General features: G+C 48.2%; 2 protein-coding genes across 14 annotated transcripts; one reads left to right on the top strand and one right to left on the bottom strand.

Annotated features, from left to right (window-relative positions):
- Nucleotides 1-14773: 14773 nt before the first annotated feature.
- SPTB (spectrin beta, erythrocytic) lies at nucleotides 14774-151760 on the top strand. 3 transcript variants are annotated; one of them, XM_024348751.3, is made up of 36 exons: nucleotides 14774-14996; nucleotides 71818-72016; nucleotides 90059-90210; nucleotides 91369-91542; nucleotides 95700-95791; nucleotides 96183-96263; nucleotides 96614-96729; nucleotides 97146-97258; nucleotides 98080-98267; nucleotides 100169-100286; nucleotides 101296-101454; nucleotides 102372-102674; nucleotides 103395-103545; nucleotides 104146-105016; nucleotides 106149-106286; nucleotides 110831-111587; nucleotides 112040-112242; nucleotides 112364-112454; nucleotides 113599-113745; nucleotides 115431-115694; nucleotides 118053-118259; nucleotides 118738-118827; nucleotides 122595-122873; nucleotides 123469-123599; nucleotides 124571-124775; nucleotides 125041-125415; nucleotides 126867-127111; nucleotides 128263-128401; nucleotides 128873-128957; nucleotides 130131-130327; nucleotides 130638-130687; nucleotides 131189-131264; nucleotides 144218-144474; nucleotides 147894-148067; nucleotides 148352-148394; nucleotides 148575-151760. In XM_024348751.3, the coding sequence occupies exons 2-36, from the start codon at nucleotides 71869-71871 to the stop codon at nucleotides 148734-148736; spliced, it is 6981 nt and encodes a 2326-aa protein (XP_024204519.3). In that variant the 5' UTR covers nucleotides 14774-14996; nucleotides 71818-71868; the 3' UTR covers nucleotides 148737-151760. The 3 variants fall into 3 exon arrangements, with proteins under 3 accessions (XP_024204519.3, XP_024204520.3, XP_063649623.1); XM_063793553.1 differs by lacking the exon at nucleotides 14774-14996 and adding an exon at nucleotides 15489-15509; XM_024348752.3 differs by lacking the exon at nucleotides 148352-148394 and having other exon boundaries at nucleotides 148575-148689.
- A 1961-nt stretch (nucleotides 151761-153721) lies between these two features.
- Nucleotides 153722-193646, bottom strand: PLEKHG3 (pleckstrin homology and RhoGEF domain containing G3). Of its 11 annotated transcripts, none has more exons than XM_016926228.3 (19): nucleotides 193312-193646; nucleotides 170105-170494; nucleotides 168994-169091; nucleotides 167775-167844; nucleotides 167405-167451; nucleotides 167144-167294; nucleotides 166924-167055; nucleotides 166550-166732; nucleotides 166287-166379; nucleotides 165912-165998; nucleotides 165633-165666; nucleotides 165192-165290; nucleotides 161669-161758; nucleotides 161152-161190; nucleotides 160680-160699; nucleotides 159834-160193; nucleotides 159204-159317; nucleotides 155604-157023; nucleotides 153722-155085 (listed from the first exon to the last, which is right to left on the bottom strand). In XM_016926228.3, exons 2-19 carry the CDS (start codon nucleotides 170453-170455, stop codon nucleotides 154364-154366), a joined length of 4110 nt encoding a protein of 1369 aa, XP_016781717.1. In that variant the 5' UTR covers nucleotides 170456-170494; nucleotides 193312-193646; the 3' UTR covers nucleotides 153722-154363. The 11 variants fall into 11 exon arrangements, with proteins under 11 accessions (XP_016781717.1, XP_016781720.1, XP_016781718.1 ...); XM_016926231.4 differs by lacking the exon at nucleotides 193312-193646 and adding an exon at nucleotides 189302-189570; XM_016926229.4 differs by lacking the exon at nucleotides 193312-193646 and adding an exon at nucleotides 188918-189254.
- Nucleotides 193647-221441: the final 27795 nt, after the last annotated feature.

Raw genomic sequence — 221441 nt, 5'->3', positions numbered from 1 at the left:
CAATATGTTGCCTCAAACTTCTGGACTCAAGCAATCCTTCTGCCTCAGCCTCCCAAAGTAGTGGGATTACAGGCATGAGCCACCATGCCTGGCCTTCATTTTTCATTTCCTGTTAAGTGTGATCTTGCTGTCTGAACCCTCTCCCCAGAATTTGCTTTGTAATTTTTATATGGCATTTAACAAATGCTGCCTTATATTAGAATCATTTGTTTCCTTCTCCTATCTCCACCCCACTACAGTGAATGCAGCCTGAGGACAAAGACCATATGGTCCTCATCTCCGATCTCCGCCTTGCACATGGGGCATTCAATAATTTTTCTAAAATTCCCTGACTATATTGAAAAGAGGTTGTGGGTTGCCCTTAAATAACTCTGCCATTGCTTACCATTTCTCAAGATGTTCTTATCCTTTCCTATCAAGACACATGCTTTTTTTTTTCTTTGATGTAACACATGTATGTCCTTATATGGCTATACAAACATTATTTGTTGCATTTTAGGTAGCTAGAAGACAGGCAGTTTTTACTGTTTAATCTAGTTTATGGAATGCTCAATTGAAAGATTTGCAAATATAAACTCTTACTAAATCTTTTATAATAATAATTTTAATCATAACTCTACTTACAGAAGATTATTTTATAAATCAAGTGTTCTTAAACCAGGATGGAACTATATATAAAATTAAGTATTTGTGTATAAATGTATATTTTTCTCTGTAGAGAGGGTGCATAGCTTTCATTACATACAGGAGTTTGTTACCCAGGAAGAGTAAGAACCATTCTTATGAATCACTACTTCTACAGCAATGTTTTTACTTTGTCCTAACTCATTACTTGCAAAGGAATTTTTTAAAGTATCAGTAGTTGTTTCATAGACAACAGAACCAGTCAAAGAATCATTTAGGATAGTTCCTGACGCTACTTCCAAACCTCTACCTTGTCCCCACTTTGCTACCAGTCTTGCCTTCAGCTTAATTGAAGAACAAAATAATGAGATCACACACATGATGTACAAAGACCTCACCATCTGCCACATACATCTTCCTCTTCACGCCTTCTTTTGGAGGCCTCTGCTATTTTCACAGGAGATTTTTATCCAGATTCCCACTATGAAAATTCTTTAATGAACCCTTCTTTCTCATGCCAACACTTCTGGCCAATCCTACAGTTTTAGATAAGAATTTATTTTAAGAGGAATAAAATCTCTTATAACAGCGCCAATTTGAAGTGCTAGATCCATTAGCTTTTCCTGATAAACTTTAGAAAAAGGGAATGGGAAGTAAACTTCTGGCTTACTATTAAAAACCTGCTTCTTGGTCAGTTTTCTGCAAAAGCTGTCTCTCCTTCTTCCTCTCTCTCATGGATTATTAATAATTTTTCTGTATCTTTCTCCTTTCTTTCGTATTCCCTTTGGGATTCACTCTTCCCCAGTGATTTAATTTAGTTAATGTTCTAATTAGTGCAACTTCCACCCAGGAGATTCCTTGAGCTTTCACATCAGTGCTTTTCCATATGATAAACTCCATTAATAAGTCTCTGAACATTCAAGAAAAAGGAAGCAGTTGTTTAATGCAATAGTCTCTACCTCATTTGCCCCTGTCTTCTCGTCCAACTTTCTTGGCTATTCTGGAGCTTCATCAGCAGATAATTCCATCATCAAAGAAATAGGGCTGAGCTTTTTCAGTACGTACTGTCCCTATCATCACTATAAGTAAAAAAATATTTTTATACACAAGGAAAACACCATCCCTTAGAATGGCTTTTTTTTTTTTTTTTTTTTGAGATGGAGTGTAGCTCTCTTGCCCAGGCTAGAGTGCAGTGGCTTTTGATCTTGGCTCACTGTAACCTCCACCTCCCGGGTTCAGGCGATTCTCCTGCCTCAGCATCCCAAGTAGCTGGGACCACAGACACGTGCCACCACACCTGGCTGATTTTTTTTGTACTTTTAGTAGAGACAGGGTTTCACCATGTTGGCCAGGCTGGTCTCGAACTCCTGACCTGAGATGATCCACCTGCCTTGGCCTCCCAAAGTGCTGGGATTACAGATGTGAGCCACTGCGCCCAGCTAGAACAGCTTTTTAAAATGCTGTTTTGTTTGTTTTGTTTTGTTTTGTTTTTGTTTTGAGATGGAGTTTCACTCTGTCGCCCAGGCTGGAGTGCAGTGGTGCAATGTCAGCTCACTGCAACCACCACCTCCCGGGTTCAAGTGATTATCCTGCCTCAGCCTCCTGAGTAGCTGGGATGACAGACATGCACCACCACGCCCAGCCAATTTTTGTAGTTTTAGTAGAGACGGGCTTTCACCATGTTGGCTAGGCTGGTCTCAAACTCCTGACCTTAGGTGATCTGCCCACCTTGGCCTCCCAAAGTGCTTGGATTACAGGGGCGAGCCACCATGCCTGGCTGAGATTTGTTCTGATATACTCATCTTTTTCTTCCAATCTCCAAGGATTCCCAGACATAATTAGGAGTATAGTCTAATCTGGACTGTGAAATCAAATAGCTAAGTGAACCACAACAGACTATTCAATCTGATGTTCTAAGCAACCGTTCCTAACCTTAGTTGCACATTGAAATCAACTGGGGAGCTTACAAAAATTCATGATTGGGTCCCATCCTGAGAGATTCTGATTTACTGGTGTAGGATGCAGCATAGACAGTGGGGATTTTTAAAAGCTAATATAGCAGTAGGCAAAGATGAGAATCCACACTCTAAGGTAGTCAGCACGACTAACACAATCAGCTTCAATCAATGAAGCTGAAACAGTGTCATAATACTGTCATAAGACAGCAGAGGGCAGAGTTGGCTCACATTTACATAGAGAAAAACCATCTCACATAGGAAATAGTAAGTAGTTAATAATGTAATTTTAACTTTGTACTTTGTGGTTGTCTTTTGCCATAAAGCTTTCCTTCACTGTTAAAGCAAAATTACTTTTTGTACATTGGAAATTACTGGGAAGCCCCTGGGGGGCAGCTGATCAATAAGGTCATTGTATAATTTATTGTCCAAACCAGTACATTTTTGAGAGTGCCAAGGGAGCACTATTAACGATTATGCCAGGATAACAGGTGCAAACCTGTTTTGCACAAACTGGAACATATGGTCACCATGTCTTATGTGGGATCCAGGAGATGAGCTAGAATCTGTAACATAGCTTTATTCATTAAAGCAACTAGTAGAAACTATGTACTTATGCTGTGTACTTATGCGTATTAAAATCTTCAGCATTATTTTTGTGTATGCCCTATCCACCTATCATTGTTTAGTATCATACTAGGGATCTTGGGCAATAGAACAGAAACTTTTTAAAGTCAAGCATTATACAATTTAGTTGGGAAGAGAAGACTGATACAGAACTTTGTTCTGGTAAATAAATCACAAGAACACCTTCAAAAATCCCTTCAGTAAGCAGAATATAACAAGTAAAATAAATAATGAGTTAGTGAGAGATAAACTGTAAATTATGTGCATGCTGTTCTTGACTTGTTGTGGCTCCACTTAGAGTTTCTGGTCATGGTCCTTGCATGCCTCCAGCACTTCCAGTAGGCAGAGACCAGTTGACTTCCTGAGCTGCTCTGGGTCTAAACCTCGGAAATTCTCTTCCTTGTGAGCATAGCTTCTCTATTCTCTATTTTCATAGCTTCTCTATGCACTCGCTAACTCCTTAGTTAACCTCTATAGCCATTGATTCCCAAATTGAGTCAAGGAATTTGAGTATGAAAGGTATGATACAAATGGCAAAAAGCAAATAAGATACTACTAACAATCATTTAAGTCAGCAACAGAAAGATTCCTCAAGTAGAGAAGTTTAGATCCCGTTTGAACACTCAGATCGCCCATCCCACATAGAGATCCAGATCCCCATACTGGGTGTTGCAACTACGCCACACACTTTTTGACTGATCACAACCACAGTAGTGACCTGTCTTTATGATCTCCCACAAGATTTTTTTTTTCTACCAATTTTCAACTTCAAAACTGTTATTCACTATTTTGCTTTTTTTTTTTTTTTTTGAGCTAGAGTCTCACTCCTTCGCCCAGGCTGGAGTGCAGTGGCACGATCTCGGCTTACTGCAACCTCTGCATCCTGGGTTCAAGTGATTCTCCCACCTCAGCCAGGATTATAGGCACACACCACCACGTATTTTATTTTGTATTTTTAGTAGAGATGTAGAGACAGGGTTTCACCATGTTGGCCAGGCTGGTCTTGAACTCCTGACCTCAAGTGATCTACCACCTTGGCTTCCTGAAGTGCTGGGATTACAGGTGTGAGCCACTGCTCCCAGGCCACCATTTTGCATGTAAGAAGCTTATTCTCAGCTGTGTGCAGTGCCTCACACCTGTAGTCCTAGCTGCTTGGGAGGTTGAGATGGCAGGATTCCTCGAGCTCAAGAGTTTGAAACCAGCCTGGGTAACATAACAAGACTCTGTCTCTCAAGAAAAGAAAAGAAAAAAAAAAAGCTTATTCTTCTTCTTTTGCTGACTTATCTTGTATGAATTCCCACTTGATAGTTAACCTATCTTATAATTTGTTCTGCATTTTTTCATGTTTATTTGAGTAGTAAATATAGTTATCAAGGTTAATTAGGCAACCTTAGGAAACTCAAATAATTAAAGCACAATAGTAAAGAAAACAAAGTTATAAGATCAATCCTGTCATAAAATGGCTAGGGTTTGCTATGGTTTGAATGTGTTCCCCAAAGTTCATGTGTTGGAGACTTAATCCCCAATGCAGCAGTGTTGACAGGTGGTTTTTTTTTTTTTTTTTTTTTTCGAGACAGAGTCTTACTCTGTTGCCCAGGTGGGAGTGCAGTGGTGTGATCTCGGCTTGCTGCAGCCTCGGCCTCCCAGGCTCAGGTGATCCTCCCACCCCAGCCTCCTGAGTAGCTGGGACTACAGGCATGTACAACCATGCCCAGCTAATTTTTAATTTTTTTTGTAGAGACTGGGTTTTGCCATGTTCTCAAGGCTGGTTTTGAATTCCTGAGCTCAAACGATCCGTCCAGACAGGTGGGATCTTGAGGGAGTTATTAGGTCATGAGGGCTCTGCCCCCATAAATGCATTCATGTTATTATCTTAGGAGGGCATTCATTATCAGGAGAGTGGGTTTGATAAGAACAGCACCTTTTGCCCTCACGCTTGTTCGCTCTCTTGCCCTTCCACCTTTCCACCACGAGATGATGCAGCAAGAAGGCCTTCGCCACATGTTGGTGCCATAATCTTGGACTTCCCAGCCTCCAAAACCATGAGCCAAATAAATTCTGTTTATTATAAATTACCCAATCCATAGTATTCTGTTATAGCAGCACAAAACGAAGTAAGGATTGTTTCTTTCCATAGCCTCAGGTTGGTCTAATGGCCAGTGTGATGACTTGACAGGTCTTCCCATTGCTCATGGGGTGGACTGGTAAGGGGCTGAGCATGAGTCAGGCAACTCCATCTTCCACACTGGCGATGGGATCCCTGAATGAGCAAAACAGATCAGCTGTGCTGGTTTTGATTAGATCCCTGAATGAGCAAAACAGATCAGCTGTGCTGGTTTTGTATAAAAAGAATAGTTTTTTTTTTTCTAACCTTTGTGGCACGGTTATTTCATTATCTGAGTTATTGATGAGAATATTCAGACCTTGTTTTCCTTTAGTTCACTGCTGTTTTGTTCTTGTTCTCACCATCCTCTCTATCAAAGCTTGTTCGCAGGTAAGGATCTCATATCTGCTATTTATATTTAACTATATTTTCCCCCACATTGAAAACAACTTTATTATTTATTATAAAATATTCTATGCTTATGAAATACCCAAACCTTATAGCAAAATAGAGAAGGAAGTAAGAATTACTCTAAATCTCACCATCTAGAAATCACTTAGATTTTTTTGGAGTATCTTTCCTGATATGAAATGTCTTATTTCTTAATCAAATAGAAATTATTTAGAGCCTACTTAAAAAAAATCAACAGTATGTCATGACATCTTTCCCTATCAGTAAGCATAAAACCACATCACTTAAATGACTACATAGAATTTATGTGTGTGTGTGTGTGTGCATGGGTTCACACCATAATTGGTTTAACCAATCCCATTTTGACGAACATTGAAGTGATTTCCAATTTTTCATTATTATAATGAACATCTACTATGTTCTTAGCATAAGTGTAAAACATAGAAAGCTAAAGCTAAAAGAATCCTTAGAGACTAGCTAGTTCAATGCCATCATTTCGCAGAAGAGAAGCTGAGGTATAGAGAGGTTAAGAGGAAGTAGAATCCAGGTATTTTGCCTTTACATCTACTGACCTTTCTGGTTTACCCTGCTACTATCTTAAAAAAAAAATTCTTGGCTCTTAAAATGTCACTAAGTGGAACTGACTTTTTTTTTCTTATGCCAATAGCCAAAAGATCCTACCTTAAAAGCTAACTCCTCCCGGGGTCATTGCATTTTAAGATTTGTTTTTAAGGCTGGACGTGGTGGCTCACACCTGTAATCCCAGCACTTTGGGAGGCCTAGGCAGGTGGATTACCTGAGGTCAGGAGTTCGAGACCAGCCTGGCCAACATGGTGAAACCCCGACTCTACTAAAAATACAACAAAATTAGCCTGGCGTGGTGGCAGGCACCTGTAATCCCAGCTACTAGGGAGGCTGAAGCAGGAGAATCACTTGAATCTGGGAGGCGGAGGTTGCAGTGAGCCAAGATCTCACCATTGCACTCCAGCCTGGATGACAAGAGCAAAACTCTGTCTCAAAAACAAACAAACAAACAAAAGATTTGTTTTTAGTTATGAAATAAGTTAGCAGATTCCAGTACATTCTTTGGAATGAAGGCAGGATAGGGATATGCTGAGTATTTGAAATATATGGGGCTGGTGTTATATGGGGCTGTTTATGCCATAAACAGGCATAAACATATACCTGTTTATGCCTGGCAGTATTTATTTGAGGAGAAGGGTGAGGGTGGAGAAATAGAGTTAGGCAGCAGTTGGGGTCAGTGATGGAAAACAAATGCCCACTCACAGTTTGGAACTCCTCCCAAAAGATTGGTCTACAGCTTTCCTTTGATTCAGTTTCTGCTATGGAAGGTCAAGAGCTGGGTGCGTAAGTGCATTTTAATTACTAAGATGGAGATGGAATAGAACAAGCAGCACAGAGTTGTTACTCTACATGCTTAGCATAATGTGGGGCTAAATTCTTGACTTAATTAATGACTTAAAATATTAGGTTATAGTATGAATCATCTACATTACATATCATGGGATTTGTTAATTTAAAAATCATGAGATACTGCTCCTTGAATAAATGATGCTTTAATAAGCAGAGATTTGGATTTCTATGTGATCTTTGTAAAACTACTTAAACTCTTTCTTAATTTCTTAATATAGCAGTAAGGATAATGATAGCAATTTACTTCATGAAATTGAATAAAAATGACATAAGGCATTTGGAAGAGAGAAAATGATAAATACACTTTTAAAAATAGAATTTTTCATACCAAAAAAATGAGGAAAATGATATTTCTGAGAAGACCCAGTTATATTCTGTATGAATTCTATAAAACATATGTTTGAATTGAATCATAGTTTCTTGTAGACCAGACCTTAAATCATTGAAGAAATATCCAAACAGAAATTGAGCAGCTGTAGAAATATCCAATAGAAAAGAAAATGAGATGAATTTGCAGAATGGAGTCTTTTATTGCAATGTCTTTCCAAACTTTATTGAAAATTTCCCAAAGGTCTTGGTTAATATTAAGAACAAATATTTGTGAATTTGGAAACTGCTCACTAACAAATAAAAGCAATTAACAAGACCATTTATGCTGGAAGTAATTATCATATAAACACAAAATTGTTTTATTGGTTAAACTGTTAGAACTCCAGCTGTCATTCCATATTAACAAATTTGATTTTTTAAAATTATATTTTCTACCCTTGATTTGAGTTTCTGGCTTGATAAATATTAATAAAGGAAGAGAACAAAGTTTTCAGGGTTAGTTACTCTCAGTTGTCTACTTGCAGACTACCCACTGTCTGGAGTACTCAAGGTAGAGTGTTAATATCAAAACAACATTAACTCACTCCTTATAATGCGTTTGGATTCATCTTCCTATGTTCTTAATCCTGTGTACTCAAGGCTTTGGCATATTGGAGTATGGGAGTTGGAGCAGGGCCATTGCCCAAGGATGAGGACTGAAAATGACACTGAGAGGGTGGAGCAGACAGAGACAAAAGCTAACCGAATCATCATTATTGTGTTTGCTATCCCTTGTTATAAAGACGTTGGAAGATGGCAGACCCATGCCTCCATAGATGAGCTCAGTGGTAGCTGTGAGCATAAAACCTACTCGATTCACTCCATTTCTCACCCATTGACAATAAGTTAGGTATGGATGCATCAGGGTAGCTGAGGACCTGGTGAAATTCAGGCACAAATATTGCCAGCTATGTTTCAGGGAATGTGAATTCATTTAAATAACCTTATTCGAACATAGATAGGAAAGTTAATCTCCTGAAAAAAATCACAAATATGCATTTTTAAGCCAAATAGAAATGACTTTTTGAATTACCTCCTTCTTTGGTTGATCTCCAAGATTGCAACCTCCTTCAATTTCCATAATGTGTTCATTCATTTATTTACTCATTTGCTCATTAGGCCTTTATTAAGTATATCTTTTGTGTCAGATACTATGCTAATTGCTGGGAATCTTAAAACTATATCCTGAAAGCAATGGGGAGCCACTGGCTGATTTAAAGAAGCAGAGTGACAGGACCAACCTTCCTTTTTAGAAAGTGTACTTTGGCTACTATGTGGAAGCAGAATTGAAGGAGAGGGAAACTGGAGAACGGATGAACAGGTAAGAGGCTCCAGAAGCAATTCATTGTGAGAAAAGATGAGGCTGTGTGACGGACTTAATTGTATCCCCCTAAATTCACTTGTTGAAGTCTTAGATCTCAATGCCTCAGAAAGTGACTGTATTTGGAGATAAGGCTTTACAGAGGTAGTGAAAGTAAAACTGAGGTCATATGGATGGGCCCTAACCAAATATAACTCATGTCCATAAAAAAAAAAGAGAGAGATTAGGACATAGGTGCACACAGAGTGGAGACTATGTGAAGACAGAGGGAAAAGATAGCCCTCTACAAGCCAAGGAGAGAGGCTTCAGAAGAAATCAACCCTGCCGAAACCTTGATCTTGGACTTCTAGACCCTAGTACTGTAAGAAAATTAATTTTTGTGTTTGAGCCACCCAGCATATGGCACTTTGTCATGGGAGCCCTAGCAAATTAATACAGCCTTTGGAACAAGGTGAATTAGCACCTACAGGTCCCAGTTCATCAGATACCCCAGTGTAAGTCTGCCATTACATCTACTCAAGCTCATGTGAGGTGACAAAAAACCTAATCCTGTGTGGCAAGGAAAGATCAGGAACTGCAATATAAGAAAAGATGCAGCCAGGCATGGTGGCTCACACCTGTAATCCCAGCACTTTGAGAGGCCAAGGCAGGTGGATCATGAGGTCAGGAGTTCGAGACTAGACTGACCAACATGGTGAAACCGCGTCTCTACTAAAAATACAAAAATTAGCTGGGCATGGTGGCGCATGCCTGTAATCCCAGCTACTCAGGAGGCTGAGGTGGGAAAATCACTTGAACCCAGGAGGTGGAGGTTGCAGTGAGCCACTGCATTCCAGCCTGGGCAACAGAGCAAGACTCCATCTCAAAAAAAAAAAAAAAGAGAAAAGATGCTCATTAATTTCCAAGCCTGGTTAATGCTTCCATGGACAGGATTAAGATTTGCAGATGACAGGATGCAAATCTTGTTTTGCTTTTTCCTGTTATTGCTGGAGGGAAATTTGAAACTGGTGTCATCTGCCCCTTCCGAAGATGGTTCATCTGGTATTTGCAAACTTGCTGCAGGCTTTCAGGTTCCTTCCATAACCATTCTGTTTGAGGCATCTGAAGGGCAAGTTTGGTCCCTAATCCTTGATTCCTCCATATTGTAAATGGCAGGCTTTTCCAATTGGTCCTGCTGCTGCTTTGTCTTTGAAAGTTGTGGAGAATGTGATGCCTCTAGATGTTTCCAAAAATGAAATGGAAATTTCACCTTAATTTTATGAAATGCATGTCTTTGCAAAAGGGTAAAGAAGGGAAGTAATGATTTTTGAGCTATGGGCACTATTCTGATGATTTCTGAACATTATCATGAGTTCTTGATACCTCCATTGTTGTTGGCAGGGATTTGAGTTTGAGTTGAGTGGAACTTCAGGTTTGTTTGGTTTGGTATTTACGTTTTTCAGTAGCTTTCCTACATATATATTCATTTCTGAATTCAAGTGTTTCATTTATTTCACACAAATAACTTTGGTTATGTGATTCAGTTTTTTGTTTTTGTTTTTATTTTTGTTTTAGATAGGGTCTTGCTCTGTCACCCAAGCTGGAGTACAGTGGCGTGATCATAGCTCACTGCTGCTTCGAACTCCTAGGCTCAGGTGATCCTCCCACCTCAGCCTCCCAAAGTGCTGGGATTACAGGCATGAGCCATCACACCCAGCTCAAAATATTTTTAGGATCAATTTAATTCAAGGCCAAGCAAGTTGGTGTAGCTTATTATAGTTTTTGGTTTATGACTTATTTTTATTCAATGTCTTGGGTTTTATAAATAAAATCATAAACTTTAAAACTGTTCATAAAACTGTGAACTATATTTAAAAATCATCTGGCTGGCAACTCAGTTGGTTTTTATAATCTGAAAATTTATGCTTTTCTTCAACTCTGAGAATTTCTATTCTACTTTCCCATTATTACCTTCTTCTACTCTCTTTTCTTTCCTTTTGTAACTTCTATTAAGCAAATACTGGACCTTGGGGGATTTTGCCTACATGACTTTCAACCACTTTCCACATACTTTCCATCTCCTTTGTCTTTTGCCCGGTGTTTGGGGAAAATTTCTTTGGCTTCTGTTTCCACTAATTTGCCCTCCAAGTAGGTCTGTTCTGCTTTGCAACTAATGAATTTTCAATATCAGAAATGACTTTTTAAATTTCTAAGGTTTCTCACTGATTATTTGTTGTGGATGCAATATCCTTTCAAGACTTGCTGATTAAAATTAAATTATTTAACATTTATCTTGTTCCTTTTATTAACTTAGTTTCCTCTGATATTATTTCCTTCTATTAGTTGGGTTTGGTGCTTCTCTTTCATGGTATTGGTTCCCCTCTCCCCATAAGATATTTGGTGGTTGTCCTATCATCCCTTAATGTGGGAATGGGCTTGTCTCCTCTTTCTGCTTATCATAGCCTATCTTCAGGGGCTGTGAAGAAGGGTCAGGACATGCTATCCCAAGAGAGTGAATGGTTTCTGTCATTTCTTGGGGTCACTAGATCCCTGAGCTCTGCCCCTTGGGTCCCAGGATCCCCATTAACTTTTTTTTTAATCCTGCAGGCAAACACCTGATATTTAATGTGAGCAGGACAGAGGAGGCTCCTAAGTGAATTATTCTGTCTCAGGGCCCCTCCTCCTCTTGTATCCTTTAACTCTTGCTTGCAACTTCCCTAAACTATTGCTCCTCCTGAATCTGTTTTGGTTTCCTCTGATTTTGTTTCTCTGTGAATCAGATCTTGCATCTTTTCTGTATCTCTGGATTTCTTGAACATTGTTGGAACACTGATCCCCTTTTCCTTATTTTCCTGTGCTTTTAGATGCCTGTTTCAGACATATCTTCTAATGAAATTTGGGGTAGAAGAGAAGCTAAATGCGTGTATTCAATCCACCATCTCCATCCAATCTTTACTTTTTAATTTATTTATCATCTCTACTTATTATTAAACAATACAAGCTTATTGTGAAAAACTCAAAGACTACAGAAATGGAAAGTGAAAGTTCCCTCTTATGTTAGATGATTCTAACATAAGCCTCAACTTATATCTTCTTGGCCTCACCTGTTGGTTTCAGCTAGACCTGAGTAGACAGTTCTGTGAAGGTTTACCCCCCACTCTCTGGCTGTCAACATCTATTCTCAAATGCACACCTTCTCTTCTGGCCCCAGAACTCTTCCAAATCTGCAGACTGCCTATGTGGAGCTTGCTGGGTAGCTCGGAAGTGTAGGTTTTCAACATGGGTGGGAGACCAGTGGGGGCAGTCCCTTGTCCAACCAGGATGAGGGTTAATCTCCTATCCTTCACATAGACAATTCCAAGAGGTATTCTATACTCTTCTGAGGAGGTCCCTCCAGACGTGATCCCTATTGCCCACAATGATGACCTTGATAACGAACATATGTATGTGTTTCCTTCTCCCTTCTTTTTTTTTTTTTTTTTTTTTTTGAAACAGAGTCTTGCTCTGTCACCCAGGTGGGAGTGCAGTGGCGTGATCTTGGCTCACTGCAGCCTATGCCTCCCAGGTTCAAGTGATTCTCCTGCCTCAGCTTCCCAAGTAGCTGGGATTACAGGTGCGCACCACCACACCCAGCTAATTTTTGTGTTTTTAGTAGAGATAGGGTTTTGCCATGTTGGCCAGGCTTGTCTTGAACTCCTGACCTCAAGTGATCCGCCTGCCTCGGCCTCCCAAAGTACTGGGATTACAGGTGTGAGCCACCATGCCCAACCTTTCTCCCTTCTTTTATTCTCCCAATTTCTCATTCCTGGCCACAGAGATCTGTTCCCCTTTCCCTATTATTTGACAATGCCCTTTCCTCACTGCAAGCCTAAATTTCCTCTCTCCCTCAGTTCTGATTTATCATTTCACTTTAACTCTATTAGCTGTAAAGCATTTGGGGATGCTGTCAGGATAACACGCTCTGTAGCAAATGAGGTTGTATTGAATTATTTAGCTTTCAGCTAAAGTGGAGATAACTAAAGCAGCTGAGCTGGTTTGTAAAATGTTGGGGTAATCTGTCCGCTGATTTGGAGCTTTTATCATATTAATTTTTTCTTATGGTTGAAAATTATAAATTTTAAGGCTACAAAGAAAAATATGTATGCAACTATTTAGTTCAGTGCCACAGACCTATAGCTAAGGAATTATCTGGCTTGCATAGTATATAATTACGTAGCTGCAGAACCACCATTCTAGAGAACCATGAATTTATCTAATAAGTTTATTCATACAAGCTTTTAAAAAACCATAAATACATAATTTCTCTCCATTTTTTTCTAACAAAAATAGATGAAGGATTTCTTCTTGAGATATATAATAGTCTCAGCTTTTGAAGTTGGCCTGTTTTTCTTGAGCTTTCCTTGCCAGAATTTGACTTTTAAACATTTTTTTTCACAAAACAGAACTTTCTCTTTTTAACTCAGTAATAGACAAATGCATTCTTAAATGTTGTCAACAAAGGGGAGGAGGGGATCACTGCTAATCTATCGATGATCATGAATGTTTTTGTATCCTCTTTCCCATATTACTAGTGTCTCTTGGAAAATTGCGCTGTAATAAGGATCCAGCCAAGAGGAGGGTGGAGTGAAGAATTCTGTGGCTTTGTAATACCTGGGGCGTTTGTCCCACTCAGCACATCTCAGTGTCTAAATGCCCACCCTCAAGAAGTGGGACTGCAGCAGGAAGTGAAGTATCTTTGCATATGTTCAATATATAAACTAAACTCGAACATCTGGCAAACACCCCTTTCCTGGGTGAATTCTGGAAAACAGCACAATTATACTCCCAAGCAAATAACTCAGGAGTAAGACTGTTCCCTTGTTAAGAACACCAGGCAGCATCAGTAAAAGTTAAAACTTCTTCTGCATCTATGCGCTTTTAATCTCCACGGCCATTTCCATAATACCTGAGATTACCTGCGTTGATAGCTGGTGAGAAATCATCCCAGGCACCGCAGGTGGAGAAAAGAGATGAAAGCTACCTCAAGGCGTACACGTAAACCTTACTGAACAATGACCTTGTATCGTTAGAAAGTCAAGAAAATGTACTGCCTTGCAAGCTGCCGGTGTTCTGTTGAGTTTCTCTCCGGGGGCAACTCGGAGATGCTTTTTTGGCACCATCGGTTCTAGTATTTCCTCTGGCCTGCTGCGCCGCGCCTCATCCAGGCTTGTAGTGAGGCACCCCCACTCGCCCGGAGACCCGGGCCGGCCAGGAGGTGCCAATGGGCAGGTGTGGCAACCTGCCTGTTGATTACAGTCCCTACAATGTGCGAGCTCCTTGGGACTGCAGGCTGCGCGCCGCCAGCTTTGCCTGGTTCGTCCTGATTACACTAGGTTTTCGGGCAGAAACAGCGACACTGAGCTCGGGCTGGGGGTGGGGGCCTCGGGCCCAGTGCCCGCCCCCTGCCCTCCCACCGCCAGCCGAGAGAAGCCCGCCCGGGAGCGCGCTTTCTAATGCACCAGCCCCCGGGAACAATCTGTCCCTCCCAAACCCTCCACGGCGGGGGTTCACCTCCCGGGTACCCGCCGCGCCCACCCTATGGCCTAAATGTCTTTTCATATATTTTAAAAACCGAACTGTGTGCAGTGGGGATGCAGGGCGGGAAAGGCTGGAGGGCTCATTTTCGCCACCAGGCTTGCCTCTCCGGGCGCACGAATTAGGCCCGAGCTAGAGTCCAACCCCCTTCCCGCCTCAGGGGGCTCGGGGTGGCGCGGGGTTAGGGGCAATGAACGACGATGGAGGCGCCCCAGGCTCAGCGGCGGGCGGGGAGGCAGAGGCGGGTTCCAGGAGCCCGGCTGAGGCCCGGCAGGTGCCCCCAGGCGAGGAGGCTGATTGGCAGGTGCGTGAGTGGGTGGGGAAGGCGGGGGCTGGGCCTGGCGCTGCGGGAGGCTGCGGCCCCGCCTCCCCGCCCCCGCCGCGGGACTATCTGGTCCCGGCAGCAGCGATGTCCCCCGGCAGGAATGTCCCTCCTCAGATAATGTTATTTATATCTCTGGGCGGGTCCGCGGCTCGGCAGCACCAGGCGCCCGGCGGCCGCTGTGCCAGGAGCCCCGCGCTGCCCTCCTCCCCCTGCGCCGCCGCCGCCGCCGCCACCCCCGGGCTCGGGGTGGCCCCCGCTTCAGTCCCAAGGCAGGTGAGTCCCAGGAGGGCCCGGCGGCCAAGGAAGCTGGGTGCGGGTGCGCAAGGCTGGGACGCGCGGCGCCAGCTCAGAGGAGCGCTGGGCCCAGGGGGCGCCTGACGCGCAGGGCCCAGAGGACCGGGTGGGAGTCCAGCCCCGGTTGTCGGGCGTGGGGTGGGAGGGGTGCGGGGCCCAGGAAGCCCGGCAGCTGCGGCAAAGATCATCCCGGGACGCGGGAACGCGCGCGGGCGTCCGAGGCACTTGGTGCTAGCTTTGGAGAGCGGGATCCCGGAGAGTCCGTCACCCCGGGGCGCAGGGAGAGGGTGAAGGGGGTGCGTGTTCTCGTCCGCCTTCTCCAGGACCCCGGCCTGGGAGCGAAGGGGATTGCGCCTCTAGCCCGTCCGACCGCCGAGCTGCTGTCTGCCTTTTTCTGTCCTGCTTCTCAGCCTTGTAGCCGCTCATATCCCTCTTCTGGGGAACTTGGCTGCGCTCTCCTCGGGCCACCCAGCGCCCAGGCAGGAGGGACAGGTGAGGGCAGCAGAGGGGGCCGGGCCTCCGGGTGCTGGGAACCACCCAGAGAGTGACCCCGTGTAGACCGAGGGAGGAAAGATCCTAGTGCCCCAAGCCATACTTCAAGGACCCCTAGTCTTCCTCTCCCAAAGAGTTCCTCTCTTCCTCTAAGCTTCTCCAGGCTACTCTACCCTCACCCTCCTCTCCAGTTTCCCCTCTTGCTCTAACTTGGTCTTGAGAAATAGCAGAAAGTGGGAGAAATAACAGAAGCTGTAAAACAATCCCCGACTCCCACCAACTCATCCGTACTTCCCAGGCTGGGGAAGCAGCTGCGGGGCTGGAGTACTGTTTCCCTGACAACGAGCTTCAGGTAGGGCCTTGAGTTACAGCCTATTAATATCCAAACCACTGTTTTCAGTGAGCAATTAGAGGCGCCAGCCAGGAGTAAGGAAAATGAAAAGAAGCCACTGTTTTTTGTACATCTAAATTTTAGATGCATCAGATTGGGGGGTGGGGTGGGGGGATATAGTGACAGCCTTTTTGTACTGAGAATTTCTGTGGGGAGAGACTAGGCTGTCCCCTCCAGGTAGGAGGCAGTCATGCAAAACCCCTGCCTGGAGGTAGTCACGATCCGTATTTTAGTTTCTAAGGAAAGAGATTCAGGCGGCTCCCTAATGAGAGGAGTCTGCAAATCAAAGATTTTTAGGCACAGCTCAACTGTCCACTGTCCTATCCTTAGCTTCACAGATGGCTCTGAATTTTATTCTAGAATTCCCTCTTCGCCCACCCCTTCCCCCACTATAACCCAAGGCAGGTCATTTCTTATTTCAGGATCCAGCTTTTATTCTTTTGCTCTGAGTCCCAGGTTCCAAAATGCAATTGAAAACACCTTTTTTTTTTCTAAGTGCAAAATGATTGTTAATGTATGCTGAATGTCCAGCACCTGACACAGCTAGGCCTGTGCTTGCCTGCAGGCTTGCAGGCTAGCCAGGAAAGGGAATGTTAAACTTACATTGAAGAAGAGCCCACCAGCCTTGAAACCCACGAACTCCAGAGGTGGGTCATTTATAAAGAATTTTATCAAAAACTCTAGAGTAAAGCACCATTGAAAGACATAAACGCTCATGAAAATGTGGCTTTCAGACCCCTTAGCTGTTGCTCTTAGCTTTATCAGTGCCCCAGTGGCAATGATGGGGATGAGCCAGTCGTATTAATCTTGAGTTCTGGGAAGACTCAGAGTCCACTCATGGAATTGTAAGCACCCAAGGACTCCCAGGCATCCAGGATGGGCCTTGTAGCACAGGCGTATCAAGTTCTCCTGAGCGGCTTGCCCAGAAGAGAGTTGGGATACCACCTTTGGCTCTGATCAATGCTTCTTCCAAGTGTTCTGAAGGTGTCCTATAGCAGAACGCCCGCTAGATGACTAGTTTTGGGGGTGAAGGTATGACAGGAGCAAGACTCCTACCTGGGATCACATTTGGCAAAATAAAAATGAGTATTTTAGGCAAGCTAGGTGTGAATGACAGTTTTGAACTAAAGTCAAAATTTGACAGATCTGCTGCAGCTCTGGAAACAAACTGTTTTTGGTAAATAATAATAGCTTTTATTCTGTCTTTTATGTTGTTGTACCCAGTACCTGGATGGTAGTGGAACCTCAGTTAACCTTTGTTGAATGAATGAGGAAACCAACAAATGAATGCTCAGCGTTTTCTCTGTATTATCCAATTTAATTGTCATGGTAGCTCTATAAGGTAGCTCATATCAACATTTTAAGCCCACCAGCCTTGAAACCCACGAACTCCAGAGGTGGGTCATTTATAAAGAATTTTATAAATTCTTTATAAAATTTCCTGTAAGGAAACCTGTAAGGAAACAGGTTCAGGAAGATTAAATAACTTGCCTCATATTACCCAGCTAATGAGAGATGGGTCCAGGATTCAAACTCAGTTTGTTTGGTTCTACCTTCTTTTTAAGGTTAGACACTCAGCAGGGAATATAGAGTACAAGTTGGGAAGATTTGACTGTTTGTCTTCTAGCTTCATAATCTTCATTCCCAGGACCTCAGGTAAAAGTTCTGCTTATATCAGAGGAGCTTAAAAAATATTATCTGAAGATAATATTGGGCATTTATTTGCTCAGAGGTTCTTAGCCTTACCTATTATTTTCAGGTCATTGTTTCAAGGACAGAACTATAATTTTGGCAGGAGTCAAAGCATGGATTTTTTTTTTTTTTTTAAAAGAACAGATTTTCCTTTCAGTCCTGGAAGTGGCCAGGAGGGCTTGATGATACATAGGGACAGTGTGATAGGACAGAGGATGGCTATAAAAAATTCATGAGGCAAACACTATTGGAGAGGGAAGGGATTCTGGAGGTCACTGAACCCAGCCTTCCATGTGCATACTTACTGGCTTAAAGGCAAGACCTAACTGAATGTACCTGATCATTGATGTGTAGCTATGGCACCCACACTTCTTATTACTCGAGTTCATTTCTTTCCTGTCTCACTCTCAAGGCCAATATGGTTTATTTCCTGAAGTTCTGCCTAACCAAACTACTGAGATTTTATTTCCTTTGGAGGAGATTATGAGAGGATGTGTTTTTAATATCTAGTCCTTTCATTTTAGTGCAATCTTTAAAAAAAGGTACTGAGGATAAGCAGGAGAGAAGGCAGTCTCAGGCTTTAAACTCTAAACTGTTCTATAATCTCCCTCATTGCTTGTAAGGTGTACACATGTATACATTTTAAAACAATAGTTATACACATTACGATCTAGAGACAAGAAATCTTAAGTAATTATGTCCATTTTTGGGAGGCATGGGGAAGGACTTTAGAGAACTGTTGAGACCGTCAGATACATGTTTTAACCTAAACCCAATCACCAAATTGTTCTTGAAGAGCAGCACTTTAATTTCAAAATCAAACACAAAATTTTACTGTCTGCTCAAGACCTAAAAAGGTAGGAAACATGACCAGTGGGAGATTTAAAGTAGAGATGGGGTTTCACCATGCTGGTCAGGCTGGTCTCAGGAGTTCGAGACCAGCCTGGCCAAACCTATCTCTACTAAAAATACAAAAATTAGCCAGGTGTGGTGGTGGGCACCTGTAATCCCAGCTACTTGGGAGGCTGAGACAGGAAAATTGCTCGAACCTGGGCGGTAGAGGTTGCAGTGAACCGAGATCGCGCCACTGCACTCCAGCCTGGACAATAAAGTGAGATTGTGTCTCAAACAAACAAACAAAAAATTGATATAAAAAAGCCAGGTATAGTGGCTTATGCCTATAATCCCAGTTACTTTGGAGGCTAAGGGAGGAGGATTGCTTGAGCCCGGGAGTTAGAGAGGCTGAACTATGAGTGTGCCACTGTACTCCAGCCTGGACAACAGAATGAGGTGCCATCTCTAATTCATGAATTAATTAAAAAGTGATTTAAAATATGTTTCTTTGTTATGGAATTTTAAAGTTATAGAATTTAAAAAAATAACCTCAGACCTACAGATTAACATTTATCAATGAACTTGGGAAGATCAAGAGTGAAAATAACTGTGCTATGTGGGCTGATGAGAAATTTGATTATATAATGAGGACTGGCAAGGAAGTTCATGGATACTGGGTTCTGAAAACACATGGATATCACAAGCCAAAAATGACTGTGGAAAGAAGAATTTTATCTTTGAAGTAGCTTGTATTGACTCAGTTGATTTTAACAGACAGATCGTAGGTTACTCCTCTGTTTTAGATAAGAAATCTGAGGAGGAAGAGTAGATGCAGTGGTCTGTGTGCCAGAATCATCATGTGGCATTTGCTGGGTTTATCACAGAGATGCTTCCTTCTTCACCCCATTAGGTGAAGGTCACCTGTTTTGGAGATGGAGATAGTGATTGAGGAAGAGCGTAGGAGGCAGTCAGGAGAATTAACTGTCAGATCTGGCTCTGCTCACGGATTGCCAACTCCCCTTGGTAAATATTTAGAAAATGCCATAGTGTGTTTCCCTCTGTTGCTGCGTGTATTTCTTAATTCACAGCCAAGTGATCCAAATTCTTCCATTTTCAGCTAGCCTCAGCTGAATATCAAACCACCAGGGGATCCCTAGCCTTTATAGCTCACGTAGTCTTAGAGGTAGTCATAGACAGAAAATGCTTCCTTAATGAATTGTCTGGCTAGCTTATCAAATTCCCAGACCACCTTTCATTTTTCTCTTTCCTTTTCCTGGTTGCAGGAAATATTACGAAGCCCTCTTCTTCCTACCTCAGCAAGCCCTTCTCAGGCTTTGCCATAATGTTTTATTTCCACATCATACCTGTGCAGACCTGGCTGAGGGTAGAATTACAAGGGCAATTAAAACTCAGCATATATCATGTGAGCAGTGGGGGCAAAAGTGGGCTTCCTTTCTTTCATTTGAATGTTATAAATTTAGCGAGTGAAAAGGCACAGGGCTGAAAAAAAAATAGGCTTTGCATTGAACCAGGCTCAGATCATCCAGGATATTTATGAAGAGACTAACGGCACCTTGATAGCTAAAGAACAATAATTGCTTCGAATTATAGTCAATTTAGGAGTTTCCACCATTGTGAAAAGGAGAAGAAACTTGAATAATTCCGAAAATGAATACTTTGAAAATATTTTCCATTTGTACCAGACTTAAATATGGGTGTGTCTCACTTGAGAATGTATAGCAATTCAAATAAAACAAAGCATACTTTAAAGGCATAAATTATGTGGACCAGAAAGAAGTCTGTAACCTTATTCTGTCCCTCTTTTGAGTCCCAGCCTGTTTCTAGAAGAACCCTAGGAGTGGTCAATTAGCTTCATCTTCCAGTATATTTCCAGAAGGGTGGAAAAGCAAGAAAAGGCCTTTCATAATACTGACTTTGAGTCATAAGTCATAGAGAGTTAGAGGTAGAAAGGCCCGAGAAAGAATTGAGGTGTATTCAAAAAGAGCAGACATTGGGTGTCTACCATGTGTCTTACACTGTTATGTGCTGAAGACACACAAAGAGATCAGATGGAGAATCACTGATCTGGTGCGAAAATGGCCTTGCAAACAAGCAGTGATTCAACAGGATGCCTGAGAGAGAGGGTGTACAGGAGGAAACATCTCATTCAGATTGGGGAATGAGAAGACCTTTGAAAGTGCCTAGGATTTCCATAATGGAAGAAGGGAGGATGAGGGGGCCTGCGAGTGGGGGTTTAGGAAATTGCCCAGCACAGACAATAAAGCATGATTAGGTTAGGGGATGAAGCGTAGTTCCACATGGCGGAAGTGTGACCAGAAAGGTGGTTGGGGTTCAGCCTGTGAAGAAGTTTGAGCCACTGGAAGTTTTTAAGTCATAAAGGGGTGTGATGAAATCTTTGTTGACAAAGCTCACCAGTGGCAGTGAAGAGAAAGTGAATTAGATCCCAGCCAGTACAAGATGATGATCACAGATAACTATAGTCCACTCAATTTTCAGCATGCCTTTGTCTACACATCATCTTATTTTATCTTATGATGAGCATGTGAAGGGAAGATCTGATTATTCCTGGTTTCCAGTTACAAAACAGGATTAGAAATGTACATTTATATACTCAATCTCCCTCTAGTAGTTTATTCCAAAACCTGACTTTGACCCAGTTGCCTAGTTCTGAGGCTGGGGCTGTTTCCAGGTCTTCTCAGTGGAGTAATTGAATATTCTGGGCCTTCTGGTTGAGACCGCGGTTGCTTTTTTTCTTCAGCAGAATATTCCACATAAGTTCATTGGTTCTGGAGAGAAGACACTTGTTAATGGTATTACCCTTTACCATAGCCACAGAACCTCAAGAATGGCCCTCCAGAGTATGCACAGATGCTGTTCCAAAGCATGAATTAATGGATTCTCAGTAGCATGCCATAGATAAATGAAGGATTCATCTGCCCGTTAATTGATGTTTTGGGTTTTTCATTCCTTTACCCCAAATTTACTGGGCATTATTGTGCTTATGCTTCATTTTGGACTTCAGCAGCCTCTTTTTGTCCAGTGATCTTGAGGGCCTTGATTTGTATGTCAGTCTTCAACAAATATTTACTGAGCTCTCATTTAATTTGCCAGACATGCTGTAGGCCCAGGGAATGTAACAGTGAATGTGGCAAAAATGTCTGAAGTCATAGAGTGCACATTATAGTTGGGGGAGAGAGGAACTAAATGACAAGCAACAGACAAAAATATATATTGTAATTTCAAGTGCTAAAAAGAAAAATAAAGCAATATGAAGGGAAAGAAGGGTGGTTCTACTATTTCAGGTAGGGTGGTTGGGAAAACACTATCTGATGGGGCTTCATTTGGGCTGAGACTCAAATGAAGTGGGGAGAGAGGCATGGGATGTTTGGGAGAAGAGATTCAGGTTGAGTGGTAGTCTGTTCTCACACTCCTAATAAAGACATACCAGAGACTGAGTAATTTATAAAGGAAAGAGGTTTAATTGAATCACAGTTCAGCATGGCTGGGGATGACTCACAATCATGGCAGAAGGCAAAGGAGGAGCAAAGGCATGTCATACATGGTGGCAGGCGCGTGTTCAGGGGAACTGCCCTTTATAAAACCATCAAATCTCATGAGACTTATTCACTATCATGGGAACAGCACAGGAAAACCCACCCCCATGATTCAGTTACCTCCCACCGGGTCCCTCCCACGACATGCAGGGATTATGGGAGCCGCAATTCAAGATGAGATTTGGGTGGGGACACAGACAAACCATACCAAATGGGAAGCCCCCAACGTGGGGCCACTGCTGTGTCCATGCAATAGCAAAGAGGCCAGTGTGGCCTGAGTGCAGGGTGTCATGGGGAGAGCTGACCACAGTGCTGGAGAGAAAACCGGGTCTTGATGGTGCAGGCTTTGTGACCTTTGAGTTTTAGTCCAAGTGTCATAGGAAGCCACTGGAAGTTGTGGGCAGGGGAGTGACTTGTTCGGATTTGTGTCTCAAGCAGATCTTTCTGGCGGCCCTAAGGAGGATTGATTGTGGGGCACAAGAGTGGGGCAAGGAGTCCCATGAAAGCTACCGCGGTGGTTCAGGACTGAGAGGATGGATCAGGATGATAGTCCTGGTGAGATGCAGTTGGGTTCTGAGTATAGAGATTATGAGATTTGGATATAGAGGATGAGAGAAAAAGAATAAGATGATTCCATTGTTTTTGGCCTGAACAACTGGATGAACAAAAAGGTCGTTTACTGAAATGGTGATGTATTTTATCAAATGTACCATGGGCTATTTTTTTTAATTTCTGTTTTTGTCGAGGTGTTGACTTGGAATAGTCTTGGCAGACTTTTCATTTAAATACACCAAAAAGGAGATGTTTTTATTTTGGGATGATTCATGACATCTGTTTGAAGCGAAGCTTTAGATGTGCTGTGTACTTTGTACTGTTACTTTTAGATCAGTCCCACAACGTTTATACTATGTGATGGAGATTAAGATATGGGAGAAACAAGATTGAAATATATTTCACTTTATTTTTAGAAATGTTTTGAATTGGCTAGTTAAAGCCCAAATATTTTTTGATGCTTCCTGGTTGTCATATTTAAAAAACTTTTTAAATTATAAAATAAATTCACGTACGTGGTTAAAACATATATCCATATTATACAAGGGTATACAATGAAGAGTAAAAGTCTTCTCCTAACTTCAGCCCTATTTCTAAGAAGGTACCACTGTCAACAGTTTCTGTGTATGCTTTGAGAAGAATTCCATTCATGTGCAAGCATTTGGCCTGATACATTTTAAAGTCATAGCTTTAAGCTAGCAGCACCACGTGTTTGGTTTCAGATTTAGTAGACTTTGTAGTCACCTTGGTAGCCCTCAAGTTAAGCGACCTGGAGTCCACTTTCTATCAACTAAGGATCTCCCTCTCCAAACCATCCCACACTGAACCACTGTGTTCATCATATAACACCCCTTCTCAAAAGCCACCAGTGGTTCTTCTCTGGGTAGAGGTAGAAATCCAAACTCATAAAGTTGGCTTTTAAGAGCCATTGTATTCTGGCACCAGTCTCTTTTTCCTACTCTTTTACCACTTTCCATCACAAACCCTATTCTTAAACTAAGTTTGTCCACTTCTGCTTACTGAGTCCTGAACATTTCTCCCAGATTTGGAGTGTTTTCCATCAGAACCTGGGTTCGAGGCTGTATCTTCGTCCTGGAACACTCCACTCCACAGTAATCTCTCCCTTCTTCAAACTTGCTAAATTAGAGCTAGATACATGCACCCTATTTGAACATAATCACAAATTCTTTTATTATTATTGACTTTCTTTGTATATGTGTATTATTTGCTCAAATATATGCGACATAAATTTTACCATTTTAACCATTTTTAAGTGTACATACAGTTCAGTGGCATAAGCACGTTCACATTGCTGTGCAGCCATCACCATCATCCCTCCCCATCATCATGAAAAAGATGGACTTTTTTCATCTTCCAAAACGCAAGCACTGTGTCCACTAAACACTAACTCTCCATTCCCTCTCCCTCCATCTGTCTATGGACACTTGGGTTGCTTCTACTCTTGCCTATTGTGAATAATGCTGCTGTGAACATGGGTGGGCAGATATCTCCTTGAGACCTTGCTTTCACTTCTTTTGGACATATACCTAGATGTGAAATTGCCGGATCACATAGTAATTCTATTTATAATCTTTTAAGGAACCCGTCCATGCAATTTTAATATTTCCCCTTGGTATTTAACATCTCCAAAGGGAAGGGCAAAAATTTATTATCCTCATTTTGGGGGCCAAACTGAACTTCAGAAGTGTTTATTTCAGAACACTGTCTTTGGGTGATAGTTGGTCATCAAAGTTCTTGAATTTGTTCATTTATTAGTGTACCTATTTTTAGATTGTAGACTTTTAGAGGACAGGCAGGAGATGTTTAATTTGCTTTGTAGAGCATGTAGCCCAAGCTCAGGTGGGGAAGGGTGTAAATATTATGCGATGTTTTATTTCAGCTAAAAAATATCCTTGAGCTGGATGACAAGAGTCTGGGTTGCTTCCAGCTCCTTTCCTCTTGCTGTTTGCCCTTGGGTGAAGAACTTCCTCTTTCTCTGACTTTTTTTTTTTTTCAGGGCTTTTTGTGTGTGTGATTGTGATGGTGCCTTAACATTTATTATTATCCTTAAAATTTTCCTTGTGGATTCCTCTGTAAAACTTACATGTTGCCTTCTCTTTGTAACCTTGCCTGACAGCCCCTCTTCCTTACCAGGTCCTGGGGTAGCGCTGATTGCTTCCTCCTTTGTATTTTTACAGTACCCTTTTCACTCCTTTCTTACAGGTGGATCATCTTGTTTTGTAATTGTCAACTTGCCTTCTACACTGTTAGTTCAAGCTTCTTGCAATGGGGAACTGAGTCTCATGCTTAAAAACAAAACAAAACAAAACCTCTGCACCTAGAGCCATGTTTTATACATGGAGGGGAGTGGCTCAGAAATATTTGTTGATTAAAAAATTAGGCTGGAAACATCAGCTCATGCCTATAATCCCAGCACTTTAGGAGGCTGAGGTGGGCAGATCGCTTGAGCCCAGGAGTTTGAGACCAGCCTGGACAACATAGCAAGACCTGTCTCTACAAAAATTAAAAAAAAAAAAAAAAGCAGGGCATCGTGGCACGTGCCTGTAGTTCCAGCTACTCAGGAGGCTAAGGTGGGAGAATCAAGTGAGCCCAGGAAGTTGAGGCTGCAGTGAGCCGTGACTGTGCCACTACCTTCCAGCTTGGGTGACAGAGTGAGACCCTGTCTCAAAAAAAAAAAAAAAAAAAAAATTTTTTTTAAATCTGACCAAGCACAGTGGCTCACACCTGTAGTCCCAGCTGTTTAGGAGGCTGAGGCCAGAGGATTGCTTGAGCCCAGGAGTTCAAGGCTGCAGTGAGCTACGATCATGCCACTGAACTCCAGCCTGGACTACAAAGTGAGACCCCATCTCAAAATAAATATATTAATTAAAAATTTAAAAAAGAATAAAGAATCATGTGGCCAGTTAGCTCAGTTGGTTAGAGTGTGGAGCTCATAAAAAATTAAAGAATGAATGTTTGAAATTACACGTAACTAAGTTCATATAATTTTAACTTGGATACAAGGCATTGTTATGCTAATGAGTTTATTATAACAGTAAGTCAACATTTATTGAGAAAGTTATGTGGTAAGCACTATGCTGAGAGTTTTCATGTGTATTTATTATTTACAATCAGACTTGGAAAAGTTAACTTACCCATGAATACCCACCGAGTAAGGTAATAGCTGGACTTGAACCCATGTGTGTTTATTCTAGAGTGCTTGCTTTGAACCACTGTGCCTGCTCATATTGGGGTGGAAGCCAACACTACATGACTCTTAATTCTCAGTGTTTCTTTTTTTTTTTTTTAATCCTGCATCTTTAATGGTTTGAAATTACAGAGGTAATTAGTTGCATACCTTTATATATTGCTTTATATTTGCAATGACTAAACCTAATAGACTTGAATCCCCTTATTAGCTTTTAATAAATAATTAATGTTCTGATTCCTACTTCCAATGTAGTTATTTGACATCTGAGGATGGAGATGCTAATTAGTACTGCACAATATACCCACTCTCATAAGGCAGCTGTACCAAAACCGCTTTAGAAAAGGTCGGAATTATTGTCAAATGCAATAGCCTCCTTCCATACCCGAGGTTTCCAACTTCTCCACAACATTTGACCAGTCTCCCATTGAACCTCTGCCCTCTCTGGGCTTCTGTGACCTGGGCCCTCCTTTTTTCCCTCGTAGCTTGTTTACCACTGCTGCTGCATTTGCTGCTGTTCCTTCCTCTCTGCCAGCTTTTACTTGTTGGGATTGCCAATAGGTCTGAACCTTTATCTCTAGTCTGACCTCCTCCTCAGTCCCAGATCAGCTTCACAGCAGTCTGCTGCTGTCCTTATTTGCTTCTGTAGAGATGTCTCAAGCTCACCATGTCATCCTGGGACTTCTCGCCTCCCTTCTTCACTCCAAATCTGCTTTTCTGCCTTGTTTTTTTTAATAGCTAGGTTCATGTTGTCACCATCACCCCAAGTAAGAATCTCACACCATTTTTGGTCTTTCTTTTCCCCCCCATACTTCCACATCTACTTGGCTGCTTGTTTTTCCTCTAAAATTTTCAAATTAGTTTCTTTCTTTTAATTTCCACTGTCACTATTCTTATGTTTGAATAATAATTGGCCTTTAGGCCTTCAGTCTCTACCTTTCTAACCCATCCCACACCCTGACCTCAGAATTATTTTTAAAAACCTAAGTCTGACTGAGTCATTCTACTGCTTTAAAACCCTCAATGGTTCCCCATTGCCCCAAAATGAAGTGTAAAGGGGCAGGCACGGGCCTCCACAATCTGTTCCGACCTCTCTTCCTAGCTTTATTCCTTCTCCATTATCTTGCCTTGGATGCTTGGGACTTGCTCAACTTCAGGCTCATTTTCCTGCCTCCATGACTTTGCTGCCACTTTTTCTATGCCTAGAATCTTTCTTCTCTTTCCTCAGCCATGAACTCTTTTTTTTTTTTTTTTTTTTTGAGACAGAGTCACCCTGTTGCCCAGGCCAGAGGGCTGGAGTACAGTGGCATGATCTCGGCTCACTACAGCCTCCACCTTCCGGGTTCAAATGATTCTCCTGCCTCAGCCTCCCGAGTAGCTGGGATCACAGGTGCCCGCCACCATGCCCGGGTAATTTTTGTATTTTTAGTAGAGACGGGGTTTCGCCATGTTGGCCAGGCTGGTCTCGAACTCCTGACCTCAGGTGATATGCCCGCCTCGGTCTCCCAAAGTGCTGGGATTACAGGCATAAGCCTCCGCACCCAGCACAGCCATGAACTCTAACACATATATGCCTTAAGACCCCCATCAGCTATAACCCCTATTTGAAGCTCTCCTGAAACTTCTTTCCCTCTTCTGTGACCCCAGAAGACACACATTCCTTCCTCTTTTGCTGTCCACGCTGTAGCCTGGCTGGTCATGGACAGACCTGACTCACCTCTAGATTATGAGTTCCTTGAGGAAGAGACAGTGTCTGATGTCCTTGGGGACACTCGTGCCCAACTCAGGGCCTGGCTTATGTGCAGTGCTCAAGAAACAAGTTGAATTGGGTGATAGAGGGAGGTTTCAAGAATATTAGGCACTGTAAATAATCCAGAAATTAATGACCTATAGAAGATTATGAAGAGGGGCTAATGGAAGACACTATGGATGGGACGGAGGTGAGGAGGGAAGAGGATTGCTTTAGACTTGAGTGGAGGCTGTCTTCCACCTCTGTATTCTCCACTGTTTCCCATTTATCGGAGGAACAAGTAACGGCTGATTTTAACTTACATCGTCAGATATGTCTATTGCTAGAAAAATTTATTCATCCAGAATACAGTCACTCCCACCTCATTTTTCAGTGAATGTTTGAAGCTGACCCTCAGAATGCAGCTATGAAAGGCTCTTTGAGTGGGTGTTTCAGATCCACGGACACAAGATTTGTTTCATAACAATAAAGAGTTAAGAAAAGCACTTCAGAAAAAAAAGACTGAAAATTCCTGTATAGAGGTTTTATTTTTCTGGGTACAGTTAATCTGTTTATTGTTTGTCCTTAAGGCATGTCAAAGTAGGAACTACCTTGTAATATATTACAGTATTTTTTGGTTGGCTTGTTCTGCCCTCATTTCTGCCTTACCCGGACAAAAAGTGAGCCTCACCAATGGCCGGACTCACCCGAATTCTGCTTGCTCAGGCCTCTGAGCATGTTTTGTTCCTTTCAACAAAACTCTCTGTCATGGATGCACTCCCACTGCAATCCAGCCGCTCTCTTCTCCTGCCTCGTCCTGCACCCAGTGACTGATAGGAGCTGGTATTTAACTTCCAGAGGCGGTGAGTGGAGCTACGAGGCCTCTGAGTATGTGGTGGGGTCTGAGATGAGCTGATAAGCGGAAGGCCCTCAAAGGCCTTGGCAAGATGTGCCTGGGATAAAGAAGGGCAGGGGACAAAGTTAGGCCTTGTGAGAGGGACCTGAGGGCAGCGAGACAGAGGAACGGGCTTGGCCAAGACAACTGAAGACCCCATTGAGCTCTTATGGGTGTCCTGAGGCCAGCGATAAGCAGACAGCAGTCAGCACACTGGATGGAGAGCTGACAGTGAGGGTGGGATAAACAACTAGCAGCTTCTAGAAGCTCTGGAATGTCATGAATGCTAGTGATCATCACCCCATCTCGAGGATTACTAGGTGCCATAGTGAAGGTCACCAGTAGGCTGACTACTAGTTAGTGGCCTCACTGCATGCTCTTCGAGTGAACAGTCTTATTCATTTCATAGATGTTTTACTTTGTGGTATTTTAGCCACACCATGGTCTCTGTTTTTCTCATTTAAAATCCAGGTTGCTGCTTATAGAGTCAGTAGAGCAGGCTCTGCCTTTCTCTGCAAGGTGGGTGTTTACATTCTGTAACCGCTTTCTGGAACTGTTAGGAAATCTTGATGCCCAAATGTTCAACCTAAACTTGACGCAGGAGGGTTCTTCACTGTGTGAAGTGATGGGAGGAATGAAGGTGTTCGCAGGTACGGGGAGTGAAGTAAGATGGTAGAATCAAAGCAGCTGCTCTGGGAGAGGAAGCCAGTATCCTCTGCAAGGCAGAGACCTATACCCGTGAGGGCAAACTGGGTCATTTGTGTTTCAAAGCTGTGCGAAGTCACTTTGCCCAGGAGACTGAAAGAGTACTCCATGGATCCAGGCTAGCCAGGCCCTTCTTACCATGGTCGCTGGTGAGCCCAGTGGGTGCATGGTAGAGTTGGTACTCAGTACAGTGTCCTCAATGTAGCAACTCCATTGGCAGCCTCGGTTTAGCTGCTCTCACCGCATCTGACCCAGAAAACGCTCAGAAAATGACTGCAGTGAAACGCATCTTCAAGGTGAAGCTTTCAGTCCAGGTGGGGGAGGGATGCGGAGTTGATCCCAAGGGTTCAATACTTCTAAATATGCTGGGAGTGAGCTTTGTTTATGCTCTGACCCAGAGGAAGTCACTTTACATCTCACCCTGCTTCTACCAGCGTAGAGTGCCTTCTGCTTGTTTTGCATAAGCTGTGTGCCTCCTCTGCAGAAGAGGCACAGAATGAATTGGGAGCTATAAAACTCCTGGCAGTCGTAATTCTTTGTGAGCAGCAGAGTCTGGTGAGCAGTGTATTTTGTTGGCAAGTGATCATTACAGTCTATACTTGGTTTCTCTGTCTGTAAGACAGTGGGAATGCTTTCTCACTGAAATGTGAAGGGGGTCAAAATGAAATCGTGTATACATTGTCCTTTCTCTAAGACCTGATGCTTAAAGCATCAAGACTCATCAAAGAGAGATGTTATATAGATAAAATCTACTCCAAGCATCTTGCAAACATTATGTAATGGAAATTGTCCCTGAAGAGCATCTTGTTCAGCTCCCTTATTTTACCAATAAAGGAGATCCAGAGGGGAGTTATTGGCATGAGCTTGCATAGTCAGTGCAGGACTCTTGAGTGAAACCCTGGTCTCCTGATCCATGGCCCAGACCTTCTTTCCTGCCTGTATCTCTCCTTCCCTCTCCTTCTTCATCTTCTATAACTTTTTAAAAACCAGTTTTTAGAAATTATAACACGAACATGTTATTTTTACCCAGGGTAAAAATAATTCAGACAGTACCAAAGAGTATAAATGGCACTCCTAGACTTATTACTGCGAAGAGGCACAGGTAACAACTATTAACAATTTCTTGTCTATTCTCTAGAGATTTTCCAGGCACATGTAGACATATACACATAGATACAGATATGTGTTTGTGTAGGTATATATATGTATCTATGTGTATGCTGTGGTCATTTATTTTTTCATACTACATTGTAACTTGTCCTTTTGGCTTAATGATGAAACACCTTGGACGTCTTTCCATATTAGGACATAGAGGTTTACCTCTTTCATTTTTCTGTTTTTGAGATGGGGTCTTGCTCTGTTGCCCAGGCTGAAGCGCAGTGATGCCATCATAGCTCACTGCATCCCTGAACTCCTGGGCTCAAGTGATTTTTCTGCCTCAGCCTCTTATGTAGCTAGGACTACAGGCATGCACCACCACACCTGGCCTTTTTTTTTTAAGAGATGAAGTCTCATTATGTTGCCCAGGCTTGTCTTGAACTCCTGGGCTCAAGTGATCCTCCCGCCTTGGCCTCCCAAAGTGTTGGGATTACAGGCATGAGCTACCATGCCTGGCCTGACCTATTTCATTCTTATCAGCTGTGTAATATCTTATGCTCCTTCTATTTCTTCATGATGAGTTTCAGAATTATAAGCAGCACCATGGAATTTGAGTCCTGAATTCATGATGCCAAAGTAATAATATGAGAAATCTGAGACTCTGCTTCTATTTGCTGATGCTATGTACTTATGGGCCCCTGTCATATGCCAGCGCCATGCTAGGGCTTCAAATACCTTCACTCATTTAATTCTCACAATAGTCCATTCAGTGTGATATTGTAATTGCCATTTTACTGATGAGGAGGCTAAGGCTAGTCAAGCGAAGTTTGCTTTGATTCACACAGTCAATTAAGTGCCTGACTTCAGATTTATAGCCAGATCTACTTGACCCAAAAGCCGATGCTATTCTCACTGTCTGAAATCTAGGACACTAGGGAGAATGGTTATGGTGAATTGAAACCAAGCATTTTTTAATGGCTTTCAAGTTTGGCTAGTTAAGACCTAGAATCTACTATGTGCACAGCAATGACATGGAGGACCAAGTAGCGGTGGAGCAGAGACAGAAATGATGCAGGGAGGTGGGGACAAGAAGCAGCTGCTCCTCAGGACATGTTATTGCCTGTTATATGCTAGGCTGCGTGGAAAACAAAGAGGTCATTGGCTAAGGCACAGTTCTCTGCTCTTGAGAGGTTTGTAGCATGACACAAAGTGGAGCCAGGTAGGTGCCATTGTGGGGCTGGCTGCAGAATGCTCCAGGGTCTACACAAGCTTGTTTAACCCATGGCCTGGGGGTGCATGTGGCCCAGGGCAACTTTGAATGTGGCCCAACATAAATTCATAAACTTGTAAAAAACGTTATGAGAATCTTTTGCAATTTTTTTTTTCGCTCATCAGCTATCATTAGTGTTAGTGTATTTTATGTGTAGCCCAAGACAATATTCCAGTCCAGCCCAGGAAAGCCAAAAGATTGGACACCCCTGGTCTACAGGAAGCCAAGATTGGTTTCGACCAGGGACCCAGATCTTGGGGCACCATCAAAACTTTCTAACAGGGGAGTGACATACAACCAGCTATGTTTTAGGACACCCTGCAGAAATATAACAAAGGACTCAAGAGGGTCTAAACCAGGGCAGTAGGAATGGAAGGGAGGTGGTGAATTCAAGAGCTTCTGAGAAGTCAGAGTATCTGGTATCTGTACTTTCTATGTGAGGTAGGATCCAGCGTCAGTATTTTCAGGCCCTACCACATAAAGGACCAAAGATATTCAAATTTGCCAATATCCCATATTAAATATCATGGGGTGTGTTTTTTTGTTTGTTTGTTATTGTTGTTTATTTGTCTTAGCTTTTTGTTTGTTTTGTGACAGAGTCTCACTGCAACCTCCACCTCCTGCGTTCAGGTGATTCTCCTGCCTCAGCCTCTCTAGTAGCTGGGATTACAGGCGCCCAACACCACGCCCAGCTAATTTTTCGTATTTTTAGTAGAGACGGGGTTTCACCATGTTGGCCAGGCTGGTCTTGAACTCCTGACCTCAGGTTATCTGCCCACCTCAGCCTCCCAAAGTGCTGGGATTACAGTTGTGAGGCACCGCGCCCAGGCCACCACCTTAAGTGCCAGTGGACACAAAATTAAGATCATATAATCAAAATTAAGAATAATTCTAAAATCCTTTCAAATATTTCCAAGAACAAAAATGTTTTTACAGAGATGGGGTCTCACTATGTTACCCAGGCTAATAAAACATTTTTGTTCTCGGAAATATTTGAAAGGATTTTAGAATTATTCTTAATTTTGATTATATGATCTTAATTTTGTACTTATAGTATTTTTCAAGTCTTAAAGCATTTTTGCAGGTTCTTAAAAAACTTGTAGGTGTGTGGTGCCCACTGGCACTTGAGGGGAGGGAGAGAGCCGCTGAGAGTGGCTGGAGTTTTCTAGCTCAGGTATCTAGGAGGTTGCTGTTGCTAATTTACTGAGATTAAAGTCTTAAAAGAAAGAGGCACCCTGGGAGTAGGGAGGAGGTACAAAGAAAGAATTCAGTGTTAACTGTGTTAAGTGGGAAGCAGCTGCAGCGTGTTCTGTGGAGCTGCTGTAGCAAGTTGAGCCCAGGAGGGGCCGGGCTGGGGGTGTCGATTTGACAGCTCTCAGCACAGAAAGGGGAAAGGATCACATGAGAGAAGAGAAGAGAGGCCTTAACTTTGGGTAATGCCAACATTGAAGGGGTGGGTGGAGAAAGAGAATCTAGTAAATGTGATTGTGATATCACAGCACAATGAGGATGAAAAGCCAGGAGAATCCAAGGCCGTGGAAATTCAGCTTTGAGAAAAGGATGGTTAATCGTGTCTAACGTCGGAAAGGAGTACGTGAAGGCTGTTAGCCTTGAAAGAGGCTCAAGTGACCCTCAAGAAAGCAATTTTCGTGGAGGCATGAAACTCGATGATCAGGAACTACAGAGGAAAGCCGTGGCGAGGAGCAGAAGACAGTGAATGCAGATTGCTTTTCTGAGAACTTGATGGTTTGAGAGAGAGGTCAAGGGAAGTTTTGTGCAGTGAATAACATGATTTTTAGGCCAAAAGGATGGAGATTCCTTGGAAAGAAAGTGGGGATGCTGAGGTAGCTAGGGATGGAGAAAGGGTTGGTAGATGCTGGAAGTCTCTGGGAGGCTGGAAAGCATCAAGTGGGTGGGGGAGCCGGTCAGTGCAGCCACGTGTGTGCCCTGCTGTAGATGCACAGTATCATTTCGAGAACACTTGCCGAGCCCTGTCACATACAAAGAACCATGATAGGTGGCCCTGTGGCATTCCCCACTTATATGAGGCTTGAGTGTATGCTGTCAAGGGCAGGGACACTTTTATTTTCTCCTTTATTTCTTCTTCTAAAAAAAATGGGATACATGCACAGAACGTGCAGGTTTGTTACATAGGTATACATGTGCCATGGTGGTTTGCTGCACCTATTGACCTGTCCTCTAAGTTCCCTCCCCTCACCCCCAACCCCTGATAGGCCCTGGTGTGTGTTGTTCCCCTCTCTGTGTCCATGGGTTCTCAATGTTCAATTCCTACTTATGAGTGAGAACATGCGGTGTTTGGTTTTTTGCTCCTGTGTTAGTTTGCTGAGGATAATGGCTTCCAGCTTCATCCAAGTCCCTGCAAAGGACATGATCTCATTCCTTTTTATAGCTGCATAGTATTCCATGGTGTATATGTACCACATTTTCACAGGCATTTGGGTTGGTTCCATGTCTTTGGTATTGTAAATAGTGCTGCAATAAACATACATGTGCATGTGTCTTTATAGAGGAATGATTTATATTCCTATAGGTATATACCCAGTAATGAGATTGCTGGATCAAATGGTATTTCTGGTTCTAGATCCTTTAGGAATCACCACACTGTCTTCCACAATGGTTGAACTAATTTACATTCCCACCAACATCGTAAAAGCATTCCTATTTCTTCAGGGCAAGGACTTTTTGTTCAATGCTTATTATTTGTGGATAGAGCAGTGCCTGGCACTGAGGATGTGTTTGTTGACAGACTGATGAACTTATTGCACCTGTCCTACAACATCCTGAGGCAGGCTCGATCCTTTTTTCTTTTTTAGTGTCCTACTGTGGGATATATGACATATGGATGAGAATATAAGTCACACACATGTAAGTTTTGAAGCATAGTTATAAAAAAAAAAACACAGACCTGGCTTCCACACATGTGCGCCTACCTGGGTGTTCCTTCCCTTTTCTCAGAGCCCTGCCCTCTCAGGTCCTGTTTCTCTTGGAAATGTGGACAACTGAGTTTTTACTGGGACTCCTCCCGTGCCTCTCAGTGCCCCATTCTGGGGCACCAGGATGTTCTGTAGAAGCAGGGAAAGAATATATGACGATCCTTTAGGGGAAACAAAGGGGCTCATTCAATGAGTGGGTGAAAGATGAGACTCCCGGTTGATGGTGATAAGAGGATCTTGTTTCCTGAAAGTTCTCTGGGTGTGAATATACTTTCTTTGCTTGGTTCACGTCACTGGGGGATTGCCTTCTTGCCCAGTGAATAGGAGGACTCTTTGCTAAGAAGTCCAGCTCCTGCCATCCCAAACTATTTTTGGGAAGGTCAGAAGCTCAAGGATCAGGCCATATTTGCTGCAATTCTCTTAGATTCTAGGGGGGAAAAGTATTTTATTCAGTTGGAAGCACCTGACTTCAAGTTTTAGGCAATTTTACCTTTTCTCATTGAGATGTGGTGGGAGATTTATCTTTTTATTCACAGTCTTTTCAGAAACAATTTTTTTTTCTGATCACAAATGTAATACAAAGTTTTACTAATGTAAAATATTACAGAAATACAGACCATAGAAAATGAAAGTTCTTCATCATCCACCTTTCTTAGCCCTTAGATAATCATGGACCATAATTTGATGCATATTCCTCCATATTCTTTTATATATATACTAATTATATGTATATATATAGAGAGAGAGAGACAGAGAGAGAGAGAGACAGAGAGAGAGAGACAGAGTCTCCCTGGGCCCAAGTGATCCACCCACCTCAGCCTCCCAAATAACTAGGACCACAGGTATGCACTACCACAGCTGGCTAATTTTTGAATTTTTAGTAGAGATGGGTTTTCTTATGTTGTCCAGACTGGTCTCAAACTCCTCAGCTCAAGCAATCTGCCTGCCTCAGTCTCCCAAAGTGCTGGGATTACAGGCATGAGCCACCACGGCTGGCCAATTGCTATTTATTTTTACTGAAAATGTTCTATAGTTTAATACTATTTAACAGCTTACGTTGTTTAACTTAGCAATATATAAAGATCATCTTTCCGCATATGCATACCTATAGACTTACCTCATTCAAAATTGTTCCACTATATTTCATGATAGGGAAGAACCATACTTTATTTAACCAGTTTTATTTTATTTATTTATTTTTTCTTCTGAGACGGAGTCTCGCTCTGTCGCCCAGACTAGAGTGTAGTGGTGCGATCTTGGCTCACTGCAACCTCCGTCTCCTGGGTTCAAGCGATTCTCGTGCCTCAGCCTCTGGAGTAGCTGGGACTATAGGCACGTGCCACCACGTCTGGCTAATTTTTTTGTGTAGAGATGGGATTTTGCCATGTTGACCAGGCTGGTTTTGAACTCCTGACCTCAAGTGCTCCACCTGCCTCAACCTCCCAAAGTGCTGGGATTACAGGTGTAAGCCATTGCACCTGGCCTATTTAACCAATTTTAAAATGATGCCTGATTAGGTTGTTTCTGGTTTTTTATTTGGCTTTTGCTCTAACCAGTAATACAGAGCTATTTCTAAACTGCTAGAGGTGGATAGTCTGTTTAAGCTAACGGGGCTGGTAAAATGAGGCCATTTTTACTGAGGAAAGGGAAGGCTGAGCCCCAAGATTCCCCTGATGCTCTCCTGACATCCTCTTCTAACAGGCAGACAGACCTTTCCTGTAGCCCAGGACGTCACCTTCCCCTTCTCCCAGGCAGGGTCCAGGCACCAGCCTTTGACTGGGATGCGTACTTAGACCAAATGCCACTGTCATTTGTTTGGCGTTTCCCCCTTCTTCCCTCCTTTCCTGTCTTCTTTTCCTTCCTTCCCTCCCTGCTTTCTCCTACTCACTTGGTGTCCAGTTGCAGCTTCCGCTATCTCTCTCCTCTCTTCTTCCAGTCACCTGTGGGTGTCCAGGCTCTGCTCGCTTCCCTTCCCCACAGCAGGGCCTCCTACTGCTCCTGACTGTGATCTCATTTCATACCTGCTCGAATTTCTAGTTTCTCTAGATGGTGCCTTTCTTAGTATCTGCTGCCTTCACCTATCATCTCTGCAAAATGTATTAAATCTACTGCTTTCCCAAGTACTTGCCCTACCCTTTAAAGGATTTAAATAAGAATCAAGTTTAACACCGCTGCCGCAGCAGCCTCTTTACTCCATGTTACCTAGCTCTTACCTGCACCCTCTGTTTACTGTACCATGAGTAGTAAATTTCCGTTCCTCGTGAGGTGACTTCATTTGTAGTAGAAACTCCTGCTGTGTGGTGTGGCAGAGACTACATGCTTTGGCTATGGTCTGACCTGGCTTCAAATCCAGGTTCTAACACTTGCTAGCTGTGTGGCCACAGCAGGTAATTTAATCTTTCTGATCTTCATTTTCCTCCTCAGTAAAATAGGGAAGAATAAATAATACCCACCTTGCAGATAGGATTGTGCTATGCTGTGGATAAAAATGTGTGTCAGATGCCTGGCACATGACGGGTGAACAAAAATGCTAGCTACTGTTGTCATTATAGCTCAGTTTCTCTTTTGCAAATTTGTTGATTTTTAGCAGATCTCATTATGTGTTATAAGGGATCAAAGAATTGATGTATCCAAGGTCCTATTAGAAATGGATCCCATAATGATTTACAATTTTGAACGTAAATATCTTTGCCAGCAGTTCCCATCTTTCTAGCAATAGTAAATAGAGTAATTAATAAAACAACAATTTAGAACAAGAACTTAGATATTTTCTTGAAGTCCCTTGTGCTAGAAATAATTTATAATTTTCAGAGAATAGCTGTTCCCATTCACCCCAAATGATTTCCAGAATCAGGATTTTTTTTTTTTTTTTTTTTTTTTGGAGGCAGTGTCTTGCTCTGTCGCCCAGGCTGGAGTGCAGTGGTGTGATTATGGCTCACTGCAGCCTCAACTTCATGGGCTCAAGTGATCCTCCCACTTCAGCCGAGTAGCTGGGACTATAGATGCATACCACCATGCATGGCTAATTTTTAAATGTTTATAAAGATGAGGTCTCACCATATTGCCCAGGCTGGTCTCAAACTCCTAGGCTCAAGTGATATTCCCGCCTCGGCTTCCCAAAGTGTCAGGATTATAAGCATGAGCCACTGTGTCCGGCCCGGGATTGTTTTTTCTCTCCTAGATCCAGCAGTTGTGTTGGATGATGCTCTTTGTGGTTTCATTATTGCCACAAATATGCACCAAAGGCTTTCTAATCCAAGACTTCAGCAGTTCATTTGAGGGTTTGCTATAGATTAATATGGCAATAGTTCTCTGGTACCCTCACTATCAAATTTGTGTATTGCGGTCACATGCTGCATTTTGGGGTTTCATACACAGCATTCTGGGGTTACTTGGTTTGGAGTCCAGTCTTTACTGGTTTCTGGTGCTAATCCCTCAAAGGGTTTCACAGGACCATATGAACAAATGATAAGGAAATTAAAGCATGGACTCAAATTTTCTTTGAGTCTCAGAGGAAAATCAAGAACTTTGTTCCCTTCCCACAGAGGCAGTGAACTTGTCCAAGGTCTCAAGCATGTCAGCAGCAGCTGTCACTTGTGTTTTCTCTGGAGCCATCCTTCCTTGTGGCCTGTAACAGCAGCTCTCCCACACTTGGGGCTTAGTTGCCCTCCTCTGAGACCAAACAAGAAACAAATTCTTGAGGACTCCCGCCCTTCTCCCTTGAGAGTTTCTGAGCTCCATAAACCCTGGGAACCTTTCATTGCCCTAGGGAGGGTACGTTCTGCCTGGGAGGCGTTAATGAATGCAAAGGCATTTGATTTGCAAAGTTTGCCCTGGCTAATCCATTTGCGGGCAAGTTGGGTAGTATCATCTCTTCCTTTTCAAATGGAAGAAGGCTTGGTGAGGAAGAGAAATGACTTGCCCAGAGCATCCCAAAGTTATTAGCAGGACTGAATTTTCCCTTCCAAACCTTGAAACTCTTGCTTCCTTGCTGAACTTGGCTAAGCATCTTAGGGGCATGATGCTGATGGCTCAGGGGCAGGTCAGCTGTTCTGAGAACGTGGATAGTCTCATGGAAGAAAAGGAACTTGGCGGTGAGCTCCTCTCTCCCTACAGAAGGATCCTCCCTCTCAGGTGGCAGCTGTGAAGAGTCTTGGTGAGGGAGGTTTGGGAAGGACTCTTGGCCTTTAACATGAGCGTTGGGAAGCTCCTTTCTCAGGAAGTGAGCTGCCTTGTAAAACTGAAGCGAGATTCCTGGAGAGACAGCCTTCTGGGCCTTACTGTGCTTTGTCTGCTTAAGCCAGCAGGAGCTACAGAACCCAGCATTAGCACATTGCTTTCTTTTCTGAAACCTCCACTTTTTCTTAACCTCTTTTCCTCCCATTTCTTCCCTCCCCTGAACCAGGCAAGGAGGCTTGGGGCCAGCTGGGCTGTGTGTGTCCTTGCCATCTGCCAGGCCTCACTCCTCGGGCCGGAGCCTGGGCTTCAGCCAGTGCTTCCGCAGCTCTGCCCTGCAGCCCAGCCCTGTGAGCCTCTCAGTGACACTGAGCAGGTGTCCTACCAGAGTGCCTGGTGCTGTGATGCCAGCCTCCTGCTCCAGCCCTACAGGAAGGGGTGGAGGCTCGAGAGAGGCTCCTCTAAGGCAATCTGGTGGAGAAGAGGCAGACCACATGCCTGGAACACCTCCCCTGCTGGTGCTCTCAGGCACTCTGGCCCCAGCCCTCCAGTTTCTTTCTCTGCTGTATATTTATTTTTCATGAATTTTGTGGTTCCAATATCAAGAAGAGGAATTGAGTGGAAAATCCAAATCCGGAAGCACTTAAAAAGAAGATCCACATTTCTCTCAGGCAATTACATTGCGTTTTTCAGGAGGCCAAGGTGGGAGGTTTGCTTGAGCCTAGGAGTTCGAGACCAGCCTGGTCAACGTAGCAAGACCCTGTCTTATGAAAAGATTTAAAAATAATAATAATAATAATAAAATTAAGTCATGTTAGAACACAAGGGATGATGAATATTTGGTGTCTTGTGATGGAAATATTTTATCTAATACGGTTTCTCTTTTTTCATTTCCCCAAGCCATAAAGAATAACTTCTTAGAGTGTCATTTTCCTATTTCATAAAGAATGGTGTTTTGAGTGCATTCTACTCTGGGAATAGATCTCTAGGCTGGTGTCCTCTGCTGATCCACCCTGTTGCGAGAGGTATAGTTCTTGCTAGACATTTTGTCTTCACATGGACACCTTGTTGACTGTCTTTCCTTCCCTTTCGTTCTGTTTTTGCTTTTCTTAGCTTTGCTGCTTTTTTATTTTGTCTGTCACTCCTCACTGGTTGGGAGGCCCTTTGCCTGGTAACTGGCGCATTGGGCACCCTTCTCTTCCAGAGAGCCAAGTGGTTCCAGGTGTCTCTGCTGTCATTTGACCACAGAGTGGTTGTGAAAGGCACTTGTTTTCTGGCGAGTTGCCGTAAATTAAGGGCAAGGGCCCCAAGGATGATCTCATTCAGGCGCCACTTCCTGAAAGGGGTGATCATGGAGCCTGGCCCATTGGAGGGGCATCAGCAGCCCTTCCCAGCCAGCCTCTCTGTGCACAGAGAACTCATTTGTAGGGGAGTTTCTGGGGTGAGGTAGCACTACTACTTTGTTCACCAGGAAATAATACCAAGTTTCTCAGTTTTCCCCTCAATGAAGGGCAAGGCCTTGGAGGCCTTGGCCTGCCGGCATCCTGGAGGATGGGATGGGGTGTAATCCGAGGAGCCTTCCCCTCACCCATGTGGTTTTCTCGGCCCAGCTTGGCCCAGCAAATGGAAATCCTACACGACTAGCTGAGGCAGAACTAATATAGAGAGTCCAGATTTGGACCATCTAGTGGAGACAGAGCTGTCTCCAATCAAGATTCCGGAAAACTGGCCGGGCGCGATGGCTCACACCTGTAATCCCAGCACTTTGGGAGGCGGAGGTGGGCGGATCAAGAGGTCAGGAGATCGAGACCATCCTGGCTAACACGGTGAAACCCCATCTCTACTAAAAATACAAAAAATTAGTGGGGCGTGGTGGCGGGTGCCTGTAGTCTCAGCTACTCGGGAGGCTGAGGCAGGAGAATGGCATGAACCTGGGAGGCGGAGGTTGCAGTGAGCCAAGATCGCACCACTGCACTCCAGCCTGGACAACAGAGTGAGACTCCATCTCAAAAAAAAAAAAAAAAAAAAAGAATTTGGAAAACTATTGACTGTTTTTGCCCAGTGATAAGGTTTTTTGTTTGTTTGTTTGTTTGTTTGTTTTGTTTTCTTTTTTTTTTTTTTGAGGTGGAGTCTCACTCTGTCGCCCAGGCTGGAGTGCAGTGGCACGATCTTGGCTCACTGCAACTTCTGCCTCCTGGGTTCAAGTGATTCTTCTGCCTCAGCCTCCTAAGTAGCTGGGATTACAGTCACCTGCCACCATGCCCAGCTAATTTTTGTATTTTTAATAGAGACGGGGTTTTGCCATTTTGGCCAGGCTGTTCTTGAACTCCTGACCTCAGGTGATCTACCTGCCTCAGTCTCCCAAAGTACTGGGATTACAGGCGTGAGCCACCGTGGCTGGCCAGTGATAAGTATCTAAAAAAATTTTTAATAAATGTCTCTTGAGTCATACCAATGATAAGTGTTAAATTTTACTAAGCTCCTGATATGTGTGAGATCCTAGGCCAGTAGACACAAGAAATGTTCCCAAACACTCCAGGGCTGCACAGAACATCTGCATCTTCAATCCTTCCCTCTCTCTTGCTGTTTCACTCTTGCCTATAGATAAGTTCAGGTCTTTCCCATTGAATACAACTGTCCCTTGGCCCTGCATGCCTGTCTGCTCCCCCTCAAAGCCCCATACCCTCTCCCATCAAACATTTTGAAGGAATGGGCTACATTCTTCGTTGTACTCTGATTTATTCCACTCCCTGCTGCCATGGGTTCTTGTCCCCGTGCTCTACTGAAACTGTTCTCCCTGTGGTCACCAGCTGTGAATCACTAAGGCTCTCTGGGATATGGGACAGTGTTGTTTGCTCCTTGCTTCTGGAAATTTCCTCCCCTGAGGCTTCCTGATATGGTTATCTCCTAAATTGCTTTGTTCTTTGATGGCTTCCTGGGCATATCCTGAGGAAGAGGTTCTCCAGGGTTCACCCTCAGCTCCTATTCTGGGCAGCCTAAACCCTCTTTGGGGACAATCTTGGCCCCTTTTGGTGTTCCCGCTACCACCTATTTACTGATAATGACTCTAAATTTCTCTGGTCTCCAGCCATTCATTTCCACAGGTTCAGGACTTGGGTACCCAGCCTCAGGTTAAGCATTTCCACCCAGATATCCCATGGGATGTCCAGGACTTTTACTGTTGGCTTTGCACATGCTCTTTCCCCATTCTTTGCCTGTCTCTTATTTGTCCCGTTGCCTGTCTCTTATTTGTCCCATAGGTATCCATTTAAAGGCTACTTCCTCAGGGAAGCCTCCCCACATCCCCCAAGCTAGTGAAAACCTCCCTGTTAATGCTTGCCTAGTACCTATACGTCTCCTCGGCAGCACTCTGCAATGTGTAAATTATAATTATTTGTAATAATTCACTGGCTATTTGTCTTCCTTGCTGGACTGAAAGTACCACGAGAGCAGAAAGCCTGTCTATTTTGCTTCATTATTGCATCCCAACACCTAACATTATGGTGAGCACAGGGTAAGGGCTTGCTATGAAATTTTGACCCATTGAACTCATCCTTTATCCCCGCTAAACTTCCTCCTTGTCTTGTAATCACTACCTTGGTTGATAGGACCATCATCCACTTGAGAAATCATTCTTGGCTCTTCCCTTTCTCTCACTTGCTATTTCCACTCACCTGCCAGTATCCTACATAGTTTTGTAAGCTGATTGCTCCCCACCATCTTGGCTACCAAAGTCCTGAGTCTTGCCCACACCATCTCTTGTCTCAGTTACTGCAGTGACATCCTAATCAGTTCCCTGCCTGTAATCTTGTCCCTTCCCCTTTGAATCCATCCCTCCATATGCCTGCCAAAGGGATCTTTCTAGAAGGCAAGCCTAGCCATGCTGTTCCATTTAGCACCCTTCACTGACTCCCCACTGCTCAGGTTCCCCTTGTCTGGCCCCCAGCCTTATCTCTCACCCCTCTCTGAACTGGTAGCAGTTTCCCAGGATCTCCAGGCTGTTTCTTCCATCCTTCCACGCCTCCACATATGCTTTCCTCTTACTTCCCTGTTGTGCCTGGCTCCACTTCTCCATCACCCCCAAGTGTGCCTGGATAACTCCTGTTCCTCCCAAAGGCTCAGCTCTGATCCCCACTCATCGTCCACCCTTGCAGAAGGCCTTCTGTGTGTCTACTCTGCTCCCATAAAACCCCAGGTACTTCCCTTTCCTCGTTGTCACCTAGCCTGTTTTTACAACTTTTCAAATACTCAATTGCAAGCTACTGGGGGCTTTTTAAATATTTTTATTTTAAGTTCCGGGGTATGTGTGCCAGATGTGTAGGTTTGTTACATGGGTAAATGTGTGCCCTGGTGGTTTTCTGCACATATCAATCAACCCATCACCTAGGTATTAAACCCAGCACGCATTAGCTATTTTTCCTTTAGCTCTCCCTCCCCCCTCCACCCCCAACAACAGGCCCTAGTGCGTGTTGTTCCCTTCCTTGTGTCCATATATTCTCATTGTTCAGCTCCCACTTACAAGTGCTAACATGCGGTGTTTGGTTTTCTATTCCTGCGTTAGTTTGCTGAGGATAGTGGCTTCCAGCTCCATCTATGTCCCTGCAAAGGACATGATCTCATTCCTTTTTATGGCTGCATAGTATTCCATGGTGTATATGTACCACATTTTCTTTATCCAGCAGGTTTATATCATCTTCATAACCCTCATGCCTAGCAAAGGGCCTGGCACACAACATGCCTTTTAAAGGAAAGAGTGAATGAGCCCAAATAATGGGATTGAGGGACAAACTCGTACTGCTGCTACTACTACTACTGCTGGTGCTGCTGCTACTGCTGCTGCTGCTACTGCTACTGCTACTGCTACTGCTACTGCTACTGCTACTGCTACTGCTACTGATATTAACTTTTTCTGGGTGCTAGGCATTGTTCTGGGTATTTTCCATATATGAAGTCTTTAATATTCACAACAACTCCATAAAGTAGATACTGTTAGTATCCTTGTTTTATAGGTGAAGAAATAAAGGCACAGAGAGGCTATTTTGTCCAAGATTACACAGCCAGTAAGTGGCAGAGCTGGAATTTGAACCCAGGACACAGGAAATCTGCTCATAGCCCTGCCTCTTAATCCTTGTACTGCGTTTCCACTAGCGGAAATAACATAATTGAACATTTTTAAACTATGCATCTGTTTTTTTCTTTGTGTTGCTCACTGGGTCTGTAGTGTTCTCTGTCCTTGGAAAGTAAAAAGAATCTAAAAGTGGCTAACAGGGCAAGCAGTGGGTCTCTCTGGACATTTCTGTATAATCTGGGCTGTTACCTGGGAAGTTGTGTCAGGTTCATAAAGAATGTGACATGTACATAGACAGAAAGAAGACCTGGATTGGGGCCAGCTTAGTCCTTCTATTTCTCTAATGTCTGAAAGACTGCATGCAATGAGCTGGTCCTTCAGTTGTCACCCTGTTGAATGAGAATGGGAGTACATCAAACTCTGGCTGTCACTGGTACTTCAGAAGAACAGAGTTTGACAGAATGAAAAGGAAGGGAAAGAGAGGAAGAATTGTGGAATCATTGGGAATGGAGATCACGAAGAAAGGAAGGCTGGAGTCACCATAAATCACATCACTTACTGCACCATTTTCACGATGACAAGTAACCCAAATCATGGGAAGAAAATAGGAATTGTTGGCATTCTACTTATTTCACTTCTCCCAAGAATTGAACTCTTCATTGTTGGGGGAACAAGAGGCAGGGGACTCGTGCCTTAGCCCAGGCCATGATGACAGCACAGGTCTGGGCTCTGAAAGAAGCCAGGGTTTGTGAGGGGGCCCTTGTGAGGGGCTGGAAACTTGAGGATGTTGGCCAATATGTCTGTCTGGATGTAATGGGAGGAAAGGAATTATCAGAAAATGTGGGCTTTTTGAAAAATCAAGTCTGAGGTTGAATCAACTACAGTGGTTCTGAAATCCTTCTGGAGAGTCCCATGGTGGGATTCTGAAGAAGCCATCCACAGGTGTGTGTGGACAGCCTCTGGGGAGGCCCTTATCCTACCACTCCTTTGGAGGCCACTCATTCACCCACCTGACGTCCCCTGTCCTGTGTCCCAGTGGTGATGCACTGAGTAAGGCATCCGATGCTTAGTAGGCATATGGACAGTCAGTCCTTCTTGTTCTCTTTACAGGTAAAAAAGCAGAAGTCAGAAAGCTTTTTCTATAAAGGGCTAGGCAGTTTCTATTTTCAGCTTTGTGGCTGCATATGATAGTCTCTGTCACATATTCTAGTTTGTTTTACAGTCCTTAAAAATGTGGATCGTAGCCGTGCAAAACATACTGGGGGCTATCCTTTGACCCCTCCTGGTCTATAGTAATAATCCTGCAGCTTTAAGCTCTGCCACAGGTGGAATGAGTGCTCCAAAGGCCCCAGGATATGTTGAACTTTGTCTTTGAAGAGTACAGCCCATGCGGCATAAGATGGGTTAATACTCTAGACCGAGGGTCTGCAGACGAGAGCACTCAGGTACTCCTTGCTGTAATTAAGTTGAGTAGAGTGTTAGTAGCCACATAGCCCCTCTTATAGCCTCCTGATTATAGTGACAACAAAGGTGACTTTTGGTGGATTAAAACAAAAAATGTCCTTACTTTACTCCGAAGGTGACTTCATACTAGGAATGGCCCTCATCTCAGTGAGTGAGATGGGAATCACTGACATTGGAGTTGGAGAAATGACCTGAAATGAGGAAGATTCTATTCAGCAGGTGAAAATGTAAAATTTTGCTCTAAAAGAGGAGATGCACAAATATTGTTTTGTCTGAGTTGAGTTAGGATGAAGTGTCCAAGGTTTAGTAAAACAGGGCCAGAATATCCAATTATATTGTTGCCATTGTCCCTATCTTTTCTCGAAGGGACTAGATTAATATAAACATTGCTGTGACACATTTGCTACCTATAAAGTAGTTTTTTAGACATAGTGTTGAGAACTAATAGAGTAACAGGGCTAACCCACCTCTCATCTAGTCCCCCACTCAGGCAGTGGGGAAACTTTGGCTTGTGCCGTTTCCCTTTTCATGTCATTTTCAGGTCCATGGTTTCTTGTTTGAAGCCAATTGAGGATATGTGTTTTCAAATTCAGAACGTTTTAGATTTGGAAACATTATATGGTGTTTGGGACAGCATCCCATAATCAAACATGTTATTATTTTTGCAGCAAAACTTATGAATATTTACACAAAGGAGGATAAATAAAGGCTATAACTTAACCTACTTAACCTATTCAGGGCATATTTTACTGCCAAATTAATTATTTAAAAAACCTTCTTTCAGAGCTTTTGGGAAGAATAGTTGCAAATAAGGGATTATGATCCATATGATGTCTCTGAACTTAGACTCAAAGCTCTGTGAGTGTAGGGGATGTATCCTCCTTAATGCTTAGGGTAGGACATGCACATAGTAGGTGCTCATTAAAAGTCAATTGATTTTTATTAATATAAATATGATTACATAAGTCAAGAGTATTATGTGGCTATTAAACAGCTAGCCCTTATTTATCTTTCTGTTTTTCTAATTTCATAATGTATTTTTGAAAATGTTAGAATTCCCCTATAAGCTATAATTAAACCAAAAGCTACCTTGATGGAGTATAAATTGGAAAGTAGTAAATAAGGTAAAAGCTATTGGACTCTCTGTGTGTTAGTGGGTGAATGAGTGATAAATTAGTTAACTTGTGGAGCTATCTTGCAGTTTTGTAATTCAGCAATCTAATATGCACAATAATTAACTTATCAACAATATTGATGAAAATTGAATATCAGAGGTTTATTGTGCCCCAGTACCAACTACTTATTTCAACCATGAGCTGAAAATGACTAAGTGATGTAATAGCAATATTGAAAATGGTACCATCAGCAAGAGAGAAACGATGAGGTCATCCTCTCAGAACATCTGGCCAGCTCTCTACACAGGCTTGAGTCTCATTTAGGAGCTCCTGTTAGAGACAAATGAGGAGAATTTGGAGTGGGTGTTAACGAGAACAAAGAAAATTAATGTGATTTTTAAAATTGGTCTCCACAATAAAAAGCAAAAGAGATTTGGATCATGACACCAGAAAGCAAAAAGAGTAGGAGTGTCCTCCCTAAGTGTATGCCTCTAACCAGATTTCTACCTTTGTGGAAGGTAAAATGGGAGGAGCCATCATGTGGTGGTGTTTCTTAAAAAGTAGATTTAAATGGCAGGGAAGGAATGAAAGCTAAACATAAAACTTCTAAATGTGAAGATGGTGAGTCGCTGGAAGAGATAATCAAAGAGGGCCATGGACTCCCCTATTCTCAGGAGACAGTGAAAAGCAGTTTTGTATGATTGATCAGCATAAATATGAGGATACAGATGACAGGGATGAAGGCATTCACAGGTGAAGGATGCATGCGATCACCTGGCCACGGACGGTGGAGGAAGCGGAGGTGTGGAGTGCCTCCTTTTGTCTCACTCCGGATGGGGTTTGCGGTGGGGGGCACATGGAGCATTGAGGAAATAAGGCATGCTTCCCAAGAGCTGCTCTGTGCTGGCTGACACGACAGCAAAGGGTGGCATGCTGTGTTAGGCATGAACTCTGCAATGAGTTTCAAGTGGTTTATTTAGAATCTGGCTGGAAAAGGAAGGGAATATAACAGGTCAGCACTTCCCACCAGCTGGCTGGTGTCTCATGGTAGTCAGTGCTCTCATCTCAGACTTTCTGGAGTCCTGCTCACTGTTCTGGCTTAGGAGTGTGGTGGTTGCTCCCAGGCCCTGGATTTCTTCTTCTGAGTTGACGTTCTGATCCAAAGCCAATGTAGCTTGAAAGGAGCTAGCACCAACCTGGGAAGGTACCTGAAGGATAGATAAATAGGCTTTTCCCTACACATCTACCCCCTCCTCCAATTCCCACTGGACACAGGTTGGAAAATTCTCCCCTAGATGCCCACATCAGGGTCCTCTTAGCCTGAGACATGATACGACACTTGGAAGAGGGCTGTCTGATTTGTTCCGCCCATTCTTTTTCATGTGGATGGAGCACGTGTTCTCACATGGCCAGGATTTTGGCCTTTGATGTGTTTTAGGAAAGAAGACCACAGCCAAGTTGGGCTGTCTTCGCTGGCCTTTGGGATCACTGTTTCCTAGTGAAATTCTGTTTTAATTTTCTGGAGCTTTGAAGGTTAGGTCCCGGACCAAGAGCCGACTGGGCTTGAGGCTTCTACGCCAGTGAACAACTGAGGAAATCACACCCCGAGGTGGAGCTACACATAGACAAGGGGCTTTTATGACTGTTGAGAAACATGAGGATGGAGGCAGTATGGGTGGGCGACTGGCTTCTGATAGCTTAGTGGGCTGGCTGTGGACCACTGTCAAGCTTGATGCCGTGTTGCTGGTGAGTACCTTCCCTTCCCACATGAACCACTCCTCTGCTCTGAGGCCATGGAAGGAGCTCCTGATGTTCTCTCTCACCTTAACAGCTAAACTGTAGAGCAGATTGGAATCTGATAGTTCAGTTGACTTCTACTGTTAGCATCCAAGAATGTGAAGGATCAGTGGGACAAAGGCCCTTTCTGACATATATTTAGACCCAATTTAAACAAGCCATGAATGTATATGATCCAGACAGTACCTGAATATACTCAGTTATATCATCTCCCAGTGACAGTAACTCATTGTCTTACTGTAATGAGATCATGAGTTCCTTGAAGGCGGGAGACACTGTCTTTCTTGCCCACAGTATGCTGCCATGAGTCCTGCAGGTGCTCAATAAATATTAATTGAATTAATCAGCTGCCACAACACAGGTGCATACATTTATCTGCCTCATGCTGTCATCCAGGTACAAATACTGACGACCTATGCGTTCTGCTGCCCTTTGAGGCACCTAGGTGCTCTCTCTATATATCTGTGCAGGCTTTCTGCAGCTGTGTGCTGTCTTGGCCCCTTTAGCTGAGCACATTCTGCAAAGTATGAGGCCCTATTAGCCTTGTGTATGCAGCCTATATAATATATAACCCAGCTTTGGGGTCTTTACAATCCCCCCTGCCCCTCCTACCCCTCCTGATGTTTTCTGACCCTTTCAGAGGGTTTAAGGTGAATGAGTCCACTCTACTTCTGGGGCAGAGTTTTTAATTACCGTGTAGTCTTTGTTCTGTTGTTGAGATCAGGCTTCTCTGTGTAGGGAGAAGGGAATTCCAGTCATCCTGATGCGTTATAATCAAGTTACTCACCGCAAGTCAGGAGTAGCAGTTCTCTGCTTTCATCCTGATCACAGGGGTGATACAGGAATGTAGCTTCTAGTGTTTCACTGGGTGCATTAGGCTGCGGTTGCAACAGTGCTTCACACTGGTGATTTTCAGTTTTTTAAGGACCATGAAGTCATTACAAATTTCATCTGAACTCCATACTCTACCTACTTTATGCATAAAATGTAGAGTGGGTTTTTTTTTGGAAAGTCAATATTGGCCCAAAATGCCTGACCATGAAATGTGTTTCATAAATAACACACACACACATTAAAAATTAAAATGATAACATTTTAAAAGAGTCGAAAATAATTTGACTCAACAATGAAGAGACTAGGCGAGCCCATGGCAGAACTCATTTCACAAAGTTGGGGAAACACACAGGGAAACTTCTAATCCCTAAAACATCATAATTTCCTATTGTCAAAGGCTGGAATAGCTTGGCAGCTTTGTAAGTTGGGTGATCCTGCTGTCTCCTGATACTGGTGTCACAACCTTTTGCTTTTCATCTCTACAGTCCTATAGTCTGGTAAAACTTTAAGTTTGAGAGTTAAACGCAGTGCTCAGAAGATATTTGTGGGATGAATTCATCACTCATATTCCAGTTTGGTTCTCTTTTTCTAATTGATGGAGATGAGGAGACTGGCAGGTATTTTCATCAAAGGGCTAAGATTATAACTTGTAAATAGGCTTATAGTTTCCAAAGGCACACAGCCACTTGTGCCACACAGCCAGTATCTGTTCTGTATTCATGAGCTTTACATCTGTGTTTATAATGTTTGTACCAATGGGCACACACACAACTACCAATCTTTTGGCGGGCTAAGCGGCTACTTCTGTTCAAAGGAAAAAACTTGCTAAGTGGCTATTTTCTGATAAGGATGTCCACATGCAGTGGGTGTAGCAAACTGTGTAGGGCATAAAAGAGATAATGACAGGGAGCAGGCTAGTTCTGCCATGCCCAGATAGTGAGGATAGGAGGAGCTGATTCTGTATAGCCGGTCTAGCCTGGTTTGGTTATGGATTACTTTGGATCTTTCATTTCTCAGTGTTTTGCTTGTTTTCCATGTCCATCTCTCTCTTTAACAAGGGAGTATTGTATGCAGTGAGAGCAAGAGCTCAAAGACTTGAGATTCTGGGTCTTATTTCTGGTCAGGTTAACAATATGAAATGCTCAGAAGTTTTAGGAAGATCATCTTCTTCTCCATCTCCAAAGTTGCATGCTGCGATCACAAAGGGAATGGGAGGCAGACATCTTTCCAAACACTGAGATCAGGTGGAATCTCTGGAATGTGATTTGGATGTATTTTGGAAATGTTGGGCTATTTTTAGTAGAAATGGGATAGGGAGTTGGGGAGAATAGTAAATCTGACTTGCAAAGAGTAGGTGTTTTTGGGAAGTCATAGCCTCTTCTTCATGTTACTTTTCAATTAAAGCCCTGCTAAATGTTAATGTGAATTGCTGGACTGTTATTAACAAAGCTGAAATTTATCATTAGAGACAATTCATCCTAAAGTTCTGCTGTCAGACCGGCATCAGGCTTCTCACAGTTGTGTGACTTTGGGCAAGTAGCTTAACTTCTGTGAGCTTCAGTTTCTTCATTTATAAAATGGAGAAGTGAAAATCACTCACAGGAGAGCACTGATGATGAAGGGAGGTATGTATGTCAGGCACTTAGCATGGTGCCTCATATGTTCTAAGTACTCACTAAACATGGTTGTTTCGTTGTTGGGGGTGATGGTATTCTACAAATGTCTGTTGTTGGGGATATAAATTCCTATTGTGTGTTGGGACCTGGTCCCTTCACACATAGGTGGATAATTCACAACTGAGGACGTGCATTTGCTGGCAGTCAAGGGTAACTATAATAATAAAGACAGGCTGGGCTTTCTAGCTCTCATTTTTTTTTTCTCCGTGACTCCTGCTAAGCACTCTTGGAGATCATGGCCATCACATTCTTCGTGAAGATTCTCTACCCAGCCTGGGTGTACCATTTTGAGGATGGATAGGTCCACTCTTGTTGGATCTCAACTGTAGCCTTTTTTTGTTGGGATTTGCTAAAGACCTGGCATATGTCACTTTTATAATTAAAAACAATTTGATAAAACACATTAGGGTGGCTGAAAGGAAATATCCCAAATTAACAATAGTCCTGTGTGAACATAGGCTAATGCACAGCTCTGTGCTGGGATGGGAGGCTGGTGGTGGTGATGGTGCTTAGAGAGTCCAGTCAGGAGAATGGGTAAATTCTGCATTGAGCACAGAATGGTTCAGGGCAAGGCACATGGGCTAATGCTCAGAGCAGGCAGTGACTATTGCTATGCTCCAAGCCTGGCGAGGGGTGTTGCCAAGGTGAGCAGGCAGCATTCCCGTCTGTTCACACCCACTCTTCTCTCCCAGTCCTGGTCCTCAGGTTGGCTTGACAGCGGATGGCCTTTATTCAAAGAAAGCAGCCGCCAGAGTAAGACTAAAGCCTGTCCTAACTCTTGACAAAATGCCACACTCATGCCTTTTTTCCTACTACCGGAGACTAAGGGTTGTGATGGAAACAAGGGAGCTGTGATGGGGCTGTGACCAAGTGAAAATGAGAGAGTAAGGAATTTACTGCTTTGCTTGTTGTGAAGAATGGTGGCAAACATTCAAACATTGGTTTGGGTTTTTTTTTTCCCCCAATGAAGTATAAAAACATCTTTTCCCCTTTTTATGGAGGGAAATGAGGGGGCAACAACATGACAGACCTTGAGTAGTAACTGTGTGACCGCTCTGCATCCTGCCCCAAGCATCTCTTCTGTAGACGTGTCTCAGGCATCACAGAAGAGATGTGGTTGCCTCTGCGTGTCTTCTCCCGGCCCTGTAAAAGCCTTGAGAAGCACAAAATATAGGCTATTTGTTTTCATCAGAAACCTGTCATCCAGGATTTACAGAATCTATACAGATGCCCAAAAAGGGCAAGATGGCCAGTACCCATGTAAACGCTGGATAGCCTATGTCTGATGATAAAAAGTTTCTACTTCTATATGTCTTCCCTCCCCCTTTTTTTTTGAGACAGGGTCTCATTCTGTCACCCAGGCTGGAGTGCAGTGGTGTGATCACAGCTCACTGCAGCCTCAGCCCCAGGCTCAAATGATCCTCCCACCCCAGCCTCTCAAATAGCTGAGACTATAGGTGGGTGCCACCACGCCTGGCTAATTTTTTATTTTTTATAGAGACAGGGTCTCTCTGTTTCCCAGGCTGGTCTCAAACTCCTGGGTTCAAGTGGTCCTCCTGCTTTAGCCTCCCAAAGTGTTGGGAGCCACTGCATCCAGCCTATATGTCCCCATTTTTAAGTGCCACAAGTAGAGGGGGGTGTAGTTGCTATTTTATAATTGGAGAAACTGAGGCACAAGAGGGGCTAACAATTTGTTCTTCTGAGCTGTGGAAACAGCAGCAACCTTAGAGCAATGTTTGTAGACCACACAGATTCAGAGCCTGTATACTCCGTGTCTGACACACTATTAAGGACTTTAAATACATTATCTCATTTGATCCAAACAGCAGTGCTGTGAGGTGATGACTATTACTAACTTCATCTTATAGATGAAGAAATAGAGGCTTATGGACTATAAGTAAATGGCCTAGGGCCTCCCAGCTACTAAGTGGCTAAGTCCAGAGACATCCCCAGGCATTCTAACTCCAGATATACCTAACTACTACCCCATACTGCCTGGTTCACGTCCCCGGATCAAAGTTACCTTAGTCTACTATTTCTGCCATGAAATCCCCTGCCTGCTACCCTCTGGCTCTTTCTGGAAACTGGCTCCAGCCCTTGCTGAACGAAGGAGTACTGCTACCATGTACTAGGAAACGAGATGTGGCAAGCGTTTTAGAGTTGCTTGCAGACTATTTTAGCAATGACCACTCACTTCTCTGCACCTTTCAAATGACCTATGCTGGCTTATGTGTCCACCACCATGGCCCCGCACACGCACCTTCCTGGAAATGGCAGGCACTTGGCAGCTCTTCTGCCCCTTGCTCTAGGCAAGCTCTTTGGAATCAGGCCACTTTAGGAAAGGAATGTGGTGGCAGTTACTTTGCAAGCAGCTCAGTGTGACTATTGGTAAGGCACTGACATGCCGTTCAGTGGAACTTCTGAGTAGCCCAGTTACTGTGCTCAGAACTGGGGGTGCTCTTGTCCCGGCTGCTTCCAGATAACATTTGCCGCGCTCTTTAACAGATATGAGGAGAGCGTTATCAAACTGCAACACCTTGGGGCACCTTCTGCAAGAAACCCTCTTCTGGTTCCATACGCGGGGGTTTCCCTTCTTTTGCAAATAGGTAAATGTGTGCTGTGTTAAAGAAAGACCCTTAAAAAAAAATATATATATATATATATATATATATATATATATATATATATATATATATATATATATATATGGGATGTCAGAGGGCAGCTGGGAGATTAGACGTAGACATTTCCCTCTGACTCTGCCGCTGGTCTGTCCTGGGAACGTTACCCACAATGCTTTCCTATCTTCTCCATGTCTGTGTCGATTTGGGGGAAAAAGTGCTTGGCAATCCTCACAAGAAATGTGGATCCGACGCAGGCTAGAGACCCAGTGCATTCTGTGTTTTGAAATCTCAGGGCGTGGATTAGCTGTGACCCTGAAGAGCCTCCTGGGCCTCCAGTGCAGATCATCTTTCTTTCCTGTTGCCTTTCTTGATGCTCTTGTTTCCTGGTGTTGAGCTAGATGTGGAAGAATTCGTCTCAGATGATTTAAAAACTGTTTATAACCTTCCCACTCCTTTGATCTCCACATTCCTTCCTGCAGAGGGCTTGGGTCTGGCTGGGTTGACAGGGCAGTGATCACAGGAGGTAAGGGCAGGGGCTCTGACCCAGACTGCCTGCGTTTGAATCCTGGCTCTGTCATTTACAGGCTGATGTACTGGGGCAAGTCACTGAACCCTCTAAGCCTCAGTTTCCTGACCTATAAAATGGGGATAAGGAGAGTGGCTTGCACTCAGCGTTGTTCTGAGGAGTCAATGTAATGGGGTTTACAAAATCCAATGCCAGGCACAAGGTAAACTCTCAATAAATACACAATGACAATAGCTTCATAGCTGGAGAAATTTACTTTTAACTGGGTGAGGAAACTGGAGCACAGAGAAAAGCAGTTTTTCCAGCTGTGCCGATAAGAAATGTTTAAATTACCTTCCTGACTATAAGCTCCTTGAGGCTAAGGAACACATATATAACATCCCTTTGGGAAATATTTGGTTAATTAAATTGATGTTTATAATGGTACTGTCTTGTATGGCAATAGCAGCAAGTCGTACAGGCCCTATCCACCTCTCTGTCCTGTGGTCTCCTCCCTAGAGGACTCTGCTCTATTGCTGATCTTCCTTCTGTGTAGCCCAGTGTTGATCACATTGACAGACTCCAGAAGTAAGGAGCTCAGTAAGTGTGTGGGGATGGTGAAGGGATGGTGAAGAAAGGGCTCTGTGGGTCACAGCTCAGCCAGGTGAGGTGTGTGAATAGGTTCGCTCCTTCAGGTAGCAAGAGGCTTCTTAGAATAGCCTCATAGTTCTTTCTGGGAACTGGTCCACTGCAAAAATGAGTGCAGCTTTAATAATTCACTCCACAAGTTCTGAGGTTGCATCTTACATGATTTCTGGATTACGTATTTGACCATGCATTTGCGGCAGTCCTTGTAACTTTCAAGACTTTTGCTTTTTTAGTATTTATAAAAGATGCTTTGAGACCTTTAAAGCATGAATCTAAACGAATGTCACAAAAAGTCTTTGCTCTCTTGGCTTTTGCTTTCATAAGCAGGAAAGGCTCAAATAAGGATGTTAGCCTCGTGGAGTATTCTCAATGGCCAGGAGAAAGGTGAGAAGTAGCTGATTCACTTGGAGGGATCCTAAGGTGGAAATGGACCATTAGCAGTCTTTCCCCATCCTCTGAAAAGGCACAGCTTTTCTTCTGAATGGGTACATCATGGAGCAGAGTACATAACAAACTCTCAGAAGACATGAGTTCAAGCGTTGGTTCAGCCAAGAAAGGAACTTGATCTCTAAGTCTTAGTTTGTTTAACTGAAACTGAAATTAATAGTACCTTTCCCACCTGTCTCACAGGGTCATAAGAGGATCAGGGAGAAATTGCAGGAGATAACTTTCTGATAGACATTGTTTACATAGACAATAAAGATCATCATTCCCTTTTATCAGCACCCAACTCAGATGCCATCTCTTCCATGAAGGCTTCTTTAATTTCTATAGCTTAAAGTATTCTCTCTGCCTCTGAAATTCTATGGCACTTATTTATGCCTCTCTCTTGACACTTGCATAGCTCTATCTTGTTGTATCATTATTTGTACCATGTGTTAGGCTACCTCAGGAAAGAATTCATAAAATTCCATTATAGAACCTTGCTCAAGAAAACTCTTGCATTATTTAAAAATAAATTATAATAATTCTACATTTTTCTCATCAGAGCAGTTTATGGCAATGGGACTGCCAGGTGCTTCATAATTATTTGCTTTTAATCTTTTCATTTATGTTTATTTGTAATTTTAGTTTTAATATGTTGCTTTTAGGTCTATCAAAGCATAATTTACATACAGTAAAATTCACTATTTTTAGTGTAAATTTCTATAGGTTTTGACAAATATATATAGTTGTATCACCACCATCAAAATCAGCCTCCAAAATTCCCTCATGCTCCTTTCTGTCAACTCGTTTCCCCAACCCTACAATCCTAACCCCTGGCAACCACTGATTTATTTCCTGTCCCTATAGTTTTGCCTTTTCTAGGACAGTGTATGCATTTAATCAGACAGTGAGCAGCCTGTTGAGTCCAGCTTCTTTTGCTTAGCAGAATGCATCTGTGATACATTCATGTTGTGCATATATCAATTCTTGCCTTTTTACCACTGAGTAGTAGTCCATTTTGTAAGTGTACCACAATTGGCTTATCTATTTCCAATTTTTAGTCAGAATAAATAAAGCCACTATAAATATTTGCATAGAGGCTTTTATTTTTTGACAGAGTTTCACTCGTGTCGCCCAGGCTGGAGTGCAATGGTGCGATCTCGGCTCACTGCAACCTCTGCCTCCCGGGTTCAAGCAATTCTCCGCCTCAGCCTCCCCAGTAGCTAGGATTACAGGCACCCGCCACTACCCCAGGCTAATTTTTGTATTTTTAGTAGAGATGGGGTTCCACCATTTTGGTCAGGCTGGTCTCAAACTTCTTACCTCAGGTGATCCACCTGCGTCGGCCTCCCAGGTGTTGAGATTACAGATGTGAGTCACCACACCCAGCCCTAAATGTTTGCATAGAGGCTTTTATGTGAACATGTTTTCATTTCTCTCAGGTAATACCTGTCAATGCAATTGCTGAGTCATATGGTAAATATGGTATGTTTAATTTTATAAGAAACTGCAGAATTGTTTTTTTTTTTTTTAAAGCCATTCTAATAGGTATAGAGTGGTGTCTAATTGTGGTTTTAATTTACATTTTCCTAATGACAAATGAATTTGAGCACACTTTCATGTGCTTATTTGCTATTATATTTCTTTTTTTGGTAAAGCATCTGTACAAATCTTTTGCTCATTTTAAATTGAGATTTTTTTTATTGATGAGTTTTGAGTTTTTATATATTCTGAATACAACTACTTTATCAGATACATGTTTTGCAAACATTCCAGCTAGTCCGCGGCTTGTATTTTCATACATTTTTAATTTTGATGGTCAAATTGATCAAATCTTTCTTTTATGATACCTGATCTTTTATGGATTATACTTTTAGTGTTTAAAATATTTTGCTTAACTGAATGCCACAAAGATTTTCTTCTGATTTTTTTTCTGGAAATTTTATGGCTGTAGGTTTTATATTTAGATCAATAATCCATTTTGAATTAATTTCTGTATATGGTATGTGGTATGGGTCAAGGTTCACTTTTTTTGCATATGGATGTCCAGTTGTTCCAGCGGAATTTGTTAAAAAGACTATCCTTTCTCCATCAAGTTGTTTTTGTACCTCTGTTGGAAATAATTGGCCATATATGTCAATCTATCTCTGGACTCTATTCCATTGATATATATGTCTATCTTCTTGCCATACTATTCTATCTTGATGACTGTAGCTTTGTGGTAAGTCTTGAAATCAGGTAATGTAAGTCCTCCAGTTTTGTTCTTCTTTCAAAATGGCTTTGTCTATTCTATCTTCTTTGCCTTTCCATAGAAATTTAAAAAATCAGCTTGTTGGCTAGGCGCGGTGGCTCACACCTGTAATCCCAGCACTTTGGGAGGCCAAGGTAGGTGGATCACCAGAGGTGATCCAGAGGTCAGGAGTTTGAGACCTGCCTGGCCAACATGGTGAAGCTCTGTCTCTACTAAAAATACAAAAATTAGCCAGGCATGGTGACAGGCACCTGTAATTCTGCTACTTGGGAGCCTGAGGCAGGAGAATCACTTGAACCTGGGAGGCAGAGGTTGCAGTGAGCTGAGATCGCACCACTGCACTCCAGCCTGGGCAACAAGAGCAAAACTCTGTCTTAAAAAAGTAAAAATAAAATAAAATAAATCAGCTTGTTGATTTCTCAAAAAAAGTTCTCCTGGGATTTTGACTGGCATTGCTTTGAATTTATAGATCAGTTTAGAGAGAAGTGACATCTTAACAATATTGATTCTTCCAATCCCTAGGCATGGTATATTTCCCTATTTATTTAGATCTTCGGTTTCTTTCTTTAATGTTTTTAGATCTTGCCCATATTGTCTTATATTTATAGGTAAGGATGTAATAGGCTGTAGGGTGCTGTTGTTGAGTAAATAGTTGAATTCATGAATAGATAAAAGTGTCAACCTACTTGTATCTTGAGTACTTGTCTTGATTCCATAATTAAATACAAGATGCTAGAATAGGGTTGGAAAATTTATCAAATCTCTTGGTTATGAAGAGGCCAGCAGTGAGACTAAGAGGTCTGAGCCTCCAAGAGACAGGAAATCTGGGCTTCATTCTGACGCCCTCCCCACCACTTTCTTTAACCTTGGACAGCTTCTTCTCCCTGCCAAGGGTCTGCCTCTTAGCACAAGTTGTACATTGAGAAGTTTGCATCTTTCAGGGATTCTCTGGGCAGAGCTCATTATCTCTGTAGCTGCAATAGATAGTTGCCTTTCTTGCATGATTTGAAGGTGCTGAATAGCCTGTCTGACCAGCTGTTTCTCACCCATTGGCCTGGTTTGGCTCCTAAATTTCCTCTTTCAAAAGACATCCCTCCTTTGAGTAATGTATTATATTTCCATAGGCCTTTATTCAGATATGTTCCCTGAGAGGGATACTCTGGCTCCTTAGGAAGGTGGATAGTTACATCTGTTCCATTCAATTAACATGTACTAATTGAGTACCTACCATGTGCAAGGCACTTTTAAGACCTCCAGGGTGAGAATGGCATCCTTCCCTTCAAGGAGTTTACAACGAAAGGAAATTCGGTTGTCAAAGTCAAGTTTGTTTCGAAGTAGGATGGCCGCTAGGTCTGAAGGAGCACTGCTTGGGTCATTCAACTTGGAGGTTAGGAGGGCAGGGATGCTTGAGGCAGGGACAAAGGAGAAAGAGGGTCACAGAAGGGGCAATGGGGAAATGACAATAAACCCCACCGACCATACCCTTTTTTTTGTTTTGCCATGACAGCGTATTGAGCAGACCCACAAACTCAGTACCGAGAGACACTGCATGTTATTTGTAAATAATACCCTGGGGCAATCTGGTACTATACAGTTTATACATTATTTTCATATAACTTCATTTAGTCTGTGCAGCAGCTTTATGTGTTAGGTGGCGAGTGTATTAATTAGGGCACCCTAACTGCTCCAGTAAAGAACTCCAAAATGAAATTTTATTTTTTGCCCAAATCATAGGTTAGTAAATCAGTGTAAATAGAGGGGGAGGCTACGCTCCCAACAGTCATCCAGGAAATTTGGTTCCTTCCACCTTATGGCCCCATCCTCTAGGTCCTAGGAATTTAGAGCAAAGAGTAAGAATTATGGGGAAGATTTTATGGCTAAGGCCTTGAAGTGGTGCACATCATTTCTGCTCATTCGACCTCACAGCCTCACCTAACCACAAAGGCAACTGGAAGATGTCTCCAAGCTGTGCGTGCAGAAAGCAGAATATTGATACTGGTAGACCCCACCAGTCTCTCCCACAGTAGCACGGGATGTTTCCCTCCTTTTACAGGTAGGGAAACTGAGATACAGAGTCATTAAGTGAGCTATAGAAGAACACATCACTGTTAAGTAGGACAGGATTTCAACTTACGTCTTCTGCTTAGATAGAATGGGAATAATAATGGCAGTAATAACAATAATATCTAACAGTTTGTGAGTGTGGGTGGGTATTCAATGGAACAATATACATAAAGGCCTTAGTATGTTCCAGATTCCCTTTCTAGCTCTGAGCTCTGCCACACAATCCTATAAAAAGCCAAGTATCCCTCCTGAGCAGCAGAGCGACAGCAGGAGCTGGTAGCTAGTGGCTGCCTGTCAGCAGAGCCCAGCACAGGGCTGAATCTACTCTAGTGGTAGAGTGCTGCTCTCCCTGCAGACCTGGGAGATTGTGCATACCAAGAACTGACTCTGGGCTGGGTGAGGTGGCTCACTCCTGTATTCCCAGCACTTTGGGAGGCCGAGGTGGGCAGATCATCTGAGGTCAGGAGTTCGAGACCAGCCTGACCAACATAGTGAAACCCCGTCTCTATTAAAAATACAAAAGCTAGCCGGGCAAGGTGGCGAGTGCCTGTAATCCCAGCTACTCAGGAGGCTGAGGCAGAATTGTTTGAACCCAAGAGGTGGAGGTTTCAGTGAGCAGAGATTGCACCACTGAACTCCAGCCTGGAAGACAGGGCAAGACTCTGTCTCAAAAAAAGAGAATGGACTCTGCAGGGCCTGAAGAAGCTGGACTTAATTTTGCTCAATACCAAAGCTGCCTCTTGCAGGCACGTTCCCAAATGTTCCCAGAGGACAGCCCCAATGAGTCAGGCTAGGCATGCCGGCCAGGGATGAGAAAACCTCTAGCCAGCACCTGTTCCCTCAGGAGTCCTTGTGGGCCCAAGCAACTTTTAAAAGATGAATTTTCACTTAATTCTTTTGAAAGCTCTAACATGGATGAATAAATAAATTGGCACCCATAACTTATATATTATTTATAGGTTAGACTTTTAAAATAGCTCTTTTTGTTTGTGAGGCAAAGATGTATGGATGGAAACCATTCTAAGACTGACATTTCTGTGACACGAGAAAGAAACTATAAAAGACTTCTCAACTAAGTAAGGTAGGGCTTCCCTGTCTAGAAGAGTTCTGCATGTGAAGCTGCTGCTTTTATCAATTTTTTGGGTGAGGAAATTGAGGCGTGGGTTGAGTCAAAGCTGTTCTAAAGGATTTCAAGATTTGTAGAGATTCAGGCCAGGCACGGTGGCTCATGCCTGTAATCCCAGAACTTTGGGAGACCAAGGTGGGTGGATTGCTTAAGTCAGGAATTCCAGACCAGCCTGGCCAACATGGTGAAACACCGCCTCTACAAAACATACAAAAATTAGCCAAGTGTAGTGGCATGTACCTATAGTCCCAGACGCTTGGGAGGCTGAGGTGGGAGAACTGTTTTAGCCTGGGAGGCAGGGATTGCAGTGAGTAGAGATCATGCCACTGCGCTCCAGCCCGGACAACGGGATTGAAACGATGTCTAAAAAAAAAAAAAAGATTTGTAGAGTTGGTAGGAGTTTGGGCCCTGTTGCCACTGCCCATCCCTTTTGCCACACAGTCTAGCAGGAGAGGAAGAGGTGGTTAACAATGTGTGGTTGAGCGTGGCACGGTGGCTCACAACTGTAATCCCAGCACTTTGGGAGGCTGAGGCAGGTGGATCATCTGAGGTCAGGAGTTTGAGACCAGCCTGACCAATATGGTGAAACCCCATCTCTACTAAAAATAGAAAAATTAGCCAGGAATGGTGGCGTCCACCTGTAGTCCCAGCTACTTGGGAGGCTGAGACAAGAGAATCACTTGAACCCGGAAGGCGGAGGTTGCAGTGAGCCGAGATAGCGCCACTGCACTCCAGCCTGGGTGACAGAGTGAGACTCCGTTTTAAAAAAGAAACAAAAAACAAAAAACAATGTGTGGTTGAGGCAGAAGGAGTGACAGGGACAATGTCAGGGCATTGATGATGAATTCACGGTGCTACTGCAACATGCTATGCTTCCAACCTTCTCACCACCTTGACCTCCAAATGGGCCTCCACATGGTGTGTCCTCGGTGAGAACTGCTTTTATCCTCTTAAGGAGCAGCACTCTGCATTTCTCAGTTCTCATCCATTTATTCAACAAACGATCTTTAGCTTATTTCATGTACCTGGCATTATGCTGGGCTGTTGGGATAAGAAGAATGAATATGGATGGTCCCTGACCTCAGGTAGCTTACAGTCTGGGAGAGACAGAGAACTAGATTATGATGCTACAGTGTGGCAAGTGCATTGATGAAGATGAGCACGAGTGTGATGGGAACGCAAAAGAAACACCCCACCTCCGCCTACTGCAGGGGATGGTGGTAGAGGTGGGAGGTTTCTTTTCTTTTTTTTTTTTTGAGATGGACTCTTGCTCTGTCACCCAGGCTGGGTACAAAGGCCCAATCTTGGCTCACTGCAACCTCTGCCTCCCGGGTTCAAGTAATTCTCCCACCTCTGCCTTCCTGAGTAGCTGGGACTACAGGTGTGCACCACCGTGCCCAGCTAATTTTTGTATTTTTAGTAGAGCCTCTGTTTCACCATGTTGGCCAGCCTGGTCTCGAACTGCCAACCTCAGGTGATCCACCCGCTTCGGACTCCCAAAGTGCTCGGATTATGGGCATGAGCCACCGTGCCCAGCAGAGGTGGGAGGTTTCTTGAAGGAAATGAGGCTGGGCTGAGTTCTGACAGAGAAGAAGTTATTCTGTAAAGGAGCGAGGATTTTTCAGGCTTAGGAAACAGCATGTGCAAAGAACATGTCCAGAGAGAGCCGGGGACCTGAATGGAGTTCCTGTGGCTAGATGTAGTATTAGAGAAGTTGGGGGGAAGTATTGGATGGAAATAGTAATCAGGGAGGGACTAGATCACAAAGGGCTTTGTCTGTGATTTATTATGGGTTTTAAACTTCCTTCTGAGATAGAGAAGAGCTGTTAAAGTACATAAGTGATGTCGTCTTTGTATTCTAGGATGGCCTTTCTGGCCTCAGTGTAGAAAATGGGCTAGTTTAGTAGGCCAAAGAGCAAATGTAGATACAAAGACCAGCAGAAACCACTAGACTTGAGAAGGCAGTGGCCAGAAGTGTGGGGAGCGGTGGAGATAGAGAAGAACAGAGATTGGAGAGATAGCAAAGGGGCTGGTGTGATGAGAGGGAAGAAGGGCATGGAGCATGATCTGAGGTTTTGGTTTGGGCCGCTGGGATGTTGACAGATAGGAAGCATGGCAGGAAAAATGGGAAAAGGATGAGGATAGATTCCACTGGGGGTTAGGGTGAACATGAGGGGCTTGTGGGCCTTCTTAGGTGGATGTTCTGAAGGCAATTGGACACGATGGGTTCAGAAGATTTGAAAGTCATTAGCATAAGATGGTAATTCAAGTCATGGGAGTGAAGAAAATAGCCTAGGAACAGTGTGTAGACAGAGGAAGAAGTGGAGGGGCCCAGGAGATAACTTGGGAGCATCACTATTTAAGAGACAGGCCAAGGAAGAGTAGCCCACAGAGCAGGCAAAGGAGGAAGGGCCACAAAGTTAAGAAGGGAACAAGGAGCGTGTCTTGGAAGACAAAGGAAATGATTTCAGAAAATTTTGGAATGGCCAACAGAGCCTAATGATGCTAAGTAAGATAAGACCTGAAAAGCATCTCCTGCTTTAAGTAACAAGGAAGGGAGGTATCAGTGACTTTTGGCAAGAATAGCTTCATGGAGTGAGGGCGGAAGCCAGATTTCAGTGAGTTGAGTGACTTGAGGATGGGATGAAGAAGCTAGAAGCTACCATGAATATAGATAAGTACACTGTATCTATGTTTATCTCTGGAGAGGAGGGCTGAGGTCATCATACTTCTCAGTTCATCATCATTTTCCAGCCAAGGCCCTTCTCTGTGGTTGGTTGATGGATTGATTTCCTTTTATTTCCATTTTCCTTTTCTATTCCCTTCACTCCACCTAAAAACAACCATTTTTATGTGTTTAAGAGTTTTCCTTTAATTTGCATATGTCCTTGTATGGGTATTGGCTTATATGCATATATTTTTAAATTATGTAAATGATGTTATAGATCTCATTCTCTTTCCTGTGTATTTTGTTCAGCACTGTTTCTATGATCCTCCAGCATTGCCATGTGCCCTCCACGTGTTCATTCACTGCATTTTACCTGTCCCTGCCCCAGTGGTGGACGCACAGGTTATTTCCACCTCCCCGCCACCACAATCAATGCCTCAGTAAACATTCTCGCATATGTCCCCTTCTAGGCCCGTGTGAGCAGAGCCACACTTAGCCTGCCTGAGTCCTGGCAGACAGCCCGCCAGAATGGCTGGGCCAGTCCACACTCCCACCAGCAGTGCACAAGGCAGCCCCTTTCCACATCAGCATCTATATTCAGCATGACCCAGCTTGCTAATGTTTGCCTGTGGGGTCTCCTTGTTTTAATCTGCATTTCTCAGGTTACTCATGGGCTTGAGTATCTCTTCTTAGGGTTTTAGCTTTTTAGGTTTTCACTTCTATGAATTACCCGTTCATGTCCTTGGCAACTTTGTCAATAATTTTGGCTCTGAAAGAAAGGAGAGAGAAGATGGTAAGAAGGAGTTTTGCTGAAGATAGGAAAGACTTGTGCATGTTAAAGTGAAGGCGGAAAAGAGAAAAAGCTAGAGATTAATGTTTCTCCCAGGATTTGAGGAATGGGCAGCAGGAAGGAATGCAAAGATCTGACCTCCCTTGGCAGTGGCAGTGAGGTTGGTGGGGAGGAAGTGGCAGTGAGGTTGGTGGAGAGGAAGTGAGACTGAGGAGGGGGAGTTGGTGCATGGGTCACCACCAGCTTTCCCTGAGCCCATCTTGCCTGCCCCCTCCACTTGAGGGGGAAAAGAAGCAGTGGGGGATCTATGGGGTTGGATAGGAGGGAAAAGGCAACCTCACTCAGATTCTGAGAACATGTTATACATGTGTTTCTAAATATTTGAAAATTGTATTTGTTTTAAATTTTAAGGGGATGGGAGAGGTAGCTAAAATATCAGGGTATGGGATGTGACATAAATAAAGTTGTCAAGGCACATGACACCATGGTGGGGACAGGGGCCATGTGAACCCTCCTGACTAGAGCAGAGTTCACATAAAAGAGAGTGTGAGCTCAGCACCAAATGGTGCAGGGCTTAGAATTAGACTGTACTGCTGAAAGCTTACAGGGTAGGGGTGTGTCAGCATGAGGGTCCGTGCAGGAGGGACTGTGAAGGGGCTGAGCACGGACAGAGATGGACCAAGTGGGAAGAGATGAGGGCCTGAGTGAAGTAGAGCTTTAAAACATAAAGAAATGACGAACAAAAGACCCTTTCAGAGGCTTAATGACTGACCTTGGTGACGAATAAATATTGAATAAACACTCAATACATGTACATGGGATAACTGAGTGCGTGGGTCAGGGAATATGGTGGGATAGAGGGCTTTAAAAAGGCTCCAGAAGGCAGAGGTTGCAGTGAGCCAAGATCGTGCCACTGCACTCCAGCATGAGCAACAAGAGTGAAATTCCATCTCAAAAAATAAAATAAAATAATAATAATAATAATAAGACTCCAGAGTTTGAGATCAGGTCTGTCGGAACAGGATAATATTTATTGAGTACCTACTAAGTCCCAGGCCCAGTACTAGGCACTGGAGTACAATAATGAAAAAGGCAGACATGGCTGATGCCTATAAGGAGCCTGTGGTCTAGGCACTGAGAGGAAAAGAAAAAAAAAAAGAGGAAACAGACAGATACATGAATAATTACAATTATGATAAGTTCTATAGAGTTAAGCAGAGTGTCAAAAAGACTGAGGCTAACAGAGCGGGGAGCTACCTTAGAGAGGGTGACCAGGGAGGACTTCCACAAGGAAGCGACATCTGAGAAGAGACCTGAGGAATGAGAAGGAGCCAGACATGCAGAGATGCTCCAGGAAGTGTCTGGGGCAGAGGGCACGGCATGCACAAGACCCCTGAGCTGGGGAGGACATTTCAAGTTTGAAGAACTGAAAGAAGGCTGGCAGGTTACCTATAGGGGGTGTGGGGAGATGATCTTGGAGAAAATGGGAAGGGCCTTAGGACCATGGGAAGGGGTTGACTTTTATTCTAGGTTCCAGTTGTGCCTAAGGCATATGACTGTATTTTACAAGTTTAATTTATTATTAATTGCCAATTTTATCAAAGTTTTTATTATACAAAATTTCAAGCATGTATAAAAGTAGAATAGAATCAAGAACCCCCATAAGTAGATCACTCCAAGTCAATAAGCTGCTTCTTATTTTGCTGAAGCACATTTAAGCAAATCCCAGACATCATGTCATGCCCCCCACTACCTTTTTGAGCATTGCAAAACAAAAATTCATTTTCTTACATAACCATAATGCCATGATCACATCGAACACAATTGACTAATTCCTAGGTACCAATCAATATTGAGTCTGTAATTCAGATACCCCTGATTGCCTCAAAAATGTGGTTTTTTAAATTCAAGATCCAAACAAGGTGCATTATATTTAATTATTACATCTCCTGAGTCTCTTTTGATTTACAGCAGTCCTCACTCCCTGCCTCTTTTTTGTCTGTTTTAAAGCCTCTAACTTGTTGAAGAAGCTGAGTCAGTTGTCTGCAGAATGCCCTATATTCTGGGTTTGTTTCTTTGCTTCCTCAAGTTGTTATTTATCTTGATTTCCTGTAATTCCTACAAATGGGAAATTAGCTCTAAAGCTTAATTATTAATCAGGTTCAACTTTTTTGGCAAGAACGTCATAGGTCATGATGTCCTTCATGTTGCACCATGTCAGGAGACACATGTGTCTAATTGTCCTGTTCTTGGTGATACTAAGACTGATCAGTGAGTTCAGTTGTTGAAAACTTGATCCCTCCATTGTAAAGTTCACCCATCAACCCATTATCTGATGGGTTTTTAAAATCTTTTCTGAATCAGTTATTACATTATAAATATCACTTCAATGATGATGTCAAATAAATTATTCCAGTCTATTCTTGACTATTTTCAATGTTGAGACCTCACTACAATGTTGAGACCTCTACCTACCTCCTGCAGTTTTCATCAAAGAAGTGAGAAGTTACTATAGACATTCTACAAAAATCCTCATGGAAGAAGGGAAATTGGGCATCCAGCTTTTCAACTCAACTGCCATAAAATGTTACTTATTCTGAGAGAGGCCAGTGGCTATCTTGAAAGAAGTGAGTTGAGAGAGATAAGAGGAGGTAGGACTGGGTCACAAGTTTCTGTAAATGTAGATATTAAGCCCAAGAATCCCAATAGAGGATAATATTTGAAAACTATTAGGTTGCTACAAAAGTAATTGTGGTTTTTACCATTAAAAGTAATGGCAAAACCCACCATTACTTTTATACCAACCTGATATGTATATGAGTATCATCTCTCCCCTCTCCTTTAATGGTTCCCAGTGGACATTTGCCTCTGTGCAGGATGTGAAGTGCTGATAGATACTGTTGTTATGATAGAAGGCTGATGGGCCAGTCCCTACATCAGAGCTGAGTAGCACCTGTTCCCCAACCAAATCCTGTAAGAACTATTGGAGCTATGATCCCATCCACCCCCACCCCTATTCCAGCAGCTGCAGCATAACTGGAGCCAGTTCTTGGTAGGAGATTTTTCCATGATGAGAGTGGGCAAGTTGCGGCATGTAAAGCCCCTGCCGGGTGACAGAAACTGGAGTAGAAGTGTCTGGTAAAGGCCTCACCAAACAGCAGTCGACCAGAATGACCAGGATATTGCAGATGCATGGAGATCCCTAAGTAGCAACCATGGGTAGTAATCTTGGGACTTTAAGCACCCCAAACCATAGTCCATCAGTGATGCACTAATAGCCAGACTTGGTTGGGATGGGAGCTGCAGTGTGAAAAAGCAGAATGTGCTCTGGGGAGGGGAAGTGGCTTGTCCAGGAACTGCTGGTGGTGTCCATCGACTGGAAAGGTCACCCATAGGTGGCATGCTTATCTGGGCCACATCGTTACCCCATGGTACTGAAACTCCCTGGTTCTGCTGTCCTGGTAGCCCCGTGCTCAGTCTTAGCCATATAGAGACTGAGCTGTAATTTCTAGGTGGAAATGTCTGGTAGGCAGATGGAGGTGCCAGACTAGAGCTTGAGAGTAGGGAGGAGGTTAGGGCTGCAGATAGATTTAGAGTAAGTATTCTGTACTGCATGTCTTATTGCTTCTCAATCTAGTGAGTGTGTGCACGTGTGTTTTTGTGTATTTGACTATTCTTTAAGGTACCTGTGAATATGCAATGCAATTATGATCAGAGGGAGAGGAAGGATGTTCCTTTTTTGGTGATGGATTGACAGAAAAATTACCAGAGAAACTTCAGGATTTAATCTCCTGACCGGGTTGCCACAATACCAAATTGTTAAAAGCAGGTTTGAGGTAGCATAAAGGGGCAGGACAAACTAGAAAACAGGTGAGGGGGTCAAACCTTACAGCTAGAGAGAAGATAACAATACAGTGGAAGGAGCAATACTGTTTAAGAAAGACAGTGTCCTTGCTATTGCAACAGCCTGCTCCTCAGCCTTGCGTTGCCCTGTATTCCCCCGGTTTCCCACTTCGGAAGTAGATCTTTGTGCTTTGTTGCTTCTCACTTTTGTATGACCCAGGGAAGAGGAGAGGATGCTGTTTACTTTGTTGGGGGACTAGAGGATGGAGAAAAGAGAACAGCTGCCTCTTCCGCTCGGGGCTTCGGCGAGGGCTGACATGGGTCCTAGCTTGGGCTCCGTCAGCACCCTGCAGGCTGGGAGAGGAGCTGCTACCACTGCTTTCTCAGTTCTTAACCAACCCAGGGAGTAACTGGACATAGCACATGAGGTTGAGGCTCCGAGCCTAGCATCCGACCTCAAAGGCGGATGTGAAGGTTGGAGCTGTGGGTTGCATCAGTGGTATTGTGAAATGCATTAATAAGTACATGTTCCTTCTGTGAGCTGAGTCCTCTGTGTGATCGCATGAGGTCTTCAGTGCTGAGCTGTGGGCAAGCCTTCTCAGGTCCCATCCTACTCAAAATATAGCCTGGGGTGGGCGGTGGCAGAAGGCAGATAAGGATGACTCTGGACTGTGCATTTAGAGCTGCTAGACAGGCAGGTGGATGGATGGATGGGGCAGGTGGACCTCTCTGGGCACAGAGTCACGGAGACCAGAGAAGACCCACCTACACTTTGACAAGGGTCAGGTGGGTTCAGAGAAGGAATTTTGGGGGACTTGTGGGTAAGCCAGGGAATGAATGGACAAGGAAGTACTTATGCCTTTTTTCCTGGGTTTACTGATGGGCCTGAAGTGCAATTTAAGATCTAATTTTAGCCATGTATTTGCGGTCCTCCGTGACTCATGGAAGGCCACTCTAGATGTGCAGATGACTTATATCTTTGAAAATGAGACCAGATCATCTCATCTCTAAGTTCCTCCCAGGTAGCAACTTAAATGTCATTTCCATGACTCCCCATTCGATTAGGTGTCCCCACCATGCGCCCCAACATATGCTGTTTTTTTCAGTCATGGTCATCTCTTTATAGCCAGGCCTTTGAAGGGCCGTTGTAACAGTATGGAAAGAGACATGGTGACGCCGAGAATGGGTTAAATCTGGTTTTGGACAGGCATATCTTCGTGTTTGCTTTTTGTTAACTATCTGTAGCTTTCCTGTTCTCTTATTTATTTCCTTCCTGCCTCTTACACCTGATTCTCCGAGAGCTTCCCTTCCTGCATGCACTGGCCCATCCCATGACCCCCTTGACTCTGATGGAATGCCATCTGGGCAGGGCCTGGGGTGGGCATGGCAGGGGAAGAGGGGCACAAGGAAAGGGGCCTCACTTTCATTTCTGAATCATCTTTCCTTGGTGTTTGTTTTCAGGGACCTGACTCTTTCCAAAACAAAAACAAAAACAAAAACCCTCCAGCTGTATATTTAGACACACATATACATCTCTTCCCATTCCTGGCAGAGCTGCTGCCCGGCTGCTGCCTTCTCTGAGCCATGGCCACAGGAGGGATGGCGTTTTTAAGCAGGATGAATTGCTGTCGAGCCGCTGCTCTTCTGCACCCGGGGCCATCAATCTTGTCTTGAACGCTGGGCCTGCTGGTCGGCCTGCTCAGGCTCATCTTTCTGGGGCAGACTTATTTACGGAGCCATGGCAAAGGTAATCTCACTCTCCAGCCCCACGGCCCAGGCCTCTCTCAGCCACTCTTAAAAATAGCCCAGGACGAATCAGGAGAGCCAGGGTCCGGTTACTTCCTGCACTCAGGGTCTGATCTCACCTCACCTCCTGCGTCTGGCAGCTCAGCCCTTCTCAGGGGCTGCTGGACAGGCTTGTGGCCCTGCAGGAGGTGGTCAGCCTGTCAGTCCCTCTCTGGCTCAGAGACCAAGTCAGTGGTAGTTTCCCTTAAGGGAAATAGAGAAAGGTGTGGGGCCGGGGGTGGGGGGTATCTTTCCCGGCTATCGTTGCCCAGCCAGTTGGGTGCGAAATCTCAGTCCTGGAAGCAGCAAGTCCATCTGCAGAAGAGGACAGGCTGTTCAAAGGGACAAGGGTGGTCTTGGGCACAGGTCTGGCATCATGGGGCATCCTGTGTTCGGGATGATGACTGGTTTTCCCACCTTGCACCTTCCCTTCTCTTGAGTGGCAAACACTTTTGCTAAGCCCTGGCTGGGAAATGCCCTCTGTCCCCATGCACCGTGTCCTTTCCCCACCTGCCCTCCTGAAACCCTTCTGATTGAGGAGAACAAACTGTGCTCCAGTCCTTTCCCCAGCTGCCCTCCTGAAACCTGTCTGATCAAGGGGGATAAACTGCGCTCCAGTCCTTTCCCCACCTGCCCTCCTGAAACCCGTCTGGTCGAGGGGGATAAACTGCGCTCCAGTTTGGCCTTTGGTCCCAGCCGCAGTCATTCCACCGGATGACCCTGGGGAGGCCTCCTCCTGCAGCAGGCCTTGGTTTTTCTTCCAAGGCAATTAGGGTGGGTAATCCTGGCTCCTATCTTACCTCACAAGGATGTGGTGGGATGGATTCATCAGGTTGGGGAAAATGCAGTCTGAAGTGAGTCTGTATCTGAAAAATAAGGCTGTAGCCCTGCTGCCATCTCACACTTGGGCTGGTGAATGTGCTTCAGTGCCTCCGCGATCGTGTGCCTGGTGGATGTGCATGTATGTGCTGGTGTGTGTCAGTGTGTCAGATATGAGCCTGTGTGTGTGCCGTGGGTGCACACACCCACAGAGGGAGTGGTCTCCCTCACAGCTCACTGGCTGTCAACCCCCATCACAGATCTGCCTCACAGCCTCCCTGCCTCCCGCTTTGCTCTCTTGGTTGTGAAGGCTCTGGGTCCCCTATTCTCTTACAGACTTGATCTTGGAGTCCCTTAAGATCCCTAGAAAGAGGACCAAATGTTAGGTACAGATGAAGAAAGCTAATAGTTTTCCTAGGGTCCAGGGCATTGAAGACCAAGCCTGGCTCCCCTGGCCCCCTCCTCACTCTTCTCCCCTGACTCCACCCCTGCCTTCCCGTTACTTCTTAAAGTTCTCAAAGCTTGCTGTGTTCTTTCTTACCTTCAGGACTTTACACCTGCTCTTTATTCCCTTTGCTTGGACTCTTGTCCTTTCCCACCTGTCCCTTCATGGGTACCTCCAAGCTTCCTTTAGGAATAAGCTTCAACTTCCCCTCCCTGATACCAGTCCCCGCCGAGTCCCCACCTAAGCCAGCCATGACACACATCACACCTTCTTGTAGTTGCTTGTTTAATTGTGTGTCTCTGCCACCAGATTCCAAGCTCTGTGAGGACATGACTTTCCTGTCTTACTTGCCCCTGCCTAGTACAGTGCCTGCCACCTAGTTGTAGCTTGGTACATATTTGAATTAACTGTAAATGAATGAATGAGTGAGTAGGAATGATTGATGACAGGTGAGGGAGGACCCAGTGCTCCTGATGCGCTGGTTCATCACATGGACTCACAATGCACGGTTCCATTGTCCATGGGATGCCCCGACTGCCACGTGCTTGATGGGACAGCAGGCTCCTCTGGGTTGCTCAGTCTGTCCTGGAATTCAACAGGAGACCTCATCTGAGCACCTGGTCATGCTCCAAAGAAGCCCTAAAATGCGAGATCAGCTTTCTGAATACCAACTGCTGGGAAGGAACTCAGAGGGCTCTCAGAAAGCCTCCGGGAGGAGCGAAGTCCCCCCAGTGCAGCTGCCTCGGGCTGGTGGCGTCAGTGGTGGCTTAACTCTCTCATCCATCTCTCCCCATGGTTCCCATATGGGTCAGACTCAGCCTGTTTCCAGCCTCTCCCTTCCCCTGGCCTGTCCCCATCTCCCCCACCAGGTTAGGTCCTGGCCCAGTCCTCAGGGTGAAGGTTGCTTTCCCCAGCTTGTGCCCTGCTGCCTCTGGCTCCCAGGAGAGCTTCCTCTCTCCCGGGGTGCTCCCCGCGGCGGGGCGGCTGGTCTGGAGGAAGCAGCTGGCTGCGACTGACGTCTCCACCTGCTGGCCGTCCTGACCCTTGCTACATGCAGCTCTCCATCCCTGCCACTGCTGCCGGTACTGTTGCTGCTGCTGCTGCTGCAATATTTTATAACAAACGACCCAGAGACCCTGGTAGGAAGCACGCCCAGGCAGATGACACGGCGTTCTGCTCCTGTCAGGATCTACTCACGTTGGATTCTCCGAATAAGTTTCCCCTGAGAAAAAGTCCAAGGGGGTAGAGAGATAACCCTCTGACTGTGTTGCTGTCCCCCAGGGATCCTTCCATGAAGACTGAGGCAGGCGGAGCTGCTAAGAGCCTGCTGACATGACATCGGCCACAGAGTTTGAAAATGTGGGCAACCAGCCACCTTACAGCAGGATCAATGCCCGCTGGGACGCCCCAGACGACGAGCTGGATAATGACAACAGCTCAGCCAGGCTCTTTGAGAGGTCCCGGATAAAGGCCTTGGCAGGTACTGTTTGGGGCCACAAGGGTTGGAGGGCATTCTCACAGTCACAAGGTTCACAGCCCTCCCCACCTAGTGTGAATCCTCTGTGTGTGTTGGGTGAGCCCTGGCATGGCAGTGATGGAGACATGTTTGCCGGGCTCAGGGAGGTGGGGGTCCCCTTGGGAGGGAGCTCAGGCAGCCTCTGCCCCCAAGGCCTCTGAGAAGCAAGGAGGTGCTGGAGCTGGGACCAGGTGGGGCCTGCCCTCTGCCTCTGTCCTGAGTGACCTGTGGCCAAGTGAGAAGTACGAGAGTCTGGGCAAAGCAGTGTCTGAGGGCTGGACAGCCGGGCGCAGGTGCACAGGGCCTCCTGGTTAACCCCGATTTCCTGCCTGGGCCTGGAGAGAGGAATTATCATAGTCCTCTCTGTAGTCCCAAAAGGAGTGATTGGATAGGAAATCGAGAACAGATAACATCCTCCCCACTGCCTCAGGAAGGATTTTCTTGATGAAACCTTTCATCCTTAAACTGGAATTAGATTTTTGCTTAGCGGGTTCATAATAGATCTCTCTCTCTCTCTCTCTCTCTCTCTCTCTCTCTCTCTCTGTGTGTGTGTGTGTGTGTGTGTGTGTGTGTGTGTGTGTATGTGAATCCCAAGAACCAGACCTCAGCCAGCAGAGGGAGGAGAAGCCATTTCTACTAGAGATTTAAGATATTCTCCACCCCCACCCTCTCTCTCTCTTGCTGTGTGTGTGTGTGTGTGTGTGTGTGTGTGTGTGTGTGTGAGAGAGAGAGAGAGAGAGAGAGAGAGAAGGTGGGGGTGGAGAATATCTTAAATCTCTAGTAGAAATGACTTCTCCTCCCCCTGTTGGCTGATATCTGATTCTTGGGATTTTTTTTTTTTTTTCCCCAACTCCTGTGACTATTGCCTCCCTGAACTTGACCCAGGGTAAGTATATTCCGACCTTAAGTCTTCGGCCAATAAGAAAGTTTGAGTTACATGGGGTTGTGTGTGTATGTGTGGGGGGTGGGTTCCTTCACCTGATCCACCAGTCAGCAGCCCACACTGGACCTGTTTCCCTATCATTGACTGTTGCCGTCTTCCACCTCCTAAGAAGAGTACAACCTTCCCCATAAACACTTTCTGGAGTGATTCTCCCGCTGCCCCCATACCTTATGGCCCAAATTGAAGGTTGTAGTAATCCTCTTCCCCACTCCCTCCCTGTACTCAGCTCCCAGATACCGCAGTCCCTGGCTGACCTTGAAGCCTGAGCAGGGCCCTGGACCCCTCTGGGACCATAATGACCTCACACCTTGGGAGTGTCTGGGCTTCTCATGCCGGGAAAGGAATGCTGCGGTGTCTCATCTCCCTTGTCATGACAAGGAATCCACCTGGGTCTCAGTCATTACCCCTGGTGTCCTTGCTCTTTACAGGAAACTCTCTTTCTTCTTCCTTTATCTCCTTCTCACCCTCCTTGACCCCACAAAATTCTCCCTTGGTTTCCCTTGGGGACGGACCATAACGGTGACCCATTGCTTTTGTGTATGTTAATTTAAGCCAACCAAACTTGGAACCATTGGCTTTGTCAGTCTGGTTTTACCTTCTTATATCTCTGTGCTGGCTGGATCTAGCTGCAATGACCCTGGCGATCCAGGTGGAGGGAGAGGGGTACCATATTCCGTAAGATTTGCCAAAGCAAGGTAAGAGTGGGGACTGGCCTTTGTGCAGAGATTCTTTTATGTTTCTTAAGAGACCAAGGTAAATTCTATTTTAACAGTTGCTTGTTGTACTCCTACTATGTTTAAAGCTAAACCCCTGGCCAACCATGAAAGGGGAGAGGGGAACCACAGAGATGAATTCAGTATAGCGTCTGTCTCTCAGGAGTTCAAAATCTATTAGGGAAAAATGAACTGTGTTCACAATTAATTAGCATGAGTGGAATTAGAGAAGAACTGTAGGAAGGGCACATAAATTAAACAGCAATGAGAGAGCCAAGGAAGAGATGCAAGGAAAATCGGGGAACAGTTCATGGAGGAGGCAGCCTTTGAGCTGGGAATTGAAGGGTGTGTGTGATTCTGGCAGGCAGAAGGGCCCCGGGTTTCTCCAGTTGGCCTGTGTGTGTTGTCACCACGTCTGATGAGCTGCTTGGGAAGTTGGTGGAGACAGGTTAATGAGCCGAGCACAAAGCCGGGCATGGTAGCTCATGCCTATAATCCCAGCACTTTGGGATCCTGAGGTAAGTGTATGGCTTGAGACCAGGAGTTCAAGACCAGCCTGGCCAAGAGGGCGAAACTCCATCTCTACTAAAATCCAAAAAAAAAAGAAATAGCTGGGCGTGGTGGTGCATGCCTGTAATCCCAGCTACTCAAGAAGCTGAGGCACGAGAATTGCTTGAACCCGGGAGGCGGAGGTTGCAGTGACCCAAGATCACGCCACTGCACTCCAACCTGGGTGACAGAGCAAGACTCTGTGTTTAGTGGTCAGTCCTAGGTTGATCAGGAAAGAGCCTTTGCTGACCTTGGCTGTGCCTAGTTGAGCCTCCTCCTCACCAGGAGCATGCATCTGACTTACCAGAGATTCTGAATGCCCCCCGGGGAGAGGAAAAGCCACAGAGCATAGAATTGTATGCCTGGGCCTTAACTGTTCAGAACATCTGGCCAACAAGTAAATATGCAAGTTTGAGGTCCTTTCAAGATTTTCAAAAACAAACAACCTAAGTGGTTTACTGGCTTCCTTCTCCTGAGAGTCCACTCTAAGTGACCTGGGCTTGAGCTAAAGCTTTGGAAAGGTCTAAATAGGGTGGCCAGATGTGCCCATTCTGCTGGGTAGGCAGAATGGAGAAAGGGAGCATGTCAGCCTTCCTAGTCTGAACGTCTTGACTTTTTTTCCCTTCAGTACTGTCGTTGGGGCCACCTTAGCAGCCTAGGCAGGGGTCAGTCTTTCAAAAGAAACATTAGGGAGAAGGAGCTCTCAGCCACTCTCCCACTCACAGGAATATTAAGGCAAGGAGGGGATTCAGCCCTGAGTTGCTTATAAGATAGCAGTGATCTGCTTCATAGGTATATGTAGCAAGGTTGGGGAGACTGGCCTGGCGTCCTCTTTTGAAACTGAAGGTCCTGGGGTGAGGAGGAACATGTCACAAGATCCAGATTCAAGTCCTGATTCTGCCTCTAATGCCACCGCAGTGGAGGATCACTGACTCCTTTTCCATTTTTATAAAATGGGGATGATAGTATTTTCTCAAGGTTGTTGTGAAGAGCAAATAAGATAAAGTTTACGAAAGTTTTTATTTATAATAAAATGCTAGGTGAATGTTAGATAATGTTAGTACTAAGAAAATTTCCCATCGGTGTTTTCTGTCCTTTCTCTTTTCCCAACTTCAGACATTCAAGATCATGAGCTTGGTCTTTTTCCTTGCCTGTTGTACCTTGGCCTGTTCCAGGACCTGTTTCTTCCTTCTTAACCCCCACCCTCCTTTGCCTTGGAAGTTCTGAGTTGGAAGGAAAAGCCAGGGACCAAGGAAACCAGGCTAATGTTTGTGCTTGGAACTCTGGGCTCTTTCCCCTTCCCCCAGACCTGATGCCCATGAGATGAAGCCCCATGCCATGCAGATCTCTCTGTCTCCATAAGACTATCCAGTCCACGACCCTGGCTGTGTCTCCGCCATCTGGCTGGGTGACATGGGAGGCCCAAGAAACCTAAGGATGTTGGGTCTTGTCAAATGCTTTTCCAGATGAGACAGTTTCTCTAGGTCCATCTCCATTTAATGACCTATGGTTGGAAGACCTGAATTGGGGTGACTGGATGTGATCTTTTCTGCTTCTTAAGTAAAATTCCTCTCAACTCCAAAGGAAATACTCCCTGTTCTGCCTTTCATACCACTCCCAGGTCTTCCTTCCTGGACCTAAAGAAACAAGCCATCTGGCTAATCTGTCCTAGCACATAAAAACCTGACCTCTCTCCAGAATGAATGACTTTCTTTATGAAACTGGGAGTCAGCCTAACTAAAGTGAAAAGGAAGAAGGGTAGGAAAATGTTGCAGAAGGCTCCTGTAAGGGGGTGGATTTGACCTTGGCAATGCCAAGGGGAGGGCTGGGATCCCAGCAGGAATATTTGCCCTGTAGATCCCTGAGCAGATTTTAGCGTTTTAACATCAGTCTCTAAGCTGGCCGCCTGTCATAAGGTTAAGTAGCAGGTAGCCCTGAGGCTTCTTCCTGGACTGGAGACCATGCTTCTCTCTTTTGATGACTGCCTCTGGCACCTTCCTACTTTCTGGACCTGTTTTGAGGGATTACAGGAAGAGCAGCAGCTGAAAAGCCCAAGTTCCTATCCTTCCAAAAGGTTCCAGCCTTCATGTTTCAATAGAAAGGCTCCCCCCATCTCCTAGAGTCCCCCTAATTGTCACACAGCCCCATTTCTTCTCCTTCCCCTTTTCATACTGGGAGCTGCCAGATGAGCATTTGTGGCCGTCTGGATGAAGAATGAAACACTGCAGGCTGCAGGGAACTTACCAGTCAGAATGCCCATCCTCTGTCTCCCTCTCCTCACCCCAGAGGAGGCATCTGCCTGCCTGCACACTCCTCCCCTTCCCTGCACCTGGGTACAGACTCCAGTGACTCCAGTGAGGATGCTGCCTCAGGGTAGATGTGGCCCAGAAGGGAGAGCAGGGAGTGGAGGAACCCCACAGAAAGATGCCCCAAAAAGAGAAGGCCTGTGCATGAGCCTCATTCCCCTTTCTCTCTTCCCTCGCCTCCCTCCTTCCACTCCCCTGCCTTACCCATGCACACAGCTTGGCATCCGGCATCCCATGTGCCGCCCGCTGCGTGATTTACAGCTCCTCGGCTCACAGAGGCATCTCGCAGTGCAGGGAGCAGTCCGGAGCCTCCTGCGAAGGGCCTGTGGGAAAGAGATGGCCTTCACGTTCTTTCTCAGTCTTCCTCCTGTTCTTTGGCCTGTGGAGCAATCACCAAAGGATAGACCAAACAGGGCCTCTCATTTTAAAACCAGGTGCACAGAATTGTGTTGCCCACTCAGGTTTTGCCTTTGCATTCAAATCCAAGTGGTGCTGCAAGCTAGAGATGACCTTCCTTCCTGCATTGTCTCTTTGTAGCCTTCTTTCTGGAAGTGAGATGAGGCTGAGGGGTGAGGTTGGTTGAGGACAATTCCAAGACTGCTGTGGGACAGCAGGTGCACTACAGCCTGTGTCCCTGCACTCTGAAGCACATAGTTGCTGCCACTCTGAACCTTAACTGTCTTCAGGACCCACTGCATGCAGGTCCCAAGGTTAAGTTCTGTGGCTGGCAGACATTCCTCGGATGCTGCTGCTCCCCGCCCACCTTCTTGGCTGCCAGGAACTCCCCAGGAAGGGTGGTACAGACCTCTTCCTGACTCTGCTGCTGAAGGGCCCTGAGAGTGTCCTCAGGACATGTTTGGCCTCTCCCTCAGGCCCCTTTCCCCTTATGTACAGGAGGATGCTGATCTCAGGTGCCCTGGTTGCCTAGGAGGGCTTTGTGTCCAGAGGGCAAGTGATTTCTCAGGGAGCAGGGCCTCACCCCCGTGGACGGGCATCAGTAGCTTCTCTGTTAAGTTGACAGATTCAGGTGCAGCTGCTGGAGAACAAGGCACCAGTTGTCCATGTTCCCCCCATGTCTGTCTCCAGGTACCCGTAACCAACAAAGATGGTGGTGTCATTAATGGGAGGTTTGTAATGTTTTTTCTTCTCAGATTTCAAAACATAAAATGGGGTTTTATTTAGAGACTACATATTGGGAAAATATACTATCCACAGAAATATCTATCATTGTCAGCAACCATTTTAATGTCAGAGGGAAAAAAATTGGATCAGCAGCTTTCTCTGGGAGGTCAGCCATGGTGAGATTGTCCCCCTGCCCCCAGGCAGGACACAGTGTAGATAAACCTGCCAGTTACCTGTGCAGATAAACCTGCAAGAGATGTCAGCATGCCACCTGCACTGTGTGGCCCAGGGCAGGTTTCCCCTGCCCAGGACATAATGCCTTCCATTGTCCCCTTACCACTCTTGATAAAAGCTATTCTTCCTCTCTCAGAACTCTTTACAGAACCAAGGCTGCTTCCCTTCTATGGGTGACTGCTATCTATCATTGTGAAGACGCTTTATCAAATATTAATACACTGAGGTTAATAATAAGACTCTGTTCTCTCCCCGGGCAGTGCAGTCTGAGTGAACCATGTTAATAGCCTCCTCCATCTTTGGGACATTTCTGTGGGATTTGTTCCCAAGGGCAAGCTCTGACCCCAGGCCTTGACTGTGTTTATGGCTCTCAGGAAAAGCCAGCACCCATTCTCCCTGCCCCATGTGTCCCCCACATGCTTCTTGGCTGAGGAGGTGCCAAAGGTGTTGTTTTCAGAGCATCTGTAGCAATTTTCCATTTTCCCTTTATAACGTGTCACTGAGACAGAGTGACAAGGAGGCTAGTAGCAGCCGAGTCTCTGGGAGCATTTTGCCTCCAAACCCTTTGGCCTTCAGACTTGGGAAAGTAGATCAACCAGAGAATCTCAGTTTACAGTCTAGTGAGACAGAGGTAGATCAAATAATCCCACACATGTCTATGTGCATAGACACACGTGCATAGCAAATTATGACAAGTTTGCTATGAAGATTTGCTGGGAACTATAAAGTTTGTAACATAAACTGCAGCTCTCAGTTCAGGGGATAAGCATGTTTGAGTCAGAGTGCAGGGTTGGTGGTGGTGATAGGAGGGCAGGCAGGGGCCACCTCACAGGCCTGATAGGCCACCGGTGTTGCCAAGGTCCTGGGCAGGAAGTAGAGAAAAACTCAAAAGGGGTGGCTGTGGAGTTTAAGGAGGGAATATATATTGATTTAGGGTAAATTGATATCTTGATGATGTTGAGTTTTTTATTCAAGACCTCAGCGTGCCTTTCCATACAGTGGCAGGGTTGAAGGGTCCGAGAGAGGGAGCATTAGCTGTGGGCTGCAGGACAGGAGCTGAGCCTTCAGTAGAGGGTGGAGGGCAGGAGCTGCTGCCAGCCCATCAAAGTACTTTCAGCAGGGAAATGACACGGTTAGATTTGGGTTTTTAGGGCTCGCTCTGACTACTAAGGATCACCCTCTGTAGGGAGAACAGGTTGTGGAGAGGCTGTGCAGAAGTCCGGTAAAGAGAAGACGCTGTTTGAGCTAGCTTGTTACCCATAGGTGAGGAGAAAATGGTCTACCTGGCAATATCACTCTTCCGTCGTCCTGCCGCTATCGTTAGGGGACCTCGATCAAGTCACTCTTCTGCTCCTTGGGGCCTCTTTATCCTCACCTGTAACACCAGGGGCTTGAACTAGATGATGCCCAAAGCCCTTCTAGCTCTGACAGTTTGAGCAGAAGCCACCTATGGAGTGGTGTTGACAATGTGCCTCTTTACCCTGAACCATGTAGCTTTGGTTCCTGGCTTGGGGAAGGGAACTGATCCTTTTCAGCAAATCGGTGCTTCTCCAGAAACTCTCTCTGTTCACTAAAGGCATCACCTAGGCTGAGGCCAAGTCCTGGACCGTCTTGACTTTTGCAGCCCCATGTTCTCAGTGAGTGTAATCTCTCTATGCAGCCACCACCTGCATGCAAGACAACAATGCCTGATATTGGTGCAGCTGCTTTGTGTTCTAGGTGCTTTTGTTCAGATCATCTCCATGACCCTTCACCCACTCTGTGAAGTGGGCAGCTTATAGCTGTTGTCATCTCCCTAGAGATGAGGAAGGTCACAATGCCAGGAAGTGGCCAAGACAGGACTAGGATCCCGGGGTTTTAAAGTCATCACAGCGCTGCTTGGGCTGCAGCCCTCGGGCCCCTATTGAATGTTCTTCATTCTTACCTCACATGCTCCTTCGCGCTTCATGGGAGATGCCCCTTCCCATTTTTCTTCCAACACCAGCCTTTGAGCCTCTCGGCTCCTGCCTCTCCCCTGTCCCCTTAGGATCTTTGTCTTCCAGCACACTTTTGGGAGTTGCTGCTTTACTTAAGAACCTCCGGGCTGTTCTGTACCTGGACTATAATGTTCACATTCCCTAGACTGTCCTGCAGCTGCCTTGCTCTGGATAAATTCACTGTTTCTCACCCCCACTCCCAAAACCTGCTTACATGCACACACATGCACACACACACATACACACCTTGCCAGTTGCCACCTGAGGGGCTGTGAATATGACCTCCTTTTTCTTCCCTGCCATTCTAAAACCATTATCATCTTCAAACTCCAGATGAAAACTAGCCTTCTTCAAAAATAAAAAAAACTTTTTGATTTAAACTGGTCTACAATAACTTGTTTTCTTTTGTAATAATATATAAAGATCCTATTTTATCTAAAAATGCAATAGGAGCTGGACGCAGTGGCTCATGCCTGTAATCCCAGCACTTTGGGAGGCTGAGGGGGGAGGCCAGGAGCTCGAGACCAGCCTGGCCAACATGGCGAAACCCTTTCTCTACTAAAAATACAAAAAATTAGCTGGGTGTGGTGGCACATGCCTGTGATCCCAGCTACTCGGGAGGCTGAGGCACAAGATTTGCTTGAACCCAGGAGGCAAAGGTTACAGTGAGCTGAGATCACACCACTGCACTCCAGCCTGAGTGACAGAGGGAGACTCTGCCTCAAAAATAAATAAATAAATAAGCAATAAGATAATTACTTTGATATCTTTTTAACATTTTATTAACAAGAATATATATTTAATATAGAAAATATGAGAAAAACAGATAAAGAAAACCAGAGATTTTGTTAATGTCTCATATAGACACTTCAATGTCTATAGATGTATGACTGTATAGGTCTGTGTATATATTAAGTGTTATCTATAATATAATCTTAGACCCTCTTTCATGTAACAATATGCTATGAATATCTTTTCATGTCAGCAAACATGCAAATTATTTTAATGGCTATATTGTCTCCCTTTGAATTACTATACCCCAAGCTCAGCCTCCCAAGTAGCTGGGACTATAGGCATGCACTACCATGCCCGGCTTCTGACCACTTTAAAATCAGTCTTATGGGTTTTATTCTTGCGTTTGCATTTTAAGATATGTAGTAAGCATCCTAAAGTTCCATCTTAGAATCACCCCTAGCTATATCGCAAATCCTTAAGGGTTGGGGAAATAGCTGTTCACAAAACCAGTGTGATGAAAGTTGGTTGAAAGGAAAATTCCTTCCCTAACTGGTTAAACAGAAACCGTAGAATTTGTGCCATCATCATTTATGATGTGTCCCTGAGAGTCTGCCCCATGCTAGGCTTTATTATGGATTGGCATCTGTGTCATTGAGGTTCATCACAAGTTCATGGCAGTTAAAGTATGGCTCACTTGGCCAGACATGGTGGCTCACGCCTATAATCCAGGCACTTTTGGAGGCCAAGGCAGGTGGAGCACCTGAGGTCAAGAGTTTGAGGCCAGCCTGGCCAACATGGTGAAACCTCATCTCTACTAAAAATACAAAAAAATTTAGCTGGGCGTGGTGGCGCTTGCCTGTAGTCCCAGCTACCTGGGGAGGCTGAGGCAGGAGAATTGCTTGAACCCAGGAGGCAGAGGTTGCAGTGAGCCAAGATTGCACCACTGCACTCTGGTCTGGGTGACAGAGGGAGACTCCATCTCGAAAAACAAACAAACAGAAAACAACAACAACAAAACAAAGCATGGCTCACTCTGGTTCCCCAAGCTCTTGGCTTCCTGGCATGAGAAGGAGAGAAATCCCAAATTGTGAACCTGCAAAGAGCTCAGCATGAAATGATTGTTTTCAGAAGGCTCATGGTCCATGGGCCTCCCATGGTGCCTTTGCTCCTACTTATCTTTCTGACCTCCTAGTTTTACCTGTAGCTTAAGGCTGTGAGCGACTGAAAATGCAGACTTCCTCAAGAAAGAAACTTTTTTGACTTTTCATCTATTAGTCCCCAGGGTTTTTGAACTTTATACCCTATTTTTCTTTATGACATCTGTTGTTTCATATTATAAAACCAATATATGCCCACTGCAAATATTTTAGAAAACAGAGAAAAGCAAAAAAGAAGAAAAAATTACCCACAATCTTACCATCCAGCTATAACAACACCCAGCATTAGGATATAGGTTTGAAAATCTGAATTTTCCCCCAAAATGCATTACAATATCCTTTCCTGTCACTGAAATTTATTCAACAACCTTAATAGTATCCTCATTAATATACCAAAATATTAAATCATCCCTTGTTTTTGATTATTTAAGTTGCTATTTTCTATTGTTGAAAGCAAATTTTTTTAACAGAAAAAGGAGGGAGAGGCACAAAGCCCTCAAGGAATGTAATAGAAAGCCATGGAAGCAATAAATAGATGGACCCAGAAATGGGAGATGAAGCTTCCAAAGATAAGATACTTCAACTTTACAGTTTGGTTTAAGGACAGCTCCTATTTTTAAAACAGCCCCACTAGGGACTTTTGATGGTGAGCTTCCCAGATGCCCGTGACGTCAGGAGGTGAAGCAGGTGCTGCAGTGGGTGGGGCTGGCAGCTGGTGTGCTGCTCACCAAGAAGGGAGGAGGGAGGAGCCACGGAGAAGCCTGGAGAAGGAGTAACACAAGAAAGAGACTGCGCCGTGACCCTGTGGGGAGACATTTATGCTTTAAACCCCCACAGGGAGTATTCAGAGGGCAGAACCTCAGAAGTAGCTGTGTGGGTGTCGAGGAGGTAGAGCGCTCCTTGCTCCTTACAGACCTCACTCCCCTTTTGCATCCAGGGGCCAATGCTCCTGCCATCAGCCTTGCTCTCTCCTTTTCACTTCTCTTATGGGCTCAGGTGGTTAAAGATGCTTATGATTTTGGCCTGGTGAAAAATCCCTAAGGCAGGAAAGCACATGAAAGGAATTAGGCTATCTTGGAAAAAGGAAGAAAATAAAAACATGTTAATATTTTCTTTAGGCTGGGCGCGGTGGCTCACGCCTGTAATCCCAGCACCTTGGGAGGCCGAGGCAGGCAGATCACCTGAGGTCAGGAGTTTGAGACCAGCCTGGCCAACATGGTGAAACGCTGTCTCTACTAAAAATACAAAAATTAGCTGGGTGTGTTGGCACATGCCTGTAACCCCAGCTACTCAAATTTTTTTTAATTAAAAAAATAATCAAAAGATTTTAAAATTTAAAAATGCGATGATTTTTTTTTACCAGTGTATGAATAGATCTGTAGGATAAATTCCTAGAAGTGGAATTACTGGGTCCAAAAGCATGTGCATTTGTAATTCTGATGGGTCTTGCCAAATTGCCTTTCGTAGAGGTTGAGCCAGTTATACCCTTTCCAGCAATACATGAATGTTTTTTCCCCACATCCTTGCCAACACAAGCATTTTATCAGACTTCTTGATCTTTGCCCAACTGATAAGTGAAACATAGTATGTTCGTGTACTTTCATTTTACTTTTTGGCTTTTATTATGGAAAATTACAAACTGGTAAAAAAGTAGAGACAAAAGTATAATAGGGTCATTACATTATCACCTAAATTTAACAATTGTTGATATTTTGTTATATTTGCTGATCTATTTTGGGGGTTGAAGCATTGTTAAAGTAAATTAAAGATCATCATACTTTCCCCCTAATTACTCTAGTATGTATCTCTGAAAAACATGAACATTTTCCACCTAACCATGATACCATTATTACACCTAATAAAATTAACAGTAATTCCCTAAAAATATAACCTAATATACACTTGATATTCAGATTTTCCAAGTTGTCTTAAAAATGTCTTTATGATTAGTTTGTTCAAACAAATTAAGGACCATTATTAGATTGTGTGTTTGCATGTGTTTGTGTGCATGCACGTGAGCTTTTAATTTGGACTTCTATTATGAGTGACTTGTACAATTTTTTATACATTTAAGAGATGCTTATAATTTTTTCTGTTAACTCTGTTCACATTACTGGTCTTTTTCCTTGTTAATATGTAGGTGCTTTTTGTATATTAAGTAAATTAGCCCTTTATAATGTATGTTAGATATATTTTTGCTCATTTGTTTGACTTTGCTTATGGTGTTTTATCCAATACAAACTTTTTTTTTTTTTTGAGGTGGGTCTCAATCTTTCACCCAGGCTGGAGTGCGGTGGCACAATCATAGCTCACGACAGCCTCAAACTGAGCTCAAGTGATCCTCCTACCTCAGCCTCCTGAATAGCTAGGATTACAGGTGCATGCCACCACACCTCTCTAATTTTTAAATTTTTTTGTAGAGATGCAATCTTGCTATATTGCCAGGCTAGTCTCAAACTCCTGGCCTCAAGTGATCCTCCTACCTTGGCCTCCCAAAGCTCTGGGATTATAGGTGTGAGCCACAATGCCTGGTCCAACACAAACATTATTTTAATGTAGTTGAACTTTCAATTTTTTATTTTATAGCTTTTGGATTTTGTGTCATATTTTGAAAGGCCTTCCCTACACTAACATTGTAGAAAGCATTTACCATGATTGATTTTTTGTTGCTGTTGTTGTTATTGTTGTTTTGAGACAGGGTCTCATTCTGTCACCCAGGCTGGAGCACAGTGGTGAGATCTCGGCTCACTGCAACCTTCAACTCCCAAGTTCAAGCGATTCTCATGCCTCAGTCTCTTGAGTAGCTGGGATTACAGGCGCACAACACCATTCCCGGCTAATTTTTATATTTTTAGTAGGGACGGCGTTTCATCATATTGGCCAGGCTGATCTTGAACTCCTGACCCAAAGTGATCCACCTGCTTTAGCCTCCCAAAAGTGCTGGAATTACAGGCGTGAGCCACCACGCCCAGCCTGATTTTGGTATTTTTATAGTTTCATTTTTTACATTTCAATTTTTGACCCACATGAAATTTATCCTGGAGTATGAGGTGTGAATGTAACTAACTTTTCCTGCTTGGCCATCCAGTTTTGCCAATACTCCTTATTGAGTAATTCATCTTTCCCCTTCCTGTTAGAAATGCCACCTCTATCAGCCATTAAATGCCTGTATGTACTGGGACTATTTCTGTCCCATTGGTATATCCATCTTTTCATATGCTAGTACAACACAGTTTTACTATAAGTTTACACTATTCTTTGATAGACAAACCATCTGGAAAGGTTGGTAGCCCTTTATTACTCTTATTTTTGGGAATATTCCTATTTTTGGTTGCATGTTTTTTCAATGAAGTTTTTAATCATTTGTCTTTTATTCCCACAAATTCAAATTGTATAATTTAAATATATTTAAAACACTATTAAATATATATTGATTTAGGGTAAATTGATATCTTGATGATGTTGAGTTTTTTATTCAAGACCTCAGCGTGCCTTTCCATTTGTCCAGATTTTCTTGTGCGTGCCTCAGGAGCCTTTTAATGTTTTCTTCGTATGCATTTTGCATACTTCCTTTGAGATGTAATCTGAAACATTTTGTGTCTTTATTAACACTGGGGGCCTTACAAATTCATATTTCAGGAAATGACCTTCAGTGCTTCCTTTTGCCTCTAGGATTAAATCTAAGTTTCTTAGCCTCTCATTCAAAGCTTTCCACATCCTGTTTAAAACCTGCTTTCCCCTGTAATCCTAGCACTTTGGGAGGCCAAGGTGGGCGGATAACGAGGTCAGGAGTTCAAGACCAGCCTGGCCAATATGGCGAAACCCCATCTCTAATAAAAATATAAAAAATTAGCTGGGTGTGGTGGTGCACGCCTGTAGTCCCAGCTACTTGGGAGGCTGAGGCAAGAGAATCACTTGAACTCGGGAGGCGGAAGTTGCAGTGAGCCGAGATCACACCACTGCACTCCAGCCTAGGCAACAGAGCGAGACTCCATCTCAAAATAAACAAATAGATAAACCAAAAACCTGCTTTTCTCTAACCTGTAGCTATTCCCTAGCCCCTAAATAAGCTTTGGCCTTTCTTTTTTTTTTTTTTTTTTTTTTTTGATACAAAGTTTCGCTGTTGTTGCCCAGGCTGGAGTACAGTGGTGGGATCTCGGCTCACTGCAACCTCTGCCTCCTGGGTTCAAACAATTCTCCTGCCTCAGCCTCCTGAGTAGCTGGGATTACAGGTTCTTGCCACCATGCCTGGCTAATTTTTTGTATTTTTAATAGAGATGAGGTTTCACCATGTTGGCCAAGCTGGTTTCAAACTTCTGACCTCAGGTAATCCACCTGCCTCAGCTTCCCAAAGTGCTGGAATTACAGGCGTGAGCCACCATGCCCGGCCTAGCTTTGGCCTTTTATGCCTGTCTGCTTGGACTCATTCTGTCTCCCTGGCTCCCCTCCCCTTCACAATCCAAAGCGGCTTTCTTCACCAGGTGCCCCCTTGACCACTCCAATTGGAAATGACCTCTCTCTTCCTGGAACCCTCAAGCATTGACCGTATGTGTCATGTACCTGATATGGAATTCAGTATTACCCTGTGATGGCTTTTGTGTTATTAAAGTGAACTGCCACTTATTTATTATGTGCTTGCAAAAGTTAATTGGTGGGTTTGAGTATTGTTTCCTTAACTGTATCTTAAGGCCTTGGGGAGAGTGAGCTGCCCAACGCCCCTGCAGCACCTAGGACAGGGCCCACTAGTAATAGCAGCAGTAGTAATGACGATAACCATGAGAGTTCACATGATGGCAAGCTTTCTCTGTGCCAGCCCGTTCCATGTACGAACTCACTTATTACTGGATATATTTGAGGGTTTTAGTGTCATGGGTGTATTTGACCTGAAACTAAACCTTTGAAGGGTTTTAGGTCACCCAGTCCCAATATTCAGACAATAATTCTGGGTCAGAGCTGATCAGGGAGGAAGATGAGTTTTCTAGGCAAAGACCTAACACATAGCAGGGAATGAGGATGGCCACAACCCAGGAAGGAAAGGGAAAGAAAGGAACAGAGAGGGCCATGCACGGTGGCTCATGCCTATAATCCCAGCACTTTGAGAGGTCAAGACAGGTGGATCATGAGGTCAAGAGATCAAGACCATCCTGGCCAACATGGTGAAACCCCGTCTGTACTAAAAAATACAAAAAATATCCAGGCGTGGTGGCACACACCTGTAGTCCCAGCTACTCAGGAGGCTGAGACAAGAGAATTGCTTGAACCCAGAAGGCGGAGGTTGCAGTGAGCCGAGATTGCGCCGCTGCACTCCAGCCTGGCAACAGAGCGAGACTCCGTTGAAAAGAAAAGAGGAACAGAGAGGAATGAGATGCCGGGGTTTGATGGCAGCAGAGGCTGTCAGCCAGTCCATGCTGGTGGACTCACCCCCTTCCTGCACTGGCAGGGTTAGGGCTCTGGAAATAAGGCCTGGCTCCTGGCAGGGCTGTGCTGAGGCCTCCTTCCCATGGTGGGTCCCAGTAGGATGGCCTGGGTCCCCTGGGGACAGCAGGCCCAGTGCACAGCCACCTCTCTTCCTGTCCACACTACCAGGGTTCCCAGCCTAGCTGGCTCCAGGCCACCGCCTCTCCTGCCCTTGAAGGCTTGGGATGAGCATCTGGGCTGTGCGGGAGTGAATGTGCTGAGCATCCCAATGCCAGGCGGCTGGAGCCAGCCAGCTCATGGAAATGCCTCTCACCTTGGGGCCTTTTCTCCCCTTCCAATCATCATTAGCCTCGAAATCTTTCTGTGTCTCAACATTGCAAAGCGTTTTGGGGCTCTGGGGATTCTGGGTGATTTCATTCCAGCCTTCAAATAAAAGGCAGCTAGGAGGCCACCTGCCTGTGCTCAAAACCTGTGGCTCCCACGTTTGAGGGTCCAGGGGGCATCATTCATGTGGTGACAACTAGGGAGATCTAAGGGTGCTTTCTGATATTTCTGCACCAATAAATGCACCAGCCCAGTGGCCTAGAATTAATCCATGTTCCCAGCTAGAATCACTCCCTTACCCTTTGCCAAGCACAGATAAATAGTTCTCAGCACCCACGTAATGAAATGTTTGCATTCTTAAAGACAGGAAAAGGAGGAAGAAATACTTTCACTTTGGGGGACACCTACCTCTAAAGGGGCTAAAACTTTCACCCCCCTTAGTCAGAGGCTCCACACCTGACCTGAAGGGATAGCTACTTAAAGAATAGATCTGGTTTCTAGGGAAAGAACTGTGGGACTGTGGCTGGCTCTGTTGAATCTAAAAATGCCCCAAAATAAGTGCAATTGCTTTCCGTCCAGTATGGCATCAAACCCCCTTTAGTTACATTTTGCTGAAGCAGCATTTGAAATCAGGAAAGTGGTTTAATTTGCTGTTGACAAAAGGGTAAGGGGAGTTTTCTCGCTGAAACTTTGCACAGAGGCCCAGAATAAATGAATGCCCTTTAAATTTTACATGTATTTAGGATTCACACAGTCAGTAGTAGTACTTTTCCTCTTCTTGGAAGTCTTATTTAGATGGCTGCTGTAGAATTCTTCATTCTTCATGTATGACTCAAGGCCTCGTCATATTTATAATACAGTCTGTCTGCCTCAAGGATAGGGACCATCAGTCTTGTCCTTGAGTTCCCCACCACCACCCAGGGCCTGGCACCTCACGGTTGTATGGTAAATATTTGCTCAATGAGTGCACAGAAGAATCAAGGGTCTGAGTTCCTAATACCAAAATAGCCATGAAGCCGGAAGGCATCTGATGCAGCAAGCCTCAGGATCTGCCAGGATTCTACCCTTGAGGCAGAACTGGCTAAGCTCCTGTTTTTGTTATTGTTGAATCAAGATATTTAATAATTTAAAAAGCCAGCCCTTTCACGGTTGAGGCTCAGTCGAGCACACAGCCTGCTCCGACCGGGCAGACCCTGCTCCTGGCTAGGCCACTCCAGGTATGTCCTGGCTGTGATCTCCCCCTCCACTGCCATGTACCCTCCCCAGGGATCCTCCACAACCCCCAGGCCCAGCCTCACTGCCAAGTCACCTCCTGCCCTGAATCTTCAAACCTAAGTGCCCAGAAGCCAATTGCCACCAAACTGTTCATAAATCCAGAAAGGGCTCCTCTCTTCTCACCTTCAATTCTCTTATTTTTCTTCTTTTCTGCTACTTTTCTTTTTTTCTCCTTCTCTCCTCCTCTATCCTTTTCTCTTTTTTTTTTTTTTTTTGTGCCATCCCAGTCTTCTGTCCTCTCTCCAGCATCTTGTCTGAGCTTCCCCAGGTAATGCTGGTGCCTAACTTGGACAGACCACCAGCATTATTTGTACAGAGGCAGTAAGAAGTACCCCACCTGAACTGGTACAGCATGGGCCAGGGGCTTGGACTGGGCTGATGCTGATTTAGGATAGGGGTGTCATGTCACCTTCCCAGGGCTGAGAAAGATAGCGTAATGCCACAGACAGCCCTCAGCCCAAACCTTCATTATCCTTACCCCCACATGAGTCATACATTCTACATATCCTGTTACCTTGCTCATCATTTTCCTCCCCCTATCAGGAACTCCTTGAGGGCAGGAAATTTGTTTTACCTCTGTGTGTCCTCAGGCCCAGCACAGCGCTGCCACATAATAGGAACAGAATCAATGTTTGTACAGACAGCCACAATACAGCTATGGAGTACTGATGGTGCACCAGGCTCCAGGCCCTGGAGACAGAGAAGTGACCAAGACAGATTTTCCTGGGCTCAGGGAGCATCTAAGAGAGAGAAGGAAATGTAAATGCAGGGAGCAGGGCACATGAAGGGAGACCCAACCCAAGCGCCATTTATACTGGCTCTTAAGGATGAATTAGTGTTAAGTGAAGGAGGTGGGGTGGAGTGGAGGGGCTGAGAGACAGCATTCTAGGCAGAGCGAATATTTGATGGGTTGATGGGTAAGCCTGGCACTGAAATCTGAATTCAATGGCACAACAGTACAGAGTAGTCTGACTGATACAGGGAAACAGATGCTGAATTAGAGGTGTCCTGATACTGTGCATAGAATATGGTGGCAGTGCGAGTGATCTCCTTATTGCCTCTGTTCTGGTGGCATGTGGACCGGTATTGCTACACCTTGATGGCAAATGCTCCGAGGAAGGGAGTGGAATGAATACATCGACTTCCTCTGCCAAGCATAGGGGTACCCTGGGCTTAAGGTAAAACCCCTTGGCCCCATGTCACACTGACCCTGCCAACCTCAGGCACCTCACCAAGGTTCTTCTCTCCACCTAGATGAGCGGGAAGTTGTTCAGAAAAAGACCTTCACGAAATGGGTGAACTCGCACCTGGCTCGAGTGTCCTGCCGCATCACCGATCTCTACAAGGACCTGCGGGATGGGCGCATGCTCATCAAGCTGCTGGAGGTGCTCTCTGGAGAGATGCTGGTAAAGCCCCTTCTGTGGGCCCCAGGGCTGCTGCCATCGGCCCCTCTTCAGCAAAGGCATGGTTTGGGGGCATCTCAAGTTCTCCTGGCCTTCCCAGTTTTCTCTCTGCTCCTTTGGGAGGCTCTAATACTTAGAATGGGAAGCATCCGTGTGGCTGACTGGTTTCTCTGAATTCTTCCCAGAACTTCTTGCCTCCTCTGACCACTCCCACCCCTTCATGCTTCTCCCAGAAGCCATGCAGAGCTCCTGACTTTCGGCTCTGGGCATCTGTAGCTGGCCTGTGATGGCCTGGCCCTCATCTCCCCATCGGGCTAAGATGCATCCCTCTTGGAACCAAGAGGAAAGTGTGGAAGCCATTTTACTGTGTGTTTTACCACCCTTGCAAGTGGAAATTTATTAGAGGCTGTCTCAGTTGTAACCCACCAGCAATACTGTTGACCCCAAAGAAGAAGTAGATGAAGATTTATGTTTTGCTCAGCACAGAGTAAGCTTTGTGTCCTTGGGCCTATCAGGCAGGACCCTCTTTTCCTCCATTTCCCCCATGTGTAAAATGAGGGCAATGATACCTGTACCTGATGAAGTTATTCTGAGATCCTCAGAGTTTGAATGAAAAGGCTTGAATGAAATATTGCCTTTTCAACTCCATGCTGAAGTTCTGCCTCTCACCCTGCATTGAAATTCCACTAGAGAGAGTTACCCATGGGGAACCCATCAGATGATGCAGTTATCACTGGGGGAGAGGAGAAGGTTGATTGGCAGGGATGAACCCATTATCAATCACCAAGCTAAAAATTACTCTTAACACTGGCTGGCAGTAAACAGTTCTTAGAACTGTGCCTGGCACATGGTAAGGGATCAATTAACCATATGTTATGTTACCGTAAGCAAATGTCGTTTATCACCCACTCAGAGGGCTTTGTTCAGCCCCAGAAGGGCACCGATGCAGCCTGGTTACCGATCTCTGGGTGCTTGTTGGAGGGAACCTCTGAGCTTTGCTAAAAGGAAAGCATTGAATAGTGTCAATGAATGACCATGGGACTTGGTGTTTGGCCAAGAGGGTGGAGGGTGGGTGCTTATGACAGGAGCTGGTCCAGGCTGCAGCCTCTGGGATGACTGTGCAGTCCCTCCATGCCCACGGGGGCCACTGTTGTCCCCCAGCCAAAGCCCACCAAGGGGAAGATGCGCATCCACTGCCTGGAGAACGTGGACAAGGCTCTCCAGTTCCTCAAGGAGCAGCGTGTACACCTGGAGAACATGGGCTCCCACGACATTGTAGACGGCAACCACCGCCTGGTCCTGGGCCTCATCTGGACCATCATCCTCCGCTTCCAGGTGGGTTCCTGGGGGGTAGAGGAAGTCGAGGGAGCCCTCAAGGCTGCCCAGGGCCTGAGAATCTTATAAAATGCTGAACAGAGTGTGGGTGTTAGTGCACATTCTGGGAGGCTGTAAATCTGCCACATGGGACAGTGCTTGTAGGAAGGAGTAACCATCTTCTGTATCACCCCAAGTCACTGAAGCTCAGGGGGAGCTGCTCACTCAGTAGTATGGTCTTTTCAGGGAGAAGATAGAAATTAATTGGTAGCTGGGTTGATATCTGGTTGGAAGATTAGCTTTTTAGCCTCCTCCCCCTACACATGTAACTTCTTGGTTTTTGAAATAGATACAGAAAATTGCAAAAATTGTGTAGAAGATCTGTGTGTATATTTTCCTTTTTTTTTTCTTTTTTTTTTATTATACTTTAAGTTTTAGGGTACATGTGCACATTGTGCAGGTTAGTTACATATGTATACATGTGCCATGCTGGTGCGCTGCACCCACTAACTCGTCATCTAGCATTAGGTATATCTCCCAATGCTATCCCTCCCCCCTCCCCCCTCCCCACCACAGTCCCCAGAGTGTGATATTCCCCTTCCTGTGTCCATGTGATCTCATTGTTCAACTCCCACCTATGAGTGAGAATATGCGGTGTTTGGTTTTTTGTTCTTGCGATAGTTTACTGAGAATGATGGTTTCCAGTTTCATCCATGTCCCTACAAAGGACATGAACTCATCATTTTTTATGGCTGCATAGTATTCCATGGTGTATATGTGCCACATTTTCTTAATCCAGTCTATCATTGTTGGACATTTGGGTTGGTTCCAAGTCTTTGCTATTGTGAATAATGCCGCAATAAACATACGTGTGCATGTGTCTTTATAGCAGCATGATTTATAGTCATTTGGGTATATACCCAGTAATGGGATGGCTGGGTCAAATGGTATTTCTAGCTCTAGATCCCTGAGGAATCGCCACACTGACTTCCACAATGGTTGAACTAGTTTACAGTCCCACCAACAGTGTAAAAGTGTTCCTATTTCTCCACATCCTCTCCAGCACCTGTTGTTTCCTGACTTTTTAATGATTGCCATTCTAACTGGTGTGAGATGATATCTCATAGTGGTTTTGATTTGCATTTCTCTGATGGCCAGTGATGGTGAGCATTTTTTCATGTGTTTTTTGGCTGCATAAATGTCTTCTTTTGAGAAGTGTCTGTTCATGTCCTTTGCCCACTTTTTGATGGGGTTGTTTGTTTTTTTCTTGTAAATTTGTTTGAGTTCATTGTAGATTCTGGATATTAGCCCTTTGTCAGATGAGTAGGTTGCGAAAATTTTCTCCCATGTTGTAGGTTGCCTGTTCACTCTGATGGTAGTTTCTCTTGCTGTGCAGAAGCTCTTTAGTTTAATGAGATCCCATTTGTCAATTTTGGCTTTTGTTGCCATTGCTTTTGGTGTTTTGGACATGAAGTCCTTGCCCACGCCTATGTCCTGAATGGTAATGCCTAGGTTTTCTTCTAGGGTTTTTATGGTTTTAGGTCTAATGTTTAAATCTTTAATCCATCTTGAATTGATTTTTGTATAAGGTGTAAGGAAGGGATCCAGTTTCAGCTTTCTACATATGGCTAGCCAGTTTTCCCAGCAGCATTTATTAAATAGGGAATCCTTTCCCCATTGCTTGTTTTTCTCAGGTTTGTCAAAGATCAGATAGTTGTAGGTAAGTGGCGTTATTTCTGAGGGCTCTGTTCTGTTCCATTGATCTATATCTCTGTTTTGGTACCAGTACCATGCTGTTTTGGTTACTGTAGCCTTGTAGTATAGTTTGAAGTCAGGTAGTGTGATGCTTCCAGCTTTGTTCTTTTGGCTTAGGATTGACTTGGCAATGCGGGCTCTTTTTTGGTTCCATATGAACTTTAAAGTAGTTTTTTCCAATTCTGTGAAGAAAGTCATTGGTAGCTTGATGGGGATGGCATTGAATCTGTAAATTACCTTGGGCAGTATGGCCATTTTCACGATATTGATTCTTCCTACCCATGAGCATGGAATGTTCTTCCATTTGTTTGTATCCTCTTTTATTTCCTTGAGCAGTGGTTTGTAGTTCTCCTTGAAGAGGTCCTTCACATCCCTTGTAAGTTGGATTCCTAGGTATTTTATTCTCTTTGAAGCAATTGTGAATGGGAGTTCACTCATGATTACTGATCCCACAGAAATACAAACTACCATCAGAGAACACTACAAACACCGCTATGCAAATAAACTAGAAAATCTAGAAGAAATGGATACATTCCTCGACACATACACTCTCCCAAGACTAAACCAGGAAGAAGTTGAATCTCTGAATAGACCAATAACAGGAGCTGAAATTGTGGCAATAATCAATAGTTTACCAACCAAAAAGAGTCCAGGACCAGATGGATTCACAGCCGAATTCTACCAGAGGTACAAGGAGGAACTGGTATCATTCCTTCTGAAACTATTCCAATCAATAGAAAAAGAGGGAATCCTCCCTAACTCATTTTATGAGGCCAGCATCATTCTGATACCAAAGCCGGGCAGAGACACAACCAAAAAAGAGAATTTTAGACCAATATCCTTGATGAACATTGATGCAAAAATCCTCAATAAAATACTGGCAAACCGAATCCAGCAGCACACCAAAAAGCTTATCCACCATGATCAAGTGGGCTTCATCCCTGGGATGCAAGGCTGGTTCAATATACGCAAATCAATAAATGTAATCCAGCATATAAACAGAGCCAAAGACAAAAACCACATGATTATCTCAATAGATGCAGAAAAAGCCTTTGACAAAATTCAACAACCCTTCATGCTAAAAACTCTCAATAAATTAGGTATTGATGGGACGTATTTCAAAATAATAAGAGCTATCTATGACAAACCCACAGCCAATATCATACTGAATGGGCAAAAACTGGAAGCATTCCCTTTGAAAACTGGCACAAGACAGGGATGCCCTCTCTCACCACTCCTATTCAACATAGTGTTGGAAGTTCTGGCCAGGGCAATCAGGCAGGAGAAGGAAATAAAGGGTATTCAATTAGGAAAAGAGGAAGTCAAATTGTCCCTGTTTGCAGACAACATGATTGTTTATCTAGAAAACCCCATTGTCTCAGCCCAAAATCTCCTTAAGCTGATAAGCAACTTCAGCAAAGTCTCAGGATACAAAATCAATGTACAAAAATCACAAGCATTCCTATACACCAACAACAGACAAACAGAGAGCCAAATCATGAGTATATTTTCCAATCAGAAACTTTTCTCTTCTCACCCTGAAATTCAAAGTCCAGATTATTTGTAAGGAAATTTAGAAAGGGGAAGGGGAGGAAAACAGGGTCTTGCACCTGCTGGTTTGGGGACAGAAAGAACCTTGCCCGAGGAGGTGAGGGCAGGAGAAAGAAGAGAGCATACAACTCGTGGACTAAAGACCTCAACCAAGTGGCCCCGCATGTCCGATCTCACTCTCCATGGGTGCATAACATTGAATAACAATAGCAGCAGAGTTGGGGAGAATGGAAAGGCAAGAGGAGCTGCTAATGAAAGTATAGTACTCACCAGCATTCATGTTGTTCCACAGCCTCAAGGGGCATTGCACCTCCAGAGGAGGAATCGGGGCATCTTGTCACTGATTCTCTGCATTCTATTAGAGTTATCCAATTACGGCTGTCTCATCCCTGTGCCATTTTGGCTGACTGAGGCAGGGAAGCAGGCTGCTGGGGCGCAGGGCCTCAGGATGTGGTGTTGCCACGGGGCTGGCGGCTACTCCTTCAGGGCAAGAAATTTGTTTTACCTCTGTGTGTCCTCAGGCCTAGCACAGCGCTGCCACATAATAGGAACAGAATCAATGTTTGTACAGACAGCCACAATACAGCTATGGAGTACTGATGGTGCACCAGGCTCCAGGCCCTGGAGACAGAGAAGTGACCAAGACAGATTTCCCTGGGCTCAGGGAGCATCTAAGAGAGAGAAGGAAATGTAAATGCAGGGAGCAGGGCACATGAAGGGAGACCCAACCCAAGCGCCATTTATACTGGCTCTTAAGGATGAATTAGTGTTAAGTGAAGGAGGGACGAGGGAGGGAGCCTCCCAGGGACAGCAGGAAAGCACAGATCCAGATGCACATCCTCTTCAAATCTCTCTTGTTCTGCTACCCTCAGATTCAGGACATTGTGGTCGAAACTCAGGAAGGTCGTGAAACACGCTCAGCCAAGGATGCGTTGCTGTTGTGGTGTCAGATGAAGACGGCAGGGTATGCCCTGGGAACCAGCTGTTAGCACTTCCATCACCAGCCCCTTGCTCCCCACAAGCACTGCCATCTCCAGAGGGACATTAGACATCATCACCCAGAACTACAGCTGCCTCCCTGTAATTGATGCAAAGTCTGTCCTGACCTGATTCTTTGAGGCCTGGAATACAGGATTCTTTTTCAAAGTTGCCTGCAGGCAGACTGGGGGGTCTGTGTGGTGTTCACATCTGATGGGGGAGCCTCTGTGTGTGGTTAGCTGCTGCCCCCTCTTGGTGACCTGGCTCAAGAAAGGACAGTTCCATTTCTCTCCTGGTATATTGGCCCTCAATTTGTACACTTGTTTGGGACTACAAAAAATCTAATTCTTAGCTCTTACTGTTTCTCTTGGATGCAGCTACCCTCATGTCAATATCACCAACTTTACCTCCAGCTGGAAGGATGGCTTGGCCTTTAATGCCCTGATACACAAGCACCGGTAAGAGGGAGGGGACAGCCGTGGGGACTGACTGAGACAGCCTCCCTGGGAATATTTGGACACATTGCACTTAACATGGAGTCACAGAAATGTGACCTCTGCTGTTCCTTCTCTCCCCTTCAGCAGCCCATAGCACCCTCACTTCCCTTAAATCCCAGCATGCCTGCCACCCACTTCCCTCATATGCCAAGGCTCACACCTGCCCCCTCTCCTCTGCTCCCATCTCCTCCTTTCACTCCTCCTGCCTGACCACCTCCCTGCCTCTGTACAGTGTCTGCTTCATGCTAGGGCTGCCCTCCTGGTGGGGATGCTGTGGCTACTCCCTTTTCACAGTCCAGTTTTGTCCCCAGGCCCGACCTGATCGACTTTGATAAGCTGAAGGACTCCAATGCCCGGCACAACCTGGAGCACGCATTCGATGTGGCTGAGCGCCAGCTGGGCATCATCCCGCTCCTCGACCCCGAAGGTGAGCCACACCCACCCCTGCCAGCCTTTGCTGCAGCAATGGGGGATGCACTCGCTGTGCTAGAGGAGCTCAGCCGCCAGGACTTCTGGAGGCCGGCCCAGGTGCTGGGCAAGCTGTGGGCACAGTGAGGGGCAGTGGCCAGGCCAGGCTCTGCTCTGGGCCTGCTTCTCTGCTCCATGCTGGTTCCCATGCCTGCCTGGTCTGTTTGGAGATGGACTTTGGATCCTTCTTCTTTTCTTCTTTTGTAATGTGTGGTTCTAAAATGGATTTCATCACACTCTTCCATTCTTGCTCTGTTGGTTGTCACTTGCTGCCTGTAGTTGAACTTGATGCTGGAGGAATGGGGAATAAACCCTCTGAGCCTGAGTTTCCCGACTTCCAGTTTGGTCCTGAGAGTACACCCTTTTCCCTAACAGATGTCTTTACGGAAAACCCTGATGAGAAATCCATCATCACCTATGTGGTGGCCTTTTACCACTACTTCTCCAAGATGAAGGTGCTGGCAGTGGAGGGCAAGCGTGTCGGCAAGGTACAAGCTGTTTTGGAACCAAAGTGTCACTCTTCCCCTGTTTGTCAGGTCCAGACAGAGTGGCCCTCTTTCCAACCAAAGAAAGGGTGAAGAGTACAGCTCACCCACCCCCCAACTTCCTCTAAAGCTGACCTTGGCAGCATTGATGGCTCCTGAGCTGAATTCCAAAGCAGGTTGATGGTCTGTCCTGAAAGGTACCACAGCTGGCTGCTCTGTACCTGGCGAACACCTGGTCCACCTGAGACCCATGTCTCATGGACATCCCCACAGGAACCCTCCAGGCTTTTATGTGGTTTGTTTATTGTGATTGCAGACCTCTTAGGCACCCACAGTGTACCAGAAACTCACCCATTGGTATAGACCCTCATGCCAGATTCCTTCCCTCTGCTAGATCCTTAGCTCTTAGAGTATAGGTACCATTTCTCATTCATCTCTGTGCCTCATGTTTAGTAAAGACAATGGTTGGCAGCCTTTGACTCCTCATGAACATTTAAAAATAAACAAAACCCTGGCCCCCTAGTGGCTGGCATCCTGGCACAGCAAGCTTACCAATCTTCTCTAGCACTGGGGAGGGGAGCTGCTCCCGACCCTTAACAGGCCAGCTCGCTGCCGATTGGCAAGAGGAGGGCTTCACCCAATTCCAGTCTACTCCTTCTGCCCTACCAACACACTTGGGCTCAGGGAACAAACCCAGCCTAGAGCACTCCAGGGCTTAGGAGGTGGGAGCCCCATTTCGTGGCACCTTGATTGTGGTCCTCATTGATATCCTCAGTGGTGGCATTGCCCTTCTGATGAGAATAAGTAAGAAGGTGATTCCTTAGGTTATTGACCATGCCATTGAGACTGAGAAGATGATTGAAAAGTACAGCGGGCTAGCCTCGGACCTGCTCACCTGGATCGAGCAGACCATCACTGTCCTGAACAGCCGCAAGTTTGCCAACTCGCTGACGGGCGTCCAGCAGCAGCTGCAGGCCTTCAGCACCTACCGCACCGTGGAGAAGCCGCCCAAGTAAGGGCCCTGGCACATGGGAGGGTGGTCCTCAGTGGCTGGGAAACTGACCACCAAAAGGTAGAGCCAGGTTCTGGGCCTTATGAAGTGTGTCCACAAGGCACACCCTCAAGATTAGAGAGCTGTATGTGTGTCACCTGCCTCGTGACCCTCTTCACCACTCTTCTCCCAAGCCATCAGCTTAGAGAAACCAGCATTGATGAGAAACCTCGACTCACGACCAAAGACAGTGGCTTCTCCCAGATATCCCTGAGGAGGAACAGGAGGGAAATCATAGGCTTCTGAGTCTCTTTGAAGAACCCAGGCTGGAAAGCTCCTCTCTGGTCTGCCACTGAGCTGTGGGCTTGTTTTCTGATGACCTCTGTGCTCTCAGCCCCTGAGCTCTCTGCATGGGGCCTTATGGATTGTCAAGTTCATCCTTCTTTTTCTCTCCCATCTGTCACTGCTCAGCAACAGACCACTTAGCCTGCTTCTCAGGACCTCTGCCCCACCCTAGTGTGTGCAGAGCCTGTGTGCATATGCTTACACACATGTGCATGCAAACAACCGTGCACACACATGCATACCTGCATACACATAACCATGCATACACACAACTGTGCACCCATGAACATGCATGCACACACAAACATACACACACAACCGTGCACTCATACACATACACCTAACTATACATGCATTTGTGTGTGCACACACAACTATGCACCCATGCACATATATATGCACATACAACCACATGTACAAATGCACATACATATATACAACCATGCATGTGCACACGCACACACAAACATGCACACATACACACGTACACACGGGGCATTCCAGCTTATCTGCCATTAGCTTGTCCAGATCCTCTGAATTAGGCTTCTAGCTCATTGATGGTACCTTCTGCTCTGCTCTTCCCCCCATCCCCCACACTCTGCAGTCATGACTTTCAAATGGGGAAAGGTGAAATGCTGAGTCTAGGATATACTATAAACAAGTATCTGGTTTCTAGTCTGACAGTAACCCATTTCTGAAGCCCTAAATCCAATACAGTTAGCATCCTCTATGAGTCTACCAGTCACTGCACACAGAGGTGTTATCTCTTGGCTGTGTAGACAGTGCTTCACGGTCACAGTTCTCTTAAGTGCCTGTGAGCACTGAGATCCATTAGGCTGGGCTCAGGGTGGGGACCTTGCATATAGCTGATCCTTGACTGCCAGGTCAAGGATGCAGAAATGGGTGGACACTTAGGTACATGCAGAAATGTGGAAGTACCTGATACCTGGAGCCTGTACCCCATATGCTAGACACCGATACTGCTGACAATTCTTGTCTCCTACACCTACAAGCCTCTCAGAGCCCAGCCTTTCCTGCCTTCTGGGAAGCATCTGGCCTGTAGGACTTGTCAGGAGATCTGGCTCATTAGGACCTGGGTGAAAGCTGTTTTCAGTGCAGGATGCTCTCCCACGGAATATGCTGCTTCTGGGGTTTTATTGACTCACTCAATAAGGAACTGACCAGAGAGCTAGTAAGAAGCCCTCATCACTTGCAGCACAGAGAAGGTTTTTTAAAATTTTTTTTGTATTGATCCGTACAACTTGATATTTACAGGAATTACCAGAATACCTCAGCTTCCCATGTAGAAGCAAATGATAAATGCTATGGTGGCCATTGTGTTTTCTCTGGTTTATATTGTAAAGACCCAAACCCCTAATAGATCTCAGTTGGTGAAAAGGATAGATGTTTTAACAGGTAAGCAGACCTACAGATTCTCTTTAGTTTTTCTGTGTTTTTAAGGGAAATATGCTTTGCTATCTACGCTTCAAGATGCCACAGTTCCGTGTTGACTTTAGCAAAAAAAATTTGGCCATGAGATCTTAACACCAGTCTTCCTACTTCTGTTTTCTTGACAGGTTTCAAGAGAAGGGGAATCTGGAAGTTCTACTTTTTACCATCCAGTCCCGGATGAGAGCCAACAATCAGAAAGTGTACACACCCCACGATGGGAAACTAGTGTCTGACATCAACAGGGTACCACAGCATTTTCCATTATGCATTGACAGTAGATTGATTGAATTCCCGATAAGGACACAGTGAATGGTCATTGGACCAGATTAAATAAACCAAGCCACTTTCTTTGATGTTATTAATCCACATGTTGACTATTTGGGGGAGTTATCGAACCTGGTTCTGAGGGGTCAGACTCTACTCCCCCACCCTCCTTCAATCCCCCTGTTCAGATGCCCTGCATCCCTGAGTCCTTTTTTTTTTTTTTTTTTTTTTTTTTGGAGACAGGGTCTCACTCTGTCACCCAGGTGGCAGTGCATTGGCACAATCACAGCTCACTGCAGCCTCGTCCTCCTGGGCTCAAGTGATCCTCCCACCTCAGTCTCAGTAGCTGGGACTACAGGCATGCACCACCACACCTGGCTAAATGTTACATTTTTTATAGAGACAGAGTCTGGCAATGTTGCCTAGGCTGGTTTTGTACTGGGCTCAAACAATCCTCCCACCTTGGCCTCCCAAAGTGCTGAGATTACACGTGTGAGCCATCACACCCAGCCTCCGAGTCCATTTTTTTGGAGCCAGTTTTGTAGCCTGTCCTCTGTAGAACCTTGAGTTTGTCTTTGAAGATGGAATATTAACTACTTATAACCAAAGGGAAATGCCTATGACATTTCAGAGGCTTGGAGGCTTACCACCACCTGGCAGTTCATATTGAACGGAGGTAGCCATTAGTCAATAAGAACTTACTGAGCATCCAGAGAGGTGAAAAACATTATTTTGGGCCAAGAGTCTGAGGCAGGTTTAGGGGAAGAGGGAAGTGACACTCATGAGCAGTGCCCTCTGAATCTTTGATGGGCCCAGACATGAAAGCCAAAAGGCTTTTATTGATCTTTAATCTGCTACCACGTCACCCAAGAGCATCAGGCTGTACCTTGATTCCAGAAATCACTCAGTGTTGGGTGAAAGGGGTGGAGCCCCCAAAGTGAGGCATTTCTCCTGTGCCCCAAGAATTCTCATTCCATCCTTTGTGCAGGCCTGGGAAAGCCTGGAGGAAGCTGAGTATCGGCGGGAGCTGGCCCTGAGAAATGAGCTCATTCGGCAGGAGAAGCTAGAGCAACTGGCCCGGCGCTTTGACCGGAAGGCCGCAATGAGAGAGACCTGGCTCAATGAAAACCAGCGCCTCGTGGCCCAGGTAATGAGGGACATGCTTTGGGTGACAGGAGAGGGGACATTCTTCAGAGCCCCCAGCTCTTGGCTGGGCTGGAGTCCAAGCTGGCTTCTCACAGCCTCTCCTCGTGCCTTGCAGCACAGCTCCCCCGTGATCCAGTGGATCAAGATTTGCATCTGGGGAGGAGCTCTCCAGGATTTATTAAATCTCATTTTTAGGAAAGAGCTTTGGAGTCTAGAACTGGCCGCTGAAGTTGTCTTATGTGGGCCTGTAGTGTCAGCTACAGCTGGGGTTTGAGTTGATGTTAAATTGTGGTTCTTGGGGGATATGGTAAAATCACAGACTGCACCTTGTCTGTGTCAGGCATGCCTTTTGGACTCTGGTCTCTGGTGCTGTGACATAATTCTAGCTAAGAATTGACCCCAGGGCTGATTCTTCATCAGAGCATCTGTTCCCTCTCACTTAAAGCCTGGAATCAAATTAGATTCTGTCCAGAAAGGGGGTAACAAGTATTCTGAGAGCACTGGAGAGTGTATGCGCACCCCAGATAGCATGTGAATAAACCATCTGTTTGCTGGTGCATGGGTTTCTGAGTGAGAAGCAGCCCCTTCCTGCCCCAAATCAAACAGGTCCACTCGAGGCATGTGGGGAGTGCCAGCAGGCTGCCAAGGGGCTCCATTAGTAACACGCAGGCTGCATCTCCCACACGGGTGGCACGGGGAGTAAAATGATGAACTCCTCTTAGAGTCTCTTGTGAGACATTAATTTTTGGAACTTGGGTCTGATAAGACAGGCTGCAAAAGTAAGGCAGAACTAGCTGCTTCTTGGGAATGTGCTTTCCCATCTAGCACTGGTTCTGAAGGGAGCTGCCCTTTCCCTGAGTTTGGGGATGAGCCCCTGGGTGTCTGACTGAGCTGCCTGTTTTTCTCCCGGTGGGGCAGGATAACTTTGGGTATGACCTGGCAGCTGTGGAGGCCGCCAAGAAGAAGCATGAGGCCATCGAGACCGACACAGCTGCCTACGAGGAGCGGGTGAGAGCCCTGGAGGACCTGGCTCAGGAGCTGGAGAAAGAGAACTACCATGACCAGAAGCGCATCACGGCCCGCAAGGACAATATACTGCGCCTATGGAGCTACCTGCAGGAGCTGCTGCAGTCCCGGCGCCAGAGGCTCGAGACCACCCTGGCACTGCAGAAGCTCTTCCAGGACATGCTGCACAGCATCAACTGGATGGATGAGATCAAGGTGGGCCCTGGGAGCCGCCCCCTGCCATGCCCTGCAGTGCTCACCTTGGGTCTCAGTGGCCCTGCAGTTAGCATAGGCTTCCTTAGACACCTCCCAGCCAGTCATATCTCTGAGTCAAAATAGAGAAACTGAGGCAGCAAAGTATCTAGCTGCACCTGCCTCTCTGCCTCTTGGTCCACTCTGCTCCAGCAGGTGATACCAGCCCAGGTCCATGGTACCCTGGTGACCGAGAAATCTTGGGTTTGTGGCAGCACCGGTGCCAACCTTCAGGGCCTTGAAGAGACAGACATTAATCAGGAAGCTGGAGAATCAAGCTCTTAGTAATTACAATTTGACTCTGGTTAGAATCCAGACCTCCCAGCATGAGGGCAACCTCTCCTCTCTCTCTGCCGCAGTGGGTCTCAGCTGAGGACACACATCAGACTGCCCCTGGAGCTTTGTGAAAATACACATGGCCAGGCCCCAACCCTGAGACCGATGCAGTAGATGAGTGTGGGGCTTGAGCATCTGTAAGATGTTCTATGGATGATGCTGATGGGCACCCCCAGTAGGCACTCTCCCTCTGGAACTTCTTCCATCGTCAGCAGCAGCCCTTTTCTGGCTGCATTCGGCTCACCCTTGCTCAGATTACTAGAGACATGCCCTTTGCAGGGGTCTCTTCTCCTAATGTGTAGGTCTCTTCACTTCTCCTCATTTCCTTTCTGCTGTTCTCTTTGCCAGGCTCACCTCTTGTCTGCCGAGTTTGGGAAGCACTTGTTGGAGGTTGAAGACCTGCTACAGAAGCACAAGTTGATGGAAGCTGACATCGCCATCCAAGGGGACAAAGTGAAGGCCATCACCGCAGCCACCCTGAAGTTCACCGAGGGGAAAGGTGAGACCAAGTTTGTCTCCCCTTTTGAGGCTTCCAATGCCAAAAGCCTCACCTCTGGCCTAACAACCCAACTTGGAGAAATCTCCTGGAACCAACTTTAAAGTTCTGTTACTTTCATCAAGTAATGGTCCAAGAAAGAAGCTTGAGGGACCAGCCAAATTCTCCAGAGAGCAGGCAACTGCTTCGGTAACCTATAATCACCAAGGAGGCACCCTCTGTCCTTCATTCTCCTTGCTAGTTCAAGTTATGGCTGAGACAATTTAGGTTTCCAGATTCTTGTTTTAAATAAGAGACCTCACTGCCTCTTTCAAGAATGACCTTGAAATTTTTTTAATTAATTTAAAAATAATTTTATGTTGTACATTTCTATTAAGAACTAACCCCACTTTTTATCTTCCTTAACCCTGAAGTTCAGTGGGAAATAATTATAAAGAATCTGTCCACCCTCTGAGCAACTGGGACCCCCCTGCATCCAACCCCAAAGCCCCAGTGACATGGCAGCTTCAGGGTTGTGTAGTTCCAACCTGGCAGCTTATCTGAAGCGTGCCCATAAATGAAGCCCATCCCCCGCTTTGTCCTCCTTCCCCCTATTTCTTCCAGGGTACCAGCCTTGTGACCCCCAGGTCATCCAGGACCGCATCAGCCACTTGGAGCAGTGCTTTGAGGAGCTGAGCAACATGGCAGCTGGGCGGAAGGCCCAACTGGAGCAGTCCAAACGACTCTGGAAGTTCTTCTGGGAGATGGATGAGGCTGAGAGCTGGATCAAGGAGAAGGAGCAGATCTATTCTTCCCTGGACTATGGCAAAGACCTGACCAGTGTGCTCATCTTACAGCGCAAGCACAAGGCCTTTGAGGATGAGCTCCGTGGGCTGGATGCTCACCTGGAGCAGATCTTCCAGGAGGCTCATGACATGGTTGCACGCAAGCAGTTTGGGCACCCGCATATCGAGGCCCGCATCAAGGAGGTGTCGGCACAGTGGGACCAGCTGAAGGACCTGGCTGCCTTCTGCAAGAAGAACCTCCAGGATGCTGAGAACTTTTTCCAGTTCCAGGGCGATGCAGATGACCTGAAGGCTTGGCTGCAAGACGCCCACCGGCTGCTCTCTGGTGAAGATGTGGGGCAGGACGAAGGGGCCACACGGGCCCTGGGGAAAAAGCACAAGGACTTCCTGGAGGAGCTGGAGGAGAGCCGTGGGGTGATGGAGCACCTGGAGCAGCAGGCCCAGGGATTCCCCGAAGAGTTTCGGGATTCCCCAGATGTGACCCATCGGCTGCAGGCCCTGCGGGAGCTCTACCAACAGGTGGTGGCCCAGGCGGACCTGCGTCAACAGAGGCTGCAGGAAGCCCTGGACCTGTACACGGTGTTCGGGGAGACAGACGCCTGTGAGCTGTGGATGGGAGAGAAGGAGAAGTGGCTGGCCGAGATGGAAATGCCAGACACCCTGGAGGACCTGGAGGTCGTGCAGCACAGGTCAGAGTTAACTCATCTTTTCCTCACGTCCCTGTACCAGGCCTGGGCATCATCTCCCACCTAGTTTGGTAATAGTCTCTGGATCAGCAAAGGTCTCTTTGAGAGGCCCTGGGATGTCCTTTGTTGCAAAGTCCTGGCATTAGGAGTCATAAGTTCTATTCTGGCTCTGTGGCCTGGGGTACTTCACCCTTTGGGGCCTTGTGTTCCTCAAACAAAGGGAATTTATCTAGTCCAGTTATTCAATTACTTTTCAGCAATAGCAGTCTTTGCTCAGATGAATTGTGTATGGAACCCGCAGGTCACACAGAGGAAAAATGGAGCTAGAAGGAGGTTGAGAGGCCAGGACCCTGCCAGCTCTAGCTTTCTGTGGCAGTCCTTAAGCCAGGAGACTCTGAGGGGCCACAGAGAGAATTTGCAAACCCCCTGTCTGCAAGGCCACTCTCACCACTGGTGTTCTGATTTTGTCAGCACCCCAGATGATGAGGCATGCCCCAGTCTGTGCAGCATCTCAGCAGCTGAAGCACAGAATTCAGGCAGTCAGGAGAAGGAGAGGCCGCTCTCTGGAACAGTGCCAAGGTGGTGCTGCACTAATGCTGGAGAGTCCTGGGCTCTTACCCTAGAAGGATCGGCCTTCAGAACCACAAATTCCCCCCGACCACCGCCCCAGCAGCTTTCCCTTATCTTACCCAGGAATGGAGCACCTGGCTGGAAAGGGTATCTTTTGGGTTAAGATGTCAAGGCATTGGACTCAGAGTCCAAAAGCAACAGCCGGAAAAGCAGAGGCCTGGAAGGTGGCCCTTGTGACAATTGACATCCCCCACACAAATACACAGTAACCTCTCTTCAGCCCTCCCTCCCCTTCATATGTCTCTCTTGAGCCAGAAGCCCGTGTAGGAAGTAACTGGCTCTCTCCCGGCCTGTTCCAGGCAATGCTAACTCATGAAATCAAACCCATGAACCAGAAAGGAGGGCCAGCATATCTGTTTTCTTCCTCCTGCCTCACCTGGGCAAATGGTTTAGGCAGTGGAAGGAGAAAGCAAGAGCTACATGTTCTGGAGACTGGGGGTGCCACTGGCAAGGAAATGTCTGCTGCCGCCTCACCCATCCTCATATTTTCCTTTGCCCATATCAGGTTCGACATCCTGGACCAGGAGATGAAGACCTTGATGACTCAGATTGATGGTGTGAACCTCGCTGCCAACAGCTTGGTAGAGAGTGGCCACCCACGCAGCAGGGAGGTGAAGCAGTACCAGGACCATCTGAACACCAGGTGGGGTGTGGGTAGGGCATGGGGCGGGGGCATTGTCTCAACATCTGACACACTGCTGGGGGCCAGGCCCAAAATTTAGTCCACCTAGTATGCACCAACACTTCTATACCCTCAACATTCCTGTCTTTTTTTTTTTTTTTTTTTTTTTTTTGCCACAGAACCTCACTCTTTTACCCAGGCTGGAGTGCAGTGGTGCGATCTCGGCTCACTGCAACTTCCACCTCCTGGGTTCAAGCTATTCTTGTTCCTCAGCCTCCCAAGTAGCTGGGATTACAGGCGTGCGATACAATGCCTGGCTAGTTTTTGTATTTTTAGTAGGATGTGGTTTCATGGTCAGGCTGGTCTCATTCCTGGCCTCAAGCGATCTGCACACCTCGGCCTCCCAAAGTGCTGGGATTACAGGCATAAGCCACCGCACCCCCACCGACATTCCTGTCTGTCTCAGCCACAGTCCCCTTCCCAGTAGTACTGGAACTATAGCAGCAAGGAGGAATGATTGAGGTGAACAGCCCAGGGAGGGAGAGAGACGAGTCCTGGGAGGCTCGAATGCTGTGCCTAGGGAGGGTGGGTGTGTATGTGTGATGGAGAGCACATCCCAAGTGTGCCCAAACTTAGAATCAGGCCATATGCTTCTCATGCTATATTTCCCTGGACATTCTTGGGCAGAGAAAATTGCTTTCTGAGAGCTCTTAAGTACTGTCCATAAAATAATGCTCCTGCCTCTGCCAAATGCAGTATCGATAATGAGGCTGGCTTGAATGAAGAGGAGAATTAGCAGGGAGCCTTAAGCAAGCTTTGTGGCCAGAACAAAAAACAGGCCCCAAGGAGCCTTTAGAGAGGGGGTGCTTTCAGTGTGGGGTGAAATTGCCCATGAGTTCCTGGAGGATCTTTGAGGACACCGCAAATGCCTGCATTCCCTGTCTTTACCGTGGGCCCTGCACACGCAATGCCACGTGTTCACCACCTCCCCATTACCCCAGCCCCTTCCCCACACTTGTGCCTGAGCATTGCTCTGCCTGAGGCAATCTGGGAGGTGGGCCTAGGGAAGACTCCATTGTAAAGAAAGGGATCAGCACAGTGGAGACTTCACTGGGGGGCTAAGGGGAGGCAGCGATGACCAGAATTCTTTAGAGCCACTAGAATGGGATGATTGTCTTAGCAGCCCAAGCTGCAGAGTGCGGTTTAGGAGATTCCTTTGTCAATCTGATGTTTTACAAAGGAAGAGAATACCTCTTCCCTCTTCTTTCGCCTTGTAGGTAATGAGTTTGTGTGTGTTGGTGGGCAGGAGGTGGTAGAGATTATTGCAATTGCTGCATAATTGAGGAAACTAGAGCAGGTCTAAACCAGAGAAACTTCCTGAGAGGAAGAACTCATCAGCTCAACAATAAACTATAGTCTGAGAATGTTGATCTTTACAGACCCCTAAAACAGGCCCCATCCCCAAGTGAAAAATATCAAGGTACCTGCCATCCTTAAGTGAGAAAAAAACCCGAGGCATGAAATTAAATTTGAGAGTTGAAAGGGACCTGAGAAGTCACCCAGTCTAGCCAGTGATGGGGAACTCACTCCCTCACCCTGCAGCCTATCTCATTTTTGGGCAATTCTTTTTGGTTAAAAAGTTTGCTCTTCCATTGAGTGGAAATCTGCCTCCTTGAAATGCGTACATATTGATTCTGGCTCTGCCCTTGAGAGAGATCACACTTACCCTGGTTCCTCTTCCGTGTATAGCTTTTCAATTATTTTTCAGAACAATGCTCATTCTATACCTCCACCCCCAGTGTCGCCTCATGCCTCTGCGGTTCTTTCCCTCAGGGTGCATTCTCCCTCCCTCTACATATTCCAAATCCTGTCTCTGCATGAGCCAGTCCAAGTCGCTTGCTTTCCAGTTTTCCAGATGAAAAACCATCTTTTCCTCCTTTGTACTGGTTTTGAGCTTCATATCCTATCTTACATTCTAATTATTTTTGTCCCCAAGGACTTTCCTGCTAGACTATGTAAGCAAATGAAGACCTGTATCTATTTATATTGCCCAAGGGCTTTGCACACCTAATACATTTTTGGGGTTCCTGCTGTTTAGAATATTATTTTTCTAGCTATGCCCTTGGCTTACTCTTTTTATTCAGGTCTCAGCTCAAATGTCAGCTTATTGGCGTGGCCCCCACTGACCACCCCATGGAAAGCAGCACATCCTTCCTCTCACTGACCCACTTGGCCTATATATTGTTACCTTCTTTTATTTTTTCTTTGCGCTTATCACCACTTGATGGATTGTAGACTTGTTTATGTCTCTATCCACTTGAATGAAAGCAAGGACTTTGCATTACTCTTTATTAATTAATTAATTAATTTTTTATAGAGACAGAATCTCACTCCATTACCCAGGCTGGAGTGCAGTGGTACAATTTTGGCTCACTGCAGCCTCAGCCTCCCAGGCTCAAGTGATTCTCCCATCTCAGTCTCCTGAGTAGCTAATGCTACAGATGCACACTACTATACCCAGCTAATTTTTTGTTTTTTTGTAGAGATGAGGTCTCACTATGTTTCTCAGGCTGGTCTTGAACTCCTGGGCTCAAGAGATCCTCCGGCCTCAGCCTCCCAAATTGCTGTGATTTACAGGTGTGAGCCACTGAGCCCAGCCTGCATAGTTCTTTGTCATATCCCTAGTGCCTAGGTCAGTGTCTGCCACAAGGCAACTGAGAGTTGCTTGATAAATGCTTAGTACATGAGTGAACTGGGAAAAAACTAAGATTTTTCTGCCAAGCTTATGTGTGAGTCATTCAAACACTTGATGAATGTGTGATCATCTTTCACCGTATGCATTCCAGTTGAAGAAAAACCTGGCCCAGGACCAAACCTAGACTCTTGATGTTGCCTGACCAGTGATAACTAGAGTGGCTCTATCAACCTCCTCCATCTCAAAGACAGCGCAGTGGAGGGGGCAAGTGTAGGTTTGGGAAGCAGACTAGACCCAAGCTCCAGTGCATCTTGGTGTGGCCTCCACCCAATGGCTACAGTGAGGCCACTCCAGGAAAGGCCTGGAAAATCACTATGGGGCCTCTTGCCTGGGGACACAGCCAGACCCTCTCCCAGGAACACTTCCCTGTCGATTCCAGGGGTTTCAGACAAACTTGGAGAAAACCCCTTGATTTCCTAGCCTCAGAGCACCATCTGTGTGCCAGACAGGCACGGAATTCCCAGAGCACGGGGTCTTCATGGTCTAGGACGGGAGCCGAGAAATCTGCAGGCTCTGTCTCCTCCCTCGTATCCCTGATCTCTCCCAGCCTGTCTCTTATATCTCTCTGCAGACCTTTCAAATCATACTGGCTGCTGTTGTCACACCTTGGGAATGCACAACAGCGCTCTCTGTCCAGTCCATCTCCTAGTCCCTCAGCCTCCATCCCCTGAGGCAGGGTACAAAGATGAATGAGACACTTGGTCCCATCCTTTAATTGGTCACTCCAGTGGAGGCACTGGGGGTGTGTTCACTGACTGGGGCTTTGTGTCCAGTGATGGGTTGTGTGGAGGTCACGTGAGCAACTGTCACCCCATTGCTCCTTCCAGCTGCCTTAATCCTCCTCTCTGCCTGTTAGGTGCTGTGCACATGAAACTTTATGCTATGTTATTTGTGAGCTTGTCTGAATATTTCTCTAAATCATACACCCCACAGGGCATGGTCTGGTTATGTCTGTATTCTCCCAAAGGCCAATAAAATGCCTTATACCCCTGTGGGTGTTCGAGAAAGATGGGTTCGATTAGAGAATGAGCATTCAGCCTGCATATTACAGTGATGCAGAATGAGTGAACCTAGGCCCAAGGGCGGTGTCCCTAGTGGTCTGGCCTGGCTGATGGGCAGCTCTTTGGAAGAGGCTTATTGTGTACTGCAGACTGACCCCAGGCCCCCAGGCATCCGCCAGACCTTAGCACATTTCCTTATTTCATAGCAACACTGCACTCGAAGGTTAAGATTATGCTAGTCACTTAAATTATCATCACAACTTATTCCTCCTCATTCTCTTCTTCCCTGTCCTCTTCTTCCTCTTCTTTTTCACCAGGGCATCTTTTCTCTTAGATCCAAGGTGATCTTTTTCAGGCCCTAGGAGACGTTGCATGTGGCCTTGGGCATTTACTTGGTTCCTCTAGGGCAGCTGGGGACCCTATGTCCTGAAGCATTCTTGAAGTTAATGTGAGCCTTTTAATTATTTTGATATTTCATAAACTCTGGGGAAATTGTATATTTGCCTGAAATCCAACTACATGCATAGACTTTGCTTTCATGTTCCTTTACTTATGGTTGGAGTCACATAATTAATTGCCCCCTGCTGATCAAAAGATCTGATTGACAGTTATATATGTCTTGAGTAAAATTGGGTAAGTGAATTTTGCTCACCTATACTTTGTTAGGTAGATTTTTTTTTTCTTTTTATCATACAAAGTCTGTGGGGGGAGACTTGTGGGAAATGTGGGAAGGGGTCAGGGTCTCCTATGGGAAGAAGAGCTAAGGGAGAAGGTGTCTCTCTCCTCCGGGCTGTGTCCCCATCCGGCAGGTGGCAGGCATTTCAGACCCTGGTGTCAGAGCGGCGGGAGGCTGTGGACTCAGCCCTCCGAGTGCACAACTACTGCGTGGATTGCGAGGAGACCAGCAAGTGGATCACGGACAAGACAAAGGTAGTGGAGTCCACAAAAGACCTGGGGCGGGACCTGGCAGGTATCATCGCCATCCAGCGGAAGTTGTCAGGGCTGGAGCGTGACGTGGCCGCCATCCAGGCCCGTGTGGATGCCCTGGAGCGTGAGTCCCAGCAGCTGATGGACTCGCACCCTGAGCAGAAGGAGGACATTGGTCAGCGGCAAAAACACTTGGAGGAGCTGTGGCAGGGCCTGCAGCAATCCCTGCAGGGCCAGGAGGACTTGCTGGGGGAAGTCAGCCAGCTGCAGGCCTTCCTGCAGGATCTGGATGACTTCCAGGCCTGGCTCTCCATCACCCAGAAGGCTGTGGCCTCTGAGGACATGCCCGAATCCCTCCCTGAGGCTGAGCAGCTCCTGCAGCAGCATGCAGGTATCAAGGATGAGATTGACGGGCACCAAGACAGCTACCAGCGTGTTAAGGAGTCTGGGGAGAAAGTGATCCAAGGCCAGACGGACCCAGAGTATCTGCTTCTGGGCCAGCGGCTGGAGGGCCTGGATACTGGCTGGGATGCCCTGGGCAGGATGTGGGAGAGCCGCAGCCACACCCTCGCTCAGTGCCTTGGCTTCCAGGAGTTCCAGAAAGATGCCAAGCAGGCTGAAGCCATCCTCAGCAACCAGGTAGAGAGGCATTCAGGGCTGGGACAGGCGGGTCTCTCAGGGCAGTAGCTCTTGTGGTGAGTCCACAAATGTGCTGTAAGGCTCAGGGACCACATTACTCTTGTCTTGTACTCTGTATTCACTCATGGGGGAAATCTTTGTTTCTCATTAGGTGCCTTTTCCAGCCTTGTGTCCCAAACTACGCCTTGTTCTTGGGTCTATCAGAGGCTAGAGAAGCGCATTTTGCCCTGGGTGGTTAGCCTTCCATGTGGCTTTAGGCACACTGTTTATTGTGTGCCCCTGGGGTAGGGGTGGGGGCAAGGCCTGGGGAGTAGTGCCTCCTCCCTGTACTACTCTAGGGGGCTCATTCATACCGTGGCCTGTGTGGCTGCACGTGGTGCTCCCACTTGGGAGGGGTGCTCATCACCTCCTCCGTGTGTCTTCATGCCTTGTCTGGAAACTTGTTCCAACAGGAATACACTCTGGCTCACTTGGAGCCCCCAGACTCCCTGGAAGCTGCAGAGGCTGGGATCCGGAAGTTTGAGGATTTCTTGGGGTCTATGGAGAACAACCGGGATAAGGTCTTGAGTCCTGTGGACTCTGGAAACAAGCTGGTAGCTGAGGGAAACCTATACTCAGACAAGATCAAGGAGAAGGTGCAGCTGATTGAGGACAGGTACTCCCGGGCCCCAGGGCCACGAGGCCCCCAGAGCCACACAGGGGTAGTGAGGACCCCAAGCTTGGTGAGGACCCCAAGCTCGGCACTATTGTGACTGTGCTTTTGGCTTCCTTTCCAGGCACAGGAAGAACAACGAGAAGGCCCAGGAGGCCTCTGTCCTACTGAGAGACAACCTGGAGCTACAGAACTTCCTCCAGAACTGCCAGGAGGTGAGGCTCCAGCAAGGAGTGGCTGCTTTCCTGGAGATTCCTTTCTAGAAGCAGAGTGCCCTCAAGGCAGGAAGTCCACAGGGATCCTTTCTAGCTCAAGAGCTGTGGGATTCCATGAGCAGGGACCTCTGGGTACTTAATTGGGTCATCCTCTGGAATCTTCAGTTGCACTGTTTTTTTTTTTTTCAAATCTGAAAAGTCATCCTTAACCTGTCAAGTCTAGGCCAGAGTTTCTTAAGAGTAGTCTAGGGACAGTCTATTTTAGAATCACCTAGGACCCAGTCTGGGCCAGCTTTGAGGATGTGTGACCTGTGTCACACCCTGTGCTTCGCTTAGAAGGGCCCTGGGCTCAGGTTAATGCTCTACTCTTGCCATCTTGAAATTCTTCATGCTTTTGAACAACTCCATTTTGTACTGGGCCCTGCAAATTATGGAGCCAGTCCTGGTCCTAGTTAAAGCAGACCCCTGGGTCCCACTCAGGCCAGATGAATCAGAACTTTAAGGGGTGAGACAGAGAAAGAACATTTTAAACAAACCTGCCAGTTGGAAAACTGCTAGCTCAGAAGGTCCTTGCTCAACCTGGGACCAGCTGTAAAAGGAAGGTCTTTAATCCGCCTTCCCAGGTCCCTCCATTGACAGTACTTTCTACATGGAATGGGGTTTTCCCTGACTTCTTTCTTGTCATACTCCTTTTCTCTCAGCCCAGACAACTTTGTTTTCATTGACCTCTGTCCTTGGCTTCTTCCTCAAATAACATTTTTTCCTGTGTTTATCAAGGATCTCTCACCCTACTGCCAAAGGACGGATTTATCCACCTATCCAGTAAACACTCGTTGGGTTCCTAGAATATGCTAGGCCCTGTCCTAGGTCCTCAAAATATGGAGAGGAGAGTAAAGTATCCCTGGTCTACACCACACACACTCCAGTGGGGAAGATGCACCTGTGCCCACATTTTAGCCCTGGCCTGTCATGGGTAAAGTTGCCTGTGCTGGTACAGAGGGATCCAGAACTGCAGATGGGTTCTCTTCTGTGCTTGCACTTCCTCCCCATGGCCTTCTCCTTCTGCAGCCAGGGATGGGCAGCAGGTTCTGCCCTGCCAAAGAAATATACTCAGGGATAGTCAGCCCACTCTTTATGCACACAGCTCACTCTTTGGATCAACGACAAGCTGCTGACATCTCAGGATGTCTCCTATGATGAAGCACGAAACCTTCACAATAAATGGCTAAAGCACCAGGCGTTTGTGGCAGAGCTGGCTTCCCATGAAGGGTGGCTAGAGAACATCGATGCGGTAAGTAAAGTGATTGGGCGGCGGGGGGGTGCTCTGCTCAGATAGACTTGCCTGGATGGGCTTCACCCAGGGTGTGGACCCTGTCCTAAAGCTTGCTGACAGTACAGAACGTGGCAGCGAACAACTTTTCTAAATAGTAGCTAAACCTTCAGAGCTCCTGATATAGTCAGTCTTAGTACACCTGGTCAGAATCAGTGCCTCTTCTGGGTCACCTGAATCTGGGGACAGCCCAGGACACTGAGGACATCTAGTTAGAGCTTCAGTGTCCAGTGCCAGGACAGCAGTTATTAATGTTTGCTTTCCATTGCCTTCACCAGGGCTCCAGCACTGTCCTGCACAGGGCTGGAGGAATAGGCAAGATGATCACAGTGGTCCAGGGGAGCCATTAATCCTCATCATTTGGATGGACAGAACCACTGGGGAGTGGTCGTTTCCACTCCTTATAGATGGCGAACCAAGGGACCCCTCTGTAGTGAGTTTGCCCAGTGGACAAGTCCAAATGTGGCTGGAATTAGATGTGGAAATCACTACCTTTGCTCATCTCTACCATGGCTGTCCATGAAAAAGCAGCCCTAGGATCAGACTGACTTCTTAACCTCCCTGTGCCTCAGTTTCTCCGTCTATGAAATGAGAGTAATAATAGGACCTTCCCAGTGGAGTTGTGAGCACTAAATACTTAAAGACAAATGAAACATTTAGCATAGTACTTGGCAATTATGAGACACTCAATAAATATTAACTATTAGGCCAGGCACGGTGGCTCACAGCTGTAATCCCAGCACTTTGGGAGGCTGAGGTGGGCGGATCACCTGAGGTCTGGAGTTCGAGACCAGCCTAGCCAACATGGCAAAATCCCATCTCTACTAAAAATACAAAAATTATCTGGGCATGGTGGCATACGCCTGTAATCCCAGCTACTCAGGAGACTGAGACACAAAAGGGCTTAAACTGGGGGGCGGAGGTTTCAGTGAGCCAAGATTGTGCCACTACACTCCAGCTTGGGCAACAGAGAGAGACGCTGTCTCAAAAAAAAAAATTAACTATTATTAGTGATATAGATTCCTAAGTCCAATTTATATCACACTGTGCCCACCCAAAAATGATACATCTATGCAGATGAAAACCAGGTAAGGCAACCTCAGTAACCGAAGGAGGTCAGCGAAGGTTAGTGCACAACCTCAGGAACTCACGGGGCAGTTTCTGCACTGACTGTACCTGGATGGGTCTGGAATCCTTTTTCTCACAGCAGCTGACCCTTGTCTGCAACTCCCATGCTGCGGTCTCCCTGAGTCATTGCCCCCAGCACTGCTCTCCCTGCCCAGCTTCCCCTACCAGCCATGTCTAACCCTTTGAATATGAGGACTTTTTCCTTATCTGTGGTGGTGCATATCATGAAAATTATGCACAGGCTTTTTTTTTTTAACTCATCAACTATTGTGTTAATGTATTTTATGTGTGTCTCAAGACAATTCTTCTTCCAAAGTGTCCCAGGGAAGCCAAAAGTTTGGACACCCCTGCTAATGCTGGGGATTCAGAGTTCATTTCACTTGGGTCTTACCCATGTTCTATGAAGATTCTTTGCCTTACTGACCTCCTCTTGGGTAGCCTCTTGCAACCATCAGGAGCAGGGATGATCCAAGGCCCAGTCAGCCCAGAATGTGAGCTCTCCTCCTTCTTGCCCCTAGGAAGGAAAGCAGCTGATGGATGAGAAGCCCCAGTTTACAGCCCTGGTGTCCCAAAAGCTGGAAGCCCTGCACCGGCTCTGGGACGAGCTGCAGGCCACCACAAAGGAGAAGACCCAGCACCTCTCGGCTGCCAGGAGCTCCGACCTGCGCTTGCAGACCCATGCTGACCTCAACAAGTGGATCAGCGCCATGGAGGACCAGCTGCGGTCAGACGACCCGGGCAAGGACCTGACCAGTGTCAATCGGATGTTGGCTAAGCTGAAGGCACGTGAGTGGGTTGTAGACTCAGAGTGTTAGGATAGAAGGGATAGTGGAAGCCAGTCTGACACCTTTATTTTTAATTTTAGGTTTGGGGGTACATATGAAGGTTTGTCACATAGATAAACACATGTCATGGGGGTTTATTGCACATATTATTACATCACCCAGGTTTTAAGCTCAATACCCAATAGTTATCTTTTCTGCTCCTCTCCCTTCTCCTACCCTCCCCCATCAAGTACACCCCAGTGTCTGTTGTTTCCTTGTGTTCATAAGTTCTTCTCACTTAGCTCCCACTTATAAGCGAGAACATGTGGTATTTGGTTTTCTGTTTCTGCATCAGTTTGCTAAGGATAATGGCCTCCAGCTCCATCCATGTTCCCACAAAAGACATGATCTCGTTCTTTTTTTATGGCTGTGAAATATTCCATGGTGTGTATGTATCATATTTTCTTTATCCAGTCTGTCATTGATGGGCATTTAGGTTGAGTCCATGTCTTTGGTATTGTGAACAGTGCTGCAGTGAACATAAGTGTACATGTGTATTTATGGTAGAATGTTTTATATTCCTCTGGGTATACCCAGTAATGGGATTGCTGGGTCAAATAGTAGTTCTGCTTTTAGCTCTTTGAGGAATTGCCATACCGCTTTCAACAATGGTTGAACTAATTTACACTCCCACCAACAGTGTATAAGGGTTCCCTTTTCTCTGCAACCTTGCCAGCATCTCTTATTTTTTGACTTTTTAGTAATAGCCATTCTGACTGATGTGAGATGGTATCTCACTGTGGTTGTGATTTGCATTTCTCTAATGATCAGTGATATTAAGCTTTTTTTCATATGTTGTTGCCTGCATGTGTGTCTTTTGCGAAGTGTCTGTTCATGTCCTTTGCCCACTTTTTAATGGCATTGTTTGTTTTCCTCTTATAAATTTAAGTTTCTTATAGATGCAGGATATTAGACCCTTGTCAGATTCATAGTTTGCAAATATTTTCTCATTTTGCAGGCTGTTTACTCTGTTGATAGTTTCTTTTGCTGTGCAGAAGCTCTTAAGTTTAATTAGATCTCATTTGCCAATTTTTGCTTTTGTTTCAATTTCTTTTAGTGTGTTTGTCATGAAATCTTTGCCCATTCCTATGTCCAGGATGATATTGCCTAGGTTGTCTTCCAGGCTTTTTATAGTTTTGGGTTTTACATTGAAGTCTGTAATCCATCTTGAGTTTTTTTTTTATATGTCTAATGAAAGGGCCCAGCTTCAATGTTCTGCATATGGCTAGCCAGTTCTCCCAGCACCATTTATTGAATAGGGAGTCTTTTCCTCATTGTTTGTTTTTGTCAGCTTTGTCAAAGATCAGATGGTGGTAGGTGTGTGGCCTTATTTCTGGACTCTCTATTCTGTTCCATTGGTTGATATGCCGGTTTTTGTACCAATACCATGCTGTTTTTGTCACTGTAGCCTTGTAGTATAATCTGAATTCAGGTAATGTGATTCCTCCAGCTTTGTCCTTTTTGCTTAGGATTGCCTTGGCCATTCAGGCTCTTTTTTGGTTTCATGTAAATTTTTAAATAATTTTTCTAGGCCAGGCATGGTGGCTCATGCCTGTAATCCCAGCACTTTGGGAGGCCAAGGCGGGCGGATCACCTGAGGTCAGGAGTTCAAGACCAGCCTGACCAACATGGAGAAACCCTGTCTCTACTAAAAATACAAAACTAGCTGAGCGTGGTGGCACACGCCTATGATCCCAGCTACTCTGGAGGCTGAGGCAGGAGAATCACTTGAACCCAGCAGGCGGAGGTTGCAGTGAGCCAAGATTGCACCATTGCACTCCAGCCTGGGCAACAAGAGCAAAACTCCATCTCAAAAATAATAATAATAATAATTTTTCTAGTTCTTTGAAGAATGTCATTAGTAGTTTGATAGGAATACCATTGAATCTGTAAATTGCTTTGAGCAGTATAACCATTTTAATGATATTAATTCCTCCTATCACATGAGCATGAGATGTTTTTCCATTTGTTTGTGTCTTCTCTGATTTCTTTGAGCACAATCTGAAACTTTAAAGTAAGCACTCCTACTCTTCCTCTTAACTGGACTTGCTTTTATCATGCAAAAATGTCTCCTGGTTTCTAATCCATCTCCAACCCCTTTTGCAGTGGGTAGGACAGAGACCCAAAAGGATGCATGAGAAACAAAACAGGCGCTCAGAGGAGGGAAAGATGACTGGGAGCATCCAAGGAGACTCCTTGGAGGAAGTTGAGCTCAAATTGGGCCTTAAAGGATGGGTGGGATGCAGATGAATGAAGAAGATGGAGGGGCTGTGCAGGTGCCAAGGCTGGTGCTGACACCGTCCCCTTGTGTCTCAGCGAGTGGAGGACCAAGTGAATGTGCGGAAAGAGGAGCTGGGGGAGCTGTTTGCCCAGGTGCCTTCAATGGGAGAGGAGGGAGGAGATGCAGACTTGAGCATCGAGAAGCGGTTCCTGGACCTCCTGGAACCCCTAGGAAGGAGGAAGAAGCAGCTGGAATCATCCAGAGCCAAGCTGCAGATCAGCCGGGACTTAGAGGATGAGACGGTGTGTGGGCCACAGCTTCTCCCTACCCCCTGAGGCTGAGCCACCAGCTGCCATCAGAGTAGCTGGCTGCCACCCAGAGCAATTTTTGGCAGCAGATGACTGGTCACCTCACCCCTTATCTCATAGGGTTGTTGTGAGGATTACATTAAATGGAAAGCTCAAGCCAGTGCTTTTGTTGGGAATGCACTGTTCACTTGCTAGTATTGCTCGGTGAAGAGCATGGACTTGGGTCAGACAGACTTGGGTTCGAGATCCAGCTACGTTACCTTCCCACTGTCTGACTAGGAGCAAGTTATTTGGAACCTCAGTTCAAAATCCCCAAATATTCTTACCTATAAAATGGGGGCAAAACCCTGATGGGGTGTTGGGAGGAATTGGGGAGACACTGCCAGCAAAGCTCTGCGCCGCCCATGGTGAGCACTCGGGAAAGGTTGGCCGTGATTGTCATCAGCTCTCCCCTGCTTCCTGGTCTCTGCAGCTCTGGGTGGAGGAGAGGCTGCCTCTGGCCCAGTCAGCCGACTATGGCACTAATCTGCAAACTGTGCAACTGTTCATGAAGAAGAACCAGGTGAGTCCTGCCTCACCTCACCAGCCCCACCCACCCCTCCTCACCCCCACCTGGCCCCACGGGGGTAGGCCCAGCCCTGACCTGCAGAAGGCTAGCAACAGCAGATTATTGTTCTTGTTGGTAGCTTTGGGGTCTCCAAACCGTATTGGTAATCTTATAGCAGAAAGAGCAGGTTTTTGTGATTACAGAGCAAATTCTGGGAGGATCACAGAGGAGGGGAGGTACTTGGGGATTCAGGGCCATTCAGCCTCCATCAGGCACAGGTGAATGCAGGATCTTGGGGGCCTGGCCTGGAGGTTGATGTGCTTCAGTAGCTGTGTATTCGGTGTATCCAGTGGTCTGCCTGAGAGGAGGGCAGTAACTCCTGATCTCTCTCCCACAACACTGCCTTGCCCCTCTTCCAGGGCTGAGCTTGGCATGTGTGGTGTCCTTGGGGTAAGTAGGCCCCATTTCTCTCGACATATGAGGATACTTGTGGGGCTCAAATTCCATTAGGAAGCCACTAACTTTGGACTCTGAGCCCTTGGAGCAAACATCCCTCTGCTTTTTGGCACTCGCTTAGCCCTGATTGGGAACTCCTGTGGCCCTGGTCAGGATCCTGGATGTGAGCAGATGCCAAGCACTCCCTCTTGGGTCAGGGCTGCAGTGGGAGCCTGAATCATGTAAGGAAGCTGGCTGTGTGGGGTCGCAGCGGCCAGGGGAATGGCCACAGACCCTTCTTGGACAGAGAGACCCTCCCTCTGCATGCTCTCTGGGTCAGCAAGGAGAGCCCAGGAACTTAGATCCCAGATAAAAGTGACATGTCCCAGAGTGCCCGGTTAGTATTGCAGCTCCTTGAGGAAGGAAGGTCATGGCAGACAGCACTCCCTTCCCCCAGCTTGGCAGCAGCTGACATCTGCTCACAGGACCATGTGAGCCCAGCAGCAGTGCAGAGGCCTAGATTATATTCAGAGAAGTTTCTTCAAAGCTGCCTTAGGCCCTTTGCTTCTGGTTGACGTGATCTAGTCGCAGAGGCTCCAGCAGCCACACGCAGGGACCTGGGCTAGAAGATGATAGAAATCTAGCCTCAGTTAATGCCACAACCTTCAGCTAAAGGTGGAAGGCTGGTAGGACATGGTATCCTTGGGACCTCAGTTTCCTTAATTGTAAAATGAGCCAACTCTAGTCTTTCCAACACTAGGATTTTTGATTCTATGCAGCCTCTATAAGTGTTATTGTTCAAAGGTTTTTAACTCCCCTGGCTGGCAGTTGCTATTTCGGGAAAAGGGCAAGACAAATATGGATGGGGTTCCCCTAACCAAGAAGGGAAAGGCAGCCTCTTGGGAGAGCGTGACTGCCCTAATGAAAACTATTTTAGGCTCACCTGGCTAAACCATAAATCCAATTTTATCATTTCCTCACTTAAAACCCTGTGTTGCAATGGTTGTCAAACTCCAATATGCAACTCCTTTAACAAGCCCTCTGGGTGAGTTTACATGACTTAACCAGGTGCCACCCCCAGATCCCCACTGCATCAAGCTCTGGGGGTAGAGCCTAATAATTTGCATTTCCAACAAGATCCTAGGTGATGCTGATGCTGATGCTGCTGGTTCAGGACTGCACTTTGGGGACCACTGTTCCCAGGGCTATTCATTGCAATTAGAACAAATTCCACAAGGTAGTATATGAAGGGTTCTCACCCCTGGGTTCACACTCACATCACCTAGGGAACTTTTAGACAGATGAATGCCCAGGTCTCACCTCAGATCAATTAGGATCTCTGGGGGTAGGCCCCTAGCTGCATCTATTTCCCTGGATTATTCAGTGGGCAATCAGGATTAAGAACCACTCTTGCCTGATCTGACCCCTGCCTGCTTCTGAAACTCAGCTCTTCTCACTTTGCCCTCCTTCACAGTATTCCAGCTCTTCTGGCCATCTCTGTGGCCTCAGACGGTCCCAGCTCATGTCCACCCCAGAGCCTTTGCACTTGTTCAGTCCTCTTGCCAGGAACACTCACCCCCAGATCTCTGTGTGGTTGCCTCCCTCCCGTCATTCATGTCATGGTCAAGTTTCGTCTCCTCAGAGAGGCCCTCCCTGACTCCCTTAGCTAAAGTGGCTCCTGCCACATCGCAGCAGACATTCTTCATCCCACTGTTGTCTTTTCCTCGTAGCCCCCAGGGAGGAAGGCCCAGCCTTTGTTTATTCATTTATTTGCATGTTTACCTTCTATTTCCTCTACCAGGTTGTAAGCTTTAAAGTGCAGGGATTTTCATTTCTCTTGTTTCTATATTGTCCCTATTACCTAGACCAGGGTCTGGTACATAGAAAAGAACTTAATACGTAGTTGTTGAATGAATGAAGACAGGGAAGAAGACTTTAAATGTAAGTACCCTGCACAGATACTAGAAAGTAATTGGTTAAAAAGAAAGAAATACCCTTTTAGGCCGGGCACAGTGGTTCACACCCGTAATCCCAGCACTTTGGGAGGCCGAAGCAGGTGGATCGCCTGAGCCCAGGAGTTTGAGACCAGCCTGGGCAACATGGCAAAACCCCATCTCTACAAAAAATACAAAAAATTAGCCAGATGTGGTGGTACATACCTGTAGTCCAAGCTACTTGGGAGGCTGAGGTGGGAGAATCATCTGAGCCTGGGAAGTTGAGGCTCAGTGAGCTGTGATTGTGCCACTGCACTCCAGCCTGGGTGACTAGAGTGAGACCCTATCTTAAAAAAAAGAAATTAATTTTTAGGGCACCATGCAGAGGTCATAAGATCTCAGAGTAAACAAGCAAATGGAGCTGAAAACATGGGTTGTTTGAATGCAACTGCAGAGACTACAGGAAATTGTAAAAATTGAGGTTCTGAGCATAAAGTGTAAAAATGCATTTCAGCAGGTTATGTGACTTGTAGATGTGGTTATTTTGTGCATATTTTAAATGCTGACCATCACTGTGCTGCTCATGTGGGCTGCTCTTGCCCCTGCCTTCCAATTTTAAAGGCCACGGGAAAATTATATAGAGAGGGAAGAAACACGTAGTGAGGTATATGGAGCTCAGGAGCCCACACACCAGCAGCAGCTAGCCCAGTCTTTAGGACCCAGAAAACAAGTAACACGTGTCAGGGCCTCCTGAAGAAAAAGGTGACCAGCCACCAGGGTGGGAGGAAGAGGCTGTGTTCATGACCAAAGGCTCAAACAGGGACTAATGCAAAGCTCACAAAAATATGAGAAATAGAAGTAGGGAAAAACAAAAACAAAAGCTGAGACTGTAAGCAAGGGGCTGCTGTCACCTGTTCTTTTAGATGGAAGGCAAAAACTGTGCCCACCTGAGCTGCTGGGTTGGGCGTATCCTGCGTAAATGATCCTGCATAAGTCCTGCAAAAGCTGTTAGAATAAGGTATCAAAAAGGCCATTTTTCTTTTCCTTCCAACACATACACCTAAGGAATCAAGCTCTGCTGAAGCACAGGAAGATAGGGGACAGTCAAGAGCACAGGCTGCCAGGTCAGGTGGAGCTGTGTTCAACTCCGGCTCTGCCACTGAGTGACTTCACTGCTGCATGCTGGTCTCCACATGCTTATCTCAGCAGGCCACCTGAGGGTGCAAGAATGGTGCACATGAGGTGCTTAGCAGCCCGCAAGAGGTCATTGGTAGTTCTTATCGCCATCACCTGCTCTGCTCTAGCAACGGGGGTGAGAGGGACCAAGGGTGTCAGAGCTGTGCTGCCACTGCTGAAGCAGCCTCCCCCGCATGGTGGGAAGGCCCTGCCCCGAGCCCTTCCTTCTGGCCACAGACACTGCAGAATGAGATTCTGGGCCATACGCCGCGGGTTGAGGATGTGCTGCAGAGAGGGCAGCAGCTGGTGGAGGCGGCGGAGATCGACTGCCAGGACCTTGAGGAGCGCCTGGGGCACCTGCAGAGCTCCTGGGACAGGCTGCGGGAGGCAGCGGCCGGGAGGCTGCAGCGACTGAGGGACGCCAACGAGGCACAGCAGTACTACCTGGATGCGGACGAGGCTGAGGCCTGGATTGGCGAGCAGGAGCTCTACGTCATCTCCGATGAGATCCCCAAGGTCTGTTCGGGCAGGGGATACCAGCCAGGGTGCCCAGGCAGAGAGGAAGAGTTGAGGTTGGCTGTCGGTAGGGAGCCTTGTGAGTCCAACTGTATGAGGAGTGAGGCCAGGGGAGGGGCACAAGGAACCCACAGACTCCCTGCCCTCCCTTGGTGCCTCCTTGAACACACCCCTGCAGGGCACACACTGAAGCCAGGTGCCTCCTGTTTACCCACTTAGGTTTGCTCTAACCCAAGGGTTCTCTACTTTTCTTTACCCTGGATTCTGTACGCTATGAAAGAGATGGGGTGAGAGGTGACAGGTGGGGGTCTCTCAAAGCTGGAATGATATAGGATGTTTTCATGGGGACGGGTTAGAGCACAAAAGGAAGGGTATATGTCGGATACGAATCAGGGGAGTCCAGAGAGGAAGGTAGGGCACGGGCATTGCTGGGAAATCAGAAAGGCAGGAAGGAAGCATGTGTGGCTCTCCTGCGGGTGTCCCACAAGCCTACTCCCCTCCTCCCTCGGGCACCTCCAGGAGTGGGGGCACAACTTGCCAAGGGAGGGATCATGGCCAGACTGAGCTCTGGCACTGACCGTCTGCTGCCTCCTAGGATGAAGAGGGCGCCATCGTGATGCTGAAGCGACATTTGCGGCAGCAGCGTGCGGTGGAGGACTACGGCCGGAACATCAAGCAGCTGGCCAGCCGGGCCCAGGGCCTGCTGTCTGCAGGCCACCCTGAGGGGTGCGTGTGCCCCCTGTGGTGACTCGGTCAGGAGATGGGGATTGAGCCAGGGGCCCATCAGCCAACGTCCCTTCAGATTTAAAAGGAAAATGGAAAGAGTTTTCCCATCAAATAGGGCTGGAGAAAATTGCTGCGGGACTGGTGATGGATCCAATTTCATTTTATGCCTTGGTTTTGTGTGAATCACTTCCAGCTGGGCCATCGAGGCCCTGGTTTTCGAAATAATCAGAGAAGGGGTTAGCAAAACTACCTCTTGGTGACCTGAGAGCACCAATTTTCCGAAGGGTTACAATATGCTAAGGGACACTGAAGACTACTTTAGCTTTTATTTTTATGGTGCAGAAGGTCTCCAGGACTTCACAGTCCAGACAGAACCATGATGTAGGAGTGCAGGTGGAAACCTGTGCCCACATGGGCTGCGAGGTTTTGTGGATCCTGCATAAATGGAAGCCCACTGGGCCACAGACCACACACTGCCCCCAGCCATGGCCCTGTCCTCAGCCGCCATTAGGGTGCCCACCACTGTGGGTCCTCAGCAGCCACCCCAGAGGTTTCCCTGGGAGCCACATTGTCTGGGCCCCTAGTATGTCTTTTCCCTCCCTGGAGGGCTGAGCAGAGCTGTTGCTGCAGGAGCCCCACTCAGGTAGTGCTGCTCCTCCAGCCTCTCTGGAAGAACAATGGAGGTGTTCCCCATTTGCACTTGTCCCTGTAAGCTTGCCAGAGTGAGGGGCACCATGGGAAGCACCCCTCCAGGACAGAATTCCAGGACACAGTGTGTCATCCCCTGAGGCTAGGGTGTGGCCCCTTCTGTCCCCAGCTCTTCCCCGGCAAAGCCCCTGTCATTTCTCCAGAGCTTCACTCCCTACCTATCCCTGCCAGGGGGCTGTGGTTGGCATATGTTGGCTCCCCGGAGCCACTGCTCTGGGTTTGTGGCTGCTGTCTCTGAGGGCCTTTTTGGTTTTGAATTCCAGGGAACAGATCATCAGACTTCAGGGGCAAGTGGACAAGCACTACGCAGGGCTGAAGGACGTGGCGGAAGAGCGCAAGCGCAAGCTGGAGAACATGTACCACCTGTTCCAGCTCAAGCGGGAGACCGACGACCTGGAGCAGTGGATTTCAGAAAAGGAGCTGGTGGCCTCTTCCCCAGAAATGGGGCAAGACTTTGACCACGTGACTGTGAGTAGCCACAGCTCCTGCTGTTTTTGTCTTTCTCTAATGCGGTAGACGCAGCCAGCCGTCACTCAAGACACACAGAGTGCTGCATAGGACGTAACCTCCCCAGTGTGAGGCGGGACCAGCCGATGCAGGCCTGCCCTGGGGAATGTGTGACAGCGCAGCTCCCGGAGCTGCAGTCGCTGCCTGGGAAAGTCTTTGGCTAAGCTGGTGACACCTGTAACCCCTGTGCCCCCCATAAACACATTTCTGTCTGCCCCATGCCTAGCTTCTGCGGGACAAGTTCCGGGACTTTGCCCGGGAGACCGGGGCGATTGGGCAGGAGCAGGTGGACAATGTGAATGCCTTCATCGAGCGACTCATCGACGCGGGCCACAGCGAGGCGGCCACCATTGCCGAGTGGAAGGACGGGCTGAACGAGATGTGGGCAGACCTCCTGGAGCTCATTGACACGCGCATGCAGCTGCTGGCCGCCTCCTATGACCTGCACCGCTACTTCTACACGGGTGCCGAGATCCTGGGCCTCATCGACGAGAAGCACCGCGAGCTGCCCGAGGACGTGGGGCTGGACGCCAGCACGGCCGAGTCCTTCCACCGGGTGCACACAGCCTTCGAGCGGGAGCTCCACCTGCTGGGTGTCCAGGTACCTTCAGCCCCCTGCCGCCCACCTGCTACCAATTTCCAGGAGCCCTGGGTGTCAGTCCCCACCTGGCTGTCAGCGGGGAAACCTCTAGGATAAGTGCCAGGAGGTTTTGCCTCCTTAGACAGCCAGGAGCTCAGGGCTGGGAGCAGTGGCTTTCAGATGTTCCTTAGCTTCAGAAGTCATTCTTTAAACTGAATCCTCACAAAAGGCCAATGCATACAATACTATACGGTTGCAGTTTCTCCAGTTGTGCAGTACTATTAGTGAACACACGCACAGCACTTTTCTAGCACCAGGTGCTCTTCTGAGCAATGTATGTAGCCGCTGGACCCTCATGGCAGTCCTCTGAGGCAGCTACTAATATTCCCTGCACTTTGTAGATGAGAAAAGGGAGAGGTGTAGAAGACCCATAAGTTTCCCAGGAACATGTAGGTACGAAGTGGAGCCAGGGCTCAGACCCTGGCAGTCTAGCTATAGACCCCACATACTTAGCCACCGGGCACTTCAGCCTTTCCACATGGGAGCTGGAGAGCCCCCAAGTTCTACTGTTCAGACCCTTGCCCCATCACTGGAGTGCCCTCCGCAGATCCGTAGGGTGCCCCAGAGCTTGGTGTGATAGAAAGAGCAAATGCAAGGGGGCCCCTGTTGCTGAGGGCTCCCCCAGCTTCCAGTGCAGCAGGGAGAGGTAGGCTGGCTGCGCAATCCCAGGCCAGCCCTGCAGGGCTTGGGGACAGAACACCAGGGTAGGCTGGGCCCCTGGTTGATCCAAAAGGGGACCTCTTAGGGAAGTGTCCTCCAGCTGGAGTGGAGGGCCTGGTGTGTGGCTGTTGCATTTGGGGATGCCAGGGCCCCTGAGATAGGTGTAGCCCCACTGACGTCTTAGGAGTGAGGTTTCACTGTCCCCGGGGCCAGCCTCAATCAGGGGATCTGGTGCAACCACTTCCTTGGAGAGGCAGCACACAGAGTGGTTAAGAACGGGGACGCAGGAGCATGATGCAAATCCCAGCTGTACCCCTTTACTAGTGTGAAGGACCCTGGACCAGTTACTTAGCTTCCTTGTGCCTCGTTTACCCATCTCAGAAACAGCAATAGTAATAGTACCTCCTTCATGGGTTTGTTGGAAAGACGAAGAGAGTTCATCAGTAGAAAGTGTTTAGAACAGTGCCTGGTATGTAGTTCCTCTCATTAGTGTATTGTTGAGGAGATCAAAGGGCAGGATTTCCTCTCACTCCCAAACCTTCACAAAGTTCAAGAGGTATCTTGGGTAGGCAGAGGTGTCAAAGCAAGGAGTCTTCTCCTACAGCACCCCCTGGGTGGAGGCTGAAGATCCTACCTTCCAGCAGTGCCCTGGGCAGGGAGGCCAGGAGGAGGTAGCTGCCCTTCCAGTCCTAGGCCCACAGCACCTAGGGAGCAATGTCCAGGGAACAATGTCTGATTTTGCCTGACCACAGGTGCAGCAGTTCCAGGACGTGGCCACCCGTCTGCAGACAGCATATGCTGGGGAGAAGGCAGAGGCCATCCAGAACAAGGAGCAGGAGGTGTCTGCCGCGTGGCAGGCGCTGCTCGATGCCTGTGCCGGGCGCCGGACCCAGCTAGTGGACACGGCGGATAAATTCCGCTTCTTCAGCATGGCCCGTGACCTCCTCTCCTGGATGGAGAGCATCATCCGGCAGATCGAGACCCAGGAGAGGCCCAGGTGAGGGGAGTGTCCTTGAGGCAGAGGCAGCTCCTCTCCAGGCCAGAGGAGCCCGGCCAACCAGGGTGCTGCACTGTAGCTCCTCCGTGAAGGGACAGTCCTGGACTATCGTTCCATGAAAATCCCTGGGGGACACTTGAGGCCTGAGGCTGGATCCAGGCAGAAATGGCCTGGCTCAGCTTCCACTGGGAGGACCAATCGCTCCAGTCAGGAGAGTCCTGAGTGTGGAGAGAGAGACATCTGTCATTCAGGTTCTCTAATGGGAACAGTGACCATGGTTGTCAGTGAAAATAAGCAACTCACATGTCCAAAGCTGGGCAGGTCTAAGACTGCGCATTCTTCTCCCAGCCCTGGGATGTGAGGGGGCCCTTCCCCCAAAACTCAGGAAGAAGCTCATTGTCCATGAGAGGAGGAGTCAGGCATGTGGGCAGTGAGAGCCCCTGCAGAGATCAGACCACTCTGCCCAGTCTGTGTCACTTCATCAGTTATTGCTGATCCATCTCCATTCTATTGCCCCTAAGGTATCTGTCCTGATGGTCTTATTTTTAACATCCTTATGGAGATATAATTCACATACCACACTTCATCCATTTAGGGTGTATCATTCAATGGTTTTTAATATATTCGCTGTTACACAACTATCCCCACAATCTAAGGTTAGAAGATTTTCATCACTCCGCCCCTATTAGCAGTCACTCCCCATTCCCCTCTCTTCCCAGTCCCTGGAAACCACTACTTGACTTTCTGTCTCTCTAGATTTGCCTGTTCTGGACATTTCATATAAATGGAATCATACAATATGTGGTCTTTTGTGACTGGCTTCTTTCCCTTAGTATAATGTTTTCAAGATGCATCCCTGTTGTAGCATCAATCAGTACTCCATTCCTTTTTATTGCCCACTAATAATCCCAGGCTTCTTTGGGGATTTCTGTACCCACTGCCCATGCTCTGGCCACTGAGCAATGGAAGATACCAGGGCATCGGTGTTCCTGCTGGGGCTGGGCTGGCGGAGGACCCCCTGGCTGGCCAGAGAGAGAGGAGGGAGCAGGGTCAGACTCCCACAGGCAAGGGGAGGTGGGCCCCTCTGGTTGGGACACAGAGGCAGGCCAGAGTGACCCAGAGTTCCCTTCTTCCCTTGTCCTGTCCCCCAGGGATGTCTCCTCTGTGGAACTGCTCATGAAGTATCACCAGGGCATCAATGCAGAGATTGAAACCCGGAGCAAGAACTTCAGTGCCTGCCTGGAGCTTGGCGAGTCCCTGCTGCAGCGGCAGCACCAGGCCTCAGAGGAGGTGAGGGGACTGCAAGGATGGAGGCAAGCCCCTCCATCTCCATCCCCACTGTGCCAGCCAGGCAGCCTCCTGGGAGGGAGATGAGAGCTGCAGCTTTTCTGAGGAGCTTGTCTTGCTCTCACTCATGGAGATCGGGGCTACACACAGGCCCGGGGATTGGAGCCCCAGCAAGCGCACTCCCTGCCTTAAGGAGCTGGCCACTCAGTAAAGGAGAGCAGCCTCATAACCTGCCTAACACCCACAGGTGCACACACTTTGGAGCTGGTGACCTCCTTTAATAGGAGAGGCGCATGGGCCTCAGAGAGGTTAAATAACTTGCCCCAGGCCACACAGCTGGCAAGTAGCTGGGCCAAGACTTGAAGCCAGGACTGTAGGACCAAACCTGGCATTCTTTGCAGGACCCATCTGCGCACTGCCTCAGATGGTGAAGGGTGAGCCAAGCCTGAGCTTTTCTCCCTTTCCTCCCCATAGATCCGCGAGAAACTGCAGCAGGTGATGTCCAGGAGGAAAGAGATGAATGAGAAGTGGGAAGCCCGCTGGGAGCGGCTCCGCATGTGTGAGTACAGCCCTGGAGCCAGGGCCCAGGGGCAGGAGTACCCCCGCGGGAGTAGGGGAATGGGGAGGTGCCACAATGGGTGGATTTTCACTACTACCTAGAGAGGAGCCCCCCACAGCACTGCTCTTCAGCAAAGCTCTGGGGCCAGGGGCCTCAGCGGTCCAGGCAGAAGGCCAGAGTAGACACGCTGCTGGAAGCCTCACTCTAACTAGCCAGCGTGCCCCCACTCCCTGCCCATCCTCTGCCCCACTTGCCCCCAGCCTCATGCCCGGGCTGGTATGCCTGCAGAGCTATGGCCTGGGGGAGGGGTTGGGGGCCTGGGGGAGGGGTTGGGGGCCTGGGGGAGGGGTTGAGGGTCCGGGGGAGGAGTTGGGGGTCTGGGAGAGGGGTTGGGGTAAGGCTCTGAGGAATCCCAGACATTCCTCATGAGGAATGTCAAGCACAGAACCAGCTCTTCCTCCTTCAGCTGGGTGCTGATGAGAAGTGGGGAAAAGCCACCATTCAGGGAGGAGCTGTGAGCCAAGAAGGGCCAACTGGTCCCCTGGCCACTCGTCCAGCATCATGTGAGACAGCCAAGGGCTGGGAAGAATGTTCAACACAGAAGACTCCTTTTCAGAGACATCTAAAATACATTTTGTTTTCAAAATAGAGTTGTAATTAGTGAAAAATATAGCTTAAAAAATATAACTATTGGGCCAGGCATGGTGGGTAACATCTATAATCCCAGCACTTTGGGAGGCCAAGGCAGGAGGATTGCTTGAGCTCAAGAGTTTGAGACCAGCCTGGGCAACATAGGGAGACCCTATCTACAACGACAGAAAAAATCAGCTGGGCATGGTGGTGCACACCTATAGTCCCAGCCACTTGGTAGGCTGAGATGGGAGGATCACTTGAACCCAGGAGGCTGAGGCTGCCATGAGCCATAATCACACCACTGCACTCCAGCCTGGGTGACAGATTGAAGCCCTCCCTCTAAAAAAATATAACTATTGTGAAGATCGGTTAGGGGCCCAGTGTGGAATGGGGTGGCTGCAGGCAGCAAGCGTATCCATGTGGTTTAGGGACACCTATTCAGGCCACCTGCCTGACCACTGGCCCCAATCAGGAGTGAACGATTGGGTGCTAACAGGCCCTGGGCCTTGTGGGGGGTCTGTGTCCTGTTCCCCCTGGCAGTGCTGGAGGTGTGCCAGTTCTCGAGGGATGCCTCTGTGGCTGAGGCGTGGCTGATTGCCCAGGAGCCCTACCTGGCCAGCGGGGACTTTGGACACACAGTGGACAGTGTGGAGAAGCTCATCAAGAGGCATGAGGCTTTTGAGAAGTCCACGGCCAGCTGGGCAGAGCGCTTTGCTGCCCTGGAGAAGCCCACCACGGTGAGCAGGGAACAGTGCTGGGAGGCTCAGGAGGGTGGCAGCTGTGCCCCCAGGGGTCTCATGTAAGGACTCCGGGCCAGTTGTTAGGTACTTAGAATGGTGTGACAGGCTTGGCCAGCAGCGACAGTGGGAAGGAAAGACAAGTGGCAGGAAGTACTGACCTCCGAATGCAAAGGACAGAAGGGGCTGACTCTAGAAGGAACAAGTGTCAGGGCATGTGGGGGTGCAGGGCCGCATCCAGAGGGAGATCGTCTGAGAACACAACTTGCCTCTGTGGCTGCTCTGACCCCTGGGCCTTCTCCTCCTCTAGCTTGAGCTGAAAGAACGCCAGATTGCAGAGAGACCCGCAGAGGAGACTGGGTGAGTGGTGGCCGTGTGTCCAGGGAGCTGAATGCTCTGCCAAGTGGGAGTAGGGGGTGCCTTTCATCAGAAACCTGACATTGGGACCAGTTGCATTTGACCTCTCACACTGGGCACCCTTGTCAGGAAGGCCCAGAGTGCCTGAGCATGAGCGCAGAGGACCTTTTGCTTCCCCAGTCACAGGCGGGCTGAAGGCCTGGCGCGGGAGGAGGGGGCTGGGAGCAGTGGCTGCCAGGCGAGGCCCCACCTCGGAGCCACCTGAACACGGGGCCCCACAGGCCGTTCTGCCTGAAACCTGGCTCCCTTCTGAAGAATCTGCCTTGGCTTTTCCGAAGAAGTCTCTGGGCGGCTCCTTGCCAAGCACCATCCAGGCTGCCGGCTGACTGGAGGGGGAGCTATTTGGTGCTCCTCCCTGTGGGTGCAGGTGAAAAGCCAGGCCTCGCAGGAGGCACTGGCCTCAGAGGGGTGCTTGTTTCTAAAGAGAGACTGTGTCTTCCTTAGGCCTCAAGAGGAGGAAGGTGAGACAGCAGGGGAGGCTCCGGTTTCCCACCATGCGGCCACCGAGAGAACGTCCCCGGTCAGTCTCTGGTCTCGTTTGTCTAGTTCCTGGGAGTCACTGCAGCCAGAGCCCTCTCACCCCTACTAGGCTCAGCCCAGGTGGAGGCGAGATGAGCTGGCGCAGCCCCGCCCTCCATCCTCCCCACATCCCTGCAGCCACCTCCCAGCAGAGCAGGCTACGTCCTCACTGAGGTGTTCTTCATGAGAGTACTAGCCTCCTCCACTCCTCCCCACAGCGCAGAGGAAACAGGCCAGCCCAGTGACATGACGTTATTAGTTTTGTTTTATCTAATCTAATAAATTTTATTGTATAAATATATCACCATTTACATGAGGGGAAACACTAGCCAGAGATGATTAGTGCATTTCTGTACACCGTCCTTTTCCCCATTTTCCAACTCCTTCCTCTAGGCAGTACTCACCCCCTGCACCCACACCTACACACATGCACATGCCCACACACACATGCATGCACACACAAATACACACCCACATGCACACACACCACACACCCCCATGTATACATACACCTCATGCACAACCACACACCCACATACACATACACACATAAATACACATACACACAAACACACCACACTCACCCACATGCACCCACACCACATCCCCATACACACATCCACACACACCCACACACGCATACTCATACACACAGACCACACCCCATACACACCTCACGCACATCCACACACCCACATACACAGACACATATGCACACACAAATATGCACACACCACACCCACCCACATGCACACACACCACACCCCATACACACACATCCACACACTCACACCCACACACACGTACACACTCATACACACCACACCCCCACACACACCCACATGCACACACCGCAACCTCCACACACACACACACACATACATGTGCACACACCACCCCCCCACACACACACACACACTCACACACCCCAATCACTCAGCTGTCCCATCCCACCTGCCCCACCACAGGCATCTTCAGTGGTGAAGTGGGGGTGCCCATCCTTGTAGGCGATTCTTTCCCCCTATGCAGAGCCCTCTCCTCTTTCCACCGATCTGGCCTGAGGCCTGTGGGTCAGTGAGTCTGGATATGGAGCTGGTTCTGGGGCAAGAACAGACTTGAAGGAAGCCTGCAAAATTGAGAATCCCAGGGCTTTGAGTAACAGAGGTCAGCCCCCCAACTTGTGGGAAAGGAGGATGAGCCAGAGGCCTGGCTCAAGGGACAGGGAGAGCCCAAGACAGCAGCTGCCAGAGGCCTAGGGCATGCGCCTCAGGACCTTACCTGGAGCAGGCCCCTTAGGACTCCATGGGGTCTGTGCAGGGAGCCTGGGAGGCTGTCACCCAGGCTTAGGGAGCTGCTCTGGGGAGCAGCTGACTGAGAGGAAAGCAAGAATTCAGCACACGGCTTGCATGGCTTCCCCCTGCATGTCCCCGCTGTGGCAGGCTGCACTGGGGGCCAAGGGAGCCACAGATCCTTCCTGCAGCCCACCTCTCCAGGTGTCCCGTGAGCCCGCCTGAACCTGGGGGTGAGGTTAGGAAGACTGGCATTCCAGATGGAAGTTTCTGGTACACCAGTCACACCCAGAAACATATACAGATAGTGAGGCCTCCCTTTTTCAGCCCTCACCCTCTGAGAGAGACAGATGCCCTCCCCACCCCCACCCACCCACCACGCACGCGCGCGCGCGCGCACACACACACACACACACACACACACACTCCTCTGTGGCCTCCAGCCTGGCCAGAGGCCACCCTTTCCTAGCTGCACCAGCCCACCATGCCCAGCAGAGGGCACTGCTGGGCTCCTGCTGAAGGGTCTCTCCCAGAAGTTCCCTCCGAAGCTCCCGTCATTGCATGTGGGTTCGCCTCCCTGTCTGTGGCGGACTGTGTCCCAGCCCCTTTTTCCCAGCAACAGCCCCTGCCGGAAGGAGAGCGAACTCTGGGGGGCCGGCACAGACTGCGGACACGGGCTAGGGCCCTGCACCCTGCCCCCGCCTGCTTCTGCCATGCGTCCCTGTGTGTCTGCATGTGGCGGTGTCCTGGTGTGCGGGCTCCTCTGTGAGCACCAGAGCGACTCCATCCACTGTCTGTGTCATGTGTGTCTGTGCAAATGTAATTACTTGTGCATCAGAGCCTCCTCCAGCCAACACCTGAATGTCACTGGGTTGGGGGGAATAAAACCTGTTTGGACCTGATGATCTCTTTGGGGGAAGAAGTGAGCCCACATTTGAGACCCTTTCCGGAGAGCCAGCCACTCCAGCAGATGGGAAGACTGGCTTGTGCCTGGTACCGGAAAGAAACCAGATGGTGACTCAAACGAACACAGACCCAAGGCCTCACGCACAGATTTCCTGCTGCTGCTCCCTTCTGAGCCTTTTGTTAAGTTCTCATGGGGATCCACGAACCTCAGAGGGAGGGCCTAATACCCCATCCACCTTCGATGCAAGAAAGAGGAGGACAGAGCCTGTCGGGAAAGCCCAACCTGGCTCTAGAAGGCTCCTCGCAAGCCCAGTGGCTGGTCCCTCCAGACTGCCTGGAACTACCCCTTCACAGAACCGCAGGCCTCTCCCAGGAAGGGATGGCCAATGGCTGCGCCTCCCCTTGGGGATAGTCCTGGGGGATGGTGGCTCTCCTGCTGGTCCTCTGTGTGTGGTCTGGTGTCGGTGCCCTACAGAATAGATCCATGCGGTGTTGCTTCATGTACAACCCCTCACTGTGCGTGTCGGCTTCCTGCTGGGGGGAACTGATGGGAGTGGACCAGGCACCCCTGCTCCTGTCTGGACAGCTGCACACCACAGGGTGGCACCCCACCCCAGTCCTCCCCTTCCCCACGTGTGTGTGCACCTGGTGACTGAAGCTGCCATCCCACACATCAGCCTCTTTCTCAAGCACATCACTGCACGGTCCCACCGCCTTCCCTCACCTCTTGCCTTTTCACATTAGAGCACGTTCTGGTAAAGGCCAATCCGTTCATACAGGTAAGTGCATGGGAGGCCAGGCAGAAGAAACAAGACCTCACTCACGAAAGACAAAACTGCTGGAGGGGAAGTCAGGACATCTGGGTTCTAGTCCTTAATTCTGTTGGTAACTTCCTGCATGATTTTAGATAAAAACCACCTAATCCCCTGAGTCTCCGCACTCTTATAAAGCCTTCTCTGGAGAATTACGGAAAGTCTGGAACATTTCTGTATGTCAGCAATTTAGCAAATTACAGGGAGGGGCTGGGAGAGGTGGTTTGCACCACTTTCCTCTTGCCTGGTGCTTAGTGCTGTGGTACCTGGCTGGTCTCAGGTACCCACTGGTGTGAGACGGGAGATGGGAAAGAAGTAGTAAAGGGCTGGGGTGTTTGCCTTCGTCCCTGTGGGGGACTAGAGGTGGGGCTGCACCGCTGCTACGGTAAGGACAGTGCCCTGAAGGAGGCCCAGGTCTGCGAGGGAGCCCTCGGCAGTGGGCAGGCAGACCTGCTCCAGACTAAGCATCTCCCCTTCACCTGGGGCTGTAGCCCTGGGAAGCACTTGGGGGTCCTGCTGAGCATCCCCCACCTCCCAGGCTCTGGGTGCCTCAGAAGCCCCAGTGTAATGTGTGGTGAGAGGCTGTTTTCTCCTGGGAGAGAAGGAGGTGGATTGCATGGAGAAGAAATGGTGTTGATGATGCTGCAAGTCCCCCCAGGCTAAAGGTCCCCAGTGCACAGCCCTGCGCATCTTCCTGTCCACTGTGCCCGATTCTGGTTTTGGGAAGTGAAGTGTGAACTGCTCTGAGAACTCCCTCAGCAGGGCTGCGGTGATGCCATGTGTGACGTCCCTGAAAGGGATTGGTGCTCCTAATCGCCTTTGCTAGGGCTCACTGTGTGGGATAAACATACCCTGCCTGCCTCCAAGCCCCAAGGCTAGATCCAGGCTGTAGTGCAGACGGGACCCTGGGATGCCAGGTCACTCCAGAAAGCAGCTGCTGGGTGCCCCCTCGTTATCAGCCTTCTCGTCAGGAAGTCAGGGAAAGCTCTCTTCCCCAAGGGCAGCTCACAGATGCCATTCTTCCGCGTGGCCTTCCAGCACTGCCTGTGCAGCCAGCAGCCCTGGAGAAAGGGACTGAGCATCTCACTAGGGCTGAACGTAGGAGCTGAGACTCCTAGGTCCCTTGTGTCTCCATTCCCATAGGATTAAAGGTTTATGTGGCTTCAGGGAAGTAACCAGCACTTACGAACGTGAGGGGCTGAGCAGGCACTGGACTTGTAGCCAAGACCACCTCTTGGCCGGTGTCTGGCTGGCTCCAGCTGCTGCTGCCCCTTGGCAACCTGAGCACCTCCCCCAGCAGCAGCCTCCCTGGCAGGCAGCCAGGAGCTTTAATCAGCAGCCAGTGGTGGGGCTCTGACGTCCTTGGATGGAAGAGATGTGGGTGTGGAGACAGCAGCTGTGTTTCTTCTCGCCTGAACAAGCTCTCCCAGTCTTTCCTTCTCCTCCTGCTATTCTTTCAGACATTTTGCAGTGAATGCAAATCCTATGTTTGTTGGTAATAGGCAGACCCAGCTGGAAACAACATCAGTTTTCCCCAAAACCTGGGCATGTTCCTGTCTACCCAGTATGCCTGAGTCAGTGTGGCAGGGGTGTGTCTGCCTATACTCTGGCACTGCGCCTGGCTCCCTGGAGAAACCTGCTGTAGGCTCTTTCTGGACACCTGCCCGCTGCTGGGCATGTCCCTTTCTCCTTGCTGTGGTCAGATTTAATATTCCTGGCCCCTCTGTTTTGATGACTCTTCCTAAGTTCTTCCTTTCAAGCTGTGTTTCAGAACATCCTAGATACTGATGGCCTCAGGATGAGACTCAGTTAACATTGGAGGCATCTCAGAAATGGGTTTGAAGTGGACGATGTGACCACTGGGTGGCAGATCTGGATGGGGGAGTCAGTGTCTTCTAACTCTCTCTAATCTTTCAAATGCTGAGTGGCTGGCTCAGGGCCACTGAGCGACTAAGCAGCCAGCAGCTCCTTCAGGGCAGGGACCTGAAGAGGCCACACAGGTGGTGGGCATGGTGAAGACAGCTCCCGAGGAAGCCTCATTCTCTTCTCACGCCCTGGTGACAGTGGACCAGGTTTCTCCTCCCCTGCACACTGCCATTCCCCTTCCCCTCCATTCACTTTACCAGGTGCCCTTCTGCCCTGCATCCCTACCTGTCATCTTGGCCAGGCCCCCCAGTTGCCATCTCAGACAGACAGCTGGACTCTGGGGTGCAGTGTTGCACTGGACTGCTCCCCTAACCCACTTCTCATAAGAGCCTTTCCCCATCCCTTGGCCTGCAATCCAGGGGACTCCTCACCATATATCCCACCCTCAGCTCCCCGCCCTGGCTCTTTCCCCCTGTTCAGCAACAGCTTCTGCTTTCTCCTTTAAGGCATCTGTCTCTGCCCACCGTAAGTTGCCATCTCTTCATCTCTTTGGCTGCCCTCAGCTCAACAAACCATTTCTTTTTCTTCTCTTGCAAACAACTGTCTTCTGAACAGCCTTTCCAACCCACCCAGTGACAGCCCTTCTCACCCAGAGGACAAGAGCTGAGATATCAGACATCGGGCGAGGACAACACTTCTTGGCGGCCAGAGTCACTTCTTGGCTGCTGGCTCCCCACACCCCACAGTCACCAGCACTCTTTGGTTGCCTAAGGCATCTAGCAGGGGGTCTTGTTTGGCCCCAAGCCCCTCTTCCAGCTCTGGCATGATTATGCTGCCTCTGTCAATCAGCCATGTGTTTTGCATAAGCCAGGATCATCTCATTTAGACTGTGAACCCCATCGGACAGGTGCTTTCCTCTGGAGTGAGGATACAGGTCTCCTCTCTTGCAGGAGAATTAGTAAGAACACAGAGTTTGGTGCCAGACAGACCTGCGTCCTCAACATTCCTCACTAATGTGTGACTATGGACAGGCCGCTCATTCTGTATGACCCCCAGTTTCCCTCATTTGTAACACAGGTGTAATAACAGTACCTGCCTTGCAGAGAGGCTGGGAGGATTGGAAGAGACAATGTAGGTAGAGCAGCTGGCACTGAGTAGGTGGTCATTTAAGTCCCTTCATTTTTCTCCATCCCCCACCTCAGTCCTTCATCTCTTAAAAGTAGCATCCTCCATGTGAATTCTAACATGAATTCAGTTGTGGCATGATGCATCCCGTTGCTGCAGTCAGCCTGTTTCTGGGGTGCATCCTCAGGCCCTGGTTCTCACTGGTGTTACCTTTAGAGAGAAGACCTTGTCGCCTGTGTTCTTTGCTTGTAAATGCATCCGGGTTCTCTGAGCATCTTCAGAACCTCTGAAACACCCTGTGGTCCGGAGCCAGGTTGTGTTTCTCCTGGGAGCCTGAGGAGTTTGTCGTCTGTGTGCAGTCCCCTGCGCCACCTGCTGGTTGAGCCTGGACATACACCTTCACCTCCTTTGGCCTGGAGAAGACATTTACCCACCTGCCCATGTCCCTGGCCTGTTTTGCACATCCTCTGTGAAGACCCCAACCCCTGCCTCCCCCACCCAAGCCAGTTTCCTAGCAAGGCAGGACCCTAAAAAGTCAAGCTTACACAGACTCCTGCTTGACTTTGCAAGACTGCAAAAACCCAGAGATGGCCATCCCGCACCCATTGGGAGCCTGTGGCCTCTCCCTGTTGGTTTGACTACAATCCTGTGAGACCCCAAAAGGGCTGTGCCCTCTTCTCCACTGATCCCTGTCAACCAGCAACCAATGCTGCTTGTCCCCTGCCCTCCTCTGATGTCATGATCCCACAGCCAGTACACACAGCTCCTCAGACACCTCCCCCTGCCTCTTCCCCAAACCAGAGGACTAAAGGCAGTGCCTTCCCTTATTCAGCCCACTCTGCAATTCTCCTTCACCTCCATTTATGGTCTAGACTCCCTTGCTGCCCCCAGCTGGACACCCAGAATTTCTTCCAAGCAGCGGGACTCTCTTCCTTCAGAGTGTCCCCTGCTCCGGTGGGTGGCAGCCCTCAGTGGTACAGGTGGAATCTGCATCTTCCTGATGACCTGAGGACTCCAGCAGCAGCCCCTGCCTTACAGCACAAAGGTGGAAGGGAACCTCAGATCAGCTCCTCCATATGCTGCCTTTGGGCAGAACCTGCCGGTCCCTTAGTCACACCTCAGCCACATGAGTAGCCAGCATCGCCCCTCCTGGTGCTCTCTGTCCATAGATCTCGCCTCCTGTCGGGTAAGGCAGTCCCCACCTCAGACCATGGCCTGCTTACAGGGGGGCAGCCTCCCCTCATCCCCTCTTATTAGCCTTGAGGCTCAGGGGAGGTGGGTCCTCCTGCCAAACCATGCTGCTAGCCTGACCCAGGGCCCACGGTTGGCATGGGTGGATGGTTCAGCTGGTGAGCTGGGAGGTCCTTGATGGATCTGGCCTAGAAAGAGGCAGGACTGATCCAACAGGACCACAGGCCTCCCACTGCAGGTTCGCAGCCAGGGGGTCATGGGTGGGTCCCTGCCCAGCTACTTGGCTCCCTGCCCAGCTACTTGGCTCCCTGCCCAGCTACTTGGCTCCCTGCTTTCCCACACCACCTGTGGTGCCCTTTCCGATTTGAGAGGCATTGTGTGGATAGGAAGCAGGGCCATGGATTCTTGCCCCAGCTCTGCTACTGACTTGCTGTGTGCTCTAATCTCAGCCCGTCACTGAGCTTTTCCGGAACCCAGTTTTCTCATCTGAGATAGGAGAGGCTGAGTCCCATGACCCCAAGGCCTCTTTCCAGCTCTAGAATTCTGAGAATCTCTTTTCTCACATCAGCTTCATCTACCCCATCTCCAGCCTCCCCCACCCCCTTCCCTGATAAGGCCCCCATTGTTGATTCTACCTACATACCCCTCCCAGAGGCATGGCTAGAAATAAAAGGCCCCAGAGAAATTCCTTATCTCTTATGAATTGCAAAAGATCTTTACATACACATACACACTCACATACTTGCAGGGCTGTGTCAGGCTCCCACACCCCTCCTCCCCCGTGAGCAAGGAGCCTGCCAGCAGCATCTGGCCATCCCTCCAGCTTGCTCTCTGCTGTTTGTGCACTTTCCCTGGGCAGATGGGAACCCCAAGAGTAACTATTTAAAAAATGGTTCTGCTTCAGAAAAGGATTTGACCTCTTGGATATATATCTAGACACAATCTTCCTCGAAGTCTTTTCTTGACAAAGTTGTGAGCTCTTTGTAAAATCCACTTGTGAATTACCAGAGCCCTCCACTCAGCAGCACGCTGTTGTCTTTGGCCGGACCTGGGGACCTCTGCCTTTGGCTTCTGGGGCCCCTCCACCTCAGTGCCCCACTCCAAGCATTGAGGCAGGGCCTCAGGCCGCTTCTGCACTACCCTAAAGGGATGGGGCCTCAGGCCCTCCTGCACTGCTTACCTGTTCACATGGCTTCTCCCTTCCTGTCTCAAGCCTCAGAATGTTCCAACTGAAACTGGCCGAGAAAGGAGGGGCTGAGGCCTTGCCTGCCAATGGCTGAGATTCCCATTCCCCATTTCTCAGTCCTGAGCATCCGCTACTCCAGGAACAAGAGGGTTTTTGAGATCCTTACACCAGCCCCACAGGACACTGGCCACAATAATTGCTCAGCAAAGCCCCAGGGAGGCAGGGGTGGATAGGGAGGGGTGAAGGATCATAAGAAAGCCAACATTTACAGACATGACCTCACTTTAAAAGGCTGCAAACCACCTGTGAAGTAGGTCATGGGCTCACTCCCACTAACTGAGTCAGGAAGGTTCTCTCCCTTCCCCCAGATGGAATTCCAGGGACTCTCACTCCAGGCCTGTCTGACCCAACACCTGGGAAGGGGCGGGCTTCTCAGGAGGCCCTCTGCTGTTGGTCCTGGATGGGAGAGCAGGAAGAGGGCTGAGGGAAGGGGCCAGCTCCGTCTGAGAGCTCATCGGTGTCTCTGCTCACAGAGCCTTCTAGAAATCCCTGTCCTCCTTACTCCCTCACCCCAGTGCCTCTTGGTTCCTCCTCCTTGTCCCCCTCCAGGGAGTTGGCCAGCCTCCTGGGAGCTGAGGAGGGGAAGAAAGGATTGTCCCCAAAGCCCCTTCCCCCTCTCCTGTACCCACCTTCATTACACCTCACCTTTCTCACCTGTGTCCGCTCCCCCCTCCCAGAGAGGAAGGGAAGCCCTGCCAAAGCCCAGTTCCTTCATCTCTCACCCTCATTCTTGGCCTTGGCCTTCAGGGTGGAGAGTACAAGATGCATTTTAAATTGTCTCTACAGGAGCAGTCAGGAACGCCAAAGAAATCTTTGCATACATTGGAAAACCCCCATTTTCCAAAGCCAACCTGTGACCTGGCCATATAATTTTTGATCGCACTGGCATAGCCTCTGAATGTCCCTGCCAAGGAATGTGGGCCAGGCACCCATTAAGAGGAAACAGAAGAAAGGTGGGATTAAGTTGGAAGTCAGTCCTGGCAAAATCCATGTCTATTTTCAGAGGACAGTTTTCTAAAGGAAGGAAAATGGAATGGAAGTATAGGAAGAAAATGTAGACATGGAGGTTTCTAGTAAAACCAATCCCAGGAGAGCAGAGGCTGGGTAAGAGGGGCAAACATGGCTGAGAGGGTCTGGCAAGCTTCCCTCCCTATATCTGCCATGGCTGCTTCTCTGAGACCCAAGGGCAGGGAGAGCACTGATGGTAGCAGGAGCAGTAGTGCAGCCCATGTCCCCTCCTCTGGAACCTAGTCCCGCCCCTCTTGGAGGAAAAGCAGGCCCTCCCCAGATGTATACCCAAGTCAGAGCGCAGGATCCACAGAAAGACCCCAAGCCCAGGCTTCCAGTCCCATCCCTGCCTCTCCTGCTCTTCCTCCCTGCTACGGTGATCCAGGCAGGGCTTTGGGGCCTCCAGATCCTTGTGGCCAATGCTGGCTCATTGCAGACACTCTAGGGTCCAAAGGCTGCCAGATGCATAGAGAGGAGTGGCCTGGCCACAACCCTCAGGGGCGCTAAGGTGGGAAAAGATGAACACCATAAAGATGGGATAAAAGCTCAGGTCTGTCCATTTTGGGAGTGCATATTCCAAACTGCCTCCTATACCTATTAGCTTTGTTGTCACCAGGAAATGCAGAGTCCTCAATTCTTAGTCTGTCTTGGGAGAATTCGGCCAAGAGACCAAGTAGTAATGTAAGCAAAAGGTTTACTGAAGGAAAATAAAGAGCAGGGATTGTATTTATTTATTTATTTTGTGACAGAGTCTCACTCTGTCTCCCAGGCTGGAGTGCAGTGGTGTGATCTCGGCTCACTGCAACCTCCACCTCCCGGGTTCAAGCGATTCTCCTGCCTCAGCCTCCCAAGTAGCTGGGACTACAGGCACGTGCCACCACGCCCAGCTAATTTTTTGTATTTTTAGTAGAGACGGGGTTTCACTGTGTTAGCCAGGATGGTCTAAATCTCCTGATCTCGTGATCCGCCTGCCTCGGCCTCCCAAAGTGTTGGGATTACAGGCGTGAGCCACCACGCCCGGTCTGGGAGTTTATTGAAGTAGACTCCAAGAGAGGAGCCAGCAGGTCCGCCTGGGAAGCAGCAGTATTCACAGCAAGAGTGAGGTAGCAGCAGAGACAGTACACTCTGAAAGATGAGGCAGAGCAGGCTGCTCGAAAGATGAGCCAGCAACTAAAGAGTTCTGCCTTGCGGTTTTTATTAGGTCACACTCTCTTTAAGTTCCTGCCTCTGTCTCAAGTCTCCACCTTTGTCTAATTTCCTGCCTCTATCTTATGTCTCCATCTTTTCGCCCCACCTAGTTCCCGCCCCAGGTTTGTGGGACTCTCCCTTACTGTCAGCTGATGAACCTGCAGGGGCGGGTGTCGGATATGAATCCTATCGAATGGTGATGTTGCTAATTACTGCCACTCCAGGAAGGGTGTATATTGGTATTTATTGCACCTGCATATCTCGTAGGAATTTCTCCTTTGCTTTCTTTCCCTCCTTAGCATGCAGCTGGCTACATTCCCACAGGTTAACTGCAGTGATGACTGGGCATCTTAAGGGGTGTCTTGGGGTGTTCCTTCCTGCATAGATATTTCCCCTCCTCTCTGCTCATATCTAGGGTGAATGTTTTGGGTGGTCTCTGGGGTGTGAGACTTTCCAGACCTCCCTTTCTCAGGGGCTCTCCCACCTGCTCATATTTATCTGCCTACTCCAACAGTATAACCTTGGGCAAGTCACTTGACCTCTCTGAGCACTGGTTTTCTCATTATAGATCGAAAGCATTAGACTAAGTCAGTGGTTTCCAAACTTTCCCAGCCACATAACCCTTTCTTTAAATGAAATCTTACTGGAACCCTACCATGTAACCTGTTTACTGAACAGTCCTAATTTGATGAGATACAAACATGACCAGTTTTATCTTTCTTGCAACCACTGCCTTCCAACGTCTCCATTGAGCCCCCCTTCCCATTCCTAAGGCCACCTCAGGCAGACCCTGGTCACTTTCAGTGGATAAAAAGTCTGCTCAGTTGTTTCAGTTTAAAGCTTCGATCTGATGTCCAACATGGGGCCCACATCCTCCCATCCTCCATCCTCTGTTTCGGGTTTGCCCCATAGTCTAAAGGATTCAGACCAGGGAGGAGAACATGGTCTGCTCTCTCCTGGCTCCTTCCCTCTCCTCCCCAGCACTCTTCTGGACCTCTGTCTTCAGCTGTTGGGGCAGGGAGGAGGGAGCAGAAAAAGAACCTTTTCTGACCTCCTGGCTGAAGATGTCCTTGGTGCTTCAGGCATCCAGCTGCTTGGGGGCCTTCCTACCTCTTGCTGAAAGGTGTTTAGCAGTCAGGCCTTTGGGACCAGGTCCTGGCCAGATGGCTCCAGTGAGGCTGCCTTCCTTGGTGCTCACTTGGCACGGAGGAGACCCACCCATTCTTGCCCCACCTGGCAATGGGAGGCCACCCGCTGCTGCCCCAATCTGTCCTGCCCTCTCTTTCTTCTGCCCCAACAGGCAAAAGGGCAGATCAGCAAGGTCTAGCATAAGGAGATGCCCAGCCAGGGAATGGCAGGTCAGCTTCCCCTTCTCGTGGGCACCTGTATGTCATACAGTGAGTGGCACCATTGGAGGCCCCTCCCTTGACTTGGGCAGGGGCCAGGCATCCCCAGGTCTCCACAGGGAGGTGCAGGGAGGTAAAGACCACAGCAGTTCCCCAAGGCAGTGCCTCCTTACGAGGGGGATTCTCAACTCCTGCTGCACATTAGATCCCATGAAATGCTCAGTAAGAGATACCAATGTGCCGACCCCTGGGGCCAGTTAACTCAGCATCTTGAGATGGAGCCTGAGAATGTTTCTTTTGAAAGCACCTGAGGTGACTGCGGAAGGCAGCCAGGGTTAGGAACCACTGCCCTGTCCAAAAAGTTCCCATCAAATGATGGAGAAAGGACCTGTTAGACCTGCTGATGGCCAGGGAGGGTCTGGGTTCTCCCTTTGTAAGGTGGCAGGGGCAGACTTAGGACCTGGTACCCTTAGCTTTAGGGCTTTAGGCACAATTTGAAAGTACCAGAAGAGTTCCCATTCAACATTCTACTATAAGTGGTTGCCAAACTTGTCTTAGCAGCAGAACTTTCCTCATACGAGTGTCCGGCTGCAGCAAGGGGAGGGGCCAGAGCTTTGCCAGCAGCATTGGAACCTGCCCCCCCTCACACCCCTTTAATGACATAATCACTCAGGCCCCTTTGGCTCACTCTGAGAACCTTCCGTTGCTATGTTACATTGGAGACAAGGGGCCACCCTGCAGCTCTCTGAAGGGAGAATGGGGTGGAAATGGAGCCAGAAGCACAGGCAGAGTAGAGAAGCAAGTGGGCACCCATAGCAGGTTGTGGGAGAGCCAGGGTGGGCCAGGAGGTGGGAGTAGAAAGGAAGTAGACTTGGGGGTGTGGGGAGGGTGGCTGCTGACCTCCCAATTTTGCTGAGAACAGCCATCTCTAAGCCAGAGTCCCCAGAAAGGTGTGCTCCTCCCTATGCCCTGAGCAGGGGGAAGAAGAGGGAACGTGGCCTCAGAACCTGCAGCAGCCACCACTGCCGGGTCAGCACAAGGATGGGCAGAAATCCACTGGGGATGAGAGGCCCGCCACAGAGCCCCTCTTTAAGGTCCTAGATACGCCTCTGAGTGAGGGTGATGAGCCCGCAACGCTGCTGGCCCCGCGGGACCATGGGCAGAGTGTGCAGATGGAAGGCTACCTGGGCCGCAAGCATGACTTGGAGGGGCCCAACAAGAAGGCTTCCAACAGGTGAGTGCGGGAGAGGCTGCTGGCTGAGGGTAGGTTGGGCAGCTCTCAGGGATCTCTCTGCTAGCAGAGCCTTGGTGACATGGGCATGTGCTGGGGGAGGGGTGCCTTCTGCCTCGGCCTGTGAGAGCTCCTGGACACCCCTCTGGGCCAGCCCCGAGGGCTACTTGGCATGATGGGAAAGCCTATCTCCAGTTCTGGTCCTGAATTCAAATCCTGTGTCTTCATGCAAGTTACTCAACCTCTTTAAATCGGTTTCCCCATTTGGAAGGAGAGGATGAGAACAGTATGTCTTTTCACTACAGATACTGTTCCTGGCACACAGTAGGCACTTGGTGAACACTAGCTGTTATTATCCTATTATCCCAGGGCTAGGGATAGGTAGCTCTAAAGGTTAGGTAGGTCTTGGCACTAACAACATCCTTGTTCGAGCCCCGCTTTTTACCAGTCTAGGCCTCGGTGTCCTCAGCTGTAAAATGGGAGTGATGGGGATGGGGCATGGCCTAGTTGCCCCCCAGAGGTTCCCTTCTAGTGCTGTCATCTGGTGACTCTATGACCCCGAGAACTGACTCAAAGGCTGCGTCCTTTCCTGACTCTGAAACAGTCATGTCCTTGGGTTTGGTCTATCTAGGGCTGTCTCTGCCTGGGGCCCCCAGGGGCCTCCTCTTTCTAGCAGCAGTCCAGGGTCCCAAGAAAATAGGGCAGCACCAGGAGGTTGAAGCCAGCCATATTCCCAGGGACAGCTGGCAGCATGAGCATGCAGGATGTGTCTGGGGGACTCACGAAAGGGATTCCAAATTCCAAAAAGGAACCATTTGGGGGCCCAATTGCCCTGAAGAGGTTTATTTATTGCTTAAATGGAGAGTCTATCCAGAAAGGGGAAACTAACATTTACTGAGCATCTACTATGTGCCAGGCATTATATTAGGACTGATAAAATCTTCCCAACAATTCTGTGACATTGATGTTTCTATTTTCCAAGGGGAAAACAGAGTCTCGGAAAGGTTAAGTCATTTGTTCAAGGCAAGCTCTTTCTCCAAAGACCCAGCTCCTTCTTAGTAACTGCCTTTCTGCTAGAGGAAAGATCCCTGAGCGCGGAGTCAGAAATGGGGCTTCGTAAAATGGCTTTGCAGCCAGCTTTGTATGGGTCAGTTTCTCCCTCTGACCTTCCAGAACTTCCTCCCTATGTGCCCTACTAGTTTCTCCACCTTCCTGCCCTCAAAAGTAAGGGAGAAGAGGGAGAGGAGAGGAGGGAGACAGAAGAGGAGGATGAAGAGGAGGAAACAGAGTCTGTTGCTGTAGAAATGCAGCAACATGCTTCCCACGTGTGAGTGAAGCGGCTCGGGCTAGCCCACCTGTTGAGTTATCAGTTTGATTCCCTCACCAAACATGCCAGTTGACATGAGCCCTATTTGTCTTTTTTTGTGTTTTGTTTTGTTTTGTTTTGTTTTGTTTAGACAGAGTCTCACTCTGTCACCCCAGCTGGAGTGAACTGGCTCAATTTTGGCTCACTGCAACCTCCGCCTCCCAGATTCAAGTGATTCTCCTGCCTCAGCCTCCTGAGTAGCTGGGATTACAGGCATGTGCCACCACGCCTGGCTAATTTTTTTTTTTTTTTTTTTTTTTTTTTTGCATTTTTAGTAGAAATGGGGTTTCACCTTGTTGGTCAGGCTGGTCTCGAACTCCTGACCTCATGATCCGCCTGCCTCAGCCTCCCAAAGTGCTGGGATTACAGGTGTGAGCCACCATGCCCGGCCGACATGAGCCCTATTTGTAAAATTTGTTCCTTTAAAAAGTTTAGTATACTTGGCACGTCTCATCAAAACAAAAAACAATCACTGAAACAAAACCCTGTTCATTCCTTCACAGTTCTTTAGTGAGAATCAACTACACTGATGGATGTAGAAATATTGTTAAAAGTTAATTTTTTACTGTTGGTCTTAAGACGTAATAGTTCTACTTCTATAAGTGTACTTCAAGGTAAGATCAGAATTATAGGCACAGATTTATGTGTAAGAATGTTCATCACATTGCTATTTAAATTATGGGCACATTTTCCAGTATTATAAGGTTCATCAATAAAGGGATTGTGATAGTCTTCCACATAGCTATTCAAAATTATTTTAAGAAATATTTGAGGATAGGGGCCGGGCGTGGTGGCTCAGGACTGTAATCCCAGCACCTTGGGAGGCTGAGGTGGGTGGATCGCCTGAGGTCAGGAGTTTGAGACCAGCCTGGCCAACGTGGTGAAACCCCGTCCCTACTAAAAATACAAAAATTAGCTGGGTGTGGTGGCTTGCGCCTGTAGTCCCAGCTACTCGGGAGGCTGAGGCAAGAAAATCGCTTGAACCTGGGAGGCGGAGGTTGCAGTGAGCTGAGATTGTGCCACTGCATTCTAGCCTGAGTGACAGAGGCTCTGTCTAAAAATATATATATATATAAAATGTATAAATATTATATATAATATATATTATGTACAATTGTTATATACTATAAATGTTATATAATATATATTATATAATATATAATTGCTACATATTATATAATATATAATTTATAACATAATGTATAATATGTATTATATATAATGTATAAAATATACATTATATGATGTATAAAATATAATGTATTATATAGTATATGATATATAATGTAATATACATATTTTATATATTATATATTTCATATAAATATATATTATACACAATAGGTATATATGTTATATAATAAATAATATGTAAATATTATATAAATTATATAATAAATAAAAGTATATATAAATATATATACACTTTTTTTTTGAGACTAAGTCTCGTCTCTGTCACCCAGGCTGAAGTGCAGTGGCTCAATCTCGGCTCACTACAACCTTCGCCTCCCGGGTTCAAGCGATTCTCCTGCCTCAGCCTCCTGAGTAGCTGAGACTGCAGGCATGCGCCACCAAGCCCGGCTAATTTTTGTATTTTTAGTAGAGATGGGGTTTTACCACGTTTGCCAGGCTGGTCTTGAACTCCTGACCTCAGGCGGTCTGCCCGCCTCGGCCTCCCAAAGTGCTGGGATTACAAGTGTTAGCCATCGTGCCTGGCAAAAAAAGAAATATTTGAGGATATGGAGAAATACTCATGATTTAGTGTTATGCTTAGAAACACGATATAAAATTGAATATATACATAACCCAGTTTTAGCTATCTGTGACTAGTAAAAAAAAATGCGAAAATGTGAAGACTAGAAGGAATACATAAAATGTTAATAATAGCTAATTTTTTGTAATGAAATTACATGCAGATGATTTTTTAACAATAAAACATGTTACTATGTATCAGAACCAACATGGTGTAATTTTTTTTTAATGGTGAAGCTATAGGAATTGACTCTAGAGATACCATATCAGGATGTGGGTGACCTGCCTGTCTGCATCTTTGCAGGTCCTGGAACAACCTGTACTGTGTGCTCAGGAACAGTGAGCTAACCTTCTACAAGGATGCCAAGAACCTGGCCCTGGGGATGCCCTACCATGGGGAGGAACCCCTGGCCCTGAGACATGCCATCTGTGAGATTGCTGCCAACTACAAGAAGAAGAAGCACGTCTTTAAGCTGAGGTGAGGCCTTCCTGGCCTTTGAAAGCTCGGGTTGATGGCTTGATTTGGCATTAGTGGCAGGGCAGAGGCCCTCTGTAGGGGACCAGCGCCAGGCCTGAGCTGCTCCTCACGGGTTTTTCAAATCAAAGAGGCTGATGGTCCAGACTTTGACCTCTCAGAAAGTGCTGGGCTGCCTGAGAGGGGTCTGGATGTTCGGCTCAGGGTATTGTGGGATCAGAGCCAGCCCTCTGCCCAGCGCCCCCTCCAGAGGTGTCTCCATGACAGGAAACCCTTTGTCCTCCTAGGCTGAGTAATGGCAGCGAGTGGCTCTTCCATGGCAAGGATGAGGTAAGCGCCGGCAGCCTAGCCCAGACCTGGCTAAGAAAGGGGTAGGTGGAGGACCCCAGGCCGCTTGCCCTGGAGGCCCCCTCAGAAGGGGCAGTCCCAAGAGCCCCCACCATTGTTGCCTGGCCCGGGAGGTGGGGGGCTGTGGACCTCCAGACTCCACCGTGACCCTCCGCCCCACAGGAGGAGATGCTGTCCTGGCTGCAGGGCGTGAGCACCGCCATCAACGAGTCCCAGAGCATCCGCATCAAGGCGCAGAGCCTGCCCCTGCCTTCCCTCTCCGGCCCCGACGCCAGCCTCGGCAAGAAGGAGAAGAGATTCAGCTTCTTCCCCAAAAAGAAGTAGCGGGTGGGGCTGGCGGGCGCGGCGGAGTCGGGACGCGCAGAGACCGGGGCAGCCCAGGCCTTGGCCTCCTCTCGCCGCCGCCCGCCGGTCGAATCGAGATGAGTCGAGTCGCGGGCCGGGCCCCCGGGCCCCACGCTGCACTGCAAAAGCTGCCTTCGCCCGCGTGTCCTGGGCCGACGCCCCCTCCATGCCCTCGCCCGCGCTGGCTCCGCTCCAGGGACAGGGGATCCCAGCTCCTCTGGCGCCTTTGGGGCCTCCAGGCCTGGGGGCAGGAAACGGTTCTCTGAGGCACACGCCCTCCTCTCCCACCCTCCTCCTGAGCCGAGGGTGCACAGGCCCCTTACCACCAACCAAAAAAAAAAAAAAAAAAAGAGCTGGAGAAGGCTGATGGGGTTCCTCAAACGCTGCCCGTTCCTAAAGCAAGTCTTGCTTCAGGTCACCTCCCACCTGGTGGCAGCCAGGGAAAGGGGGAAAGGAAGAAGACACTGGAAATGCATGGCCAGCCCGCTAGGGGCATGAGGAAGGAGCCTTCAGGTGGCCCACAAAGCCCTAGCTCTGGGCCAGGGGCTCTGGGGGGCTGAGGGGACCAGACTGGGTGCAGGGCCTTGGGAGCTGCCAGCCTCCTTCCCACTGGGCTTCCGCAGAACTGGGACTCTCACCTCAGGGGCCACCACATCCCTCCTCTCTGCTTCTCCCCCCAGATCAAAGGGTACCCTCCCACGGTTGGCAGGGCCTGGCTGAGTGCCTCCAGCACCCTTTGTGCCACCACAGGCGGTCCCAGGAAGGGCAGCAAGGTCAGACCATTCCTCATTGAAAACCGTGGCTAGGGCACAGGGCTCTGATCTGAAGGAGTGACAGGTAGGTCACAACACTGCCTAAGGCTCTCCCTCTCAATGCTGGGACCCTCGCCCCACTCCCAGTGGCAGCCAAACCAGCAATATCCAACAGACATAGGCCCCCTACCCGACAGTGTGGGCCCCCAGATACAAGATGGATACCCCCCGCACCTGCAGTAAAGCATCCCAAAGCCAAATGCTCAATTGCATCCTGTCTGCAGCTGGGACTTTGGAGGGTAATGGCTGGGCAGACAGTAAAGTTGATCATCTGTTTTCTCGGGGTGGCAGATGCAGCCATGTCTTGGTATCACCACCCATGTGACAGCTACCCCTGCACAACTGGGACAAATGTCAGGGCCAGAGCCATGAAGGTGTGGTACCCCTTGATCAGCTTCTCCACGTCCTGGCCCCAGGTCTTGGCAGGGAGGGGGTCACATGAGTACAGAGGTCAAATATCTACCACCCTCCAGCCCTGAGCACCAGAAGCTCTGCAACCAATGTCCCCAGGAATGGCCTTCCCCTTGCTGCTCAGGTCATACTTCTGGAGGAAGAGAAGGCTCATTCCATATTTTCCCCACCACTCTACTCCGAAAGCAACACAGTTCTGGCCCAGTATCGAACTAGGGTTAGGTCCAAGAAAGCAGTCAAGCGGGTCGGGGGAGGGAGGGCGGAGGGCAGCAGGCATTTTCCCCTAAGGAAACCATAAAAGTCCCCAGGGCCTGCAGTCAGTTTCTATCACCTTCCCTGTGAGAAGGACCTTAGTTCCATGGAGATGAAGTGGGTGAGGTTCAGGTAGAAGCCACAGGGGCAGGCATCCAGAATGAGGCCCCCTGAGGAACCCTGAGTGAGTGCTGACCAGTGCCGGCAGAAATCAGTTCCACCCTGTGGCCCTGACACTATGTCAGGGTGACACCAACTGCAGCAGGCAGGAGCCACAGGAAGGAAGACGTCATCCGATGGAGCCTGATATCCCCAGGTTCCCGCCCTGGTGAGCAAGGTCTTCATTTGGCTTTGGTACATATGACCCTATACAGGGAACCTAGTGAGTATCACTCACCAGCCTCTTTCTGTATCTGGGGAAACCAAGGCAGTGAGGTGACTACACTCACCTAGCAATAAAGTAGGCCTTTCGTGCACTTGCAGGCATGTCATCCTCTGGGGCAGAGAGCAGGTTCCTTGCTGAAGGGCAGATGGTGGCAAACATCTCCCTCAACTGTTTCCCTGGGCCAGTCTTTAGGGAGCCTAGGGACAAGGGCCCACCCTCCCCCTTCCACGTGTGCCAAATCAGCACCTGAAGTGAGGCATTTCCAGCAAGCAACTCCACAGGCCCGAGAAAGGAAGGGCTCCAGTGGAAGAGCTAGCATCTCACCACCCCAGGTCCCCTGGCCTGGTCCAGGGCAGCCAGCTGCATGTGACCATTCTGTTGCCAGCTCCCCACACATCCCTCCTGTCACCCAGGCTCCAAGACATTCGACCAACTAGACTGAAAATGCAGGCATCCAGCTTTGGGAGACCCTGTGTGTGCCACACCAGGGCTAAGCTCTCCCAGTGCCCTAGCAAGGTCTTTTTTTTTTTTCTCTCCTTATTCTACTCTACAGTCTTTTGACAGTATTCCCAAACTAGGTTGACACAGCTCCAGTCCACACCAGCATACCAGGCTTCCTCCCTAGGGCAGTTTAGAGGAAGCTCCTTCTGGGCGAGGTCAGGCGGTCCTCCTTCCCTCTCTCCTTCCCCTTTGTCCCAGCCTCAACTGACTCTGGCTGTGGGAGGTGTGGAGGGTCCTTGGGCTTCCCTCCCCAACCTGGCCTCCACTAACACCCCTAACAGGAGGCCCGTGGAAGGCTCAGCCTCTCCTCTGCATCCCTCCTCCTTCCTGCCTATCGGAGGGAACCAGGGTCCCCTAGGCTGACCCTGAATCCTCTTCCTCCCTTCATGGGAGGGGGGCAGGAATCCAGAGGAGGATGAAGCCAGCGGGACCACATGGCTTGGTGGCTTGGACAAACAAGCTCAGGGAGGAAATGAGGAGGCGGTGGCTGCAGAGGAATGCAACCCTGTTGGGCACAGACCATGCAATCTGGGACTGGCCCTGGGGCCAGCTGGGTCCTGTCCTCCACCTGCTCAACCGTGCTTCCACCAACCAGAGGAAACCCATTTACTAGTTTTTCTAATAAATCAATAATGCTCCATATTTCTCTCAGTTTCTTATTTAACTAGCCTCCTCTCCCTCTGAACTGAGCCTAAGAGGGCTGGCACCATGGAGACAGAGGGACAGCCAGATTCTCTAGCTTGTCCCTGGGAGCCTTATGGGACGACTGCAAGCACCCGGTTCCTGGGCTTCATCACAAACTCCAAGAAAAGCTTGCTCATTCATGCATTTGATCAACTTGAAGGCCTACTGTAGGGCAAAATCATTTCCAAGCAGTGATCAGTCCAGGCCCCTCCCCACAGAGCTCAGGACAGATCTCAGCACTCGCTGGACCACAGAATCATCAGAATCTCTAAGCCTGGGATTCACCTCCAGAGGGCAGTTTCTGTTGGTCTAGGGAGATGGAATGTAAGCACTGCATTTCCAAAAGGCTCCCCAGATAATTCCAATGGGCAGCCAGTGAGAACCACCGACCTGGTGGCAAGGTTCCCAGGCATACCTAGATGGCTGTGTAAGGACTGCCTGGGGAAGGGGTTAACTACAACTTCCTGGGCCCCACCCTCTGAAGAGCCCCAGTCGGGTTCTTCAAGGGAAGATCAGAGGCTAGTGACAACCTCTTTTGAGCAGAAGCAGCGCAGGGCAGAGATAGCCCCTGGTCTGGCAGCTGCCCTGAATCTTCTGTGGTCATTCCACAGTCACTGGCTCCTGCCAGGCCAGTCTCAAGATATGATGCTGAGTAACCACAAGGGCGCTGGACAGTGTGAGGGTCAGGGTCAGGGAGGCGGAGGTTGCAGTGAGCCGAGATTGCACCACTGCGCTCCAGCCTGGGCGACAGAGCAAGACTCCGTTTCAAGTGGGGGATAAAAAAGAATCTGGGTCCCTCTGATCTTCCCTTGACCTTGTTAGACTTAGCAGACCCATCTTCAGGTTGGGTCAGAAGGCCCACAGGGCCCTGACCCAGCAGCCCTGCTGAACACTTGTCAGGCAGCTCTACCACCCAGGCCCTGCAGCCTCCACCTCCCAGGCCCCAGCTAGAAAAAAAATTAAGCAAAATGAGTCTGGACCTCCGTGGAGAAAGGGCAGAAAACCCAACTGAAATAGGGAGGCATTCCTAACTCTTCTGAATCAAAGATACTTCTGAGAATGTGATAAAAAGGGAGGAATCATCCCAGAAAAATGCACTTGTACTCCTCATCCAATGTTGCAGACACCTTTAGGACATTTCTAGTCTCCGAGTTTAGAATCCTTACCTTCAGCCGCATGCAGTGGCTCACCCCTGTAATCCCAGCACTTTGGGAGGCCGAGGTGGGTGGATCACCTGAGGTCAGAAGTTCGAGACCAGCCTGGTCAACACGGCGAAACCCCGTCTCTACTAAAAATACAAAAAATTAGCTGGGTGTGGTGGCTCATGCCTATAGTCCCAGCAACTTGGGAGGCTGAGACACGAGAATTGCTTGAACCTGGGAGGTGGAGGTTGCAGTAAGCCAAGATCACGCCATTGCACTCCAGCCTGGGTGACAGAATGAGACTCTGTCTCAAAAAAAAAAAAAAAAAAAAAAAAAAAAAAAAAAAAAAATTCCTTGTCTTCTAGGATGTTTCCTGGGGACCGGAGAGAAAAGCAAAAGGCACCAGATACTGGGAGCATCTGCTTATGAGAAAAACAGTCTATCCACCTCACCACCTCCCTTTTTCTTAGTCCAACTCTGGCCCTTGGGGAAAAGAGCAAAAGGCTGGCATGCGGGACCCCCTACCCTAGACAGGACAGCAGGCTGCTGCTAGACAGAGAAGCCCATGGGAGTCTAGGCAGCAGAAAGAAAAAGCCCGCCCTCACATCCTCCTGCCCCACCTCCCCCACCAGTACCCGGGTGCCTTATGTTTCACAAGCCCAAGTGACAATTGAGTGTGGAAGGAACAACCTCCATGTCTCCATCTCCCTAAGACATCCCTGGCCCATGAATAACCTTCCCTACCCCAGTCAAGCCTAGGAAGGAGTTCACACATAGTGGGTTGGTCAGCAGTGGTTATTGCACCATTGGCAAATAATGAAATGTGTGTACATCAGCGACAACCACAGGGTCAGCACAACAACCCTCAAAAGTACCTGAACTGAATCCACTTCATTCTTGACAGGAGGGGAATAAACAGGGGCCACACACTCACGCACACGCACATCATACCACAGAATGGAAAGCAATAAATTATTGGCTTCATTCCTGCCTGGACCCTAAGAAAAGGCACCGTTACAGAACAAAGCCTCTCCAGGCCACTGCCTGAGTCTCCTGGGGGTGGGCTCCTCCATCTGGCTGTGGCCATGGCCAGCCAACGCTGGAGGCCTGAGCAGAGCTTCCTCTCTCTGGGAAGAAGTGAGCTTAAATATTTGGCTTCTTACCAGAGAACAACTATTTACAAGGGAAGCAGCCACACCGGCCTCACAGGTGAGTGGGAAATTGTCTCGAGCCCCAGTGGATGGCACAGGCAGGAGACCCCTGCACACGGGAGCATCCTTCCTGGAGGGCGGAGGGGATGGACTTTCCGCCCACCTGAGGGCCCTGGGCAGGGGCTCCATGAGCCCAGGCTTGAGGGGAAGGATGCCCAGGTTCTTCCCCAACCTCCAACATGACTCCTCCCTCCCCCAGGAGTCAGCATCAACCGACAGAGTTCAAGGCCTGGAACTTCTCTCTAAGGTTTCTCACTCTGCCCTGCTGGCTCGGGTCTGCCGGGTCCCTGGAACCCTCTTCCTTCGGCTGGCACTCTGCAGACTGCTGGAAGTCCTTAACCTGCCCCAGCAGGGCCACCGGTGAGCTTGGTCCCTGGCCACTGCTCTCCTCCAGCCCTGCAGTGGGGCTGGGAAGGGGTCCCTTCTCCATGACAATCACCCGCCGGTTGTCCTCCAGGGTGAGGTCTGCAGTGACATACAGGGTCTCGCCTCCATCCGGCTTGCTCTGGGGCAGAGGCCCAGGGGATCGGGCAGCCTCTCCGCCTCCCCGGCCCCTCTTGGTGCTCAGGCTGCGGCAGCGGCCCACCCTGCCCGACAGAGGTGGCTCCACCATGTTCTCCGGCACCGAGTGGCTCCTGTTGACAGGTGGGCCACAGGGCCGGCCGCCCCCTGCTCGGCGTACCTCATCGCGGGAGGCATACTTGGAGCAGAGCTCACGGACGTCGGGCCAGCTGAAGGTCTCTGTGGGGCTGAGGGGGCTCCGGGCGGAGGGCCGGCCCCCAGGCGAGGTGGTCCTCTGGCCGACAGCAGACGGGTTGAAGAAGAAACGCTGTGGTGACATCTCCCCAGCCGAGGAGGGCTTGGGAGGGCTGTGCTCCTGGGCCATCAGCTGCTCATAGTCGAATAGAGACAGCACCGGCTTCCTCTTACCTGTGAGGAGAGAGCAAGCTGCCTGAAGCATGGGGCGGGAGGGCAGAGCTGCAAGGGGGTGCTCTGAGCAGGCCCCAACTCACTTTCCAGGCAAGGCTGGTTGTTGGGGTTTTGGGTGTGATGGGAGAAATCTCACTTACCATCCACAGCCTCTTTCATGAAGGGCCATAGGAAGAATGAAGAAAAGGCAGTGGAAAGGGGTCAGGAGTCAAAGGAAGAGGGGGAGCTTCTGCTCCCATCCTGCTAAAGGAGGGGCCTGGGGCCATGCTTCCTCCAGAAGCCTCTGCTGGATGGGAAGGGCCAGAGCAGAGGGCATCTCTTAACCAGGAGAGCAAGCTTGGCCTTAGAGCACTGGACTGGCTGCCAGGGCTCACCCTGTGCCCTTAGTGCCCAGGGTCCAGCTTCTCCCTTTGGTAGAGCCTCCTTAGAGGTCACTTTCCCCGAGGAGCCAAGTGGCTCCTTATTGACTCTTCAGTCCCTAGACTTGGGGAAGGGCCCACTTGCCGCTTCTGTCATACCTTTGCCACCTAATGGCTCTCCAGCCTCTTCCTGTAGACAGGGCACAGTGGGGCTCTTCCCATCCCTCTCAAGGGCCACCTTTTCCCACTGCAGTGGTGGCCTGGCCATCACTGGCTTGTTGCTCTTGATCCGGAGGCTGTACTGGCGGGCCAGCTGGTAGACCTTGTTCTTGACGCGCTCGCTCACGTGGCTGTCCATTACGTGGGAGAGCTGCACGATGCGGGGGTGCAGTGGGGCCACCAGCTCCCCCTGGGTACTGCTGCTCAGCTCCTTCACCAGCTCTTTCAGCTCCCGGGCCAGGTGGGCCGGGCTGCGCCCCTCAGTGGGAGAGGAGCTTTCCGGGGAGGCAGTGGCTGACTCCTCTGTGATGGCTCCCAGCTCATGCTCCTCCAGGATGAAGAGTGGCTCATGCAGGTCAAAGCCATTGGCCTGGCCCTGGCCTGGCCCCTTCCCAGGGCTCCCTCCAGAAGACTCCATTCCCTCCCAGATCTTCACAATTTCTGAAGATGGGCAGAACTCAGCATCTGAGATGGGAGGTGGGTCCCCTTTGACTGCCTGGCTTGGTCCTGGGAGCTCAAACAGGGCCCACGAAGTCGGCCGGGAGCCCACCTGTCTCTTGCTCCCCACTGGAGGTACTGGCTCTGGGTCTGGCCGGGGAAGGCTGTTGAACCTGGAGATGGAGTTTCTTACCAGTCCTTTGGGGATGTAGGAGAGGCTCTCCCGGCGACGGACGCTGAAGCCTGCATCATGGTGTTCTGCATTTTCATAATAGCTCTTAATCTTGTCTAGCAACAGCCGGTCTCGGGTGGAGAGTGCTGATTCCTTCTTCTTGCAGGAAGACCGGTCAGGCTCCACTGGGCAGCCTGGGCTTGGGGGCTCCATCCCATTGACAGAAGGGCTGTCCTCTGTGGCCACCCCCACACTGATGTCCACTTCTGGGGAGAGCTGACAGCTGAGGGAGTCTGTGGCACTGCCATGCCGGGCCAGGCCCTTCTCGCTGCCCTCCAGGCTGAGCACGCTGCTGCTCCGGCTGACCAGCCGCGGGCTCCCAAAGCCACTGGACTTGCTGTCCTCCTGTGCCACGCTGCTCCGCCGAGAGAAGCTGCTGACAAATCGCTCCGCAATGACGCTGGCCTGGTCCAGCACGGAGGGTGGCAGAAGGCTCTCAGGCTCCTGGGTGGCACCCCCCATTTCTTCTTCCTCCTCGCTGCTCAGGGCCTTAAGGTCCTCAGTGCTCTCAGCCGCCACGAAGTCCACCATGTCACCCGGGGGGTCCATCCCCAGAAGGCCCTGGTGGGCATCAAGCTGTGTCTCCAGGACTTCTGGAGATTCTGTGTCTGAAGGCGTCTCCTCGGCACTGGGCCCTTCCACAGCAGCAAATACCTCTTGCTCACTCCCGGCCTCAGGGTCCGGCTCAACCTGAAACATAGCAGAAAAGGCTCACATGAGTAAAAAGCCTCCTTCATGGGATCCGGGGAACAAGGGGACAGCATGGCCTGCTCAAGGCCCAATGACAGGGACCTGTAGTTTAGGACCCAAGGCAATCAGAATGAGCACGACTTAGGAGTAGGTGATGGGTCCTTAGAGGAACATGACTGTGTCCTTTAGTCACCGTACAGTGGGGGTGCTGGGCCCATGTCCTCAAAACCAAGGAAAACAGTAAGAATGCAGATGGGTCAGGATGGCAACACCTTGATGGCAGCCAGCCTAGGAACTACAGGGACAAGGTGGGAACACACAACAGTGGGTTGGGCATGGCCCCAGGTTCCCAGGGGCTGGTTCTCACAGTGTCATGGAACCAGCATGGCTGATGGTGAGGCAGCTCCCCAAAGCCCTAGAGGGTCCTCACTTGGAGGTTCTAGGGTTCAAACCCAGACCTGCACAACATGAGAGGCCATTTCATTTTCCTCAGGGGACAGGGCCTCCCATGTGGATTAGGGTCTAGAGAGCAACACAGCCACATGCTGGAATCTCGTCAGAGGATGAGGACCAGGAATGTGGCTCCTCCCAGTACCTGTGGGCCCGGCACAACTGCATACGCCCAGGAAATGGGCAAGGAAGAAAGCAAACTTGAGAACTCCCTCTTGACCACCTTGAAAGTAATTTGAACCACAGAACTGATGACATACGCAGCTTTCCAGAGCAGTCTTTAGGGAGATAAGAGCAAACACTAAATTATAAGATCGGACATAATTCCTTCTGTTCTAGTTCAGAATCTGCAGAGCAAGACCCATGATCTAGACTTGCACTGTTCAACATGCGAGCCACCAGCCACTGTGGCTTTCTGAGCACCCGAAATGGGGTTAGGCCAGATGGAAACCTGCTCTTGGGATAAAATACACACCAGATTGCAAAGACTCTGTATAAAAAAGGGATAAAACATATCAGTAACTTTTTATGTTGATTACATGTTAGAATAATACTCTGTATACATTGGGTTAAATAAAATGTACTACTAAAATTAATTTCATCTGCTTCTTTTAAACTTTGTAATGGGTGGTTCTCATTGTATTATTATTGGACACCCCAATTTGCTCTGCTCTGAATGTCTGTGTATCTCTAAAATTGCCATGTGGAGGCTAACACCCAGTGTGATGGGAATGAGAGGGGGGGCCTTTGGGAAATTAGGTCACGAGGGCTCCATCCTCATGAATGGGGTCAGATCCCTTACAAATGAGGCTCAAGGGAGCTTCCTTGCCCCTTTGCCATGTGAGGACACAGCAAGAAGCCACCATCTACGAAGCAGAGGGCAAGCCCTCCCCAGGGTCTGCTGGCATCTTGACCTTAGAATTTCCAGCCTCCAAAACTGTGAGCAATAACTAAGCTACCCATGTAGCAGTAAGGGATTTTGTTACAGCAGCTCAAGCTAAGACATCATGCTACATTCCTGTCCAGTATCATCCAGGCTTCTCAGTCCTGGCTGTGGGGTCCAACATGGGGTCCAGGCTGTAGCTCACGATCTTTCCCTTATAACTTTGGGAAAGTAAAGGATGCTGCTTCCCACAACCCACAGACAGCATAGGGCAGCAGGAGGAGGAGAGTGGGCCTCTGAGTCCCAGCCCCAGGTCTGATCTCAGCCCCGCCCCTCAGAAGCTGCTCAGTGTTAGGCACGCCATCAACCACTCCTTGCCCTTTTCCTTCTAGAGCTGTTGTGGGGAAGAGTAGGAAGAAATAACACATCAGTTACAGAGGAGGTGTCCAACAGATATCAGTTCTCTACCCTTTGCCCAGGTGACCACAGGTGTGATTTCAATGTCTGGCATGCTGGCAGGGACAGGGCCTTATAACCCATACAAGGTGGCCTAACGAAAGGAGCCTAATACCTGGTTCATTTCCACTAGCTGCGTGCCCTTGACATGGGACTGCATCTGCCCAGAGGGGTGCCTTTTTCTACTTCATAGAAAGGGGTGGTCTGCTCACCAAACCATATACTCTAGGCCAAACAGGCTTCATGCAGGGCTGAGAGTCTTGGGAGGTGGGGAATCTCTGTTCCCATGGGCCCAATGGGAGAGCCTATGCCTGAAAGCCCTATTTGCAGACTTGAAAATCTGGACTCCAAGTTCTTCCTACTATCCCCATCCCACCTGCTGGTCGCTCACCTCTGGCAGGGAAGAAATGGACTCGAAGCTCATGCGCTTCTCAGTACTGGTTGGAGACCGGCCACTGGGCCTTCTGCTGCTCCTGGAGCTTTCAGACTCCCTGCGCCCCTTTCCCTGCAGAGGTAGAGGTCAGTCATCAACTCCAAGACAACTGGAAGCTGATCCCTTCTGCATCCCAACACGGGCAGTGCCTCCCACGCCCCAAGGGGCTGGGCTGAGCTGAGAGCCAGTCTTGGACCTGAGCCATTCCAGAGCCAACCTGAACTGCCAGGCCTGGGGCTGCAGAAAGCCTTGTCAGGCATGCAGCTTCAAAAAACCTCAGCCCACCTTTCTGTCCCTCCAAAGTGGACTTGACCTTTCCAGCCCCACTGTGTGCTAGCTTCTCCCTGCCCCCACCACCCCATCCCACTTGTCATGCTTGTTGGGCGTTATATTGATTAGTGCCCAGTACTGGAACAGAGCATGCCAGGGGCTCACCAGGGTGTGACAGCGAGCGATGGTGTTAAGTGCTGAGGGGAGGAGTAAAACCAGGGCGGGGGGGGTGAGGAGGGCAGCAGAGGGGGCCCTCGGGTGGGCATGCACATCCCAGGGAGCATGCAAGGAGGAGGGGAGATCGAAGAGACACCTCACCATAGCGCCCCGGGAGAAAAGTAAAGCGTTGGCCCGATAGTGCCAGCAGTGGAGGGCGGCCAGCAGGGAGCTGGCAAAGTCAGCTACCTGCTCCGCCACCGCCAGGCTCTCCTCCTGCTCCTCCTCCTCCTCCTCTGAGCCTGGGGGCGCCGGCCCAGCCCCCTTCTCGTTGCCTTCATGCCCTGTCAGGTCCTCCAGAGAGACCTGAAAGGCCTGCTCTTCCTCCTCCTCCTCCTCCTCCTCCACCACCTCCTCCTCTTCCTCTTCCTCCTCCCGGGTAGCCCCTTCAGCCTCTGGCTGCAGGCCCCGAGTACGGGAGGGCTGCCCAAAGTCCAGGAGGGTTCCAGCACTGCCTGCATGCTGTTCAGAGCACAAGACCCCCTCGTGACCAGCCTCTTGGGCAACCTCCCGTCCTCCTGCAGGCAGCTGCGGGTGGAGAGCCTTCACACAGAAAGCCACACCTAGATGCCCAACTCAGGTCACCACTGGGGTCCAGGGAGGGGTGGGCATTCTCATGGTGGAAAGGCTGGGACCTGGTCAAAAATTCAGAACCCAAACAGGCCTGCCTACTTGTCTACCCTAGGGAGAGGGAAATCTGAGTAGGTCCACACTGGGCAGGCCCCCAGCAGGGTGCTGTTCTAGGCAGAGGGTGCAGAAGGGCCCCCAGGGCAAGGCCCATGTCTTATTCATCTCTGTGGCCCTATGCCACACAGCCTGGTACACAGTGGGTGCTTAGTAGGCATTTGTTGAATGAATGAAGACAATGAGGGCTGAAGGGGCCGGGGGCTGACCTGGGCAGTCCCACCCTCCTCTGTCAGCCAGTCCCCTCCTCCCACTGGCCTTTACCTTCATTCCTGCTGCTCGGGCTGCGGACATCACCACCGGGTCCCCCAGCACACGGGCGAGGGGCAGGGGAGGGGAAGAGATCAGTAAGCAGGAAAAAGACCTCTGGACAGCCCCCTGGGGAAGTCCTCGCTGGGGGCTCCTGCTCCCAGAACCCTCACCTAGTCTCCTGGGCTTTCAAAAGAATGACTGACAGAGCAGGGGCCCAGGGGCCACAGAGCAGCGCAGGTCTGTGCCTGTTGCTTGGCTCTCATTGTTTCCGGAGGAAAGGGCATGAGGCCTGTGCATGGGGGAGAGCTCTAGCCCCTCTCCTCAGCCAGCCAGGGGTGAGGCCCTCTTCCGGAGGGAATGGAGGCAGAGTTCCCTCTACACTATTCTGACAATCCTCCACCCTCAGGTCACACCCCAGGTTGTCAGCTGCTTCCCCTCCTCCTCCCCCGCTCACTGGGAATGGCTGGCCACCTCACACACTCACCTTTCTCGTTGAGTTGCCTGAGCAGGTGTTTGGTTGGCTCTGAGGAGGAAAGCATGAGCAGAGTCAGCGCGGGCCAGGAAACTGCTGTGCCTGGCTGGGTCCCAAGCTCACAGCGCCACCAGCCCATCACCAGCTCAAAGTCCACTCTGGCTTGGCCCCCTGCAGTCATAGGCCCCAGGGAAGCTGCCTTCCACAGTGTTGCCGAGCCCCCTTGCACCTACGGACAGGGAGGCAGGCCCATCCATCTCCAGGACCCCCGCTGTGACTACCAGCCCTGCCGGAGCAGTACCACCCATGATGCAATGCATTAGCGCACCTGGCCCAGGGCCCTCGCGCAGGAGCCATAGGGAGGGGACTCAGCTCCATGCTGCCCCCTTCAGACCAACTAGCAACATCTCCAGAGGTCCCTGGCTCCACCTCAAGCCCCTTGCCTCCCTGGCAATGAGCATATCAGCGCATCAGCTACACCCACTGCCAAGCCCCTCACAGCATCCCAGCCGGAAAGCAGAGGTCGCACCCGACTTTCTACGGCCCTTAAGGCTGGGCATCACGAAGCCTCGCTGACCGCTGGGGAGAGTTGCCCGGCTGTATGGAGAGTGACCAGACTCTGGGGACAGGATACAAAACACATCCATTAGGCCAATGGTGTCATCACCGTGTACCCCAGCCTTTTTGAGGATACACCTGAGACCGGAGGGCAGGAATAAGAGGACCTTGTCTCAAGGTCCAGTTCTACAGAGCCTCGGCCTTCGCCTATCCATATCCTTGCCCAGCTGGCGGTAAGTGGGAGGCCCAGGGATCGCCATGATTTGCTACACACCTGGAGTCAGAACGAACATCTACCAAGGTATCTTGCTGTTCCTCACCAGGCAGGCCTGTTGAAGAACCTCTTTTCTGCTGACACACACAACATACATACACTATCTGTATCAATGTAAGTAAATGCCTAATTGTTTTTAAAGTGAAAAGCAGAAAATGTTCTTTCATTTTAAAACTTATCAAGAATATTTAATAAGTGAGACATAATTTAAATTAAACAATAGAACTTAATTATCAATAGAATACACTTGTCGGCTCATCTCAGCTCTCTGAGTGGGAAGCAGAAGCAGAAAAAACCTCAAGGAAGTCAGAGTAGATGGCTGAGCCCAGGCAGTAAAGTGCCTGCATGTGGCCCAAGTCCCTCCCTAGTGACTTTCCTGATCTTTTTGTGGTCTACAGTTCCCACAAGTTCAACAGATTGATTTCTTTTTTTGTTTTGTTTTGTTTTGTTTTGTTTTGTTTTTTTGCAACAAGGTCTCATCTGTCAAGCCAGGGTGGGTGGGTGCAGGAGCACAATATCCATTCACTGCAACCTCTGCCTTCCAGGCTCAAGTGATCCTCCCACCTCAGCCTCCAGAGTAGCTAGGACTATAGGTGCACACCACCATGCCTAGCTAACTTTTTAATTTTGTAGAGATGAGGCCTCACTGTGTTGTCCAGGCTGGTCCTGAACTCCTGGCCTCAAGTGATCCTCCCACCTCGGCCTCCCAAGGTGCTAGGATTACAGGAGTGAGCCACCACACCTGGCCTGAACGATCGCTTTCTAACAGACAGGAGGGGAAGAAGGGCTACTACAGACAAGCGCGCTTAGACCAATGAGAACAAACACTTCAGTGTTACAGAAGAACCGTGAAGAGGGGCACGACACGCCAAACACAGGCTGTCTCTATGGCAACCCACAGCCTCTGGGGCCCCTCAAGCATCTGGCAGTTCACACACCCTAAGTGATGCTGTAGCATTAACTCCAGAAAAGGAAAGGTTCACCGGTGGCCAGCACCTTCTGTTTTAAAAGGCTCAAGAGTACAAAACATGCTTTAGAAAGATGTCTATTTCAGCCAGGCGGGATGGCTCATGCCTGTAATCCCAGCACCCTGTGAGGCCGAGGCGGGTGGATCACCTGAAGTCAGGAGTTCGAGACCAGCCTGACCAACATGGTGAAACCCTGTTTCTACTAAAAATACAAAAAAAAAAACTAGCTGGGCGTGGTGGCGCATGCCTGTAATCCCAGCTACTCGGGCGGTTGAGGCAGAAGAATCACTTGAACCCGGGAGGCAGAGGTTGCAGTGAGTAGAGATGGTGCCACTGCACTCCAGCCTGGGTGACAGACAAGGAAGGAAGGAAGGAAGGACGGAAGGACGGAAGGAAGGAAGGAAGGAAGGAAGGAAGGAAGGAAGGAAGGAAGGAAGGGAGGAAGGGAGGGAGGGAGGGAGGGAGGGAATTTCATAACTGTTAAAACATTTTTTAAATATTTTTTGAAAAAATCCAACTCTTAGTATTTACAGGCTAAAAATCTCAGCCATGTGGAAACTTCAGCTTTTTAAAATGGCTCATTTCCTGAGTGCCTTGGACACCTAAAGTTTGGGGGCTTTTTGTAACAGCTTTATTGAAATATAATTCAAATACAATTCACCTATGTAGAGTGTACAATTCAACGGCTTTAAGTATATTCAAAGAGTTGTACATCCATAGCTAAAGTTTCGATGCTAACACTAGGATAGAGCTACTATCACTACCCACCAACATTATCACTTGCTGAACACATCAGTGTGCTAGAAGCTTCAAATTTTAAGGTACGGTAAGTTGAGGAGGACAAGAAGAGAATTACAGGAGAAGAAAAGAAAAGAGAAGAGAAGAGAAAAGAAAGAGGGCTAGAGAGAAGAAAGCAACACCCCTATTTGGAGCTTTTAACTATAAAAACCATAAAACTTTTGCAACCATAGCAAGGTGGCCTAGGGCTCAAGATCCACCCAGAGCAATACCAACAACATAAAACCACAAAAGCCTTCTATAAGCCACTGCTCCACCTTCTAGAAGGCTAACACCCACATGTCAATCCACACACACATTCAGGGGACCCACAGGTCATCACCAATCAAAACCCAACACATCTGTGGGACCCAAGCCAGGACACCACTCTCAGTCACTTTAGAATCCTTCTCTCCCAGGGTCTTAAAGACAATTCTCACCCCAACTCCCACCTTGGGTATATGTTTGGCAGACACCTGGCTTAAGCCAGACCTGTCCTTGGGCCTTGCACTAAATAGCAACGAAAAAACCAATTTTGAAAACACACACACCCATCACCACGGAGTTTAGAATAAAAGCAAGGTTTTCACTTTCCAAATAGACGATTCATTCCAATAATCCAAGAACACCCTAGCAAGTCCAGGAATGGAAGAAAACTCAAGGGAGGAAAATGGAACCTTTTCCTGAGACCCAAAATAAATATTTCCTGTTTGGGTTTGGTGCCACTGAACTCGTTTTCCCCGGGTCCTGCTTCTGCTCGGTTGTTCCAGGACTGGGCTGGGGCCATCCGCAATGTCCAAGTGTCACTCCTGAATGACTTGGTGTTGGTATTCCAGAGAGGCAAAGGAGGGAGGGGGCTAAGAAGGGGTGCCAAGGCTGGAGTGAGCAAGTATTCCTAGGGCCTTGAAAAAGGTGGGCTGGACGGGTACAGTGGCTCACACCTATAATCCCAGTACTTTGGGAGGCCGAGACGGGCGGATCACCTGAGGCCAGGAGTTCGAAACTAGCCTGGCCAACATATAGTGAAATCCCATCTCTACTAAAAAATACAAAAATTAGTTGGGTGTGGTGGTGCACGCTTGTAGTCCCAGCTACTTGGGAAGCTGAGGCAGGAGAATCGCTTGAACCCAGGAGGCAGAGGTTGCAGTGAGCCGAGATTGAGCCACTGCACTCCAGCCTGGGCGACAGAGCAAGACTCCATCTCTCAAAAAAAAAAAAAAAAAAAAAAAAAAAAAGAAAAGGAAAAAGTAAGAAAAAGGTGGGCTCCAGACCTGGTAGGCAATGAGGGCCCAGGGGTGTGGGGAGCACCAGCACAGGGAGAGGATGAGCCCCAGGTGTGTGTCCAGCCCCACTCTAGCCTTTCCCAGGGTTTCCGCAGAGGTGAGAGCCACAGCCCTGGACACTGCCGCAGACGGTCCCCAGTCTGGGCAAGGGTGTGAGGGAGAGGCCTCCTGCCTCCACAGCCCTTCTCTTACCAGATTGCCGGCGCCCCTGGCGCACATGGGTGGACACCTCATCCTGGGAGGACCAAGCCTTCTTCAGCCGCTCTGGGCTGCAGCGGTACCGATTGGGATCTGCACCCAGGAGAGAGACGATCAAGCTTTTGATTCCCAATTGGCCTTGGCCTACCCTAGACCCTGTCCATACCCAGCCAGACCTCTATACCCACCCAGCTCCAGGGCCAGGAGCCTCCAGAGCTCCCTCCATCTTCCAGCTGGGAGCTTCAGGCACTGAGAGTCCCACCGCTCAGCAGGAGAGCATCCTTAATCATGTAGTTCACCCCCCAGCCCTTAACAGGAGACCCCCGCCCTCCCTGCTCCTGGAATAAAATTATCAGGTAAAGCTTCCCCAGGATGCAGCCTGACCTAGCAATGTGCACGATTAGGGACAAAACAGGCAGAAAAGGGTACACTTACAATAGGAATCCATTTCCAAGATGGCTTCCTTGGCCTGAAGGGGAAGGAAACACACCTGGTTATTACCTTACCATGTGCCGGCCTTCCCTGCCCATAGGACCCACTGTTGCTGTACGAGGACACCCCACAGTGCTGCACCAAGGCCCGGGGCATCTGCTGTACTGACACTCACTGTCCACTGGAGGCCAAATCCAGAAGGTGAGCCCCCAGTGGACCTTGCAGAGCTGGCTCAGAGGAGCACATTCTCCCTGCACCCAGTCAGGAGCTGGGGGAACTCACCTTCTGGGGAATGGTGGCATGGTGGTTCTCTAGGATGAGCCTCTTGATGTGGTGAGTCCAGTTCCGTTTCTCCTCCACTGTCTTGGCCTGGGAGGACCCAAGGGAAAGGGACCCAGTGGTTATCATTACAGGCCTGAAGCTGTCTAGCATGGACAGTGCTTCCACCCAGGGAGAAAAAGTGGGGCCATGCTGGGGCCTCTGTGAGGTTAACCTGACTCCTCACTTTGACCCTGAGAGGTGCCTGCAATGATCCTTGCCTCACAGATGGAGACACTGGGGCTTGGGGCAGCTAGGTGAGCAGAGGAGCCAGGAGTCCCACGCAGGTGTCCCCTGGGCATCTTGTTCCCTAGCCCCTGAGCCCCACCTTCCCCTCACCTGGATGCTGTACTGCTGCTTGCTGTGCTTGTAGTGGGTGATGGTGAAGCACAGGGAGTCTCTGGTGCTTTCGATCAGCATCAGGGAGGAGCACTAGGGGCAGAGGGAAAGGACAGTCAAGCACAAGGTTGACAGCCTGGGGAAGCAGGGAGGGTGATCTCAGAAGGGTGGTGCTGGAGCCCCAAGAAGCAGACAAGAAGGGGAGCCCAGATCCTTTGGGAAGGAGAGAAGATGATGGAGGAGATGGGGCAGGGCCTGGTTACCGGGATGTTGCCCTTGTAGACAAAGTGATCGCCCCGCTTCTTGGTGATAAGCAGTGTTTTGTCAAAGAGGAAAAAGGTCCTTTCATTGCGCACGCGATGCACGCGGAATGTGCCCTCCAGGACAAGCTCCCCGTAGGTGGTCAGGTCAGGCCCCTTCCAGTTGATGAGGAGTGACTGAATCTCCTGCAGTAGAGGGGCCCCAATCCCTAGAGTCAGGCCACTGGGGCCTTAGGAGGCTCTGCAAACCCTGCCACAAAGGCTCCCCCAATGCCACTGCCCAGCTCATCCCAGCAGGGTGGCCACAGTCCCTCTTCCCAGTGGAAGCCTGGCCCACCCAGCCCTGCCCCTCCCCCAGCGTCCCAGCCCCAGAGCACCTGGAGCCGGACCGCATGCTCATGCCTCCTCTTCATGTCGTTGATGTACCAGGCCACACAGGTCATGGTGTCAATGGCATCCTCCACCACCTCAAAGCCATCCTCTTCTTCATCAAAATGCTTGGCAATTTCCTGCACAGAAGATAGACACTTAGGTGCCCCTGACCCGAAGGCCCTGCCCTCCCCAGGCCCCAGGTGCTTGGGAGGACCGAGGGGCTACCTGGAGCAGCAGGTGGTACTTGAGGATGCGCTGGACTGGCTTCAGCAGGTAGGAGCCCAAGGGCAGCGAGTGCTGTAGCAGCTCCTGCCGGTCCCGAAAGAACTTGGCCTGCTGCTTGTCCCGCATGCATTCCGTCAGGGCGGCCACGGAGCTGGGAGTGGGAGAAGGGCCAGTCACCACCTGGGGAAGGCCTGGATGAGGAAGTGGGGGGCTCTGGACTCACCAGATGGCTCTGCCTTCCCTCTCACCCCAGTTACTCACTTGGGGTAATTGTTGCAATACTGAGTGTAGATATCAAACTCTTGGCTCTAAGAAGAGATCAAAAATAGTGATTTCAGGGAGATTCTCATTTGACGGTAAAGATGGTGGTAGCAGATAGGCCCCTGGCCCCCAGAGCACCCTCTGTCCCCTGTTCCCAAATGCCTACAGAGCCATCTTTATACCTATTTGTCAAGGACATCCCATCCACCCAGCAGCCCTGGCTCCCCTCAGAACACCCTTCTCATTCAAGATAGAGCACCCAGCACTTTCCCTGGAAAGGGATCCCCAGGACTCAGATGTATGCTGGCAGTTCTTGTCTCTCTGAGCTCTCAGCAAGGTAGGACAGAGGCAAGGACCCAGCCCTTCTTACCCTTTCCACAAAGCAGCTGGCCACAGCCACGGGGTCACTATTGCAGCTGTCCAGGTCTCTGAGGAGCTGGCTGAGTGAGGGGAGAGCAGCCACTGTACCCTCTGCAGTCAGAGGACAATGCCCCTCACTGCCCCCTCCCCAACCTCCCAAACCCTGACTGACAGCCAGCCCTATTGCTTTGCTAAAGAACTGGGGCTTCTAGCCTCAGAGGGAGTCCTGCCCCAGGCAGCAACCACAGAAAGTATCCAGCACAAAGCAGCCACAAAGCAGGAAGTCAGGGAGACCTACAGGCTCAACCAGCGGGAGACGAAGAGGGGACCCCCATACCCACCTCGGGAGGGGACACAGCTCCTCTGCAGGCAGAAGGAGTCAAACACACAAAAGCAGAGGATTAAAGGGTGAAGGAGAGAGAATGGGGACTAGCAAAGGAGCCAGGGCACCCAGGATGTGGGACATGGGGAGAGACAGGTGAGTCCTGGCACCCCTAGAAACACTGCTCCCTGCCTCCTCCCTCTGTGCTCCTCCTCTTTTCCCAACCCCTCACCATTGGCCTAAGTCCTCCCTGCACCCTGCCCTCCCAGACTTCTCCAGCTTACACAGCCAGAGCTCCCTCTGCCCATCTTAAGGGGCCTGGGATACGATTCTTCCTGTCCTAGCACCGCTGTTCCCTCAAGCCCTGCCCCTCCAGAGCAGCGCACTTTCCCTGGGGAGTCTGTGGTCCCAGGCAGGAGACCCATGCCTTTTGCCCTGACACAGCCCCTGGTCAGGCCTTGTTTGGCTTCCCACATGTGTCTTGCCTGGGTTGTGCAATCCACTAATAGGTCAGATCATCTCCAGGGAGCCCTTGGGGTCAGTGGAAAGGAGGATAAGAAATTAACAGATGTGCAAATGGAAAATGAAGATGAGAAGGACGGGGAAGGTTCTCTTCCACAGGGAAGAGAACCAGTGTGCAAGGTAGGGCCCAGCAGCCCCTTGAGGGGGCACTGGCTCAGGATGGACCCAACATGCACACACCCTCAAATTACCTCCCCGTCTGCCCTTGAGAGAAAGCAGATCAGCCCAGGGCACAGAGATGGACAACCCTTCCCTGTCCTCAGAGATCAGGCCCCAGGCCCACATGTCACAGGCCCATGAGACCAGGGACATCCAGGGTTCCTCCCTAGGCCCTGAGGTGGGCCTCGCAGGCAGAACATGGTGAGTGTCAGGCCCATTCACACACCTGTTCAGCGCGTAGATGTTTTCTATGTTCCCAAAGAGGGCGCTGACCTGTTCTGGCTTCAGCAGCCCGGGTGTGTCAATGATCTTCAAGAGGTAGTCCTGCGTGGAGGGAAGTGGTCAGAACCTAGCCCCCGGCACAACCCTGCCCACTACCTTCCCTAGCCACACCTCGTTTCGGCCCTGCTGTGACAGCACTTCACGGACATTGCCTACTGTGAGACAGTGTCCACCCCAAAATTCATGTCCACTTGGAACCCCAGAATGTGACTTTATTTGGAAATAAGGTCTTTGTGGATGCCATTAGTTAAGGATCTCAAGATGACTTCAGATAGGATTTAGGGTGGGCCCCAAATCCAGTGGCTGCTGTCCTTATAAGAGGAGAAGGAGGACACAGAGAAACACAAAGAAAAAGGTGATGGGAAGGTGCTGGGCCGCATCTCCAGGCCAACAATGTCAAAGACTGCCAGGACCCCAGAAGCTGGATGACAGGCATAGAATGCCTACTCCCTCAGAGGCTCTGGAGGGAGCCAACCCAGCCAACACCTTGATTTTTGGACTTCTGGCCTCCTGAACTGAGTGAGAATACATTTGCTGTTTTAAGCCACCCAGTGTGTGGTCATTTGTTAAGGCAGCCCTAGGAAACTAATCCACGCCCCGAGCCAGTGGGGCAGAGGGCTTCCTCAGTGGCAGCCACACAGCTGCCCTTCCGTGCCCTTCACCTACAAGGTAGGTGTCGCTTCCTCTTACAGAGGAGGAACCTGAGGCTCCGCACAGCCAGGAAACAACAGGGCAGGGGATGCATGGGGCCAGGCCCAGAGCCCATGTCTTCGCTCCATTCAGTCTCTGTGGCACAGGCTCTCTAGAGCCATCTTCCCAGGCAGGCTGGGGATCCACCCTATCAACGATGCTCACTCCTGTCGGCCCAAGCTACTGATCTGGCCCAAGGTCCTAGGGAAGCCTGAGGGGTCAACAGCTTTCACAGTGCAGTCAGCGAGGGTGGGAGACCCCAGTTCTCCAACTACTTTATGGGAAGCAGGTCTTTTGAGAGCTTCCCTCCCAGGGTGAAACAGGCTTCTGCTAGAATACTGTGCCACAAGGCCTCCGACACGCACCTCCACGATGCTGCGCAGGTCCTGCACGTACATGCGCTCTGTCTCCACGATCTCCCGCACCACTCGGCCCAGGTAGCTGAGCTTGTGGTGCGCAGGCCCTGCCGCTGCCCGGCTGTTGAACGGGGAGAGGGGCCCCTTCACATTCAACCAGCTGCTGGAGTTGTTGTTGCTGTTGGGCAGATGCCGGCTTCTCAGGGAGCCTGCCCCATTCTCGGCGGGAGCCTCAGAGCTGCTGGGCTCCTCCATGGCACTGCGACTGTCACAGGAGGAGCCCGACGAGGAGGTGGTAGAGGTCAGGCTCAACGGCCGCTCCTGGCTGCCATCCTGGTGGAGGGAGGTGGACACAGGCATCCTGGCATTGCTGCCTGGGGAGGGCACCCCAGGGAGATTCTGCAATAAGACAGACAGATGAAGGGTCAACCTCTGAATGCCCACAGAAACAGAACAGAGGGACGGTTGCCAGGGGTGGGGGCAGGTGGGGTGGGAAGGTATTATTTAGTGCATCCAGAGTTCAGTTTTAGAAGATGAAAAGGTTCTGTGGATAGACAGTGATGACAGTTGCACAATGATATGAATGTACTTACTGTCACTGAACTGTACACTTAAAATGGTGAAGATGGTAAATTTTATGTTATGTGTATTTACATTTAACACAATTAACAAAACAAAACTGAATCCCAAGAAGGGCCCTGTTCTCAGACTCTATGAGCACTGATGAGGGTGCCCAAGTCCACCTGCCAGCACAGTGGTCCAGGTACCCTCTAAGGAATTCACAGCCCAGCCCCACTGCTGGGGCACAGTACTTAGTCCCTCAGAGCCTCAGCTCCTCACCTGTAAAATGAGGATGGATACAGCCTACCCCATGGCTGTGTCCTCCCAGATGAAGCCACCTGCTGTTCGTAAAGCTCTGAGCATGATGCCTGGCATAGGGTACGTGCTCCATACACCATCAATATGGTGATAATAATGGCAGTTGTGAAGAAGAACTTCCCAAGTGCCCCCCTGTCTGTGGCCTGTGCTGGGGTCACTGTACAGGGATGGGCAAAGATCTGGTTCTTACAATGTTAAGACAAGACACATAACAGGGGTAATATTCTCCTTAAGACTGCAAAACCTCAGGGGCACCGGCGGCTTCACCACAAACCTGAAACTTTCTGGATACTGACTGGCTGAGCCAGCATTATCCCCCGACTCCGCAGCCCCACCCCAGCACCTGGTACAGGCTGCCTCTGACTCATCCCAGGCCCCAGGAAATTCCCCAGGGCTAAGCCATCAGTGAGTCTCTGTAAGCTCCCCTTGGCACAGCTGGGTGGGGGCAGCAGAGAAAGCAGTAAACTGCACCCAGGTGAGGCAAACAGAGCCTCAGGTGGACTTTATTCCCAAAGCAGATGGTGTGGCTCACAGGCAGGCCCACCTGGAGCAGCCGGGGGATGGAAGGGTGGAGTGGCCAGACTACTTCAGGCTGCAGCCTTTGGGAAGGACAGGGACACCCATGCAACACCCATGCCCACCCCTTAGAGCTCACCAATGCCACTTTGCAGAGTACACATTTCATTGCTATTTCACAGGAAAACAGTAAGTTCCTGGGCACCCCTCTCACCCCTACTGACCCGAGTCTTCTACCCCTAGCTCTAGGGCTCAGAAGTGACTAGACCCCAGACATGACTAAAGGGCAGAGACTTGAGCTACAAGGAGAAGAATCTAGAAGCTGCCATTACTCTGGGAACCCTTGACACTGGCCCCTGGTTTCCTGTGCCTATGCCTCAACCTGGAAACCAACACCCCTGGGTCTCCGGCTTTTGCAAATGTTCTCTCTGCCTTGGCGTTATCTTGTCCCCATCCACCCCATACGGTACCATCCCCCAACCTATGTAATTTACATTCAATCTTTAGGTCTCCAATTAGACATCGCCCCCTCCAGGAACCTTCCAATATCCCCCAAACCTGGGGAACTCTTTCTGTGTTCTCTTACTACCTCCCAGGTTTCTCCTACTGTAGCACTGGCCTGAGACAGTGTGACTAGTTTGAGACCCTCTGCCTTACACCATTAGTTACTAAAAAGTAGGGGTCTTAAGGGCCAATTTAACAAATGAGCAACAATGGTGAACAAACTGATGCTTTTACGGAGGTACAGATCAAGCGCCTCAAGACCTACTTACCACCTGCCGCTAACCTGGCCGGGATGCTCTGGAGCACAGCACTTTGTCACTGTGTCTCACTGGAGGGGGTCACCTCCAAGGAGCTCTGTATGAGCCTCTCAACTTGCAGATGGGGACTCAGTGGCAGCCCAGTGCTCCCCTCCGCAGCCCAGTGCAATGCCCAGAGGGCTAATTAGCAGGATCATTTTGGTAAAGCTCTTTGAGCTGCTCAGAAGAGAGCCCCCTGGGAATTGTAGGGCTGCTGCTTTTTCCTCCCTCCTCAAAAGGGCCTTTACAATTAATCAGCTATGCCTTTTACAGAACCAGCAGGCAGGGCAACACCATGTCATTCCAGCACTGACAGATAAAAACCCAAGCTCCACCCCAGCCCTTAACCCCCAGCCCCGTGGCACTCTGATGTCCTTCAAAGTGCACTGCAGTCAGGCACCCCACCCACCCACCACCACCATCCCAGCAGGGAACAAAGGGGCAGGGATTTACAGCCTAAGACCTTTCCCAGATCACATCTGGGGTCAGTCAGCTTCTCTGGGGAAGCTAAATGGAAACGGCCCCACTCCCAAATGGATTTCACAGCCAGCCAGTTCACAGTCTTAAAGCAAAAGATTACTCACAGCCCCACCCCTACCCCAACACACACACCATTAGGGAGATTTGTCTCTAAAAGGGACCTTTTGAGGGTCCCTCTCTGGGGATCCCACTGCAAGAGGATAGCAACATAAGCACACTTCAAACCCAGAAACTAATATGTCTTTTCTACTTAGAGAAGTTTTCTCTCTGATTTATCATAGGCTACCTGTCTGCAAACTAAGCTCCTATCTCCTAAGGCTAAAACAAAGCATAACAGCCAACTGCTGAAATGCTCTGAGCGCTCTGTATATATTAAAGTGCCTAACCCCTTGCAACAACTCCAGAAGGTGGGTTCTATTACTACCCTCATTTTATACATGCAGGTACTGAGGCCACAGAAGTAGTAAGTGGTAGAGCCTGGACTTGAACTCAGGCACTGAGGCTCCAGAGTTCATGCTCTCCTGCCCACTGCCTCCCTAATGGACTACACACCAGACAGGGCCACAAGCAAAGGACTGGTCACAGCCCTGGCTGCCATGGCTTTGCTTCAGCATAAGCTGCAGGGGACATATGAAGACCTGAAGGATTGGGGCTTATGACATGACACTTGGAAGGACTGAGTCAAGATTCCTTAGGGCAGTTTTTGGACCTGCTACTATGTGACCTTTGGCCATTCACTCTCCGGCTGGAACAATATGGTAAAATACAGATTCCCGGTCAAAGGATCACAGGTCATGGGTAAGCAGAAAGGAAGAGGGAGAAAGTATGAGGTCACCAGGATTGGACTATAAACTTCTTGGATGACGAGAGAAGCCCTGTAGTGACCAGGAGACCCACGATCACAAGGCTCTCTCTCTCTTGGGCAGGAGGACTTGCTGGAAAAGAGCCAAGAGCCCAAGAAAGGGAGGGCTGAAGAACAAACGAGGCACTGAGTACAAAGCAGGACACTAGTGCAGACTGTCAGGAGGCACCGTTTGATGGTGACGGATAAGAGGCATCGCTCTCAGAGTGCATTCTGAGTGTACTGCACTCAGCTGGAGTGCATTCTGGCCCTAAGACACCGGATTGGAACCATTATGTGTGTGTAGCTCAGACTCCCACAGAGACAGTTAAAGTGCCTCCCCTGGTGCTCCCCGGGCGGGGCCAGCCTTTCCTTCCTACCTGAAGAGCACCACTCCATACTATAAGATTCCCCCCCAAGCCAGGATGAGAACTCAGGTCTTCAAACACATCTCGGAAGACCCTGTCTGCTAGGGAAGTAGGAGGCCAGAGAAGGAGGTGATGAGGCAGGCAGCAACCAAACCCTCAAACCAGGTACCCACGCCTACCCCATCCTACCACATAGGGGTCTCCAGTTCTCTTAAGTATGCCCCAGCCATGACCTCTTCCATCTTGCAACATGAATCAATCCAGTCAGTCATCAATCAGTGAATCAGTCTTCTAGAAAACTCGCTTTCTCGGCCAGGCATGATGGCTCACGCCTGTAATCCCAGCACTGCGGGAGGCAGAGGCGGGCAGATCACTTGAGGTCAGGAGTTCGAGACTGGCCAGGCCAACATGGTGAAACCCCATCTCTACTAAAAACACAAAAATTAGCTGGGCATAGTGGCAGGTGCCTGTAATCCCAGCTACTTGGGGAGCTGAGGCAGAAGAATCACTTGAACCTGGAAGGCAGATGTTTCAGTGAGCTGAGATCGCGCCACTGTACTCCAGCCTGGGTGACAGCATGAGACTCCATCTCAAAAAAAAAGAAAAAAGAAAACTCTCTTTCTCAAGTCCTATACTTGTGAAACCCTCTTTGAGCAGGTCCCCAAAGACTTTTCTCTTTTTTTGAGGCAGGGTCTCCCTCTGTCACCCAGGCTGGAGTGCAGTGGTGCAATCACAGCTCATTGCAGCCTCGCCCTCAAGCGATCCTCCTGCCTCAGCCTCCTAAAGTGCTGGGATTAACAGGTGTGAGCCACCACACCCAGCCAGGCTTTCTTTTTGATGGGCCTAAGCAGCAGCTCAGACATACACCTTTAAGGATCCAGGGGCAGAAGAAGGGGAGAGAGGGAGGTTTCTTTTCTGTTTCTTTAAATTTAAGCCTAAACCACACCCTTCCTCCACCCACACCTGCCCTCTGGAGGAGCTTCCCTGAATATTGCAGGTGCAGAGGCAGGCAGGCTGCAGCAGGCCCCTGGATTCCCAGCACAGCAGACTGGGGCCACATCCTTCCCCTCCCCACTACGCCTCAGCACCATGCCCCATTCTGACCCAACAGGAAAGAAAAAAGGCACACCCTCATAACCCACAACAGCCTCAGTGTTCTGTCCTCAGGTCTCCTGTCACTGAGGCAATGGGACCCTGCTCCTCCCCCATCCCACAGGATTACGGGGAGCCTTCTGGAACTCTGTGTCTCTGGTCTTGGGGAATGCCCAGGAGTCAGCCCACTCCCACTGGCTCTCCCTCCCAGGCCAGTGAGTTGAGGACAAGGCAGGAGAGGGGAAGAGGACACTTGGGGGTGAACCCTCTGGTGGGCACACCAGACTCCCCAGAAAACATTCTGGTTCAGAGGCTGATGTCATCATTTCATCCACTGCCCTTCACCCCACACTCAAGAATGAGAAGCCACACCGCACCACAGCTGCTTTGGAGCCAGGCAGAAAACGAGCAAGGAGGGTCCCCATGGGGCAGCTGCTCCAAAGGCCCCAGTTGGGGAGGAATCCACACGGCACCTGCACACAGGGAAAGTCCTCGTGGCCAGGCGCAGTGGCTCACGCCTGTAATCCCAGCACTTTGGGAGGCCGAGGTGGGCGGATCACCTTTGGTCAGGAGTTTGAGAGGAGTTTGAGACCAGCCTGACCAATATGAGGAAACCCCATCTCTACTAAAAATACAAAAATTAGCCGGGTGTGGTGGCATGCACCTGTAATCCCAGCTACTCGCGAGGCTGAGGCAGGAGAATTGCTTGAACCCAGGAGGTTGCAGTGAGCTGAGATCGCACCACTGCACTCCAGCCTAGGCAATGAGAGCGAAACTCCATCTCAAAAACAAAAAAAAGAAAGGAAGAAAGAAAGTCCTCACTCAGGAACGGCGATGGCGCAGCCCTCCTGTGTGGCCTTCATCCCTCAACTACATCATCTGCTAAACATTCCAAGGGCTCTCAAAGCCAGGGTGGCCCAGCGGCTTTTGTCCTTCCCCCAAACAATCCCTAAGACGGCACTTTCGGAATCTCTTCAAAAAGGGTGCCAGAAGGAAGCAATAGAGAAAAGCTATAACTTTTCCAGAAAAAACAGTGTGGGAGCAATGTGAACTTCCAGAGAGAGATCTCTCTCAACTAAGATCTCAACTAAGATGGTGAAATCCCTCGGCTGTGCTCTTACCCACAGCTCGGCACCACTCTGGGCCACCCGGCTCCCAAACTGTCCCCAGAGGCCCAGCTCTTGCCTGTGTGTTCCCACTGCTCCCTGCACCCTAGGGGCTCTCCTGGGGGAGGGGAGGACCCCCTCCTAGGGGACCCTTGCCCCCTTTCCCAGCAGTTTCCTCACTCTGACCCCTCCCATCCCTCCTGGAGATTCAGCAGCCCTGAGCACCGTAATAAAGCGCGAGAGAAGGCTCCCCGGGGAGTGACTTTGTGTGCATGTGAGCAACGTGACTGCCTGCAGAGGCTGTGCCAACAGTGTGACCAAGGTTTCTGGGCCACCCAAACCCAGCCCAGCTGGTTCAAATTCATTTTCCCTCGGGAATGCATTTTCCCACCACCTAAGAGCAGCAGGGCCCATGTAGTCTGGCTGGGTCCCTTGCAGCAGGACCACAGCTGCCAGGAAGGAAAAGGATTGTGTTGCCAGGGGAGCCCTCCCACATGGACTCCAGGAGAAAGCCTGGGCCTGCAACTGAAGTCCAGAAAGTTCCCTCGGCCTGACCTTGGAAGGAAAGGAAAGCCAGGCACCTAGCTAAGAGGGAGGGCTGTTCATCCACACCCCCCTGTACCCACCTACCCAACATGTGCCCATGTTGTCTCCCAAACCTGGAATGTGTCCCCAGACCCTCTGCCTATACACATTTAGCAATCACCTCCTTCAGAAAGGCCTCCTCAACCATTTCCCAACATACACACTAGTGTAAGCTGAATAACGCCCCCACCCAAGGATATCTACAGCCTGACCCTCAACCTATGAATGTCACCTTATATGGCAAAAGGGACACATAGAAGGCAGATGTGATCAAATCAAGGATCTTAAGATGGAAGATTATTCTGGATTAGCCAGGTGGGCCTGATGTGATCATAAGGCTCCTCATAAGAGGAATCCGGCAGGAGTCAGGGTCAGACAGAAGTTTGACAATAAAAGCAGAGGGACAGAGAGAAGGGAACTGGAAGATGCTACACTGCTGGCTTTGAAGATGGAGGAAGGGGCCACAAGCCAAGGATACAGGCAGCCTGGGAAGCTAGGAAGAGCAAGGAAACAAATTCTGCCCTGGATCCTGCAGAAGGAACCCAGCCATGCAAACCCAGTCTGACTTCTTATCTCCAGAACTTTAAGACAACAAATGTGTGTTGATTTAAGCCACTAAGATTGCAGAATTTGTTACAGTGGCAATAGGGAAGTAATATACTCCTCTGAACTCGAAACACCCTATCACTTAAAGCATCGGTCTTGGGGCTTGATATGTACATGCATCTCTTCTGGACAATACAGTAAAACCCAGTGGGCTGGGCCTTCTTTCCCATACCTTCCCTTCAGCCCCAGAGAGCAAGGCACATTAGGTGTTCAATAAATGCCTGCTGGAAGGACTCTGAGATGGCGCCGGGATGAGCTCACCACTCACACAGTCAAGAGAAAGGTAAACAGTGGGTGAGGTCAAGACCAAAGCCAGTTCCTCCTAGCCTAATGAGTCTCCACATTAGTCACTGCCAGCAAGTTTCCGATCAACCAAGAAGCGCCAGGATTGATGACTGCTCATTCACCCCGGTAGTCCCATCCTACTTGGCCCCATACAGGGAGCTAGAGCACGGCATAGCTGCCCCGCTGGGCTACATACTAGGTGACCAGCCACAAGAGACTGGGAGGAAGGGGAAAGTAGCCAAGTTTAGAAAAGGGGCTGTGATGATCTGGTCTCCCTGCAAATGTCCCAGGAAAAGCAATCTGCCAGGAAGTTTCATGTAAACATATGCTAAAGCCAAATGGGGGCAAGTATTGTTTATTATAAATTGCTCTTGTTCACAGCCAGTGTAGAGGTAACTTGGCTGCCAGCACAACTTGTCACTATGCAATGTGCCCCAAAACCGGAAGAGCCAAAGAAAGCCCTAAAAGGTGTTACTAGAAATTACCCCCTGGAAATCACAGACAGATCCAAAGTTCCCAGAGGCCCCACCTCTCTCATCTTGAGGTCAAAAAGGTTCACAGGACCGCTGCTACTTTCCAGCAAAGTTCAAGAACCCAGCCCTGCAAATTCGCCATCTTTCCGGCCTCATCCCCATTTCAGGGGCTGCTTGTTTTGAGGCCTCTAGGCTGGAGGGGGGTGGGTGGGTAGGAGGAAGCTGCATTTTACTACTGCCTCAGGTTCAAAGGCACTGGAGAATCTCAGTGGGAACCAAGTGGGTGTGGAGGGGCCCCCACTGGGTCCCTCTGCTTCCTCGGCAGAAAAGAGAATATGCACAGATGCAGTAGAGCCCACAGAGGTCAAATGCAGTAAACTCATCCACAGGCTGTGGAGTCAGGCAGACCCCATTTGACTTCCAGGCCCTCCACTTTTCCTGGCTGTATGTGGCCTTGGGCAAGTCACTTCACCTCACCAAGCATCAAGTTCCTCATGAGGAAAATAGGCACAGTAATACTGCCAACCTGACTGGGTTGTCTCCAAGGTTGAGATGACACAAGTAAGTAACCCGTACATCTGACACACAGTAAGCCCACCGAGAATGGTGGTGGTGGTGATGATGATAACGGATAAATCACTTATTTGTTCTGCAAGCATCAAGACAATGAGATTTTTCTGCCTTGTACCTACCATGTTTGACCCACATCTCAAATTAATAATAATGATACAAGTTAAACTTGGTGAACCAGCATGACCTAACCTTCCCCCACCACCCATGTGTTTATCCATCTTCTATGATCTCAACATCCATATAGACCATGATCTTCTAAGGGCAGACACACAGCAGTTCAGCTGGAAAGGAAAAGTAGCCTGACACCCATACCCAACAGGAGGTCAAGCCAAGAAATGAAGTATTAAGTGAGTCCGAATCCCGCAGCTATAGCAGATCCCAGAGGCGCATTCCTCTGGGATCCACACGGAGAGACGGCATGTACTACTGGGAGCTGGAGAGAAACAGGGCCAGGGGGCACCGCAGGCCTGAGCAAGAGCAGAAGTTAAGGCAACTTGAGAGAGCAAAAGCACAAATAAGTGATTAACAAAAACCATCCTTGACACTGGTCCGTGGGTTTTAAACCCATCTGCAGGGTAGACATCTGGGAGGGCCAGGGCATAAGACAAAACAGCAAGGTACTGGGAAAGGCTCTAGTGCGGACCCATTCCTAAGTCACGAGGAATATCAAAAAAAGGAAAAGCAGAAGAATGTGTATGAAAGAGCCCAGGAACTACAGCCACCACTCCTCCAAACTACCCTGGCTCTGCCTAGCCACTGTATGATCAGGAGCAAGTCAGCGGGCTCTTTGTGCCTCAATCTCTCTCTGATTTGAAGATAACCCTAGTAATCTTCCAACCTAAGCTGTTTACCAAGCACCTACTGTGCACAAAGACATCATGGCAGCCCTGCAGTTAGGACAAGTCACACACAGACTCCACTCTTCAGAGCTTATATGCTATAAGGCAAAACAAGACAAGGCATCTGTAAGAAAAGGAGGGAGAGAATCCAGGCATGAGCAGTATGGGAGTTCAAGACTGCCTCCAGTTTGGGAATTCATTCAACACTCCTGAACATGAATGCCAGGGCCTGGGGATATGACATGAAAAAGACATTGTCCCTGTCTTTGAAGAACTTGAACTTCAGAAGGAAAAATGGCCATATAAACAGAGTATTCACAAAACAATGCCTTGAGTCCTAGTACAAAAGCATGAATAAATAAACTGTGCTAAGAGAAGGAGTAGCTAGTGCTACTTGGGGGACCAGGAAGCTTTCTAGGAGAAGGTGACATCTTAGCTGAGTCATAAATGATGAGTAAGCTTTGCCAGGTGAAGAGATCTGAGTGCATTTGCTGCCAAGAGAGCAGCTGAGTCCTGAGAGGACCCAGACCACCCCCACGCCCCGGGCAACTGGCAACAAGAGGCCAGGCTGCAAGGCAGGCCAAGGACAGATGGAAGGAATCCACGTGGCTTTGTGGGAAAGGACAGATCCAAGCCAGGTCTGGAAGAACAACTACCAAGACACGTGGAAATGGGGCTCCATGAGACGAGGTGTCAGAATGTGCCCTAAAAAGGTCCAAACCATGATATGGGCTGTGGCTGCAGGTGTCCCTAGAGCCAGGGAGTGTTCAAGAAGAATGCAGAAGCCCAGGAAGGTGCTGGCTATTCAGAGACAGCTTCAAGGAGGAGCGAGAGATCAAGGGAACATTAGCTAGAAAGAATGAGACCCATTCCAACCCTTGCAAAGGAGGAAGAAATGAGACCCAATATGAACGTCAAGAGATGAAACTACATTTAAATTAACTGCCTCTAGGAGCAGGAAGAGAACACCTACTCTAGAAAACTGAGATGCCAGTTCTTAAATGGAAGAAATCTCTCAGAGGAATTTCAGGCCAGCAGCTCTCAACTGGGCTGGGGGAGGAGTTTGTGTGCATCTTACTACCCAAGGGTTTTTTCCTTCCCCCAGTTCTCACTTTCCCTTCCCAAGCCCATCAGAATGGTGGCTTGGAGGCAAGGCTGCCAGGGCAATTCCCTAAAACACAACTCCCTTCCCAATTCCAAGCATGAGCATCCAAACCCAGAAAGTTATGTAGACAACCCTGGCCTTCCCCCTCCCTCAGGCCTCGCCTCTTCTTCGAAGGTGATACAGCAAGAGAAGAGCTCCAACACACCCCCTTTCTTTGCCCTGGGCTCTGACCTTGGGCTTGGTGCCTGACCCAGAGAAGTTATGAAAGTGGATTTTCCAAAGCAGACCTTATGGACTCACACACACACACACACACACACACACACACGTGTAAATTCCCAAAGGCGGCCAGCCCTTCAGCCAGCAGGGCCACACACACTTCCCCTATCCTACAGGGCCCAGGGGGCCCCTCTCTACCCATAGCTCCTTCCCCCATCCCCCATGTTCCCCGCTTCCCCTACTAAGGGGCCTCACCAGAGACGCCTAAGAAACTCATCCAACCAGTTCCTGGGTAGAGGAGGGGCACTTCCTGCCTCAGCTGGGAGCGTACATGGACCAGAATTCAGACCGGTGGGGCAGTATTACCCAATCCCAATTCTGGGGTGCACACGTGTAGAGACACGGCCGAGGAAGCAGCGTCTACTCCTTGAAAAGTGAGGCCTTGATTTGCAGTCGATCTGCCCCGACCTCCACACTCCTGCTGCTCTGAACTATGAAGTGGTGGGTGCCAGGGTCGGGTCCGCTGCCCACCAGGGAGGAGACAGGGCAGGGGAATAACCTCCTTTCAACTGCTCTACCAGCTGACGCTTGGTTTGATCCAGAACAACCACCCTCTGTGGATTCTGGGAAAAGGAAACATCAGGAAGAAGTGGGAGATTAACTCTGCTTTGTGTGTGTGTGTGTGTGTGTTGTGTGTGTGTGTGTGTGTGTGTGTGTGTGTGTGTGTGTGTAGGGCCCTACATGACCTTCTCTAACCACTCAACTCCAAATGTTCACGACATGAAGTCCCCCTGAAGTCCCCGGCAGAACCATTTACAGTTGCCTCCAAAAGGGCTGTCTTGCTGTGTCACCCAGACACATGACAGTCCACTAAGAAGAGCAGCTCACCTATGCCTGCTCCCTTTATGGTCCTCAGTGTCTAACCCACAAGGGAAAAACCTGCCTTTTACCCTAAAGCCTGTGATTGGCTGGGTTTCCTGGGGGAAGTCCGGCAAGGCTTAGAGGCCCGGAGTTGAAAGAGTCCCCATCCCACCCCATTCCCATCCCCTGGCCTGGCCCCAGCCGGGTACCTACCGCTTTCCTCAGGAGAGCTCCCATCCGGGCACCACGAGGGTGGCGAGGGGCCGGGCAGCCGCATTGTCCCCAGCACCGGCAACCCAGCAGTTAACAGGCTTGGGGTGAGCAGCGAGCTGCCACCAACAGCCTCGGGAATTAAAGCGCCCGCCGCCTCCTGCAAAACTTCGTCAATAAATGTTCTATTCAGAACCAGTTCTGCGTGTGGGTCATACTTTCTGCATTTCTCTCATTCCTGATTGCTGGGGGGCCCTAGCCCAGGAAATGCAACTTCCCGACACAATTCTGCAGGTCCCCGCTGGGTAGGGACCCAGGCCACAGCCCTGGGAGGTGAGCGCCACAGGGCTGAGGACCTGCACAAACCTCCAGCAATTAAGCACAGGGGATACTAACTGCAGGAATCAAATACTGAAGACTTCAGAACAAAGCCAGATCATTCACCAGCACAACAATGCTCTGTTTATGCAGCACCTCCCCCACCCCAGGCCCTCGAGGCTGAAGGATAATTAACCCTTCTGCCCTCACAATAGTGGGGGCAGAGAGGAAAGGCAGGTGGCCATCCCTATTTTACAGGTCAGGAAACTGAGGCACAAGTGGCTCTCCAAATGCCTGGCTGAAATAACCTCAGCTAGCATTTATTCGAGTATACCAGACATAAGGCAAAACACATTCTCTATATAATCTCCTCACAACACTCTGGTACCCAGGGCCATACAGTCAGGGAAGCAGGGGAGCCAGGGTTTGCTGGAATCCACACTCCCTGTGCCTTTCACCATTCTCTCCACAACCTCCCACATGGCCCGAGAGACGAAGCCAAGAAGGCCATCTCTCACCCTACCTCATAGGAATGCTCTCATGCACTTTTTGCTTTTTTACAAGTAACACTTTTTGCTCACAACAAGTTCCTAGAGTATGGGGCAACCTCAGAAAGGAGCCAAATAGAGTCACCTGGGAATTCATAACTCACCTGTAGATGCCTCCAAAAACAGTACGTAACCAGCAGTAGACAACCCCAAGACACAGGCCTTCCTTCTCCACCCACACACTCTTGCAGTGGGGGTACCAACCTGCACAGGGTCTCAGTGAGTAGCAAGTATCCCAAGCTGTTTTCTCTGAGTGTTCTATTGCCTCAACTCAGTAACAACCTCCTAGAGGTAAGAACCAGGTCTTCCAGCGTTTTGTGCTTTTCTCCCCCCCAGGTCCTCTGGCACTCAAATCCCTACTTCTCATTTTGGCCACTGTGTAAAAACATGCCAGAAGGTGGAAGCACACAGCATGGATGGTATTTTGGGGGCCGTTGTGCTGGGAGAAAAAGGCATCCCCAGTGGGAGCACAGACATTAAGTTTGGGAAGGGAAGGCCAAGCTGTTCACCTCCTCTCCGCTGCCTGGTCATACCCAGCCCAGAAGAAAGCTTCAGAATCATGGCTGGGATGACTTCCTGTGTGAAAAGAAGACTACTCAAATTCACTCACATGTATTGACAGTATAAACCATGTGCCACGTACTAGGGACACAGCAGTGAATAAGACACATCCTCATTCTCATGGAGCTTACATTCCAGTAAGCAAGACGGCCACAAAAAGGTAGACAAATAACTAACACATTTTTGGAAAGTGTAAGTGCTATGAAAAAGATAGAGGAGGGAAAACAGAATACTCTGAGAGATGGGAATTTCCACTAGCTAAGGAGGCCTGGGAAGGCATTAAAGAGGTGACTCTAGAGCAGAGAGACCTGTATTGTAAGAAGCAGCCAAACATGTGAAGCTTTGGGGGATGAGCCTTCCAACAGTCTTTTCCTCTACCCCACCATAGCCATCCACTCACATGTCTCATATGCCCCAGACCTCATCATCACCAATAAGTGCATGCTTCCAAAACCTTGCTTTGAAGTATCCCATCCTCTGTAACCACTGAAGAGGAACCTGATACAGAAATTTCAAACCACACAAGGAAACAAACCATCATAAGGAAGTCAGAAAATGGAACAAACTGGCACTCAAAGAACTAGAAATTAAAGAATAGGTCTACAAAAGATGTTTAAAGATGAATAGTTTAAATGATTGGAAATATAAAAGAGATAAAAATCTTAATAAAAGAAGATGGTAGTATAGGGGGTAAGGAACAGGCCAATTAGAAAAAGCAATACATGAAAATAAAATATTCAATATTGAAATATAAAACCCAATAGTTAAATAGAAAATTAAACACAGCTAAAGAGAGAATTAGTTAAGTGAAAGATAAACTGAAGAAATCATCCTGAATTTAATTCGAACAAATAAGACAGGAAATATAAACATTAATAGACTTAGAGGTCCACAGAGAAAAAAAAAGGAAATGGGGGAAGGTGCAAATTTCAAAGAGATAATGTATATGAACTTTCTAGAACTAAGGATAGACTTTAGTCCTCAGATTGAAGGCACACATCAAGTTAAACTTCAAATAAGCCCACATTCAGACATATTGTATATAGCATATATGCAGAACACCAAAGACAAAAAATATCTTAAAGGATGATAAGGAAATGTCATGAACTATATGCCAATGAATTGGATAACTTTGTTGAAACAGCCAAATTTCTAGAAGGGCACAAACCACTGACAGATTTAGAAAGAAAAAGTCTAAACAAGAGATTAAATTAGTAACTTTAAAACTTCCAATAAAGAAAAGCCCAGGACTAGACGGCTTCCCTGGTGAAGTCTACCAAACATTTAAAGAATAATTCATATCAACTCTTCACAAACTCTCACCCCACCAAAAAACAGCAGGAAATACTTCCCAACTCATTCTATGAGGCCAGTATTACCCTGCCATCAGGACCAGACAAGATATCAGAAAAAAGAAACCTACAATCCCACATTCCTTATGAATATAGACACAAAAATCCTCAACAAAATACTAACAAATTGAATCTAGCAACCACAACCATACATTATGACCAAGTGGGATTTATCCCAGAGATGCAAGATTAGGTTAACATCTAAAAATTAATTAAAATAATTCAGGTTGATAATAGGATAAAGTGTAAAAATCACCTGATCACTTCAATACACCCAGAAAAAAATTTTGACAAAATCCAACACTCTTCTACGATAAAAACGCTCAACAATCTAGGAAGAGAAGAGAATATCCCCAACCTTACACAGAACATCCATGAAAAACCCACAGGTACATCATAATCAATGGAGAAAGACAATGCTTTTTCACTAAGATTAGTAAGAAGACAAGGATATCCAGTCTTGCCACTATATTCGATATTGGAGTTCCAGCCAGGGCAATTAGACAAGAAAAAGAAATAGAAGAGATCTGGGTTGAAAAGGAAGAAATAAAACAATCTCTATTCATAGATAACATGAACTTGTATATGGAAAATCCTAAGTAATCTACCACAAAACTATTAGAACCAATAAAAGTGTTCAGCAATGTACCAGAATACAAGATCAACACACAAAAATCTATTTTATTCCTGTACACTAGCAATGAGCAATCATAAAATGGAATTAATGACTCCCATTTATAATAGCAGCAAAAAGAATAAAATACTTAGGAATATATTTAACGAAAGAAGTGTAAGACTTGTATGCTGAAAACCACAAAACACTGTTGAAAGAAATTAAAGAAGACCTAAAAGACATTCCTTGTTCATGGAATGGAACATTGAACATTGTTAATATGGCAATACTCAACAAACCAATCTAAAGATGCAATACAATCTCTATCAAAATATAGTTGACTATTTTTTTTGCAGATATTGACAAGCTGATCCTAAAATTCGTATGGAAAAGCAAGGGACCCAGAATACCCAAAACAACCTTGAAAAAGAACCAAGTTGGGGGGCTCATACATCCTGATTTCAAAACTTACTACAAAGCTATAGTTATCAAGACTATATGGTACCGGTGTAAGGGCAGACATATAGATCAATGAAAGAGAATTGAGATTACAGAAATAAAACAACATATTTATTGGCAACTGATTTTCAACAAGGGTGCCAAGACAATTCAATAAAGAATAGTCTTTTCAACAAAAGGTGCTAGATCTTCACATGCAAAAGAATGAATCTGGACACCTATTTCAAACCATATACAAAAAAGTCAAAATGGGTCATAGACCTAAATGTAAGAGCTAAAACTATCAAACTCTTAGAAGAAAAGATAGGAGTAAATCTTTATGAACCTGAGTGAGCAATGATTTCTTAGGTGTAACACCAAAAGCACTAGCAACTAAAGAAAAAATAAATTGTACTTCATCATCAAAATTTTAAACTTTTGTGTTTCACAGCACACTACCAAGAAAGTGAAAAGACAAATCACAGAATGGGAAAAAATATCTGTAAATCGTATACTTGACAATGAACTTGTATCCAGAATATATAAAGAACTCTTGGCCGGGCGCAGTGGCTCACACCTGTAATTCCAGCACTTTGGGAGACCAAGGCAGGCGCATCACAAGGTCAGGAGATCGAGACCATCCTGGCTAACAAGGTGAAACCCTGTCTGTACTAAAAATACAAAAATTAGCTGGACGTGGTGGTGGGTGCCTGTAGTCCCAGCTACTCGGGAGGCTGAGGCAGGAGAATGGCATGAACACGGGAGACAGAGCTTGCAGTGAGCCGAGATCATGCCACTGCACTCCAGCCTGGGCAACAGAGTGAGACTCCGTCTAAAAAAAAAAAACAAAAAAAAAGCATTCTTGTTTCAACTGAGGCAAACACCCTTTGGGATAACTGGCAATCTGCTTGGGTGGAGCCGAATTAAGATTGAACTCATCCAGGCTCTACTGTAACACAGTCAAACCTTGGCCAGCTGGAACCTCTGTAGAGAGAGGGCATCCAAAAAGCAGCATTTGCAAGAGCATGCAGAGTTTCAAAACAGTGTGGGGTAGGGCTAAGAGCGGGCTCCAAAAGTTCAAACCCCATCCCTGCCAAGTATTAGCTGAGCGATCCTGAGCAAGTTACCCAACTCGTGGGGACTTGGTTTCCTCATCTGGGGTGGGTGAAGTGGGTAAACCACCTACTTGGTCTTATTTAAAGGATTAGTGATATTATTACCTAAGTATCAACACTTAAAATTTTAGCCAACCGGACTGGGAATCTTTTAAAAATCCGTTACACACTTCCCTGCCTTCCTAAACAGAGTCAAGGGAACATAATTTAACCTTTTCTTGATGACTCTGGGTCACAATTACCAGCAAAGCATAAATTATCAAACTGATGATCCCCAGACACCCAAGGTGTGCCAAGTCATTCCCTCTACACCCCCTCCCTCCAAAAAAAAAAAGATCCCCGGCACTTCTGCTAGCACTTGCTTTTCCTGGAGTTTTTATCTCAGTCTGCTCTCACTGCCAACTCTGCACTGTAGTCATTTTTCCCCCTCTATGCTTGTTTCTTTATCCTCTTTCATTTTATTTTTTTAATTTCTTTTGAGACAGAGTTCTGCTCTTGTCGCCCAGGCTGTAGTGCAATGGCGCAATCTCGGCCCACTGCAACCTCCACATCCTGAGTTCAAGTGATTCTCCTGCCTCAGCCTCCCGAGTAGCTGGGATTATGGGTGCCCGCCACCATGCCCAGCTAATTTTTGTTATCTTTAATAGAGACGAGGTTTCACCATGCTGGCCAAGCTGGTCTCAAACTCCCGACCTCAGGTGATCCACCGGCATCAGCCTCTCAAAGCGTTGAGATTACAGGTGTGAGCCACTGCGCCCGGCCTTTATCCTCTTTCATTTGCTGCTTCTTCCCAGCTTGAACATAGCATGACATAGCTTATATGTAGAAGTTAAACAGGGTCTGAGAAGACTGGTATGAAGAAAAATGTAGGACCTTGAGTCCTCGACCTTCTTGGCTACATGCAAATAAGCAAGGGTGCTGGGTGGCTGAGTTCCAAATAAGAGTTTAGGGTAGGAGAGGTGTTATTGGATATTATGGAACATATTATGGGAAGAACTATATCCAACGCTATAAATACACCCTGCTGTCCACTTTGGGGCCAACTTGCATGGGAGCAAAATGTGTAGCAAGCTTTGGAAGACGGGTCCCAATGACTGTAGGTCTCCTTCTTACATGCTGCAGGAATACAGGGCTTCCTGTCCCACTGTCAGAACAGCTGACTACAGGTTAACTTCTTAGAATCTTATGGACATTCTCTGTCAGGAACAGAACATTCATAGTGTGAGCATTTCCTTAATTCCTAAGGTCTCGTCACACAGTAGGGTTTTACTTACTTATTCGACAAATACTTATTGGAATCCTACTGTACAACAGGCACTGGGGATGTAGCAATGAACTGAAGGAATAGAAGCTATATGAGAATACTGGTTCCTTTCTAATACTACACACACACACACACACACACACACAGTCTCACAGCCTAGGAAGTAAAGGATGTGAGTTTTTAAGAGCTTCCGGCACCTGTAGAAACCATCTCTCCTTTTGGGACCCTGTTCCCAAGGTAAAATCGACTTCATTCCTCCTGCATCTTTCCCTTCCAGTCCCAGCTCCGATTCTGGCAATAATCAGATCAACTTCTAGGACCCTCAAACTGTGTTTCACAAAAGGCTGCATGCACAGCTACCACTGTGCCCACGAGAACCCAATTTGGGTTGTGTTCAGCCCAAGTCTGCTCAGCATGAAAGACAGTGCAAGTCCTTAAAAATCCATTCCTTGAGCTTACATAGGGCTCCCTCCCCAAAGGCCAGCCGCCAGAACTGTATAAAGCCCTCTTCTCCCTAGTGCTTGCATTCCCAGATGGCAACAGCCCACCTAGGGCTGGACTCGACCCTAACACTACCTTCTTCTCCCTAATCCCATGGAACAAAAGCTGTAGCAAATGAGACCACAAGCCCAGATTACTCTAAGGGTGGGACCACGGCCGAAGCCCATCACTCCCTGTTGATCACACTTTGTACCATTCTCAATGCTGTCTGGGCACAAAGATGAGTCCAGCACCATTCCTGTCCCCAGATAGCAACCCAGTTAGCATGGCCAACCTTTATCCCCAGGCAGCTGACAGACAGAGGGGCTACCAGCAGCTCTCGATGGGCCCCCTGCTGATCAGTTCAGTCCACGTTGTCCGGTTTTCTTTCTCCTGACTTCAGGTCACCCAACACTAACATGCTTGGGGCTGTTCAGGGCCCTCTTTGCAACTTCCTCTAATATCAGATCATCTAGCTTTTACCCGTCTCCAGGCACCAACTGGCAGTCCCAGGAAGTTCCTTCATCACAGGGCCTGCCTGGCTGCCGAGTGTGCAGCGACATACTTGGGGGGTGGGGCGGGGGGGTGGAATTGGCCATGACCACTTCCCTAGGCCTCATCCTCCACTGCCCATCCCTCACTTCCTGAACTAGGGCAGAGTCTCCAGGAAGCCACTCACCACAAACTTTGACAGCGGTACTTTAGATTAAACCCCTCCCTTTGTAGGCCCGTGGTTCCAGCAGAGAGGGGCGGAGACTCAGCAGATCAGCTGGGTAGAAGCGTCTAGGAGTTAGGCAGCCGACCCTGAGTTCTCATTGTGTTTGTCACTCTGTTACTTTAAATTCTGGTCCATGGCGAACCCTTATTCAAAGTCTTCCGAGCCATCTCGAAGCCTCCACCAGAATCCTCCTGCCACCCTTCTGGGCTTTCCTAGGACAGCTCCACCCACCATCTGCCCCCTCCCTCACTTTCCCTACCCCTTGTCCCCGCCCCACTCCGCTTCCGACCTCCAGGCATAATTTACCTGCCGGAGGCTGGGGGAGGGGTGGACAGCCTTCCCAGCTGTGAGGCAGAGTCGGGAGGTCAGGGAGAAGGTGTGATTCATTGAGTCTGGCTGGAAGCAGGGGGAATTCCAGAGCAAGAGGGGGGTGGTCAGGGCTGCCCCTGTCATCCTATCTGTAGGATGGGGGTGGGCATAGGACATACCTGGGAGTCCCACGTCCTCAGCCATCTGCAATCTAGGGTAGGGCAGGAAAGCCTCCCTAACCAGAAAGTTTTTGCCAAGGTTTTCTATTTTCCCCTCCCTCTAATTCCCCACTCCTGCCCAATATCTAAAATGAAAAGCTTTGCACCTACAGTCCTTAGCAATGACATTAAATATCTCATGCTACCCCTGCAGAATTTGGTTGGAGAAATAATTTATCGAACCTCTCTATAGTCTTTGCTAAGCATTCAACATATGTTATCTCACTGTACACTGCCATGATGCCGCATGTGGTAAGTATGATGACTAACTCCATGTTAGGTGAGAAACACAGCTCAAAGGAATTTAGCACCACATCAAAGCCTGCAGGGCTGGTGAGCTGTCAAGCCAGGGATTTGAAACCAAGGTGTGTCCAACTCCAAACTCTGTTCCTCGATGCCACAGTGGGATGAACTGGGCTTCAAGTTAGAAAAGGCAGAGATGAAGAAAAATACCGCCTTCAGGCATCACCTCAAAAGTATCTTCCTCCTGGAAGCCTCCCTGGCCACCCTATCTAAACTGTCACCTCACCCCTTCCATGACAATTCACACCTACCTTCCCTATCATATTTTTTATTTCTGTTTATCACTAACACACTTGCTATTTCAATCTTGTTTATTGTCACTTCTGCTAAAGTCAGCTCCACTGGGTCAATAATTATTGTATATTTTCTTCACTGCTGTGTCTTCTGCATCTGGCATTCATACATAGTAGGTGCTAACTCCTTAACTATTAAATGAATGAATAGAGTACTTTAAAATAGAACTAAGGGGCATGAGTACTGGGGGGAAAAGGTGATCCATCCATTCAGCAGAAGAAAGGAGAGATGAGAAAAGATGGTGTGGGAATCTGGCCAGAGGTGAGTTGGGGGGCCCAGATGAGCTTGACAAGAGGAAATGAGGATCTGCCAAGTCCGCTGGGGGCTCCAGTAGCCCCTTCCTCCTGGCAGTTGTGATTTCCAGCTGCCAGGGCCCCCGCCGGAGGGCTTCTGCTGAGGAGGGAGGATGGAGTAGGGCGGGTTTGCAGCCACGGAACAAAGGCCTGTGGACTTGCAGCTGGCCAGAGAGGCGGGACAGAGCAGTGGCCTGGGCCAGAGGGGCGGCCTGAGATGGGGGAGGGGGCACAGATGAGGAGCTGAAGACAGCCCTCAGTGCAGCTGCAAAAGCAACACCCTCCCAGAGTCCCTGCAACCCCCAACACAACAGAGAATAGCCAGAGGGCTTCACTTTTAACCCTCCAAGGCCAGGGCGGCCTGGGCTTGTGGCAGCACCCCTGGCTTACAGCTGGAGCCTTCACAAGGTTCTGGGAGCTGGGAGAAGAGAACGGGCAAGGCATACCTCTGCAACAGAGGCGCCTTCCCCCTCCAGCCCTGGTCATCCCGCAGGCCGTGGCCTTTGGCCTCTTCCAGCGTAAACAGTGACCGTGGGATAGCTGCGGATTTGGTAAGGCAAATGTTTACTCTGGGGCTGAGATATTAAGACCAGGGTGTTTTAAACATCCAACAATGGCTCCTGGTATCTAACGTCTCCTTGTGGCACACACGTGGGACATAGCCAGCAAATTGTAAAACCCTTGGGAGACTCCCTCCCGAGCCACTGTGAGCCCTTTAGTTTTAACAGGAGTTTATGGAGCACTTTCCACAAATGAGGCTTCCTTTGATCCTCACCACAGCTCCTATGAGGAAGAGCAGGCAAGTAATCCCACTTTATTTATGTGGAAACTGAGTCAGAAAAGATAAGTGAATTGGCCAGATCATGTTGGAGAAAACACAGATCAGACAATGAGGACATCTGACCTCTGGTTTCTACTTGGCCAATAGGGTCCAAGGCTGAAATCACCTCACCCCTCTGGGCTCTGCTGCCTTCACGAGTAAATGAAGTAGGCTAATCCAAGGGGCCCCCCAGCCCAAGTGACTCGCACTCTTCAACTCTACCAATCTTCCATGCTATGCAGAAGAGCCAGGTCTAAAACTCAGGCATAAACCCGTGCTGGACTATCAGGCCAGTGCTCTTTCCACTTCCCCTGCCATGCCACTTCTAATAAAAGGCAGTAGAAAAGCCCCCAAAGCAGCTCTTCAACAAATCACTCCCTCAGCAGCTAGGACTTGGCCTCTGGGTACCTCTTCCCCCAACTTCCTGCCCCATCCCCAGGGCAAGTTACCCAGGGAGCTAATGGGTTGTCCTATCTTCCAGGAAGGGAGTGGAGGACAGCAGGTGTCGAAAGAAGTGAGGCCATTGCATCCAGGGGGCCAGCCCGGAACCACAGGGGAGAGATGAATAACAGAGAGATAAATGTACACTTTTGGTTCTCACTCCCTAGTTTCCTCCTGGGGAACAGCTGGGGTTTAATCACTCAGGATCCCATCCTTGTCCAACAAAGGATGGCCCGGAAAACCACACTGCTGAAGGCGAGGTGGCCGATGTGCTCAACGGGGAGGCCCTCCCCCGCTCCGGACTGTCATTGCCCTCCCTGCTTATTATTTCTTGAGCAAGGGCCATGTGACTGGGCTGCGTGCAGAGGCACGGCTGGGGAGACTCTGGGAACCCCCAGTCCAGGGTTCCCCGTAAGGTGAACGCAGTGTGGGTCTCCTGCTGGGGCCCCCAGAGCAGGGGACAGGCACCTACATATGCCAACAGATTAGCGAGTGACCTCGAGGATCAAACTCTTTCGCGGCCTCTAACAACACTCTCCCCAAAAGCCACACCTCTCCAGCCTCCAACCATTCCATTCTCCCCTCCGTTCTTCCTTTTGTGTTCCAAAGGCGCCCCGAAGAGTCAAAGTAGCTATTTAACGCCTTAAAAATTTAAGCTTGCACGCCCTATACTGGCTTTCCAAACCAAAGGGCTGGGTGTAGGGGTGCGAAGAACCAAACCGACTTCAGGAGTGGACGACGTCGAGGCAGCTGGTGGCCGGGCTTTCCGCTCCCCGCTTCTGGCCCCCACTCTCCTCCCTGCCGGACAGGTAGCCGAGATTCCCAACAGCGAGCACCGTGCGGCGCCAACCCGGAACAGGCTGCAGGCGCCTCCGGGGCTGGCAGGAGCCGAGGCTCGGGTCCTCGCGCAGAAGGGTCCACCCGCCAGGCCCACAGCTCCAGCCAAACACCAGCCCTCGGGCGCGCGCGGCCTCGCGGGCTTCCTGGATTTCAAACTGAGCCTCTCTGGAGCCGCCCGGCGCATTTGCCCCTTTTGTTTCCGGAGTGGAGGGAAAAAAAAGACAGAAAAAGTCTCCCCATACGACCCTCCTGCGCTCGCGCACTCTGCGGCAGGGTGGCCCGGGAAGCAGCCAACACAGTCCCAGGCCCTCCTCGGTCGCCCCGGTCCTCACCCCGCAGGGGGCTGGCACGGGGGCCGCGAAGGGACTGGGGCCCCAGTGTGACTGCCGGCACCGCCGCTCAGCCGAATGCAGGGAGATAAGAGGGGAGAGAGGAGAATCAGGGGACACTCACCGAGCGGTAGCTGCCCCGCGGGCTCGGGACGCGCACGGCGTGCGGGGCTGCCCAGGTGCTGCCGCGACGCGGGCGCGAGTTTGAAAGTCGCTCTCTGAAGGGGCCGAGGCCGCCGACCGCTCCCGCCCACCGCCAGCCCCTCAGCCGGCCCGGACTCGGCCAGCTGCAAGCGCGGCCCCCGGAGACCCCAGGCAGCGCGCGGCTTGCCAGCGCCCGGCAGGAAGTCGAGCGGAGCCGGAGCTGCAGCGGGAGGGCAGGAGGGAGCGAGGGAGCGAGGGAGCGAGGGAGCGAGGGAGCGAGGGAGCGAGGGAGCGAGGGAGGGGCGGGCCAGGAATTTTTCCTGTGGGTGGAGACTCCAGCCCGCGGCTGCAGTCCAGCAATTGGCGGCTCTGCGGGGGCCGGGGGAACCTTCGCGGCGCGGCGAGCCAGAGCCGGGGTAAGGCTGCGGCGGCGGCGAGGCCTGGGCGCGGTTAACGATTAACGCCCGCAGGGTGATGAGCGCGCACCCCCGGGCAGCCTAGATGCTCTAGGATACCAAGACGCACGTGGTGGGGTCACCCTGGTGTCACAGACCTGCTATCACCGCCTCCCGAGACAGCATGGACTGCCAGAACGTACCCCTTGTATGGACAGGGAACACCGGGCCCTGCGAAGGGGGCTGAGGGCTTTCCCAAGTGAGTGACCAGCTGGGATCGGATCTGGGGGTCCTAATCCTACCAGAGCCGGCCGTGTCCGCTTTTCCAAGTCAGAAAGGCACGTCTTGAATTCCTCACCATAACTCGGTCCCTGTGACGCTTTACAGTGGTGAATGCAGACCTCTGAGAAGCTGACGGGAAAGAGATAAAGGAGACAACGTGAAGGCAACTCCACAAGGAACTGTTAAATAGGAAAAATAAAACACAGAAACCTGGATGATAGAGGACCCCGTTTTTATAAAACAAAGAGAACCGTTTGTCTTTATGTCTCTGTATATGACCGTGTATGCATGGAAAGGTACACACCTGGAAACTGGGGGGCAAGGGGTGAGGATGGGGGACAGAGACATTCAATACATTTTGAGCAAGAGCATAAATCCAAAAACCCATAATAATTCATCAGTAAAGATCCTGAAGAACAACAAGCCCGGAGGAGGGAAGCCCAGAGTGGGGCTCCGGAAGAGGAACAACGCCCACTGGTTAGACGCTATCACTAGTTCCTTGGGAGGAGGAATAGGACGCTGATATCAGAACCACGGGGTATATTTGTTATCCAGGTGTACAGCAAACGATTTCTAGAGGTATCATTTAAAACAAAACAAGCGCCCGCCCCAAAATGCTGCTCTGGGCAAATGCAAGCTCCAGGTGATCTACTGGGAGGGGAGAGGCGGGGCAGGCGCGGAAGGAAATGGCTTTCAGGTGACTTTGAAACTGGATCCTGGCGGAGGGTGGGGTGAAGGCAGCGTCCCGGCTCCTGCCTGCGGAGGAAGCGGTAGGCGCTCGGTCTGGCAGGCCCAGAAAGCGGGGCCCACATTCCTTAGGGAGGGAGGGTGTGTTGGAGGCTTGCAGAGCCCCAGACTCGCGGACCGTGAAGGTGAGAGCAGAGATTGCAGAAGAGGGGCTCGGAAATAGATCAACTTAGTTGGGGCTCCGCTAGACCCCGCCGGCCAGGGGAGAAGTGACAAGTCCCCCTTCTGGCCTTCCAGGACTTGTGCTCACCCCTTCCAACCTCAGGCTTTCACCTTTTTTTGTTTTTGCTTTCTTATCTGATCACCTGAATCTTACGAATGCCTTCCGGTCCGCTTCAAATTCCAGCTTCCAAAGAAGCCCCCTGACTTAACTAAGCCACTTGTGAGCGACCCTTCACTCCTTAGCCAGGACACGTTACAGTGTTAGTGGCAGTCATAACTGTCCTTTAGTGAATGCTTACCATGCAGAGGGCCTGTGCTACACTCTTAACAAACTGTGTCCCTGGATCCTCACAGCCACCTTGCGAGGTAGGAGATACCCTAATCCCCATCTTACAGACAGAACACTGAGGCTTAGGGGCAAGGAGCAACTTGGCAAAGATTACACAACCAGCAAAAGCAGTGTCGGGCAAGTGCCTAGATGGGTGTGTGCTTACTATGAGTGTGCTTACTATGTATTAGCCATTCTTCTAAGTGCTTTACAAAAACAATTGCAGTAACAGAAAAGGAAACTGAGGCAAAGTCACACAGCTAGTGGGTGGTAGACCTGGAAGTCATAACAGGGAATTCTGCTCTTCACCATCACTGCTTCCAGTTTCTTTCTGACACTTGTTATGCCCAATTCACTTGATTATAATATATTGTTTCTATTAATAATTGTTTTAATTTATATCACCTACTTCCTAAAAAGATTGTAATCTCCCTGTGGTAGAAGTCATATAGGAAGCACTCAGTAAAACAATGCTGAATTCAGCTGAAACAATCTAAAGAGTTTGTGAGAAATCGCAGTCTCTCCTCCGAGAATAAAACCCTGTGTCAAGGGCCAGGGGCTCCAGGCTGCAGCCCCTCCACAGCTCAGAGCCTCTTCCTTCCTACCAGTTCTTGTTGCAATGGCCTCACCCTGCTATTAAATCATTTATTATTATAATAATACCTTGTGTCTCAGCAATGCCTTTAATCCAAGATCTCAAGGTGTTCTAACAAATACAGGTGAACTCACTTTCACAGTACCCCAGCTGAGATGAGGAGATGGAGGTATTCTCCCAACTATTTGGATGAGAAAACCAAGACAACAGAGAATTGAGATGATTCACTATGGAAATCAGTGGCAGGGTTTACTCCCCCATCTCTTCCCCTCCTCCTTCCTAATTCTTGGCTGCCAATACTTGCATGAAAATTTCAAATCCCAGAGACAAAAGCCATTGAGTTTTCACAATAAAGGACATTTCCAGACTGTCATTTCAGCTGCTCTATTGTGGCAGACCTCAGGAGAGGGAGGGAACGTAAGCCTGGTAAAGGTTCCCTGGGGCTCTGTGCTCCTGGCTCAGAGGAGCCATGCCTGGCTGGGATGGAGGAATGAAACCTCAAACATGGAGAAAATCCCCCTCAAAAGTGACCTGAAAAGCCCCACCAAGCTCTGAGATCTCAAAGCTTCCAGAGTTCCAGGTTGCATTTTAGCAACATTTCTCAAAAATGTGAGCCACATGCAACAAAGGAAAAAAAAAGATAAATTGGACTTCACCAAAATTTAAAACTTTTATGCATCAAAGGACATCAAGTGAAAAGACAACCCAAAAAATGGGGGAAAATTTTTGCAATTCATATATCTGATAAGAAACTTACGGAAATACATAAAGAACTCCTACAATTTAATAAAGGCAAATAACCCAGTTTAAAAATGGACAAAGGATCCGAATATACATTTCTCCAAAGAAAACATACAAATGGCCAATAAGCATGAGAAAAGATGCCCAATAGTGTTCGCCATCAGGAAAATGCAAATTAAAAACATAGTGAAATACCATTTCATACCCACTGGGATGCCGATAATCAAAGGCAGGTAATAATAAATGTTGGCCAGGATGTGGAGAAATTGAAACCCTCTTGCACTGCTGGCAGAAATGTAAAGTGGTGCAGCTGCTTTGGAAAACAGTCTGGCAGTTTCTCAAAAGGTGTTTCTTGTTTTTGTTTTTTTGAGACAGGCCCTCACTGTGTCACTCAGACTGGAGTGCAGTGGCGCAATTCAACAGGTTAAACATAGATTTACTATTTGACTCCACAATTTCACTGCTAGCTATATACCTAGGAGAAACGAAAACACCTGTTCATACAAAAAGTTGTAACAACTGTTCATGGCAGCATTAATTCATGGCTAATACATAAAAACCAAAAAGTAGAAACAACCAGGCCAGGAATGGTGGCTCACATCTGCAATCCCAGCACTTTGGGAAGCCAAGGTGGGAGGATCACTTGAGCCCAGGAGTTCAGGACCAGCCTAGTCAACATAACAAGACCCCACCCCACCTCTACAAAAAAAAATTTTTTTTTAATTAGCTGGGTGTTGTGGTGCTTTCCTGCAGTCTCAGTTACTTGGGAGGCTGAGGCAGCAGGATAGCTTGAGCCCAGGTCAGTGCTGCAGTGAGCTATGATCATGCCACTGCACTCTAGCATGGATGACAAGGCAAGACTCTGTCTCAAAAAAAAGAAAAACAACCTAAATGTTCATCAGCTGATGAATGAATAAACAAAATGTGGTGTATCTGTACAGTGGAATATTATTCAGCCATAAAAAGGAATGAAGTATTGATGCATAGATGAACCCTGAAAACATTATAGTAAGTGAAAGAAGCCAGTCACAAAAGGTCAAATGTTGTATACTTCCATTTATATGAACTCTCCAGAATAGGCAAATCCATACGGAGAGAAAGTAGATTCCTGGTTTCCTGGGGCTGGGGCTGGGATTGAGGAAAGTTAGAAGAAATAGGGAGAGACTGCTGACGGGTTCAGGGTTCTTTTTAGGAGTGATACAAATCTTGTAAAATATTCTGACGGTTGCACTACTCTGAATATACTAAAAAACTTTAAATGACCAATATAGTGAAACTCCGTCTCTACTAAAAATACAAAAAGTAGCCAGGCGTGGTGGAATGCGCCTTTATTCCCAGCTACTCAGGAGGCTGAGGCAGGAGAATTGCTTGAACCCAGGAGGTGGAGGTTGCAGTGAGCCAAGATCGTGCCATTGCACTCCAGCCTGGGTGACAGAGCGAGACTCCCTCATCTCCAAAAAAAAAAAAAAAAAAAACCTTTAAATGGGAGGATTGTATGGTATGTGAAATATATCTCAATAAAGCATTTTTTTTTTTTTTTTTTTGAGAAGGAGTTTCGCTCTTGTCGCCCAGGCTGGAGTGCAATGGCACGATCGTGGCTCACTGCAACCTCCACTTCCGGGGTTCAAGCGATTCTTCCACCTCATCCTCCCAAGTAGCTGGGATTATAGGCACCGCCATCATGCCCGGCTAATTTTTGTATTTTTTCTAGAGGTGGGGTTTCACCATGTTGGCCAGGCAGGTCTTGAACTCCTGACCTCAGGTGATCCTCCCGCCTTGGCCTCCCAAAGTGCTGGGATTACAGGCGTGAGCCACAGCACCCGGCCGCATTTTTTTTATTTAATGTGAGCTACTACCCCCTGTTCCTGAGTATTGGGGGCTGCCTATAATCACAATCTATTACAATCTGCTGGAATCTTTGGTGGGCAGGACCCAGCTCTGTGTTTCACCAGAGCACACTGAATGAAGTTTGAGAAGCACTGTAACACAATGTCTCAGAAGACTCGGGGATTCAAAGCTTTAGGGCCCCAGACTCTCTGAAACTAGAAAAAAGGAGGGTTTGTAACAAACTTTGAAAGAACTGCGGCCTCTGGGGGAAGGGGATCCCCTTCCTGAAGTTCTGTATTAATAGCTTCTTTCCCCTAGTCTGGACTTCTTAGTGTCAGAAAAATCTGACATCAGAAAGGGGAAGAAGCTGTGGGGGAAGGGAAAAGAAGACTTCTCCCCTCCTTCCCTATACTGTTTACAGCCACTGCAGTGGGCAGCTCTTGAGGAAATGAGCTGTTTGTTTGCGTTTGTGTCTACAATAGAAGCATTTGTCAATCTCTTGTGGTTTTTCAAGAACCTGGGAGCCCCATGTGAACGATTTCTGGAGATTGCTTATGTTCACCTTCGTTATCAGTAGATAAACTGGCAGTAGTCAGCATTTACAACACCTGAGACTAGGGAGTTGGCACGCAGACGCCTGCCTTTGATGATCTGGGGGTGATTTTTACACAGGCGTGCTGTTTCTTCGCTGGCTTCGGGATGCTGGGCTGCTTTTCTATTTGCGTCTCCACCTATAGGGAGATGAGGTATAAACATGGAACCATCATCTGTTTAATGCTAAAGCAAAAGATTTCCTGGGGTATGTGTAGACACTATTGGCTGAAATGGTGTTTTGATTGGTCTGTGGACTTCATAGATCAATGTTAATATCCCCAGATGACTTTCCACCCCTACCTGAGATTTTCAGACCTGGATGTTCTGAAGAATCATGTGGAAAATGTCTGACTTGGGACCGATGTGGACCCAGGAATCTGTATTCATAATGGGCAGGTGATTCAGATGCAAAAGAGATAAATCCACAGTCCATACTTTGACAAACACTGGTGTGTATTCTGCGTGTCTATTCCCTTCTTGGTGCATTCTCTTCCCCCACCGCCACCCGCAGATACAGAGGACTCAAAACCCTGCAATCCCTCCCAGTGCTCCAACTATAAAAGGGCATTGCTTTTAAGACCTCATGATGTTGAAATAAATCAAGCTATTATATTTAATCAGATGGAAGAGTTCCATCTTGATTCGTGTGAAATGCTTCATCTTCAACACCTTGGTGACAAGCAGGGCAGGGCACATCTACCAAGTACTACACTTTAAGCCTCAGAAAACAAACTGAGAGCTTAATTAGCAGGTAATTGCCCAGTTACTTGCAGATGGAGGCACTTCTTCCTGACTGTAATTTTGGTTGTTGATGTTTTCCTCTTAGCCTTCTCTAGTTTGTTCAAAGAGGACAGGACAGCTGTGACCCCCAGATCTGCACAACCTTCTTTTGGTTTCTGTGCCAGGCCATACCGGAAACATGGGTTGGTTATAACCCGATTAGGGCAACTGGGACCTATTCCATCAGGTTTCCTAAGTCACCAGCAACTCCTCCTGGAAAAATGAGGAATTGGTCCAAGTGAGGATAAAGTAACTTTGTGCTTTCACTCGAACAGTGACTGAGCTCAAAGACCCCACATGGCCCCATCCTACTCTTGGCCTCCAGGCACTCCCATCAAAACCTCAATTGCCTTCATGAGTGGTACTTTGTGGAGGTCATCCTGGTTCACTATCTTTTCCACCTTCCTGCAACAAAGCTGCCATCTTCTCAGTCTTACAGGATTTCCAGGATCTCTTCTAATCCTGCGAGTCTTGGATTCTACCAGCTTAAGAAACCTCAAACTGGATCTTTCTGCTACAACAAGCTGTCTTTATCCTTGGCCTCCAAGTTTATCTAGGGAGGAAAACCTGGCTTCATAACCCCTCCTTCAGATACCCTCATCCCAGGCCTGTGGCTGTCTTAGGTCTGCTGAGAAAATTAGGGGATAGAATGGTGACAGGAACAGGGCTAAGGGCTTCATAAGTATTCTCACCCCATCTTCAAAACAATCATTTGAGGCAGGTGATCATTCTCTCTCATTTTACAGATGAGAACATTGAGACTCAGAGAGGTTAAGTCACAGGTCCCAAGTCATGTGGTCCTTAATGGTAGAGTCAGGACATGACCCAGGACCCTCTGCAGCCTAAACCTATGCTCTTAGCCACCATTCTACCACCAAAATACCCCACCCCAGCTCCCAAGGAGCCAGCCACTAGGCCAGAGCAGAGAAGCTGGGAGTAACTGAAGCAAAATAAACCCAAAAAAGAAATGCCCCTACCTGGCATAATGGCTCACACCTGTAATCTCAGCACTTTGGAGGCTGAGGTGGGTGGATCACAAGGTCAGGAGTTCGAGACCAGCCTGGCCAAGAAGGTGAAACCCTGTCTCTACTAAAAATACAAAAATTACCTGGGTGTGGTGCCGGGTGCCTGGAATCCCAGCTACTTGGGAGGCTGAGGCAGAGAATTGCTTGAACCAGGGAGGCGGAGTTTGCAGTGAGCCGAGATCGCGCCACTGCACTCCAGCCTGGGCGACAGAGCAAGACTCTGTCTCAAAAAAAAAAAAAAAAAAAAAAAAAGAAGGAAAGAAAGAAATGCCCCCACTCTCTACTCTGCCCAACCAATCTGATTTGAAATAACTTAAAGCTCTTCAGAAAGCCTGCTAGACTCACAAGTGAGTTACAAACTCGGTTCAGGGACTGGTAAATGTGTGACAGAAAGAGAAGGAAGAATGTGTTTAGGGTCATAAAGTTGATGAGTAGAGAAAAAAAGCAAAAGTCTCTAAATACTTTTGACATCTCAAGCTAGCTGGCTCTAAAAGGTGAAGCACGGTTTGTGCCTGGCAACCACAGACTTTTACACCCTAATCACAGCTCTGCTGCCTAATAGTCCTGCTGCTAGAACTCAAAGAACATCCTGTCCTACCCTTCTGGGGAGTAAAGCTGAGGTTTACCAAGTGCTGCTGAGTGGAGTGGGGAGTTGGCTTCCTACTGGGCTCACAGACTCTTGCAGATCTAAAGAGGCTGGATGCCCCGGAATTATCTCCAGAGCCTTCCTCAGCCCCAGCTGCCCTATGTGCCAACCCTCCTGAGAGAGGATCCTGCTGTTTCTATGGCAACGTTCCCTCCTCCCCCTCCCCTGCATCCCTGTGGCCCAGTGGAAATACACCTTCTCAGGTATGGAGGGCTTTGGTGTCTCTTCAGGAGCATGGTGGTTAAGACACCACAGCCCTGGATGCTAGCACTGCTTCTTAGACTAGCCACTTAATCTCCTCGTGCCTCACTCTCCCCTTCTAAAAATGGGGTTAGCAGTAGTGCCTATCATATAGTGTTGTTGTTTGGGAATAAATGAGAAAATATTTTTAAGATACTTGGCATAGTTCCTAGCTCACAGAAAGAGGTCGCTAATAATATTATTTATAGTTCTGCTGATAAGTGTTAGGTTCCCAAGCCCCACCTCAATATCTTAGTTTCCTTAATGCCACATCAAGTCAGGGCATCTTATAGCTGAAAGAAGCCCTAGAAGTCACCCTAATATAATTATTTTTTCCCTTTGTGATTTCCACACATATACATCTCTAAGAATGAAATAATAGCAGTAAAGTACTTAGTATGTGCCTTGGATATAGTAAGTGCTTAATAAATGTTAGGGGGTTTTGTTGTTTGTTTGTCTAGGTAAATATGCATTCATCCAATAGTCACTTATTGAGCATCCTGGTTGCTGGGAGATGTACACTTAGTATAAGACATGATATTTCCCCAGGAGGGAAATTTATAACCAAATCAAAAAGAGAAGAGCCAGAAAACAATTAGAGAACATTTTAGGGCCTAACTGTGCCGCATTTTCAGGTGTGACTATTATCACATCTGAAAGGAGGAGGGAGATTCTCTCCCTTTTTAATGATGACCCAGAATCCATATACTCAAATAGTATTGTTTTCAAAGAACGAGGATATAGGCTTATCTCAAGGATCTTCTTGTCACTCAAAAGTTATTTAAATTATTTTTAATGGCTTCAATGCTGGCAAATCCTGGACTGCTTAATGTTGGGGCAGGATGTATGGGAAATAGCAGAATGCCATTCAGACCCACGTCTGGTGGAAATGTCATCTCCAGCTGTTTAAACTGGATCCAGAATGAAGAGTGACAGTGGAATGAGTATTCCAGTTTCTCCAGTGTGGCTCCTGAGGCAATTCTGGAGCTCCAAAGAGGAGCTGATTCAGAGCCACTCCTACCCTCCCCCTCTCCCTACTCTTCCCCTTCCTCCAGCCCCACTCCCTGATATGAAAGAGTTCTCTGGTAAGAGACCAGATAGCCTTAATAGAGGAATGCAACCCACTGTCATTCTGGGCGCTTAAGTTGAGTGCTTATCTCTCAACTAAAAAGAGCTGTATACACATTGCAATAGCTCTCACATGATGAGATCCCAGCTGTTTTCTACCTTAAAATCATGTTTCCACTAATTTTCTAATCCCCAAACATTCAATGAGGTCTGTTATATGCCAGACATTATGCTGGCTCCTGCCAGGAACACAAAAGCATCAGACCCTGTCTCTGACATTGACCTGGTGGGAGAAGGCAGCAAACTGTAAACAGTAAAATTATTAAAGTGCCATGCTACACAATGAAAGCAGACATCCTATAAGACAGTTCACAATTCCTTGATAATCATAATTGGTAATAGAAGGCAAAAGGTAGAGAGTTCAGTGCAGGCAGAGATGGTCAGAGAAGGCTTTGGACGGGGAGGAGTCTAACCAGGGTCTTGACTGATGGGGAGGATTTGGGGAACTGAAGAGAAGGAAACATCCAGAGCAGAAGAGTTTCAGGAAGGCAAACCCGTGAATAAGATTGGCCTCTGGGTCACTTGTAATTTCAGTCTGGCCACAACCTGAACTTGGTCTTCTAACAGAGGCATCCTCCCCAAAAATTTTCTGGCCTGGTGACCCTAATACTTTCGCAGCAAATGACAGAGACTCAACTCAAACTAACTTAAGCAGAAAGGGCATTGATGGTCTCATAACTGCAAAGTCTAGGCATAGAGGTCTATTCATTTGCAAAGTATTACAACACAGTTTGTTCTAGGAGCCCTGATCATATTTCAGGGCTCCCTTTTCTCTCCCTTTTGCTACTCTACTGAGATCTACTTCACAGGCTGGCTCTCCTGGTAAGGCAAGGAGGATGGCTTCTGGCAACCCTACACTCATAGTCTCTGAGCTTAGCAACCCAGTAGAAAGAGAGGAAGTTTCTCTCTGGCCTCTCTTCTTAGCTCCTTCTTGATATCCTAGACAAAGCAGGTGAAATGGGTTCCCTGGGGAGGCCTGAAGTTGGCTGTCACATAGGAAATAAATGGTGCCATGGGAGTGGACCCAAAAGACTAAAAAGACAACCTCTGGCTGGTCTGGGGAAGAAAGCAAGGCTATGATATCTTGTTCTGGAAAACCTCATCCCTGTTACAAACTCCCCAGAAAGACACAGGTCCCTGCTTCCTGCCAACCCCAGTGGCCAGAATCTTTTCACAGAGTAAAAAGAATTCCCAGGACAGCCTGTGTACAGACAGCTGCCTACCACAAGGCACTGCAGCAGGGGTGGCACCAGCATAAACATCCAAGGTCATGTGGTGTTTTAGGAAAGGAACTGAGATCAGAAGACCAGGTTAGGCTGGCACATGCTCACAGCCGAGAAGATGCCTTAAATGGATTTGGTGATGAGCAGGTAAGCAGAACAGAAATCCCTGCTGCAGGCCAGAACTCAAAGGGCTTGGGGGGCAGCTTTTAAACTATAGATGTCACACTCAGAAGACTTCAGAGCCTAACGCTGCCCTGGACTGAATATTAAGTGGATATTGAAGGCATTTCCACCCTGCTCATTCTCTGCTTTTGAATTCTCAATAGGCAGTGAGTTCCGGGCCCCACAGCCTAATGGAGTAGCAGCTTCCAATTCTCCAGGTCAGAATCATAGAGGAGAAAAGGGAGCAGAGGCTCAGGGCAGCAATGTCCTACAGAATTTTCCACGATGGTGAAATGTTCTACATCTGCAATGCCCATTGCCACATGTGGCTATTGAGCACTGTGGCAACTGGGTGCAACTGAGGAACTGAATTTTTTATTCTATTTAACTGAAACTGGTTTAAAATTTCAATAGCCAAATGCAGCTAGTGACTGTATGTTAGACACTAAGCCTCAGTGAACATCCTTCCTTTACCTACCTCCAGGGCTTGGAAGGGAAAAAGACAGGATAAATTAGAACAGAACATCCCAATCGGTGATCAAGCCAGGAAAAGCAGATGGTGTAGAATGGGAAACAGGGGAGACCATAGTGTCAACCTTCTTCCTAGACACAGACACCAGCTGCCTGAACTCTGGCAAGTGTTCAGAATTCTGAGAGTCACTGCCTCGGAAAAGGACTTCAAAAAAGGTCATCTGAGGCTACCAGGTGGCCCCAAAACCATGGTCCAGTGAGGAAGGAAATACCTTCCACACCTTCCAATAGCCCCACAGGAAATCTCCCCCATGATTTTGGAGACCCCACATCCCATACTCTTCCTCTTCTATGGAAACTATCTCACGCTGTGCCTGAGGACCCGAAGTCACACGTCCATGTCCATCAATAGTCCAGTCCCTCCAGGATTTCAGTTCTGTGTGTGTTAACTGAGTGCCTCCCAGATCATCAGAGGAAAACCTGAACTTAAATAATTTCCTGTCCAGGAACAAGCTGCCACCTAACACAGTGGGAAACCATCCAAGCTAGATAGTAGGAGTGATGCTGGGCCCCACCCACAGCCACCAGCCTAGAAAGGGACCTGCTCTATCAGGACAGTCAGTGACTAGATGGATGGGTTCTGCTAACCCAAGAGAGACCTAAACTAGTCCTGAAAAGACTAAAAGAAACAGTGAATTTATAAGAAAATAAGATGGTTACTTCTATTAAACTCAGATCCCAGCTGCTCACAGCCACCAGAAGCCAGACCAGGGCACTGGGCTGGTGTGGACAGGGCTGGGAGAACCCGACTGTGGGAAATACTGCAGAGGCTGATGGATGACAAAGAGGACCATGTGCCAGGCTGATGTCAGCTTGGCTCCTTTCTGTGCACCTTCCCTGTCTCACTCTTCCTCTAGCTTACAGGGTCAACCATCCCAAGAGGTAGGACCTTGACCAACTTCCAGCTGTGAGGAGGGTGAAGGCAGGACCTGAGCTCATGCCTGGGCTTGCACTGGCGCAGGAGGGACTTACACAAGTTCTGAGCTTTCTCTGACCATAGCTTCCACATCTATTTGGAGGTGTCCTTTTTAAAAAAACAAATTAAGCTTTCACAGCCATATTCATTGCAGCATTATTCACAATAGCCAATAAGGGGGAAAAACTCAAATGTCCATGGATGGTTGGATGGATAAAGAAAATATGGGCCAGGCTCAGTGGCTCATGCCTATAATCCTAGCACTTTGGGAGGCCGAGGTGGGCAGATCACAAGGTCAGGAATTTGAGACCAGCCTGGCCAACATGGTAAAACCTCGTCTCTATTAAAAATACAAAATTAGTTGGGTGTGGTGGCGCACACCTGTAGTCCCAGCTACTAAGGAGGCTGAGGCAGGAGAATCACTTGAACCTGGGATGTGGAGGTTGCAGTGAGCTGAGATCATGCCATTGCACTCCAGCCTGGGCGACAGAACAAGACTCTGTCTCAAAAAAAAAAATTAATTTAAAAATTAAAAGAAAATATGATATATGTACACAATGAAATATTATTCAGCAATATTATTTGAGAAGAATATTCCTGAAACATTATTCAGGAAGAAAAATCCTGTCAATGCTACAACACGGATGACATTTGAGGATAATATGCTACATGAAATAAGCCAGTCACAAAAGACAAATATTGCAGTATTCCATCTACATAAGGTATCTAAAGTAGTCAAACTCATAGAAACAGAAAGTAGAATGGTGGTTTCCAGAGGCTGAGGGGAAGGGGAAACAGGGAGTTAGTCTTTGGTGGATACAGAGTTTCAGTTTTACCAGATGAAAAAATTCCAGAAATCTATTACATAACAATGTGCATATGGTTAACACTACTGAACTAGAGACTTAAAAACTGATAAGATGGTAAGTTTTATGTTTTATCACAATTTAAGTTTTTTTAAATAAAAAATCCAGCCTGGGCAACACGGTAAAACCCTGTCTGTACAAAGAACACAAAAATTGGCTGGGCATGATGGTGCTCACCCATAGTCCCAGCTACTCGGGAGACTGAGGTGGGAGAATGGCTTGAGCCGGGGAGGCAGAGGTTGCAGTGAGCCTTGATGGTACCACCGCACTCCAGCCTGGATGACAGAGTAAGACCCTCTCAAAAAAAAAAATCATCAAGCTTTTCATATATTCTCTTATCATACATGCCCATTATGAAAAATGTGGAAAATTGGAAAAGTACTTCTTGCACATTTTTTTGTTTGTTTGTTTGTTTGTTTGTTTGTTTGTTTGTTGAGACAGAGTCTCACTCTGTCGCCCAGGCTGGAGTGCAGTGGCACAATCTTGGCTCCCTGCAACCTCCGTCTCCTGGGTTCAAGCAATTCTCCTGCCTCAGCCTCCCAAGTGTCTGGGCTTACAGGCACCTGCCACCATGCCCAGCTAATTTTTTGTATTTTTAGTAGAGACGGGGTTACACCATGTTGGCCAGGATGGTCTCAAACTCCTGACCTTGTGATCCGCCCACTTCAACTTCCTAAAGTGCTGGGATTACAGGTGTGAGCCACCGCGCCCAGCCTGCAAGTTTTATGAATATATAACCTGCCCATCATTTAAACATGATATAATAAGAATAGAAAAAAGCCATAATTCTCCACCCTACTCTGGGCCTCCTCTCCAGAGACAATCATTTGTCTCTGGACAAATGATTTTTCTACTTTTAGATCATCATTACCCTAACACCAAGTAATTTGCTACTAAATTTTTATCTGTCAACTTCAGATATCTACGACTCCTGCCTAAGAAAGATGAGGGTGTTTTGTTTTGTTTTGTTTGTTTTTGAGATGGAGTCTCGCTCTTTTGCCCAGGCTGGAGTGCAGTGGCGCAATCTCGGCTCACTGCAAGCTCCACCTCCCGGGTTCACGCCATTCTCCTGCCTCAGCCTCCCGAGTAGCTGGGACTACAGGCGCCCGCCACCACGCCCAGCTCATTTTTTTTTTGTATTTTTAGTAGAGATGGGGTTTCACCATGTTAGCCAGGATGGTCTCGATCTCCTGACCTCGTGATCCACCCGCCTCGGCCTCCCAAAGTGCTGGGACTACAGGCGTGAGCCACCGCACTGGGCCAGATGAGGGTGTTTTTAAAATTTAATTTAATTTAATTTTATTTTATTTTATTTTATTTTATTTTATTTTTGAGATAGGGTCTCACTGTATCACCCAGGCTAGAGTAGAGTGGTGATATTTCTGCTCATTGCAACCTCTACCTGCTGGGCTCAAGCGATCCTCCCACCTCAGCCTCTCAAGTAGCTGGGACTACAGGTACATACCACCACAATCAGCTAATTAAAAAAAATTTTTTTTGTAGACACAAGGTCTCACTATATTACCCAGGCTGGTCTCAAACTCCTGGCCTCAAAGCAATCTACCCGCCTCAGCCTCCAAAGTGTTGGCATTACAGGCATGAGCCACTGTGCCTAGCCTAAAATGAGGTTTTAGATCAGTCACCCAACCCCCACCTTTCTTTCTAATCCTCTTGTTTTTAATACTTTACAATTTTCAGTTATTCTATTGGTTATCTTTGTAACATTTAACTATGTACTTAAAGCTCGCTTGATTTCTGGTTGGGTCAAATTTCAATAGTCTCCTCTTGTAAAATAAGTTAACTTGAACTTTTATCTGTCTTTCTACCAAGACGTCCCCTCCTATCCCCAACTTCTGTTAGTTTTACTTCTATATTTATATCATTGTGGTTGATAACATTTAATTCAGTCTTTCTTATTTTACCATAGATTGATTTTAGAGGTTGAAAACCTATACACTATGTTTACATGATTATGACTTTGTCAATATTGTTCACTCAGTGTGACAGCACCACAGTTCCCTCTCTATGGGTCCACTGTCATAAGGGAGACGACCTTTGATCAGCTGTGGAGAATACCTGGTTACAAAGGTGTTTGATGAATACGAGGGCTCAGAATCTCCCACACTTATGCAAATGTTTAATTTCTACAAATTTCTCACAATTAAAACAACAATAATATCAGGGCACAGATTATAGAGAATATCATCCTAAATGAAGTCAATCGTTGCCAGTATGGGAAGGTCCCCTGTGATCCACCCAAATAAATTCTTCCCACCTGCCTGACTTGCCTCTGTAATCAGTAATTCACTCCTTTGCAGTTAAGCAAAGCTCTCCACAAATATCTTCCTGGGAGGGCCACCACATTAAGCAGCTGACACCTTGGTGCAACCCATTTTATCAGATTGCTGCCTTCCTGTATGTCAGGAAGGGTGAGCCAGCTCCTATAAGCACAGGACGCCAAGCAGGTGGAGCTGCTGCATGGCAGAAGGGGAAGGCAGCTCTTCCCTGACTTCCCAGTCGCCAGCCAGCCCCCGCTGGGAAGGGCAGTGGGTAGCAGCTGAAGTTTTCCTCGCTTCCAGCTCCCACTCTCACTGCTGACTAAGGTGTGCGGAGGCTGATGTTGGCAACACTGCTAAAAGGCTGAGATGCCGCTGCAGCTCCAGAAGTGCCAGGCTGGCAGCAGCCGCCTCCCCAACACAGCCTTGCAGGCTTCCACTTGTCCAGAGCAATCGAGAAAAAGGATGTCAGGAGGTCAAAAGAAAACCAGGGCAAAAGACCCTAGGGAAAGAGCCATAGGCTCTAGGGAAAACCTGAAGGAGCTTCGGGAAAGAGAGCCGAGGGGTGCCACCTTCTGCCTCCAAATGCTGGGTTGACCTAAGCTGAGGAATGTTCTTTCTCCTGCTTTTCCGTCATAGCTCATATCATGTCTGCTCTGTGCCTGTCTCCATCATATATATGACTGCAGGCTGTATGAGGGCAGAACCTACCTTGTCTTGTCTCCACTGCATCTTCATGCCCAGCACCGTGCCTGGAAGACCGCAGGTGACTGAATGAAGCACTAGGCACATGCAGAATTGATATGCTCTTTGGTTTGCAAACGCCCTTCTCCTCAGCAGGTCTGTAACTTACTCACCTCTGTCCTTCCACATGCAAGCAGCGTCAGCTCATTACATTTAGACTAAATCCAACTGAAATGCTGAGAATCAAAGGAAAGGATTGTCTCTTCAGTCTCTTCAGCCAAAGCAAGGTCCTCTTGGGTTGGTTTAGGGAACTAGGACAACCCAGGGCCCTCCAGTGTATGTATTAGGTTGTTGCAAAAGTAATTGTGGTTTTTGTCTTTTTTTTTTTTTTAATAAGGGCAAAAACCACAGTTACTTTGGCATCAACCTAGTAATGCCCACCAGACTTCTTGCAGTCTGAAGTTGTACAAGTGAGTGCCTATTAAGGAGGAAAAGAGACTCAGACACCAAGAAAAGCAGCTTTTGGTGTCCATTTTATATATTCACAATATTAGTGGATACACTCACATCTATGAGAAAGGATGTCTATCCAGGGGTTTTCACTCCAGCTTTGTTTGAAATAGCAAAATGTTGGAAACAACCTAAATGTCCTGTTTATTGAGTATTGGATTAAATAAATGATGGTACTTCCATATAATGGAATTCACTATGGCCATAAAACAATGCAGAAGCCCTTTATGTGCTGATGCAGAACACTCTCCAGATGAACTGTTTTTTGTTTTTTGGGGTTTTTTTTTGTCTGTTTTCTTTTTTTTTTTTTTGAGATGGAGTCTTGCTCTGTCGCCTAGGCTGGAGTGCAGTGGCATGATCTCGGCCCGCTGCAACCTCCACCTTCCGGGTTAAAGTGATTCTCATGCCTCAGCCACCTGAGTAGCTGGGATTACAGGCCTGTGCCACCATGCCCAGTTAATTTTTGCATGTTTTAGTAGAGACGGGGTTTCACCATGTTGGCCAGGCTGGTCTTGAACTCCTGGCCTCAAGGGATCCTCCCGCCTCGGCCTCCCAAAGTGCTGGGATTACAGGTGTGAGCCACCACGCCCAGCCAAGATGTACTGTTAAGTGAGAAAAGTAAGGCACACACAGTATGTTGTGTACATTTGTGAAAAAAAAAAAAAGGAAGAAGAGTACATACATATGTAGTTATTTGTACATGTAAAATTCTCTCCTGATAGAAATAGAAGAATCTGGTAACACTAATTGTGGGGAAGAAAACCACGTGATTTGGAGACACATAGTAGGGAAACCACTTTTCTACTTTTTTTTTTTTTTGAGACAGGGTCTTGCTCTGCCACCCAGGCTGGAGTGCAGTGTTGCTATCATAGCTCACTGCAGCCTCAGACTCCTGGGCTCAAGCAATCCTCCCACCACAGCCTCCTGAGTAGCTGGGACTACAGGCACGTGCCACCACGCCTGACCCTACCTTTTGAATTTTGAATCATGTGACTGTGTGATTGATTGATTGATTGATTTTATTTTTTATTTTTTTGAGACGGAGTCCCACTCTGTCACCCAAGCTGGAGTGCAGTGGTATGATCTCAGCTCACTGCAACCTCTGCTTCGCGGGTTCAAGCGATTCTCCCGTCTCAGCCCCCGAGTAGCTAGGACAGAGGCGCACACCACCATGCCCGGCTGATTGTTTTGTATTTTTAGTAGAGACAGGCTTTCACCATGTTGGCCAGGCTGGTCTCAAACTCCTGACCTCAGGTGATCCGCCCACCTCGGCCTCCCAAAGTGCTGGGATTACAGGCGTGAGCCACTGCACCAGGCCATATTTTTAAATGTAAATAAAATTGAATTTTGTAATAAATAATAACAAATGCCTCATTTATGCCAGTCGATATCTTTCAACTCTCTTTTTCAGTTTAGCAACTCTGTGAAATGGGTATGGGAAAATAAATTATCCTCATGTTCCAACTAAGAAAGCAGACTTAGAGAAATAATGTAAGTACCTAAGTGCATGTGTGCACATGTGCGAGAATGCAGGCCTGTGTGAGTGTGTGTGAGCATGTGACTGTGTGTGACTGTGTAACACACGTGTGTGTGAATATGCATGTGTAAGACTATACAGCATGTGTGTGAATGAGTGTGTGACTATGTAAAGCACACATGTGAGTGTGTCAACACCGTGTATGACTGTGTAAAGTGTGTGTGCGTGTGTATGAGCATGCATGTGTGGTTGTGTAAGGCACATGTGTATGAATGTGTGTGAACATGTATGTGTGAGACCATGTGAAATAAAGCATGTGTGGATGTGCACCTGAGGCCTGGGAGGCCTGGCCTGGAAGAAACCAATTGCAGAGGTGGAGGAGCCCCTGAGGAGACAAAAAGCCGTGGGAGCAGGAGCAGGGGGAGGAGAGGAGGCAGGGGCAGGCCTGGAGTGCAGCTGGGCCTGGAGCTTGGAGAGAAGGCCCAAGGTGCTGGTCGCTTGAAGAGCACCACCATGCCTGGGTCTAAAGTCCTCAGGGCAAGTACCCACCAGGCCCAGAGCCCAGGTACGGCATTGCTACCCCTGGAGGAGGCCTTTCCTGGACCCACCCACAGCAGACAGTAGGGGCTGGTCCGGTGAGCCCCAGCAGGAACAGTCATTAACCATGTAAGCTGATTCGGTGCAGCTGGAGGTGGAGATGGAAGTGTCTGCGTCTCACTGGCAAGCTGTTTCCCTCTGTGCTGCATGCTCCACAAGTAGTAACTCCTACACAAACGCTAGAGCTGCAGAGACACAGCCCCCAGCCTCTCCCACCTCAGAGAGTGGGGAGGGCCCAGGCCTAGGGAAGGGATGGTGGAGTGGGCAGGCATAGAGGGAAGGTATGGGGATTGGAGGGGACGTGGAGAATATTTTAAGAGTGGGTTTCTTGTGGTCTGGTGCAAACTGCTGTGCTGGGAAGGCGAGTGTCTATACTGCTGGCAGTTTCCTCTTCATCCTGCTGGAGCACCTGGCACCCTCCATGCCTCATGTTGGCCAGATGTTCCACTGTCTCCATGGAATGCAGATGTTAGTGTGGCAGTTCAGCATCCATCCTGAGCATTGATGTTCTTGCCAGGCTACTGAACCTCTGTGTGTGAGTGCATGTGAGTGTGTGTGTGTGTGTGTATACTGTGTGAACAAGTGCAAGGAGTCCTGGAAAGGGGCTTATCTTGCCCTTGGAGCTGAGGGTAGCATCACTTCTTTTTTTTTTTTTTTTTTTCCTCTGAGACAGAGTCTTGCTCTGTTGCCCAGGCTGGAGCACAGTGGCTCGATCTCAGCTCACTGCAACCTCCACCTCTCGGGTTCAAGCAATTCTCCTGCCTCCGCCTCCTGAGTAGCTGGGATTACAGGCACGTGCCACCACGCCCAGCTAATTTTTTATATTTTTAGTGGAGATGGGGTTTCGCCATGTTGGCTAGGCTGGTCTTAAACTCCCGACCTTGTGATCTGCCTTCCTCAGCCTCCCAAAGTGCTGGGATTACAAGCATGAGCCACAGCACCCAGCCGCACCACTTCCTTTTAATGCTCCTAAGAAAGCCCAAGCCACAAAGGTACAAAGCAGGGAAGGGCCCTGTTGTGGGTTGAATTGTATCCCCCTAAAAGATACTGAAGTCCTAACTCCCAGTACCTGTGAGTGTGACTTTATTTGAAAATAGGGTCTTTGCTGATGATCAAGTTAAAATGGGGTTGTTAGGGTGGGCCCTGATCCAGTACGATTGATGTCCTAATTTTAGGGGGAAATTTAGACTTAGAGACACACACATAGGGAGGACACCTTATGAAGATAAGGGCAGATATGGGGTGATGCATCTGCAAGCCACGGAGCAGCAAAGATGGCCAGCAAGCGCCCAAAGCTGGGTCAGAGCATGTATGTGTGGTTGTGTAAGCACATGTGTACAACTGTGTGTAAACATGTATGTGTGTGGCTATGTGAAATAAAACATGTGAATGTGTACCCGCAGCCTGGGTCAGATTCTCCTTCACAGCCCTCGGAAGGAACTAACCCTGCCAACACCTTGATCTCAGACTTCAAGCCTCCCATACTATGGGACAGTAAATGTTCTAAGCCACCCAATGTTGGTGGCTTGTTAGAACGTCCCTGAGAAAGTAACGCAGGCACGATAGCACACCGGTCAAGAGCATGGAACTGAGTCTGAATCCAGCTCCACCACCCAGCGTCACCGCCCTGGGCAAGTCACTCAAGTGCTAGGAGCCTCTGTTTCTTAAAGTGGGACTGGGAAGAGCATCGCCCTCCCAGGCCTGTTGTGAGGATTCCATGGGTTTGGCCCACTGCCAGCCACATGCTAAGGGCTTAGTAAACTGTGGCTGTTATTGTTATTAAGAACACAGCTGTTTTCAGGGTCTCTGTCAAAATTCCTGATGACAAAATTATCTCCAACCTGCAGAAAGTCCAAACATGAGAAACTGGAAGAGGAAAACAGAAGGGAAAGCCATGTTGTGGAGGGCATACTGTGCCAGGCACGGTGCTGTGTGCTTTCCCAGAGGAATTTAAATTCTAGGCCGGGCGCAGTGGCTCACACCTGTAATCCCAGCACTTTGGGAGGCCAAAGCAGGCGGATCACTTGAGGTCAGGAGTTTGAGACCAGCCTGGCCAACATGGTGAAACCCTGTCTCTACTAAAAATACAAAAATTAGCTGAGTGTGGTGGCACATGCCTGTAGTCCCAGCTACTGGGGAGGCTGAGCACAAGAATCGCTTGAACCCAGGAGACAGAGGTTGCAGTGAGCTGAGATCATGCCACTGCCCGCCAGCCTGGGCGATAGAGTGAGACCTTGTCACAAGTAAATAAATAAATTCTAGCACTCAAAAGGCTTAGGAGAGGGAGACCTGGGACCCAGGGGAAGGACCTACAGGTGGGGATGGAGGGTGAGGGACAGGTGAGGCAGGGACCTCCAGGGGAAGGGACACCCAGGCCCTGAGTGCCCCTGTGCCCCCTCCCTGCCCAGCCCCTGGCCATGCTTGCCATCGTGGGGAGGTGCCTCGTGGGAGATGTGGAGACCACAAACATCACGGCCAGTGGAGCCAGAGTCACCCGACCCGCAATAATGCGCCTTTCTGCCCCAGCGGAGACAGAGGGCATTGTGTGTGCGGCTGCGGCCTGAGACTCGCAGCACAGCCTGCCTCTCAGAAAAGCATGATTGTCTTGGGCAACCTCTGCGGCCTGGGGCTGCCGACCAGTACGTCATAACAAACCCAGAGCAGGCGAAGGGACAGCCACCCTCTAGGGACAGAGCCGCTTTGAGACTCCAGTCTTAGAGGCCCCAAGGAGCCAGGGCAGAAACGGGAAGCAGGCCGAGGTGGGGGCTTTGGGACAAAATGGGTAATTCGGAGCGGTAGGAACTTTTTCAAAGACCCTGGAATAGGGCGTCACAGAATCTACAGCCAGGATTTGTCAGGAAAATCAGTGGTTATGAGGAGAGGGTGTGTAGTTCAAATCCCCACTGGGGCATTCGCTGGCTGGGTGATTTATAGCAAAATTGCAGATAAGGCATAGTTTCTCTGAACCCATAGATAGGGAGGTTTGGGAGGATTAAAGGAATTGATGTCAGATCCCTGGTAGACACTCAAGAAATATTAGCTGTCATAATGATTATTAATCTATATTGTTCCAAATAAATTAGAAAAGCAAAATGTTTAGCACAGAGCCTGGTACCTAGTAGCTGCCTAATAAATACTAGCCTGTGCTCTGCATCCCTGACTTCTGTCCAGGAAGCCGCAGTTTTGGAGAGGCTAACAGAGTGGCCTCTTTTCTTTAGAGGCATCCTTTCTCCAGCAGAGAAAGGTGTTTGGTGAACCCGCTGACAATCACTCTAGGCGAATGATCCTGTTCAGTTTCCTCCTCAGGGCTGGGCCCCGGCCAGCCTGGCGGTAGCTTCTGTTTTGCAGGTAGGAGGCAGTAGCCAGGTGCAGACAAGGAGGCCTTCCTTCGCCTGCCTTTGCTGTGCCTCCCAGTGAAATCACATCCTGTGTTCTGCCTGAGCCTCAGCCTGGCCCAGTTCTTGGGAGATTACCTTTCCTTTGTCTCATGTCCTGGCATCTGGAAAAGCCAACACCCTCACCCTAGTCAGCAACCAAATGAGCTTCCAGAGCTCCGGCCAGCCCTGCCCTGCCCACGGCTCGGGACCTTGCAGGAATTGGGAGGGAATGTGCCTCCTGGGCCCATGCCCAGCTCTGACTGAGGCTGGGCCGAGGGCCTCTCCTTGTCCCTCCCCCACAGACACACAGGGCTTTATAGTCAGATTATGCCATGGAAACTATGCACACGGCCTGCCCCGTTCACATGGCCTCAGAAGAAAAAATAACAGTGCCTCCTCTCTCTGCCAAGACCCACAGTCCTTGCAGGCCTCAACTACCAAAGCAGACCTCTTATGTGAAACGGGTCCCTGTAAAAATCTCAGGAGGTCGTGCCATTGCACTCCAGCCTGGGCAACAGAGTGAGACGCCGTCTCAAAAGAAATCTCAGGAGGACTTCTTTAGGGGTGCCCTTAAATCATTCCCCCTCCCCCTGCCCCCGGCCCTCAGCTTCCCTCTCCTCAGACATCTGGAGGGCTCCTCCCACCAGGAACAAAGCCTTATATGGCAGTGTCCTTCTGAGACAGGCTCATTTCCCTCTCTAGTATCTTCCTTAGGCCCTGGGAGCCCCACTCTGGTCCTCCCCCAGCCGCCTTCTTCCTCTTGGGATGAAGTCAGCAGAGCCAACAGGGCATGTCCATTTGAGCCTCCCCCGCCTTCCAAACCTGTGGTGTCTAATACGGCAGCCACTAGCCACATTTGGTAATTTATTCTTTATTTTTATTTATTTATTTATTTTGAGAGCCTTACTCTGTTGTCCAGGCTGGAGTGCAGTGGTGAGATCACAGCTCACTGAAGCCTCGACTTCCCCAGCTTAAGTGATTCTCCCACCTCAGCCTCCTGAGTAGCTGGGACTACAGGCACATACTACCACACCCGGCTAATTTCTCCTATTCTTTTGGTGGATGTAGGGTCTCACTATGTTGCCCTGCCTGGTCTCAAACTCCTGAGCTGAGGTGATCCTCCTGCCTCAGCCTCACAAAGTGCAGGGATTACGGGCATGAGCCACTGTGCTGGCTTTTTTTCTACTCAAGATAGTACTTTACACATGTGGCAATTTAAATTTACATGTTACTCAATTACAAATTTTTAAATAAAAAAATCCAGTTCCTGGCCAGGCACGGAGGCTCACGCCTGTAATTCCAGCACTTTGGGAGGCCAAGGCAGGCAGATCACTTGAGCCCAGGAGTTCAAGATCAGCCTGGGCAACATGACGAAACCCCATCTCTACTAAATAATACAAAAATTAGCTGGGCATGGTGGTGCATGCCTGTGGTCCCAGCTACTCCAGAGGCTGAGGCGATAGGACCACTTGAGCCCAGGAAGGGGAGGTTGCAGTGAGTAGTGAGCGGGCCACTGCACCCTAGCCCGGGCGACAGAATGAGACCCTGTCTCACAAAAAAAGAAGAAGAAGAAAAAAAAAAGAGACAGGATTTCACTAGGTTGTCCATGCTGATCTCAAACTCCTGGGCTCAAGCAATCCTCCTGCCTCAGCTAGCACTGGGTCAGAGTTCCAGAAGCCGAATTTCTAGACATGGGTATAGCCATGGTGTGGGCGGGGTGGAAAGGCAGTGAGTTCTCCATTACAGGGCACTTCACTCAGGGCCTGGAGGACACCCTGCCTGGGATGCTACAGTGTGGCCTCTTGCTTCAGATAAGGGAAGAGCCAGCCCAGATGAGTTATAATGTCTCTTTTATTTCTGAGATCCAGATCCTGGGCCTGGAACTGCTACAGCCAGAAGGGTTTCTATAAGACACAGAAGCAGGACCCACAGATTTTTGCTGTCTTGGTTTTCAACATCACAAGACTCTGGCTCCTTTTCTAGATTCAGAGTCTGGCCTCTGGCCCCTGGCCCAGGCTGCCTCCCTCTACCAGTTCCAGGGCTGGGGGCTGGGGGCTGGGGCCTCTGAGAGCAAACGGGCGTGTCAGAATGGGGAAAGTGACTGGGGCTGGCATGCAGAGTTGAGAGTCTAGCTAGTGAGCTGGGACTAATGAACCTGAGAAAGAACAGGTCCAAACAGGCCCCAGGGAGGCTTCGGGAGCCAGGGCCCAGGCCACAGAGCTGAACAAATCACTGTGAGTCAAGCCGGGCAGGAGATCACGCTACCCTGTCCCTGGGCTAGGCTTTCACTCATGCTTCCTGGGATATAAGCATGAGGGCTGGAGGTATAAGCACAGGCCTGCTAGGACTGTGGCTCCATTTAAGGGGCCAGAGAGAGTGAAAACGTGGTGACTACAGTGACAAGTGAGAGTTTACTCATCATTGGCTGTACAGAGAAAAGGGAGGACTTGATTTCTTCAGAAGTATCATAAATTGCTACAGGGTTAGGCTGAAGAGCCTAGGCTAAGGTCCTGTGTATCCACCAGAGGGACGCACAGAATTGGGCTCCTCTGGGAGAGGAAGAAGAAAGGAACTCGTGTGTGTTTAGTGCCTGGCACCATGTTGCATGTTTTCTCCAGCTTACACTAAGGTGATGTTGACTATGTGCCAGGCATTGTCCAAGTACCCCACACACTAGTGAAGGAAGCTACGACACAGAGAGGGTTTGTAACCTGTCTGAGGTCACGCATCTGGCAAGGAGTGGAATTCAAACCCAGGTGCCCAGGTATTCTGGCTCCAGAACCAGGCTTTCCCCGCTCTGCTGGCTGCTTCTCTAGGGCCCATCTTCATTTCCAGAACAACCACCGGGAAGAGTATCACGACCTCCATTCTTAAAAACGCAAAGCTCAGGCTCAGCGCAGTTAAATGACTTGCCCTCGGTTGTGCCATTAGCCAGCCTCAGAGCCAAGATCAGCCCTGGGTCCGTGTGACCCCAGTGCTCTTTCTGCCACCCCACACTGAGTCTCCAGGAGGGAGTGAGATGAGGATTTATTTAGCACAGCTACTTTTAAAGTCACAACATACAAATTTTGTTTTTAAAGAAACAAAGTGGCCGGGTGTGGTGGCTCACGCCTGTAATCCCAACACTTTGGGAGGCCAAGGTGGATAGATCCCCTGAGGTCAGGAGTTCAAGACCAGCCTGGCCAACATAGCGAAACCCCGTCTCTACTAAAAATACAAAAATTAGCTGGGCATGGTGGCACGTGCCTGTAGTCCTGGCTGCTTGGGAGGCTGAGGCAGGAGAATTGCTTGAACCTGGGAGGTGGAGGTTGCAGTCAGCCTAGATCGCTCCACTGCACTCCAGTCTGGGTGACAGAGTGGGACTCTGTCAAAAAAAAAAAAAAAAAGAGAGAGAGAGAGAGAAAGAAAAAGAAAGAAAAGAAAAGGAAAGAAAAGAAAAGGAAACAAAGCAATAAAATCTCTGTGAGAATGCTCGTGTAATCAGGCTAGATGAATTGTCTGGGCTTCAAACAAATCAGCAGTAAAAAGAAGCGAGGCTTTTATTGAAATTGATTCCACGCCATTGTTACTGTAACTTCAGGTGTCAGCTGCTGTTGACATAGACTGCATCATCCCAATGGCACAGGTGAGAGGAACAGGGTTTGACAAAAAGAATCCTTTGTGGAGTTGACCCATTTTCCAGCTTGAGAATAAGTTCAATCAGCTCTGAGTTAAGTTTCTGCCTCTGGTGTCTTCTCATCGTCCCCTGCCCACAGCCTGGGTCCCCACCACTCCCCCTACCTACCTCATCCCTCTCTTGTGTCTAGAGGTCAGAGTGGTAGAAAGAGCTGTGCACTTCGAGTCAAAGGACCAGGTCTAGTTTGTGTGTGTGTGTGGTTTTTTGTATGTTTGTTTGTTTTGTTTTGTTTTGTTTTTTAAGAAGGAGTTTTGCTCTTGTTGCCCAGGCTGGAGTGCAATGGCTCAATCTTGGCTCACCACAACCTCCACCTCCCAGGTTCAAGTGATTCTCCTGCCTCAGCCTCCTGAATAGCTGGGATTACAGGCATGTGCCACCACACTGGGCTAATTTTGTATTTTTAGTAGAGACGGGGTTTCTCCATATTGGTCAGGCTGGTCACGAACTCACAACCTCAGGTGATCCACACGCCTCGGCCTCCCAAACTGCTGGGATTACAGGCGTGAGCCACCATGCCTAGCCTATTTGTTTTGAAACAGAGCCTCATTCTGTTGCCCAGGCTGGAGAGCACTGGTGCTATCTCAGCCCACTGCAACCTCCACCTCCTAGGTTCAAGTGATTCTCCTGCCTCAGTCTCCCAAGTAGCTGGGACTACAGGCGCTCGCCACCACGCCCAGCTAATTCTTGTAGTTTTAGTAGAGATGGGGTTTCACCATGTTGGCCACGCCGGTCTCAAACTCCTGACCTCTGGGGATCTTTCCACCTCGACCTCTCAAAGTGCTAGGATTACAGGTGTGAGCCACCGTGCCTGGCCCAGGTCTAGTTTTGTCACCAATTAGCTGTGTGAGGTTGAGTGAGTCACTTAACTTCTCTGAGACTCTCTGGAAAGTTGGAACCCAGTGACCTTCAAGGTCTTGACTAGCTCCAGGGCTAGTGCTTGTCATTATTCATTCAATGGGCTGGCTTGAGTCAGGCATTGTGCTAAATGCTGGGGAAACTGAGGTTACTAGTGCCTATTGCTGGCTCCAAGGAGCTCACAGCCTAGCACTGTGACACAATTCCATGTGACAAGCATCCTAATGGAGGCAAGCTGAGACCATGCTAACCCAAAGCACAGCATTCTTTCTGGGAGGGATCAGAAAGGCCCCAGGGAGAAGGAGATCTCTGTGCTGTATGTCAAATTATAAGAAGGTGATGAGGGACATTGGAACAGGAGGAACAGCATGCACAAAGGCACAGAGCTGTGGACCAGCACAGCACACTAGGCCCCTGCAAGTCATGTGGTGTGGCTGGGGCAGAGGCTGCATGTAAAGGAGAAGGAGTCGAGTCTTCAGAGATGGGCAGGGGCCACATCACACCGGCACAGGGACCTACAGAGGATTTTAAGCAGAGGATCGGCAGTCTGACATGTTTGGAAACCACACCAGTGGCAAGAAGGACGAGCAGTGGCAACTTCTGGGGTCAATCAGAAAATCATTCCAAAAGCCAGAAAGACTGAGGGACTCCACTAAGGCAGTAGCAGTGGGCATGGGAGAGAAGGCAGAGATAAAAATTGTTCTCATTTAAAGAGGAAGAATGTACAGTGACAGAGTGGGGGCAGAAGTCAAATAAAACAAGGGGTCCCAATTTCTGACAGTGGTGCCTGGGTGGATTAGAAACACAGAAGGATGAAAGGCTTGGGGGAAAAGATAATCAAATGTGTGTTGTATGTCTGAATGGATGAAACTCCTCTAGTTTAGAAAACTTGTATTATTTTAAAGGGCATTTAGAAATGATTACCTTGGCTAGGTGTGGTGGCTCACACCTGTAATCCCAGCAATTCAAGAGGCCGAGGTGGGAGGATTGTTTGAGCCCAGGGGTTGGACACCAGCCTGGGCAACATGGTGAAACCCCATCTCTACAAAAAATAGAAAAATTAGCCTGGCATGGTGGCACATGCCTGTAGTCCCAGCTACTCAGGAGGCTAGGTGGGAGGATTATTTGAGCCCAGGAGGTTGAGGCTACAGTGAGCCATGATCGCACCATTGCATTCCAGCCTGGGCGACAGAGCAAGACCCTGTCTTAAGGAAAAAAAAAAAGGCAAAACAAAAACATGACTATCTTATTCTTAAAACCCTACAGTAATGGAGATACTGTTTTGAACCACTTTCAAAACCATTTTCATTATCAGTAAGCCATATGCTGTCATTGCACCACAGGGCTTGTGTCCTAGGGAAGGAGAAAGGTAGATACCTTTCTAGAAAAATCCACAGGGCAGGGAAGAGGGAAAATATGAGGGAAAGGAAGTCTCTGAAAAACAGAAAGAGGAAGTGTGAACCCTCTGGA

This window comes from Pan troglodytes, chromosome 15 (genome assembly GCF_028858775.2).
Source record: "Pan troglodytes isolate AG18354 chromosome 15, NHGRI_mPanTro3-v2.0_pri, whole genome shotgun sequence".
Taxonomy (NCBI): Eukaryota; Metazoa; Chordata; class Mammalia; order Primates; family Hominidae; genus Pan; species Pan troglodytes.
Note: the sequence above shows the minus strand (reverse complement) of the source record. Positions and strands in the feature narration are given on the sequence as shown.

What these genes read in the sequence shown, in the direction of transcription:
- PLEKHG3 (XM_016926227.4), bottom strand. Translation starts at nt 181,960, where the DNA reads ATGGGAGCTCTCCTGAGGAAAGCG. An exon ending in GAGCTCTCCTGAGGAAAGCG is followed by an intron (nt 170,495 to 181,936) that starts GTAGGTACCCGG and finishes GTCTTATTGCAG; the next exon opens with AATCTCCCTGGGGTGCCCTC. An exon ending in CCCGAGCAGCAGGAATGAAG is followed by an intron (nt 160,194 to 160,679) that starts GTAAAGGCCAGT and finishes TGCTCTGAACAG; the next exon opens with CATGCAGGCAGTGCTGGAAC.
- SPTB (XM_024348751.3), top strand. Translation starts at nt 71,869, where the DNA reads ATGACATCGGCCACAGAGTTTGAAAATGTGGGCAACCAGCCACCTTAC. An exon ending in CCCGCTCCTCGACCCCGAAG is followed by an intron (nt 96,730 to 97,145) that starts GTGAGCCACACC and finishes TTTCCCTAACAG; the next exon opens with ATGTCTTTACGGAAAACCCT. An exon ending in GGGACTTAGAGGATGAGACG is followed by an intron (nt 118,260 to 118,737) that starts GTGTGTGGGCCA and finishes TGGTCTCTGCAG; the next exon opens with CTCTGGGTGGAGGAGAGGCT.